At 31.1% G+C, this 288,358-nt stretch overlaps 2 protein-coding genes and 1 long non-coding RNA gene across 13 annotated transcripts; 2 read left to right on the top strand and 1 right to left on the bottom strand.

Moving 5' to 3' along the window:
* The first annotated feature begins 13,065 nt into the window (after positions 1-13,065).
* Positions 13,066-78,805, top strand: LOC129919486 (protein dead ringer). Of its 6 annotated transcripts, XM_056000381.1 has the most exons (13): positions 13,066-13,787; positions 13,847-13,973; positions 34,264-34,430; positions 34,504-34,663; positions 34,723-34,999; positions 36,409-36,509; positions 45,891-45,963; positions 63,267-63,450; positions 72,727-72,786; positions 74,766-74,913; positions 77,307-77,674; positions 77,730-78,232; positions 78,294-78,805. In XM_056000381.1, exons 2-13 carry the CDS (start codon positions 13,896-13,898, stop codon positions 78,521-78,523), a joined length of 2,349 nt encoding a protein of 782 aa, XP_055856356.1. In that variant the 5' UTR covers positions 13,066-13,787; positions 13,847-13,895; the 3' UTR covers positions 78,524-78,805. The 6 variants fall into 6 exon arrangements, with proteins under 6 accessions (XP_055856356.1, XP_055856365.1, XP_055856372.1 ...); XM_056000390.1 differs by having other exon boundaries at positions 13,066-13,973; XM_056000397.1 differs by lacking the exons at positions 13,066-13,787; positions 13,847-13,973 and adding an exon at positions 34,071-34,180 and having other exon boundaries at positions 77,748-78,232.
* On the bottom strand, positions 33,658-35,668 carry LOC129919517 (uncharacterized). 3 transcript variants are annotated; one of them, XR_008773086.1, is made up of 5 exons: positions 35,311-35,662; positions 35,083-35,231; positions 34,739-35,030; positions 34,116-34,615; positions 33,658-34,059 (listed from the first exon to the last, which is right to left on the bottom strand). It is a non-coding gene; the product is annotated as an uncharacterized LOC129919517 (long non-coding RNA). The 3 variants fall into 3 exon arrangements; XR_008773085.1 differs by lacking the exon at positions 33,658-34,059 and having other exon boundaries at positions 34,502-34,615; positions 35,311-35,530; positions 35,590-35,668; XR_008773084.1 differs by lacking the exon at positions 33,658-34,059 and having other exon boundaries at positions 34,502-34,615; positions 35,311-35,489; positions 35,590-35,668.
* Positions 78,806-121,296: 42,491 nt separating the features above from the next.
* On the top strand, positions 121,297-278,532 carry LOC129907035 (high affinity cAMP-specific and IBMX-insensitive 3',5'-cyclic phosphodiesterase 8). Of its 4 annotated transcripts, XM_055983076.1 has the most exons (19): positions 121,297-122,484; positions 167,736-168,583; positions 177,040-177,139; positions 218,045-218,139; positions 253,475-253,531; positions 253,607-253,809; positions 253,899-253,958; positions 260,809-260,866; positions 260,936-261,034; positions 272,467-272,577; positions 272,686-272,855; positions 273,039-273,249; positions 273,334-273,501; positions 273,562-273,657; positions 273,735-273,983; positions 276,572-276,791; positions 276,866-277,026; positions 277,156-277,423; positions 277,490-278,532. In XM_055983076.1, the coding sequence occupies exons 2-19, from the start codon at positions 168,383-168,385 to the stop codon at positions 277,633-277,635; spliced, it is 2,673 nt and encodes an 890-aa protein (XP_055839051.1). In that variant the 5' UTR covers positions 121,297-122,484; positions 167,736-168,382; the 3' UTR covers positions 277,636-278,532. The 4 variants fall into 4 exon arrangements, with proteins under 4 accessions (XP_055839051.1, XP_055839052.1, XP_055839050.1 ...); XM_055983077.1 differs by lacking the exons at positions 121,297-122,484; positions 167,736-168,583; positions 177,040-177,139 and adding an exon at positions 212,475-213,428; XM_055983073.1 differs by lacking the exons at positions 121,297-122,484; positions 167,736-168,583; positions 177,040-177,139; positions 218,045-218,139 and adding an exon at positions 230,091-231,431.
* The last annotated feature ends 9,826 nt before the right edge of the window (positions 278,533-288,358 follow it).

Below are 288,358 nucleotides of genomic sequence, written 5' to 3'. Positions count from 1 at the left end.
AAATCAGCTCAAGGAAATAGAAAAAAAAGGGTTGCAAGCCTTGCAAGTGTATATTGCGGTTTTGCTTTGCGCAACCGAATTCACTTGTGTTTTCGTTTTCCGTTGGTTTTACTCTATGTGCAAGAGTCATGGTAGGTATATTTATGAAGAAAAAAATGGTATGATATTCAGTGTTGAATTTTTCTATCTTTCTATTATCTCTTTCTATTATTTCTATAATATTTTCCAACAAAATATAGTTTTACTCCATAGTCCATAAACTAAGCTTTTAAATAAAATAAAAATCAAAATCATACTTTGAAAAACAAAGAAATTAAACCACTTTTTTTTTTTTAAAGTTAAGAAAAAATGACTTTTTAGTATTTTTTGTTGTTTAAGACCTTAAAACTTAATATAAATTTCTTAAACTAATCAATGTGTTAGTATTTGAGTTGAGGTACTTATTTCTTTTTATTTCGATGAATTTTATCAATAATTGCAGAAGTTATACATGTTCAAACATTGTAACATAAGGAAAAATAGCTTCAGTTTCGATTAATTTTTTTCTATGAAAAATACATTTTTAGTTTTTCAAAATAGTTTTACTCCGTAATTTGATTCAACCTCAATCCAAAATAGAAATAAAAAAAATAAAAATTTTAGTCTAACTAAGAAACAAACCAATGTCTTTCAGGTCGTTCTAAAAGAACGAAAATTTTATCATGTTTTGTTCTCTCTTAATTACAAGTGCACAAATTTTGAAATTGTGGGGATGAAGATATTTATAGTGGAGTAACTAAAGCTCAAAATTTGGCAATATTAGGGAACCCGGCCGAACAGCTTAGATTTTGATGATCTTTTTTTTCAAACGTCGGTAATTAAAAATACTTTAAAGTCTATAGATTAAAAATTGCCGGTGTTGCCGTTTTGATTTTTTTAATTTAATTGAAGATTTTTGTGAACAAAAACAAATTTTTTTCAAAAATTTTTCTTAAATTTCATAAATTAATTGATGCCAAAAGATTGTCTAGGAAGTTCAAGGAAAAAAAATATATGGGAGTGAGGGACAATCTTCCATAGTTCAAGCGATAGATGCAATTTTCTTATTAATTGACTTCAAACACAAAAAAAAATATTTGGACACAACGGCAACACCTACAATATTCAAATATACATTTTTTTTAAAGCTAGAAGCTTAGTCATATATGTAAAATTAAAATTAAGTTAATTGAATGAACTGCTTTTGAAAGAATGTTAATTGAACTCAGGTTTTTGAAAAAAAAAATTATTGGAAAAATTTTAACATGTCGTTTTTTAAACTTGGTCGTAATATAAAATGCATTTATTTTCATATTTTTTTGGCCGCATTTATTATGATTTCAAATTATAAAAGGAAATGTCAATATGTATTACGGTTTATGAAAAAAATTAAAAAGTATTTCATTTTCGAAGAACTTTTTTAATAAAAGTTTTGAAAAAAAATGTAACTTATTTTTTTTTAAAGTTCAACATCTAAACATAAAATTATTTTTTATTCATTTAATAACCCTTACTGTTGAAAGTTAAATAGCAAAAATTTAAAGTTCCTATTTACCACAGTCTTTGAGAAAATTAATTATTTCAATGCAAAAATTCAGTTTTAATAAAAAAAAACCATTGAAATTGAAGTAATTTTTCATTTTTTTTTCAAAAGTGTGATATATTTTACCTTTTTTGCTTAGAAATTCAACTGATAATATTTATGGCCAAAAATTTTTTTTAAATAAATTCATATTTTATTAGAAAAAGTTTGGAAAAAAGTCATTTTACATTTTTCTAATAACATTTTTTTTTTTAATTCTGAGTTTGAGGACCATTTTTTCAAAAAGTCTTGATTAAATTTAGTGGATTTAAATTTAAGAGATAAGAATGAGCTTCTGGCTTTTTAAAAATGTATTTTAAAATATTGTAGGTGTGGCCGTTGTTTTCAAAATATTTTTTTTGTGTTTGAGGTCAGAATGTTAGAAAATTGCATTTATCGCTTAAACGATGGAAGATTGTCCCTTACTGCCTTTTATATATTTTCCTTAAATTACTAGAGAATCTTTTGCTATCATTTGTTTTATGAAATTTAAGCAAAAAAAATGGTTTTGTTAAAAAAAAAATTAATTTTAATTTTAAAAAACAATACGGCAACACCGGCAATTTTTAATCTATAGACTTTAAAGTATTTTTAACTACCTACGTTTGAAAAAAAAAAATCGTCAAAATTAGAGCTGTTCGGCCGGGTTCCCTAATAATTTGCTTTAGTTACTCTACTATTAGCCTTGTTTATTATCTAAATAATAAAATTTATTTCATTCAATTTTCTTTAAAAATGTAAAAGTTATTCACCAATTTGTAAACGATAACCCGATTTTTACGTGGTCCACTCAGCCTTAAACGATAAAAGATTGTCCCTTACTCCCTTCTATATTTTTTTTTCCTTAAATTACCTAGGGAATCTTTTGCGATCATTTGTTTTATGAAATTTAAGCAAAAAAAACAGGTTTTTTTTTTTCAAAAAAATTTAATTTTAATCTTAACCCTCTACTGCATGAATTAATATTAGCGGACGAAAAAATTAAAAAATGCTTTACATGGGTTCTTTGGGTTATTTCAAAACGGTTTTCATTAAAAAAATTTGTTTAAATTAATTTGTTTAAAAAATTTGTTTATAAGCCAAATTTGGCTTCGTATGCATTAAGGGGTAAGAAATCTTACAAATTTTATTTATTCAGATTATGTAAAAAATACAATTAAAAACATCAAAAGATAAATATTTATCATTTAAAAACAAAATAAAGTAAAAAAAATACATTGTATTACAAAAGGTTACGAATTAATTCAAATTTGGCTCATTTTAAGACATGGAACCGAGAAAAGCAATTTGTTTTCGTCCGTTTTAAACATTTCTTCTGGTTCACATTCTTTCCACTGTCGAAGTTAGTCTTACTCCAACATTTTCACCCACTCCCAGATCTTACAAAAACTATAAAGTAATAAAATTATTGAAAAATATTATTGGTGAGCCCCCCTCCCCCTAAAATTTTAAAGGTTACGCCGCTGGAAATATGGTTAACATGAGAAAAATGTCTCTAAAGGCGAAGGGGCTCCATTTCTGAAGCAAAACATAACTTCCAAGCAAAATAACAATGTAAAGAAACAAAATTTTCCAACAAAAAAATTTAACAAATTGTGTAGATTTACAACCCCTTAATGCATACGAAGCCAAATATGGCTTCCGTACTTTTTGCCCTCCCAAGACCAGGCCAATAATTTTTTTTCAACAAAAATTGGTTCATAGCATACACAATTAGACAATCGATCAAAAATAAATTTTTAATTCCACTTTACTTTCCAAACAAACGCAATAATTAACACTTAAAGTATGGATATATTCTACATTTTCGATTTCAATGCACACGACTGATCGACTCACCTGTGATCATAAAATACACATTTATTTTGTGTCGGACACACGAAAAAACTATCTCTATGGGTTCTCAGAAACTTAAAGAAGAGGATTGTATTTAATCTTTACCATTTTTTTGTGACAGAGAAGAGAAAAGTGCATACAAACAGACAAAACCATATTTGGCTTCGTATGCAGTAGAGGGTTAAAAAACAATACGGCAACATCGGCAAAATCAGAGCTGTTCGGCCGGGTTCCCTAATAATTTGCTTTAGATACTCTACTATTATTTCAGAATATATTTTTAAAACAGCATGTTGTTATGAAAACATATACTTTAAATTGATGTTGAAGTTGGGTAAATGACGAAAAAAATGGAATTTTTGAACTTTGTCAGCTTATAGGTGGTTTAATCAAACCACATGTTTTGTACATTTTTGAAAAGGTCTAAATATCTTCTATCTAAAACTATAAAAATCTAAAATGGATAAAAATTTGACGACGCTAGAATTTTTTCAATGGGTGAAGGTATGAAAGGGAAAAAATAAACTGCCCACAATCAAATTGGGGGAAAGGGGATGGGTGGCTAATAATCGGGTTGTGTTTCAAAAATCGTGTTTTTTACGATTTCTGTCAAAAGTGGACCTCCTATCGAAAAAAGTTAAAAACAAAATTGTAGATAATAAAAAGATCTACAATTTGAATTAATGATATTTTGACCAATTATTTGAACTAATAATGTATATGTTAAATACAATATTTACCATTTTTTATATAGGTAACCTCGGAAATATTGAGAACATTTTTTTATTCGTGGGTAGGTGTAAAGAAAAATGAAAAAATAAGATTTATTGGTGATTTGACTTTTATCTTTTAGAAAAATGGTTTGATTTTAACAAAATGTGGTTAAAAATTACTTTATGTTTTTTTTTTATCTATTTTAACCTTCCGATAACAACACATTTAATATGGTATATGGATGCTAGCTCGTTAATTTAAAAAAAAATGTATAAATAATACAAACTATTTATTTAACCATAACACTCCATGGACTTTAACAAAAACAGAAAAGAGATATTTCATAAAAAAATAATAACCGACTTCCATGGATCAAAACTGGGTTTTTGGTGAAATGCAGGAACCAGCTTTCCAATACAAAAATAATTATCAAAATTCGTTCACTCAGTCCAAAGTTACCTATGAGGCCACAAACAGAAAAAAAATACAGACGAATTGAATACCTCCTCCTTTTTGGAAGTCGGTAAAGAAAATTGGAACTGAGTATGGTAAACTGATGCAAATAAAGCTAAAGCGTAACTATAATTTAAAATTTTTTAAGGTTTTTTAAGATGAAAATTCACATTTAAATAAGATAAAGTTCACCTTACATTTAACTGAGTTTAAGCTTTAAGTGTAATCACCTTTCTTTAAGCGGATATCCTTTTATTTTAAGGTGATGAAATTTAATGTGCGCATTATCTTATTTTAAAGTGCCTGTTTTTTCTCCATGTAGGAGTAGAAGCTCTTATTTTTAAGTTTTGAAATATATGTATTATAGTTTTTGCGTTTTTAAAGTTTTATTGAAAAAAATTTATATTAAAAGTAATGTATGTAGGTATATTTCGGTTCAGTTAGAAGGTAAACAAATTTTAAATACAGGTAAACAAAAATTTGTATGAAGGGTTGGGGTCAAAATTACGAAAACCCGAAATCTAGAAAATCAAAAATCCCGAGAACCCAGAATCCGGAAAATCCAAAATCCAGAAAACCCAAAATTCCAAAATCCCGAAAACCCAAAATCCCGAATGGGATCTCGGAATCCTGAACAATGAAAAATTTGCGCAAATAAATAATTCTAGCTGTAAAGTTAAGAAGTAAAAGCGTAAAAAAAAAACACTATTACTGTATAGTTCCGCTAATATCTCTCAAAATGATTTCAAGTTCTTTACTGTGCTTTCAGTAATCTTGTATTTTAATTGAATTAATTGGGAAAAAATCGTTGAACTTAAATCAATACAATATTAAATTGTGAGTTTTAATAATAGATTCACAATTATTATTTGATGCTTAAAGGCTTGGCCACACCGGAGGGTATGCGGTATAGCGGTAACGATATTTGTATTAAAAAAATTCCACACCTGAACGTTGATGTGTCAGTTTGGAATTTTTTTCATACAAGTACCCTCACCGCTATCCGTACCGCTACCGCATACCCTCCAGTGTGGCCAAGCCTTAAGAGGTTGTATAAATGCTAGAGAACGAATGTTGTTTTCGGGAAAAGCACCCTATGAAACAACGTTCTAAATTTTGTTTGTGTATTCGGCAGTAAAATACAGACCGAACCCTGAACAACGTACTATTATACACCTAGTACGTAATACTTGAAGATTTACCTACCTGTTTAAAAATCTTGCTTCTTTTTCTCAAAGATGGTTCTCAAAACGTTAGACGTACTTTTCCATGTACTGATCGTTCTCTGTTTCTTTTCAATTCAATCCTCATTAAACAAGAGTGCTGTGCAAAACATTTGCAACTGTTCTAACTTCCTATTTCTTATTTATTCTTTGTGTTTTCTGCTGATAAAATAATAATGCTAGGGGTATACTTTGTATGTCTTAACTTTTTATAAAAAAAAAAATCATTCTTCAATGGGTTTCAAAAATAAAATACCAAAAAATCATTAAATTTGTTGGACCAAAATGGACAAAATCGTTCCTTTATAGTAAAACAACCGTTATTTAGTTCAAATGAAAGTGTTAAGTTATTAAAACTTAATAAGGATACAATAACAATTTGAATTCATGCATTTATGAATCAACTAGAAAAAATACAGGCCATACAACATCTCCTTCCTTACAAAAACAGTTGCATATGTTTTGCACAGCACTGTACATATTCAGAGTTGCCTTTTAAATTTGGTAACTCACTTTACCTAATTTTGTTCTTACTTTTTCAATGGGTTTCTGTTGAGAAGCTTTTGCTTATTGCTTTGAGAGCTTTCTAAGGAGTTCTTAACAATAAGTGATATCGTGTTAGTTATAAAAATCTAAGCTGTTTAATTTGAGGAAGAAGTTTATTTGTTTTGTTATTTATATATAATCGTTGAGATTTTCGCTTTTGTTGTGTTGTCTGTTGTGCAAGTTTGACATGACTTCAAATGCTCAAAGAACTTGAGTGTCAAAAAAAAAAGAAATAGTTAAGACGACTCAAAATATTTGTGAGAACCTGCGCTGCAAAGTAAAACGGATGCTGTGAAATAAGAAAAAGACAAATTTTATTTCATTTTCATACGTATTTAAAAACGAAATGAAATTTCAATTTCATCATTTAATTTTTTGCTCATTATGGCAACTCTGTAAGAGCTTTTTTGAGAAAGGCACTTATGGTCTTATGGATAGGAAAAGAGTGCGAATGAGAGTCAAATATCCCTATCTTCCTTGTACCCTTGTACCATGGTATAAAAAGACAAGGTATGATCATTAGAGCCGCCATCTTACAAAATGGGGTAATAAGGTTTTGACGTTTGGCATTTGGCAAAGTCAAAAGCAACAACAATTTCCAAGACAAATTTGTTTACAACAACAATTTCAATGGACTGGGCTGTCAAAACCTTAACTAGCCATAAGTTTTGACAGTTCTAGATACTGAGTTTTTTCTAATGATCATATACCTTCTCTTTTTATACCATGCCCTTGTACAGCCAATTTTTATATCGGACAGTAGTAGTTAGCCCTCCGATCCAATTTTTTTTTTTTCATAAAATATAGCTAGATACGAACCTAGGCACCTACATATATGTAGGTACCTATATAAATTTAAAAAATTCTGAATTCTGGGAACGGGAAGATGTTAGGGTAAGTAAGTAGGTATTCACGAAAGGTCGAAATTTGCCTTTTGATCAAAAATTTTGTTTTAAAACCAAAAACCTTCAGATTAGATTAGATTAGAAAAGATTTTATTTAGTTTTCATTTTACAATTAATATAACAAGAGTAATAAAAAATCTTAATGTAATAATACAATGTTTTGACATAACATGTTTTTGTTGTCTGTCAGATTGGCGTTATAAATTCAAATTTAAATATACTATAGGTAACGTAAGTTGCTAATAATTTTCTTTAACTTATACATTTGTAGATATTTTAACTTAATATTTTTATAAATTTAAAATGAGATTTGTAATATTTATATTAACAATAGGTACAATAATAAATATGGAATGTAATATTTAAATAATTTATTTAAATTTATTATCACAAATTTTTCATCAGTTCATACTTAATATTTTTAAAAAATGTTTTTCATTGCTTTAAGCAAATTCATTTATTAACAAAGATCTATATTTTAGAGAGTAAGATAAAAAGTTGTAAAGGGAAGAGAAGTTACTACCATTTAACACATTATAAAATTCTTCAATGGACAAAGATTCTTTTCCAAAACAGGCTAGTCTCGTATTTTTATAAATCGGGCATCTGCCAATTAGGTGATATGTGTTTTCCACTTCATCCATATTACATATTGAACAGATTCCCAGTGTATCTTTTTTAAATGCTCTAGCATTAATATTTAATAAACCACCTCTAGCTTTAAGAATTAAGCTCACCAGGTAGGGAGAGTTTTCATCTATAAAGTAAGGTGTAATATTATAGTTCAAATGAGCATAAACATCATGAAACTGAGAGCCCTTAGCATCTGCAATGTGATTTTCATGTTCTCTAGCTTCTAGTGCTATCAATAAAATACTATGAAGGTTATTGAAAGATGAGGTAGAAAGGTCTATTTCAATGTTAAGCATTTCACCTAAGTTTATCCAATCTGAAACCCAAAACGTTTTCTGTACAATTGTTTCTTGTGCAAGGATTCGAGGTAATCTTCTACTAGGGTATTGAAGTACTTTATTGACATAGTCGAAATGCAGAGAGAGCGTTCGGAGAAATTGAGTTTTCAAGCCAGTTTCCAAGTGTAACATGTAGTTGGGGGTGTTGTTGGGTAGCTTTAACATTTGTTTCATGAAGAACCTGAACAGTTTTTCCACTTGGTCAAATTGTTTAGATCCCCAAATTTGAGCGCCGTATAGCATAATGGAACGGGCTGCGGTGTCAAAAATTTTTAACTTATTCGAGAAACAGATATTTGGGTTATGAATATATTTTGACCAAGTTGAGATGATTGTGCTTTTGGACATTGTAAGCTTTAAGTCTAAGTGTTTATTGAAGGATAGGTTATAATTCAGAGTTACCCCTAGATACTTGTAATCATTCACGATTTCAATCCGATCCGAACCATATTTCCAGCTAAGATTGCTAGAAATTCTAGTACCTGTTCTAAACACCAATATTTTAGATTTGTTGATGTTCATTTTTAAACCCCACAACGTACAGTAACTGAATAAAGAATCAATCATATTTTGAAGTTCGATAGGGGAATCAGAGATGATAACGAGGTCATCGGCATATAATAATACTTTCACAACTATATCTTCGACACTTATACCTCCTGGTAAATGTAAATGCAAGTCATTCAAGTAGAGGCTAAATAACATTGGACTGAGTAGACATCCTTGCTTTACACCAACTTTAACTTCAAAGAAGTCAGAAAGAGAGATTCCATCCCAAACCTGGCAAATTGTTTCTTTATAAAGTAATTGTAGAATAGTTATAATTTTTGTTGACAAACCTAAACAAGACAGCTTATAAAAAAGTGAATTACGTGGTATCAGATCAAACGCACATGAAAAATCAACAAAAAAAGCATATGTATTTTTCTTCCTTTTTTTATTTAAATGGACGATGCTTGTTAAATTAAAAATGTTGTCGATTGTTGAGTAGCCAGATCGAAAGCCAGCTTGGAACTCACATAAAATATCATTCTCATCTATCCAGCCGTTTATTCTATTTAGGATAAGCCCCGTGAAAATTTTGTATAATGTATCTAAAAGGGAAAGCCCTCTATAATTTTCACAATTATTAGGATCACCTTTTTTGAATAAAGGCGTAATTATTGAACTCCGAAAAGAGATTGGAATTTCACCGGTGAGAAATATTTTGTTAAGCAAGGCAAGTACTTCTTTTAAAAAACAGGATGGAGCATTTTTGTAAAACTCATAACTGATTCTGTCCTTGCCAGGTGCCTTCTTAAGTTTAGCTTTTTGCAGTACATATGAAAGCTCCCACATCTCAAAGGGTGAGTCAAGAAAAGGGTCTGTTATCTCTGTCATAGCCCATGAAATTTGTTCACATTCAGGAGGTGATAATAGGGCTTTAAAATGATTATAAAAATCAACAATCTGAAGAATGCTTCTCTTTTTATGCGAGGTACTTTTCAATTTATTTGCCAATTTCCACCAATCGCTCGAATTTCTAACAGTGTTTAATTTTTCAATGTTTGCATGCTGATGAAGCAACTTTTTTCTTTTGCAAATTTGTAAGTATTGAAATCTGTATCGAACATATTGGTTTTTATAAATGCTTATATTATACAAACGAAAGAGACGAAGCGATTTTAACATTTTTTCCTTGCACGCAAACATTGAAAGTCAAACCACTTCTGTTTAAATTCAATTTTTGTTCTTTTTCTAAAAGCACCAGCAGCTGTCTTTATTTTATTAGTTAGTTTACTAACTTTCACTTCAATAGATTCATTTGCTTGAATGTATTCACAGTTAGCTAGACGAGTTAATACTTCAGTGTACTTAGAACTCATATTGGGGAACCAAATTAACTTTTTATCAAGATCTAAATGACCTACTTTAGCATTTAATGGTAGGGGTGGAGAAAAACTCAATGTTAAAGGCATATGATCCGAATATGGCTTACTCTGAACCGAAAAATTGTTAATCAACCCTAGAAAATCAAACGAGCATACTCCATAATCGATGGTTGAATTACCCATTACGCCACAAAATGTTAATTCACCATCTTCATCACCTTGCACTCTTCCATTGAGAATAACACCACCTATATTTTCAAAAAGTTCCAAACATTTTTTCCCTTTCGCGTCTGTTACCTTATCCTTTGATTTTCTCTGTTGAGAAATAAAAGCAAGTCCTTTCAAAAAATTTCCATCAACAATTTGACCATCAGCCGTTCGAGCATTTAAATCACCTACGATGCAAAAGGATTCAAATCTCATGCTACCTAAGAACTCTTCAAACTTTACAAAATCACTAGCCCACCTTGTGCAATTTAAATATCGAGGTATAAAGTAGAAATTTTTATCACCGAATTTAGCAGATAGAGCAAAATTACCAGAAAAATTATTGAATTTAAAATTATATTTATTTTGAAGGGCCTTTTTAAAGCCAAACAAACAACCACCGCTTGCGCGACCAGCACTGTGAAACTTTTCAGCATCTTCCCAATACAACATATAATCATCAAAGAAACGTGAAAATTCATTTTTTTTATCATTTAATACATTAGTTTCAAACAAAAAGAAAATATCAAACTTATTTATATACGTAAAGAAGTTACAAAAATTAAGCTTACTTTTTAAGTTTGCTACATTGTATGCAACCATCTGACAGACTTCTAGTTGCTAATGTTGATTTGAATTCCTGGACGTAGAAGCAGCATCGGCGTCTTTTGAAGGTGGTTGTTGTATATCCCTTACAATCACATTGCACTGGAAGTTGGCCTTCTGTACTAAGCTTCTCAAAAAATCAGCGTCTTTATGTTGTTTGGCAACGAAGCTACCACTATTCCAGTTGAAGGGTTTATCATTGATGTAAATCGAAGTCTCACCGGGGCGAATTTTAACTTTTTTATCGAGCTTTGAGATACTTTTGCTCAGTTGACGGAAGTTAAATCGCATCTCCCTTTCATCCGCAGTGTAATCTTTATGTATGTATATGTCTGTACCACCAAGATTTTTTTTTGCAGACATAATATTATTTACATGAAGTACAGATTCCATTGTAAAGACATATGAGGGTCCATTTTTTGTTTTTAACTGACGAGATTCGATGACTATTACGTTTATTTTTAGCACTCGGGAACATATGTCATGGAATTCGTCCACAGCCAGTTTTAAATTAGTGCTCTGCAACCCACTTACGATTATCTTCGCACGCCGAGACGTTCTGTCAATAAGTTCAAGCCTTTTTTTCATTATATTTAGGTCTTCCTTAAGCATGATGTTCTCGTTACGAAGATTTTCGATTTCCTGACGAAGAGGTAATAAGTCATCTTTTTTTGCGACATCTTCCAGCTTACTATCCAACATATTTCCCAGTTTTTGGTCAAATATAGACCATGAAAAGACATCGGGAGTTATGGCAGCAGTAACAGCAGTAGTAGTAGCAGCAGACGCAGACGCAACAACAGCAGGTACAAAGGCATCAGCCCCAGCAGCAGCAACAGGTGGTGGTTGTGATGATTGTGAGCCGAATTTATTACTCATAGTTTTGGTGAATATTTTTGATTCCAAATGTTTTTTGGCGTTATTTGGTGCACTTTGGTCAGGCGAAGTTAAATGAAGCGCTCTTTTTTGTGCTGATCCCATATATTTTTAGGTTATGTTGCGTATATACGTTTATAGTTGCAGAAACTTATTACTTTTTATTACTTTTTGGTAATTTTGTAAATGAAAAACAAACTTTTATTTTAATAATACAAGAATTAATCAATGAAATAGAATTTTTTTCACTTTTTAATAAAAATAAAGAAATTAAAATTGGCAGACAAAAATTATTGGGTGTTTGACGTTTCGTGTCAGTGTTGCCAATCAAAACCAAAAACCTTCATTAATTAATTTTAACATTGATGTCCAAAACGGAATAGGTATAATTAGGTGGGTAAGTATAATAATCTACTTTCTATTTCTACCTATAATTTTTATTTTAAATTATAAATTTCAACAACCCTGATTGCAATTTGCTCCAATCAACGAACAATATTATTTGCTCTGTATTTGTATCTATGACTATAATCTATCCATGTTTGTATCTATATAACAAAATATAATAATGTATTCCAATTGAATATTATCGCCTCCATTTTATTTCCACCTTTCATTTCCCTTCACGCACACACTTTTCATCCACGAATCAAATCAGCACCTTGAACAAGCAAAATTCCCCACTTTCATTGTGCCAATTCAATTGATTATGTTTTCCACGCCCATATCAAACAGGGCGTCATAGATACAAAACCAGTTCGGGATTGGCTATGCGGAATGGCACAGCAGCCAACACACCAGGGAATATTATATTAAAAACTTCCCGATTTCATTCAATACACAATAATAATAAAAAAAAAAAAAAACAGTAGAGGCGCACTAAGCGTTCACTCTATGTGAAAATAGATAAAAAGTTGCAATCCAAACCAAAACAAACCAACAACAACAACACAACAAAAACCCTCTTCTTCTTGTATAGTAAATCAATTGTTTCATATTCCAAAATGTTCCTATTATTCGATAAGCCCACACTTATCAATTTATTATTTTTGTTTACATAAAGGTCGCATCCCTCTACCTATTTCACTCTAACAATAATTCTATCTCATTTACACTTATCGATACCCTCACTAATTTATTCCAACTACGAACGAATCAAAACTTCATTCGATTCCATGTAATTCCTCGTGGTTCAATTGAAATCGAAACACAATGACGACCATCGTTTTGTTGTTCCTCTTCTTTTCTCATTCGGTTTTCGGAGTATGGCCACGATAGTTGACAACGGAATATTTTAGTGTAATTTTTCGTTTTTCTCTTGCAAAAAAAAGAAATTAATCGGAATTCTTTTTTTCCTTTGGACCCACGCTCTTCCCTTGATAAAAAAATATTGTGTGTTTGTTTTTCTCTTGATACTGATACAGGGAGAGGTGGCAAATTATAAGAACGGTACATTAATTCCATTTGAGTGACGATACCGCAATATCATTTGTTGGGTGCACGCTGGATCGTTTGTTTCGTTGTCATATTAAAATTAGGTGATTTATTTTTCTTTATTTAATTGGGTGTTTTCATCGTGATAACTATTCTTTGGAAAAAAAATAATATTGACATCTCTTTGCTCTCGATGTTTCCCCAAATCACATCACACTCGTGGATTAGCAGTTGGAGCGCAAGAAGAGAGTCTCTCTTTTAGTTCATAACCCCATCTGTCAATAACTTGTCATTTATTACAATTTTTGATTGAATTTGATTTATCTTGTGGAACCTATTTGTTCTATACAACCCCCCTTCTAACACAGTGAAGTGTTTGTTTTGTATATAAAACATAATCCTCTCTATAATCCTTAAGATAAAAAGTTAAACAAAAAACTGCATCGAAAAAGCAGTGCCAAAAACTCATAATATAACGGAATAAACAACTTTCTTAACATAACAACCGTTGGTTGATTCACACACTCGCTCCGAATAAAGTGCTAGTAAAGTTGTTTTTTATTTTTTTTTTTTTGTTCATCTTAATAATTGTGCATTTGTATAGGTACTAAAAGGTGTGTGTGTTCGGTGTTGACATTTCATCGGAAAGACGAATGAAATTAAATATGGATTGTATTCGATCAAATAATGCGACGGAAAGAGATTCGGACTTGGGAGATGACTCACTTGTGGTAAGTAAACAAAATGGCTGATGATGAGTTGTTTTGTGGAATGGAAACTTTAATTAACTTTATAAACCTTTTAGTTTGTTTATGGTTGATTATGATGACTTGGTAGGTAAGGTAAGCTTGTTTATATGTTTGACTAGGAGATGATGAAGAAGAAGAAGTAAAAAAACAAAAATTGAGAACGACATGGAATCGAATGAATTCTGTTGAATTAATGAGAAATTTTTTTTAATGTTGATTAATTGGGCAAATATACCTAATACAGAAATCAGATTTCACCTTTTCCCTTTAATAAATTGGTAATTTTTGTGCGCACTCAATGATCAATAATTTAAATATTTGCCAATCAAATTATGAGTATCTGCCTACCTATACTTTTTGGCTACGAAGGTACATATAACTAGAACGTGTTTCTAGAGATGTTTGTCTAATAAATTAGCCATCTATTAAGAGAAAAGAGATAAATAGGTATTTTATCAAAATAGGAAATTATTATAAAAATAGCAATTTTGCAATGTAACTTGCTCTCAAAACTCAATGAAAGTGATTTGAATCATTTGATGAGGCGAAGTGAAATTACCTTCTTCTTTCTTTTCTCGATTTCGAGGGGATCATTATTTTCCCACGTATCTGCTTCACACTAGTGATTCGCCTGTGGGGTTCACCGGGTTGACCACAGAAATCGGCGGCAAGCCTCCCGGTTTTGTATTGTTACATTTCTATGGCCAACTAAATGCTGGTGTTTTTGCATTTGCTTGTACCAGAATATAAGAGTTTTAAGGCCTACCTTTCTATTTACTTTGTGTTGGAATGTTGTATGATATTGCCTTTTTGACAAGGTTCTCAGGATCTCTTCTATGAACATGGAAATACCAACTGAGTCGGTCGTACCTATTAAATACCAAAAATGGTGCAGGCTTCTTCGGGTTTTTATCTCAGCAGCCGTTAACTTAGGTACTCTCATAACTTTTTGTACATTGTCCAACTAGCTATGTGAGTGCTAAACACACAATTGCGGTGTAGAGCCATCCTTTCAGGCGAAGTGAAAGCTTAGAAAGACTAGTTGGGTGCTCCATATTTTAAAACTTTTGAAGTTATATTCTCCCAACCCGTCAACTGGTTCCATCTCATGAAAAAAAAAAAATTGTCGGATAAAATTTAGGGGTCGCTACCGGGCTTTGAAAATTAACCTGGTCATTTGTACAAAATTCTTCACTATTCCTTCCAAAATTTTTAGAGTTCGTGTCAACGACTAGACATATTTTGGCAAGTTCAGTATTATTACCTGCTCTAGAACAGTATTGAACATAATTTTACAGCTTTCCATGATTAAGGGTTTTTGATAACGATTTTCATCTAATTTTTTTATTATGTTCGTTAAATAAAAGTGTGTATTTATCGTTTTCCGGTTTGGGTACACATAGGTATAAAACTTTGAAATGGTTCAAACTAGTTTAAGTACTGACATAGAAATGATATTAAAATCAGCAAACGTAATAACCGGGAACCCGAAATTTAGTTGATAGGTCAAATAGGTATAATTTTTTACATTATCTTAGCAAAAGAATCTTACCTTCTAAGAGAGAAGCTATGGCACTGTTCTTTCACTACAAACAAAAAATATTAAAAAAATTTTTCTTTTAATCTCCAAAAATGTTATAGGTAAGCAAATGGACCAGCAAAAGACAAAAAACTAAGAAAGAGAATTCAAATGGTATCTTTGAAGAAATATTTCTCTTGAAAGCTTTAAAAATAAGAAGATACAATTGTTATTTAGCTGAAGCAAATTAGTCAAAATATGGAATATTTCATGGAATGTGTTCGGGTGGTTGTTCTTATCATAATTAAAAATAATGGATCATCAGCTTTTATATTTATAATTTAAAATAGTTAAAATTTAGCCCATTCATATTAATTGGAAAACTTACGTTATTTAACTCTATGGAAACTATATAAAGCACAAAATTAGAGTTGTCAGACCTTAGAATTCGACATTAAGACGCGTATGGCTGCAAATCTACGTACTTATATTTTGGTTATACCTCTACACATTCCCAAAATTTGCTTGGCCTAATAGCAAAATACTTCTTTTTTCTCACTTTTGAATAGTAAATAGAGAATTTCGGAGTTAGATTACTTCTACAATATGATGGTTACAATAACGATTGTGGGCTCATTTTATAGATAGTTTTTAATTCATTCCTGAATAATTACCCAAACAAATCAAGAGTTCGTCAGATTTATGAGTTTTGCCCCAAATTTGCGAGTCAAGTCCGCACTTTGACCAACTATAAAATTTTATTTAATCAACTCACGGAATTGTTTTGTATATCATATTTTAGACAATTTTATTGTTAATAAGTTTTACCTTTGTCATTTTTTTGTTATTTGAGATAGGTATTCAATAAAAACGATACCAATCTCTTTTCCAAGATGGCGACTGCTCCCGATTTCCAATCATCCCAACAAATTGACTTTTATGATAAGGACAACCAACCGAACACATTCCATGAAAAAATTGCGTTTTTATTGCCTCAAAACCCTTGCAACTAGAATCCACCGGGGACCCCAGACCCAGAAATATAGTACGAAAAATTCACAGTTCAGTTCACAAGGGTTATCAATGAAAAAGAATTAATTCAGGAATATTCCAATATAAGCTGTGTTTTATTTTCATTATGATCCAGATCAGATCACTGTTTTTATTTGCTATGTTAAAAATTTAAAAAGGTAGTGTTAAATACATCTATTAAAACAAAGAGGAACCATTCAAATAGAACCACAAGAGGTTCTACTTGAAGAATATAACTGACTTACTCAAAACTTGGAATATAAATAGGAGCTGATATTTATAATGTTTAAAAAAACTAAAAATTAGAAATTACAATCAAATTAAAAAGCAAAGGATCAAGCAAGACGAATTTGGCTACATATTTGAAATACAAAATATAATTTTGAAACGGACTTTACCAAGACTTTTATTAACCGTTTCTAACAGTAGGTATAATATTCTTTGTTCGTTCATATGTATCTACATTATCTATATATGTATGCGGCGTCATTGATTAGTTGGAGCCAATTTTTTCCACCACTCATCTGCATTCTGCACCATTGGTTGGGGCGTTGGCAATTATCTTTGCGACATTTTTCTTCAGTTTAATTCTTGTTTTGTTGTTGGTTATTGTTATTGCGTATTGACATAACACAACGACTTAATTGTAATCCCGTAAAAAACAAATTGCATGAACGAGCTGACCATTCGACCGGACCATTTCTCAAGATTACATGGTTACCGAATATCCTCTTCAATGAATCAATTGTTTGAATAGTTATGCAGGAAGGCAAGTACTAGGGACTGTATGTGGCGTACATAATGTATCACTGATTTTCATTCAATTAGACTGAAAATAGTTTTCCAAGTTGGCGATAGAAAAATTTTTCAGCGATCATATTCAGAGGCATGACAAAAAAGGAAAATAGGAAAATCATAACACGGTTACTTTTTGTGGATACAACAAGGTCTATGGGCCAAGATACTGCGATATTTTGAATGAGTTTTCTATATTCATGAAAGCGATCGAAACCTGTAGTAGGTACTCTACTACAAATTTTAGTTATACCTACATATTTATTAAATCATATTATAATAAAGCTCTCTGATATGGCAATTTTAAACTTAAGTAATTTTCCGATACAATTAAATAAAAGAAACAAAAATTTTCTCTAGAAAAATCCAAGGTCTAAAGCCACACTCATAAGGACTTATCAGATTATTGACGAAGGTCTTCAGACGTTCACTGAATTTTCTGTAGTTGAAGCAGTTCAGACGGTCTCTTTCTTAAAGCTGGGACAGACAATGCTAAAGTTCCATTCGTTGACATTGAATGGTGCAATCTGTCTCTAGGTGGAGTTGGTTTCGGCATTGTCATTGTTGAGTGATGTCTCCAAATTCCCAGCATCGCTTGAGACTCTACTACCGCATGTTGCCTTGTTATTCTTTTCTGGCTCCAGTTCTAGGTTTATAGCCTTGAGAAGTATATTTTTATCTTCTGGTAAAACTTCCGAACCTCACTCCAACAAAAAAAACCTTAAATCTTATACGAATATTGCATGTTAGAGTTAAAAAAAAAAGTTTCTTTATAACAATCTTGATAAACAACCAAGGAAGGAATACACGTTCAACTTGGACTTCTTTAGTTTCGTTTGTTAGCTCTTCAAAATAAATCAGTCAGTTCATTATTGTACAAATGTGCAAATGTAAGATAAAATATACCCAAAGGTAGGATCATTGACTAACTAGTATACTTTTATTAGCCAATTTTGTATTTTGTACCTATTTATAAAGACAAAATTTATGATTTTTAATAATATCTACTAAAAATCAAATAAAAATATAATCAACCAACTATTTTAAATTAGGTAGTTGTGAGCCAAGGAAAAATGACCGAACTACGAATACACTGAGGGAAAAAATAAATTGAAGTTGAAACGTCTTTGTTTCAAAGATGAACTGTGACTTTAAGAAACGAAAGCATCAAAAACTAACCTTTTTTCCACCTTGATTTTAAAATTTTCATTTTCAACGCAAAATCATTCCGAATAATAGTTAAATCAATGTGGTTTTCATTGATTTTACGTTGTTTTATGGTGGCTTTTCCCTCAGTGTATAAAATTCGTAAAATCTGATCAATATTTATTTGAGAAAACTAATTCGATAGGGTCAAAAATAGTTAGTAGTCATGCCCCAGTGAAAACTTGTTGTACAAGAAACCAGCAGCAATGACTAAGTAATATTTCAAATAGGTATAATCAAATATTTCCTTGACAATCTTGTTAGAAAAGATTTTATAAATTTATTTATCCAACTATGACATATATAAATATAACTACCCCTATTCGCACGTAATTAACTTTCTCCCATAATTTTGAGTATCCACAAAACTGATGATGATTTTTTCAAAAATTTCCTTTTGCCTCATCAATTTATGATATATTTAAAAATAAATTGAAAACAATACTGTGTCACCCACTCACTCGTATCGTTGCAAAAGTCAATTGACACAATCTGATGGTGCGTACATAACAAACAGGGGTATTCTGACCATGATGACCTTTCTTTTTGAACTCAATTTTACAGTTTTTGTGGGAAATGTCAAAACTTCAAATAACGATAAATAAAAATGTCAACTTTATCTCATAGTTTCAATCAACACAATATATAAAAACACCCTCAGTGTTCTATTCTACTTTATGCTGGTTGATGAAATTTCGCACACACTTAATATCTTTGTCTTTTGAGTCTTGACCTACGGGTGGTATCTATCTTTTAGACACAAACAAAAAAAAAATTTTCAAGTCTCAATACCCCTTAACTCAAACGTCATTCATATTCACTTGGATGAAAAACAAAACATCACCTCTTGTGATGTGTGCTACCTGTTGTCATCGAGCTACTTCGAGACGGGACGGGATCGGATAATGAAAGTGACTTCTATTTTACTTTAAGTTGGTCGACAATCTTCTTCTCACTTCGCACCCGAGGTTGAGCAGCAGAGCAGTGGAGAGCACGTGCTGTGCGCCAACACCGAAAGTTCCCACATTAAATCTTCTCGCGCTGGGTGCCACAAATCACACTGATTCCATTATCTTTTCGCCTCCCGTTGGAGTCATGAAGCCATTCCACACACCATGGGTATACCTATACCAATTATATGGAGCAAGAGAGTGGTGTTGTACATACATACATAAATACCCTTCTGGCTTGGTGGGTGCCATAAATAGTCGACAACCTCGCTCATTCAAGAGACACCACATGTCATATAAGTTAGGAGATGGAGGCAAGTGACGGTTCATTTTGGTTCTTTATTTTTTGTTTGTATTTTTGTGATTTTGTGAAAAAAATTTGAAATTGACAATGACCATTGATGATGATCTCTTATTTATACTTTTGGAATACTTTTCGAAATAAACTTTCGAAAGTATGCTGATGCTGATTCGCTATTTTTTAAAATAATAATTGTTTATGAGATCTTTTAGCCAAAAATGTCTTCTTTATATATTTTTTTAAAATAGATGCTCACAGACCCACACGCTTCTGCTGCAATTTGTCATGTTCAACCAGTAAAATGAGTTGTTTGATGAATATTTACCGTCGGCAAAATGCCTAAAAATTGCTACACATGATTATGTCATTCCTCATTTATCTATATCGTAGCTTAAAACAGCCACAAATTCTCTTCATAATGCATTATTTGTAATGGTAAATTGTTTCTTGTGACTCGATAATAATAAATTAATAATAACATAGGTAATTCTTTTGATCTCGATTATAAATTTATGTTTAAGAAATTGCATCAAATTTTCAAAATTTAGGGAACGGAGAAGTTGCAGAAAGTTGTATATACGTCAGTGTCAATTGCTTAAGACTTTGATACGGATTTGACTATTGATTGAGAACAAAACTGGAAACAAGAAATCTTGGATAAAAAACTATTGTTTTTGGCCATCTCGGATAGTAAATTTTTCAGCTTATGATGCGATGTACATAGGTATTGCAAAAAATTGACCCCCACAATCAGTTCAGTCATTAGGTAATCCAAAAAAATGTTCTGAGCTCAGCAAAATGTCGATGCTGTATTATTTAAGATGCGTTTTTCGTGAGAACAAAACAAATCATATATTTATATTTTCTCTCATGGAACTTCCCCCATTCTGCAGAACGTGTTGCTCTCAAAATTTCGAGAACGAAATTATTTAAACATTGTCTACGAAGTTTGTAAAAAAATAGCTTGAGCCGTTTTTGAGAAATCTAAAGAAAAGTATACCTACTTCAAGCTATACAGGTACGAAAAAAATCGATTTCCGTAAAGGAGATACATATATGGAAAAAAATCCAAAAATCAGACGCAAAGTCCAAGTACTAGAATTTCACATTGTTACAGGGCGAGTAAGGGGTATAGATAGGGTGACCATATTTTTACGGGCAAAACCCGGGACAGATAAAAAATTCGTTGGATTGTTTTGAAAACATTGGTTTTTCAAAAAAAAAAAAAAAATAAATACTAAAATGAGTTTTCATAATTTTTTATAATTTTGATATCAAGATTTCTTTAACTATTTTTTGGGAACATTTTAGTCGTTTACGAGGAAGTCAGAAATCAAGAAAACGGGTTTATAATAGGTACTGTTAATAACTTCTTAAAAAATATTTTTTTAATCAAAATAGTGAGAGCTGTTTTTAACATTTTAATTTTATTTTACTTAAATGATTGAAATACGGGACAATGACGGGACACTTATACGTACCGGTTTTCTTTAAAAAAAAACCGGGACAAGCTATAGAAATACGGGACAGTCCCGGGTAAAATAGATAAAAATCTGAAAAAATTAGAGGATTTTTTTTTTATTTGGAGACGATTGCGCGGATGTCTTCATGAACTTTGTGTTAAGGACCACCCCAATGTACATATAACGGAATCGCTATTAAATTGAAAATAAATAAATCTGTCCAAAAAGCTGCCAACTTTTTTTTATTGTCTGCGATTTGATGAAATGAGTGCATAAAATTAATTGTTAAACTTCATGACAATACATTCAATTAAAGCCGTTTGCTGAATCGAAACTTAAGCATTTATGTTCTATGTGACAGTTTACGCAGAGCAAAAAGTAGATAATAAGAGCTTATGTTCAACTTTAATTATTTAAGTTTCGTTTCAACAAATGGCCCTAAGCAAGGCAATTTTATTCTTTTTAGAAGCATTAGAATATCAAAGCACATTTAGATATTCGTGTCGGATTGAGTTATTCTGAGGAAATGTCAAATTTGGATACATGAAAAAGTCAATCAATATCAATATATTGTCGCTTTAAGGCAAAGTGACGCAAGTTGAAATTCCACGGTTTTGAGGAGAGCCTTTTACAGTTTTCAAATGACAAAATTTTGGTGAAAATGATTTTACAACGCGAAAAATTAAAGAAGTGGGAAAGTACCTATTACACGTGTAGATAGTTTTTTGAGTTATATTCAATTTATTTTTTTGGTCTTAAATAAATTAATTACAAAGGTAATAAAATATTGAATAGTAAAGGGTCCAGAGGAATAACGGCGTTTGCACTTTTTGTCAAAATTATACTAACGATGAGGTCTTACAATATTTACTAAGCACTATCTGATGGCATTAAAAAAAAAACATATTTAAGTTTTTCGGAATGGTTTGGAATGGAATTATTTTTGAATTTTTTTTTTCATGAGTTTTCATTGTAAATATATGCAGTTCTATTCTGTATGCATTTTAAATGCATTAAAAATGAGAAAAAAGATGGACCGTACGGACTTTACCTATTTTTGTGCTTGTTAGGTGCGTTTTTGCAAATATAATATCGTCGGCTTAGAGTGTAAATCTGCTAACTCCATTAAAGTAAATTTTACAGGAGAGAGAAAAAACTTCTCGAAATATTTTTTATCAATTTATAAGAAAAATCCAAAACGCCATTTTGTGTGTTGAGTAGTGCTCTTCATTTCTATACGAAAGCAGATTAAAAAAAGTAGTAGTTTCGTATCTTTTTAGTATTTTTGTGAGTTGGCAGGTTTTCTTCTGTTAGTAATGCAAAAAATATTTCCTAGCCTTTTTGTTATCCAAAAACCTCGTCTATTTAGTTGTTTAAAGCTGTTTTATGTAATAGTTTTTGAAAAATTAATTTTCAAAATTAAAATTTGAAAAAAAAAAAATTAAAAAAAAAAATTAATGCAAAACGTGAATTCCTTCGAGGAAAGAACAAAATATATCCGGGTGGAAAATTGTCCATGTAAAACCCAAAATAGGGCTAATTGACACCAAGAAGATATAAAATAATAATGTTTTTTTTTCATAACACGTATCAGTGTCAAATACAGAATGGAACTGGGTACATAATGCGGTTCTTATTCAGACGGACTTTTTTGCATTAGGTTTTTTTCATCATCTCTCTCAGCCTCATGTTAACTTATGGTGATTTGATTGCCAACCATGTAATCAAGAATGCAGTTGTTCTTACATATTATGAGAATAGGTACTATTATTTCTTATTTATTAATGAGATAACTGTTGTTTTAAGAAGTTTTGATGGAGTTAACAGGAATTCTTTGGGAATAATGAAGTTAGCTGTTTTACTCATCACGCAATTTGGCTGACTTATAAGTGGAGTTGAACGAAAATTTTGATGTCAGACTATGCGCCTTCCTTAGACCTTTCAAACTGCATACCTAACTCAATTTTGCCCAAAAGTGGAGTTAGCAGGTTTACACTCTAAGCCGACGATATATATTTACATATATTTTTCTCACAACTTTTCATAGATTTCAATACAATTGACTAAATTTTAGTACAATCTTACAAATACAATTTTATGGTTTTTTTTTTTTTTTTTTTTTAATTGTACTGTTATAAACCTCGTTTATCAATAAAACCAGCACTAATAGTAAATAATGTACTGTTATTCTATCATTAGTATTTATAACACAATTCTTCGACTTTTTACATGAATAGGTACACTACTCAGTGAATTTATTATTTTAATAGAGATAACTGCAACGATGATTTTATATTTTGCACCTGCTGTGCACCCATCTATAGCTCCATATCTCTTTATATAGTACCTTGAAATTGTCTAAAGATTTCGATCTGATGAACAAACGAATACGCAAGTAACACAGCAGGCGATCTCACTAAATAATGCAAAATTAACAGAAACTCTTTGAATGAAATCATGATATCGACATATTAGCGCCAAATGGTGCGGAAAGTCGGGCGATATATATTTGCATTTTATCGCAGCATGCAAGCAGCAGGTTGTTGATGTTGATGGCCTTAATTAATGCATTGATATTGTAAGATGTTATAATTCAATTAATATAATAGTACAAATAATATTGTTAATATACTGTTATGATCACACGTAAGTAGAATTATGTAGGTAGAAAGTTTGAATTTATTTGACTTTCGTGTAACCTTATTATAAAAGTAAAAACTATACAGATAGACTAGTTACGGAAATACTGGGGTAGTGTGAACTTACTTTTTTGTATATAAGTGACATACATCTATTACCTAATAGTTAAATTTAAGAAATAATGGTTCCAACAAGTATCCCTGTGGAACTCCATTCTGTATAAAAAGGGGTTTCTAAAAACGCCATTGACTATTACTTTATTGCTGTCTACACCTTTTAAATAAGAATGGAACTACTCATAGAATAGAAAGATACTCTAAAGACTGCATTATAACATTGTTAAAATATAATCAGACAAGACATTACGATTTAATTTTTTTTATTTGAAAATCAATTTTTATAAATGGATCAATGCATTTTTTCAAACTTTGTACTTATGTGTCGATTAACATTTCCTTTTTTTTTTAGCAAATTTTCTGTGAACAATTTTTCAAAATTTGTATACATAAAAAAAAAAAACATTTAAAAAAGAAAATATACTTAAAGAGGTGTTTTCGTAATTTAGGCCCAATATATTCACACTCCATTAAATTTAATGTTGCCATTAAAAATTTGAAAGATTATTAATTTTCAATGGGGAAGTTAAATACAATAGAAAGTGAGTAAATTGGGCCTTAAATAAATAGTTTTTATACAATTTTTAAAGATTTTAATACATTTTTAAATTTTCTATCATGAATTTTTAAAAAGCTTACAATACAACTTCTATCATAAGAGCTAGGTAGTTCGTGAGCTGTGCATTTTATATCAGTGATACTGCCTATTTGCGAGTTACACGCAAAAAACCCAGAAATAGTTGAGAGTTGCAACTTGCAAGTCATAAGTCCTTGCTTTCTTCAAAATATATTATTAACTATAAATTGGTGTATAAATTGGTATTTCTAATTCGAAAAACTTAAAAGTTAACTTTCTGTGTTAACTCCGTTACCGAGTTTAAGCGTTTTTATGTTGTTATGCTTTTAAAATAGCTCCTTCTGCAAAGCCATAACTGATTTTAAGAAATTTAGTTATGCTGAAGTTTTTTAAAAATCCTGTTAATTCAAAATTGTGTTTCCCAAAGTCTTGTAGTTATAGGATCATAATAATTTTGGGATTCAAAATTTTGAATTTCGAAACTATTTATTCCAAAGTTTTGCAATTTATAAAATAATATATTTTTTACCTACCGAATTTTGGAATAGAGTATAGCGATCCATTTTCTGCAAATATTTCAATTCTTCCATTCGAATATTGTCCCTAAAAGAAAGAATCCGTTCGTAAGTTAGGGATGTAATACTCTCTATTTGGACCATGTATATATGGAAATTCCGGAAAACAAAAAATTATTTGATCAGATCATTTCATTCTTCTGCAAATATAACCTACCTGCATATTATTATTTTATTATCAAAATTTGACCTTTATGTACAGAGACGTAATTAAAACTATTATGCTTCGTTTACATTTAACAAACGCATACGTTTTTAAGAGTATATTCACCTTTAAATTATAATGGATATGCCTCAATGATATTATGCCGTAATTATAACTTATTTCAAATGGTCTTAGGTATCTTTGTATGGATATGTATACAAAAAAAAAACTAATGCAATAGGTATCTAAAAACTGGTATTCGCTGCATACTCACGACTCTGCAAGTAGACTGCAGTACAATTACTATTATTGCAAAGCCACAGCGCGCATATGAATGAAATTATTATTACTTTATTCAAAAGTAGCAACAGATACAAAAGCGAACGAAAAAAATTAAACGGATAACAAAGCGAATAAACTGGTACCTTCTAAGCGAAGATAGCTCCGCCTTTTACTTGCATTCCATACAATTCCCTGCATTGCAATTTAGAGATATTTAATTTATTCACGCAAATATACTTTTGTTTAGAATAAACTGCTGCTGTTTTTCTTCTTGCTTCTTGTAGTAGCTGTAGCTGCTGCTGTTTCAAACATGTCGCCTTAGATTAGCCCAAATAAAGTCGTTCATTTTGTTTTCACGCATTGATGGCAGTGAATATTTGTCGGCGCATCGAAGATAGCAGCGGCGCGGTGCGGCTCGTTTTTCATGATGAAAGGATCATAAAATAAATCAATACTTCTTACTTCCTGGGAAAATTTGCCAAAAGGTTCTTTTGCGCATAAGACAAGTAGGTATTATTATTATTTTTGTCTGGATATTTCATGGTCCTTTGTTTTGAATTGCCAAAGCAGTAATATGGTCTATGACACTTAGTTTTTGTTTTTTGGCGCAAGATGCTTTAGAATAATCTCAAACATAAGCAAGGCACATGTTTATCAGCTATTCTTTAAAGAGAATTGTCAATTCAAATTTAAGCATATTCCTAGAAATTAAGTAAAATAGGAAATTATGTCCTTTTGTTTTGTTTTGTTTTTTTTTTTTTTAGTTAAAAGAAAACACATTTTTGGACCACCAAGACGAAATGCATCTTCATTATTTCTATATATAAAATAGAAAAATATTTTTACCCACATGCTTCTTCAAATGTTGTTGTTTTAATCCGTGTGTCGATTTGTTGTATGGTTTTTGCTTTGTCTCTTTTATTTATCAAGCGTCATCAAATTAATTATAATAGCTTTTTCGTTTGGTCGTCCGGGACTGTCCGGAATTACTCCGATTGATTCTGAAACTATTTGTTTGGCACTAAATGACGCTTCTGATTCTGAAAAGAAGAAAAAATCGATTCCAGATTGAAAGACGGAATCGAAAACACAAACATTTAAATTTCAAATCGTACGTAAAGATCACTTCAAATATTTTTACTTGCGATATAGGTACTATAGGGCAAGTTTAGGATTCGTAAAAAAAATCGAACTTGAGATAACAATTTTACATGACATTACGATGATGGAGAATGCCAAAAAAGTGGGTCCGGCAATTCTGTCTGTCTGTCTGTCTGTGTGTCTGTCTGTCTGTCTGTGTGTCTGTCTCTATCTGGAGCTGCACCCTAAACGAGTGAAGTGATTTTCTTCAAACTTGGTAGTAAGCAGTTTTTGGTGATTCCCTAGAGGGGAAATTGAATTTTTTTTTTTATGACCAAAACTAACGGTACCTGCCATATAACGGAAATAGAAAAGTTAATTTTTTTCAAAAACGGCTCTAACGATTTTGATTAAAATTTTTGTGTTTAGTACTACACATAAGAGCCAACTTTTTAAATAAAAAAAATATTTTTTGTACCGTTATTAACGGTACCTGTCATAGAACGGTTTTTTTCGTTTCTGAATATCTCGTACAACATTAACCCGATTTAAATGAAAATTTTTATACAAAAGTGTGTAAGTAAAGATAATATTAAAATTTTAGAAAATTTTCAAAAAACGCATTTTTGGATTTTTAAAAAATATTTCAAAATTTTTGTTTGAAAAATCAATTTTTTGAAAACGGATCAATGAAAAATTTTGAAATTTAGTTTTTATGTGTAAATTAATTATTTCTTCAAAATGGCATAGGTACCAACTTTTTTTTTGAAAAATGTTAAAAAATTTTTATATATAAAAATTTATTTTTTTAAAAAACGGCTCCTACAATTTTCGAAAATTTTTTTCTAAAAATACCTTTTTATACAAGAAATAAAATGGCATATTTGTTTTTTTTTTTAAGATAATTTAAAACGGAGTTTAATTAGTTATAAAAACAGATTTAATTTTTTTATACTACTTATGAAATTTCTTCAAAATATCAAATTTTAAATTTCTTGAATAAATAGCTTTAACATTATAGTTACTTTAAGCATAAGAGCAAGTACGTGCGACCCCAGTCGTGCAATTTATTTGTTTGGTTTTTGGACAAAAATTGTTTCTTCTTGCTGAAGTAAAATACAAAAAAATTGAAATAGATAAATAGTGACCTATTTGCTTCCTAGTGGTTTCAGCATGAAAGCACCTATTAATTATTTTTTATTTTTTGTTGCAATAATCATAATTCGAAAATTAATGTATTAGTACTACGACCAACAACAAAAATTAAATAGGTATCTGTATAAAAGTTAATATTTAGTTTAAAAAAAATGCAGTATTTGTGAGGGTTTAGCTTAGAGCTACAAAATTAAATAACGGTAACACTGAAAGAGAATGATTAACATCAAAAAATTTGCTTTTTTCAATTTAAATACTAGTTTAATAAGCCTTTTTGGTAAAACACATTAGTTTTTAAAGGCATTTTTATCTAGTTTATTTAACTAAAAAATGGACTTTAACATTTGTACTCCCAGCTCAAAACATTCCTTATACAATTTTATTAGTACAATCATTATTTTTTCGTTTTGGTGTGTAATTAAGAAATATCAAAACTTTTTCTCAAGAATTTTGTAACTTTTTCGTGAAAAAAAAAAAAATAAAAAAAAGTCCTTTGCAAAGGGTCAAAAAAGTGAATTTGGGTTCAAATAATTTTTTTCTTTTGACCGGTGGGGTAATATTTTACGTTCAGTGTTCGTTTGGCATTCCAAATCGGCTAGTTCTGAACAGTTTTAAGAGTTTCTAAACGAAAACGCTATAAGTTCAAACAAATAAAAACCATTTAACCGAAAAATTAACGAAACTGTACATTTTTTATTTGCTAGCCTAGGTTGAGAGGAACGCTCCTTTTCTGACTTTCCCTATTGTTTTTTTTTTTTATAGATATCAAGGATCTTATGATATCGGATATTTCCCCCCAAAAAAATCATGAATTATTTATTCTATTTAATTGAAATTTTTTTTCAACACTGAGATCGAATAGAATACAAACAATTGCTTTCTTAATTTTAATAACATTTTCTCAAACCCAACTTTTTGCTAATCAAATTCCCCTTACGAAAATCAACAGCTTAAACCTCTACATTTATTCACTTTATTTCAAATTCTATAAAAATAAATTGATGTTATTTCGTAGTGTTATACACTTTTTAAGCAAACCATAGCACCTTTAAAAATATTATCGCTAGACGTCCTTTTAAATATAACCTTAAAAAGGAAAACAAATCTGCAAAAATCTCAGATTCCATGTATATGTTTCAAATTATCCCTAACAAATTGAAAAAATATAAAACGTACTTATTCAAAGTTGAACTATAATTTCAATTAAAAATGATATCTATGTATTTTCTTTTAATTTATCGAAGGTTAAAACGTTTTTAATGTCTCACCTTCCTTTTTGTATATTAATTAAGTTTAACAAATCAATTTGATTTCGAAGACGTGCATGAAAATAAAGCAATTTAATGCATTCAGGTATATCGTCTATAGAGTCATCAGTAAAGGTTAATTGCAAAGATAAGAAATAAATTTATTTCATTTGTTAATATTATTCCGTGAACTGTGGATACAGTTTTTTTTTTGTATATTTTTATTTTCAATTGCAATACGTCAGCTATAGGTAGGTACCTTAATAAACGGAATTAATGCGACAACACTCATAAATCAGTACTGTCATGAAAACATTAAAATAATAATATAAGAACTTTTTATAAGACAAATACATATGAAGGTACAATATTCACTTTACTTTATTACACAATATTACAATCGCAATAATATATTCAAATAAGTATCGGAAATTCACTTTGTAAACATTAAAAACTAATTATATTCAAATACCTACATACATGCATTTATCGGTTTCTTATCATTTTTTAATTTTGTTGTTTTTGTATGCAACATATTTTTTACGACTTTTAATACCACAAACATACCATATCCGTAGATACTAGTAGATGATTAATTGTACTTTTGGTAAAGTGTGTTATTTAGGACAGTTTTACTTACGAACTATAAACAAAAAATTAAATTAATTCATAAAGATGGTTATTTTAAAGCTGCGATACATATTTTAATATCTTTATTTAATTTTCAAATAAATAAATAATTTCTCATCACATAATTTAAGTAATGAATAATGTCAGTGGCATTTAGAATCTAACCCTGTAGTTTTTACCACCCACAATTTTTGCTTTTCATACAACAGATAACACTGTGTTACAAAATAAAAATCATGTCAATTACTTTGGAAATGACCTAGCAGAGGTTGTAGGTAGTACTGAGTTTTTTTTTACAGTTCTAAACAATAAAAAACAATAAAACTGTTTATAAAAAAAAATTACCAAAACACAAAATGTAGCTTAAAACGGTCTCCGAACTCTAAAAAACGGTGAAAAATGTTTGTACTTTGAGATCCAATTTGGTGATTGAGCATAGTAAAAAAATATTTTTAAAAAGAACAAGAAGAAGGTACTCCTCTGTTTAGAACTGTAAAAAAAATCTGAAATTGACCGAAAAATGACTGAGTAAAAAATCGTTGAAAACATTGAAAAACGGTTTTTTGACGATCACTTGAAATTTTGAGGGTCTACGAAAAATTTCAAGTGCCGAAATATGATGTATTCAGTAATACCTACAACCTCTGCTAGGTCATTTCCAAAGTAATTGACATGATTTTTATTTTGTAACACAGTGTAATTGTTCGAAAACCAAAATTCTTATTTTTGCCGCTTACGAAATATTATTTTGGCCAGCATCTTGAATTTTATCTTTTGTCAAATATCTCGGTTTCTATTTGTCCTTGATAAAAATTTAAATATACTATTATGGTGAATTCCCACGTCACGGGTGGGACACTTTTAAAATGAATGTATTGTTTCCCTTTCAAATTCTACGTATACATGTGCAAAATTAGCATAGAATTAATTAATTAATTAAAGAAAAACTGCCAAATTAATTATAAATACATACAAATGTTTACAATTAAACGGTGTTTTTTGGTTCTGTCACGGGTTAATTCCAATTTTGTATTTTTTATTTATTTAAAAAAAAAAATGATACTGACATGTACATTAGGGTGGGTCAAAAAAATCGAAATTCTTTTTTTTGATTTGGTACTCCGAAAAATCGATTGCTAGACCCCTCTAGAATATACACACCAAATATGAGCTCTTTATATTAATGGGAAGGTCCTCCGCTTTGCAATTTTCCATTTTTACATCAAGCTTCTACTAAAAAAAAATAATTTTTTTATTAATTGACTTTTTAGCAAATTTCTTTTCATATTCTAGTAGGAAATTGAACGCTCTACAAAAAAGGCCTTATACACTTTTTTCGTTTATCTAACCGTTGAATAGATATTTGAGGTCCAAAAATCGAGAAAATCTTTAAAAATTCGTTTTTTGTTCTTAATTTTGTAACAAATTGAAAAATTATAATGATCAAACGCGCTAGACATATTCTTCTTGAAAATTGATTGCTCCACAAAAAAAGTCTTATTAACTTTTTTCATTAATCTAACCATTCTAAAGATATTCGAGGTCAAAGTTAAAAAAAAATATAAAAACATTTTATATTTTAAAAAAATTTCTAATTCACTGAAACTTCATTATTTTCAAATTAGCAAGATATATTCTTGTAGGGGCTTAAACGTTTTACAAAAAATTCCTTGGAATGAAATTGATTGCTTTAACCGTTTAGAAGATATTCGTATCCAAATCGCAATGCATACGGGTCATAAGAAAACTATTGAAATCAGTGAGCATTGGTTTGGATACGAATATCTTCTAAACGGTTAAAGCAATCAATTTCATTCCAAGGAATTTTTTGTAGAACGTTTAAGCCCCTACAAGAATATATCTTGCTAATTTGAAAATAATGAAGTTTCAGTGAATTAGAAATTTTTTAAAAATATAAAATGTTTTTATATTTTTTTTTAACTTTGACCTCGAATATCTTTAGAATGGTTAGATTAATGAAAAAAGTTAATAAGACTTTTTTTGTGAAGCAATCAATTTTCAACAAGAATATGTCTTGCGCGTTTGATCATTATAATTTTTCAATTTGTTACAAAATTAAGAACAAAAAACGAATTTTTAAAGATTTTCTCGATTTTTGGACCTCAAATATCTATTCAACGGTTAGATAAACGAAAAAAGTGTATAAGGCCTCTTTTGTAGAGCGTTCAATTTCCTACAAGAATATGAAAAGAAATTTGCTAAAAAGTCAATTAATAAAAAAATTATTTTTTTTTAGTAGAAGCTTGATGTAAAAATGGAAAATTGCAAAGCGGAGGACCTTCCCATTAATATAAAGAGCTCATATTTGGTGTGTATATTCTAGAGGGATCTAGCAATCGATTTTTCGAAGTACCAAATCAAAAAAAAAATTTTCGATGTTTTTGACCCACCCTAATGTACATAATATAAATTATTATTAATAAATGTCACAGATGGTACATGTGCAAATTGCTCTGAAAAGTGAAAGGAAATAGTTTTTTAAAATCAATTCAAAACAAAATGTTAAGACCTTCTTATTTTTGAACAAAAAGAGGCTAATGATTTGCATTCGAATCATTTTTCACTGTGTTCGAAGATATGTTTCTCAGCTAAACTATGATAAAACTTGCACATTTTCGATTTAGTTGCACTTGAATGTAATAAATAATAAGTTTAAAAAATAAAACCCGGCTACTCTAAAATCACCCTAAAAAAAGTATGAAATGCAATTGTTTGTGATTTCTGATTTTTATTCATAAATACTTTTGAGGTTATAATAAGTTCGTGATAATTTTTGTTGCAAAGCTTATTATATTGTATACTAAAATAAAACATTTTGTATTTATTGACTTTTGCCTCTAAAGGACGCCACATAGCCTATAACCAGGGGACGAGCCAAGTTCCAACAATGTTTCACTTGTCAAACTACAAAAAGAAAATTTAGAAACCGATCAAATACACACCCCTCCTTTTGGCTTTGATGTATCTATTCATGTAACTAAGTTATAGTAGTTGGCATTTTCAAAGTGATCTTAACATTGGTAAATGTTTTTCAGTTTAACCCTCTGTCGGCACACAGGTGCGAATTTGGCAGGACAAAAATGAAAATTGGTCAAAGAAAAGTGTCTTTATAAGGGTGAAAATACATTTTTTTTGACTTTGGAATACAGTATTCGAATTCCTCGGAAAATTCTACATCAATTTCATATATGATTCTCCATAAAATAGTGAGACCGAAAAAAGTTCTAGCGCCATAAAAAAGTATAAACCAAATTCGCAAAAAAGAGGTGTGCCTACAAAGGGTTAACCACGAAAACAGGTAAAAACCGTTGATTTTGAACACAAAACGAAGTAGAAAAAGGTATTTTTAGTCGTAAAAAAAAAAACAATATTATACAGGGTGTCCCAAAAGTCAACGTCGCAACGAAAATGGTAAATAGAGTAGGGGGCAGTTATCAGAAAAAATATAAAAAATCGTAGCCGTATATTTTGTGAGTTATGTGCATTCGAAAAAAAAAATTGAAAAAATGGTCACCCTGTGACGGTCTTTCATATGCCGTGACCGTGACTACAACAAATCTTAAGTTTTTTTCAATTTTTCATTTTGCTGCGGAACCTTGAATAACCCTGCTAAAAAATGCAGTTTTAAAGAGAATATCACTTTTTTTTATCACAAAAATTCCGCCTTATTCGCAAAATTTTGTATCAAACTCTTTTAAATTGTTTTGGAAAAAAGAAGCTTTTCTATTTTCGTTATACATATGTATGTGACATGAACCTACCTTTCATTAGTTTTGTTCCCAAAAAATTCAAAATATTTTCTATCTCGAACAAGTTTCCAAATTTTTAGAGCTCTTAAGTTGATTACTCAACATAATTTCGTTTGGATTATTACTTTTGGGACAGCCTGTATAATCTTCATAGATTAATACATTCCAACCATTTTCCAACATAAACTAAAATTTCTAATAAACTTCATTTGTGAACGAACCCAATTGCATGAACTGATATTGAACCTTGAGTTTGCCTTGTAAACGATAAATTAATCAAGCAAGAAGAAATAAAAGTTTTTTTTTTTTATATAACATTCAATATCATGTTCTGTGTCGAATTGCTGTAATTTTTTTGTTTTTGTTTTATTCTTGATGTATTCATTCGTTCCTTTGTCACGTTACATTTCTTTGATTAAAGTGCATCACCGGGACATAAAAATACGCTACTTGCTAATACTAAACCATATTTCCTTTTTTCGCAAAGGCAGCCAAGGCGTTACCAATCTGAATTGTAAACAAATGACATTCGATTGAGTCGCAGCACGCGTTTTCATGTTGTACGAAAGAATTAAACTGCGTGATCTAAAAAAAACAAACGTTGACAACAACGAATATGAAAGTCAAGTTGATCAGCGCACCGGACGCCGACGATGTTGTTGCTCCAAATGCAATCGAAATTATAGACCAGCTTGTTCCAATAAATGTACCAATAAATCGAAGCAATCATTCAACATAGATTCCGCATGTGTTTTAATATTTTTCTCTTCTTTCCTTATCCCATTGCAGTCCAACGACGAACACTCAGAGGACGACATGAGAGACTGTGAATCAATGGATGACGAAAACACCAGCCGATTAAACTCCTCAATGGTCAATGGAATGGCCATGGACTATGTAGGACTTGGTGGTGGAGGCAGGAGTCCCGAACAACACAATTCAGAAATTCCAATGAGGTACGTATAGTTATCTAGTTGTTGTATTAAAAAAATGATTCATAATACATCAAGTCTTTTACTTTGTGTCTAGTCATCATCATGGTCAGTTTGGTGCGAATCATCCATTGGGGGCGTTAGGAAACTTTATGAGCATGGGTGGTCTGCATAGCATACCAAACCTACAGCAACAGCATAACGATGTGCTGGAGAAATTAAAAATGCAAGTTCGTGATATGAAAGTGGGTCTAATGGTAAGTTGGATAGTATGTTTTTGGAAGTAATTTTTTAATAATTTGAAAAATAAAATCAGGATCAAGAGTACCCACCACATAGTAATTTCGGTTCAAATGTCATTCCAACACCTATTAATACGGCATTCACAATCCCGCCAACTTCACACAACACATTCAATCACTCCCCGCAGAATTTATCGCAGCATTCGCCGCAGCCACAGCAGCAAAATCTGCTACCATCAACGCACCAGCAGCAGCAGCAACATTCACAACAGTCGCTCTCACAAACTAGTTCCCAATCGATGTCAAATGGTTTCTCTTTTACATCACCCTCAGCACCAAGCACAAAAGACGGTAGGTATTTGCAATTTTTGCTTCTCGAACCCTATATTTTTATATTTTTAAATAACTATAGATTTTAGTGTTAGAATACATACCAATTTATGCATCGAAACAATTTCGTTCAATAGTTTTTGTAAATAAAACTGTCCTATTAAGTTCCTAGTTGGTCTTCGGGGTCAACTCCTAAAACAAATATTTAGAATTTTGATCACTTGTCAGCTCACTTTGGTTCAGAACCCAAATTCTGTTTATTTGTTATAGTTAAAAAATTATATTAAGTGACTTTCGTTAGAAGTGATGACTTCGGTCATAATTTATGGCACCTTTTAAACTTTTGCCAAAACTTCGGACTATAATAGGTCCTCGTATTTGTGAAGGATAATCTCTTTGATGAATGAATTTAGTTGACTAGCCTTTTGACCTGTGTTCTCACAAATCGTCCCATTGGGCCCTTTGGTCCTAGTATTATATTTTGGAGTCGATGAGAGACCATCCCGAAATGCTAATGTTTGTAGATTTAATTTATCAAGTTGCTCCTGAGTTCTTCAATAAATCAACGACAAAATTGTTGATTCTTAGAAAAATGCATATGATAATAATACCTGCAGAGTGTGCTTTCGAAAATAAAAAGCATTGAGTGAATATGATAGCTTCTGAAATGACAGAGAAAATTTGTAAAGTCGGGCTAGAAAACTTTAGATCATGACTGACTTCGATAGCAGAGGCGAAATAATGTACAGCAATTACATTAAAAAATTATTTCTAAAAATAAACCCTTGAAAAAACCCTTGAGGGGTCTTAAAACGTGTTTTTTCACGTCGATTATTTAAAACACCTGCTTTTTAATTTTTTCTCGGGCAAGAAATAGTTTTTGAAAGTTTTAGAAGTTATTTTGAGAATCGCGACCGACGATTTCCATGGTAAATATGTTTTTTGTTAGTTCATCAGTCGACACTTTGTCAGTTTAATGATACTTTCTTGATAAGAAGTTTCTTGAGTCCATTTGACTGGGTGAACCGATTTTGATGATTATTTTTAATTTGAAAGCTGGTGCTTTCAGTGTAGTCCCATTTCATTTTAGTCCAATTTTGACTACGGCATCCATGAGTAGGAATTCGGTTTGTGTTTTTTGTTAAAAATATATTATTTACTTAGATGAAAGAAAACACTTTCAACTTAATATTGTTTTATTGGCCCTGTTCCTTTGGGAGGTGGCTAAATACTACTAGTAATTTACTAGCGATTTTCGATGAAACGCACATTCAACGAATTCAATACAAATTGTATCTACTCGGGAAGAAGAGTATGAGTAGATGACAGTACTACCACCTCCAATGGAACAGGGCTATTGTTACCCAAAAATACTGATTGTTTTAATAAAACTAATGATTTTTGTTTTTATTAATATTTTTCATATTTAGTTAATCCAGCGTCTAACTCATCAACGTCCAGCGAAACATCCAACTCCTCACAACAAAACAACGGTTGGAGTTTTGAAGAACAGTACAAACAAGTTCGACAGGTAAGTTGTTATTTTTGTTGTTTAAAGTTTTTTTTTTTAGCAGCAAGTAAGTCACATTTTAGTACAAAAAGTACAATTTTTTAATTTGATGGCAGTACTCCAAAATATGGACGTTATCCTTTGTCTGACTTATAGTGTCAAATATTACGGATACGGCCTTCTTTTTTAAGAAATAAATGTTAAATGACAAGGAGAATAATTAAACGCATACATTTCATCCGCCCTTAACCTTGAAGACAGGCATCATATGAAAATGTATATTTTCAAAATTAATAATAATTTGTCTATATTCCGAGGCAATTCTTGGAAATAATCTTTTAATACAAAAAAAAAATAAAACAATAAACCTACTTACACCATGTAAAAATGCAAAGTTAATGCAAGAACGTTGTAAATGTCGCCATTCTGTTACAAATTAAGGATACCACATGTGATAATGAATCAATATACTCTTAGCCTAGTGAGTTTTCTTGTCCTCTTCCCGCCCGCCATGAATTGTTTCGTACGAAGCACATGTGCCTTCTTCCCAATAAATTAATGTGTCGATTGATCTTTATGTTTCGATGGCAATTTTCTAAATTTAGAACCGAGACTAATTTTTAACGTCCTTTTCAAGTGCATTTTCACTCGCTGACTCGCTCACACCTATAAACTAAAGGATCATCTTTTATTCGTTCATATGTTAGTTGTAGGTATATTGTGGCGTTGAGAATTTTTCAGCCAAAACCATCTGTCCCATGGTGTTATGATGACTGGGCATACCAATACCAAAAACCTATAGTCGTCCAAGTCAGGGTACAGCACGTTGTTTAATGAAGACAAAGTGTTAATTTTTGAAAAATCTGTTTTTTTTTTTTTTTTTTTCTACAGAGATAACACTTGTTGATGCTATATAAAGTTCTCCTGTTTTTAATTGCAACTAATTAAAATGGTGAACAACAAAATTGATGCATAAAAACAGTGCAACGTGATTATCTGCCAACGAGAGAAATTTGTGTGTGTTTGCCTGGGTCTAATGAAATTATCACCTGGGCGATATACGTGAAAGGAGACTTGTATATATGTACATTTTAGCCGTCTTCGTCCTTTGGGATATATTTATCACTTTAAGAGATAAACGAGTGTCTGTTGTCTACGACGGGCATTTAATTTGCGGAGGAGTATTAAAAAAGTATATAAAAGAATTTTCATGGGAATCCTAGCAGCTACTCAATCCATAAAGTTTTAATGAAATCTTACGAAGTAATGCATGAATTAGGGATTAATTTTCTTTCGGGGGGTGTTTGTCCGTACAAAATGAAAATCTATTATACAAAATAAAAACAAAAGAAAGAGAAATTGTTCAAGAATACCAACTTATTGCTGCAGGTGAGCTATCTATTTCTTGTCAATACAATGAAACCTAAAGGGTACAATTTTTGAATTGGGATTTTATTTTTAAACGGATTAGATCTCCTTCTTGGTTTTTACATGTTTTTGGATTGATTTATTGCAAAGACGCTGTGCGGTGAGTTACTTGTGTGTTCTTTTATTTGGCCGTCCGAGAGCTCTCGGGAGGTTTGACCAACCGTGGTAATCTTATAATCTGCCTAGTAGATGTATGCAAATAGGATTCGTAGAAATTCAAATATCTACTGTGGTTTATGACTTTATTGCTTGGGTGAAAAGAAACGAGCACCTTAAAATAATGTAAAATAAGGTGTTGTGTGGTAAATGTGATTTTTTTTGTTAGATTTAACAATATGGAACACTGTGAAAGCTCTCAAAAACGATCACTTATAGATACCTAGCCAAATTCTTATGATTTGAGTTAGATTACATTATTTCGCTTTGCTAAATAAAATTTAAGATTGATTCCATTGGTTAGCCCAAAATGAGTCAAATTGGTAACCTGTACATTAGGGCATACGTTGTTTAAGGGTTTTTCGAAAATCAAGTTTCTAAACTTCCTATACTTCAAAATAATAAAAAAAAATCCACTAATTTTTTAAGATTTTTATTTTGAAGCTAGATGGCGCCCCAAAATGGTTAATGTTTCTTTCTCATTCGAAATATGTATTTGCATGTTGACTTATGAGGTCAATTTTTTAGATATAACTTTAAAGAAAAAATGTTTTATGAGGTTCTTGTCTACATTAAACACTGTTTTTAAAAAGGTGCCGAAATTTTTAATTTTAAGCTAAAACAATTGCACTTTCAATGAATGAAATTTGGTTCCAAAATTATGGCCCTAGTATATCCAATTGTAAAATCTGACAAACAACTTTTAATATCACTATGATTAATGAGTTTTTGTATGCCAATTGAATGACATGAATGTGTGGTTCAGCATGATGGCGCTACGCGTCTTGACTTTATGCATCAAAGATAAAATCAACTTTCAAGCAAGTTCGATGAAATCAAATTACTATGCTATTGATCATAAATGCTTCAGCAAATTGGACGAAAACTTTATTTAGAACTAGTTTTTAAAGTTTTTGCTGTACTTATGAAAGAAATTTAGCGATTAAGTATTTGTGCTGATAGTAAATTCTTAAGTTTAAAGCAAACTTCTAGTATATAACATTTTTTTTGGACCGATAGTGATACCAAACCGTTGCGTAGTAGTGTGCACATTTCCTTCGATTTCATACTAAAAAAAAATAGGACAAAAATATCACAGGAGAAAAAGTCTGTAATGTTAGTGAGTTGGAATAAAAAATTAGGTAGTTTTATTGGTGGAAAGAAAAGAAATTGTGTACACATTATCGAGAGAATCGAGAGAAATTCTCTTTTATAAAAGCTAAGTTGCCTTGAAATCTCCTCTTAAATTCTAACAATACTGAAACGTTTCAGTAAGGGATAGCTACAAATGGTCAAATTGGTTTTAAACGGCAACTGGAGTCAAACAAGGATGTCTATTAAGTCCGCTACTGTTTTCATTTTTTCTGGGATGACATTCCACCGGCAAGGAAGAACCGCCATCTTGAAAAGATGTTGGTTCGGTTTTGATTTCACAAAACGTTTGTGGCTCATTACAACACAAAATCGCCAGTAAAAAAATTGGTAGACATTAAAACTAATCTATACAATGAGCCATTAACTACTTTGGTGAATTGATTCAAGATTGAAAATATAGTGAGTCAAAGCGTACATACACCTAAATTTGTGAGGGTAAAATGGCGTTTAGTGATTTGTAATTTGTAGAGGACCTAATTAACCTATAAAATATTATTGACTCAAGGTAGGAAATAAGGAATTTGGGGCATGACATGGTAATGGCTTAGTGTTTGAATTTAGATTCATGTCGTTATTATTACGATTTTTGTTGGTCAATGATTTATGTGGAACCAGTTTTGTTTACGACAAAAAAACTGAAAAGTGACGAAATTCAAATTTGTCATGTTGTACAATATTGATCAAATTAAATTAAATACAAAATTAAAATCACTAAAATATTTTTTTTTAATTAAAGTCGTACCTATGCTATTCTCAAATATAAAAAGAACAATTTTCCAACGTATCGGCCATTGCTTTCACCAACCAATCGAATTCTAGTGAAATTAATATAATTCATTTCATCATTAAGGACAAAATTATTTATTATTTAATGACAACTGTTTTTATATACAGGATTTACATATTAGAATGAATGGCTGTAAGAAAATATGTCTTCCATGGCACAACAATATAAAATTTCTTTTTTTTTTCAAGTACTTGCCCTTCACAAGCGACATTAAGCCTACCCAATAAAAATGATGTCCTTTATCCTTGCACAAACAACCCTGCATCCGAAATTACCGAAATCAACATCCTTCCATGTCCATAAAAAAAACAACCTATTTTTCTAAATTCTTTGTCATTGATTTATAATACAAGTGTGAAAGAGATAAAAAATGTTTATTTCATCTAATGTCACTGTCGCGTATTATATTATATATAAAATATCATTTATTATCCCTCATGAATTTGAATTAAGAGGCACAAACGAACTCCCGGAAAGGCCGGTCGCTTGTTTCCTGACCTGGTCTTGCTTGCAATCGTATAGTCGTTGTTGTTTTTATATTGTCGTCCCTATAGCCTTCCTGGAAAGGATCAAATTACATGCTGTTGCTGCCGTAAATAATCTGTATCTGTTTTATAAGCCCTATTTAGAATATGTGTATTCGAGAAGGGACAATTACACTATATGGGATTATGATTGTCCTTGTATGTAGAACCAAACACGTTGGTTGCTTATATGCGGCTTTATTTTAATCCCTGATGTACGTAAAACACTATTTTTCAAAACCAATACAAATGCAAACAAACACAAATACCTAGCTCTGGGGGTTGTAGTTTGAATATCTATTTTATTTTTTGTCACTTTTTCTATATAGATTATGCATTGATTGGTTTTTCTATTTTTAGTTTATTAACGGTTCTTGATATCGAAAGATCGTTTCTGATCGCGCACTGGTTGTGAATTACGTGCGTGTTTGATATAGTTTAATTAATTTTTTTTTTTAATTTAATAATTTATCAAAAAATTAATTAAAAACTATTTAATTTATTATTTTAAAGTTAAGGAAATAAAAAAAATAAACAGAAATGTTACTAACGGAAGATCAAGTTCATGAGGTAATAATATTTGATACCTAAAACTGGATTAAAACAAATTGCTTTGCGTGTTTATCGTGTTGCATGCAACCACAAAAAGTGTTATGTGTTTGGTTAGCAAAGGGTTTTTTTTATATTTTATTTGGGGGATTTGATGTGTTTCATATGATTATCGTGTTTGTGCCACAAATTATATACCTTTTTAATGGATCATCATCAAGAAGAATTTGCAGCTACTGGATTTGGCAACAAAATTAGGACCAATTTTCGATCCAAACTTAAACGTTGTGTATCAAGCATGCCTCATAACTATCAAAAAAAAAAAAGATAATGTTTATTTTATTTGGGCGCTTGATTAAAATTTGTTCGTTATAAAAAAGGCAGTGTTCACTTTGTATTTTTTTTTTTTTGAAAAAAAATATTTTTTAATGTATTATAAAATGTAAAGCATTTCGTGTTTTCATTGATTGTGAGTTTTTGTAGCAGTTTATGCTTTCTGTTGGCTCGTTTTCTTAATCATTTTAATGTTTTTCTTAAATATCTGAAAGATTTTTCAAACCTTTATGGGGAGGTGATTTATTTTAAATTCATTTCAAGTTTTCATTTTTATTGAAAATGCAGTTTTATTTAGATCCACCTGTCGAAAAGCCTTGTTCTATTTATTTAAACTTCCAGTTCTTTTTTTTTAATGAACAATGGATAAAATTTAAACTATCATTTAAAGTTTCCTGGGATCATAAACCGTTTAGAAATAACAAGATTTCAAACTTTCTCATGTTTCTTAAACAGAATTGCATACTTTTGTTACCTATTCATTTGATAGTTTGAAATTCGTTTTTTGTTTTTAGTTTCTAAACTGGAAACAAGAAAACTTTAAAAAATAATTTTTTAGTAAAATATGCTCAGGTACAATTTTCCGGAATGTATATAGGGGTATTTACGATCCGGTGCAACGAAAAGGTGTAAAATCGCTAAATTTTGTTTTTCTACTACTACAACTACAACAAACAAATTTTGCACCATTGTATTTTATTTTTGCAATAGGGTTAGGGTATAGCAAAAGTGCAAAAGTGTAAAAAAAATTGTAGTCTGTATATTTGGTTGTTTTATTTTAAGAAAATGTTGAACTTTTGCACTTTTACAACGAAACAAGACCATTTGCATCGAATCTTGAATACCCCTTATGTATTTTTTTTTTCTGAAACTAAAAGCGGAATTCATAGTCGTTACTCGAGTTACTTACTCCAGTAAGTTGAGAAATATTTCAAGTAATCGCTCAAGGGAATTGAAAATAGGGCTGTCGCTTGAGTAAAGAATAATCTTGTCTTGAGGAAATTTTTTTCTCAAACTCGAAGATTTGACTGATTTGAATTAACTATCATCAAAAATACATCTTTTTAATAATTCGCCATAGGTTTGATTTGAATTCGTCGTCTCACTCGCACAACTAAAAATAATATTCGCGATTTATTTATTTTATTATGAAATTAAAAAAAATCTCGCAATGACACTTGCGTTTTAATGTCAACTGACTGAAAAAAAATCAAGCGTTTTCTCAAGTAAGAAAGCCTCCTCAGACGTTTACTGCAGAGATAATGAATGAACTTAAGATATTTCTCAACTTGAGTGACGACTATGAATTTCGCCTTAGTGATTTTAAAAAACATATAAGTTTTGGTGAACTTTGACCATGTAAAATGCCTAACGGAAAGAAGATATTTTAGGACCTTTATCCCATTGTAAACCATTTTACTGGCCTTTACTCTAAGTCAACTAAAAGAACCTTTTATTCATTTGCAAGGTTTTAGATATTTATTGAGAAATTAAGGACAATTTCCCAAGATTTTCTAGTTAAGTTCTATAAGGTTTGGAGGTCAAGTGGGACATTAGCCCCAAAAATAAAAATTGGTTATTATGTCCCTTAGATACTTTGGCTGACTTTTTTTGATTTAAGTAAAATCACTAACATTCTCTTTCTCATTTGGCATTGAACGGCTATCTGCGAAACTTATTAAGTTATTGTATTCTGACAGGTTGCATATAGAATATAGTGAACATGTTCAGGTTTAAAATATTGCTCGTCGAATTTCGTCAATTTTGTCGAAATTGAGTATTTAAAAAATAATTGTTTAGATATTTTCCCTTCAAAAGGTAAAATCGGTCCAATTTTTGTTGGAATTTTGATTCAAAGATGAACAAAAGTGCACATCATCAAATGGCTCGATACGAGGACATTTAAAAAATTTTGTATTCACATTTTCGGTGAAGTTGGTAGCCTGTAAAGTAAATCTTTTAAAATCAAAATAACATTGGCAAACAATGGTGAACTGAAATAATTTGGCACGCAAGCTCTAGATTCCTTATTGTATTTAAAAATCAACTGATAATGCCAAATTTGACCACTAAGACTGAGCCATTGGATATATAGTTATTGGTCATATCATAAAGGCAATATTAATGTCAAAGGACCCTCTGGAGAATTTTCATACAATGATAAAGCTTTGTACACTGAGCCAAAAAACAACGTAAAATCAATCTAAACCACTTTGAATCAATGGAAAATCACTACATTTTTAGCCTAAAGTGGAAAATGATTGAATCAAAGTAGCACACTTTAAATCAAAGTTGTTCACACATTAAATCAAAGTTGTTCACACATTAAAAAAATTAAAAAAAGTAAAACTGGCATCCGCTGGGGATCGAACCTGCTATACCTGGGTTGACAAGCTTGTGCTTTACCACTGTGCCATCTCACTTATAAAAATTGATGTGACAAACTGTAACTTAAGCATAGGACTACTTTTTAGAAAATTAATGAATATATTTTTCACCATTGATTCAATGTAGAACGGATTAAAAATTACTATGCGTTTTTTCTCTGGGTGTAGTTCCAGACAAACTGTGAAGCTATTTTTTTTTTCCGTTTTCTCTATTTGATGTCATTTTAATTCAAATCATTGCAGGTAAATAGTGTAGCCTGTGCTTTTTACAACCCCTAATTCATAAAACGCGGCAACAGCAGAATAAGATAACTATTAAATATATACGCATACAATTTCGAAAGGTTACAATTTTCATTTAAATTAAAATTTTTACCACACCAGACGGACAGAGGCTAGGTAAGCCAAATTCATCACATAAATTCGCCCGTACATAAAGCTGTGATAGGCGGATTGACGCCCTCATAATTCGCAATGAAAATTACAATATATATACCTTCCTTTCGAAGACGATGAATAAGAGGTGAAAGAGTTGAAAGTAAGGAAACGTCATAAAAGGGCCGTTTTCAACCAACTTAGGGTCTGTTTCATAGCCCTTCAGGCCATAGCACTAACAAAACTTAACCAAATGTGAACTACAACTACCTATAATACCTCCATGGTACACACACAACTTGAATATATACCATTTTGTGATTGGATTTTTTTTAAATAAGTTTTGTTTTTAATTTAAATTTATGGAAGGATACGTTGGCCGCGCCGCGGCATGGCAGCGGCGGTTAATATTGTTAGACATATATTGTGGACGATGGGTTGTTGTGCTGCAAAGCAAAGACGAGTGCCGGCTGTTTTATGGTTCCATCAATTCAGGTGGATATGGCCATAAATCCCTGGGAGGAGCGAACTCTAGAACCATGTTCACTCACACAAACACACAAAACTCTTGCCATCCATCTGATCACCAGGAGAGAGAGCCATTAATGAGTGGTGGCACAGTGAACGGCTTGTAATGTAATCAGGATTAAAGCTAAAGGGGTCCAGCCAGCACCAAACAGATACGTTGGAGGTATATAGTGCCGAGTGCGGCATGGTTTTTGCAGTTTATTTGGAATTGCGTGATGGGCGTGGTAAATTGGAATCAATCAAAACCGAGGAACATATGGTTTTCTAGGTTATAGACTTGGCGATTTAATGCATTTCGAGAAGTTTGAATAATCGCGATACTACATCAATCTGTTCAAATCGTGCACAACATTCGACGGGATATAAATTCGTTCGTATATATGTATGTATCTACTCTCCAAACCAAAAAAGTGATTAAGAAAGATATCTTTAAGATACAAAAATTCCATCTTGCTTGATGTGCGATTTTTATATGTCTCTGTGATTGAGATTTGAGATTGAGCAACCAAACTCTTGTTTTTGTTGTTTTGTAAAATTTTATGAACAGGAAAGTCAAAATATTTCACTCCCCTCATCTCTCTGTCGGTTCAGCTTCAGCACAATGAAAATGATCAATGGGTATCACCTCATAGAGAGTCTGAATGATACAAAAATAGATAGGTAGTAGATACCGACTTGGGAAAATGCTTTTGTTTGCTTAGAATACTTATTTTGCTTTTGCCCCCAGGGCCTGTTATATGGTGACGAGGGATTTTGTTTTGTTTTTTGTTTTGTGTGAGCTCATTGAACAGTCGGCGCATGCCCTTTTTGAAGATCTAGCTTGCATTGTAACACTTTATATAGGTGTTAAGGGATTTACCGGGCGATTATATTAGCACAAAAGAGGGTTATCGGCAGATCAGATCTGCCACAACGACCACTCGTCTTCAATGGTAAGGTCAGATTGGTGTTGACACAAAATGTGTGGTTGGCATAGTCCTTGGAAATATACCTTCCTTTAGGGTAAGCCAGTTGTTATAGAGGGTTTGTTATATTCCAATTAGTAAACATGGTATTATTATCCGGTTATCTTTGTAAAATAATTGTGTACCTTTACCTATTCTTTTTCATTTTGTTTTTTTTTTTTTTTTTTTTTTTGTGAAAAAATGATAATAATGTAATTTTGTTTGTTTCTTTTTAGCTCTATGAAATCAATGATGACCCGAAACGTAAAGAGTTTCTTGATGACTTGTTTTCTTTCATGCAAAAAAGAGGTAAGTTTCTTTATTTTTTCTAATTTTGATGTAAATTGTGGTAAAAATTGGGTATGGGAATATTTATTTTTCTATAAATATTTTATCAGAAAAATAGAAATTTGTGATTTTATAAAACTGGAAATAAAATATATTTGCCTAATTGTTCTTATAAATATCGTGGGATTGAGAATTATTATAAAAATATAAGCTTTACGCTTCAATGAAAATGAGGTTGTTGACATTGGTTTTTTATTTTTTCTTCATTTTTCCTATATTTCATACATATTTAAAATATTCATGCATTTTTGGACGTTAGTTTTGTTGGTACTTGTCTCATTAAAAATTACTCCATAGATTTTGATGTATGATTAAGATGTACATTACTAAGTTAATAAGCGAATAAAAACGCTGACACGAATTCGTCGCTCCCGTAGAGCGTGTTGAACGTTTTCCAAGGGTTAAAACAAATAGCTTTGGATGTCCGAAGAATGCTTAGTTTCAAGTGTACTTTCAATGTACGAAATAACAGTTTTGGTCTCATTTGTAAACTATTTCTGATTTCAAAATCTCAAAATGGATTGGTTTAATATGAGTTTTTTGTTTATATAAACTGTTTTCCACTAAATGAAAGTTGATGATTACGAATTTAATCTGATTTTAAATTCAATAGCTTGAGTTTTTGACATATTCCAATCTAAAGTTCGTTTTTTTCCCAACTTTTTTTTAACAACTTACTCGTAACAGAAATATATTCAAAACTTGTTAACTCCTGGCAAGGCGATACAGGTTTATACATTGATCGCACACTTTTGCAAATTGAATTTACCATTCTGCAAAGTAAATTCATTAATTTGCAAATCAAATTCATCACCCACTTGCAATTCATATTTCGGGTTTGTTATAAGATAAACATTTTTTTTTAAGTTTAGGCTAGTTTACTTTATTCAAAGTTAGTTTTTTAAGTTAATTTTGATTTGAGTATATTTATGTGAATTTGGTTCAGTTCATAAAGATTTAATGTAGAAAGATAAGCTTAATGGGGTTGGGGTGTATTCCCATTTTATTTAATTTATGCTAATTTATCAAATGTAAAATACAAAAATAACAGAATAGAAAAGTGAAAACATTATATGTCTAAACCACAAATAAAATTAGAACTTTTAAATGCCGACAATTCTCTTAATGTATGTTATTTGCTTGTCTGTCTAAAACGGAACCCATAACCCTACAAACAAATGGTTACTTCATAAAATGTTTTTAATTTTGTTTTCTTCAATTCTACATAACTTTTTTTTTTTTGCTAAGTAACATCCCTTTTTAAATATGCATATACATTTATAATACACCAATTTAAAAAGCAAAAAAACAGTTCTTTTTCGCAGTCATTTCTCGTGAAAAATTTTGTTGGACAACTTCATATTCGTGTTTAGAACCCGAAAAAACAAAAAGTTACCCACCAGAAACAGTTACTCAAGAACTTTCCAGTTTTATATGAGTCTGAATGCAGTTTTTATTTCGTGTTTGACATTACAAATGTTATTAACAAAGTAAAATTTGAATTTAGTTTTGCAAACAAATAAGAAACTTGTACCTACCTATTAAAGTCCTTCAACGTAAACTGGAAAAGAACAGTTATGTCCATTAGAAATTAAATGTGAGCTTAATTTTTAAAAAATGCCTTTCTCATAAGTCCAATTCTTCCAGTTTGTTTGGCGAAAAATTTAAAAAGCAAATTAAAGGAAATTCAAAATTTTATAAAAAAGGCAAACAAAACAAAACAAAAAAAACTTTAACCTGTTATTAATTTTTGTAAAGTCAAAACCTTCACTTTAGTTTTTAAGTCAAATATATTTTTTCAGTATACTTTGGATTTTCAATTTGAAATTAATATTCAGTAAAATTTGTTTAGTGAAAAAAAAAATCTTTTATAATCACATCCAAATTCAAAATTAGTTTCAAAATTTTGGTCGATAATTGCAAGCAATAAAAATTACAAATATCTGAAATATCTGCAAGAAATTTGGCTCGATTTGGACTAAAAATTAAGAAAAAATAAATCCGAAAGAAATATTTAAAAGCTATTCTGGAAGACACTTAAGGTTTTGGGGTGAGTTATTGAATACTTGTTTATTGTCCATACAATTATTTTTTTTTGTTGAAAAACTGAATGCAGATTTTAGAATACAAATCCATACAGAAGTGTATTTTTTTTATTAATAAAAAAGAGAACCTTGGAGTTCTGATATCAGCAAAACTTTCTTTAAAAAGGAGATCATCAAAAGGTCAAATTAAGTTTACGTCTTTAGCTTAATTTTTTGATTGTTTTTATTTTATTGATTTCATAACGCACCGGATAAAAATAAAATAAATAAAATATTCTTTACCTACCATGTCATCAACCCCTGTCATATAATACACTTCTCATTTTTAACAGGGTTGACACCACCTGCACGACTTGTGTGAATTTTATTATTAATAAAATTATCGAAAGAGCTTTGTCTGTCTTTCGCATTTTATTCAAAGAGACAAACAAACAACTATAATAATCAATAAATTTTTTTTTAAATATTTATGTAACTATATAAAATGCAGCCTATAAGTCGGGGGGAGATCCCCCATCAACCAACACCATATCGTCAAGGCTTTTGCTTCTGTAATTTAATTTTTTTTACCTTAATTGATTGTTTGATTTTGTTATTATTTTCATATTTTCTTTAAATGGCTGTCCTCAAGTTGTCATTATGTTTCACAACTTTTTTGTTTTTTAATTTTTTGTTTGCCGTCATCGACTCTCATTCACATATCAGACATAGTTGATATCAGTTTTCATTTGAAGCCAAGAAATCATAAAAATGTCATAAGCCTCTCGATTTCCTTCTCCCCCTCTCTTAAAGTCTCTAAATATGATTTGTGTAACTTACTTTATGTTGAATATGTGTTCATGATTTCTTTGTTCATATTTATGTAGTTTATTTTTTTTTTTTAACAAAACAAAATACAAAAATATAAGAATTTTATGACTTTCAAGTGAAAAATAAGTAAAGAAGTTAGTATCGCGTCGGATCGGATCAGACTCTCAGAACAAGTGCAATGGCCAAGTTGGTATTTAACAGGGGAGTAATATGGAAATATGAAATAGATTGCTTAGCATGAGTATGTTGAAAATGCACAACTAGTGCTAAAGATTCGCTTTTAATATTTCTTTTTTGTTCTTTCTTTTTGTTGTTGTTGAAGGAATATATTGCACGCAAAATCAACTGTGGGTTTATTAGTACCTTTAATTACAATAATGCATTGGTAGGTATTAGATTTCAACAGGAGGTGGTGCAACAAAAAAAAATAGGGGAAGCATATTTTCTTTTGAAGTGCAATAATTAAACCGTCCAGACAATATAGAATTTTTTTTTTTTTTTTATTTAGCAATCTTCGGTCCTTGTTGGGTGATGAGTTTGTATAATCTACCTTGAGCTTCAACTCACGAATTGAAAAAAAAAAAAAAATAATTAAAAAATGATGAATTGTTTTTTAAGCAAAACTAGAAACAAACATCTACATTAGGCTGTTTCTTAAAATCTTAATTTTGAAAAATTTTATATGGAACTGCATTTAATTGTGTTCAATGTACCTAATTAAAGAAAAATAATTCAGTGCAAATTTTTATTCCTTCAGCTTTTCGATGTCGCTACTGACTTGTTATTTTTACTGACTTTCGGTGTTCTGAAAAAAAAAATTAAACTGTTGCGAAAATCCTAAGCTCTGTAATTTTGTGCCAAATAAGCTTTACAGTACTGCTAACGTCAAATTGGATTTGAAAAACTTCTATGTTTTGGAATCAGATAACAGAAAAGAGTTGATTGTTTGATTACAACTATTTCTGCACCCTTTGCAAATTTTTGGTTCATAATTGTATGCTAATGAACAAAATTATGCTAAAGTGCTGCCTGTAAAAGTTGTCGAAATCGTTCATTTTCACTTATTTGAAAACAAAAAAAACGGAAACTTAAATTTTCTGCACACATAGTCAAAAGCGACCTCAATTCGAATATGTACAAATTTACACAGAATTTTATTATTAGTACAGAATGTAACTATTTTCGGGAGTAGTCGTATCCAGGGTCCATTTTAATGTAATTTAGAGCTCAACTGAACACCTCTTGAGCTAGATTTGTAACAAAGTTGAGTGAGTTAGGAATGACTAAAGGCAGAATAAGAAGTCTGATTTAACGTACTGGGAATTCAGTACTTATGTTCTCAGACCTATTAAGTCCGTGGGTGATCCTTTGGGGGGTGTGTGTGGTAGAAGTGAGTAGGAATGACTACATACAGAAAGAGTTTGAAAAGTTTGAACTCACGTACTGGGCATTCAGAAGGTACTTAGGTCCTCAGACCTATTAAGGTCAAAGGGCATCTACTAGACTTGTGCGCCAGCGTGTGCGGTTCCAAGGCTTCAGCGCTTCCCAAGTTGCACTGACTCTTAATCGACTGTTCTCCGACAACAGCTTCTCGATCTTCTGACTCTTCTGCCTTCTTGAGTGATCGAGTTCTTGTTGTGGGTTGATGTATCTTTCCAAGTGCCCGATCCTTTAAGCTGAAAGAATGCATTCTTTATCTTGCCGATACTGCTGTTGATGTCTTGTTCGGTTCCTACTTCAATAGAAACAATATTCTAAAAATAATGAAAAATGTTTACATTCTCTAACGGTTGTTAGGGAAATATTCAGCCCTATTGTGAGTTTCAGGTGAGCAAAATTCCCATATTATGATCTGATAAGTGTCGCAATGTACCTTATCTAACGTTTTAGTATCGACACGTTGACTTTTGGGACACCCTGTAGATAACGTTTGACGTTCAGAATTGCATTTTACCGCAGCTAAAGTGAATTATAGTGAAAATTAGAAAATATCTTAGCATTTTATTTGGTAGAGTTCTTATGCGTAGATTTTTTGATTAAATTTTAAAGATATGAAGAAGAAGAAGAAAACGTTACTTTTTGAAATAAATTCAAATTTTGTTGATTTGTTTTGAGTCACAAAACTTGATATGTCATTTTTGCTTCCAATCTCTGCCATTATTGAATGTATTTCATAATTTCTTCTGTAGCCTTCACAGTCCATATTTCAGTTATCAAAATTTTGCTATTTCTGTAAAAGTAGTTTTGTTTTATGATTTCAACACTGGAATTTGTAAAAAAAGAATGGGCCCTTGTACAATTCCCTGTGTAACATCTGTTTTAATATGATTCAGTTGCGTTATCTGACTAAATAGTTGGCCTGGTATAAGGGACTTCAGTACTTTTTTTTTGCAGTTCTAAGGTGGGTCTTTTGCTATGCTCTGGATCGGCGTGCTTAACCTTTTCAAAGGCGTTAAAAGCATCCAATTTCTTTTATTACATTAATTCTCTATAAACTTGATGGAAAATTTATTTCTTAGTCCGAACTTAGTGTTTCATATTAGTCTCTTTTTTTCATATAATCGTTTTTTTTTTCATATAATCTTGTTGTTGTAAAAATCAGTTAAGCAGAACAGTAGTGATTCAAAAATAAATCCCTTCAGACTTGATTTTACATACATACATTATATTATTTTTCTTCTGACAATCTGCAAAGACACATATTCCATTAAATGATTTATTTAACTAAAGTCACAAAGTTCAGCACTAAGCAACACAAACATTGCATTCGCGTCTCTTATACGGAGAGGAGTCGAGCCAGAAAATTTTGTGATTGATTAAAAGAAAAAGAATCGAGATGAAAAACTAAAATCCATTATTCCAGACATATTGCAGACATACACCACCAAGGAGCCCTTCATTCAATCATAACTTTTCCTTCAAGTCTTTTTGTTTTTTTTTTTTTTATTTTGCACAATACCGTCTTCTTAGGTCGTCTTGGTCTTGGTCGTCGTCATCTTGATAGGAAAGAAGATATCAGAAAGACATTAACTCTTGACTAAGAACACATCTCTGATGTTGATTCATTAATCTAAATCCATACTTTAGTATCCGACCGCGCGAATGAACACTGCGCTTGCTGATGCTACATCACAATATTGCACGATCCCTGTGCTGCATCCAATTCATTTTAGAGCTCATTTATGCTGTGCTCGGTGCGCGCCTTCAACTTCAACTCTATATACCTATACTCTCTCTCTCTCTCTCTGCCTTGATGGCAGTCGGAAACTTGTCATATTCAACCAGGCCCAGGATAATTATTATTTTATTTGCATTGTGATGGTGCTTTCATTTCCCGCACTCTCCGAAACTACTCTGTGCCACAAAATTATTCCAAAGCAACAAACCACGCACAAAGTGTGGAATTAGAATGAGAAATCGTAAAGTGATCTATTTTCGGATCGGTTTCTGATTTTTTGAATGACATCCGATGATGAACACATGTTTATCTTGGAACTTGGACGAAATATTCCAATTTGAAGACTAGTCACTCACTTTTTTTTTTTTTGGGGTCCTTTCAATTGACGCTGCTGTCTACTGTGTGGTTTAGTTCAGGCGTTCAGCAAGAATTGTTGAGTTAGTACTATAGGTGCTTTTTTATTTTAGATAATTGAATATTTACACTCGAGGTCAATTAAATAAAGCCATATTTTATGTTTCCTATTGTTATCGGATCGTTCAACATTCAGTTGGAGCCTTCTATTCAAGAAGGCGCGTCTTCTTGTTAGAGAATTGTGTTGTTAAATTAGGGTCCGGTTATTGCTGTGAGCAAGGTTGAAGAAATCAAATGATAGGGCATCTTCTTGTCGAAATTCTCTACTGTACATGTTTTTGACTTATATTCTGAAGAGCTATCTCCTAGTTGCACTTTGCATTGTGTGGTGATTAATTCCATGCAACTCATTTGAATTAGTTTCTCCGGGATCCCGAGCTCAGCAGTAGCCATAAATACTTCCTGACTCCTGTTTAAAATAGACGATAAAAAGATGATGGGCTTCGACTTGAAACTCAGTGGTCTTTTCCAGGGGTCGAACTACGGCATACGTTCGTTAACGTATTGACACTTTTTGTCTCTATCATTTTCTTCTGATTAAATAGAGAGAGCAATAGTCAAAACGTTAACGAACGTATGCCGTAGTTCGACCCCAGGATTTTCCTCGGTGTGAAGATTTGGTCAAAAATGGATCTGTCGTTTCTTCTGTAGGTAACCTTTAACGATTCAAACTGTTTTTGTTCCGGTCTTAGAACTGGCAGCGAATTGTTTGTTTTTTTTTTCTAAAATCTTCGTGTCTTGTCGGTGAAACAAGTATTTTTGATCGTGGTGATCGGGATATGAAAATATTTTGAAAGTGTCCTCCTCAGTAAAAATATAACTCCCCCGAACCACCGCTGCATGATTATTTAAGCTGCACTAGGATGAAAAATTACTTGTTCGCCGAAACGCGATCAAAAATACTTTTTCGTCGAACCACCGTTGAAGCACAGACATACCACAATCGAAAATTAGCTGTTCGCCGAACTACAGCCGCACAAATAGTGCGGCGAAAAATGCTGTGGTTCGGCGTACAAAAAAATTTTGTTCCTAAAAAATTAAATTTCCATTTTTACTCGGTATTGAAATAGGTACATACAAATAAGAAAAGAAACAAATTTTAAAAAATATGTACACAAAAATTGTTCCTTAAGAAAATGTCAGTCCCTAACCAATCGGCCTGGGATGTTAATAAGTAAAATATTGTCAGTGCGCACTTCGATGATGGATCGAATTTTGGTGTGAGCATTCTAAAATTAACATTTTAATTGAAAAATATTGCTCGCCCGTCGCTATTGCTGCCGCGGTCACACTTTATGAAGTGCTCAATACTTTGTAGATTTTATTAGACTTGTTATCATCTGTTTATAAGAGCATTGTCAAAAAATCGTTACAAGTTGTAAAATTGCATGTTCTCGTGTTTGTTGTTTTTTTCTTTGCAATAAATGTTTTCTAGATCGGTCGCTCACTCAATCACAAGTAAAAGCAATTTACCTTTGAAAAAAAAAAGTCAAAATTTATGTAAGGTAGGTACTTTAACTTTCTGCCGTTCGCTGCGCTGCGCTGGCTATTGCCGCCGGTGTGTTGGTGGTGGTAGCTGACAGTTGAATGTGCCTAATATATTCTCAAAATATTTTGATTACATTAATTTGAGATGTGCGTGTTGTTCTTCCACGCTCTCTCTCTTCCCCAAGTCGGAAAGGATGACGGAAGGAGCCCCATTCGCCTCTTCGCCGTACATTTGATCGGTAGGATTTTTTTTTGTTGTCTGTAGGTAGTACAACATGTACCTCCCAATAATGTCTGTACGTTAAATGTATCTTTGTTTATACTACTTTTTTGCTTCAATCAACATGTCTATCATTTTATTTGATTGATTTCCCCGGCATAAAATCGAACTTCAAAAATACAAAAAAAAAAAAAAAAAAAAATTGATGTGAGAAAATAACATCGAAAATTGCCCAACTTTTGCTTCTTTTTTTTTTTTTTTTGTTTTGTTGTTTTTTGTTTCGTTTTAATAAATTCAAGTGAAATTATCGACAGAAAAACTTTTTAATGGTCCGGATTCATTCATTTGTTATAACTTTTTTTTAGCTACAAATGCTATCCTCTAAATGTTATCTAATAAAACTGAAATAAATCTATACAAAATTCTTTGGATACAATGTTAATGGGATCGTATTCGTTTTTTGTTATTTTGTTGTTGTTGTTGTTAAGTTTACTTAAATTTACTTCCATCGCAGCCTTTCGAGTGTTTTGTATGGCAAAGGGAAGAGTGTTGAAAAGAGGTCTTCTATACAGTGTACTTAATTGAGAAAAAGAAAAAAAAAACATCAATACGAGGATTAATTGCGTCAGGCTGAGAATAAACATGAGAAATGCAATAAAAACGATCGCTAATCGATAATAAAAAGAAAAGTCTCTCTTCTATCTCTTTTTTATATGAGAAAAATGATGTTGGTATTTTTATCATTGCTGCTACAGGATCATACAATCAGGTGAAACAATAAACAATTAGATAGAGTATCTTAACGTATAATTAAAAAAAGCAAAGAAGAAGTTCCCCTCTGTTGTAGGTGTTTTTTAAGTTTCACAAATATTTGGATTTGTCCATGGGAATGATGGATTTTATTTTTTATTTGGAAGATCCACAATAGACAGCCGACTGTCTGCGAGAGTAATTAAAATTGAAGAGGAATTAGTTGATTTTTTTTTTATGAAGCATTGAATTTCTTTTAGATATTTATAGTAGTAAGCAAAAAAAACAAAAGCTTTTATCGTTTATATAGAAATTTTTATTGCTTTCATTAATTATGTAGTTTTGAATAATTTTTTAAAAGTTTTGTTGTCCAATTTTATGATTTATTTATTTAAAATTAAATTTGGCCAAGTGAAAAATTGGATTGGTTAGATGCTTCTGTGACCTTTTAGAGAATGTTCTTTGTTTATTGATACAACACGAATACGAAACTCTGAAGAGAAGCCTTATGAATTGTGATCCATTCAAAATTATAACAGTTGTCAGAAAAAGGAGTAGAATTTATAAACAGAAGACCAGAAAATAACACTGTCTTAGAAGACAGTATTTTTTTAGGGTTTACACTAAAAAAATACTTGGGTTGAGACTTATGACGGTTTGTAAGATTTGTCGCGCTTAGTACGAAACAGAACAGAACTAAGAACAGACTCAAAATCTGAATTTAAAGACAGTTTCTCTGTTTTCGGGTTTCGGGTTTTGATGATTACTTGCTTTCCTAAGCGAATACAACAATTGAAATTTCTTTGAAGCGATGAAGGCGATTTTGAGCCATTTTATGTATTTATTCATAATTAAATAAATTGCACGACTGGGGTCGCACGTACTTGCTCTTACACAGAAAAAAATATGACCCGATAAAAACTAACAGATTGCCATATTGTTTTACCGTCCATACATTTCATAAGGAAATCTTATTAAAATCAACGATTAATAAGGTTTTTTTAAGGAGATTTCTTATTATTTTTATAGAGAAAATCTTATTAAAATTTGACTGAAAAGTTATTTTTTTTTTGCAACTTAGCACTAGAACAAAAATCGCGATCAATATTTTCATGGCAGGTTGGTTCAGGTGGTAAGGTAGGCGACTAATGATTTGAAGTCTCCAGTTCGATTCCCAGCCTGGTCATGATTTTTTTTATTTTTTTGCAGATTTTAAAACAATAAGGAAAACCCGATTGTTTTAATAAGGTTTCCTTCTTGGATGAAAACCATAGAGAAATCTTATTGTTTTTGTTCTATTTTATGTGGTCTATTTTTCTCTGTGTATGCTTAAAGTAACTATAATGTTAAAGCTTTTCATTCAAGAAATTTAAAATTTGATATTTTGAAGAAATTTCATAAGTAGTATAAAAAAATTAAATCTGTTTTTATAATTAATTAAACTCCGTTTTAAATTATCTTAAAAAAAATAAAAAATATGCCATTTAATTTCTTGTATAAAAAGGTATTTTTAGAAAAAAATTTTCGAAAATTGTAGGAGCCGTTTTTTAAAAAAATTATTTTTTATATATAAAAATTTTTTAACATTTTTCAAAAAAAAAGTTGGTATGCCATTTTGAAGAAATAATTAATTTACACATAAAAACTAAATTTCAAAATTTTTCATTCATTCGTTTTCAAAAAATTGATTTTTCAAAAAAAAAATTTGAAATATTTTTAAAAAAAACCAAAAATGCGTTTTTTGAAAATTTTCTAAAATTTTAATATTATCTTTACTTACACACTTTTGTATAAAAATTTTCATTTAATGTTAATGTTAATGTTGTACGAGATATTCAGAAACGAAAAAAACCGTTCTATGACAGGTACCGTTAATAACGGTACAAAAAATATTTTTTTATTTAAAAAGTTGGCTATTATGTGTAGTACTACACACAAAAATTTTAATCAAAATCGTTAGAGCCGTTTTTGAAAAAAATTAACTTTTCTATTTCCGTTATATGGCAGGTACCGTTAGTTTTGGTCATAAAAAAAAAATTTCAATTTCCCCTCTATGGAATCCCCAAAAGCTGCTAACCACCAAGTTTGAAGAAAATTACTTCACTCGTTTAGGCTGCAGCTCCAGATAGAGACAGACACACAGACAGACAGACAGACAGAATTGCCGGACCCACTTTTTTGGCATTCTCCATCATCGTAATGTCATGTAAAATTGTTATCTCGAGTTCGATTTTTTTTACGAATCCTAAACTTGCCCTATAGTACCTATATCGCAAGTAAAAATTAATGGAATATGTATGAGCAAATTACTATAGATAACAATACTAAAAGCGATGCATAATTACACCGGCACATAAAAAACAAAAAATGGCATTTACAACAAACTAGAATCCGAATCTAAGGCCCGTTTGGCCCCACCCCACAAGGTCCTGTTTTGAGCAATGTGCAAATATAAAAACCTTAGATTTGGATTCAGAGCATCAACAAAACACAACCCTAGGTAAATGTGGATCTGGTCAAATTCACAGGCAACATGTGTTTGACAAAAAAATTTATAAGGGAAATCTTAAAAAACTTCTAACACAGAAAGTTGAACAAATTTTTTTTCTTTTTACCACAATAATGACAAAAATATATCATAACCTAATTATAATTAGCTAAGCTAATTCGCCAATTTTTTTTTTAAAGGTATGTTTTGGTGTGTTTTAAATAGAGAAATCTTTTTAAAACTAGCCATGTTTTTTCCTCAGTATCTAACAGGGTCGTAAAAAATTAATTTTTTTAATGCATTTGTTTTCCATTCTAAATAAAACAATGCATTCAAAAAATTGTTATTGCAAATAACAACTTTTTACATTAAAAAAAAGTTATTGCAACAGAAAAATATTTACATTTCGTTTATCTTACCGTTTAATACATATTTGAGGTCCAAAAATCGAGAAATCGTTAAAAATTCGTTTTTTGTTCTTAATTTTGTAACAAATTGAAAAATTATAATAATCAAATGCGCAAGACCTATTTTTGTAAGAAATTCATTGCTCCACAAAAAAGGTCTTAATAACTTTTTTCATTAATCTAACCATTCTAAAGATACATATTTGAGGTCAAAGTTAAAAAAAATTATAAAAACATTTTTTACTCTTCAAAATTTTCTAATTTACTGAAAATTCATTATTATCAAATTAGCAAATGTATTCTTATAGGGGCTTAAACGTTCTACAAAGAAATCCTTGGCATCAAATTGATTGCTTTAACCGTTTAGAAGATATTCGTTTCCAAACCAATGCCCATTGATTTCAATAGTTTTCTTATGACCCGTATGCATTGCGATTTGGATACGAATATCTTCTAAACGGTTAAAGCAATCAATTTGATGCCAAGGAATTTTTTGTGAAACGTTTAAGCCCCTACAAGAATACGTCTTGCTAAATTGAAAATAATGAATTTTCAGTGAATTGGAAAATTTTTAAAAATATAAAATGTTTTTATAAATTTTTTTAACTTTGACCTCAAATGTCTTTAGAATAGTTAGATTAATGAAAAAAGTTATTAAGACCTTTTTTGTGGAGCAATGAATTTCTTACAAGAATAGGTCTTGCGCGTTTGATTATTATAATTTTTCAAAACAAAAAACAAATTTTTAACGATTTTCTCGATTTTTGGACCTCAAATATCTATTAAACGGTTAGATAAACGAAAAAAGTGTACAGGGAGTTTTTTGTAGAGCGTTCAATTTCCTACAAGAATATGTACCTAAAGAAATTTGCTAAAAAGTCTATTTTAAAAAAAATTATTTTTTTTTTTAGTAGAAGCTTGATGCAAAAATGGAAAATTGCAAAGCGGAGGACCTTCCCATTAATATTAAGAGCTCATATTTGTTGTGTATATTCTAGAGGTGTCTAGCAATTTTTCGGAGTACCAAATCAAAAAAAAAAAAGAATTTTGATTTTTTTTTACCCACCCTAATGTACATGCATACATTTGTACATATATGTAATATTGATGCTTATGGTTTGAAGAATATTAAAAAAAAAAAAAAACATAAATATTTAATGCACACATTTGGCATTGATTTTTTTTCAATGCAGAAAATTTTTTATTTCAATAACATTTTTTTTTAATGCAAAATATTTTTATTTTCAATACAAATTTTATTTTCAATGCAGAAATTTTTTTTCATTTGCAATCAATATTTTTTTATTGCAAAATAGTTTTAGTTGCAATAAATATTTTTAGTTGCAATAAATATTTTTTTCCTGTGCAAATATTTTTCAGTTTGCAATAATTTTTTTTTAATGCATTTTTTTTTATTTGCAAATCCATTTTTTTGATACTTTTACAACCCTTGTTGTATATCAAAAGCTTAAGGTTGCTGTTTATTTAATATCAAGTTTGATATAAAACTAGTTCTGATATAATATGTCAATCTTAGAAATCTAAGAAAGAAATCAAGAAGCTTTTTGTCCGATTCCGTCCTACACTTTAAATTTTAGTTTTTTTTTTTTTTTATTTTAATGTATTTTCAAACAAAACATACAAACCAAATTTTATGTGACATTTTTTTAAGTAAGGTATTTTCTAGCCTGTGTAATTAATCCTTTCTCCATGAAGAAATAAAAATGTCACTCTCAAAAGGAAACTTTATTTTGAATGTCCATAATCCATATCCAAACCCAAAACTGAAACAAATTTGTTACAGTAAACCAAATCAAAATCTTATATTTCAAAGAAAATTATTTTTCCATTTGACTGCACCACCAACTACAGTCATCATCATCACCTAATATCAAACAAAACAAAACCTGATTTCAAATTTAAAATCTAATTTAGTTCAAATAATAATGACTTAACAAAAAGTAAAAAAAAAAAGATACAAAAATACGAGTACTTACTCAAAAATAAAAAGTCGAAAACAACAACAATCTAACACTCCGATTCAAAAGGCTAAAGACGACATAGACGACCCCCTCTGAAAAAAAAGAATCATTAATTTACATATGAATTCAATCACTCTGATGCCTTGTGAGTCTTATGACATGCCATCACCAAACTACTGAATGCTTATGGTTCTCCTTTATAATGAAGTGTCATATATGATTTGCTTACTAAAAATACACAATTTATGTGTCTCATAAAAATATTATAAAATTTATTTAAGAAGAAGAGTAGTTTTTTTTTTTTTTTTTTTTTGAGGTAAAAGAGGTACGTAACGCCGCAAAAGTTGATGAGAACAAAATTTTAATTTATTTTACCCCAAGTTTCATCTTTAAGGACTGTCATTAACGACACATCATCAAAACCAGAGAAACGAAAAAAAAAAAAAAGATCAGTGCAATAGTCAAACAGAAGCACATGTCGCAATGCATTTTTGAAAATTTAAATGATTTTTGTTCAAATCGCTGCCGCATTTATTTGTTTATTTTTTTTTTTTTTTTTGTATTTTGTTATTGTAAGTGCGGCGTGTTTTTAATATACTTCGCGCCTTGAAGAATTTAAGGTCACAAAACAAAAAAATACACACAAAACAACGAAGCCACAATAATGTGATGAAAATTACTCGTGACACTTTTGCTTGACACTCATTCGTTTGTCATTTAGTTTCTCCCCTCTTGTTGTTTTTTTTTTTTGCGCCACTGTCAAACAGTAGTCTAAAAATCCGGAAAAAATATTTGAATCCTTTGTTCCAATAATGTTATAGAATATTAAACTACGCCTTCAAGTCTTTTAAAAGAAGGTGGTTTCATACAGTTTTAGTAGGTGATTTTGATAGCTTTACAGTTCGTAAGATTTAGACTGAACTGAAATGATTGCTAACGCAATCTCTTGCATAAAGTCTGAGCTACATCGTCTTCTTGTCTAAACACTGGTCTAATGCAGAGTCTAATCTTAAACTGTAGTGTAAAAACCCTTTTTCTGTTTTTTTTTCACGGATATAACCTCTTATTTATTAACCTTACCTGTTTGGACAAAAAAAAATATTATTGATGAGTTGTCCTATGATGATATGACTGCCTAGACCAGAGGCGTGCATTGAGTTGTCGGGCAAGTTTGAATTTGGGGCTTGGGGGCCATTTTTTTCTTTTTATTTTTAAGAAGATGTATGGAGAAAAGTCAGTACGTACATATTCCTTCTACATTCAATACGTAGGTATTTCGAAAAAAAATTGTGTAAAATTTGTTTACAATTAGAGTTAGAAATTTTATTAAAAAACGGCCTAAGTTTCTAGAAATAGTTTAGGTGAAAAAAATGAAGCTGAGTAAACATTAGTAGATTTCTTACCTACATATAATCTTACACATTGAGGCACCGCCCCAGCTGCCTCAATTGTATGTACGCCCCTGGCCTAGACCCCAGATTGGAAGAAACTGCTGCAAAGTGTTGGCCCTACTCATTTTTGTTTTGTTTTGCCAATTCCAAAGACGGCCATTTAAGTTCAAGCTAAGTGTAAGACTGGCAACCTATACACTAGGGTGGGTCAAAATACATTTTTTTTGATTTTCAAAAAGGCTCAGCTTTTGCTGAGCTTATAAGCTTAGCTTATAAGTAAAATTTCATTTCATTATTTTAACTTTAAGTGCCTCCAGATTGTGGGTTAATTTTTGAAAAAGCTGATTTTTGCCTAAAAACCACACATGCTTTGCTTAATTGATTATTATCTCATTTCTTATAAAATCTAATTCAAGAGCATGTGCCAAAAAGCTTAAGCGTGTAGGTTGGGTCAGGACAAGAAAAAAATCGTATTGGAGGGGATTAATATTCGCCCCCGTTTAGTCAGGAGTTGCAATTTTCTAAAAAAAAATGATTTAATTAGGAAAAAATATTATTAAAAGACAACGGTTATATCTTCAACAACATGTTATACCTTTTTGTTAAGCCCAAAATCTCTTTTTTATTTTGCTTTCAAATAAAGCTGTTTTATAAAACAGTTTGTGAAAAATTAATTAATTTTCAAAATCAAAATTTTGAAAAAAAAATTTATTAAATTTGCGAACTAATTTTTTTTTTTTAATTTTATGTGATTAAGTACTATTTAAGTTTTCAAAATTCAATGCTCTTATTTGTTTTCAAGCAAAAACAGAAAACCGGATGCAAAAATGTTTTGTCGTTTTTGAGAAATTAAAAAAAAAAACCAAAACTACATTTTTCTAAGACTTGTTAATTAATTTATGAAACATTATATCTTTCTTTATTATTTTTAAGGGGATACCACGCCTCCAAGGTAGAAAATCGTAAGTTTGAATATGTTTCCTTTGCATTAACTCCAATTCTACAAAGTTTCAAGATTCTAGGGTATTCAGAAGTATACTTTTTAATAATTGATATTAATTCTGCCAAAATGGGCGGTTACCACGCCCCCTGAATGTAAAATTTCAATTTTTCGATTTTTTTCCTTGTATGTACTTCAAGATCCATGACCATAACAAGTTTCTATGAAAACTAGAAGTTTGCCATAATTTTTATCATATGTTAGTTAGTGTGTTAGTGAGTAAATCAGTTACTCTTTTTGCGATTTTTCAAGGCCTTTTACTCAGAAACTATTAATCCTACGTAGCTGAAAGTTTTTTAAGGGGCTTGATATGGACTATGTTAACAAATAAAACGAGTGTGAAATGTTTGACATTATTGAAACAAAAGTTAGAATGGTTCGAAAAAGGCCTGAGTTTTTTCCTAAGGTTTTAGGACCAAAGTTCATAGAGAACTTGGCTGGGCAACCGGAGGCAGCAGATAAAGTCTGATTATAACCAAACTTTATATTATTGTTCTATTCACAGTTTGGCACCTTTTCATCACTGTGCCCGTAAAAAAATCAGCAAAAAAAATTTCTCCATACATTTGTGACCCAGCCTACTATACACTTATAAAGCTAGTTATTCGGTAGAATCTGTAGAAAGCTGCTGTATTAACACCGCAGGTATCAATTTAGCTGTCTGGTTATGACCTTTTTTCAAAAGTACTACCTTTTTCGTGGGATTCACAAAGTTTCAAACACCGAAGAAACGCATTTTTAGTTCCCCTGTCTTGCCAAGACATCAGCTTGGAAGACAAATAAAAAAATGCGAATCCATCGGCTAGTTGAACGACTTACTGAAAAGATCGGTGGAAAATACCAGTATTAATCTTCTAACCATGATTATCACAATTCTTTATCATCGGTTGATGGCTTATTCTTTCTTATTATTCTTATTCTTCTTTTTTGTTTCATATAAAAATTTATATTTTTTCTCAGAATACATTCTTAAATCTCCCACTGTACTAAATGAAGGAAGCAAATTCAACATTTTTCACATTTAATTTCATATATAAAACACTTAAATTATAGTTGTTAAACTAAAAAACACATTTACATTTTACTTACAGGATCACCTATCAATCGTTTACCAATTATGGCAAAATCAGTTCTAGATCTATACGAGCTATATAACTTGGTCATTGCCCGGGGTGGTCTCGTCGATGTCATCAACAAGAAGCTATGGCAGGAGATCATCAAAGGCCTACATCTGCCATCGAGCATAACGAGTGCAGCGTTTACATTGCGCACACAGTAAGTACCTACCACCAACAATTTATTTTAAATAACTCATGTTTAACACAAATTATAATACTGTATTTGTTAAAAGGAGGGGGAAAAGGAAAAGTGTCATAGCCAAAAACCTCAGAAAAATATTGTTTTAATTTCTCAACAAAAAGTCATATTGTAGCTGGTTAAAAGCTCGAATATGCGGTTGCTTTAAATCGATTTATAAGAGGCTTTGGTCTGACTATATGATGATTTACACTATGAGGCAGCAGCGTTCATATATACAATACCTATACATAATAATAGTTTTTGTCTAATGGCTTATACTACAATGTAGCCATTTTAATGTACTTATGGGTTATTGAATTTTTCTTTGTTGGCGTTGTATTGGTCGTTCGTCGTGAAGTTTTTGGCGGTTTGAAAGGAGGGGTGCCTTTGGCTGTTTTAACGACACACCAACCAACATGCAGGCATTTATTAGGTTTATATCGTTGTTGGAGTGGCCGCACCATGCCACTATTGTTGTTTTTTTTTTTTTTATTGTTTTATTTTTTTTTTTGTAAACACACTGTCGGAAATTTATCGCTCATTGTAGTAATAGTGAATAATTATACACTATTTAACGCATTTTTTTAATGTTCGTCGGTTTTTTTGTCCATAAAATGTGACGACGACGATGGAAACCACCAGAAAAAAAAATATAGGTAGGTCTCTCTCGTTGCTGTCGACATTTCACGTGCACATTTTACGATACGTATCTCTATAGTTTACATGACTTCAAATCTACCTTAACTTGGCTTACTCATACTCATGTCTTTCCTATTGGATAATATTATATTATAGTGGATAGGGTCGTGTCGAATAATGAAGAAACTTAAATAAATTGTATAGTTTCCATGTTTTGTTATCGTCTAAATTATAATACCGTGTAATCATTTTTAAATTGATGTCGACGATTTCACTAAAAAAAAAACACACAAAACAAAGTTTATTGGATTGTGGTTGGTTGTTGGATATTATAGTGGTGGTCATTGTTGTGGGATTATAGGCTTTCCATTGGATTCCGCATTGAGATTTCAATGAAAAGGCGTGTGCTTTGGAAACAGTGGAAATTGTTGCTTTTCATTCATTTTTTTTAGGAGATGTTTGGAGTTATGCAGACTTATAGGGTTACACATACACCGAAAAAAAAATTGATAATAACAGCTATCAAATCAACATTTTTTAGTTACAAAAGTCGTCCAACAATTAAAATATCAATTTTGATATTTTATCATATCATTTTGACATTTTTTAATTTCAGGTGGAATAGTGAAAATTTCACTTTGACAATTAAAATGTCAATGTTGACTAGATTTTACGTTTTAGTTTATTATAATGAAACCTATTTCTTTCCTTTTCATTTTTATTATTTTTATTATTTTAAGAATTTTCTTTCTTTTTTCAAAACATTACCGAAAGGGAATATTCTTTACAAAATAATGGTGATATTATTTTTTCTATTATAGGTGATATAATTGTTTTGTTATTTTCTCCCAAACTATGAGAAGTAAAATCTTAGTGCCGATCAAATTTTCTCAGTAAATCATACATTTTACTTCGAAAAAACACAAAGCGCCTTTAAATTAGTACACATTAAGAATTTTTTATTTAATATTTTTCAATAATTTGGAATGAGAAATTGATATGAAAAAATGATAATAAAATATCAAAAAAAATTTCCAAAATGTGACATTTAAATATCATCCTGATAATAAAAATGTTGTTTTAACATTTTAAATATCATAAAACACATTTTATAGAGCATTTTTGGCTGATATTTAAAAAATGTTAATTTGATATTTAAAAAATGTTAAATTGATATTGGTTTTTTTTTTCGGTGTAGGTCTCTTAACTTAACTCTTTCGCCGGTTGAACAAAATCTGCATTGAATTTTTTACGCCATGTCCTTCGCTTAGTTTGTACAACACAAGTGTTTTGAATACATTTGCCAAATCAACTTTAATTTATGGATTCCATTAAAGGATTCTTACATCAACTTTATCATAAAATGTACAAATGGATAAACAAATCGATGAAATTTTTTCTAGTCAACTATTCACGAATGCTTGCAGCTTCTTTGTGACACCAAATATCACCAACCAAAATAATGTTGGTGTGGTGACAGTTTGTACTCTTGCCTGAAACCACTTTCAGCTATAAACCCATTTAACCTTCTCTCAGCTTTCCCCAGTGAAGAACGTTAAACTTGTGATAGATCTTAGAAATCATCTTCAAAGCCTCCAACATTCTGTTGCTCCTAAATGCTTTGTTAACCGTTCTGATCTAAATGATGGGATGCATTCGAGCATGTTCGGGTGGTATTTTGAGGAACAAGCTCCTTAGATTTCCTAGACGGTTGCCCCAATTAGCGGCCTCATTTAATTTTTCATCTAATACGCTGACGTTATTACACTTATCACATAACATTTTTTGTTGAGTCTCTAGGTCATTTTTCTTAGCGGTTGTTTAGCTGCGATATTGAGTTTAAAAATTCTTCTTCCGATGATAATTCAACAAAATTTTCATTTCTCTTAATGTTCCTGAAATTAAGCGAACTGTTTTATTCTCTCAGCGGCCACTTTAGTGAAAAGGTGCATGCTAACAATTTAGCTTCTATAAAGAAGCTAGAGAATCATATGTAAGTTTTTTTTTTATAATTATTAAACGAGTATCGAAAAATATTTTATTCCATTGATTCGGCTCCAGTTTTTGAATTTTGATTTGAAGACTTGCAAGAATCAGCTCTTATAAGTATTCAAATTAAATAATGATTCGCCCAACGATCTTCATCTTATGTAACTCAGCTTAATCGATCACATTATTACTGCTTCCCTGTGTTTATTAAAAAAAAGGTAACTTCCCCTCTATTAAATACGCATACGATCACCTCATAAAAGTTTGGTTATAAGATTCACAAGCTTTCTAAACCCGATGCCTCCCATATTTTTTCAAAACTCTGAGGGTATTTCATTTGACAAAATACATTTTCCCTCTTTGGAGCTTTTAACCACCCCACCAACTTCTTCAATTGTGATGTCGGATACTTTGCTTAAGTAAGGTGAAGCTATTGGAAAGTATAACCTGTGATATCGTCTGTAACAATGTCGCCACATTTGCCCAAAAAACCTCCTGAGTATTTCTCCTTCTTTGAGTAGTAATTTTGAAGCTTGTTGTGCCCTTATTCGTGTTTTGATCTAGCTCTTTAATCAGAAGTTGGGGTAGAAATTATATCCAGCACCCGATACAGGACCTCCGAATTTTTTGCTTGAAATTGGGTGCACTTCTTCTTCGCTTTCTTGCGGTTTCTGTTCAGGAGAAGGGCTCCCAATCGAAACACGACGAGAACATCGTTCCGTTTTAATTTTGTTTCCTATTCGTTAATAATGATGAAAAAGCGAAAGAGGAGAAAATTTCTCAAAGCTTTTTGATGGAAGCCCATCTTCCGAACAAATCTTCCCGAGATTTTTCGTTCAGCCGTTCTCTGATGTGGCTCGATTTTCAATAAAACAAGATGGGAATGGGAACAAGGAAAATGGCCGAATTAAATGATAATTATCGCTTTAGCTCATCAGATGTATTCTATCACCTTTTTCTTCTCATTAATTTTATATTAAACTCTCAAACCATTTTAACAACAAAGAGTTGTTTGAAACAAAAAAAAGAAAACAAATCTCATCAAATGCCCGAGAGTAGGTAAGTATATTTACATCCATTGGTCATAATAAGATTCCGACATCTTATTTACATTCCACTGCAGCATCATCGGTATCGTTCGTATAGCGTCTGTTCGTCGTCGGTCAGTCGATCGGTCGATCATCATCATCAACACCATCACAGCCTAGTCAGAACTCCAAAGCAAACGAATTTTTTCTCTATATAAATCGTGTTAACTCAAAGTCACACTTTAAACGCTTGTTAACGTGAATCGTCCATCGAACCGCGCTTAATTTACCTATTCCATCCATAAAAGCCATTCACATTACCTATTCATGCAAAGCAAATACAAAAAAACGAGTTAAGTCTCTTAACCACTCGACTCTTGATGCAGAATACTGGACATGTAGTTGTGCTGGATGACGACAACGAAGACCAACGATCACACAAGGATCTTCGGAACGGAGCCGGACAAAAGTAAACACATCGCACCATGGTACAGTGCATCATGTTTCATGTATAGATACCAACCAAATCAAATATTATCCTGACCATCATCCTCTCATCCGACAACGACGACACGGCCGGCGACGTTCATGTTTTACTTGTGTGCTCTTTACTCTCTCGCTCGGTGCATTAATTTAATTAACACAATCAATGCCATGATTTCCAAGCCTATTATTCAAATATTTGATATAAAGTTCGTGGTATTCCTCACATAATATTACCAGGAGAGATTGCCTGTCGAAGCAGCGCAGCGGTGTGCGTGTGCGACATGGCATTTTCAAGTCCTGATGCTGCATGCTGGATGCAAGCGGCAATAGCTCAAACGAAATGGATATGCAAATACCCATGGCATTAACTATTCGGTATATTGATGCTGTAGGTAGAAGTATCTGTGTGATATTACATGTGTGTGTGTTTGAATATGTGTTAAGATCGTCTCGAATCTGTCATTAATTTTCATTCAACTAACATCACTTTTCGTCGGTATATGATGATGGGTGATGTGATGACAAATTCCTGTTTGCACTGCAATTAATACGTGATTGTGCGAAGGTGTGTTGTACTCGCTAGGTGGCATTGCAGGCCATTGATCTCAAAGTGTTGTTTTTTTTTTATGTTCTGAGATTTTAGAATAAACCTTTTGAAGATACCTACTTGTAGGTTATACACAAAAAAAAAAACGATGTGATTGATATGAATTTTATCATAAAATTCACTGGCTTAACATTTTATAGCAATTTTATTGCAGAAATTTTATTTTTGTCTAAAATGATCAAAATTTTATAGGGGATTAGGGAGCATTTATAATAAAATCGACATTCACGACTGGAATTTTTCTAAAACATGAGTGCGGGTAATAAGGCCCAAGTTGTTGAAATGCTTTTCAAAAATAGTTAACAGTACTACAAAGTAAGCAAGTAGGATGGTGTGGGTAATAAGGCCCATGCTGAAAAAATATTATTTAAAATAAGATATCAGCACTATGTAGGAAGCAAGAAGGCAGGTGCGGGTAATATGGTCCATGATTCAGAAATATTGTTTAAAATGAGATTACAGTATAGTAAGTAGGATGGTCCGGGTAATTAAGCCCAGGATGCAGACATACTATTTAAAATGAGATTATAGTGGTGCGTAGTAAGCACGTAGGATAGTGCGGTCAATAAGGCCCAGGAAATACTTTTTTAAAATGAGATTACTGATTTTTGGTTAGTTTCTAAAACTAAATATTTTTTCAAAATATAACCCAAAAACTATTTTTCCTACCATATCTTTCTATAGTTTGATCGACAAAAGTTCAAACGATTGATTTTCCTGCTCGAAACTGCATCACCTGACAATGGTCTTAAATTTATAAAATTTGTTTAAAAAATTTATATGAAACTGCGCCTACTTCATATACTTTGTTAATCAAGCCTTCAAGCAAAATCATACGAAATTAAACAAAAAAAAAAAAATAAAACAGCTTTACCATTCTTACTTCGGTTTCCCCTATAAATAACCCACATACATTTATACACCTCCCGCCAGAATGGAGTCATTTCGAAATTTACACTTTAATATTCAAACTTTTTGATGAATTACATTATATCTTCCCCGTTCGTTCGTCATCGTCGTCGGTCGTCGGAGTCTTAAAAGGTAGATATTTTCCGCTTGCATCAACGACTCAACGGCCGCCGTATTCGTTCGTATAAGTATATCCTTATACACGATTTCCAGCTTGTCCATGAGTAATGGCATAAAATTTGCCAACTGTCCGTTCGCGGCGAACAATCGCTCTATACATAGTTTATATAGACAAGACGCGTAGGATGAAATCCATCAAAATCTCGACGTTAATTTGAAAACCTCGGAGGTTCATTTCGATTGGTTTATTTTCTGTTATATCTGTTTCTGGTAAAAATAAAGTATACCTACAACATTGGTGAAATGTATAAAAAAAAAGAATAGTACAGGAAAGTTAGTAAAAAAACAGGCATTTTGTGGAACGAAATACAGGACGGCTGAATTTTTCAAATCCGAAAGAGGGGTATTAGAAAAGCTTAAGTCCTGGTTTTCGGGACGCCACCCCCCTGGCGAAATCCACCATTTTGGAAAACGCGAATTGCTCTATATCTCCAAAACTATGGGTCCTATACAAATGGTTATCAGACCAAAGTTATTGGAAATTTAATTATCTTTTTCTTTGTAGTACATTATTTTTCTGAGCGGGCAATAGTTTTGAGGTTATGTTGTTTTAATTTATTTTTTTTCGGTTTTTTAAAGATTTTATCATTCCCGGTATCAGTTACATAGTTTTTTAAACAGTAAAAGTTATAGACTATCAAATTTCTAATAATTTGGTATATTTTTGAAAGTCATGCGATGTATATGTCGAAAGTTATTGATCTGAAAACTATAGTCTAAGTGCAGGAAAGTTAATAAAAAAAAACAAGCATTTTGTGGAACGAAATACAGGACGGCTGATTTTTTCAAATCTGAAAGAAGGTTATTAAAAAACTTTAAGTCCTGGTTTTCGGAACTCCAACCACCTGACGAAATCCACCATTTTGAAAAACGTGAATAATTGGTCTATATCTACTACACTATTGGTTTGAGCGAATAAGTTACTTAACCAAAGTAGGTAATATAAATATCTTTCCTTGTGCATTCACTGTTTTTCAGCGAGGACAACACATTTGAGGTTTTGTTGTTTTATTTTTTTATTTTTTCGTTTTTTTTTTTTTAATTTTTCTTAGTCTCTATGATAGAAATATAAAAGTTGGATGTTTGACTTAAAACAAAATATGTGTACCACAATATTGTACATAAGTCTTACCATTACCCACCTTAATAAATCCCTCTCATATCATATTTTTCTTGTTTTTACATAACGTACACGATTTATACTTATGCAAAAATACCTTATGCAAAAATATATAAGTGGGTATATTTTTTGAAAATATTGAGAGAGATTGCTCTTAAAGTTCCTTATCTTTGGTTTTAAAAGTCATATAATCTTCAAAAGTATACCAAATTAATAGAAAAAAGTTAAAAAAAATAACGAAAAAATAGAAAATAAAACAACATAACCTCAAAAGCGTTGTCCTCGCTAAAAAAGAGTGCATGTACAAGGAAAGATATTTATATTACCTACCTACAACTTTGGTTAAGTAACTTATTCGGTCAAGCCAAAAGTGTAGTAGATATGGACCAATACACGTTTTTCAAAATGGCGTATTTCGCCAGGTGGTTGGCGTCCCGAAAACCAAGACTTAAGCTTTTCTAATACCCTTCTTTCAGATTTGTAAAAATCAGCCGTCCTGTATTTTGTTCCACAAAATGCCTGTTTTTTTTACTAATTTTCCTGCACTTAGAATTATAGTTTTCATATCAATAACTTTCAACTTATACATCGCATGACTTTCAAAAATATACCAAATTATTGAAAATTTGATGGTCTGTAACTTTTACTTTTTAAAAAATCATGTAGCTGATACCGGGAACAATAAAATCTTTGAAAAACCGAAAAAAAATAAATTAAAACAACATAACCTCAAAACTATTGCCCGCTCAGAAAAATAATGTACTACAAATAAAAAGATAATAAAATTTCCAATAACTTTGGTCTGATAACCATTTCTATAGGACCCATAGTTTTGGAGATATAGAGTGATTCGCGTTTTCCAAAATGGCGGATTTCGCCAGGGGGGTGGCGTCCCGAAAACCAGGACTTAAGCTTTTCTAATACCCCTCTTTCAGATTTGAAAAATTCAGCCGTCCTGTATTTCGTTCCACGAAAAAGTCTATCTTTCCTGTACTAGAAGGATTAAGTGCATAAATAAATTGGAAACATTTAAATGCTCTTGTTTATTCCACATCATTTCGGTATTTCTTTTTTTAGGTATTTTTTCAATAATAAAATGGTAAAATGTTGGCAATATGATTAAAATTTCTTTATTATTTTCCATGGTTATAATTGATGATAATCAATATCATTTGAAATTCATGGTCGAAAATTATTTACATATCGTTGGCGTAAAGCAAAATTGTTCTTAATCCACTTTTTACGGAAAATGAGTTAATGATGCAGTTTTACTCTTTCCGAATTTGAAAACCGTTTTTGTCAAAAAAATTTCTTTCCGCAGATAATATAATTTAATGGGACATAGAACAATAAAAACAGGGAAGTAGCCTTTTAAAAATGAGCCCGAGTGTTCTTGATTGTTCTAAGTCCACTTTTTATTTATGTAGGTACTAGTAAGGAATTTAAACAAATTAAAGAAAATATATTCTGACTATACAAGGTTATGACCTAGTTTATTTTATTCTCTCGAACTCTTTTAGTACAAAATTAATACAAGGGACAACTGTCATCGAAATATAATCGTCTTAGTTGCTGAAATCAATTCAATATTACTGATTTATCCAAAGAAGCGTTTTCGAGATATGCCCAACAAATTGTTTTCAATAACCAAAATAAAAATAAAATTACACATTTTGAGTCTAAACAGTATAAAATAAATCACTTGATTCATAAGACTAAAACAACAATTTTATCATTAAAGAATTTGGTATAAAGATTCACGAAGATTAAACAAATTGCAAAAGATCTGCGAATTAATTTCCTACCTACTCCAACTTCGTAACTCACTGTCATCATTGTTATTTAAAATAATTTTTTCGAGTCAACTAGTTGGCAATAGTGAAAGAAGAATGAGAAAACTTGTAATTTTGGACTGTTTCATTAATCTATCGACTTAAGCGATGATCACTCAATTTTTGTTTCGGGCCTTCAAGCCAAGTGGAATACTTTGAAATGTAAATACGCAGTATTTTTAAGCTTCATTATAAATATTTTTTGACAGTTTATAAAATATAGAAGAGTTTCTAAAACATTTCCCTTCAATAAGCTTCAAATTAGTTGCAATTTACAAGAACTAGGTATTTATGCTGTTCTTTTGTTAAAATTTTCGTAGTTTGATACGATTTGTAACATGTTTTGTAAAATATTGAGGGTTTCCCTTAAGAAACTTTTACAACAAAGTCAAAAAACACATTCACAAACATATGTAAATTAAATTCTATATAAGACTCTACTAATTCGAGTTTATTTTACAGTGAGAATATTGAAGAAAAATTTTTGGCTATCAAGTTGGAAGAAAATAAAAGAAGAAATAAGTAAGAATTTTCTTTAATTATTAACTTTTCAAAATTTATACGAACAAATTTAGAAAAGTATTCAATATTATTTGGAAAACAATAAAATATTGTTTTAAATTTTGTGCCATTATCTTCCGGCAATTTGTAGTCGCTGCTTATTCTCTTTTTAATACTTTTCCCATCAGTTACCTTGTCAATTATGTAGAGTAAAACATTGTGTCAAACACCCTTATTGCGATTGTCAACTATCAATTGAAGATTGATAAATTCTGAAATTCGATGTCTTATAACTCATTATTATTTAAAGTTTTGATCATTTCTGTTAATGCTAACTACATAAATCGAATTGAAATAATATTGATAAATATTATTGAAAAGTTGACTGATTTAGAAACAAATTAGGTTTTAAAATACTAAAATTCAATATCTATCAACTATCGATTGATAGTTGACAATCACAATAGGGGTGAAATACCTACTGTAGTTCTGATTTTTGGCAGAGTTTCTTTTAGGTATGGCACAGTGAATAATTTGACATTGTTGAAAATTAAAAAATTGTTTAAAAACGGATGCCAGCAAGTAACTTGTTACAATATTTAATTTAGTTCAATCGAAATTACTCCATTTAAAGCCTTAGACTGAAATTATCCGATAGCGATATCCGATTGTATCGTCTACACTCGATTGTTTCAAGTGTTGGGGCAATAGTATTTTTTAGTCTTTGGTTATTTATACTCTGAAAGAATTTTTTTTTGTAAAAAACGGATGTATCTTGGCTTTGAGCCAAAATAAATTTTCCAACGCTTGCAACTTTAAAAAAGTCTCTGTGAGCCTAATAATTTCCAAATTTTTGCTTTTCAAATATCGTCAATTTTGTCGAAGTTTAATAATTGTGTCGATATTTTAAGACAAGTAGTTTGGCCAGTCACGAATTGTGCTCTTCGAAACATAAATTCTTATCTATTTTTTTTTTTTTACAAGTTGTTTCTTAAAACTCCAATTTTTCGTCATCTTTGGTGAACTTGTGATCCCGATGCCCCACTCTGATCCTTACTTTAAATTCGCAATGTGTTAAACATGTAAGAAGTAGTCATAAAACCCTTATTTTCCTACTCCACAAAATCTCCAATTAATTGATAAATCATTTTCAATTCGATATCTTCAATTAACTACTAGTTTCTGTTCAATTAGCCCATCTGATCTCCTCTATACCCTACTCTGCTCCCTCAATGATTACCACTATCGCTATAATTATAAAAAAAATATACAAGTGTTGCCCGTTTAGCTGATGATGGATTAAATAAAAAACGCCATTACCCTTTGTATTCATTCTTGGTTTATATCATTGCTGCCTTTTCTTGTGCTCTTTCCTATAAAGAAACTCAATTCATAACTAACAAAAAAAAAAAAAAAAAAAAAACATCTTTTTTTTTAAGAAATCCAACCGTCTTCAGTGAAAAAGATATAAGCTACGTTCTTCGTAGATATTTGTCTTTGCGTCTATGTTTGTCCATCCAATTAATAAAAAGGGAAAATATGTTTAGTTCCAGTACTTTAAGCTTCACGCCAAACTGGTTTCCTCACACGCATTCGAAAGAGATGTAGATATATTCTCATCATCAACAACGTTTTTTTTTTTAAACCTTTTCAAAGCCTCGTCCTTCAAGTTTCTTTGGGTCCTCCACACTTTTTGCATTGGAAACTCCAACCACATCACCTCTATAGCAAACAATATCTTAATTGTTTATTAAAATGTATATACCTTACCTACCTATAAAAAGGTATTATATAGACTTGCGATGTATGACTGGAGTCATTTGTTAATGGTTCTCATTCATTACAACATTCTTCGATTTACTATTTGAACTTCTGAGATATGTATTTTTTGTTATTTTAATTTTATTAGTCGTTCTTTTTAAATCAATGAATAAAAAAAAATTAATTATTATTCTATTAATATCCTATTTTTTTTTTTTTTCAATCCATTTTTTCTATAGGTATATGAAGTATCTCTATCCGTATGAATGTGAAAAGAAAAACTTGAGTTCGCCATCTGAACTGCAGGCTGCGATCGATGGTAATCGCCGAGAGGGACGTCGTTCCAGCTACGGTCAATTTGAAGCAATGCACAACCAGATGCAAATGGTAAGTACCAACTAGATAGAGTTTCTGTGGTCTTGTTTGATGGAAATGGTATGTAGATGGAAATGGTAGATGATGTGGTGTGAGAAGAGAAAAGTCGGTCGACTTGGAAGTTTACCTACCTTTAATGTAGTATTGAATACTTTTAGCAGTCAATGATGTTTTTTTTCCTTCTTTGTGAGCATAATGTATGATTTGATAAAGTTGTGTGAAACTAATGTATTAATTGGAAAACAAACTTGAGATTTTCAGGGTGAAAACATTATTTCAGGTTTTTTTCTTTCTATAAATTAAGTTTTAATATTTAAGAAAAGTGTAAATAAAAGCTGAAATAGTTTTAAGGTTTGCAAGAATTCAGCAAATTGCTTTCAAAACTGATCTCTAATGATTTATAGGCCTAATATTGTTAGCCCCATGACAGTCGGTCTGTAACAACAAACTAAACCTTGAATTTAAATGTAAAAACTTATAATTATTATAGGTTCATTCAAAAGTCTTTCCATTCTTTTTTTTAACACCTTACTATAGTTGGTTGCGAATATTTAAAGACTATGCGCATAGTCGGCAGAATGTATGTGCAAAGAATGCGACCCATAGTTTTTCACGAATAATAGCCTAGGCACCACCATTGTATTTTTCAGGCAGGTTGGTTGAATTCTCATAACATTACTTAACTAAGTGAAAAACATCAAGTTTACATCGTTCAAGATGCATTTAATATGATAAATACATGGCTGTGATGATTTTGTAATCCTAAAGAGGTGGTCTGTTATGCCCAGATAATTTCATTACAAACGTTTTCGCTTTCCCATCCCACCCTTTTTCTATTCCACCTTACTTCCGGTCATTTTATGCTCGATTTTTTTATGGCATCCTTACTTAATTGCCACAAAACCCATAAGTTCTATATTTTTTTAAGTCAAAATAGTTGTCTAGTGAGTTTAAAGTTTAGACTCTTTCGATTTTTGAGAGTATGTGTTAAAGATTTACATTTTGCCAGTAAAAAGCATAATTGCTCCAAGTCCTTTGCAAATTCTACGTAGTTAGAACGATTTCTCATTCCGCTGACGATATGTGTCTCATCAGCAAATGTATTAATTTTACTTCTATTCCAAAAATAATCTGTGAAAATCTGCTTTTAGATTCAAAACCATAGAATATATTCATAACAGCTTCTATTCCAGTCTTTGTTTCGATGAAGATCCCTAAAAAAAATTCTAAGGACCCAGTTGTGTAGGACATAGAATGTCATCAAATGTCACAGTGAACAAAGCATTTGTGTGAACTGTTCTCTTCTCTTCTGTTTCCGGACTGGGAACCCCATAAATAGGGAGTTTGATAAAGACAAGTTTTTTCCTTTCATTGTGATCCCGAATTTCATAATTTTACAGAGATCAAGAGCCGATTTTTTTTTGTGGTTTAGAGCTATAACCAAAAATATTATTTTTTCTGTAAAATCCCCCTAATACCTACCGAGTTCAAAAGTTTGGCAAGTTTTTTTTATGCCGAGTCTAAGTACAAAATGTTAAAAGCCCTATTTTTCCAAGCTTGTATGATTATTAAATTATTGAAGACCTGAATATTGAAGATTTGACCAATAGAACTCGAAATATTAGTGTTTTAAAAAATTATATCTACTCAATTGTGCAGGCTTTTTAAGTTTCATTTTTAACTCTCCATTAAAAGAGTCCTAAAGGCGGGTTTTAAAAGACTTTATTGTATTAGTCTGAACGCCCCTCTTTTATTTTCACCGTAGAGTTGTCGCGTTTTGTGAGAGCCTTTATAGCAAATTTAAGCATTTAAAAAAATGCGTTAGCTTGTACAAATGATCCATTTTATTGTGGATACCTTATCACGGCTCCTGCAATTGTATCTGTCTAAAATCTCAAACGAAACAACATTTGGGTTCCTTAGACAAATAAAAGCTATTTAACCCTTATAAATCTCCTTAAATACGCCAAAATACTGATTCATATGAATCTCTCAGAAAACTAATGCCAACAAGCTCGCTAGATCTTAGACATTATTCATACTTCTTCAGGATAATTAGTTTCTTATTCATCCAAAATCTTTAAAAGAACCACATGCAGTTTTCAATATGATTCTCTACTCAAACCATAAACCATTTTCAAGAAATCACAAAAATGCTAAAACTTCTTTTGCGTTAAAAACTAATTTGTTTGAATTGTATTTAAACGAAAGCTTCCTGTTTTTGTTTGTTTCTTGCACTTCATCCTGTCTTTTTTCAATTTAACTATATTGCTATAAGTTGAATGTTCATAATTTTCTGTTGAAACCATTAATTTTGGGACACCACATACAAAAATAAAAAATTAAATTAATTTAATTAAACTTTAACAAAACTCTATAATAATTTGTAAATTTCTCATTTTCAGTCTCCAATGGGAAGAAATAATCTCACAGGTGCAATACAACAAATGTCTCCACTAGCCCTGGTTACCCATGGAAATCCACAAGCAGCAGCAGCAGCAGCCGCCGCACATCACAGACTGATGACACCATCATTTGGTCAGGTCCCCAATTTGGTACAACATGAAATCGAACAACGAATGATGGAATATTTAAAATTAATTCAACCGAAAAAGGAACAACCTCGTCAAAGATCTCAGAGTCCAGAAACAACAACCCGCGATGCTTTAAATGCACTCGAAATGTCGCGTGTAGCTTTGTGGTCAATGTACCACAACAACACCAGTCCACCAGCATCGGTTAATACTTCACCACAGGGAATCGAACCACAACGGTTGGTGTCTTAGCTTACGGCGAATTCAGAATTAATGTGCTTAAACTAATTTAAGTTCTCTTCCTATTTTTAGTGAGGCATTGAACCTTTCGGACTCTCCACCTAATATTGTTATAAAACGTGAGCGAGAACGTGAACCTTCGGAGTTGGGAGCGAATTCGGATAGAGAAGATTTTAGTCAACCACCACCGGCCAAACGAGGACTTCCAACAAATATGTATATTCCACCAGTTCGGAGTAGTTTTCACGAGGAGGAACATGACGGTGATGATACTGACCATCATACATCGACTAACAACACATCTCTTGAGCATTTGGAGCTCAATCAGCATGACATGACAGCGAAAGGTCACACTGAATTAAATAGTCAACTTTCCCCGCCGGTGATAAAGTCTCCACAGAAGAATTTAAATTCAAATTTAAATGTTAGCCACGATATCGACAGTGTTCAGCCAAGCCGCCTGCAGGTCAAGCCAGATAAGGAAGTCAGCAATCATGTTATAAGCAATGCAGAACTGACACTCCTTTCGGGGATGCAATTCAAATTGTCTCGAAAAAGTAAGTTATTTTAAATTTAGTCTCTCGTCCAACAAAAACTAATAATTCCTTTTTATTTTAGCTACCGGCGCTAATGGAGAACAACAACTTGTGGTGAATCTCGAATTAAATGGAATGAACTATGAAGGCGTGCTCATTGCCAATCCTACAATGTCTCAAAATACAGTCTCTACAACAAACGCATCAACACCAACCCTCCCACTTCCAGCCAGCATAGTTTCCAATGGGCCAAGTGATGTCCAGAAGAAAAATCGCATAGATGAAAGGCCTTTACCTCTCATACAACCATAAACAGGTGTAAAGGAGGATTCGAAAATGAAAACAAAAAATCTTCAGTGGTTAAAACTAGTTGCCAATATGACAATTTAATTGAAATACACCAAAATACCAAAGGATCCGACGGTTATTTTTCTTTCCAGCTGTAAATATAGATCAACAAGAATTTATTTTATAAGTCACTTAAGTTAAGCCATCAAATTGCTTAATTCAAATACACAAAAGTCCACTCACGTTATACTATTTCATGTCAAAATAGCGCTTCCTGTGGAGTGATAATTTTGAAATTTTGTCCATCTTCAGGCATTCAAATAAAAAAAAACATCATTTCATTTTTTTTTTTAATATTGACATTGTAAAGAAATTGTAATTTTTCCCTTTTTAGGGTAAGGAACACTTTTTACAATTATAAAAAAGACATTTTTATTTTTATATAAATTTGAATTGATGGGATTTAAAAAAAAAAATTGTACAAACTGCAAAAATAAACGATAAAACAAATTTGAGAGCAAACCAGAGACAAAATTATTTGTAGTTTTAATACCGATATTCTTTAAAACGTTGTTAACAATTTCAAGGAAAATTCAACGAAACTCGATTTTGACAATTTAATTGTGCAAATGAAGCTAACAAAAATTTTCATTCATTATCAAACAGATACATAAATAATAATCATATAATAACATATTATATAATCTTCACCTAGTTAAAAATATTTTATAAGAAACTTGTGCTAATGTCTCGAATGTGACATTATTAAAGGCATACTTAACTTATTCTAATTTCTTGTTAGATAAGTTTTAATGCTTTAAGTTGGCAAAACAAATGCAAAATGTAAATAGCTTAGTGTAATGTTCTATTAGTAAATATAAAATTGCATATTGCTGCTAACTTATTGATAATCTAAATGTTCTCCTAAAAAAAAAAAAACAAACAAAAATAATTTGATTTAAGTGCAAGAAAAAAACAAACAAAAATATCGATAAAAATAAATATAATCTAACTTACATTTAATAAATTGTAATTATAAATATAAAGTCGCATTCGGTTCTTTTTTTCTTGTATTTAAGTATATTTTAATTTAGTGTTAACATTATATTTATCTAATGTTATTTAATAATTATTATTCATTATTATAAATAGCATCGTGAAGCAAAAAGCGACGAGCTTACCGTTATTTTTTTTACTTTTGAGTTGTGAATTCATTTATTCATTTTGGTTATTAAATATTAAAAAATAATAAAAAATATAGAAAAAATTTGCGAAATCGCAGCTTAAATTGTTTTTAATTGCAAATATTTTACATACTTACATAATAAGACGAAGCCATATTTTGAGCTCAAGCTTTTCCAATCATATCTATCTTTAGTTTGCATAGTTTCGCATGCCAAGTTTGTTGAGGTGCCTTTTTGCATATCGCGTATTGTCTTTGATGGGTTGTTCTTCGAGAGTGGAGTCAAAAACGTTTTGGGCTTTATTAGGTTAGTGCCCTTTACATGTACCTATAGCCGTCAACATTCCAAAAACAGGAACGTTTTAATAGGATTGGGGAGTTTCACAAATCGTCGGCGTAAAACAAAATTGTTCTAAATCCACTTTTTACCGAAAATGAGTTAATGATGCAGTTTTACTAATTTGAGGGTTCTCTTTCCGAATTTGAAAACAGTTTTTGTCAAAAAAATTTCATTCCGCAGATAATATAATTTAATGGGACATAGAACAATAAAAACAGGGAAGAAGACTTTTGAAAATGAGCCCGAGTATTCGTGATTGTTCTAAGTCCCATCATATTTTGCTCCACTTTTTATTTAAGGAAAAACGTACTTACGTACTAAAATATAAAAACATTTTATATTTTTAAAAAATTTCTAATTCACTGAAACTTCATTATTTTCAAATTAGCAAGATATATTCTTGTAGGGGCTTAAACGTTCTACAAAAAATTCCATGGAATGAAATTGATTGCTTTAACCGTTTAGAAGATATTCGTATCCAAACCAATGCTCACTGATTTCAATAGTTTTCTTATGACCCGTATGCAATGCGATTTGGATACGAATATCTTCTAAACGGTTAAAGCAATCAATTTGATGCCAAGCAATTTTTTGTAGAACGTTTAAGCCCCTACAAGAATATATCTTGCTAATTTGAAAATAATGAAGTTTCAGTGAATTAGAAATTTTTTAAAAATATAAAATGTTTTTATATTTTTTTTTAACTTTGACCTCGAATATCTTTAGAATGGTTAGATTAATGAAAAAAGTTAACAAGACCTTTTTTGTGGAGCAATCAATTTCCAACAAGAATATGTCTTGCGCGTTTGATCATTATAATTTTTCAATTTGTTACAAAATTAAGAACAAAAAACGAATTTTTAAAGATTTTCTCGATTTTTGGACCTCAAATATCTATTCAACGGTTAGATAAACGAAAAAAGTGTATAAGGCCTTTTTTGTAGAGCGTTCAATTTCCTACAAGAATATGAAAAGAAATTTGCTAAAAAGTCAATTAATAAAAAAATTATTTTTTTTTAGTAGAAGCTTGATGTAAAAATGGAAAATTGCAAAGCGGAGGACCTTCCCATTAATATAAAGAGCTCATATTTTGTGTGTATATTCTAGAGGGGTCTAGCAATCGATTTTTCGGAGTACCAAATCAAAAAAAAAATTTTCGATTTTTTTGACCCACCCTACTATACACGGTGGGCAGGAAGCATCGATAGGTTGCACAAAATGTCGACAAAAACTGCAAGTTGGGTTGTATTTGTTGATGATTATACGTGCAAAATCCGTTGGAATTGAAATTCTAGCTGCTCCTTTTCAAAAGTTATTCATATTTTTGTATTTCTAATCGGGACAATTTGGAATAAAAATCAAAAGTTCTTAGGCGACAAGAATTGATAACGGTATTTTGTAGAGGAGTTTAATATAATAATTTTTTACTTTGGGAGGGGGGAAGGCAAAGAAGCATATAATTTTCAAAATTTGATTATAAATTAATTGAGGCAGTTTATTTTATATTTAAATTTACAGTGTTGGTTAAAATAGTATTTAATGTGTTTTTTTTTTACTTTTTTTTCCCAAATTTTGACTTTGAAGCTGATTATTTCGAGAACAATTAATTGCAATAATTTAATTTAAAAATTAGAATCAAGTGTACAATTCTGGCTTTTAAAAAAGGTATCATTCATAACTGTAAGTGTTGCCGTTGTTCTTTAATAATTTTTTTTTGTATTTAACGTGATATTTTAGAAAATTGCTCCTCCTGACTAAACGGGGAGAGATGGACCCTTCCTCCCAAAGTAAAAAATTATTGTATTAAACTCCTCTACAAAATACCGTTATCAATTCTTGTCGCCTAAGAACTTTTGATTTTTATTCCAAATTGTCCCGATTAGAAATACAAAAATATGAATAACTTTTGAAAAGGAGCAGCTAGAATTTCAATTCCAACGGATTTTGCACGTATAATCATCAACAAATACAACCCAACTTGCAGTTTTTGTCGACATTTTTGTACAACCTATCGATGCTTCCTGCCCACCGTGTATACTGTCCGCCGACGCGCAGATAGAAAGTTTGTAGTGTGAGTGGGCTCTAAGGGCAATTGTCGACCGATACTTAATCGTTGAGTGTGCGCATTTTCCTAAATTTTCATATTGGATAAGAGAACGAATTAACTATCGGGCAATAGAAAATACGTAGTATGCCGGGGTTCTAACTCGTATCTAACTAAATTTTCATTCAGAAAACGAAATTCATTAAAAATCGAGTTCTTATAGCGTTTTCATTTGGTAATTCTTAGAACTGTCCGGGACTGTCCGATCCGGAATGCCAAACGAACACACTAGGATACTTCTTTTTGATTCTGAAGTTTGGGTTTCTTTGTATTTGTGAATCATCAAATAATGCGAACGTCTGATGAAAGTTTTGTTTTGTTTATTTTTATTTATTTCATAAAAAGTTATCTTTTATTTTTGTTTTCTTCACTTTATTTTAATATAATTCAAAGTTTGGCAAAGTAAAAAGTCTCAATTTCCATAAATGAACAATAAACAAAAACACTTCATTACTTTGACGTCTTATGTGTGAACATGTGTGCGTGATTCTCTTTTTGGTTCTGCCTCAAAATTCGGAATCGAATTTCTCTTCTTTTTAGAATTAGAACTGTCATTGAGTGCCCAACGAACAGTTTCAGAATCGTTCGGAAGAATTCCGGACAGTCCCGGACGACCAAACGAAAACGCTATTAATGTTTGGGGAAAAATAAAGGGATACACCTTGCCAAAAAAAAAATGCATTTTAAAAAATTTACACCAAATTCATCTAGTGACAAATCAAAAGAAAGATCTCGTCAAGCTCTATTCATAACTGAAAAAAAGTTGTCTTTTTATTGAGTAATTTGCATCCAAACTATTTTTTCTTACATTCGGAGGAAGATATCTGAAAGCCAAGTTTTGGTTTACAGATAGAGTTCACAGTGAACATACCTAATGCATTTAGGTAATTACAAATTTCAAATTTATTTTTTACTTGCGATATAGGTACTATTATCAAGTTATACATTCGTACAAAAAAAAAGTTGAGATAACATTTTTCCATGACATTACGATGATAGAGAATGCCAAAAAAGTGGGTCCCGGAAGTTCTGTCCATCTGTCAGTCTGTCTGTCTGTATACGAAGCTACAGCCTAAACGGATGGACCGATCAATGTCAAACTTGGACTTGGTATGTAGCGTTATTTGGCGACTCTCCAGAAGGGTTTTTACTTGCTCTATAGGTACGGTGACCATCCGTCCCGGTTTACCCGGGACTGTCCCGTATTTCTACAGCTTGTCCCGGGTTTTTATTTAAGAAACCCGGGACGTATAAGTGTCCCGTATTTTGTTATTTGTCCCGTGATTGTCCCGTATTTGCACCTTCTATTTTCAATATTTGTACAGAAAACAAGAAAACAGTGGTTGGAAATTAAATTTTTTTTATAATTTTTCGGATAAAGCATTCAGCTCAGTACGCTGATGAAGCAAAACGAAAATTTTTCTATGTCTCCAAAGTTAAAAAAATTTTGGAGCAAGAAAAATTTACTGGACAAATAAATGGGAGTGACAAACGATTGAAAACTCTCCAAATATTCTAGCACAGGTAAGAATTTCGTTGGCTTAACTGCGTAATGTGCAACGAAAAGAAAATAATTCCCTTACGATTTCGTTGTGCTGGTTAGGTATGAAAATTTTCTCTAGAATAGGTTATAGTTCTTAAAATTGTTAGTCAATTAATTAGTTCCAGATTCTGTTTGTCAGGCTACACCAGGAAATTTTTTTTTCGAATAATGAACAACAAATGAAAGAGTAAAGAAGAAGAGTTTATAAACTTTTAAGGACAAGTTTAAAGTTGAATTAAGGATCATACAATTTCGAAATCATTTAAAACAAAATTAAAATGTTAAAAAACAGCTCTCCTGATTTTGATTAAAAAATGATTTCTGATTTCATTAACGATTTATTCATCAAAAATGCTACCATTAAGGTCCATTTTCTTCAGTCGGAGTTGAACACAACTTGAGAATTTTTATATTAAAAATTCTCAAGTTATTGTAATGTTTTATTCCGGGTTCACAATAAAACTTATTTAATTTCCACTTATATTTCCGTTCAAATAAGAACACACTTTATTTCAACTCAATTTACTTTTATTATTCGCTCAAACAAACACACTTTTAAATCACTTTATTTACTACTAACAATTCGCAACACTTTATTTCACTTTGTACTGTACTCTTCACTTTCAAGATTAAACTGTCCCCGGTCGGTGTCCACGCTGCCCTTTTATACCTGAATTCCGAAGTTCGAGAATGTCTTCGAAGGTTCTCGTCTTTGCTTCTCGAAACTTCCTTTCCAAGAGGGGGCGCTTTATACTTCCAGTCCAGTGGGATATTTTGGGATATTCAGCAGTCGAGGGAATTTCTTATGGATGTGTTCAGAGGGTAGTTTCTTAATTACTAAAGGTCCGTTCACATTTCTACCTTTACTGTAGCAGGTAGTGTGTTCAGACTTTTATCTTAAAAGTAGTTCGGTAATTCATCGTTACATTGCCCCCCTCTTAGGATTGTTCGTCCCGAACAACTCCATTGCTTCTTTCACCATTATAACGATGTAAACGGTCACAATGAACTACCTTTAATTTGCCTCTTACCCCTCTCTGTATACGGTAAACCACGTCGTTGATTCTGGTTATTACTGTGTAAGGGCCTTCCCAGTTTTGTTGTAGCTTCGGTGATAGTCCCTTTTGTCGGTGGGGATTGTAAAACCACACAAGTTCTCCTTCTTGAAACCCTGTTGCTGTCGCTCGCGCGTCATATCTTGTTTTCATCCTGTCACTAGACGCTTTTATATTTGTCCTTGTCCGTTGGTGAATGTCAGCCAGTGTTTCTTTCAGGTTATCAACATACTCATCTATTTCCTGTGGCTCATTTGGAACACATCCGAATTTTATCTCACTTGGCAGCCGTATTGTAGAACCAAAAAGGACTTCCGATGGTGTATGTCCAGTGGAACTATGTGTTGCACTTCTAAAAGCCATCAAGAATAATGGAATATGTCGATCCCAGTCTCGTTGATTATCGTTGACTACTTTTGACAGGTGTTCTTTAAGTGTCCTGTTAAATCGCTCAACCATCCCATCAGATTGTGGATGAAGCGGTGTTGTTCGCGTCTTCTTGATGCCAAGGAGTGAGCAAACCTCTTGAAAAATCTTAGATTCGAAGTTCCTTCCTTGGTCGGAATGAAGTTCCATGGGTACTCCGAACCTGCTCACCCAATGAAAGACAATCTTATCCACAACTGTTTTGGTTTCCTGGTTTGGGATGGCAAATGCCTCAGGCCACTTGCTGAAGTAATCCATCACTACGAGGATATACCGGTTTCCTTTGTTGGTTTCGGGAAAAGGACCTGCCACGTCTATTGCAATCCTCTCAAAAGGTGTGCCCACATTGTACTGATGCATCTTGCTTTGCATTTTTCTAGCTGGTCCTTTGCTAGCGGCACAAGTATCACATTTTCGGCACCACTTTTCAACGTCTTCTCTCATACGTAACCAGTAGAATTGCTGGCGTACCTTTTCCAGCGTCTTGTTGATGCCTAAATGGCCTCCAGAAGTTCCCTCGTGCATCTCTCGGAGAACATCATTAACCTTTGACTGAGGTACGATTAGTTGCATTACATAAGATTTACCATCTGCGGATTCCCACTTACGCCTGAGTAACCCTTCTTGCACATGAAGTGAGTCCCATTGTGCCCAATATGCTTTGAGATTGGGGCTTCGGTCGGAGATGTCGGCCCAATCTGGTTTCTCTTCATGTTCCTTCCATGCAAGGATGGGTTCGATGTCCGAATCTTCCTGTTGGGCCATCCTGAGTTCTTCATTACTCCAGCCGCAAATGGGATCAGCTCTCGTTCTTCTTACAGCGACAACTTCCTTTTCCTCTAGCCGTGTGCAATGCTTGCAGTCTTGCTTGCACGGGCGCCGAGATAATGCGTCTGCATTTGAATGTAGCTTTCCTCTTCGATGTTGAATCTGACATTGATACGTCTGAAGTATCTCGATCCATCTTGCTACTTGACCCTCTGGATTTTTGAAGTTCAAAAGCCAATTTAGTGCACCATGATCTGTGCGAAGAAGGAACTTCTGTCCATAGATGTACTTATGGAAGTGCTTTGTTGCCAATACTAGAGCTAGAAGTTCCCTTCTGGTCACGCAATAGTTTCTTTCTTGTTTCGAGAGTACCTTGCTGAAATAGGCAACGACCTTTTCTTCTCCGTCATGAACTTGCGATAAAACAGCACCAACTCCAACATTACTTGCATCTGCATCAATGATGAATTGTTTGCCTGGAGTCGGATAGGCCAGCACAGGAGCTTCACATAACCGCAGCTTCAGTTCCTGAAAGCTTTTCTCACACTCACCTGACCATTTAAAGGGTTTACCCTTCTCCGTAAGTTGGTGCAAGCTTTTGGCGATTCTCGCAAAATCCTTCACAAATCGTCGATAGTACGTTGCCAGACCGAGGAAACTCCGAAGTTGATGCTTGTCCTGAGGGGTTGGCCAGTTCTTCACAGTGTCAACTTTTTCAGGATCAGTCTTCACTCCTTGGGATGAGATGATATGCCCCAAATATTTAACCTCGGTCTTGAAAAGTGCACATTTCTTTGGATTCAACTTAAGATGTGCTTCTCGTAGCCTCTGGAATACAGCCTTTAGGTTTTCACAATGGTCATCAAATGTTTTTCCGTAAACGATGACATCATCCAAATAGACTAGGCAAGATTTCCAGGTTAATCCATTCAAAACGCATTACATAGCCCAAACGGCATGACATTAAACTGCCACAGACCATTTCCTGTGGAGAAAGCCGTCTTTTCCCGATCTTCTGGATGGATTTCTACCTGCCAGTAGCCACTCTTCAAGTCCAAAGTCGAAAACCATTGTGCTCCTTCCATTGCATCTAGAGTATCGCTGATTCTTGGCAGTGGGTAGCTGTCTTTCTTCGTCACATCATTCAGCCTGCGGTAGTCGAAACAAAATCGAGTGCTTCCATCTTTCTTTTTGACGAGAACTACCGGTGATGCCCAAGGGCTTTTGGAATTTTCGATCAGCCCATCTTTCTTCATTGTCGATATCATTTCTTCGACTTCACCTTGTTTGGCCAAGGGAAGACGTCTTGCTGGTTGACGAATCGGCCTAGCATCTCCTGTATCGATTCGATGCTGCACCAGTTGTGTTCGGCCGTACTGCCCGCTGGGGGAAGAGAAGATATCAGCATATTCGTGAAGAAGCCTTCCCGCAACATTAAGCTGATGTTGACTCAATTTGTCTGAATTGAAAATTTGTTTCTTTAGTTTCTCCGAGTTCATAGTCATCTGTGTATCCACCTCGTTGATCTTAGTTATTGCAGCCACAGATTCACATTGCCCAACAACTTCTCCTTTCTTAAGCTTGATTGGGTACGGTTTGATGTTAAGTATCCGTACAGGTACCATGTTGTTCTTTGGTGCCACAAGAGTCTTCCCGATGATGATGCTTTCGGAACTTTGCTCAACTTCTGGTTCAACCATGAGGTATCGATGGCTTCCAAAGTTCCCCTTTAACTTGGTCCACACAAAAACTTCTGAAGAAGGAGGCAGGCACATGTCTTCTTTGATGACAGTTTTAATTGTTGTCGAGTTTTCAGTGCCATAGACCATTGGAATCTCTACATTTCTGTATTTCAGGACTTGATTACCGATATCCAAAATGATTCCATGCTCCTTCATGAAGTCGATTCCAATGATGCACTCGTCACATATATCTGCCACCAAAAACACATGCGAAAACTCTAGTTCTGCCATACGGATCGTAAGACGAACTTCACCGTACACCCTTGCTGCTTCTCCTGTGGCGGTCTTCAGACGGTAGCTGTTGGTGTTATGTAGCCATGTCATCTTCACCAAGTCTCTTCGTACAATGGAGGCGGTGGCACCGGTGTCAATTGTAGCCACGTGTTGTTTGTTGTTTATGGTCGCCTCCACTGTCAGACTTTTGTTGTCTCGTTTAGTCTGTGAGACTTGAATTGTGGTTCTGGGGCCATCGATACCAGAAACCAGCTTCTGCCCCTCGAAGTTGGTTTTTACTCGTTTCCCCGAGTGGGAATCAAGATGAGCATGAGTGTTAGTTGTATCGCTTACCTGTTGTTGGGCAATATTCCTGTTTCCACAGTGTTCGCAAGCAGTTCTTCTTGGTGGCAATCTGCACTGCCGCTGGAGATGTCCTGTCTTGTTACAGTTCCAGCATCGAGCAGCTCCGTCCCGCTGGTTTCTTTGGAATGCGAGTTTTTGACAAGAGCATTCTTCCACTGCAACTTCTCTTACCCGATGAACGCCTTGAGAAGCCTGTTCTGCTGCTTCCATAGTAAGTGCGAACGCTAATGCTTCAGGAAGGGAACGTTTTCCAGCTGTTCGTATCGCTCGCTGAAGATTTATGTCAGAAACAGCACGAACAAAGGCTTCTGTCGCAAACTGATTGATAATGTCGTCTCCTGCTGTCGGATATGCCAGATGAGCTAACCTTTCAATATCAGCTTGGAGTTGTTGCAGAGTTTCTCCTCTTTTCTGGATTCTTGTATTGAGTTGGACGCGGAAGACCTCCTGCATATGGCCATCTCCAAAGCGTTTTTCAATGACCTGGACAAGAGCGTTAAAGTTACCATTCTTTTCTGGTGGTAAAGTTTGTAACAACTCAGCAGCAGGACCTCTTAGAGCAAGAGTCAGCGCTATACATTTGTCTTCGTCATCCCAGCCATTTGTTGTGGCAGCTGCCTCAAACTGTTTCTTGTAGATCGACCAAGAACTTTGTCCATCAAAGGTTGGTGGATGCATTTCCTTTTTCTTTGAATACTCACCAGAACTTTCTCGGGCCTTATTTTTTCGAACCTTGTCCAACTCTTTAGCCATGTCTTGGAATTTATCTTCGAACTTTGTGTCCATCGCCAACAGCTTTTCTTCGACACGTTCGTCAAGAGCAGTGAACTTTTTTTCGAAATCAGCAAGTTTTCCCTCTAAGAGATTTTTCTGTTCTTCAAGAAGGTTCTTTTGCTCATTGCCTTGTTTCTCCATTTTTTCGAGAAGATTCTGTTGTTCACCCTTTTGTTCTTTACGTTGCTGTTCCATTTGATCTTTCTGTTCTTCAAATTTTGCAAGGAGAACAGCCATCATGGATGACATATCGGAACTAGTACTTACTCGTTCTTCTACCATTTCAACTTCGAATTGAAATGTATCCAAATCTTCGTTTTTCTGGGTTAAATAATCCTGCAGGCGAATAATGAGGTCATTTTTCGATCCAGCAGTAGGAAGACCTCGCTTAGTTAATTCCGCCTTCAGCTCAGTCAAACTTAACTGATTTAGTGTTTTACCCATTTTAACTTTTCAAAACGCGAGCACTTTTACTTATTTCAAAATGTTTTACACTTTGTTTATTGTTAAAACACACGCGCACTTTTTATTTTATTCGCGAAATTATCTGATTCGCACAAATAAATAAGTTTTATTCCACTTTTCTGACACCAATGTAATGTTTTATTCCGGGTTCACAATAAAACTTATTTAATTTCCACTTATATTTCCGTTCAAATAAGAACACACTTTATTTCAACTCAATTTACTTTTATTATTCGCTCAAACAAACACACTTTTAAATCACTTTATTTACTACTAACAATTCGCAACACTTTATTTCACTTTGTACTGTACTCTTCACTTTCAAGATTAAACTGTCCCCGGTCGGTGTCCACGCTGCCCTTTTATACCTGAATTCCGAAGTTCGAGAATGTCTTCGAAGGTTCTCGTCTTTGCTTCTCGAAACTTCCTTTCCAAGAGGGGGCGCTTTATACTTCCAGTCCAGTGGGATATTTTGGGATATTCAGCAGTCGAGGGAATTTCTTATGGATGTGTTCAGAGGGTAGTTTCTTAATTACTAAAGGTCCGTTCACATTTCTACCTTTACTGTAGCAGGTAGTGTGTTCAGACTTTTATCTTAAAAGTAGTTCGGTAATTCATCGTTACATTATGTTCAACTCCGAGTGAAGAAAATAGACCTAAATCATTTAGGAAATCTTGATATCAAAATAAGGAAAAATTATGAAAACTCATTTAAAAAAATTTTATTTTTTCTTTTGAAAAATTAATATTTTCAAAATGATCTACGATTTTTTTTATCTGTCCCGGGTTTCGCTTCCAGAAATATGGTCACCGTATCTATAGGGCAAGTATTGGTTTCGTATCGAAAAAAAAAATTGAGGTTTTAATTAAAACCAACATTACGATGATGGAGAATTCCAAAAAGTGGGTCCCGCAATTCCGTCCGTGCTTCTGTGCGTCTGTGCGTCCATCTGTACACATTTCCACAGCCTAAACGGGTGGATGGATTTTCTTCAAATATGGTATTGATGATTTTTATGGAATTCTGAAAGTTGGTTTTTTCTGTTTTTTTATATCTCGTTTAGAACGTATACCTCCCATACAAAAAAACACGATATTACGAATTTCTCGAAAACGGCTCTAACGATTTTGATTAAACTTTGTATACGTAATATTTAAAGCAGTGGCAATAAAACTGCATTTTTATTTTTTCTCAAAAAAGTCAAATAACAAAAAATTGTTTTTTTTTTTTCATTTAACAAAATTTTGCGCTAAATGTCGGCTCTTCCCCAATATCAATTTTTTTTTTAAATTTAGATCCAGCTTTTAAAATTTACAAGTAGACTAACATAAAAGTGCTTTGAACTGCAAGAGCAAGTACTAGCGACCCCAGTCGTGCATTTTATTTCTTTTTTGAATTAATTTTTTTTGGACCAAACAAATAACGGTACTTGTCATATATCGATTTTAGTAAAGTTGAAATTGCTCAAAATTAAGTTTTAAGACAAGGTTTATCTTTCAATGAAAAAATTTTTTTTTAAAATCATTATTAACGGTACCTGCCATAGAACAGTTTTTTTTTTTTTAAATCCGATTTGCTCCGAAACTGCTTATTCGATTTTTACGCAACTTTTTGTGAAAAGTGAAAATGCATTCATATAATTTTAATATAAGCCAAAAATCAAATTACAAAAAAAATAATTTTTTGACTTTAAAAAAATTAAAAATTTTTTTTTTTCAAAAATCAATTTTTCGAAAACGGGACATTGAATTTTTTTGAAATTTTGTTTTTAGGTGTTGATTAGTGGTTTCTACAAAATGGCAATTTTATTTTAAAACTTTTTTTCCAAAAAATTATTTATAAAAAATTAGTTTTTTTTTAAAACGGCTCTAACGATGTTGAAAATTTTTTTTCTAAAAATGCGCCTTAATATATTAAATAAAACTGAATACTTTTTTTGGAGGGCAATTTGATTTTAGATTTTGTTTTATTTTTTTTTTTTAATTTTTTTTTTTTTTACGTATACCTAGATCTCCCGAATTTCTACCTATATAAAAAGTCTTAAAAATTTAAGCAACTTTAACTCTAAGAGCAAGTTCGTGCGACCCGGTCGTACATTTTATTTTTTAGATTTTCGAAAAAAAAGCAAGGAGTACCCCTTGCCGAAAAAAATGAATTTTTAAAAATGTTCTCGCAGTCCATCGAGTGAGACATAGAAAGGAAGGCATCTTTAATCTTTATTTATAAATGAAAACCAAGAGTTGCTTTGAGATTTTACTGTGTTAGATTTTTATTCATCGTGGGGGATTTGCCCTGGAGATCTTCACGTTGATACTCTTAGTGGTGGGTTTTGGATTTAAACCCAGAGCCAGGGGTGAAAGTCCATCCCACTAAACATCTTGCACCACAGGTATAAATTTCATTTTCATTTCATGAATAGTGTCCCTGATGATTTTTTCACAAACGTTTACAAAACCTATTCCCGATTTTTACCTTTCGGTTTTGTTGCAACCAAATATTTTATAGTTGTAAGCACTTTCATCTCCTGATTTAACCTTTAAAATACCAAATTGCGGAATTGCGATTCTGTAGGTAAGCCTTTGAGGTAAGCCAAGGAATGTGAAAACACAAAATTTTATAAATTCCTTTTAAGCCCACATATAGAAATCTTAAAGATTCAAAGTGCCTCTAATAATTTAAAAGATGAAAAATATGAACATTCCTCATTTGAAGATGAAAATTATACCTCTGATATTGAACCAGTAAACCAAAAAGTGATTAAAACTTGAAGACACTCATCAGTCTATAATTCTTAATATAAAATCATAATCATCATCATCCTCCTCCTACCTCTACAAATGTTGCCATTATTTTTCACTGGCACAAAAACAAAAATTATGTTTTAATTTGTTCCCAGTTTCTCAAATTAACTTGTCGGTACGATATCGTTGTTGCTTCAGAGGAGCTTAATAATCACGAAAGAAAATAAACAAATCATTAGGTACTCACTTAAGGCATGACACCAATAATGTGCTCTTGAATTACAAGGGTAACGGAAACTGTACGGATGCTACTTTAAGAATTTGTTTAAGATCAAGTAAATTTTAAAAATAATTGCTATAAATTGGTGTTCATTATAGAATACAACCCCTGCTCTTTTAATTATGACCTATAATTCATTGGCCTGTGAGGATTTTACTGTGAAGTAGACTAGGAAATTATGTAGGACACTTATAGAGGCACATATACTTTTTATTTAATTTAATCTCCCACAGTTTAAAGAGGGACTCCATTAGAAGATAGATGGTAAAGAGATGGATTTATTAAGATTGAAAAAAGGATTTTAACCCTAGATGGTTATGCTTCGTCGAATCGACGAACACATTTTTCAAATTTTGAAATTTCCCTAAAAACAACCCAAAATAATTCTTACTTTTAGTGAATAAAACATTATGAGATCTGCACAAAATCTAATTTTTTGATTAGAAAATATGTTGAAAGGTTTTAATGCGAAATTTCAGAATCAAATTCACTATAGTTTGGGAAGGGCGTAGGTGTCAGTGTTGCCATAAAATATTTTTTGAAATCGGGAGATTACCACATCAAAAATCGGGGAAAATCTGGGAATCAGTAAAAATAAAAAAAAAATCAAGACTTTAAATAAAACAGATTTTAAATAAACCAGAATCTTTAATTTCGATAGAAAACTTCCGTATAGCATTGTCATCAAGTTCTGAGTTGAATAACAATAAACATTAAATTACGGCCTGGACATTTTTTATTTTACGAGCAAAGGCTGAGGTGTGGTTTAGTTTTAATATTTAACTAGAGTAAAAAGAATTCTTTGTTGATATCGACCTTGTTTGTCGTTTTTAAATATTTTGAGGTTTAAACTGGGGGGTCGTTCGTAATTTTTGCATTGATAAAATCGACAAAACGATAAATCGTTAACGTTACTGTCCGTTTTTTGCTTCACATAAAGTTTTTTGCCACATTACAGTTTCAGAACCTTCAAAAATATTTGAAATCTTTAAAACTTTAAAGTTCTTGAATACCCAAACAGGAAATGGTTTAAAAATGTTGTAAAATGTAGAAATATTTCTGTTTTAGACAGTACCCAAAAAGATCTTATATGTATGTGTAAAAATTTTTCTAAATTAAAAAATATTCGTTGAAAATGAGAATTTTCTTGTTTACATTAGTAGAATAAAAGATAATTAAATTTGTCTTAAACATCGCGTATTTTGAATTGTGCAACGAACGTTTCTTTTTAAAGAAAAACCTTGGGAAAAGTGCAACACTGTCGTTTCGTCGCGCAATATTTAGAATCAGGTATATAGAACTTAATATTCGTGTTTAACTCTGTGGAAATAAGACAAAGTAGCTTATGTCGACCTAAGAAATTTTTGAAAATTTCATTTTCAATGTTATTTTTTTGAGATTTTTAATTTTAATAGAACTGAAATTTTGTCTCTACATAAGCGTGAATCATAGAACAATTTCTGTGATTTTGTTTTTAAATTAAAACTTATATGTAATGAGTACTTACATGCAGATAAGAGTTGATTATGGTGAACTAATTTGTTCGTATTTATTCAACCAAATTTTCAAAATTTGAGTATCTTCCATTTTTTTTAAATTTTTCCTCTCTGTGTTTGGTGTTTGTACAATTAAAGTACTTCTTGGGTAACTCATTGTTCCTTCTCGGTGGATTGTGGATTGTCATCAACTGTATTTTGTGCAGTCAACGTGTATTCCGTGTGTGTATGCGCAATTGCTAAGACAACTCTTTTTTTTCTCTTTTCTTCCTCTCTGGATTGTGTAGTTAACTTTGACTCCGTTTACCGGGTGAGTAGCAATGTCGACGTCACGAAAACGTAAAAACAACAGCGGAGAAAACTCGAGTGCTTCAAGTGCAGTAGAAGAAGAAAGTGTTGCCACTTCTACGCGTTCGGGCGAAGCTCTTGTGTTCCGTTTTGGGGCATCAGAATGTGAGAAAATATTACCGGCATTCAATCCAGCCGATAAACAAGGATTGAGTGCCGAAGCATGGGTAAGTGCAATCTGTACTTTTAAAAAAATGTTTCTTTGGGACGATATGACCACCATATTTTATGGATCCTTGCGGTTGGAAGAAGCCGCAAAAATATGGTTTCAAACACAGAAATCCCAATTATTAACGTGGGAACATTTCAAAAGGCAATTCATCAAAGCCTTCCCAAGCACTACAGATGAGTCGACCATCTTGCTGCAAATCATGGCCCGAACTAAGCGACAGGATGAAAGTGTAGAAAATTATTTCTACGACGTTGTGGGGTTATGCGCGCGCGCTCGGATGTTAGACTCCATGACTATGAATTACATAATATCGGGTTTTAATGATGAGAATTTAATTAATACGTTAACAGCATCTAATAGTAAAAGTTTTGAAGAGCTGCTATTAAAAATCAAAAATTATTTTGCAGTTAAGGAACAACAGCAAAATAGGGAACGACTAGGGCAACGGTCTGTTAGGGGAGCAGAGATCATAGGCCATCGAGCTGAGGCAGAAAAACCTTCTTCTGGGTCAAGATCTTTTAGGAAACACACTTATCAAAAAACTTGTTTCAATTGTAGAAGTGTAGGGCATTTGGCTCGTGACTGCCAAAAGAAAAATTTCAAGGAACGGGGACAAAACAATCGGGTGTGCTATAATTGTCAAGAAAGGGGTCATTTTGCGAATGAATGTCAAAAACCCAAAAAACGTCGATTCGCAGAGAGCAACACTCATAACAAAAACATCGCAAAATTAACATCAACAAATGACGAAAGTCTGTTGATGCAGATAAGAGTCGGGGAGTGTTCACTCAGGGCCTTTGTTGACTTAGGGAGTGATTGTTCTACAATCAAGAGAAGTATCGTTCGGAGAAATGATTTTCAATTAATGTCGACAACCAACATTCTGACAGGCTTTGGAGGGGGGAAGGTAGTTCCGTTGGGAAAAATTAAAGAACACGTTAAGGCTCAGAACGTTAGTCTAGTCATAGACATAATGGTAGTTGACGATGAAAGGCAAGAACACGACATGATTTTAGGCAGAAATTTCCTTGATGCTCCATCAGTTAGTCTCATAAGGAAAAATAGTAAATTATTCATAACTCAAGAAAAGACTGCAGATGTGATAAGTAACATAGAATGACCAAGAAATGAGGTAAAAGGTTCGAATGTGGGTGTATGGAAGCTAAAGACCGAAATGTTGAGGGTGGACGATTCTATTTCAAATAATTATAAACAGGCTTTAATCCAACTACTTAACGAATATAAAAAATGTTTTGCGGAAGACTTAAGTGAACTGGGAAAAACAGATGTAGTACAAATGAACATCCAGCTCAAAGAAAACATCATTATCAGACATAAGCCATACCGCATCCCATATCATCTCCGGACCATTCTTGATAAACAAATTGAAGATTTATTAAAAAATGACATCATCGAACCGTCTACTTCACCCTACTCAAGCCCCGTATTGTTGATTCAGAAAAAAGATAAAAACTATAGGTTGTGCGTAGATTTTCGAAAAATAAATGCCATAACAGTACGTGAAAACTCTCTAGCACTGAATGTCGAAGAAGGTATTAATATGTTGTGTAACGGCAAGTTTTTTATTGTACTAGATTTGATGAGCGGTTATTATCAGATAGCCATTGATGAGGAAAGTCGGAAATATACTTCATTTATTACTGACAACGGACAGTTTCAATTTAAGCGAGTACCTTTTGGGCTGACCAACTCTCCAGCAGTATTTTTGAGGTTGATGCAAATGGTCAGACAAAGAATGGGTCGCTCAAAATTAATCATCTATATGGATGACATAGTTTTGTTTGGCGCTGATATGGATGAACTATTAGAAACCCTTCGCCGATTGCTGCAAATCCTCAGGGATTTAGATTTAACTTTAAATATTCGAAAATGCGAATTCTTTAAAAAACAAATTGATTTTCTCGGGCATAAAATTGGTCAGGAGGGTGTTCAACCGGGGGATATTAAGACACGAGCAGTACAAATGTTTCCTAGGCCAACAACAGCTCGGGAGGTTAAACAGTTTTTGGGACTGACCGGATATTTTCGTAGATTCGTCGAGAATTATGCTACAATCGCTACACCATTGAACATACTACTCAGAAAGAATATGACCTTTGAATGGAAGGAAGATCAACAAAGAGCATTCGAAATTTTAAAGAACCGTCTATGCAAAGCGCCTATTTTGTCAATATATAACCCTTACGATGAACACCAACTTCATACGGATGCCAGCTCTTTAGGGCTTGCTGGTGTTTTAATGCAAATAAACAAAGAAAGCGTCAGAACAGCCGTTGCTTACTTTAGCCGAGCGACAACTCAAGATGAATCGAAATATCACAGCTACGAACTGGAGGCTCTTGCTGTGGTCGAAAGTTTGGATAGATTTCGTTTCTATTTGCTGGGGAAACGTTTCCAAATTTACACTGATTGTAACTCCTTAAAATCAACTCAAAACAAGACAGACCTTATACCAAGAATAGCCAGGTGGTGGCTAAAAATTCAAGAATATGATTTTGGACTGGTTCATCGACCGGGGACTCAACTACAACATGTGGATGCCTTGAGTCGGCAACCGGTGGAGAAAGCGGCTGAAGTGGAGGTTGCCGGATGCGATGTTTTAGCCATCTCGGTCCAAGAAGAAGATTGGATATCAACATTACAGGCTCAAGATAACGACATTAAACAAATAATTACGGTATTGAAAGGAGAAGCTAGTGACAATTCAATGTTGAAACAGTATGAAAAAGAGTATGTGTTAAAAAACAACAGACTTTATAAAATAACAGTCGATGGGAAACGTTTCGTAGTACCAAAGGGCGTTCGTTGGAGGATCATCAAATCCACACATGATGACGTCGGGCACTGTGGGTTGGAACAAACACTCGAGCGAATAAGAAAACTATATTGGTTCCCCAAGATGCGAAACATAGTTATAAAGGCGTTGAATAGTTGTATTCCTTGTCTTTTCAACAAACGCGGTAAGGACGAAAGTCGCTATCAAATACACCCGATAGAAAAAAGGGCAATACCGTTCTACACAGTCCATGTGGACCATTTGGGGCCTTTTCCGAAAGGAAAAAATGGGAACGTACATATTTTGGGTATAATTGATGCGTTTTCGAAATTTATTATCCTTCGACCAGTGCGCAGCACTACCTCAAAGATCGTTATTAAGGTAATAAATGAAATCTCACAGTTTGTAGGGTTACCTAGCCAAATCATCAGCGATAGAGGAACTGCTTTCACATCGAAAATGTTTGCTGACTACTGCCACCTGCAAGGTATAAAACACATTTCCACAGCAGTACGCACTCCCCGTGCAAACGGACAGATTGAGAGGTATTTTAGAACAGCAACATTTTCGTTGAGTAGCCTGACTCAAGACCCAAATGGAAGGGATTGGGAAGATCATGTATCAGCGGTGCAATGGGGTTTAAACACAATGCGCCATTATATCACTGGAAGTACACCACAACAGTTAATTTTTTCATTTGCTCCCCAAAACCACTTAGGAAATCATTTAAGCCTCGCTTTACATAATGATGAATCTGACGACGAAGAAGATATACCAATTTCCGAACTAAAAGAACGAGTCAAACGAAGGATGGATGAGATAGGCCATAACCAAGCTCAACGATTTAATCAAAAACATAGAAAACCAACCACCTACAATGAAGGAGACCTCATTTTATTGCGTGCAGAGCACCCCGCGACTGGACAGCCGAGAAAGCTCCTTTCCCGATATAAAGGCCCTTATGTCATTAAAAAAAAATTGGAAAATGATCGTTATGTTGTTTCGGATACCGATACAACACAGCTGACACAGAAAAAATTTGAATCGGTGTATGCGGCCGACAAGATAAAACCATTTTGTGATCTTTATAGTTTCGAGGAGCACGAGTTTGAAGATCCGTCTGATGACGAGAATTAAAGTCAAGTTCACTAAATTTTAAATTAGTTGTACGAATATCTTGGTTGTAAAGTTTAAAAAAAAAATATATAAAAAAAAATAATTAAAGTCAAAATATCAGTTACATGACATTGAATATACGTGTGCTTTTATTTATGCGACATAGGTTGGCGATATGCCCAATGATAAGACTTAGAAAAATTCCAATTATCCTGTGTGGATGATGACGGATAAGCTGTGTGCTTGAAAGTCCGAAAGATGCCTTGGCAGCTGAAATGGAAAAGCTGTGTGCTTGTAGAGCTTGGTGCTCGGAAGAATCTGTTCTGATGAGCTGTGTGCTTGAAAATCAGAAATGTGTCCTAGGTGGACAGAAGAAGAAAAAGCTGTGTGCTTGAAGAGCTGGGTGCTCGAAAATTTGCTGTGTGCTTGAAGAGCTTGGTGCTCGGAAAATTTAGCTGTGTGCTTTACGAGTTAGGTGCTCGGAAAAAGCTGTGTATGTATCATGAGAGTGGTGTTTGAGAATCTCGTTGATAGAAAAATGTGACCTCAGTGGGTAAAAAAAAAAAAAAAAAAAAAAAAAAAAAAAAAAAAAAAAAATGGTTAGTAAATGTGGTAACGTCGGTGAGGGTAAAGTGGTAATCACTGAGGGCAGTGATTTGGTCGGATGGCCGAGTTGTAAAACGACTTATTCCCTTTTACGATAAATTGGTACTCTACTGTATTAGAACAGAAAAGAGTAGAATGAAAGACTAGGAGAAAAAGCCCGTCTCTTACTCGATCCCTTGTGGTAGGGATGATATTGTCTTTGTGTGAGTACAGCTCGGTACTGTGGTGGGTTTTCGTTTGGATAGTAGTTCGATCGAGTAATTCACAAAGAACGGGCGCAGTAACGAGCTCGTAATATTTTGAATACAGTTTAATAGTTATAGTTATAGTTATATTTATATTTAATATTTCTTTATCTAATACTAGTAAGGAAATTAAAGTAAAAAGCCCTAGATTTTAAGTAAAATTTACCTTACATATTGAACATTTCTTGGCTCCGTAAAGTAATTTTTACAAGAAAATTATGGTGAACAAAATAAAGTAGTATAAAGTAAAGTAGTATATACCTTACGAGTAGCAATATTTTCTTTACGTAGAGTAAAATAAACCTTCATCCAAAAAAATGTATAACTCTTTTCACTTTAAGATTCTATTAAAAGATATTTTACAAATTTAACTATTCTATGAATAAGTTTTACCTTACACTAATAGCTCAGGGCAATTAGTCAAAATATGGGCATGAAATCGCATTTTTCGCGGGACAAAATTTTTTTCATGGAATGTGTTCGGGTGGTTGTCCTTATCATAAAAGTCAATTTGTTGGGAAAATTGGAGGTTGGGAACAGCCGCCATCTTGGAAAAGAGATTGGTAGCGTTTTTATTGAATAGCTCCATTGTTATTCATTTTAACAGAAAATGACAAAGGTAGGACTTATTAACAATAAAATTATCTAAACAATGATATACAAAACAATTCCGTGAGTTGATTAAATAAAATTTTATAGTTAGTCAAAGTGCGGGTTTGTATCGCAAGGTTGGGACAAAATGACATTTTTTCATATATCTGACGAACTTTTGATTTGTTTGGATAATTCTTCAAGAATGAATTATAGTACTTATAATTACCTATAAAATGAGCCCACAATCGTTATTGTAACCATCGTATTGTAGAAGTAATCTAACTCCGAAACTCTCCATGTACTAGTCAAAAGTGAGAAAAAAGCTAGTTTTTTGCTAGTAGGCCGAGAAAATTTTGGGAGTAGAGGTATAACCAAAATATAAGTACGCAGTTTTGCTGCCATACTCGTGTTAATGTCGATTTCAAAGGTCTGACAACTCTAATTTTGGGCTTTATACGGTTTTTGGGGGGTTAAATAACTTAAATTTTCCAGTTAACGTGAATGGGCTAAATTTGTACTATTTGAAATTATAAATATACAAGCTGATGCTCTATTATTTTTCCTAAATCTGGACACCTTAATCTCGGCTATGGGGTTAATAGAACTCACGATATAAGCTTTTTTAACTAACCATATCAGGCTTTTCAATTCAAATAAACAAACAAAAATCGAAACAAAAAAGCCTCTAAAACATAATCGTATAAACGGCTTATATCTTGAGTTCTATTGGTCACATCCTCAAGATTGGGGTGTCTAGATTTAGGAAAAATAATAGGGAATCAGCTTGTATATTTATAATTTCAAATAGTATAAATTTAGCCCATTCACGTTAACTGGAAAACTTACGTTATTAAACCCCCCAAAAACCGTATAAAGCCCAAAATTAGAGTTGTCAGACCTTTGAAATCGACATTAACACGAGTATGGCAGCAAAACTGCGTACTTATATTTTGGTTATACCTCTACTCCCAAAATTTTCTCGGCCTACTAGCAAAAAACTAGCTTTTTTCTCACTTTTGACTAGTACATGGAGAGTTTCGGAGTTAGATTACTTCTACAATACGATGGTTACAATAACGATTGTGGGCTCATTTTATAGGTAATTATAAGTACTATAATTCATTCTTGAAGAATTATCCAAACAAATCAAAAGTTCGTCAGATATATGAAAAAATGTCATTTTGTCCCAACCTTGCGATACAAACCCGCACTTTGACTAACTATAAAATTTTATTTAATCAACTCACGGAATTGTTTTGTATATCATTGTTTAGATAATTTTATTGTTAATAAGTCCTACCTTTGTCATTTTCTGTTAAAATGAATAACAATGGAGCTATTCAATAAAAACGCTACCAATCTCTTTTCCAAGATGGCGGCTGTTCCCAACCTCCAATTTTCCCAACAAATTGACTTTTATGATAAGGACAACCACCCGAACACATTCCATGAAAAAAATTTTGTCCCGCGAAAAATGCGATTTAAATTACTAATTTCCCTGGGCTATAAGGTAATAATATTACCTAATTCTAGGAATTTTCCCCTATACATAGTAATAACTCTTAATTGCTGTCATTAAAAAGTCTGCCATTTTGTCTTCCATGTGTTTTGGAAATTTTTTTTTTGTTAAAGCTTTTAGGTGTCCGGGTGCGGAATAATTAATAAAGAAATAAAATCTTAAAAATTCTTTTCTCATTTGTGTTTTTCTTTTGGAAGTGAAATGTTTTCATTACTTTTTCTGTTCTTTTATGCGTTGTTATTGGCTCCGTAATTACGGATAGCAAATTTTTTTTCTTGTGTTAGAATAATATATGTTCATTCAATCTAATTAATTCATGAAGAATTATAGAAAAAAATTGGATCAAATAAAGTCAATTCCATTTTTATTGATGATATTTTCCTAAATAAAATTGTTTGTTTGCACCTTAAAAAAATTAAAATAAACTAGGTAATTTATGTAATTATTGAAAAACATAACAGGGTCATACTTTAATTACTTTTTTTATGCTTTTCAATAATTTTTGTAAGATAAATGCATACAATTTTATTTAGAAAAATGTCATCAATAAAAATGAAATTGACTTTATTTGATCCAATCTGTAACTAAATTACATACCTTCCATTTACTTTAAAAATCAGTATTTTCAGCCTTATAGTAAGGTAAAATATGTACCTAAATTTCTAGTAATTTCTATTAGAAATTCATACAAAAAAAGGCTTTACTGTAAAGTTAATCATAAGCTATAAATTTACTAGAAAAGTAAGGTAAATTCCATTTTATTGGGGAGTCATCCCTATTTAAACATTACATTAAAGTTAAATATACCAGAAATAAGGTGGTTCATACCTTATTCTTTCTCCGTGCAAGGATTATTCTATACAAAAATCCTTGATTAAAAGATAATCGAGTGTGAACAAACCGGGGCTAAATTTATTAACATTTTTTTTAAGGCAATTTTATTTCATTTGCAAAAAAAAATATTTTCAATGCAATTTTTTTATTATGGAAGGCAAATGCATTTATAAAATATGTTTTTATAAGCCCGCTCTGGTGTAATAATGAAATAAAATCCTAAAAACTTCGGTTACCTACAGGGGCGTACACTCCCTTGGGGCAAGCGGGGCGACGCCCCGGGGCCCCCGACCGACCTCAGGGCCCCCACTGAAGACAATGCAGAGAAGGAAACTGTTAGCATAAATTGAGTTACGAAGTAAATTAAAATGAGTTTGAATCACTTCGGATACAAGGGAGACAAATTATGTCATTCAGTGTAATGTATAATGTAGCCACCATTGACTTAATATATATGGACTGCTAGAAGCATATTCAGGTTGGTTCCACTTGTTTCTTCGCGATACTAGCGCCCTAAAAAAAAGCGGAGAATAAGTGCAACATTTTTGACGAAGTGCGAAAGGAACAAATATAGAAAAACAGAGAAAGCACTACCTTTTAACGAAAGATGTCATTCACTAAAAGTTTCCTCTTTTCGCCGTCTAAGGTTATACCGCTAGTAGAGCTAGAAAGATGTGGAATCATTTTTTTTCTATTTTTGTATGGAAAAGTCAAACGACTAGCAGTCCATATATAGTAGGTCAATGGTAGCCACATAATATATATTGATTTGATAAAAAGGTTACCCCAGGGGCTCCAAAAGGAAATAAACTGCATTTTTAAAATTATAATTTTATCTTAGGGCTCCAAAAAATATTACTTGAAAAATCTTTGCAACCACAAATAATACATTAGGGGCCCCAAAAAAGCAAAAAACAACTTCAAGCCAGGGCCCTGCAGGGACCCCAAATGCCTTTACTTCAGTACTTAAAAAAAAATTAAGTTAAAAAAAATTGTTTTTTTTTTGCCCCAACATAAATACATCAGGGCACAAAACTAAATGCACAAACGGAATGCCACCGAATATTACATCAGATTAGAGGCTTCAATACCTATTAATTCTTGGCTCCAAAAAAATTATATTATATTTTAGGGGCCTCTAAGCACTTAATTTTTATAATTTTGAGGCCCCAAAAATTATTTTTCAGGGGCCCCAAAAGAAATAAACTATGTTTGATGATGGAAAATCAAATGTGTACACATTACTTTAGAACAGAGACCCCAAGAACTATCAATTCTAAGCTAAAAAAAAATTATTTTAGGGGTCTCTTAATATTTAATTTTAGTTTTTCAGGGGCCCCAAAATAAAAAAAAAATATGTCTGATGATGGAAACTCAAATATGTTTTTATTACTTCAGAACAGAGGCCTCAAGAAATATAAATTCTAAGCTTCAAAAATTTTTATTTTAGGCGCCGCTAAATATTTAATTTTGAGGGCCCCAAAATGAATTTTTCAGGGGCCCAACAATAAAAAAAAATTATGTTTGATGATGGAAAATCAAATATGTACATGTACATGTACATATTACTTCAGAACAGAGGCCCCAAGAACTATCAATTCTAAGCTAAAAAAAAATTATTATAGGGGTCTCTAAATATATCATTTTAGGCAAAGTGCATTACGAACATATTAAAACATTAAAATAAACCTAAAAATGTATAAGCCATACAAAAAAAATGTATGGCGTATACGTACTTTTTTTTTATCAAACGGGCCCCCAAATATGAAAGGGGCCCCAAAATTTAGTCCTGCCCCGGGGCCCCGACGACTCAACGTACGCCACTGGTTACCTATCGTCTATAAGCGCTGCCGTTTTGAAGACATTTATTAAAAGATTATTGAACTACAGAAAAAAATTTTTAGATAGTCAAAACGATATGGTCTGATAAAAATTAACTATCGCTTTTAAGTGAAGCAAGATTATCGTCATAACGATATCGTCTGTCGATAATGAATTGCAAAATGATCCTGTTTATTACTCAGGTATTCTCTTAAAATATTTTTCCATTATTTAACCAAATAGGGAATAATACAGATAGATTTAAACCAAAAACTGTTAAAAAAAAAGAAAACAAATTAGACGAAAGGATTTTTAAAACGTTTAAGTGAAACTTAAAAATAAAATTTTAAATGTTTCTATGAAAAACGTGACGATGTTAAGGTAGCACACCCTTTTTTGTGTTGAAAATCGGGAAAAAACCTAATTTTTAAACAAAAAATCGGGCAATCGTAAATTCCTCAAAAAATCGGGAGAAATACGAAAAATCGGGGAATCTGGCAACGCTGGTAGGTGTTAAGATGAGCTTCGTCGATTCGACGAAGGATAACTTTAGTGTGAGTTAAATATGACAGATGACAGATGACAGATGCCAGATGCCAGATGATAGTTGACAGATGACAGATGACAGATGACAGATGTCATATGTCATGTCATGTCATGTCATGTCATGTCATGTCATGTCATGTCATGTCATGTCATGTCATGTCATGTCATGTCATGTCATGTCATGTCATGTCATGTCATGTCATGTCATGTCATGTCATGTCATGTCATGTCATGTCATGTCATGTCATGTCATGTCATGTCATGTCATGTCATGTCATGTCATGTCATGTCATGTCATGTCATGTCATGTCATGTCATGTCATGTCATGTCATGTCATGTCATGTCATGTCATGTCATGTCATGTCATGTCATGTCATGTCATGTCATGTCATGTCATGTCATGTCATGTCATGTCATGTCATGTCATGTCATGTCATGTCATGTCATGTCATGTCATGTCATGTCATGTCATGTCATGTCATGTCATGTCATGTCATGTCATGTCATGTCATGTCATGTCATGTCATGTCATGTCATGTCATGTCATGTCATGTCATGTCATGTCATGTCATGTCATGTCATGTCATGTCATGTCATGTCATGTCATGTCATGTCATGTCATGTCATGTCATGTCATGTCATGTCATGTCATGTCATGTCATGTCATGTCATGTCATGTCATGTCATGTCATGTCATGTCATGTCATGTCATGTCATGTCATGTCATGTCATGTCATGTCATGTCATGTCATGTCATGTCATGTCATGTCATGTCATGTCATGTCATGTCATGTCATGTCATGTCATGTCATGTCATGTCATGTCATGTCATGTCATGTCATGTCATGTCATGTCATGTCATGTCATGTCATGTCATGTCATGTCATGTCATGTCATGTCATGTCATGTCATGTCATGTCATGTCATGTCATGTCATGTCATGTCATGTCATGTCATGTCATGTCATGTCATGTCATGTCATGTCATGTCATGTCATGTCATGTCATGTCATGTCATGTCATGTCATGTCATGTCATGTCATGTCATGTCATGTCATGTCATGTCATGTCATGTCATGTCATGTCATGTCATGTCATGTCATGTCATGTCATGTCATGTCATGTCATGTCATGTCATGTCATGTCATGTCATGTCATGTCATGTCATGTCATGTCATGTCATGTCATGTCATGTCATGTCATGTCATGTCATGTCATGTCATGTCATGTCATGTCATGTCATGTCATGTCATGTCATGTCATGTCATGTCATGTCATGTCATGTCATGTCATGTCATGTCATGTCATGTCATGTCATGTCATGTCATGTCATGTCATGTCATGTCATGTCATGTCATGTCATGTCATGTCATGTCATGTCATGTCATGTCATGTCATGTCATGTCATGTCATGTCATGTCATGTCATGTCATGTCATGTCATGTCATGTCATGTCATGTCATGTCATGTCATGTCATGTCATGTCATGTCATGTCATGTCATGTCATGTCATGTCATGTCATGTCATGTCATGTCATGTCATGTCATGTCATGTCATGTCATGTCATGTCATGTCATGTCATGTCATGTCATGTCATGTCATGTCATGTCATGTCATGTCATGTCATGTCATGTCATGTCATGTCATCTGTCATCTGTCATCTGTCATCTGTCATCTGTCATCTGTCATCTGTCATCTGTCATCTGTCATCTGTCATCTGTCATCTGTCATCTGTCATCTGTCATCTGTCATCTGTCATCTGTCATCTGTCATCTGTCATCTGTCATCTGTCATCTGTCATCTGTCATCTGTCATCTGTCATCTGTCATCTGTCATCTGTCATCTGTCATCTGTCATCTGTCATCTGTCATCTGTCATCTGTCATCTGTCATCTGTCATCTGTCATCTGTCATCTGTCATCTGTCATCTGTCATCTGTCATCTGTCATCTGTCATCTGTCATCTGTCATCTGTCATCTGTCATCTGTCATCTGTCATCTGTCATCTGTCATCTGTCATCTGTCATCTGTCATCTGTCATCTGTCATCTGTCATCTGTCATCTGTCATCTGTCATCTGTCATCTGTCATCTGTCATCTGTCATCTGTCATCTGTCATCTGTCATCTGTCATCTGTCATCTGTCATCTGTCATCTGTCATCTGTCATCTGTCATCTGTCATCTGTCATCTGTCATCTGTCATCTGTCATCTGTCATCTGTCATCTGTCATCTGTCATCTGTCATCTGTCATCTGTCATCTGTCATCTGTCATCTGTCATCTGTCATCTGTCATCTGTCATCTGTCATCTGTCATCTGTCATCTGTCATCTGTCATCTGTCATCTGTCATCTGTCATCTGTCATCTGTCATCTGTCATGTCATGTCATGTCATGTCATGTCATGTCATGTCATGTCATGTCATGTCATGTCATGTCATGTCATGTCATGTCATGTCATGTCATGTCATGTCATGTCATGTCATGTCATGTCATGTCATGTCATGTCATGTCATGTCATGTCATGTCATGTCATGTCATGTCATGTCATGTCATGTCATGTCATGTCATGTCATGTCATGTCATGTCATGTCATGTCATGTCATGTCATGTCATGTCATGTCATGTCATGTCATGTCATGTCATGTCATGTCATGTCATGTCATGTCATGTCATGTCATGTCATGTCATGTCATGTCATGTCATGTCATGTCATGTCATGTCATGTCATGTCATGTCATGTCATGTCATGTCATGTCATGTCATGTCATGTCATGTCATGTCATGTCATGTCATGTCATGTCATGTCATGTCATGTCATGTCATGTCATGTCATGTCATGTCATGTCATGTCATGTCATGTCATGTCATGTCATGTCATGTCATGTCATGTCATGTCATGTCATGTCATGTCATGTCATGTCATGTCATGTCATGTCATGTCATGTCATGTCATGTCATGTCATGTCATGTCATGTCATGTCATGTCATGTCATGTCATGTCATGTCATGTCATGTCATGTCATGTCATGTCATGTCATGTCATGTCATGTCATGTCATGTCATGTCATGTCATGTCATGTCATGTCATGTCATGTCATGTCATGTCATGTCATGTCATGTCATGTCATGTCATGTCATGTCATGTCATGTCATGTCATGTCATGTCATGTCATGTCATGTCATGTCATGTCATGTCATGTCATGTCATGTCATGTCATGTCATGTCATGTCATGTCATGTCATGTCATGTCATGTCATGTCATGTCATGTCATGTCATGTCATGTCATGTCATGTCATGTCATGTCATGTCATGTCATGTCATGTCATGTCATGTCATGTCATGTCATGTCATGTCATGTCATGTCATGTCATGTCATGTCATGTCATGTCATGTCATGTCATGTCATGTCATGTCATGTCATGTCATGTCATGTCATGTCATGTCATGTCATGTCATGTCATGTCATGTCATGTCATGTCATGTCATGTCATGTCATGTCATGTCATGTCATGTCATGTCATGTCATGTCATGTCATGTCATGTCATGTCATGTCATGTCATGTCATGTCATGTCATGTCATGTCATGTCATGTCATGTCATGTCATGTCATGTCATGTCATGTCATGTCATGTCATGTCATGTCATGTCATGTCATGTCATGTCATGTCATGTCATGTCATGTCATGTCATGTCATGTCATGTCATGTCATGTCATGTCATGTCATGTCATGTCATGTCATGTCATGTCATGTCATGTCATGTCATGTCATGTCATGTCATGTCATGTCATGTCATGTCATGTCATGTCATGTCATGTCATGTCATGTCATGTCATGTCATGTCATGTCATGTCATGTCATGTCATGTCATGTCATGTCATGTCAGATGACAGATGACAGATGACAGATGACAGATGACAGATGACAGATGACAGATGACAGATGACAGATGACAGACGACAGATGACAGATGACAGATGACAGATGACAGACGACAGATGACAGATGACAGATGACAGATGACAGATGACAGATGACAGATGACAGATGACAGATGACAGATGACAGATGACAGATGACAGATGACAGATGACAGATGACAGATGACAGATGACAGATGACAGATTACAGATATGTTTATATCTCAGTTTCCGTGCGTCCATCTGTACATTTTTTTTCACAACCTAAACCCGTCAACGGATTTTCTTCTTCTCACTTAGAAAGTGTACCTCTCATACAACTTTTTTAAGTTATACCAAATAGCAAGAGCTAGTACGTGCGAACCAGTCGTGCATTTTATTTTTATTCGGAAATATTTAACTTATTACAAAATAAGGGGAGGGTTTAATTTTCTATTATTATAGTTAACAGGTCAAAATTTCCAATCCCACTGAAAAAAAACTCTCATTTAGGTGTTACGATAAATTTCATTCCAAATTGTGTCAAGTTTTCGATATAGTGTTGCTTTTAATCTCTTTCGATACAACACTACAAAGCATATGTAGGTACGGTACGATTTGTAGAAAAATACAATTTTCTTCTTCTTGGTCTTTATTAAGCATAAAGGTACTTTTCATTCCAAACAACTAACTTCTACCTTCAATTCATTCCATCACTTTCTTGCCCTCTCCGATGCTGTAGAATGTTCTAATACGTACCTTGAAGACAACAATCAATATAATTTTATTTAGAAACGGATGTATGTTTACTCACACATCTTAACACAGTTGTTGTTGGGTTGTATATAACAATCAAACCTTATTAAGCTATTGTTATACATGTATACCCTACCCATAGCATATATATTCAAAAGCACAATCATTTGCCTTGCCACCTGATTTGAGATCAAGGACACTGTTTGACGGAGTCAAATCCAAATCATTTATATATTTTTTTTTTTGTAAATACAAATAGGAAGGCATACTAAAAAGTACTTTTTTTTTTACTTTCAGGTAATACGTAACGTACTCTCAAAAGATTCTTGAAAGCAGCAACAAAAAGGAACAGAACAAAGGCTTTAGAATACAATAGCCTCAGGGTTTTATACATATAAAATTTCTTGTTGTATTGTCACCACCTTTGGAATTTTCTGTATCAACACGGTGACGATATTGTATACTAGAAAGCAGCACACCAATCTACCTACTTAATCTTCAGGACATTATGACTTTGGCTTGTGATGTCTTAGCAAGGATATATGGATGCTTGACAATATTTTACTCCACACAGAAAACAGCCTCACCGAATAAATTTTCTTCATGCATAAGTAGTCCAGTCATTTTAGATTTGGTTGTATGGAGGTCTGAGAAATAATTCGCAACTGCAATTCGGACTAAAAATATGAAAGTACACTAGTACAGGAACTAAACCCCCCATTTTCCGAACAAATGTCTGGACGACTTTGGCCGCCATTTTGTTTTGAACAGTTTTGCGACTATCGCTTGTAGTTCGGCTAGTTTTGGTCTTAGAGAAAAATGTTATGAGACAAAGTTGTAGCAAATTTTATTTCCCACAAAAAATGTTAAGTAAGTTTTTATTCTAAAACCTACCATTTAGGAGTTATAATGAATTTCGTAAAATGCTATGCTCACTTATTTTTTATATTCACCATAACTTTTTTTTCAAACTTTTATTAAAAAATTGTTGTCATAAAAGTTAAAGAGCTACTAATTATCTATGTTTGTCTCATACTAAGTTTTTTTGTCCGAGTTGCCGTTTCCTCACTAAAACAAAAATTCAATAAAAAAATTAGCAAAAACAGGGTGAGGGGAGAGTACGATAATTGTGGTGCCGAGATTTTATAACAGTTTTTTGAAGAAGGGTTCAATACAAGTATTTTTTACTATTGGAAGGGGGGTCTATCTCCCCCCGTTTATGTGGGAGGGGCAGTTTTCTAAAAAAAAACAGCCTAAAATAAAAAAAAATATTAAAAAACAACGGCAACACTTACAGTTATGAATGATACATTTTTCAAAAGCCACAATTATATGCATTATTGTAGTTTTTAAATGGAGCTATTAAAATTTATAGTTTTTGAAATAATCGATTAAAAAAAAATTTTTTTTCCTAAATTTAACTTTGAGATCGATTATTTCAAAAACTATAAATTTTAATAGCTCCATTTAAAAACTACAATAATGCATATAATTGTGGCTTTTGAAAAATGTATCATTCATAACTGTAAGTGTTGCCGTTGTTTTTTAATATTTTATTTTATTTTAGGCTGTTTTTTTTTAGAAAACTGCCCCTCCCGCATAAACGGGGGGAGATAGACCCCCCTTCCAATAGTAAAAAATACTTGTATTGAACCCTTCTTCAAAAAACTATTATAAAATCTCGGCACCACAATTATCGTACTCTCCCCTCACCCTGTTTTTGCTAATTTTTTTATTGAATTTTTGTTTTAGTGAGGAAACGGCAACTCGGACAAAAAAACTTAGTATGAGACAAACATAGATAATTAGTAGCTCTTTAACTTTTATAACAACAATTTTTTAATAAAAGTTTGAAAAAAAAGTTATGGTGAATATAAAAAATAAGTGAGCATAGCATTTTACGAAATTCATTATAACTCCTAAATGGTAGGTTTTAGAATAAAAACTTACTTAACATTTTTTGTGGGAAATAAAATTTGCTACAACTTTGTCTCATAACATTTTTCTCTAAGACCAAAACTAGCCGAACTACAAGCGATAGTCGCAAAACTGTTCAAAACAAAATGGCGGCCAAAGTCGTCCAGACATTTGTTCGGAAAATGGGGGGTTTAGTTCCTGTACTAGTGTACTTTCATATTTTGAGTACAAATTGCAGTTGCGAATTATTTCTCAGCAAAAGTATAACTTGACTGGACTAAAGGAACAAGCTGCTAATAAATTTGTCTGCATACAAACCAATGTCCGGGGCAAGGACATTCACCACCAAAAACTTTAATGTTTACAGTTTCTAGTATTCTCAGTGAATTTAATTTCTCAATGAACAAGGAAACTCAAACAGATGCAAAAGTTGTTCGTTCTCATCAAGTCGAATAAGCAAGACACGCAACAGTTGGAATGGGCTGGTAGAAAAGCTTGTGAAATTAGTTCAATGGCACTTCTGTCACGTAGTTTAGTTAAATATTCAATACAAGAAGTCTACTAAAGATACTACAATAACAGAGTATTGTGAGATACTTTATTCAGCCAAGAAATTTTACTTTAACTGAGAAAGTAAATTTTTGCGCATTCGCAGGACGAGAGAGCGTTTTTTTTTTGGTTCTCTCCGTATTCAGCAACAAACAGATTCAGTAAATTCTATCGAATTTTTAACGGTGTCTTGAATTTGTATAGACGATTATTCGATTTGATTTTTATCATAAAAAAAATGTAACAACAGAAACAAAATGTTTGGCTATTGTTAGTATATTTCATGATTAATTTCACTCAATTAGTTAGACCGAAAAAAAAACTTGGATTAAGTAAATAAATCATAGAACATTGCGTACTATTTTAATCGATTGGCATTGTGCCTAAGATTTGTTATATGTATATTGTATACACCTCAATTCATGAACTATAACTTGACGGTTGTATCTGTTTTTTTTTTTTCGCTTTCTTGAATCTAGACAAATGAGGTATATTCAAATAATATTTTTTAGAATTATTACCGAATATGTTTGTTTGTCAATTTCGGTGCCATTTGAATTGACAACAATAACATGTACCTAATCTATAATTAAAATTAAATTATTATCTATTATTTGTCGTAAAATGAACATTACAGAGTGTTTTTTTAAATTTATTGTTTGTGTTATGATGAAGACAACTTATGTAGATACTTTGTTTCACATCTCAACCATCAACACAAAGTTGATGAAATTTATTTTTAGATGAATTTCGCGATGACTCTGGAAACTTGCAGATGTATGAAATCATAATATATTTTGTTATTTCTTTTTGTTTTTTGTTAATAAAATATTTTATTGTTGAAAAATATAAAAATATGAAAATTTAGAATAATTTATAGAATTGTCTATATTCACTTTTATAAAACAGATAATAAAAACTATTCTTGATGGGAATTTGTGGTTGCACAATATATTTTCAAAATGGTCAGCATGTGGTTGTGGTTTTAGTGTCAGAAAAGATTTTAGTTATAGACAAAGGCATTCATATAATTTCATTTTTTTTTTGATTAAATTATCTTTTGATTTTGATCATTGTTTAATTTAAAAATTATTCAAACTCATCAAGATAGAAATCTAGAAGATCGCAAACCAAATTTAAAAAGATACACTGAGGAAAGAAAGTACATATCTGGCTACAATATATAAAGCCTATGCCTGCCCTAAGCAGGAAGGATCTTAGAGCCCCGTTTTGTGTAATGTCTTGTCTACTTAAAAACCATATATTTTTGATAGTAAAAAATAGTCAACAAATGCTTAGTTGTTTTACTGTTTAGTCATATATTAACTTAGGGAAAATTTAGAGGGTCACTATGGTGTATGCGTACTATTTTTTGTATGAAAAAAATCTTAGTTCGAATTGTTTCTATCCTGAAGTCATTAATGGTTCAATCAATGTTTCAATCAGTCATGAGAAGCTTTTCTACTAGAATGCGGCACTAAAAGAATATGTAATTACAACACTCCTGGATAAAAAATTTTGTAAAAAGTAAAGTTTAGTCTTTGTTCTTAAATTATTTTGAAGCTGCGTGACATTATAACTATATAGTATAAAGTGTATGTGGAAGATATGTGTGTCCAACTTTCGGTTGATTTCAGTACAATTGTTATTGTTGTGTAGTGTTTAAGAATTTTTGGACTTTTTTTTCCAACTTATGGCAGGATGTTAGTTTTTATAAAAAAAAAATAGGTGAAAGGGTGTTTTTTTCGAAGAGACAATAAAATCTGTGATTGGTCCCAAAAAGCCAATGATTCATTTTATTTTTGGTTTTGATGACAAATTGAACGTTTATATTTAAGTTCTTAGACGTCTTACACGAATCATTTTCTTTTTGGGACCAATTACAGATTTTATTGTCTCTTCGAAAAAAACACCCCTTCACCTATTTTTTTTTTATTTAAACCCTTTATTCTTGCTTTCTATCCTAAATTCAACGTTTTCACCAATTTTCATGAGGGTGATCCATCATTTTTGTTTTCACTAAAAAAAAAAAACATCCTTTTAACCATGAAATTTTTATAGACGCTCTAGATTCTTCTTTCTTATCTCAAAAGTAACATAGTTCCTGAATTTCAATAGGGTACCACTAGTACTATACTCTAGTATTGCGAACTTTTCCAAATATACCCATATTTTCTCTACACCTAAAAAACACCTTTTCACATTAAATTTTTTTATAGATTTCTTTTATTCGTAATCCCCCTGAGAAAGAGAACATATATAATGAATTTCGTGAGAGTACCTTTTATACCATTGATTTCATTGGACTTATCGCGGATTTTCCCTATTTTCGCAAAAAAACACCCTTTAACCTAAAATATTTGTATAGACTTTTTGGATTCTTGGTTTCTGTTATAAATGAAACATTTTTACCAATTTTCATTGGTGCAACAATTTCTTCCCAGTGTTTGTGGTACTAATTCCGAATTTAATCATTTCTAAAAAAAAAACACCCTTTCACTCAAGATAATTTTGTACATTTTATAGATTCTTTATTTATATAGCAACCAAAACTTTTTCAAAAAGTTGTAAAAATTAATAAAATTTAAGTTAGCTGTTATGATACCTTTCTCACACACAACTTAACCTATCAAAAAAACACCTTTTCAACAAAAATAATTTTAAGAACTTTATGAATCCTTTGTCCCTGCTTTTTCTTAAACCTTCATCTCGAATATCATCAGTGTAGCATGTTTTTCACATGGGTTTTGGTTATATTTTACCTGTTGAAGTAAAAAAACAAGCACCCTTGTTTTTAATCGGCAATAACTTTTCTTAGAGCAATTGTATTGATTTTATTTTTATGTCATTAGATTCAGCATCAAAAAATACCTTGAAAACATGTATCATATATGATGATATTCGACTAACAATTTTTTTCAATATATTTTTGACCTTCACCCCCTCCCTCTTGACCGCGAAAAAACACCCAACTTTTTTTATAGACTTTTTTGTCCTTGGTTCTTATCCCAAAAGCAAACTTTTTGCCAAGTTTCATAAGTGTAACAATTCTTTTTTTTTAATGCCTATTTTACCTACATATATGTATTAATATCGATCATTAATAAAATAACTTAAAAAAAGAAAACTTTTTAAAATAATTTTCACATCTGCTTTGATTTTGATGTACACTCCTCGCCACTTGAATAGGACACCCTTTTTGTTTTTAATAAAGTGGATATAACTCCAGTCTCTTAATAGTTAGCTGTTCAATATTTTACTATTTTGTGTGTCCCCTTATGCACTCTCTCTGTGAGCAAGATCATTCATTTTCAATGCCCCGTTAGTTAAATTTTGCAATTTTTTGTGGAACAACTGTGAAAAAATTGCCCCTATTTTTGTTCACTTGAATAGGACACCCCCTTTTTAATTGGTTTTCGGGTGCAAATCAAAGAAGGTGGAAATGCAAAAATGTTTTCCAATGTCTTTTAGTAATTTTTAACTAATTTCAATTTAAATGGGTCGCGCGAAATTATTGGCAGAGGAAGAAATGGCGAAAATCTAGAGTGTCACCCGATTTTTCACCAAAAAGGTAAAAAAACGCATCAAAGCCGAACACTTTTTTCATTTTTTTTTACGAAACGAGTCCAACTGTCGAAAAAATATGAAAGGCATAACAATGAGTGCCGTTACTGCAGCTGACAGAAGAGCGATTCAACGACTCGCATAAAATTTACATGACTTTGCCGCCGAAAAGAACGAAAAAGTGGTTAAAAAGCAAGTGCATCCGTAGTGAAGCGAGTGATTTCGAAGGCCAAAGACTTGAGGCGATTGCAGCTTAAGAAAAAACCATGGGTTAACACCTGCAGTAAAGAACAACGCCTTAGTTTCGGTCTGTTTTATGACATGAAGTAAAGCATGTTTTCTCCAATGCGAAAAAAAATTAATTTAGAGGGCCCCGTTGGCCTCAAGTATTATTTTTATGAAATAATGGATAGTCCTTCCTTCGCAAAATATAAAACAAAAAATTTAAAGCCAACTGGACCCCCACATAACACATAAAAAGCTCAGCGCACAAAAAACCATTAGAAAAATATACTTTGGTTTCTATAAAAAAAAACTTTTTGACTAGTGAAATCGAACGGGGCAGAAAAAATCGAATGCCTTGTTCGATTTCACTACTCAAAAAGTTTTTTTTATAGAAATCAAAGTATATTTTTCTAATGGTTTTTTGTGCGCTGAGCTCGAATCTGAAGGCAGAAAAATTCTATCACATCACGTTTTTGACATATTACCATGCCAAAAATCAGAAAAAAAAGTGTTTGGGACGTTCAAAATTCAATATCTCAAAAACTTTGCACGTTAGAGCTATTCTAGTACTTGATTTAAATTAAAAAGGTCAATGACCATTAGAAAAGTATAATTTGGTTTCTATGGAAAATTATTTCTCGCCAATATTACTGTCATTTACGGAAAAATCAATCTTAAAAATCGTTTTTTTTTGTTTTTTTCAATTTTTCTCAATATTTTCTAAAACAAAGGTATAGTTTTTCCACACAATCCTTAAAAAACGTTTTTAAGCTAAATAATTGCATCCCAAACTTTTCAAAAATCAAAAATTTTTTCGGTAACTTTTTTGATTGAAAATTAAATTCGTCAAAAATCCAAAAATTAACTTTTTGCTCAAAAAACATTTTTAGTAGATAGAAAACATAAGAAAGAAATTTTTAACCAACTTTTGTTAAAATCCAACTATTTTTGTAAAAGATAAAAATAAAAAATCAAAAAATCGTATTTTTGCATTTTTTTCAATATTTTTGAGGTTATAGAAAAAAATTGTTTGAGTAAAAGTTGTAGACATTTATACTACTTACAACTTTTGCATTTTAATTTTTTCGATAGGACGTCTAATTTTGACAGAAATCGTAAAAAACCATGATTTTTGACACCCACCCCACTTCTTCGCCCACCCACCCCCTTTCCCCCAATTTTTTTGTGGGCAATTTATTTTTCCCCTTTCATATACCATTTTTCCTAAATTTTCCCACCACCCTTATGCTGCTAATAATTTGTTCAACTTTTGCCTTCTGAAAACCGGATTGGCACTGGTCTATAATACCACTTGGTTATTAAAAAAAATAAATTGTTTCAATTTATATAATATTTTCAAAATCTTGAAATTTTGTTATTATGTGTGGATCAATTTTTTTTTTCAGAAAATGTTAAAAATTTTTTTTTATATAGGTACTAATTTCTTTTAAACACCTGCAATTTCAAAAATTCACATTTCTTATAAAATTAATACTAAAACTATGTCAAAATTATTCTGTTGAGTTTTTACATAAAAATCTCTAACATTCAAAGCAGCTGAATTATAAGCATTTTTTCTTTTTATTTCAAAAAACAAAACAGCAACATCGTCTGTTTTTTAAATATTTCTTTTGGTTTCATTTACATTATCAAATTTGAAGGAATTTTTTTGAAACAAAAATTGTCTTGTTTATTAAAAACAAGGGCTGAGGCTCAACCTTCTCTCGATTCTATTCGAAAGTTGTTTCCGATTCTACATTGAAATGGTACCATGTATAATTATGGTCAGTCGTTAGTGTCGCGATTCGTTAAATTTATAAAAAAAAGTCTGGCACGAAAAGAATAAACTTAAGCGTGCAATAAAAAAAAAAATAAACTGATTGTGTTGAAACAGTTTTTGAGTAATGTTATGAAATGTTATGCCTTTTATGTTGTTGTGTTCGAGCATATTTGTTGTCGAACAAATATTTTCGAATTCGACTGAATTTGATATTAACTTTCGAATTAAGGAGTATTACATTTCCGAATAGAACAAACGAAATAGTTGGCACTACTATAGTGCAGGTTAAATATGCATTAAAAAAATTAAAAAAAGAAGCAAGGATAAAAAAGTCTATAAAAAAAATTTAAGTGAAAGAGTGTTTTTTTTTTTTTCGAAAGGACAGTAAAATCTGAAGTTGGTCCCAAAAAGCCAATGATTCATTTTATTTTTGGGTTTGATGACAAATTGAACGTTTTTAGTTTAGTTCTCAGACGTTTTATACGAATCATTGGCTTTTACTATCCCTTCGAAAAAAACACCCTTTCACCTAAAATATTTTTACAGACTACTTAGATTCTTGGTTTCTGTTATAAATCAAACATTTGTACCAATTTTCATTGGTGTAACAATTTTGTCCCAGTTTTTGTGGGACTAGTTCCGAATTTCATCATTTCTTAAAATAAAACACCTTTTCACTCAAGATAATTTTTTAGACTCTGTTCATTCTTAGTTCTTATAACAGACATGACTTTTTCACCAAGCTTAAAAAATTAACAAAATGTAAGTCAGCTGTTATGACACCTTTCTCACACACAACTGAACCCACCAAAAAAACACCCTTTCACCAAAAATATTTTTAGAAACTTTATGAATCCTTTGTCCCTGCTTTATCTAAAATCTTGATTCTGAATTTCGCCAGTGTAACATGTTTTACACATGGGTTTCGGTTATATTTTACCTGTTGAAGTAAAAAATCAAGCACCCTTGTTTTTAATCGGCAATAACTTTTTTTAAGAGCAATCGTATTAACTTTATTTTTATGTCATTATCAGCATAAAAAAATACCTTAAAAACATGTGTTATATGATATTTCATATGTTCACTATATTTTTGACCCTCACCCCCTCCCTCTTGTCAGCGAAAAAACACCCTTCCACCCAACATTTTTTATGGACATTTTTTATACTTGGTTCTTACTTATCCCAAAAGCAAACTTTTTGCCAAGTTTCATGAGTGTAACAATTTTTTTTTTATTTGTTGATTTTATGTAGGTATTTTTTTACCTTTACTACTAGAGCTATTCGACTAAAGAATTTCAAAGTTCAGAATTTGCAATTTAGAATCGAGTTAGGGGAGGGGTACATTTGACACTTAGTTTTTAAAGGTCTGTATTTTCGAAAACTGTTAATGTTTTCCAATGTTTTGTTTTGTATTTCATTTATTGACTATTCAAGATTATACTAACAGTAATTTTATTGTTTCGCAACATTACAACATTTTAAAAAATAATCTTTTCTAAAAAAAGTCATTTTGTCAAAAGTGCCCCAGGACCGGCGCACATTTGACTTTAAAAGGGGTACATTTGACAATGATGGATTAAACCCCACATCGTGTGCATTATATTTTTAAAACTATCGGCGAATCTTGCTCGTCTATTGTTTAATTAGAAAAAAAAATAAATGTTTGGTTTTAAACCATCTACTAAACAATATAACGAAAAAAATGAATCAAAAAATTTATTTTCTAAAAAGAAGAAGAAAAAACAAAAAAACAAAAATATTTTAAAAAATCTCTCCATTTAAATCTTAATCAAAATTAATCGATGTCGATTTATTTTTAAATCATTTATTAAATATATAATTCCCCAAAATCAACGTAAAACTGTGCCCACATTGCAAAAGTCAAAGGTGCCCCGAAGGAGCCTCATAACTGTTTTTCTTTTTTTTCAATAACTAATACTATTTTTTTACAAATCTGGGGTCGAATTACGGCATACGTTCATTATCGTATGGTTGCTATGTGTCCCTTTCTTTTTCTATTAATTAAATAGAGAAACAAATATGTAAAACGTTAACGAATGATCGTAATCGTATGCTGTAATTCGACCCCTGGTTTTAATTTACTTAACATTAAGCATAGTGCTATCAAAATATTGATTCACCATTAAAAAAACTATTTTATTAGGTCCAGAAATCGCTTACATACCGGTAGTCAAAAATTAGATCAGAAATACAGAAAACACGAAAACACGTGGTACTCCGAGAAAAGTTAATGAAAAACTGCGAAATTTCACAAATTTTTTTTAAATCAAACTAAGATTCTTTATTCATCTAAACTATTGTTTATTAAGGGCACGATCATACCGAAAACCGCAAAGTCAAATGTGCCCCGGTGTCAAATGTACCCTCGCTTACCCTACATGGTTGGGCCCCTGTTAGCAATTTTAAGAGGCTTTCGTTACTCCACTAATAATGGTATGATAAAAAAAATTAAAAACTTTATTAAGGGTACAAACTGTTATCAATAAAATATCAATTTCTATTTTCTTTCACTAATGCATAACTAGCCCTTTAAGTATTTAAATCGCATATAGCAAGTCAAAACTGATTGCAATCACTTTCATTCAGTATTCGCCTCATTTAACTTCTCTTTCTACTTACTCTTGAGGGCATGCATTGGTTTCGCAAAAAAAAAGAGACAAATATGCATGTGTAGATATTAAGCCTTGATATATGAATATTGAATAGTCCATTATTTAACTTGCTCAAAGCTTGATATTGAATTAGATTTATGGATATTAAAATAGGCTCTAAAGGGTATCTAATTTTCTTGGTTAAAAAATCCGCTGTGTTTTAGTTGAAAATTTTTGGTTTCTTTTATGTTTATGAAATAACAATAATTGTTAAAAATGAATTTGGGATAATAAGACCAACAACAAAAGAGTATACCAATGTTTAAGAGATTGTAACACACTACAGCAAATTCAAGAGACCCAGTGAGACATTTTTATTTTTGTTAATAACATACCACACCGATCCGATGCGACATCCAAATAAATATATTTATATCCAGATGAATGAGTTTGTGTCTGGTATCGACTCTCGGCTAAATTACGTGACTTGAAAAAAAAGAAGCTTTTTTTTCTGAAATAAGTTATTTGGTCTAAATATTCGTCGTTTTTTTTTTTTTTTTTTTTATTTTACTCATTCGTTGTGCTGATAAAAACGTCGCCTTCGTCGTCGTCTCGTCTTATCATTCATTGGAATGAGTGGGTGTTGCTGCTATTCATATGGGCTATTCGTTAGTGTGGTAATGGTGGAGCTCTCTCTCTCTCTCTCTCTCCCTTTTTTTTTTTACTGTCGATAGTTACACAAAAATGAGATACAAAATTGCGCTGACATTCAGATTCAGCACTCTTTGGCGAGTTCTGCTGCCAAAAAACTTATACTAAGAACCCAAAAAGAGGATAAAATTTATAATGTATTTTTGATGAGAGGGAGTACAAAAATATGAGAGCACGACATTGACAGAGAACTAAACTAAAAACTGGAGATTGGGGCGATACAAATACAACACACAAGAACAAGACACTAAATACAAATTCCTTAGCTGGGGTCTCTATACTCTGCTGGGCCTGGGGATGCGGATGGGGACGAATAACAACAGCAAAAAAAAAACCTCTGTGTGGGAACTGCGAATGCGAATACGCACAGGGAACAACACGCTCTACCATCTCGCATCGCATTTAAAAACCATCAGTCGGGATTCTGAATCAACAGATAGATAAACAGTTTTTATTAGGTTGTTGCTTTTTCGTCGTTGTTCGTTATTATTGTGGTGGTGCGGCGCTCTTATAGGTACTAAATTACGGCCAGCAAAAAATTAATCCTTTTATTTTTTTTTAAACTTCAATATCAGGAAGAAAAATATGAAGTTACTATAAAATAAAAAAAATTTAATTATATTTTATTAAAACTTTATTGAATATAATAAAATTTTATAATTTTCCTATTCCACAATTCTACACTGATTTTTTGTGCTCGGTTTCGGTGCTCGGGCAGCAAGTTGTGGGTCCCGAATCCGACGAAAACGAGAATATAGCGATTTTGATTCTGTTTCTGATTTCAATTTCGATTTCAGTTGTATTTTTCTGCTGTTTTCAGTTGCCAAAAGTTTCAAGTTTTTAGTATTGTGTGCGGTTCGATGGTGCAAGTATAGGCGATTTGTTGCGATTAGGCGGACCTCGGTTACTTGTGATTGCGATAAGAAAAAAACACCTTTCATTTCTTTGGTGTGTATTTTTGTTTGTTTTGTTTTTATTTTTTTCGCTGAGTGTATAATTGAAGCGACCTCTGACACTGATTCAGATTTTAAGTTGATGGCAATGCATTTAAAGTTGAAAACGGTCCTCAAGCAGCTAATTTGAATTCGCTTTCGAATAGATTTGTGTCGTTTTTTTCTTGTATTTGTTTAAAAAAGTTTTTTCTCCTAGTGTATTGGTGTCACAAATTTGAAAAAAAAAAAATCACAGTGAAATCTGGCAGCGATGAGTTGGCCCCGGTGGTGACTGTGCACGCGTTTGGAATACAAAATATAGGTGATTGTGGGTCTCGCGCGCTCACCGCACGGATAAATGGTGTTGTTTTGAATTCTTATTACTATCATCATCATCATTGATATTGTAACGCGGTGGTTCTCTATTGTTTTTTTTATATATTTTGTTTATTTGAGAAATTGAGCAAGTATTTGTAAAAATCGTAATATTGCAAGGCAACACGCGCAACAACACCGTCGTCGTACTTATTTTTCGAATTCAACAAGTGGCCATAGGTGACAGTGAGTAGCAAGCAATTTTTTATCAGCTTGAAGCAAGCACAGTGCTGCACATATCCACGCTTATATTGTTTATTATCATCTGTCTTGAGCAAATATTATAAGCAGCAGCAGTACATACATAATCTAATGGAGAAAAGAGAAGGTAGACAAGCTGTTATATTGCTTGGCTTGATTGTATAGTGGAGATAAGTGGCGACAGCTCCCCCTGTGTTTTTTTTTTTATTGCTGCCGGTCGTCATCGTCACTACTTGGCCTAGAAGCTTTATAGATATTGTGAGCGAGCGACGATAAAGTCTACGAAAAGGCTATTGTTGTGGATCGAACTATATAGCAGAGCAGGCAGCAACCCCCCGGAGTATGAATTGGCGCTGCTTAATAAAAGGTGAGAATTAAGCGATAGTTTTGCTTTACAATTGATATAAGCATGAGGCTCGAGATTGAATTGTGTAGATGTGTAGGTTTGGTGTTTAGGTTGCTCTTTTGATTATCATTTCATTTAAGTGTTGATTAGAGGCTTTTGAGCTGATTTCGTTTGAGGTAGAGCGCGAGTATTTGATTTTTTGAAATTGCATATACTTAAAATGTATTAGGGAGAGTGTATAGAAGTAAATTTGTAGATATATATATATATGTTATGTGTTGTCGTAGGACTTTTTAACTATTTTTAGAATATATAAATCTGAGGGGGTTCAATGTGCCAAGATGTTCAATCAGAAATTTTATTAAGAATTTTATCTTCTTTCTGTTTTAGTGTGGGCGAATATTTTTCCTATGCACTTTTACTCTTTGCACTAAGGCAATCAATGATGGAATAAATACATATTTGTGCCTATGATTATGAAAATGGACTAAGTCACTTTTTGCATTATTTAAATAAAAACTTACATAATAATTTTCTTATAACGATTTAATTATATTTCTTTATGAAATCACCAGAGGAGCAATAAAGAAGTTTATTTACTGCAATTTCGCTTTCAAATAAACCTTATCCCTTAAATAATAATTATTTTTAGGCTAGATTTGATGGCATTTTTAGGAGTGACTTAGTCCACTTTCATAATTAAGGGCACATTTGCCCTTGAGAAAATCGTTCAATTTCCAAAGTTCGTTGAAAATTCTTATGTCACAGTGAAAACTGTCTTCTAGACAAAATGGTGCTTCTTTATTATCTTAAATTGCTGCACCATAATCAAACATTGAACCAAAAAGGTGTGTATTTTTTTTTTTTTTTTCATTGAAATAGGTACCTATCTACAAACGAGTATGTAGGTGTTAGATATGTGCATCGGACTTATGGAGAGGGCATGTAGAAATACCTATCTATTTAATGAGAAAATTGCATATTTTTTCTTTTCATTTCTTTGGGGTTCTTTATCAGTTTTTTTTTTTTTTTTTAATTTTCATTTAATTAAATGTTTATTTTCATGTGAATAAATTTTGTGAGAGAGTGTGTTGTAGAGGTATTTGGATAGAACTTATAATAAAGTGCTAATTGTTTGGTATTTTTATTTATTTTTTTTTTTATTTTTCTTAGAAATAATAGAATCTTAATTGAATTTAGGAAATAATTACAGATAGTACATAGATAGTGTTTTCATTTATTGAAGAGATAATGATGATTATAGATATATCTGCTTGTGTTTGTCTTCAAAAAAAGTTTTGTGGATAGATAGTATTTGATATGAATAGATAATTAAAGTAGGCAGTTTAGTTAACATGTGTGTATTATTTGACTTTAAAAAAACTAAAGAATGTAAAATATTATGTAGTTATTTTTTAATTAAGGCCTTTTCATAAAAGTGCTGTCATTTGTAGTAACATATTTGTACGACTTATGTAAGTCAGATTTTTAGAAAACAGTTTCCTTCCTTGGAAAACAAGCCTTTCATAAAAAAAATATTTAAAAATATGAACAAAAAAATTCACAAAAATCTTAAAATGATTTCTTCAAGAATTTTAACAGTTGACTATGCTTTTCACGATAGTGACGTAGATTCAAGTTCAGATATAATTACAAATTTGTCTTGAAACAGTTAAAACCTTTAACTCGAGAAAATTTGTGGTTTGAGCTGTAAAAATGATATCACGGTTAAAGATGCAAGTTTCCCACATCATAAGAAAAAGTTCAAATAAGCTAAGTAAATGTTTGTTGAACAAAATTGTCGCATGATCAAAAAATAAGGCAAGAAGTAAACATTTTTTGATATTTATAAAAAGTACCTATTCGAAATTTAGCTTAATCTTTGGTGCCAACTACTTTTGTTAGCTACCTATCTTGGAAAAAATTGTTTAGATCAATTTTTTTTTATTGGAACAGAATTTCCGTTTAGGATATATTCAAAATACAAAATTTGCACTAGAAAAATTCAAAAGTCCTCAAAATCTCCCAAAAAAAAAAGATTCCAAACATTTTTGCGAAACGCTTTGGAGTTGTGGTCACTTGAACTTTAAAATTGTATTATATTCAATCGTTCCACTTATAATAAAAATAATTTTCATTTTTTTTTCTTCGTTCTTAAGCCGTACTATGTTTCAAAAAACATGAGAACTCTTTCTAAATTGCATAGTAGACATCATCAAATCCATTTTTTTTTTTTTTTAAAGCCTGAACTACATTAAAACACAAAGTCAAAAAAGTACGAAAAAGTAAACAAAGCTCAAAGTATAAAAATCACATGTATATTTACCTGACATCTATTGGAAAAAAATTAAGTAAAAAAGTTCTTTTGTTTTTGAAGTTTCAAATAAAAAAAAATTTGGGAAAATAAACAAATTACAGTCAACTCCATTTAAGTCGAATTGTCACAGGACACGAAAATTGGATCGAGTTAGAGGGAAATTCGACTAAGAGGAATCTATTCAATCTTTTAGCTGCAGGCGGTTTCATTAAAAACGGTAAAAAAATTTGAGTTAGAGAAAAATTTGACCTAAAGGAAGTACGACTTATAGGGAATCGACTGTATTTCAAATTTCAATTGTTTGTCAAAAGATCATTTTTTTCGCAAAATGACAGGAACTATGTGATCGAAGAGCTACCTTTCGGAAAGGATATAAAATATTGTTTGAGTGTACCTATTTGTTTTTAAAACTTTTTTGAAAATTGAAAGTTTGGTCTTGTTCAAGCTTTTTGAATCGAATACTTTTTTAAAATGAAAGAGACATATACAAACAAGCTACTAGGTGGAAGAAGAAAAAACATCGTGTTTACTTTTTTGTATTTTTTTGACTTTGTGTTTTGATGTAGTTCAGGCTTAATTTTGATGATTTATGGTGTTTTTTTGCGTATGAAAAAGAAATCACATTAAGCAGCTCTGTGTAAGCCCTATCTACAACCGTATAATTTCAGTTAGTAAATGGTCAAAAAATTCAGATAGTTTTACTATTCACTCTGTGATTAAATTAAATTAGAGGAAACTAAGAATGTCAATGTGGTGTATGCGTAACTTTTGTGTGAGTAATCTTAATTGCAAATATTTTTATATAATTTAAATAGATGGTCAATGATTTCTTAATGGAGGCCTAACGAGTTCAGTAATAAAATTTAAAAAATAAATTTTTAGCGAAATTCTTTCGGTCCCAGATTTTTCAAAACCATTTTTACTTGCGATATATGTAGGTACTATAGGGCAAGATAAAAATTTTACATGACATTACGATGATGGAGAATATCAAAAAAGTGGGTCCGGTAAATCTGTCTGTCTATCTGCCTGTCTGTCTCCATCTCGAGCGATCTACGGCCTAAACTAATGGAGCAATTTGCTTCAAACTTGGTAGTGAATAGTTATGTTAGATTCCCTAGAGGAAAAATTGATATTTTTTTAGGGCCAAAACTAAGGGTACCTGTGATACATAACAGAAATAGAAAAGTATAATTTATTTTAAAAATGAATCTAACGATTTTGATTAAAATTTTTCTGTTTAGTGTTACACATTAAAGTATCCTTTTGAAATAAAAAAATATTTTTTTGTACCGCTATTAACGGTACTTGCCATAGAACACTTTTTTTGGATTATGAATTTCTCGTAAACGAGATTTCAGATTTCAACCAATTTTTTTATACAGAAGACACGTTAAAATAAACGTTAGGTATGTATATAAAAATTTAATACAATTTTCAAAAAACCGATTTTTATATTTTAAACAAAATTTTCAAAAATTTTTTTTTTTGAAAAATTAATTTTTTAAAAACGCGTGGATGAATTTATTGAAACTTGGTTTTTATGTGTTAAATAATATTTTCTTAAAAATTGTATACTTAAATTTTTTTTTAAATGTTGGAAAATTTGTAGGTAGGTATATAAAAAATAATTTTTTAAAAAAACGATTTTCGAATTTTTTTTCCTAAAAATTCTCTTTAGTATACAAGAAATCAAATAGCATATGTACTTGGTTTTATGTAAAAGATTATTTAAAACGGTGTTTAACTAATTATAAAAACTTTACCATAAGAGCCAGTACGTGCATTTTACTTTTTTCTAAATTGAGGGTGTTGAAAAAATTAATCCATGATAAAAATTAGTTTTTTTATTTTAATCATCATTATCAGCGCTGCCACCCCAAAGATAATTGAGCGCAGTATATTTCATGAAAAAGCGCAGTAGATTGCAATATACCGCAGTAGATTTTTAAATATACAAACAACATTCAAATCACAGAAATATATTTTACTACAACACAAATCAAACAATTAGCTCAATAGTAAAAAAAAAAAAAAAAAACAGCTCTATCTTCGGTTCCACGTCATTTCACATCATTTTTTTCGCCGGAAATCTTAACAGGTATTGCAAGTTTCACTTTTCACCAGTAGCCAAAATAAAACTGAGCTAAAAGATGTCGTTAACTTCTCGAATTACCTGAAAAAGAGTTAACCCTTGTAGCCCCATGTGACATTTCTGTAACAAACCGAAAAATATCGCCCAAAAGCTGTAAAAAACATATTTTTATTCTTTTGAAGCTTCTTACATCGTGGGCACAACGCCAAAACCACTATTCTGCAAAATTGTAGTTTTGAGAAAAACGGCTTCAAAGTTTTGGAAATTTTAGGCTTTTAGGCAACAGATGGATGGTTGGGGTCGAAGCAGTGGATAGAGGGAACGATAACAAGTTAAATGACGCATTAAAGTGAAATTGTCCAAAAATGCAGATTCGCGGTTTTGGCTTTGTGCCGACGACATAATCTTTAAGAATTGCTTTATCGAAATAATGCGCCATATTTTTAATAAATAGCACTAATAGTTTTTAATTGGCAGTTAATGTTGAAAGTTCGTTTTTTTTTGAAAATAAGCAAATTTGTGTAAAAACAACGAAATCCAGAAAAAATATTTTTCCTGCATAAACTAACGGGATTTTATTTTTGGATTTTTGAAAAGTGCCTAAAAATAAATATTAGATAGTTTTTTGTTTGAATTTTTGCATTTGTATATAAAAATAAATTATTTAAACTTATTTTTTTACTTCCTTAATATCGAAATAACTAAGTAAATAATGAATTTATTGAATTTTTAAAAATTCAAAAATTTTTTATAGGTAAAGCCCTGTCGATTGACATTTTTAAATTTAAATTTACGATGTCGGGTTACAAGGGGTTAAAAATACGGCTAGTTTCCCGAACATAAACAACTTTTCGCCCGCAACTCAGAAGTAACAAGTGAAATTCAATTTTTCGTTTGGAGTTTTGTTCACGTAAAACTCACGATAGGGCTGCATTTGAATTTTTCAGTGAATACATTTAGAGTGAGTTAACGTGGCTCAGTATTTAAAATTTTAAAATGGACAACAATAGGTACTATTAAAATTTTTAAAAGGGGAGTAGATTCGTTTTGCTGCGCAGTAGATTTTCATTTGGGCTAAAACGCAGTAGATCTACTGCTAAAGGAGTAAGGTGGCAGCCCTGATCATTATTTACGAAAAATTGGATACTGTTTGGGGTCAATACAGCTTTAATGACGTATAGGTAGAAACGAATTTATACAGGTGATCTGATGGCATATCTCAACGAGCACTGGAACACAAAAATGTTCTAGTTTTGAAAAGAGTAAGATATTTGTGCTTTCTATTTCAAAAGTCAGGCACCAAGCTCTCGTGATTTAATCATTAGGTACACCGTTCTCGTTTTTTTTTTCTCTCCAACGTTAATATTTAATGTGAGAATATAAACCGCAACCAAAATTTTTAGTTGTTATAACAGACAAATTAATGCAACTTTTATTAAAATTAAACTTAATTATTGATTCCATTATCAAACTTGGTGAACTAACTCCAATTTCAACGCTTTTTGAAATTGAAAGATATTTATTTATTTAATTAATGAGGTAAAAAGAGAATATACAGAAAAATAAATGAAACCAAAAAACAAACTTGTTGCAACTGTTGATTAAAGCTTTTGTTTTGAAAGAGCTCCCATATTTGGAAATTTGATTTAACTAATCCATCAAAATAAACAAACTTTGCTTTAACACTACTTGAGTATCTAAGTCTAAACTTTCATAGTATAGATATCAGAAGTGGATATAAATTCATATCTTTGTTTGTTTAAATATATGTATGTATGTTTATAGATAATTATATTTATTATTTATTTATCTATCATATTCTGATTATTATCGATTATCTAGCTTATACTTCCTTCAAAATTTATGAGTAAGTGAAAACAACAGCGGAAATTCCACCTTCTATACACACAATCAATCCTCTTAATTGATAAAAACAGATAATACAAAGTATTATGCTGATAAGAGCTTTCTATATAATATTCATGTTTCGAAATCTGAATAATATGGCTACAAAAAATTGTGTAAAAACCCTTATAATATAGGTACTATGAATTAATATGACCTTTTAATTGCTGTAGATAGTTAATGTTCAAAAGTGTTTTTCACGTTTTTTTTTAACTCCTTAAAAACAGAGTCTTTGATTAAATTTAATAATGAGTAGATAAGATACAGATTTAATTTTTAAGGGACCTTGATTCTCACAGTAAAATAATGAAAACAAATATCGAAGGAAAAAATTGTTAAAAAAATTATTTTTAACTTATTTTTAAAATTTGAATACAAACTTATTGTTTTAATGTTATCATTCGTTTCGAGCCCTTCCCCAAATTATAGTAAGGACGAATAAGATATGAATGTTTTTGTGTGAATCTAATCTACAATTGTCTAAGAAAATATTCATATCGGGAAGGGGTCGGTTTGTCCACATGTGTCCATTAGACTGGGCCAAAAAAATAAAATATTTTTTTTTTGAAAGTTACTTCGAAAATCTTGTTCAGGATGATGAAAAAAAAATTTGGTGAAAATTTGAGCCGTTAAAAAAAATTTTAAGAGGTCTATCATCGGTGTTTTTTATTTTTATACATGATATGATGTTTTACAACAGAACTGCTAGACGATCAAAGTAAAATAAAATATTGAATTTTTTTAATTTTTTTCTCGATTTAAATCGTGAATAACTTCTTTAGAACTCAATTTAGGGAAAATTACTCCGAGACCTTTTTTGTAGAGAATTAAATTTCCTATAAGAATCTGTCGTGGTTTTATTTTTCTATTCACTTATTTGCTCATCACAAAATTCCAAAGTGAAACAGGCAAATTGAAAAAACACTTCGATTTAAAAAGCTTAATTACTCGAATACGGCTCGTCTGACGAAAATTTTCAATTAGATCTTTTTTGTAGGAAATTTAATTTTATATAAGAAAAAATGAACAGAAATTTTGTTTACTTTGATCGTCTAGCAGTTCTCTTGTAAAACATCATATCATGTATAAAAATAAAAAACACCGATGATAGACCTCTTAAAATTTTTTTTAACGGCTCAAATTTTCACCAAATTTTTTTTTCATCATCCTGAACAAGATTTTCGAAGTAACTTTCAAAAAAAAAATATTTTATTTTTTTGGCCCAGTCTAGTGTCCATGTATGCCAACCCAAAATTTTCATTTGCCCAAACTTAAAAAAATGTTTAGAGCAAATTCTTTTTTTTTATAGGAAGAGTGAAAAATGAAAAATTGTCTAAAATGCTTAAATTGAGGTGGACGTAAATATGTATAAAAATCGCAATCGTTTGTCCACTTCGAGTTCTTTATACATACCAAAAATCATTGTTTGTCCACTCCCCGTTTAGGAGATATTCAAAAAACAAATTTTGCACTAAAAAATTAAAAATCACCTAAAATCCCCAAAAATAAAACTAAACAACATCGTTTGCCACCCTACGTATTTTTTTCTAACATCTCCAAAAATTTTTTTTTTGTTAAATTAAAACCGCAATCGTATATCTCAGCCCTGTTTTAATGCTGCAAAGTACAAAAAATATTCTTCGCTTCTAACCATATTTTATAGAACCATGAGCCAAATCATACATCGAATTTTATTTAAGAATCTTATTTATCTAAAAATAAATAAGTACGTTGAGTCGCTGTGGCCCCGGGGCAATACTACATTTTCTGGCCCCTTTGATATTTGGGTGCCCCTTAGATACAAAAAAAAAGTACGTATTCACCATACATTTTTTTGTATGGATTATTTATTTTTAGGTTTATTTTAATGTTTTAATATGCACTTTGCTATACTTACTTAAAATTAATTTTGGGGCCCCCAAAAATTAAATATTTAGAGGTCCCTAAAACAAATTTTTTTTAGCTTAAAATTGATAGTTCTTGGGGCCTCTGTTCTGAAGTAAAATGTACTCCTTTGATTTTCCATCATCGAACATAGTTTATTTCTTTTGGGGCCCCTGAAAAATTATTTTTTGGGCCTCAAAATTAAGTAATATAATTTTTTTGGAGCCAAGAATTAATAGGTGTTGGGGCCTCTATTCTGAAGTAATATTCGGAATGCCATCAATAACGTAATGTTTTGTTTTGGGCCCTGATGTATTTATGTTGAATTGGTATTTAATTTTCCATTTGATTGTTTTGAACCACTGAAGTAATAGCTTTTGAGGATCCTCGAATAATATTTGTCATGCTATCAGAAAATTTGATGAATATTTTTGGGCTCCTTAAAAAAATAGATTTTGGGGACCCCAAATTAATATTTGATTGCCTCTCAACTAACGGGGTTATTGAAAAATTATTTTTTGGGACCCTTCAAATAATATTTTTAGAGCCCTGAAGTCATTTTTTTTGGGGCTCTTAAGTAATATTTAGTAATCCATCAACAAATATAATTTAATTCAAAAAACATTTTTTTTTAATTTATTTTTTTTTTTGACGCCCTGGCCTGAAGTATACGCTTTTTGGGGGCCCTGGACTTAAGTTGTTTGCTTTTTTGGGCCCCATAATGTATTGACTTGAAGTAATATTTGGTATGAGATTAACAAAACTTTTTTTGCTTTTTTTGTATTATTTGTGGTTGCAAGGATTTTTCAAGAAATATTTTTGGGGGCCTTAAGATAAAATTATAATTTTTCTTTTAAAAAAGCAGTTTATTTTTTTGGGGCCCCTGGGGTAACTTTTTTTTAAATTAATAATTATTGATTTAAAAACAATGACATAATCAATGACATAATGTGTCTCCCTTGTATCCGAAATGATTCAAATACATTTTAATTTACTTCGTAACTCAATTTATGCTAACAGTTTCCTTCTCTGCATTGTCTCCAGTGGGGGCCCTGGGGTCGGTCGGGGGCCCCGGGGCGCCGCCCCGCTTGCCCCAAGGGAGTGTACGCCCCTGGAACTAACCATTAAATTATGCATGATTGTCATATATAATGTTTGCAAAAAAATATCCACTAAAATACTTGAGGCAATAATCGATGAACTAAAACCAATAATTTTTCTAACGGGTATAGGGTACCTTAGGTCTTTCAAGACCCGTTTTTTCTGATCTCTCTCTCTTTATTATTTTAAATAAATAAATGTCTTTAACCCTAATTTTTGTGGTCAATAACAATTAATATATTCAACTACATTTGTTTGAAAAAAAAAAGTTCTTGTTTCTTCAATATTTTTACTGACCCAAGATAGGCCCTTTGTTTTCAAAAAATTTACGTTTAGTTTAATAGCTGTATTTTCTTTTAAAAAAATGTTTCACTCTCTTAAAAAAACCTTAAAAATCACATGATAACTGTTTAGCGTATTGTAAAATATTTTAACATGGGTCACTGTGGCGTATGCGCATTATTTTTTTTCAATTGAAAAACAAAAACTTTTAATACAACATCATTTATGATTTATTGATTAGTATTTGTATGAATGTAGACAATTCATGCAAATAATATAAATATAATAATTGTTGGTCATTAAAATTATATTGTGTTCTAAATCTCTGCAACCAAATAATAAATAATTGTTTATTTTTTAACACATAAACCTAAAGGTCATTATTTTTTTTTTGTGGAAGATTGTTGTTTTTAAAACCAAAAATAAAACGAGTATACACATATAAGCCTTGTTTTATTGGTTACTCAGTACTTAGCTCAGTAATATGATTGCCAAGGATAAACAAAAGTTTTTTATTTGTTGGTTTCCAGAGAATTTGTTCTTTCTACACTTATACATTTTTGCCTTTTCAGCAATAAGAGATTATTAATCAATAAATAAAAGTAATCGTATGTTGTTGTTTACAGCACAAAATGTTTATTCAGTAAAATACTGCATACAAATAAAACACGGCTATAATATATATATAATATATAATATAATTGCCAAATGCAATCCTCTTTGTATTAAATTTAAAGGCAATCAGACAAATTTCTAAGAAATAAAAACAAATGTTAAATCGAAATAAACAAAAATCAGTAAAATATCTCTAGAATGTTAGGTACTTTCAAGATATAATTTAATATTTGTCTTTCGAACTTTTTATTTGGAAAATGAGACTTATTTTTATAACTATTTCCAAAAGATAAACTAATGCTATCCCTTTTTTCTATTTAAATTATATGCACCAAAAGGTTTTCATCACTATATCCAGTCCATCATCAAAAAGGACTTAAATTTTGTGTACCAGATTTAAAATTTCTGCATAAATTAATTTCAACATCCAAAATAACAAATAGCTGGCTGGTGGGTGTTAACATCCTTTAATGGAGCTCATGAATTTTATTATATGCCCATTTTGTCAAGCAAAAATCTGTTCCTTGTGTACTCGACACAATAAAAAGTAAAATTTATACAAAAGCTCTTAATTAAAGTTGTTTGTTCAACTTGATCTTTGATATGAATAGGACTCAATAAAAAAAAATAAAAAAAAAAAAAAAATATACACAAAAAAAGAATCATTAATTGCCTTTTTAATTTTTACGGTTGAACATGAAAAGCACGTCAACGTTGTCGTGTATAGCCTATTGTTTTTCTTGAGTTATTGCTTCATTAAAACTTTAGTAATTGAGAAAATATAATGAGTGGAATGCAATATGCAGTTATAATGAAATATGTGTTGTTTTTCTCAACTTAAACGCAATTCATTTGCATTCAGTTGATAAAAGTTTCTAATGAGTTTTCGAAATTGGAAAAATAATTTATAGGTTATGGTTTTTTTGTTTTTCTTTTTAAACAACTGTATTGAATAACTATTTGTGGTTGACAATTCACTAATTAATGTGCATGAATTAGAACATAATATCAATTTTTTACTATAATGTAAATGTATAATTTTAGGTTAATAATCCTAAACTCACTTCAACTAAAGATTTTGTCAAGAGAAGCAAAAAACGTAGACAGATAGAGATACAGATTAAAAATAGGGTTCGAAGGATTCAAACATAGATATAAAAATTATAATCAGATGCGTTGAATGTCGTTCCGCTTTTTTTGGTTCCCTTCAGAGCACTGGTTGAACAAATTTAAACCCTTATGAAACTTTGTCAAAAAGTTTTCAGTTGCAATAAAAAAAGGGTCAAAACAGTTTATAGAAATATTTTGAGTGGAAGAGTGTTTTTAGGGAGTATAAATGGGAAAGTTTAAGGTTAAATAACACACAGAAAAAAATGTTGGTGCAATGAGGGCGAATGATATACACATACATTTTGGAGTACTTATTTTTCTTATAATGGGTTCAATGACATAAAAATCAACATAATGCGATTAGCATAAGGAAAATAATAGACAATGATATGAAAAGGTGTCAATATTTCGACTACAACCTGTGCCGATTTAAGCACTACCGGCGGCGCCCCTGGGCAAGATTGCAAGTAGCGCCTCTAAAAAAAAAATCATTTTAAAACGAAAACCCAAAATTCCGAAAACCCATAACCCCGATAACCCAAAATCCAGAATGGGATCCCGAAATCCCAAAATTTTTTTCGAGATTTCGGTTTCGAAAACAATCCTTAGTGTGTAATTAAGGTGTTAACATTTACACGTAAAAAACAATATAAGTTTATGATTCCGTTAATATCTCTTTTTTACATGATTTCAAGTTCTTATTGCGCTTTCAGAAGTCTTTTGTTGTGATTGAGTTAAGTTGGAAAAATCGTCAAAAGAATTATGAGTTTTAATATTTAACTTACAATAATTGTATGTTTAAATTGTTATTTAATTGGTTTTAATTTTATGTTTCAGTTAAAATTTCACAATTTTGAAGAGTTTTTTTTTCTGTTTTATTTTCGGGTTTTTGGGTTTTTGGTTTTTCGGGATTCTGGGTTTTCGGGATTTTAGGTTCTCGGGATTTTGGGTTTTCTGGTTTTTGAGTTTTCGGGAATTAGGTTTTCTGGATTTTGAGCTTTCTGGACTTTGGATTTCGGGATTTTGTCCGTCTCCCTTTCTTTATTTTGGATATTCTCCATAAACTATTTTGTCTCGTCGGTCTATTCTTTTTCATATCCGGAAAAAATAAAGAAACACACTCCCTCTCCATATTACCAGCTATGATTTAGTGATTTTTATATGGGGGCGTCTTTGCAAAAATTAAATTGGTTGCGGCGCCTTGTTCTTCAAAGATGAACGAAGATTTTGGACACCATTGTCCTTATCCGGAAGCCAAACAAATTAACCCAAAATTGGGGGCGCCTTCATTCTTCAAAAAGTTTATGACAAAAAATACGAGCGCCGTTAAAAAAGTAAAATAGAAAAAAAATTGGGGTGCCTTTGTGAAAGTAAAAATAAATAAAACATCGATTGGAAAGACTTCGTTATTTATATAACTTTTGTAAAAGTTCAATTCTTGCGCCCCTACAACATCGTCAGAACTAGACCAAATTGAAATGGGATCGCACTCGAAGTATTAGCCAAAACCTCTAGTCAAAAGGTTAAAAAAAAATGCAATCGAATTGAGAACCTCCTCCTTTTTTTTAATCCGTTAACAATTAAGAATTAATTAATTAAACAACACTTTAAATGATTTTGACTACATAATGTCATTTGGTGAATGCAATCAAAAGTCGTATGTCATTTGATTTCTTTTAGAAACAGGAGTTTTCAGAAATAAAGCTTTGAAAATTGTCGGAGCTGTTTTTCAAAAATTTGATTTTTTATAGTTAAACAAATTTTCTAGCTTTGAAAAAAAAAAAAAATTATCCAGCTCTATGTGCACCCCACAGTTCCCTAAAATCGCCAAAAGTTTTTTGACTCTTCCACCTTTCACAGTCAGATGGTTTTTGTATACAGTTCAGCTCGCAAAAAAAGGGGGTTTGTACCGTCACATAAACGGCTCAACGTTTATAAATAGGTGGATAACTTTCACATTTGTGAGGATAAATCGAATGAAATCAATTTTGTTATTTAGTTAATAAACAAGACTTAAATTATTCGACCTTATAATTTCTAAATTTGAGCAATTGTAATTTAGACAGCATAAAAAGCCATAATTTTGGTCGTTGTTTTCGTACGACCTATTTATTTTGTCTTTGTTTCTTACTCAGACTAAAAATTTTATTTCTTTTAATTGTATTTTGGATTGAAATTGAATCAAACTAAGGAGTAAAGCTATTATTGAAAAACAGAAACTTTAATCGGAACTTATGCTATTTTTCTTGACCTTGAAATGTTTGAACAGGTGTAACTTCTGCAGTTATCAATTTAGCTCAACTCAAATAAAAAATAAAAGAAAGGAAATTCTCAAAAACGGCTCGAAAGTTTTTATTAAAATTTTTGTATGCACTGGGGCAAATAAGATTATAAACAACTCATTTTTGTTTTGGAATTTTTAATAAAATTTATTTTTTTTTTTTAATAAATTTTTAGAAAACAAATTTTATGTTTTTTTTGTGTTAATACTAAAATTAATCTTTAGAGGCCTCAGTGAGTCTACAACTTTTTTTTTTTTTATGGGAAAGTCTGTATCTTGAACAGGGAATGCAAGAACCAAGTTCAAAGGAAAGTTCTCTAGTGGTTGGAATTTAAATGGCATTTCGTTAATTCACTTTATTTCAGTTATTTACCTTAGATCTGTTTGATCCATACCGCTATCGATGTGTGGAATTGGTCACAGACAATACTTCGTATGACATGTCTGTAAAACGACTCATCTAATACTTGTCATTATTGAGGTTGCGATTTTCTTCATCCAATGAAATCAATGCCAAACGGCACAAACAATCTCGTTAAATACATACACAGAGAAAAATAGAAGACATAAAATAGAACAAAAACAATAAGATTTCTCTATGGTTTTCATCCAAGAAGGAAACCTTATTAAAAAAATCGGGTTTTGAAAAGAACAAAAAAAAAAAAAAAAACGACGCCCAGGCCGGGAATCGAACTGGAGACTTCAAATCATTAGTCGCCCACCTTACCACCAACCAACCTGCCATAAATAATTCGCGATTTTTGTTCTAGTGCCAAGTTGCAAACAAAAAAATGAACTTTTCACTCAAATTTTAATAAGATTTTCTCTATAAAAATAATAAGAAATCCTTATAAAAAAAACCTTATTAATCGTTGCTTTTAACAAGATTTCCTTATGAAATATATGGGTAGTAAAACAAAATGGTTTTTAGGTGGTCATATTTTTCTCTGTGTAGTTCTCAGAAGTATTAATTAAAATTCATACGGTAGCCTTAGAGGTTTTGTTCTATTTTGAATATACTTAAATAATAATTATTATTATTGAATTCACTTTCAAAAGGGTTCAATTAATTGATTAAATCCTAAATATAATTTTTCTCGGAAAGTTAAAGGTTTCAGGAATGGATTTTGTACCTATTCTCAGAACTTCATTGTTTATCAAGTTTTAAAGTAACTTAAGAAACAATATATTAATCTGATTGAAATTCAAGGTCATGCTTTGAAGTTGTTTTTGTATCTGTTTTATCTTAAACATAATAATTCCATAACCACTTACTTATTAGTCCTGCCAAATAACGAGAAAGAATCATTCAAAAAGTTCACTTATTATTCGTTATATCCCCCAAATAATAATCCTATTTTGCTTTATTCACCATTAAAGGATTAACAAAAGGAGAAAATACGATGGGTTTCTTGATGAAACCTTACAGTAGGTATATAATTGAGTGCTAGAGGTTCATCCCCTTGAAGAAAGGGGTTAAACTATTAAGCTTTTAGGCACAAAGGATATCAAAGCCATAGCTAAGTCTAATAGCTTTTGTTTGTTATTTCAAAGGTCTCTTCTCTGTAATACATTTACATTTTGATTTATTGGCTTCCTTATAAAAGAAGAAGTAATTGATACAAACATAATTCGGAAGGAAGATTTTAATAGATGGGCCTAAATGGTATAGACTCTTAGAGAGAGATAATGTAAAAAGGAAATTCACATACAAAAAAAAATTTTTTATTAAAATTGTTAATCCGAAAGGATACTTAGCTTACCGTAAAGAAGAAAATAAAAATGAAAGCCCTCTAAACATTTTATTTTTTTTTATTCTTGATGTAATTCAAAAATTTAAATAAAAAAAAAAAAACACCAAGGTTGAATTGTGCATATTGTGTAACTACATTCTACACCTACAAAATCCTTTCTAATTCGATCATACAGCTACTGAATTTCATCTCTAATTAATACTTGAAAAACCACTGAAGTAATATCACCATGAGGATGCAAAATAACAGAAGTTGCTCAACTCTGTTGAGGCTCTTCCTTCGGTGTTTTGCCAGAAATTAGTTTATTGCCTGACTGGATTTTGCCAGAATTAAGAATATGAAATGTGGAAGAGGTATATAATATTTGTGTGTGCTTTGAATGTATCTTGTTATAGTCATCCAGAAAACCAAGACGAGACATATCCATATGATGCATGCATGTGTATAAATGTATGTTATGTAAAGGAGAGTATGTTAAGCATGGTAATGCTTCATGAGCTTGCTTAGAGCACTTTAATGAAGACCAGACGGAAAATTTCAACTGGAAATAATTGATTGGTACAAGGAAGCTGAGGTAAAGATTTACATTGCATAATTTAAGGTGCTGCGGTTAATTACCCAAATAGAATTTTGTTGGGAAATTTTATTAGAATGCGTTTTGCTTTTATTAAAATTTAAATTATTTCTCTGGTTTAAACATGCATATGAGGAGTTCTGTTGAATGTTATTTTTAATTGCAAAGTTTGTTCAGAATTTTCAAAAATTCTTTTTTAAACTTTTTTACTTTTCTATAATTAGTCTTTTAGTTTTTAGCTAAACAAGGTGAAAAAAAGGCTGGTTTTTATTGGAATGAAAAGTAATAGGCTTAAGAATTTGCATTTCAACTTTTTTGTATTATTTTAAAAATATTTAAGATTAGTATTTTTGAACCGATATTTAGCGTCATACATATAAAAAGGTTCTCCATTCGTCAACCATTTTTTTTAAGTTATTTTCGTTGTTTTCCAAATCCCAATCCCATAAAAATCAGTGGCCATTAGGGTTTTGGTACGAATATCTTCTAAACTAACGGTTAAACATATTTATTTGATGCCTAGGACTTTTTTGTATAACGTTTAAGACCCTTAAAGAATACATCTTGCTAATTTGATAATAATGACTTTTCACTAAATTAGAAAATTTTGAAAAAATTTTAACTTTGACCTCGATATCTTTCAAATGGGTAGTTTAATAAAAAAAAAAGTTAACAAGATCTTTATTAAACGTTTAGATGAAGGAAAAAAGTGTAGGTACAAGGCCTTGTTTTGGAGAGTTCATTTTACTACAAGAATATGTAAAGAAATTTTCTAAAATGTCGATTTATAAAAAAATGATTTTTTTAGTAGGTTGAAAATTGATGTTAAAATGGAAAAAGCGGAGGACCTTCCTCAGCAGCAACAGAGTTTTCGGGATTCTGTGTTTTAGTGATTTTTGATTTTTTGAGTTTTTGGGATTATGGACACCTGCTTGTGGCCTTTTGCCTAAACTTGATATTAAGGCTTCGACTAAACCTACTATTGATAGCTTTGATAACTGGTATATTAAGTACAGAGGTGTTGAAAAATATATATCGCTCAAGCCAGCAAATATCTATGTTGCCATATAGCTTTTGCGAGTTCATCTAGCAGAATAATTACCATTAAGTTGTGTATAGGAAATTTATTATGTCTTTAGTTCTATTCTATTACACTGGTCAACAAGGTTTTTGCCACAACAACCAAAATATACTTTTCTAGTAGTTTTTGATGTGCTGAAATCGAATCTGAAGTCAAAAAATTGTTATTGGCCTCCGTTTTTGCAATATTACCGTTAGAAAATGTCAAAAAACGTCATTTTGGCTGTTTTCGAGGCTAAGTTTTTATGTGGGGTAGTTCATTATGAATTAATTTGTAACGGTGCCTATAAGAGCTAGTTTTATTCTTTCAAAAAATGTTTAAATCTTTCCGATATCTCTTTTACTGCCCGAGATATTTAAAATTTAAGTAACGGTCTTTGAATCAGAAACAACACAGGCCAACAAAATTAAACTGTTTTTGCCACAAGAACCAAAATATACTTTTCTGAAGGTTTTTGGGTTACTGAACTCGAATCCGCAATCAGAAAAATTCTATTAGCCTTCGTTCTTGAAATATTACCGTTAGAAAATGCAAAAAACGGTTTTTTTTTTCTGATTGCGTATTCGAGTTCAGTAACCCAAAAACCTTCAGAAAAGTATATTTTGGTTCTTGTGGCAAAAATTCTGTGACCAGTGACTTAAACTTTAGATTAAAATTAATTTCTCTTTGGCTTACTAACTGAAACTTAAGATATCTCGAGCAATTATAGAGATATCGGGAAAATTTAAACAGTTTTGGAAAGAAGAATATCTTTTCTTATAATCACCAGTACAAATTTGTTTATAATGAATTACCCCACATAAAAACCGAAGCTCGAAAACAGCCAAAATGACGATTTTTAGCATTTTACAACGGTAAATTTCAAAAACGGAGGCCAATAAAATTTTTCTGACTTCAGATTCGGATTCAGCACCCCAAAAAATACTACAAAAGTGTATTTTGGTGCTTGTGGCAAAAAAAAGTTAAATTTTGTTGACCAGTGTTATTGGTCGCTTAGGTCGTATAGGAACGAAGCATCAAAAGCTTGATGTCTAGATTGGGGTAGGGTTGTCCAGTTGCAGAGAAAATGTTCTGGTGTCAGTTTTTCCTGTGATCCATTGTATTTTTATCGACTTCCAAAAATGAGTAGGTATTCAATTCCTCTGCCTTTTTTTGAAGTGAAAACTTCTTTAGTATCGAAGTGATTTGAAACAAGATGAAACGAAAACGCGACACGACTTCACCTTGTTATAACTTTTTTGTTTTAATAGATAGATGAATGAAATTTGTACTGTAGATAGGTAATTAAATAAACTATAAATTCAAAATTCTGAGATAACGGTAAAAAGATGTTCTTTTTCTACACACGTTATATATGTATCTTTTGATCTAGTGCACATACAAATTTGATTTAACTTTAATACGCATGCTGATAACATAACCTTTTATTTGATATATCACACATGCGTGCTCTAAAAGTTACACAATCTTAAATTGAAAAAAAAAATTGAAAAATACCTTAAAACACCTGTGGAGATCTGTTGGCGATGACCAGCTACCAGTGTAGGAAGTACCGTAATCTCAGTCTGGAAATTCGACAAGGTTGACTTTAAAAAATTCTAACTTCTCTTGTAGACATCTTTGAAATAAGATTTATGCATCATTAATACAAGGTGAAACAATAAGCTTTCACATGGTATAAAATTTTTTATAGGTTGTCAAACAAAAAAATTGATTTAATAGCATGAGAACATAAAAATACATTTTTTTTGCTTTTTTTATGAAATTTCATCGAGTTTAAAAAATTCTACCTCTTTTTGTAGATGTCTCATAGGTCTGATCGATATATATATTTTGAGCTAAGACAATAAGCTTTCAGATGGTGTAGGTTGTTATAGGTTGTTAGGGAAAAATGCATTTAATAGCGTGAGAAGATACGTGTTTTTTCAGTTTTGTTTTTTTGATAAGAATGATGATTATCTTGTGTTAGGCTTACAATTCATGGAACGTTTTCTTTAGTACAGGACAGGTGGGTTGAATTTAAACAACTCATTGAAGGGGACTCCGAGATACTTAACATTATATTATCAGTTTCTATTTTTTAGAAATATAAATGGTTTATTGGAGACAGATTTTCTAATAACACCCTATCCAAAGAGGAGGGAAATTGTGCTGTAGTTGGAAATCAAAGTTTTAGCGCTTTTCCTCTTAATAGCTACTATTTTAATTTTTGTCGTTTTCTACACCTATAGAAAACTTGAGTTGGTTGTATTCATATTCTCCTTTCGTTGTTGGTGCGAATAAAAAACCTCCACCTAAAAAGGTACTGTTTGATGTTTTGGGCGCTTTCTAACTCTCCGGTACATTTGAAAGAGCTAGTTCTTGGCAGTCCAATTTCCGTATTCTAAAGATTCCTATTAATTCCTACTGAGCTGCTCTGGTGAGCCGAATTGCATCTTGAACAATCACTGGAAATTGTTGTTAGATTAAAAAGGTTAGAAGATGCTAGGAAAAAGTCCTGAATTCTGTGCAGAATCTGCTTGGCTACTGAAACAATCATTAGCTATGTCTTTTTCATTGGTGTTGACCATTAAGTGCTGTGCCTAAAGATGAAAGCTTTAGATGTGTTCAATAAAAGCGTTTCAAGGACCGTTACTCTCCTAATTTTCAATTTTGTCGTTAGGTTTTGTTTTTCACGATGTGAATGTAATTTTTCTTGTCACTATATTCCAGGATGTACATACATACATATAACGAAAATATCTATGAATTACAGCAGCAGGTACATTTTTCCCATTGTTTAAAGATTCGTTCGATGTTATCTTTATTATTTGAAAAAAAAAAAAAAAAAATAGATTCGCAATTAAATTTCAAACTGCGTGGCAAGGCTTTGTCTTACTTTGGCTTACAAACTTCACCCCATAACGTTATTATTCACGAAAAAAATTGTTTACAATTTTAAATATTGATTCAACATTTAAATGCACTTAAAATTTCCAAAACACTGCTATATTATTTTTACTTTAGATCAAAAAAGAATTTTTTTTTTTTTTTTCAGAGAATACACAACACTTCAATTTGATTTTTCTTTCGAAATGCAAAGTAAATATTTTATTTTTGTTTATAAATATAACCCTCCCACTCGAAGAGAGAAAGTAAAAAAAAAAAAAAATTTATAAACTTGGCCTGTTTAATTGAATATAAATAAATTCATTTTATTGTCTTATCTACGCACAGACAGGAGTCGGCAAAAATATTATAATCGCACGTTGCCTTCATCATCTCATAAATAAACTTTTCTCAAATCTCTTCATCAGTTAATTATAATTAAGAACCGATGCAATTTCCTCAGGAAACTCTCTCATAAAAAAGTCATTACTTAAATTTTGTTTTTAATATTTACACATTTTGTTATCTTAATTTTCCAATAAAAAAGAAAAGGAATTTCTGACTCAAATGCAAAATAAAAAAAAAGCAACAACTTTGCGCTTTGTTCTAGTAAATTTGTTTATTTACATCTTCAAAACAATTAGTAGGAACATAAACGTTGCTCATGTTTGAATTGAAAAAAGGCTACAGAGTTCTTTTTTTTTAAATCAGTCTAGTTTAGTATTTATTTTTATTCAGTGTGTATTTAAAAAAAGAAAAGAAAAAAAAAAATACTCCGAATGCACGCCAATGAAATATTTGGCCATCTTCCAGCCGCAACTATACAGTAGCACAAGCTTTTGGGTTTTGTTTTTCTAGTTCAAGAACGATCATTTGAATTACTAAAGATGAATGCCAAAAAAGTGAAGACATCAAATTGAATGGCAGCTTAATGTTTCTGCATTCTTGTCACATTCGATTTACTTCATGGCTGCTGGTTGTGTGGTTTACAACTTGTGGTTGTGTTGAATGATAATAATATTTTGATTCTTAGTTGAAATGTGGCAAGTCTTGGATTCATAAAAAAATATTATTTTATATGACAAAAAAAAAAAGTTTAACAAAGGGTGGGTTGGTGAAACTGATATCCGAAACGTCATATCTTAAAAAAACCTTTCTTATCCTTTTCATCCTTTTGAAGAATTTCTGTTAAAAAGTCAAATGGTCTCGAGTTCTTGAACTTAAAACATTAAGGAATTTTGTGGTCCTCTATGTTCTTGAGCATCGAACCGGCATCAAAACCGTGACATACAATGTTTAAAATTTTAACTTGAATATTTTTTCTCGCACTCTTTTACACTGTCATCAATAGGAGTTGAACAAAAAATCAATTTTAAAAATTGAGGAGGAAGGGGGAAATGGGGGAGGAAGAAACGGAAATACTGGTATGCCATTTTGTGTTTTTATGTCTAGGAACAATAAAATGCAAAGAAATTTCTGTTAGTATTTGTGTGTTGTCATAGCCCTTTTACAAGCTTAGACAAATCCTGTCTCACAAAATCCAATTTGAGTACAATAGGTTTTCCAAATATTGAGATAATTAGGATATTTTGTTTGAAATTTGTTTCATAATGACCTTTTAGAACTTATGTAAATTCAAAAATGAAATGCATGACTGGATCGCACGTACTAGCTTTTATAAGCTTTTTATAAATCACTAGCTGAGCAGGCGGACTTCGTTACGCCTCTTCTGCTATTTACTTCCAATTTTGGGGTGTGTCAATGTTTTCAAAAAAAAAAAAAAAAAAAAATCGGGTCACAACATCAAATATAGGTTTTTATAAAATAAAAGAATGTGTTTTTTGAGTTCTATTGATCGCATTATCAATATTGATGTTTTCAGCCTTAAAAAAATGACAGAGCATCAGTTTCTGTATTTATAATATGAAACAGTACGAATTTAGGCTAATCATATGAGTTGGAAAACTAACTTTTTTGATCCCCATGAAAACAATATAAAGCCGCGAATTGAAGCTGCAAGGCACTTTAAAACGTTATAAACCTGCATATGTATACTCTCATTTTGGTTATACCTCCATTCCTAAAATTTGCTGTCAACTTCTAAAAAGGTACAGGTTCTAAATTCGACTGTATTTCTTTTTTATGTTTGTTACCTCAGAACTTTCGACTGGGTGAACCGATTTTGATAGTTCTATTTTTAATTCAAAGCTTCCAGTGCAGTCCCCTTTGAATTAAGTCCATTTCTGATTAATATATTTATATCTTGATAATTTTATTTTCACAAATAATAAAACTTTTCAATAGAACTGATGAAATACGCAGTCAAAATTAGTTTATTTTTTTTTTTCGGTTAAGCTTTCGTCTCATAGATGTTATAGGTGGTTTGGTGTGTTTTCATAAACGTCTGCCTAACTTAGGCCTTAAGTAATTTAAAAACTGTCGCGCACCATTTAGTTTTATGAAAATAACTCTTGTTAGATTCTCAGACAGTGGCGTACGTTGAGTCGTCGGGGCCCCGGGGCAAGACTAAATTTTGGGGCCCCTTTCATATTTGGGGGCCCTTAAGATAAAAAAAAAAGTATGTATACGCCATACATTTTTTTTTTATGGCTTAAATATTTTTAGGTTTATTTTAATGTTTTAATATGTTCGTAATGCACTTTGCCTAAAATGATATATTTAGAGACCCCTATAATAATTTTTTTTTTAGCTTAGAATTGATAGTTCTTGGGGCCCCTGTTCTGAAGTAATATGTACATGTACATATTTGATTTTCCATCATCAAACATAATTTTTTTTATTGTTGGGCCCCTGAAAAATTCATTTTGGGGCCCTCAAAATTAAATATTTAGCGGCCCCTAAAATAAAAATTTTTGAAGCTTAGAATTGATAGTTCTTGGGGCCTCTGTTCTGAAGTAATAAATACATATTTGAGTTTCCATCATCAGACATTTTTTTTTTATTTTGGGGCCCCGGAAAAACTAAAATTAAATATTAAGAGACCCCTAAAATAAAATTTTTTTAGCTTAGAATTGATAGTTCTTGGGGTCTCTGTTCTAAAGTAATGTGTACACATTTGATTTTCCATCATCAAACATAGTTTATTTCTTTTGGGGCCCCTGAAAAATAATTTTTGGGGTCTTAAAATTATAAAAATTAAGTGCTTAGAGGCCCCTAAAATATAATATAATTTTTTTGGAGCCAAGAATTAATAGGTATTGAAGCCTCTGTTCTGATGTAATATTCGGAATGCCACCAATAACGTAATGTTTTTAGTTTGTGCCCTGACGTATTTATGTTGGGGCAAAAAAAACAATTTTTTTTTAACTTAATTTTTTTTTAAGTACTGAAGTAAAGGCATTTGGGGTCCCTGCAGGGCCCTGGCTTGAAGTTGTTTTTTGCTTTTTTGGGGCCCCTAATGTATTATTTGTGGTTGCAAAGATTTTTCAAGTAATATTTTTTGGGGCCCTAAGGTAAAATTATAATTTTTCTTTTAAAAAAGCAGTTTATTTCCTTTTGGAGCCCCTGGGGTAACCTTTTTATCAAATCAATATATAATTTGTGGCTACATTATACATTACACTGAATGACATAATTTGTCTCCCTTGTATCCGAAGTGATTCAAACTTATTTTAATTTACTTCGTAACTCAATTTATGCTAACAGTTTCCTTCTCTGCATTGTCTTCAGTGGGGGCCCTGAGGTCGGTCGGGGGCCCCGGGGAGTCGCCCCGCTTGCCCCAAGGGAGTGTACGCCCCTGTTCTCAGACTTAGCCTATATACACACAAAAAATCGTTCCAAAAAAAAAAAGCTTTGGTGTTCATAGCTCTGTTTTTCATAACTTCGGTTTTTCATAACTTAGACGCGCATAACTCTGGTCCTCATTATTCCGTTACTATTTCTTCGTTTTTTGCCTAAAGTCCAGATTTTGGGGGTTTTACGGAATTTTTAACTATGTAATCAGTGCAACAAGCTCTACAAAACGTGATAGTTCACCTCCCGCTTATATTTTGAGTGTCACACATTTTTATTTTTGGTATATAAAAACATAGTCAATACTATGTGTTTGTAAAACCACTTTAAAATATAACAGCAAGAAGGTACAACACATTTGTGCATTTTATATTATTTATTTTTAAGTCTAAGTCGCTACACCTAAACATAATGATTCATGACGCAAATGAGAAAACGCCAGCATGTAAATTATCGGTCTAATGACCTCTTGTGTCGAATTGGTAATGAGATTGATTTGATCGGATTTTTTGAATCAAAATGAATTATGACAGACCGCTGCAATGCAAGCAGACTGAATTTTTAATACCTACCAAAGAATTCGCTTTAGCTGAGTGCCAAAAATGTGTCATTGAACATGCTATATACGTGTGCGTAATTATTGAGTATTGTCACACTTTGTTCGATTTTCGATATGCATGGGATTTTCATGGCTAGGACTTCGATCAGCCTTGACTTACAAGCCTAAACTGTGTTTTTTTTTTTTTTGTCCCTTATAAAAATGATTTTTGGTTCTTTGTGAAAACACATAATGTTTCGATAAGAAACACCCTTGTTAGTTAAAAAATTTAATATCATTTCTCAGTTAAAAAACAATCAATTTTGTATCTTAATAATAATAAAACGGGTGCCTATTGTTTCGCCCTTTTTACTTCGATTTCTGTTATTTCGTTTTTGACACAATTATTTTTGATTATTTCGCCATCCTTTATTTGGTTTTTCGTTTACTTCGTATTTCGATCACTTCGCCCAACTATAACTTCGCCTTGTGTCTTCTTGATTTTTATTTATTTCGCATTTTCATTACAAGTCCAATGAGTTGTTTCGCCAAGGTTCATTTCGCTTTTAGTTTATTTTGGCATCTGGTTATTCCGTCTTCAGTTTTGTGGATTGTTTTGGGTTTTGAAGACTTTTGGATTAAAGATAAGCAAATCGTTTTAATATAAGAGATCTGTTACCTTAAATTGTAACGAATTCGTTGTTTTTTTATTTTTTGGGCATTTTTAAAATTAACAGGCACTAAAAATGACGCGAATTATTCGCCACCATTTGTTTCGTCATTTTTTTGTGGATGTTTATAGCCTAAGGGCGTTAAAATTCGCGCGAATTTTAACGCCCTTAGGCTATTAACATCCACAAAAAAATGGGCGAAACAATTGGTGGCGAAATAATAAAAGTCCAAGTGAACTAAAGGCGACTTAATTCCAAAACGAAATAATGAAAAAACGAAGTAATCAATAACAAAATAAACTAAAAACGAAGTCATAAGAAAACGGAGTATAAGTTTGTCGAAATAAGGAAAAACGAAATAAATAAAAAACTAAACAACAAAAATACGAAACAATAAAATAGCGAATCGACTAAGACGAAACAACCAATAACCGAAATAAGAAAAGCGAAACAAACTATACCCTAATTAAACATTGCTTAGTTAATATATTTTTAAAATAGAAACATTGCTTTTAATTTAATTTATCACAATCGCTGGTCACGGGGAAAACTTAATCCTCCGCCTTAAATTAACCTCTTATATTAAACTTATTTTACAGATACAAATAAACATGTACACTGTAACAGTAATGTGTAAAAACATAAGCAAACATTATGAAGCAGGAGTTATGGCATCTGTTGTCATTATCATTTACTTATTTTTAATTGAAATATTTCATGATATAGTCAAACAAATTAGTACAAAATTAATTTTAAAATTTTGAGAGCCTTTAAAACAACTTACATATATAAAATTAAATTTTTAACCTAAATAACAGAAACAAATTTGTTGACGAGTAAAATATTAAATGATTTCAAAAAATTAAAAAAGTTCAAACTTATTGGAAATAAAATCAAACAACTTTTTAAATATAAAAATGAAGAGTAAAAGTTTGTGATTCTAGCTGAATACCTATAAATTTTACTCAGACGTAATGGCAATCACAGCTCTTATTTACAACATTTTCATTACTTTGTATGTGGAATTGTGGAGCATTTCAATTAACATCCTTTTTGAGTAGTTTTTTGCATATAGCATTATTTTAACGTTATTAAAATCTGGTTTCCTAAGAATGTAACGCTTATGTTATTCTTTGAGAGTTTCCTTAGGTATCTGATATCCGACTTATGTCTAGCAATTACGTTTTTTAATTAATGTTTATGGGTCCCAACATAAACCGCAGGATAGGGATTTCTACCATCTAAGCAATTTATTTGGAAAATTATATCAAGGGGCACGGTAGTGCCTATAATTTTACTTAAAGTAATGGTTTTGCCTTTGATCTTTTGATCCTTCGTTCTTATTGTAAATTAAAGTTAAGTTACATGAGGGTAGCAATTTTTACTTAAAAATCGTTTTTTTTAACGGCTCTAATATTTTTATATTTTTGTTCCAAAAATTGATATTTATAAAAGAAGTTAAAAGTCTAACTGTTTGTTTGTTTGTTTGTTTGTTTCAAAAGTCAAAACCATTTAAAAAGATTTGTTTGTATTATCAAAAACAAATTTTTTATTTGTAGGAACGTATCGGAATCCCGCTTTTTAAAATCCCGTTTTTCGAAAATCCCGTTTACTAAAATACCGCTTTTTTAAATGCCGTTTTCTGAAATCCCGCATTTTAAAATCCTGTCAAATCACATGCTTAATTCACAAATAAAAAAATCATGAGAAATAGGCAAAAATTGTAAAAAAATTGTTTTTTCATTTTTATCTGGCAATATTTTCAACCATGGTTTATATGGTGATAGGATAAAATTTTGATTGTTTACTTGGCAATTTTTGAAATAACTTTAAAAATCGGTAATTAAAAGAAAAATTGTCAATAGAACAATCAAAATTTTATTGATACGAATTTGAACCCAAACTTGGTACACTTTTACATCTCAGTACTTTTTGTGCCAGCATAATTTCAACATAGGAGAACTTGGCTCTTTTTCTAACAGTAATGTTTTTGTTGTGATAGGATTTGTCTTCATTCATAGTTTTATCCATATATTTGTTCTCATCGTATTGGAAGATTTAAAGCCTACAGTAAAAATCTTTATATTACCAAAAAGGTCACATAAATGAGAATATAACGGCTTTATCAAATGTATGCAAATTGAATAGAAGAATATCGAAAATAGGTACCAATGAACCTTCATGTGGTGATCACGAAAAATTAACTCCAAATCATAAATTTTACTGTCTGCTTTTAGTATTTTTGAAATCTTTCGTGAGTCGAATTTATGATTCGTCTTGGTTAAGTCTATAATTTTACTTAAAGTAATGGTTTTGCCTTTGATCTTTTGATCCTTCGTTCTTATTGTAAATTAAAGTTAAGTTACATGAGGGTAGCAATTTTTACTAAAAAATCGTTTTTTTTTTTAACGGCTCTAATATTTTTATATTTTTGTTCCAAAAATTGATATTTATAAAAGAAGTTAAAAGTCTAACTGTTTGTTTGTTTGTTTGTTTGTTTGTTTCAAAAGTCAAAACCATTTAAAAAGATTTGTTTGTATTATCAAAAACAAATTTTTTATTTGTAGGAACGTATCGGAATCCCGCTTTTTAAAATCCCGTTTTTCGAAAATCCCGAAAAAAAAAGTTTCAAAATCCCGTTTACTAAAATACCGCTTTTTTAAATGCCGTTTTCTGAAATCCCGCATTTTAAAATCCTGTCAAATCACATGCTTAATTCACAAATAAAAAAATCATGATAAATAGACAAAAATTAGTAAAACAGTTTTTTTGCGTTGTAAAGCATACACAATATGTACCTTCAACACATTATGAAAACGGTATTTCTTTTATAAAAACATAAAATGATTAAAGCCTTAAATTGAGTTCACAAGTAAAAGAAATTTCATTTATTTAAATATCAAAATTGTTGAAATGCATCCAAATATAAGTTGAAATATTTTTAAATGAAATTTCTTTTGGTTATGTAGTGTGTAGTTAATTTAAGGTGTTGTGATCATTTTATGTTATTATTAATCTATGGGATTATCACGATTTGATTGTTCTTCTGAAACTTTAAAGTAAATATTAGTTTGTTAATTGATTTATTTTTAGTATCACATTTGTCTATTTCTCATGATTTTTTATTTGTGAATTAAGCATGTATTTTGGATTTTCGGGATTTGACGGGATTTTAAAATGCGGGATTTCAGAAAACGGGATTTAAAAAAGCGGTATTTTAGTAAACGGGATTTTGAAACTTTTTTTTCGGGATTTTCGAAAAACGAAGTTTTAAAAAGCGGGATTCCGATACGCTCCCTTTTGTTATTTATTATAAGTTCTTAAAAAAAAAACATAAAGTACCTATTACTAAAGATGAAAAATTTAAACTCCGATCCATTCCTATAGTTTTGTATAATAAGAACAATTTAATTACACAGTATTGTAAACCAAAAATAAATAAAAAAGTGTGTGTCCAACATAATTTTAATATAAACCCCTAATACAAATTCGCACAACACTTCTTGTTTCGTTTGAATTTTGAAAAGAAAGCAAAATTAATTTTCACTGTTATTTGGGAAATACCGAACGTTTTTCTTTCCGAATAGGTATACTACGTCTGATAGAATTAAGTAAACCATTTTTACCCCTGAGCAATATTTAGGGGTCAGGCAATAATGCAGGTTGTATAAATCTTCATTCACATTGGCAACCTTAGAAAGGTATGAAGTGGGAAGCAGAACGCGTTCGTCCACTGCTGTGGCTTCGCAGCTGGGGGCGGTGTTGGTTTCATCAGTAGAACGATGGCATTTAGCTTTAAAAAAAATATAACTTACTTATTTACAAAATTTCTTTGATCTGTGTGGAATAGGTCTTGCAGAGATTAAGTGTGTAGCTTTGTTTGTGTAGGTACTTGATTAATGAATAATTTTTTGAGGAATATCTCTCAGACATTCTCAGGATGTTGTGTTAAAGAAATTTGTTTATCATTTCTGCTTTTTTTCGGTGTTTTTTTTTTTTTTTGTTTTTAATTTATTCTTCTTTGTTGATTTTTATTAAACGTTTCATAATGTTTTGTTGATTTGAAATTCTCTCGACGCTTTTATTTTAATTACCCCAGCTAGGGAATTTCGTTTATCATTTTGGATTGATGGGGCTCGCTACATGAGATTTTGGTATTTGTGTGGTTCAAGTACGTACGTATGTAAATGTTTGCTTTAAGTTGTAGAACGTACCTGTGGATCCAGGTAAAGGGACACTTTTTACGTATGAAAGCTTTTAAGAGTGACTAAACAAAATATTTCAAAGAAAATAGTTTACTTTGCCTCACATTTAAAATATAATTGTTAAATAAATGTATATGCAATTGCGGCTCCACTGACAAAAAAAAACATTACCATTCGAAAAATCCCGACCTTGCAACAGTATTGTGCTTCCTCCGCTCCGCTTTTTTTAATGGAAGCAAGTGACAGTTCTTTCCAATAATTTTATTCAATATTTGGTATTGTCTCCTCTAGTGCATGTGATAAGCTGGTGTCGTCTGTTCATTGCACGAATCAGCTTTTGAAGGTTTTGTTGTAACTCTTCCTTCAGTGCAGTTTTCAATTGATCAAGCTTACTTGGAGATAGATTTCGGTCGCGAATGCATCTCTTCGACATTTCTTAGACATGTTCTATTGAATTTAAATCCGAATTTCTGTGTGGTCAATGCAAAACTGGCATATTAAACTCTTGAAGATATTCTCAAACCACTCTAGCATGAATTATCGTGCACTAGACTAAACCTATGGACCAAATCTAGGAGTGATTGGAACCGCATGCTATTCGAGGATATCAGTCAAGTATCTTTGTTTTACTCACCTCTAAAAGGTTCGCGGGTTAACAGACAGACTTAAGCAAATCTCTCCAAGTCTTCCCCACAAACATTTTATTCCATACAATGAATTTAAGATCACTCCTGTCTCACTTGAAGAAATAACCATGATAATGTGACATAAAGTAATAATAGGGCTTTACTTTTAAATAAATTATAGTGCGTTAAATTTTAGCAGGAGTGTAGGTATTTTGAAACTTCAATGATTAAAAACATCTTTTTCAAGACATTTTTGTTGAATTTTTGAGATATTCAAGCTAAAGAAATAATACCAAATAACTTATTTGATAATCTTGGGAAAGCTCTTCTGATTATAAGCTTTAAAGATTTATTTTAAGCTTTCTTCCCTAAAATTTGGAGCGGAGCGAAAATTTTTTACCATTAAAAACAAAAACATTTGTTATTTTGAACTTGAATTTTTGGATTTTTAATCATGGAATAAAAAAATTAAATTAAATACACAGAAACATTTCAATAAAATAGGTATCTTCTTCAAAGAATTCCTTTCTTGACCTTTAGAAACGTTTTTTTGGGTCGGGATTAAGTACCCACCCATAAGGTACATTGGAAACAAAACAAAAATTTAGAATATTTTAAGAAACAAAAATATTTTTTTTTTTAATATTAGAATCAATAATAATCGAATTTTACTTACTTTCTTATACTCATCGTTCATCAATTCCGATTGACTCTCGCCATTTTTTCAGCATACGTTCGAAAAATATGTTGCCTCTGGTGGGGTAGTGTTGAACTACACACGTCGCACAGTGGTTCCCTTCTATGGAGTAAGTGGAAAAAACCTATAAAAACCGAACGGGTGGACTGATTTGATTGAAATTTGGTATATAAATTAAATGAAACGAGTTCTCATCGTGGTTAAAAAATTGTGTGTCGTGCTTTAAAATTACTCATTTTCTTAAAAGTTGTATTGATTAATATATTTATTCTTTTTATTTCCTTTTTTTTGTTCTTTTTTTTTCTTAAAAATGTAAATGTCTCTTACACTTTAAGGCAAATTAAAACTGAATACAGAGAAGGTTTTTCAGAAAGCAAAAAATTAAAAAGTTTCATAAGTATTATAGCACCTTAAATTTATACTTACTAAACTAGCCCAAAAAATTAAGGGAACAAAAAAAAAATTGTGATTTTTTTAGTGATTTTCGATAGATAGTATAAAAATGATCGTTTCATGACAAAACAAAAAGCATTGAAAGCTACATTCCTCTATTTTTAAACTAAATATTTTATTTCTAATGGTAAAATAGCTAAATCTTTGGAATTATTCAAATACCAAAATTTTCCAATTTTTTTTTTGTTTTCTAAAAAAAGCGAAAAAATGATTTTTATTTTTAGAACTATTTGGCCTTAAGATTCTGTTTGTTTCAAACTTCTACGATTTACGATTTAGATTGCAATATCAGTCATCACACCAAAAACCATACTTTTGACTTTGACTATCAATATCTCAACAACGGATCTTTTTAAAGAGAATTTAAGGATACATTTGAAAATTTCATTTAATTCTCTACAAATAAATTAAGTTTAATTTGTTAAAAAAATGTTTTCTTGCATTTGAGATCATTTTAGAAAAGCTATCAAAAAAGGCCTTTTTATGGGTTTTTAGAAAATGTGCCGCTGTTTTATAACTATGGGTGATTATGAGCAAAATCAAATTCTTTTGAGTTTATTTGAACATTTTATTATTAAACACCGTTTAAATTTTAGATAAACCAAAGAAAATTACAATTTTTCAAAAAAAGTTAAATTTTGAAAAAAAAAATTCATATCGTTTTTGGATATTTTTCCTTTTTTGGAAAATTTTTGATTTTTCTTTATTTTTTGGCTTATCAGTGATGACTACATAGACCTCTTATAATATAAAAAAATTTATTTTATCAAAAAAGCCGTTAAATTAGAAACGATAATACCGATTTCAAGTGCTGTTTGAGTGACACGCATTGCTACACTCAAGAAGCTCTTACGGGAGAATGGGTCAAAATGGGTCATTTGTTTTAACACCATAAATAGTATATATCATAAGCTTTAAATTAATACTAAAATGAACGTGGAGCATCGTGGAGCTTTTTTTTTATAGGCTGACAAAGAGTAAAAACTACTCGCTCTAGAGGTGTCTTTATATAATATTCTGGTTTTTCTGATTCAAAAGCAAATTCAACAAACGGTAAATGTAGACTTAAGGACAAATATACCATTAACAACACTACATACTTTTTTTTTTTAAAAAAAAGCTCTATTCTTTAAAAAAAAATCGTCAAAAGTTGCAGAAAAAAAGAACGAAATTTCGAAAATCTTAAAGAATCTAGTTTGAGCTAAGTATACTCGGGACCAGAGCTATGCAAAAAATTAAAATTGATTGCATTCTGTATTTAAATATATTGTTAATCGAAAAACCAAATCAAAAAAATTGAGAAAATTGTTTCACTTTTTTGGGTTTTTTCCATGAGGGAACCACTGTGCGTCGATATACACCTTTTGTTCCTTTTGAAAAGATGAAACATAAATCAGTTTACAATTAGAATAATTATTGAAAATAATTATATATCTTACCTTTACTAGGTACTTAAGTTTAAACTTTTTCAGCACACAATATTTTTTTATTTATTCCGCGTCTTCGCACTTTCGGGGTTGAATATTATCTGTGAGATGTGACATGTGAGATGTGACTTCGAATACCAGTAATACACACATGAAACGAAAATAAAGCGTGCTCTGTGTGCTTTTTTTTCGCAATTATTTATTTTTGTATTGTATGTATGTATTTTTTCATAAGCTGATGTAAAATTTCACTAGTCTATGAAGAATTTTCAGAAGCCAATAATTTATTTTCATAAATTAGTATTATTTTTCTTTAAAATGAGTATGAAATTTGTCGTTAAATGATGAATCTTTTCATTAAAATGGATTTTTGGGCTCTAAAATGGGAGAAAAAGTGTATAAAACGTTTTCATTAAGTGATGAAGGTTTTCATATTACGAAAAATTACATATTTTCGTTGAGCCAACGAAAGTTTCGTTGGGCCAACGAAAGTTTCGTTGGGCCAACGAAAATGAAGTGTATGAAACGATTTTCGTAATTTTACGAAATTTATTATTTTCAGTGTATATTATAGTGAATCTCATGATGGCCAATGTCAGTCATATATAGTTGGTATTATGCTTCGAGGCTGCATTTTTTGTATAAAAAGTCTTAATTTCTGAGGGAAAAAAGTATTTTGACAAACGTTCTTTTTCAATGGTACAATGTACATACATACGTTGAATGTTCGATTAGAGAAGAATTCAATTACTTTCCTTTGTTTTGCACTTCATTGGAAATTCATAGAATTGTATTATTGTAAAGGAAGAGGAACCCAGTATTTTTAGAAAGTAGGTAATATAATGTGTCTGCTGTCTATATATTGTTGTCTATCACTCAGTCGAAATACTTTCTTGTGGCAGTTGGCAGATTTGATTGCTGGGTTAACTGAAGTATTTCATTTTCCCGAGTTCATAATTGTAATAAAACTTCGGCAACCTCAAAAAGTCTACCATTCACTCATTAAGTTAGAAAATGTATCTGTCTTTTTAGAACTTCCAAGTCTAAGGTAATGTACCTTAATGTAGGTTATAATGTTTCTTTGAAAAATGAAAACATGGTCATTTCAAAATTAATTATCAAAAGAAAAAAATGTATACGCATACGCACCCTTTACCTAACCAATCTCAGTGTGCAATTTTCTCTTCATGTTGTGAAAGGAAAGAAACATTCTTTGATTGCTTTTCAGGAAACTGATATAAAACACAAACGTTTTTTTTTTTTTTTGTCAAAGGACTTTGTGAATGAGTTAAATTGTGTGTTGTAAAGACACATAACAAGCAAGCAAGCAATGTGTTTTTGTTTATATTTTTTCTTTGAACTTATCACAAAATTTCTGACACTAGGCAGAAACTACCTACATACATATTTGAAACAGGAATCATATGAACTTTAAATATTTGTTTTGAATGAAATTAATTTTACATTTTAGTGTGGTGACCATTTAGTGCCAATACTTATCTAAAGAACGACTTATACGCCCACAAGGAAAATTTCGTATGTTTTTATAAGTTATGAATTTAATTTTGCTACCTATAAGCATTTATTCCGAGGTTGATCCCTTATTTGACTGAACTTATATTTGTTCTTGATTTTCAAACAATATAATCAATTTCTTTTCTTCGTTAAAAAAACCTTACCACTTGTGGGTGAATGGCAGCTTCAAATAAAAAAAAAAGAATCTGTTTAATGGGCCAAAATACTATTAAGTATTAAGGCCCAATTTATTGACTCTCCATTAAACTTAAATCGCCATTAAAAAAGGGAATTTTAAAATTAAAAACCAAATTCGTTTAATTCAGTCTCTTTTAAGGACTTTTTTGAAGTTTGGCATCATTAACTAATTGATCATTAAATTTAAAAGTCGTTTTAGTTAAAACACCAAATTCGACCTTTTAAGAGGGATTTTTAGAGCAAATGGAGGTATTAGACAGGGTTTCTATTTATTCACTCTCCATTAGCGTCAAATGTCATTTCATTTATTATTTTATTAAAAAAAGTTTCAGTGTCAATTGACAATTAAAAATAAATAAAATATGCATAAATATGGAAATATTGAGATGGTGAAAAAGTGTTCAATCAATATCATAAGACCAACGTTTGGTAATTGTAATTATTGGTAAAAGTACCTACCTCAAATTATTCTAAAACTTTATTTTAAATTTTGTGATGTGATTTTAATGGAGCTAAAGCTGTTCAATAGGGTAAATCTTCATGAATTTATGCTTCTATGCACTTGAAAATATGCGAATCTATTGCCGATTATATTGGTATTATCATGCGAGCCGTTGCTAACTAAGAATTAGTTTATATTCAAAATAATGCCATAAAGGTAATATTATTTTAAATAACTGCGAGTCGAGGCTATATTAAGGGAAGGTATGCGGGTTAAACAAACGAAAATTCACTTATTATAATTAGTGAATTTTCGTTAACATGTACGTGGGCAATTGTCACATATCGTCAGTGAAACCAGAAAAGTGTGTAACTCCATTTTTGCAAATTTTATAGGAGGGCAAAAAAACAAAATTGTTTTGAAGGCATTTGTATGAGTTTTCATTTTCTAATTTGCTAATAAAATAAAAACTATGAACTTTAAGAGGATTCTCAGTTTAAGAAACGGTAGATATCAGGTTTGTCTAACAGATGGCATTTATTTTTTTAGAAAATTTGGAGTTACACACTTTTCTGGTTTCACCGACGATATACTATATCAACTGCTTCACCTCCAAAAAACACGGTTGTCGTGCTGCAAAATACATACATATTTTCAATTTATGCTCAGCCTTGTCATAAGTTCTATTCGTGATATTGTATATCGTAACACCGTCTGTGGGTTTTTGCCTGGCGTTTTAGCTGCAAAATACTTAAGGGCCATCATTTTTGAGTTTTTATATTGTTTATCTTTCAAATCTTAAAATTTAAATATATTTTATTTGACAAAAATGTAGCTTTTGACAGTTTAATTTTTCAAAAAATAAAAAAATCCTTGGGATATTTTTAATGGAGTTTTAAATTTAAAGTTTCCATTAAAAGTAAAGACTTTAACTAAAGCAGAGTGAATTAAATGATTTTTTAATGATGGAAACTTAAAGACGTCAATAGATTAACAAAGCTTTTAACTAACACGACAAATTTAAAAATTTAATGGAGGCTCAATAAATTGGCCCTAAGGCCCAATTTATTCACACTCCATTAAATTTAAAGTCTCCATTAAAAAAGGGAAATTTTAAAATGTGTATGCGATTTGACAGTTTTATAATTTTTAATGGAGCCTTTAAATATAATGGAGAGTGAATAAATTGGCCCTAAGTGCCTAAAAAAATGTCCCTTTTGTTGAATTTCATTTTTCTTGAAGAAAAAGTACAAATTAGTAGAAAAACTATATTGAGTTATAAAATTAACATTATTTTCATTTACAAGGTTGAAACACAAATTTGGATCGAATTGCTTACAAATCACGGTAACATTGTGGTTTATTTTGGTAACGCAGTGGTATTTAAAGTTTTAAAGCTGATTTTTGGTAATAAGCTATTGAGAATATTTAACTGAAATTAATTTTTCTGTGATTTAACTTCATAGGAGACTTACGTTGTTCCTATAGTTTCAAATAGGAATATCAGAGAGCTTAATTATATGATTTTACAAACACTTTGTGTTTAAACTTTAATAAATATAGAAATATCATTTAAAACATCGGTGCAAATGTTATTTTACAATAGATTAAATTATAAGCATTCTATGTCAAATAAAATATATGAAAATATATTGTTAAAAATTTCCATTTTTCTTAAATTATCTGTCCAAAGGGCACTTAATAGTATTTTGGCGATAATAATAGTTTCCCGGATATTGGACTTAAGATCTTTTTTAAAAAAATTAAATTTAATTTAATATAAATAAATTGAATCAAAATTAAAATGCTTTTTAGTTAACTTTAAACTAAATCGAATCAATTTAATTTGTTTTTTTTTTTTTTGTGAAATCAATTTTGAAACAAATCCATTCAAGCTCTTGTTAAAAATATAGAGTATAGATGTAGAGTCACTTAACACCCGTAAATCATAAAATTTTATTCCTGTTTTTGCTTTTGATTTAATGTCCATGAGTTTAATTGTTCACTTTCCAACCTGAAAGAGATAAAAAATAGTGTTGAAAAACTTTTAAAATTTAATTATATTGTGGCTCTCATTTGATATATAGGCTGCAAAAAATGAACTTATTCCAAAGAGCCTTTTGTAAAAGTTTAAATAATATTCATATACATATGTACATATGTGTCTTTATATCTTTATTTTTTCTATCTGCCCGTATTAAATGCATTGTTTTTTTTTTTTCTATTTTATTATAATGAACAATCTAGCTGAAAGAAACATTCTCAGAAAAATTTCAACACGTATCATATGCAAATGTGATAAGTTATGAAAAGCCGTTTAAATAAATTTGCATTTCTTTGTTCGACAAAATACATTGCTTCATTGCTAAATCCAACTTTTTTTTTACGTAGAGGGTTTTTTCGTGACATATTTTTATGCGCATAACTTCAGAAATGGGATTTTATTTAAAACGAGTGTGCAGTGAAATAACCACACACAGTTTTATATTGTTTCTATTTTTTTTATCCTTGCTATTGTTTTAGTTAAGAGATAATTGCTATAAAGACCCCTTCACACGAGTTTAACGTTTGGCATAATTACGCAATTTTATCCATGGTTTTTGGACACAGAAATGGGGCACAGGATTTGTGATTTCATGGATTTTTCTAAAAACTTTATGCTAGCTTTCATTCGCTTAATACATTTTAATAAATTTTTTTGATCCGCTGACTAGGAATTTTATATTAAGCTAGACTATGTGCGTCAAATTTTGAATCTTAATAATTTTAAAAAGCAGTTTCTTATCATTTCAGCTGTAGGTATAAGAATTTTCTCCAAGGAGATTGTTTTATTTTTTCGTACTCTGAAAATGGGAATTGTTATTCCTTGAAAACATTCATTATTAATAAAGAAAATATTTGTATGAATAGAAAAATTTTGCCATTTTTATAGAAATTTATTAAGTTCCACAAATTTTTAAGTATAATTAATTTGACTTCCGATATTCTTTATAGCAGGAACAATTTAGTCAGGAATACACATTGCAAAAATTCATAACTTTATTTTTTCGAAATTTTGAATCTCTCTTTAGTTAATTTTTAAAATTCACTGTGACGTATACGTACTTTTTTTTGTTCATATTAAAATTAATTGAAAAGTTTCAGATAAAATCTTATGAATAAAACTGGTATCTTGAAGCGAATGAATTTAAGATAGATATAGGCAAATGAATAACAACAGTATCCTTCCAGTATGATTTATCCAAACATAATTTACAATTTAACCACAATGTTGTTTCTAATTTGCATTTGGGAAGGCTGCATTTAGTAAAGGACTTATGTTTCCACTTGTTTATGTTTGATTTTATAATTATGTGGAATAATAAATCTGCACAAAACTAATGAATTCGACTGAACCAAGTTGCAATGCAATGCAGAATGCATCCCCAAAATTATAACACTGCAGAGATTCAAACATTTTTAGTTCGTAAACTAATGAGTTCTTTGAAAATTTCATTTGCTTAATTGAACAGCATAAACAAATATTTTTATTTACATAACTTAAAATTGTTATTTGAATCTTAGAATAGAACTTTTAGAAAATCATTTTAGATGAACTCAGTTAGTTGAAATGCACCTGATTTCTTAAACATAAAGTTGGGTGAAGCAATTTATTATCATTTCACTACACTTCTAGGAGTAAAAATACTCATATTTACTAACTTAATAAAGAAAAAAAAAAACATTTACTCAAAAAAAATTAAATTGTTTATTTTTCAAAGAATTGATTGCTTACTTCATATTATTAACGATACGGCAAACTAACCCTCTTAAAGGATTGGATTTAAGTTCAACATGCAGGAATAATAAATAAATCGATAACGCTATTGAATAACGATTAAGGCCCATTTGCTGAAACGAGTCTTAAATATTTATGTAAAACATAAACCCTTAAGTTCTTCATAGCGGCTTGCAAGAACTTCAAATTGTGTCATAAATTCCTCTAAGTTTAACATAACTTAGGGGGAAGAAATAGTAGAACTTAAGGATTTTATGTTACTTTTAAGCATTATTAATTAAGAAAAAAAGAAGTAATATTCCTTAAAAAATGATCTTGGTTGCAAAATAAAGAGCAATTTATTTGTCTAATAATAATTAACTTATTTTCATACCCCCTTATCATCAGAAAATGGTTTAATTTCCCGCACAAAATTTTTAACCACTGTTCATCATTTTTTTTTCATATTTTCAAAACATATTTTGACGCACAAACACATTTACAGATCAAATACATTCACATGAACACATTTTTTAGAATCAGATTTATCACATATTTTTGGTCACTTTCTCTATTTTAGGCGTTTTTCTTGCAATAAAATTCCACAAATGTTAAAATATAAAAAAAAAAATGTATTCTAACTGCTAAATTGCTCAAAAACTGATTTAATTAATTGACATTTATTTCGATGTGACAATTAAATTTGAAGTTCTCAGCTATTTATATCATGAAAGTATATCATTGCTAGGATCAACCTAAATATTTTTTAGAAACGTAGAATAAACTAAGTAGAACTAAAGAACTATGTTCGACCTAGCTAAGATTAGAATTTATGACTAGTATGAGCAAATGGGCCTAAGAGTATTTTTGTGGTGTGCCGGAATTCTGATGTTTGCAGGAAGTATACAAATTCAATTTGACAAAGAAATAAGAATTGAGGGTAAATACCCACTTTTACAAGAAACTCATAACTAAAAGTGAACTCTTGAAAACTCTTCATGATTTCAATAAGAAAGCAAGGCATCTCTGTGTGTCCTTGTAAGCATCATGAATATATAAAGTCTTAAGTAAACAAACCTTATCCATGAACCAGCACAATCATTTTTGTTAGAGTGTTATTGGCATCAATTAAACTTGATATCCCAATTAGTTTACGATGACTATATTCTATATGAATAATCTACATTCGAATTTTTTTTTTTTTTGCAATCATTTGAAAAGATAGTTTAACTTTTAAAAGTTTTTATCTATTATTATATAATAGATGAAATAATTTATTAAGATTTTGAAAAAGTTTTCAAAAATCTGTTTTATAGTTGAGAGTTGTTGAAAAAGCCAATAAAGCATTCAGCAAACCTACATTCCTAATGAGACCATTTATTTAAAATTCTTTATCAGGGTTTATGCGAAAGTCCAATGGCCTTGGGCTTTTCAAGGAAAAAATTATTTTCGAAGGGATACAAACAAGTAAATAAATAAACAAACCTTTTTCTGTAATCTCTTAAATATTTTGTTAACCACTTAAATTTGAAAATTTTCATTTGCAGTAAAAAAAGATTTTTTAAAGTCTTAACGCCTGAACATTTAATTTAAACTTAATAGGGAATTCATTATCTCTTTTTTTGCACTTTACTCTGGTATGACTACAAAGTTTTCTCCTGTGCAGTATGGCTTAGTAGAATTCCAAAGTAAAGTATGTTGGTACATATATTGTATATATGTATGAATTACGTCGTATATTGAATGGTTTGTAAACCTAGGCAACCTGTCTCTAATCTTCAATCCATCCATCGAGCTAGAACTAATCGAAGGAGATAACGTAAACTGAGTTGAAATGGGTATATTTTTTTGTTTTTTTTTTTGTATTTTCTAAGAATTTCTCAATTACATTTGTTGTTCTTATAACCTGGCCATTTGAAAGGTGGGGGTGGTTATTGTGAGCAAATCAATAAATCAAATTGGCATAAAATAAACACTTTTTTTTCTACTTTGTGTCTGAAAAAATTCAAATGGAATGAAATGAATGACAAGTTTGCTTGTACTTATTCTTTCATTAGGATATAGCTGCTTAGGATTTTTTTTAAGAGATATGAATTTTGAGCTTAGAATTATGAAAAATGATAAATTAAAAAAAAAAAGATTTGATTTATTTCTAAACTTTAGGTAGGTAACAAAATAACAAAAAGTTGATTCAATCAAATATAATGGTTTTTACAATTTGATTTAATATATTTTACTTACGTATCTTAGACAGGCTTTGCTACAATCCATTGCGGATTTTGGGCCCCAACGAATAAGCTTCTTTAGTCAGCTCTATTTCTACCCATCTGCCAACAGTTTTCCACGCCAAGCTCGTTGCGTTTCCCTTTCCCTTGCGTATTCGGTCTTCCTTAATTGCACCGTCCTTCAAGAACAAGAAGCAAACCTTTCGCATTTCGAAAGGAAAGCTGAAGGAAAAGGACTATAAAGTGACTATCGAGTATTTCTTGTTGATTGATTTTTGAGGGTTTTCTTGAAATTAAATCATCTTAAATGAAGAGGTCGAGTTTTGCACAATTTGGGAACTGAAACAAATATCAACATCAATCAATAAATCAATCGTTTTTGCACGAAATTGATATGATTTCAAACATTAAAGTGTCTCTGTTGGACTTCTTTATCCATTTATGTCTGATCTCAAAATAGAATTTTTTGGTTAAAATTTTTTCAAACTGTCCAGGTATTCTACAAAGCGATTGTAAAATGTTGCAATGTTTTTGTCAAAGCATTCTGGCATCTAAAACCACATCTGTGAAAGAAGTAAATATAATCAGAGTTTCTGAAGGTAAAATCTAACCACAACAATGGCTACAATACAAAACAAAAGGATTCCTTTTCAATGTAGAGAGTTGATAACCTCTTTTAAAAAAGGATGAATCATCATCGATAGGTTGACCAACATTTAGACTGGATTAGATATGATTCCGGGAACAGGATTTTGTGTTCTTTGTAAAACTTTAAAGTGAAGAATTTTCTTTTAGGTTAAGGATGTCTTCATAAATTCATTCTCGTTGAAGATTCCTCTGGAAGGGGGAATAGAAGAAGAAGAACATTTGGGAATGTGCTCTCATATTGGCTTTAATTTTTATAAAATTTAAATTTCAAATGTGTTTTAGGTAGCATTAGTCCCTGAAATCTTTCTAATTTATCTTTAACTAGGGTACCTATATTTTAAAGAAGAATATTTATTTAATTAAAGGTGAACTTTCTATAAAGGCAAAATAACACAGCCTTATAGAATCACTTGTAAAACATTAAGTTAAAAACTTTTACATAGCGACAAATATAAAACTATGATACAAATTTCAGTAAAATATTTCAAATAACATGATTTTACTGTATCATATACATGTATGTATGTATATTTATAGTAGATATTTCTTACTGGAGTTTCCTCGTACATATTTCTATCACTTAACAGTTCATTTTGAAATTCCTTAAATTCATTCTATTGTATTTTCACTTTCCATCAGGATTTTCCGGAAGTCTAAATATTGCTGGAAATCGAAAACATAGTTTCAGTGAGTGTTTTTGAACTTGTCAACAACACTCAATTGATGACAGTTTTTTTTTTTTAAATCATAAGGACAGAATTTAAATTATTTATATTAATGCATTGGTATCAATGTTTTTATGTGTAGTTTCTTAATTTATTGTGAATTATTTAATTTAATAGGAAGAAAGGACATTAGGGAGGTCAGTTTAATAAACAAAAATCAATCTATTATTCATTTCAGTAATAAATTCATTGCATATACTATGTACAGTGTACATTGTACACTGTACAGTGAGATGCAAAAGTAATGATATAATGTAAAAGAGTTACCATTTTGCTAGGAATTTTTTATTGATGAAATGCAGGACTTGATCGCACAAATTTGCTTTTATATAATTGAAAAAATACTTAAATAAGTTAATCTTTTTATGGAAACATTTATAAATAATTGGTTTCTAATTGAACACTATGGAAGACATATAATAAATGCAAAAAAAATAAAATGCACGACTGTGGTCGCACGTACTTGCTCTTATGGTAAAAGTAGATCTTATCTTAAAGCTTTTTATAAGAAAATGATGCAAAATTATAATTCAATTTAGTTAAACCATTTCCCATGTGTAAGAAAGTACATAAAATCTGTTTTTATAATTAATAAAACACCGTTTTTAAAGGTTTTGATCACAAAATGAAGTAAGGCATCTGATTTCTTGTATGAAAAGGAATTTTGGGAAAAAAAAGTTTGAAAATCGTTAGAGCCGTTTTTTTTTAAATAATTTTTTATATATAAAAATTTTCTAGCATTAAAAAAAAAAGTTGGTATGCCATTTTGAATAAATAATTAATTTACGCTTAAAAACAAAATTTCGAAACATTTCAAAAATCCGTTTTCAAAAAATTAATTTAAAAAAAAAAAATTTGAAATATTTTTTAAAAATCCAAAAATGTGTTTTTTGAAAATTTTCTAACATTTTATAATTACAGTTAACTAAACGCTTTTGTATAAAAATTTTCGTTGAAATCAGGTTAGTCTTGTAAGAGATTTTAAAACCAAAAAAACGGTTCTGTGGCAGGTACCGTTAGTAACCTTCCAAAAAATATTTTTTTAATCAAAAGTTGGGTCTTGTTTGTAAAATTAAATACAAAATTTTGTATCAAAATCGTTAGAGCCGTTTTCGAGTTATTTGGTATAACTTGAAAAATTTGTATGGGAGGTATACTTTTTAAGTGAGATATAAAAAAACAAAAAAAACAAACTTTCAGAATCCTATAAAAATTATCTGTACCAAATTTGAAGAAAATCTACGTGATTAAAACCTCAAATTTTTTTTCGACACGAAACCAATACTTCCCTATTGAGCAAGTAATAAAAATAAATATTTGGTTTTAAATATCTATATGAAAACTAATTTTCAAATGGTTTTGAAAACTTAACAAAGTATGTCATTTATTTATTAAATTAATAGAATTTTTTTCATCAAATTGTTAATCAACTACTCATGAAACAAAAATTTCATAAAAATTCATCCTCCTCTAAAAAAAAAGCAAATATTTTTTCAATTTTGTTTGAATCCAAAAATATGTATGTTTTCAAACATTTTCGGTTATCATGACGGTTCTTTGTTGAATAATTTTCTAGTTTTTCAAAAACGGAGAAAACGGTTCTACGACAGTTATCGTTAGATTACTTTAGGTTATTAGGTAGACAGTTGGTCGGAGTTACCTACCGTTTAACTGCGTTGTGGTGCCGATTTAAATGAAGGAAAATATAAAAGTTTGGCTATTTCAAAGTAACTAAGAGGACATTTTGACGCTTCTTATCCCGTTTATCTCGTTGAAGCAGGAATTTTTTTTCTGGGTCTAAAAGGCTCATAATAAAGTTGAATTTTAGAGAAAAAATGGTAGACCGGTCGGCCACTGTAGAAACGCTCAACTCATCGAGCTAAAGAAAATTTCAAATTGGAAGTGAAAGAGGACTATAAGTAGTTACGAAAACCACAGGTCTTCCCGTTCGCATCCTGGCACGATTGGCGTGGTAAAGTGCATTATGCATCTCATAGAGCTAGAAAACTCTATAATAATAAGTAGCTAAATTATTCACAGACAAAGATGGTAATGGAAAAGAAGAGAACAAGCCTTCTTCGATACCGTCTGTAGCTGGGAATAATTTGGCTACTTTCAATTAGTTTTTTTCGTGAAACCTCAAAAACATCGACTTTATGATGAGCCCTTTAGTCTCACCAAGTTTTAAGAAAGTAGATTGATTCTTCAGCGAAATAAACTGGAAAAAAGCTTCAATATGTCCTCTCCGTTACCTGTAATTTCTTTGTTTAGTTCATTGCACATTTTTGTATACTTACTTAGTTTTCAGTAGATACACGTACGGATGATGGATTTAGTGGCCTCTAAACTCTAATCACATCTCTAACCTTGAATATACTTTATAGTTTCCTCCATAAAGTAAATGCTGTAACTTTTTGTAAAAATATTTATGTATCAATATTTAAAAATTTAAAACATTTTCAGAAATACCATGAAGCTAAGAATTCTTCGTCCAAACTTTATGTTCAAACTTACAAAAACACAAATAGAATTAAGAAATTTTGCGAGGATTAAACAATAATACCCCGTTCCAACCGTTGTAGTGAGAAGCACCTAAAGCGAAATATAAACGTACACGTGAATGTTTAGCAGAAAAGGATACCTTACCTAAGTAATAAACTTCAATTCTAACACGAAACTGTGTTTTAGTGAACATTTCATCTGATAAACCAGCAGAGTAAATGCGGTGAATCGGGATGTTTGTGAATGAAATGGAAAAGTCAACTTAATCTCAATTTAATTAAGGTAGCGCAAAACGAAACTCATTAATGTATATACGTTTTTCTTGGTTTTTAATCCGTTAAAGCACTGAAATAAATATTTTGTAACAAAATTAAAGAATTACCTTTTTGTTTCTTCCCTTTTATTATGTGTTAGCCACCGCTTGGAGAATCAAGGTTTTTCCAGACTTTTAAAACTGTGTTGATTGTGTAGCCTTACCCCGCTTGACCATCACTTTTATAATTTCTCATTGCGTAGTAATATTATCTTTAAAAAAGATTTTATTTAACATTAATTAAATAAAATCATGTATCTACACATATTCTTAAAAAAAAAAAGAATTCAATTAAAGAGAGTGCAATTGTATTAAATGAATCTACACTGTTTTCCTATTGAATTATGAATATATGATAAAAAAGGAACTTAACCTAGCAGTGGTGAATGGCTCATTGTCATATGCTATGTGGATTTTTAATTAACTTTCTCGATTATTTCTATTATATAGGTTTTCATCGCAACTCGTAAGAATAAAGATGTAAAAAGAATCAGTATATTCATATACTTGTATGTAGGTTCATGTAATCCCTATTAGCTTCAACATATCCTTTTTTCCATAAATACAAATATGAAAATATATTTTTTTTTATGTGAGAGTAGAGCAAACATACATACGTCTGTAGATTAAAAACGATGATCCTTTTATAAAATTATTATATCTATTCATTGATTCATTTTTACCCCTTTTTTATTCTTCTTTTTTTTCAGAATCTTCATGCGTCCTTGAATGAATTGTTTATTGAAAGTTACCGTTGCTGAAGTATCCAACCAAGCAGCACACATCCTTTTCATCAATCTGAACAATGAACATTGAAGAATTTGAATCTGAATGAACAAAAAAAAAAAATAAAATTCAATTTTTGACATTTTGCATAAGTAAATAACGCACTGCCAAGACACAGTACCTACATACTATGAAGCAGTGTTTGGCATGTGAAAAAGATAAAGAATGTCCTTCATATCCTTTTGCGAACAACAAAAAATTTGGCTTCAAAAGTTTCACGTGCTAGAGTGGGTGATAATATTCTAAAGGCAATTTAAAGAGCAAAAAGAAAACAATATAAACGCGATATAATACCTTCATATTATTTTTTTGGTATTTTAATGTTCGCAGTAAGGATAAATACAAGGACCAAAAACGGAAAACTGTGGTGAATTAAAAAAAAAAAAGAAGAAGAGAAACCAGAAAGAGGAATGTTTTATAGAAATGGAATATCATTATAGTTATGAAAATTAGATGCAAAGTGTGACAAAGGATTTCAGCAGAAAGGAAACTCTCCGCATCATCCCTAAAGTACCTATACATAGATATATAGGAGCGTTGTCCTTGCCGCATTGCAATTGAAATCTGTGTCATGGGTTGTGCGCCAAGTTTTTTGTCAGACCAAAAGGATGGCAATATCTTGTTTTGCATTAACTTCCGTCGGACACGAAGGAGATGTAGTCTCCAAAATGGGAATGACGCTATTCCCAGTGATGATTTAAATAATTCGAATTTATGCAACCAGTCGCTGTTGAACCCGATGCAAATAAAAAATGAGTCTGATTATGATAAGGTAAGTTTATTTATTTGCTTTAAAGGGTTTTAACTTTCTAAGGGTTAATTCTGTTAATGTTGTTCAGAGTTCAAAAATTTAATGGTGTTTATTTAGTATCTATGTTATTTCTTTTGAAAGAAAAAAATAATAAACATTAAATATAAGAATTCTGACCTAACCTACCTCAATAATATATGTATTTATCCGTTGTAATAACTAAGGAAATACAAAGTAAATACATTTGCAGATTTTCATTCGGACTCGCTATGTTGAAAGAATACGAAAAGATCTAGATGAAAGCAAATCCGCTGTTTTAGCTTTTATAAACCCTATACATTGCTAGCTTATTTTCCTGTCATATTTCCGAAAAGATGAAAAAGGCTTTTTTTCAGCCTATCCCCAAAAAAGGTGAATTCTGCTTAAACTATGGACCAATTGCACTAACCTCCATACTTTGCAAGGTCATGGAAACTAATGTAAATGGTCAGATTATGAAATATCTTGAAGAATAAAAAAGTGGATCCAATCTTTGCACACCGTTTCTGCGAAAGTAAAATATTGGCTATAGATATTTTAAGGCATTTGATAGAGTTTGACACTCTTGTAAAAAGTGTATGCTTATAGTATCAATGATTTTCTGAACAATTGGATTATAAATCATTGCCTTTCGAATCGCTCAAAACAAGTTGTATTAGATGGGTTCAAGCCGGATATGCACGAAATTAAATTTGCGTTCCACAAGGGTCCGTCACCAATTAATTAATTAGGAATAACTATTAATCCTCTTATATTCCTGACGACAGCATTCAAAGTTCCTTATTTTGTCCAATTTTTTTTTTTTTTTGTATTTTTTCTGCTTAGAAAGTTATGAAAAACAAAAAAAAAATCGAGCATTTCAGATCTAGTTGTAGCAATGGTATTGCCGTTTTTCACTTAACTTCCGTTAAGTTCAGGAAATACGAGTTTACTTAATTATATACGAAGTGCTAACTGAAATAAGGCCAAAAAGCTTCTGCACTATTTTCCATCGAAAAGAGAAAGTCCGAATGGATTGCATGAATTTAACTGTCACCAAGATTGAAAAATAAAGTGGCAATGCGACACATTAATTACCTACATTAATTACATTTATACAAAAATAAGCGGTCTATTTATTTATTAATTCCTCCTTTCGTGACCTTTTTCAGTAAAATAAATTTTACTTTTTCCGTGGGCTATAGGTCTTTCTTCAATATATTCTAATTCGTAGATACTAGAGTCCTGAAGAAGGGTATAAGCATACCCGAAACGTCGACTAGTATCTACGAATTAGAATATATTGAAGAAAGACCTATAGCCCACGGAAAAAGTAAAATGTATAGTCTATTTATTCTTTGAATGAATTTCCAGTCACCTCCACAAACAAATAAAAAGTCGACTTGTTAATTTACTGAGTAGATAAAAGTGTTCCATTTGAACCAAACAATCTTTTGTGAATGTATGAAATATTTCCAATTAAGATGCCTAACTCTTTGTCTTGTCAGAGTAAAAAAAAAATAAATATTTTATTTTATTTAAATTAAAAAACAAAACTTTTGCCATAGTTTTGTCATAAAATGTACATTCTAATAGATTTATTCTAGTAGGTCTAAAGACAGGTACAAAATTATTCAATCCAATTATATTTCCTTGAAAATAATGAACATAAATCATTTCCTCAGCTGTCTTCCATTTCAAAAAGTAATTAAACTTATTTCATTTTATAACAGAGGTTGGTATAGGTACTTACATCATTTCACTATACTCTTTCGTTGTTCAAAGCAGATAATGAACATTATTTTATATGTTTTCACAGCACATTTAGTTTTCAAAGCAGCCAAAATGTCTTTAACATTTTATTTTTTTGTATAAAAACGAAACAGTGTGAGTTTTTTTTTTTTTATATTCTTCTGGCACTGGTAAATATGTTAAATACTAAATTCTTGTAGTCATAATAGAATTTGTCTTAGAAATTTTCACTTGAAAGAGAAAATAAAAAATAGTAAACAAAACAAAAAACCAACAGGCAATTTCTAAAACTGACCTAAATTCTATTTTCAACCTTTTTAGAACGTAATTGTTTTGGAATTTTGGAGTAACCAGCCAGGTTTTAGTTTTTGAACTTATTTTATATTTCAATTACTATGGGGATATAGTATCGTGATAAAGTATATTCATGGTCTCTGTATACATATATGTAAGAATATATTTTAAAATAGTTAATGCAATTTGCAGGTTTCTTTTTTTTAATTTTGATTATTTAAGATGAGAGTTCAAAGTGTTTTTTTTTTTAACTACAACTGCTGAAAAAGAAAAATTAACAAAATAATAATATAGTAGCTCTTGGTACCTACCTAAAAACTTAGGACTACATTATTTTCGCAGTATTCTCTTCTATCATGTAAGAAAATAAAAAGTTCTACCAACTTCCGCTATTTTGTTTTATGATTTGTTTTCTGCATGGGTTAGTGGGCAAAAAATATTTTACCCATATTCGCTTGCGATATTTAACGGCTTCGAAATCTTAGCATCCCATATGCAAAATTTTGACATTTATTTAATGGTCAACAACTGGTGTAATTGTTAAGTCAGCTATAAATTTGTTTTAACTACATATTTTGTTTGCGTCTTAACTGCGGGTCACTGTGTATAACTTATGTGTAACTTTTTTATATTGAATTATCTTATTGGTTAATACAAATTACAAAAATTATAAAAGATCCTAAATAATTTTTGTATTTATTAATTACACTGTGCTAGTTCAAAAAACCGACAGATAGCGCACATATCTACTAAAGATAATTCGGCCATGCTGAACACGATGGCGTTCTCAGTTTTTCTAGATTAGGTCAAATAAGAAAGATTTTCCATCAAGTCAGAAATAAACGATAAAAAACAAGAGGTAAGAGTACGACAACTAAGGCAGTGAAAAATAATAACGGAATTTTGTAGAACAGTTAAATACAAGCATTTTTCATTATGGGAGGGGGTCTATCTAGGGTTCCCAACCGTACTATAATAATTACTGTTAAAGAAATATATAGTACGCAAAAATACTATATTTTAATGAGGCGAACGAAATCAATAACAAAAATATTTCTTATGTTGATTGAACTTTATTGCTTCATATTTTCCATGTATCTGAACTCTCCTAAGCCTAGCCTACTAAAGCCGTGTGTCGATTAAGTTAGTATTTGGGTTAAAGTTTTTATCTTCGTTAAATTTAAGCCTTCTCTACAGGAGAATACATGTAAACTAAATTTTAACGCAATTAAAACACCTCCCAAATGTTTTTTTTAAGTTATCACAGTACACATAAAAAGGTAATATCTTCCGAGCTTATGCTTTGACAATTTGGCGAACAATGTCAGTTTGAATAAAAGTGACAGCTACCGTTATTCTTAATTGTTTTAAATTACCGATGAAACGCACACAACTAATTTTTTAACAATTATTGACCATTTTTCGACAGGAAACACAAGGAAAACTTGTTACTTTTCAATTTATAATTTTTTAAAATGACATTTTATAATCAAAAACAAATTTCCTGTTACTCCGATTGATATATAAAAATTAAACGCCAACCTGACAAACAAATTTTGACAATGTTTGTAATTACCATTATTATGTGAACTGTGATCAGATATTCCATTTCTGCTAAAATTGAAATTGAAATATTGAATGTGAAAAACATCATGATAATTTTTTGTCTACAAAAAACTTTTGAATAATGCAATAAGTGCAAAAAATACAGGTTTTGCAAACATTAATATGCAACAACTTAAACAAAAATTCCTTGACTTCTTTATGTTCTTAAAAATACTATATTTGCTTGGAAAGTACTATATTTTTTTACGGTTTTTCCTCAAAATACTATAATCGGCACCAAAAATGTTGGGAACCCTAGGTCTATCTCCCCCCGTTTAGGCGGGAGGGGAAATTTTCTAAAATATGACGAAAAATAAAAAAAAATTATTAAACAACAACGGCAACACTTAAAGTCATAAATGATACCTTTTTCAAAAGCCAGAATTGCACACTTAATTCTAATTTTTAAATCAAGTTATTTCAATCAATGGTTTTCGAAATAATCGATTTCGATGTGTTTTTTCAAACTTTATTTTTTCACAAATTTTGACTTTGAAATCGATTATTTCGAAAACCATTGATTGAAATAACTTGATTTAAAAAATCAAATCTTTCTTATTTGACCTTATCTAGAAAAACTAAGAACGCCATCGAATTATCTTTAGGAGATATGTGCGCCGTCTGTCGGAAAAAAAAGTTCCATTTTCAAGCACAGTGTTATTACACTTCTTAAGAACCGTTTTCATTCGAAAATACGAACAAATAATTGTGATCACATTTAAATAAATAGTTTAGAAGTTTTGAATGAACAGATGATCAATGATCAAAAGTTAAACGTTAATTCCCTTCTTGTACAACATCAGCATTAAGTTATCCTCAGGATCATCTAATTGTAATTTCCACAAGTCCACCTGGTGTTTGTCTTTCATCCTAAAGAAATATAAGAATGCCCAAGATTAATCTAGTAGATACCTAGATCCTATAGACTAAAGGATCTTCCCTCTACACCCATAATAAGGCCTTTTTCAAAGACATTCCTGGTAAGCCATTAGACTTCTATGAAACTTGTTTTCATTTTGGTGTTGCAACAATAAAAAAATAATTGGTTGATTTGTCTGGATGATAATATTCAAAGAATTGCTTGATGCTGGATTGTTGACGTAGTTCTCTTTTGAAGAAAATAATTAGGCAGAATATTTGGGTTGAAGTATTTTTGCAATGACCCTTGTGCGGTTCTTCCAATCTTTTATTCAATTGAAGGCAATTACCTACTTTCTACTTGTTTTTAAAAAATTGATGATACTTACATTTCAATATTTTTACATAATTTTTTTCAAATGTTTACACAGTGAAATTGTGCTTCCAATTCCAGAAATCCCATGAGTGCAAAGATCAAATGTGATTGAAGTTGTTGTTAGTAAATAAGTTTCGGACTATTTCAATTCAAAGTTAACCGAAGAATATAGTTCATTGAAGTGCCTTTCCCCAATTGAGTTAGTTTATATTGTCCTCAATGTCTCCTATATAGCCTCTGCTTCATCTATATACACACACTACATATTTCTACCTTCCATCGAGACCAATAATAATAATGATCCACTCCTTTATGAGAGAGTTTCAATCGTGATTCCAGAAGGAAATATCAACATCATGAATCAATACTTTGCGGACAGAACATTGCTGTTTTCCTGATGATGGGTTTGTGTGGTGCGGAGCTGAAGGAAACTTAGACACTATATAGGTTAGGTTGAATTCTGCACACAGCACATTGACTTCGACTTGTAGTAATAAAGGGCGGTGGAATTTTTAGGATGGTCAGCGGTAGCCAACTGAGAGAGCGGTGGTCTTTAGTATAGTATAGTAACTGGAAGACTTTATTAATTTATCGTTTATATAAATGGATACAGGCTAGTGAGGTTGGCAAAGTGAATTGTGTTTTTTTTTTTTTTATTTTGCTTTTTATCCTGTGGTCGACCACTGTTTGGTCATGTGTGGTGGTCGTCCTTAACTGGGATTAATTTTAGATATGTAGGTTTATTGGATGGGATTTGAAGAAGTTAAAGAAGTTTCTGTAAGTATTTTTTTTAGATCAAGAGTAGGTTGGTACGTATAGCTTCTGTAGTTTGTTTTTTAGATGATATTAACTAGTTATGAATCGGAAGAAGTATTATGTCCATTTAGGGTTCACATCACTTTATGGCTTAATATACTTTAATTTAATTTAATGAGGGCAGGAATCCTCAAATGAACATTGTACAATTTCGAATAGAAACCAACATACACATAAATGTTTATAAGTTAGTTATAAAATAATACATTTGTCAAGGGAATCAAGAGACGGTAGAATGAGAAGATTTTAGTGATTTGACATCCTCCGCTGGGCAATCACTTGTCACGAATTCTAAAAACAGTGGTTTCAATATCGCGAATTAAGATAAATGCGTTTATTGGGAAAAGATGATATGAAAATAATTCTGCAGGGCTAATTTATCAATAACAGCATCCAGGTAAGGATGAACAGAAAATCCTGGGGAAAAAAAAGAGCATATATAAATTCCAAAAGCTCAAGAATATAGAAAGTTTCGTGATCAAAACAACACCGGAAAGTTCGATAAAATTGACTATTAGGCTAGGTTAGGTTCATAACTCGACAAGCAGGATCATCCCATTGGATCCATTGTGCTCCCAGCCAGAGCGGTAAGGTTTGGAAGGATTTGGATAGATAAGGAAAATGTTTGGCGCACTTTTAGGTATTGGTATTGGGTGCCTGTCTGAATCATCCTGAAATCTGAATAAAGTTCATTATGAATCGAACAAGTATTCAACGAGAGTTGTTTTCCTGTTTCAAGCAAAGCTGGGGCATTCGCAGAGGAAGTAATATGAATATGAGCCCTTTTCCAACTTATCGTCTTGACACATTCCAGATGAGACAATAACCACTCTTCTCATGTATGTTCCTAATGAGTTGTGACCTGTATTGATTCCAACCAAGAAGGACAATTGGGGTCTGCTTAGCTTAAATGTTGTATCAGTTTTTTTTTTTTTTTTTTCTTAGACAGGATCGGCCAAAGATTCCTTTAAACCCGACAGGTTTCAAGGGCTGAATTCTGATCATCTGTCATTAGCGAATTTCGAGAAGCTTACTTGTAGTATACTTTTTTCGTGTTCCATAGTGGCATTAGTTCCCAAGATACAGTTTGGCTCGGGTTAAGCATTGATCCTTATTTGACCAGTTATTTCCATTTTATAGGACAAAAATGCGCGTCCACCGGCAATATAAATTAATGAAGAAAACAAGAAAAATTGGTTCATAATTATGACTTAGAAGATCAGTTTATAAAAAAAAACGGTTCATTAAATCAAGGGGTACTGTGGTGATGTCCAGCTAAGTTCTCTAGCAATTTTTGCCCTACAACCTTATTTACATGATCCAACTCAGGCCATTTTCGACCTCCTCTAATTTCTGTAGGTACCAAAAAAGCCAGAATATTCAAACTCGTACGTATTTTATTTTTTGTTATACCCTATAGCGCGTTTTTGCGTTTTCCCTTCATTCCATACCTTTGATGTCAAAAAAGGTTGAAGACAAGGAGGAGCGTCATGCGATTTCTTTAACAACATCCTTAAAAGTATAACACAGAACTCTAACTTCAGCACCAGAGGTACCAATGTACAATCTTTCAGCAGTCCTTCCAGCTACTTGCAAATGCCTCTTGCCCGGAAAGCTTATGTTAAAAGTGTAAAATTGGATGCTTTCAGTGCAATCTCATACCATCACCTTTTCAGTGTATATTTTTAGAGTTTATTTTATTTTAAATTACATTCTCAAATTATCGAAGTATATACGAAACATTAATGGTATTTTTGTCAATGCTGAAGCTACAAGTAAAGTAAGTAACTGAAGGTAACATGGAGAAGCCTTAAAATTGCTTAAAATTTTAATTAAAATTTTCAAACCTTCTTGAAATTTCATCCTCTCATTAATGAAAAGTGGAAAACGTTGTGATTCTTTTTATACTATTTACTTTATATAATGTTCATTATAATCAGATTGACGTCAAGCAATTGTCAATTAACTTAACATCTAACGTCTCATCACTCATTTGTTCAACAGTAGGTACAACCACAGAAGGAAAACGTGTATACCTTATGTACTTACATTTTCACTGTGCCAGGAACGTAATAGTCAAGGTTATACGTTGAATTTTTCTTACATTCAACAACCAGCCATAAGGGATCATAAGGCTTTAAGTCAAAGTGTCATGTGACCATTTTCGTGATAAAGTATTTTTAGATCCGCTGAATATTTGAAAAAATTAGGTTCCATCATGGGATACCAGTTCAATAATGTCACATAGTTTATAATCAGTGGGCGAGTAAGACGTATGAATAAATACCTCATTTGTCAAATTAGGATTAGAAATTTAGACGGTATGATGGAACAGATGAACATACAACAACCCTCTTATTGTCGTTTTCGTTCGGGATCTTAATATTCTACGTTTTTTTTTTAATTCATGATTTGGGGTTCGTTGTCCCGCTTAGGTAATTACCACACCTTCTCAAGTAAAATTTAGACCCGCTCATGTCGTACATAAGTAAAAATGTACCTAAATACATCTCGTATACAAAATATAATAATGATGCTTTCCGTCAGATCTATTGATTGATTGAATATAAGGACTCTTTTTGTTTTTTTTTTTTTCAGTTTGATGAAATGTTTGATACACCTACATTAATACTACCTACATATACATAATAACATACCTTTTTGCCACAAAAATGTTTTTATGTTTTTTTCTAAGAATACCATAATTTACACATCTACAAAAAAAAAAAAATTAAATTGAATTTCTCTCAATTTTCAGATAAGTAGCGGAAAAAAGGATTCCATAGTTACTGTAGCAGCGCTAGGAAACTTAGCTGGATTCAACACCATTCACACAGTAGTGCGGAGAACAACTGGTAGTAAGTGTTATTTAAATTTTTTTACATGTGTTCGTATAAAGTTGTACCTAACCGAAAATCGCATAGTCGAATGTCAGAGGCAATTATATACTTTTTAATAGGTAGGTACATACTCCATACTGTGGGTTGCCTCAAAAATTTGTTAAAACAAGAAAAAACTATTTGCGTACAAAGTTTGTATTTGCGGTAGCAATTTTATATAAAACTTTCATTGTGTGTGCCTTTTGAGTTTATCAAACAAATACTGTAATCTGTAATCCAATATGTTTCTCGGTTTGAGGTTGGAAGCTGCGATATTCATTCATTTATTCATGGCTCAAAAACTAAATTGAGCTACAAATCGTAGAAAAAATCCTTCCATTTGATATTTTTTTACGCTAGATTATTGCATTTACACAACATGATGTCATTTGCTAAAGCTCATCACGGTGCTCTTGAAGACGCGGCATGTTTTACAAAAATGGATTCCAGATTTGTAAATTTCAAAATCGTACCTGATTTTTTTTTTTTGGGGTTACAGGCATTATACAGGATTCATATATACGCGGGAGACCATTTTGACTTAGAATGGAAAAAAAATTTTAACAAAAAGCAAAAGCATATTAAAATGTCCTATATCTTTTTGGAAAGCTAAAATATTATACCTGAATTTGATGTTTATTTGAAGTTTATTAAGTAAATAGTTTTTGAGAAATTTAATATCAAAGTCAAAATTAAAACAAAAAAAAATAATTTTTTGTATATATGTAAGTTATTTTTGTTTTTAAGAGCCGATTTTTAAACAGTCAGTTAACTGTTCGACGAACAAAGTTATTAGGCTCATAAACAATCAGATAAAAACATTGAATTTTTCAATCCAGAATAATTTATTCTACAGAATAACAAAAAAAAATTGTCAAATTCAAAAATATTTAAAATTAAACGTCATTTTTATTCATGATTGTTTTTGTTTTTTTGTGTTCCACTGTATTTTTTTCAAAATTCTTTCAAAACAGCTTTGACAACTGACACAATATTTGTTTTGAGATTATTCCTTAGAATAATTTTTATTCATCTCTGAAAGAAGCAGATAGTTTTATTCTTAGGAATAAGCTATATCTGCCTGTTGAAAAATTGATTTTTTCTCTATCCTTAGGAATAAGTACTAACTGACTGTTTAACTGACTATTGAAAAATTGGCCCTAATTTGAATTACAAGGTTCAAGTTTTTTCCAAAATTGAATACTCTATTTTGTTCTTAGTTCTTAAAAATAAATGGAAAAAACTATACTAGTTTTGTTTTATTTGTTCCAATTTATTTAATCAACAGATTTTTAAGTTCTAACCACTCTTAGCGTGATTTGGAACCAACCCCAAGCACGTAGTGGTATTTCGGCTCCTTTTTTGTTATTGTTTCGTTCGTTTTTGGTGTTTTTTTTTTAAATGTTTTTTTTTTGTCATTTTTAGAGTTTTTAATTTTTTTTTTATTTTTATATTTTTTTTAAGTTATTTTTATTACGTTCTGTATAAAACGAGAGCTGATTGAATTTTTCCGACTTTGGACTCGAGTTTAGCCCACCAAAAACCTTTGGAAAAAAAATAGTTTAGTTTCGGAAACAAAAAGAAAAGTATAATTTTGAAAACTAGTGTTATAAACTTATAATTATTAATAAAATGACGCAACGTAAAACGTTACATGGTCGACGTTGAATCAATGTTGAAAAAACAACATAAAACATAATTAAATTAACGTAAGAAAGCTTTAAATTTTTGTCGAACTTTAGCTTTTGTTGCATTTTATCACTCTAATTTCCAACAGTGAGATAGAACGTTGGTAAAGCATTCATAACGGTGTAAGGCATATACACATTAGGGTGCTTCTTAAAAATCAATTTTCGAAATTTTAATGGGACACCCTTTCATTTTGTTATTCCTGCCTTAAATATAAATTGGGTAAAATTTGGTCCAGTTTAAACACGTTCTAGGCGTCGCTACCACAATTCAAAGTTTTGAAAAATACACCAAATGTTGTTTTTTTTTCTCAGAAACTTTTTAAATTTGTAATCAGAATTAAGTACTTTATATTAAATCTTTAAATGTTTTGAAAGAAATTTTGATAAAAATACAGCGGAATAAAAATGAAGTTTAATTTTGAATATTTTTGAATTTGACATTTTGTATTAAATTTGTATTAAAAAATTGCGATTTTATTGCATTAAGGTCCTTAAAGCTAGAATCCACGGGCGGCGAGCACCCCAGACATAACAAGAAAAATTCTCAGGTAAGTTTTCAGGTGTTATCAATGAAAAAAGTTGATCAATTCAGGGTTAATTCAATACTGTATCATTTTATTGTATCCTTATTTAAATCTGAATATTTAAAAAATAATTGACGAACGGCTAATTTTTCATAAATTAATATATCAACAAGTCCAGCCACGTAAAAACAGAAAATAAAAATGTTTTTTAGCAAAAAGTAGCTTTGGTTTTTTGTTAATTTCTCAAAAATGACAAGATATTTTTGAATCCGGTTTTCTGTTTTTGCTTAAAAATAAATAATAGCATCGAATTTTGAAAACTGAATTAGTACTTAATTGCGTAAAATTTTGATAGTAAATTAGTTTGAAATTTTTTTTCCAATTTTTTTTTTTCAAAATTTTGATTTTAAAAATTAACTTTTCAAAAACTGTCATAAAATGGCTTTATTTAAAAATTTTGTAAAAGACTAGGGTTTTGGGTTTACAAAAAGGTATAGCACGTTATTGTAGGTGTAGCCGTTGATTTAAAAAAAAAAATTCCAAAATAAGTAAATTTTTTTTTAAATTGCCCCTCCCCGCTAAACGAAGTGGAATAGACCCCCCCTCCCATACGATTTTTTTCTTGTCTTGATATCGAGTAAAAATGGAATTCCGCCTTACCACCGCTGCACCACGTCCGCAAAACATTTCTAAACCGCCGCCGCACCACCACCGTTTCAATTTGAAAAAATGAAAAATATGAAAAAATTTTCGCTGTACCAACGCCGCCGCACCACGACTGCAGCACGTCCGCACTATTTCATTTTGAATGAAACATTCGGTGCACGACCGCCGCACCACGACTGCAGAACGTCCGCACTATTTCATTTTGTATGAAAAAAATTCTATTCTCGTACTTAAACAAATGTTTAGGTCGTCTTCAATGTTATTTTGGCTTAAGTAACAAATTGCCAGTTCATGCAAACATGACTTGGTGGTCGAGTGGTAAAAGCGTTGGACTTCTAATTGAAAGTGCTCGGGTTCGAATCTCCTTCTCGTCGGTAGTTTTTTTTATTTTTCAAAATGCTAAAATTATGTATCATGGTGCGGCGAATTTTTCATACAAAATGAAATAGTGCGGAAGTGCTGCAGTCGTGGTGCGGCGGTGGGTGCGGCGAAAATTCCTGCAAACGGCGGTGGTGCGGTGCTCAAGATTTTTTTCTTTAAAAATTCAATTTCTATTTTCACTCGGGATCTAACCTACACACTCTAGCTTTTTGACACATTACTCCTGAATCACCCTGTATAAATACTGTGCTTTAGAAATGACGTGGTATGCATTTTCAGTTTTTTGGTAAAATGGAAATAAATAAGCAAAACTATATGCCCCATTAAATATTCGAAGTTATGAATACTTTTGTAGGTAGCGAACTAAAACAATAAAATGATTCAAATACTTACCCTATCGGAAATATAAATTTATTTTGAATGACTCTCAAAATTTAAATTGCTACAAAATATAATTTTGTAACATGAACACATTTTTGTTTGCTACATAACACATGTATGCGAGTGCCTAGACTTATCCTACATTCTATGTCTACCCACATACAAATGTATATACTTCATAAGTTGCCTATTAATTATCACCCGGTGTTAATTTTGATTAATAATATTCATTTGACCATTTCATAATCAAATTAAAAGACTCAAATGGAAAAATGGTGGACAATTATTAATTAAATTAACATTCCACAGCTGTGTTTATAAATTGAATTTCAATATAGGTACCTTTTTTTCATATTAACTTACAAGTAAATGACACCGCCCCATCCAATAAAAATTATTATAAATTTCATGATGCAAGAAAAAATGTCATCTGTGCAGTAGCTTTATGCATTCTTCGGTTAGGTGCCTATTACAACTAATAGGAAGTATGCCAAACGGTCAAAAACTTCACACACAAAAGCAATAACTTGCGATCAATAAACTCAATAAACTCTCAAGTCTGTATTCGCCTCTGTTTTTATTTTAAACGCATGAATGAAGTTCGAAAATGTGTATCAAGTTACATGTTTTAAGTCGTCGATATCTAAAGTAAAGGGCCACCTGTTGACCAACTCAATATATACAATTACACTCTCTATACGCACCTAACAATGGAGTAGATATAACAGCCAAAAGAATGTCATCAGCAGAGTGTTTGGCTCGAGCCGTATATGGCTAAGACTTAAAGAATCTTATCTCTTCGTCTTTATCCAATATCTTGCTCAAATGTTGTATTGTATACTCGCAAACAAGCTGGCAAAAACTATGGCCATTCAATAGTTTGCTTGCTCTCCTCTCAACCGACACAGAAATTGTCCAAACAAAACTTGTTTGCCAATCTAAAAAACAAAAAAATAATAAAATAATAATAACGCCGCCGCCACTAAACAGTGGGAACAAAGTTAATTAAATTAAAGCACGTACTGGCCCTGGCTGCTCGCTAAATTGTGAAAAAGCAAGGCAATTTTAGCATAAACAAAATTGTTTAAGATGTCGACGTAAGAAGCACAACAAATTATTGCAATGATGTTTTTTGGAGGAAATGTTGGTGTTGTTGTTAAGTTTACTCAAGTGCAGAGGGAATATACCTAAAAAAATAAGTTAAATAACAAAACTAGTTAAGCTGAGTTTAAATTTCTCCCTTGGTGTTCATACTAATTCAAACTGAATGAGGTTATGAAATTAAGGGGTTTTATTGAATATAATGCGCGTATTTATGCTCCACACAATTTTAACCCTAGATTAATCACTGAACTCCAATTAATTCACCGATCTTGATTAATCTGGTATCAGCCAGGGTAAATAAATAAATTTGAAGTGATTAAAAGCGTAAGTTCAATTTATAGAAGTTTAATATTTCTAACGGAAACAGGTATGAATAGAAAGAGTGGTGATGGGGGTAAGCTCATAAGGTCAGAGGCTTAAATTGGTGTCAAAGCTGATATTAAAATTGTCACTTTTTATCATTCCTCCTAAAATTGTAATAAAGATGAAAATATACAGGGTGTCCCAAAAATAATGGATCAAACGAAATATATGCTGATAGGCCAACTTAAAGACTCTCAGAATTTGGTAACTTGTTCATCCCAAATCCTTACGGTATTCGAATTAATGCAGTATTTGTGAAATTTCGAAAAACCGCTACTTTGCAACAATATTTTGCTTCCTTCGCCCCCAATTGATTTTTGTGTTTTATTATTCTGTCACTAAAACTTTGCACAGTAATAAGAAACAATTAATTGATTAAAATTTTTTTTATTTCATACGCCATTTTGCTGCATATTAATTAACAGTTTCAAGTTTTATAAAAACTCAATTTCTAACTTTTATTTGTATGGTGTGACACTTGTTTATTATTTTAAATCCTTGTCCCAATATTGAAGTTTTCAAAAAGGTATAAAAGTTTCCAAAGTTAAAGTAAGATCGAAAAATATTGCAATTTGAACTCAATAAAACAGAGTTTTACAGAGCAGCGTGTATTCTCTATCATCATTCTTACACAGGAGGCGGACGATCTTCACTCGTCTCCGTACATACTGCTATACCCGACCTTGTAATCTATCATTAGGTGATGGGTTCTGGCCCAGAACTTCTGGGTTTTTCCAAGGTCTACCTCTACTGTAATGAGAATATTTGATCGATGATGTACTTTCCGGTACAAAGACACAATTATACGGACCTTAATTTTTTGTCGAAGAGAGGCGTTCAAATTTTACGGCAGAAAAAATGTTTATATTCCGACAATATATTTGGTCATCGCAGACTTCAGTTCTGGGTTCTCAAACTTTCACTGGCTTTCAAAAAAAAGGAGGTTCTCAATTCGTCTGTAAGATTTTGATAATTTAGTACTTGTGCTTCCAGAATGGTCCCATTTCAATTTGGTGCAGTGCTGACTATGACATTCATGAGTAATATAAGTTTCGATCCTTGGAAGTCGATTTTTTTGTTTTGATAAAAGTGATTATTACAAGAATTATGACAAGATTATGACAAGAATTTTTTTTTGTCTGAGAAGCCTATGTTCTTCCCTTCTTTTTGGCTTGTTAGCTATTGCAGTGCCCCTTTGTACACTTTTTCTTTGCTGCACACGTGTTGTTAGAATTGGCTATTAATCGTTAAACAGGCTTTTTGAACTTTTGTCAAAATTTGGTTGTAAAGATTTTGAATTGAGCGATTTTAGGCTCCTAATGTCCTAATTTTGTCCAACTAAATTTTTAAAAATACCTATTTAGTGGCTAATTGATTCTTGAAAACTGATCTATTTTACAAAAACAAATTTAACGACATTCTATGTTTTTTATGTCATTTTTTTGTACGACTGTTGACTTATGTTAAAAAAAAAAAACGGTACAAAATCTAACAAATCAGTTTTTCTTTTTTGGATGATATAAAATATCGCTGAAAAAATAATTTTGCTGGTTTTGCTAATATTAGCATTTGTATGCACTTTTCAAAGGTCTTTTGAGTGGAAGGCAATAGTTGAATAAACAAATAAACCAATAACATGAAAATATACATTTTTTTCGGTTTTTTTTCAGTAATTTCTCATGATTTTTACCAGAAATTTCGCTATGCAACTTCAAATTCGTATACCGCATCGGAAATACATAAAGATAAGCACCAAAATCATTTATGACTGATTTTTTCACTTTTATATTATATTGAATACAATTTGACTGGACTTTAATTAATTTATTTTGTTAACTTAATTTAAAAAAACTAAACTTCATTTTGTATGAGTTTTATGTAGGTATGAACCTGTTTTCTTTTTTTTTTTTTTTGAAAGCGGTTTTTTTTTTGCTCAGAGATATCTCAAAATCGGTTAAAAACTTCTTAGTTCTCGTTGCTAAAATCAACGTAGTCGCCTCGGTTATTCCATTTTTGAAGGTTATTTTGACCGATCAACTTGTTTACATTGATCAAGAAACTCGGCTAAAATTTGAGGTATTAGTAAAATTTAACCGAGAAAGTGGGTAAGATTAAACAATTTTGAATAACCAAGTCGACTTGTGTAATTTTAGCCTTGTGTAAGCGTTGTTGATGTTAGCAGTACCTATCAATATAGTGGATTTCGTGGTTTAAAGCTTTCTTATACCCGACATTCTCAATTGCACTTCTACACGGAGAAAAATGAATCTAGTATTTTATACTCCATATGACTAGTAAGGTAATTAAAGTAAAAAGCCCTAGATTTTAAGTAAAATTCACTTCACGTATTGAACATTTCTTGGCTCCGTAAAGTTATTTTAACAAGAAAATTATGGTGAACAAAATAAAGTAGTATATACCTTACGAGTAGCTATATTTTCTTTATGTAGAGTAAAATATACTTTCAACTAAAAAAGCGTATGACTCTATTCACTTTAAGATTCTAGTTAAACATATCTTACAAATTTAACTATTCTAAGAATAAGTTTTACTTTACAGCAAGGTAATAATAATATGGACTTCTAGGAATTTTTTGCTGTCAATGTAAAGTGTGCCATTTTGTTTTATATTTGTTTTTGATATTTTGTTTTTTTTTTTCAAAGATTTTGGTTTCGCGTGCGGAATAATTACCTTCAAAAAATAACACGTAGGTACAAAAATGTCTTTTCCCATTCGGTTTTTGCATTTGGAAGTGAATTTTTACTTTCTGATGTGTTTTCATAAATGCGTTGTTATTTTTTCCGTAATTACGGATGGCAAATTTTTTTTTCTTGTGTGAGAATAAAATAGGTATGCATAATTAATATCATTCAATCTAATTAATTCATGAAGAATTAGCAATAAATTGGATCAAATAAAGTAAATTTCATTTTTATTGATGTATTTTCTAAATAAAATTTTATGTACCTTCCAAAAATTATATAATTATTAAAAAACATAACAGGCTCATACGTACTAACTCCTAAATGGCTTTGAGGATTAAGTTCGTGTTAGCAGTTAAGTTTTTCAATAATTACAAAAATACCTTTTTTTATTTTTGTAAGATAAATGGATACAATTTTATTCAGGAAAATGTCATCAATAAAAATGAAATTGACTTTATTTGATCCAATCTGTAACTATACCATCCACAAAGAAGTTCAATTTACTTTAAAATCAGTATTTTCAGCCTTATAGTAAGGTAAAATATGTACAAAACTTCTAGTAATTTCTATAAGAAATTCATACAAAAAAAGACTTTACTGTAAAGTTAATCACAAGCTATAAATTTACTAGAAAAGTAAGGTAAATTCCATCTTATTGGGGAGTCACGGAGTCACCCCTATTTTAACTTTACATTAAAGTTAAATATACCAGAAATAAGGTGGTTCATACCTTATTTTTTCTCCGTGTAAAATAGCAGTTAAATCTACCTTGTAGCAGTCATGGGCTTTGGAAGCGCTTTATATATCAAGAGACGTAGCATTGAAATTTGTTGTCTCATAAAGTGTTAAATTTTATTAAGGTATTAATTTATTATCGAAACTTCTCCCTACATATCGGTTACCAGCAATAATTTTTCAGGCGAGAATCAAAACAAATTACTATCAATTTGAAAACACAACTACTAACCAAAAGTGGTTGCATATATTTTTCTCACAAAATTCTTTGATTCATGGATTAGTTAATTTTTGTCTGTTTTATTAGCTTTTGAGTCCCCAATATCAAACCAAATGACACTTTTTCATTTTTATCGTTTTCGGAAAACTTGACGATTTGGTAATCGTTAAAAGAATTCATTTGAAATGATTTGACTATTCCGTATCAAAAATCAATTCCAATAGATAATGTTCCCTTTTATTCGGCCTTATCACTTACTCTATTCGTATCACTGATTTTCCTCGAAACCATAGCAGAACCTATTCGTTATGAAAAATTTCCTACAAATTGTCATTACAAATGGATTTTGTGATTATATTTTTTCGGTATTCGAAACAAATTTCCGATTCGAAAGGAACTCTTGTTAAGGACAACATCACATAAACATTATTGTGAAAAGGAGCCAAGAAAACAAACATTGTATTGCATTGACCTACTATATATGGACTGCTAGTCGTTTGACTTTTCTAAGAAAGTTTTAGTGAATGACATCTGTCGTTAAAAGGTAGTGCTTTCTCTGTTTTTCTATATTTGTTCCTTTCGCACTTCGTCAAAAATGTTGCACTTATTCTCCGCTTTTTTTTAGGGCGCTAGTATCGCGAAGAAACAAGTGGAACCAACCTGAATATGCTTCTAGCAGTCCATATATATTAAGTCAATGTTGTATCGGTGTAAGAAAGTTAATGAAAGTTAACTTTTAAATTTGTCCTACTTTATACTGATCTTGTTCCACTGTGCCTTAGTAGCTTTATTAAATGTTTGCCTTTTGAAATTGCTAGACAAAGTTGAAGCTGAGCAACATTGCCTTAACTGTATAGAGCAAAAGCGGTGCGGTCGGTGGTCTATACTCTACACTAGCAGCTAACTCAAGCTGTGGGAAGCAGCAAAACTCTCTCGCTCTGGTGCAAACATGGTTACACTGGCAGATATGTGTAGTGTAGGTTATCTGACACCAGCAGGCACTTGCTGAATATGATCAATCGGTTCCCGGCAGTCATTGTTGCAGCAGCACTTTGTGCGATAGTTGTTCAACAGTCGCTTTGGTCGAAGGTCGAGTTTTACTTTCGTTCAGTCGTTTTACACGTTAAAAAAATGTGTTGATACCTTTTTTTTATATGAGATAAAAAGTGATCGCTCCTTCTAATAGTTTCTTTAGTATCTGGTCCCTTTAAAAAAATACCCCAAAGATTAAAAAAAAAGGTTTGTCTGCAAAAGAGCTTTGTTTGTCAAAAAGGTGTTACGATACCTTCGTGTTATTTCGTACTTCTTTCCCCCCCAAAATATATAAAAAATTAAAACAGCAAACAAACTTAACTAATTAATAACCTGACATATTTTCGACGGGCTTTATAACTTTAACGTTTAGTGGAGGCGCAAATCGAATGGAAACGTTGTCGTTCTCGTTGTTTTCGTCGCCAAACGAAGACGAATAAAAAAAACGAAAACAAGTTCACTTCACATGACTATCAGATCAGCTCAGCATCGCCAGAGTTGTTCGGTATCGCTGTTGCTGCTGGCTGGGCTGTTTGGATTAATACGAGGTTTTCTTTTCAATTCACTGCTCTGGTTCAATTTAACACACAAATTCTAAAAGAATCCGTAGGCGATACAATTAAAGTGACTTGATTTTCTATGATTTTGTTTTTAAGTTTTTTTTTGACAGCAAATGTGGCGGGGATAAAAAGCAAAAAACCGCGTTGATTTCGACTTCGAATTTCGAGTTTCTATGTCTCTAATACCTTTCTCAGAAGTGCTGTTGAAATGTGCATTCGATCTGTTAAATGGTTAGCGTTGTTTTTATAAATTAAACTGTGCAGTGCTAAAAAAAAAGTTGTGTATAAATCCATACTCAATTCGTATTTAAATCTTTTTTTTTTTTTTTTGTTTAATGTTTACACGAATCTATGCGTGTGTGAACCGATAAAACAAACAAGTTAACACACCTTCGTACAGTCGGTGTGAGGTAGATGGAGTAATAACCGCACTGCGACTTAACGATCTGTTGGATCGCCACCTTGTGGTGGGGTGAGAGGGGCTTAAAATATTGTTATTTTTGTTTTATTTTTTTTTTTTGTATGATTTTTAATCTTTAGGACAATTTGCATAGAAACGAGGAAAAATAACAGCATGGCTCGCATTTATTTATTCAAAACAATAATAACTAATAATGAAGAGAGCGAGATAAAATAATTTGTTAATATTTGTTGTTTTTTTTTTTTTTAATAATTGTTTGCATTGCGTTTTTTTTTTTTTTTTTAAGTTTTGTTTGAGAAAAATTTTGTCTATCTTACTGTTATTTATTCATTTCAAACATATGTATGAACTTGTCATTCAATAATTTTGTTTTTTCTCCTTCTCCATATTATTAATTCAATTGTTGACTAAATAAACAATCGTAAATTAGGCAATTCATTTAATTAAAAAATATATATTTATTTTTTTAATGACGGCAAAGGAATTCGGTTAATGCAAATAAAGAACGAGTTATGATTGGATAAGACACATGGGATTTGTGTTTTTTTTTTTTTTTTTTGTTTTTTTTTGCAAAGTTATTTCGTTTTTAACCTTTAATTTTTTGTAACAAACAAAAACTTTGTCAGTAGATAAATTAGTTTAAGCTTATATCATTCGAAATGGAAAATATTTAACTATTTTTAGATTTTTATTGGTTCTACATTCGTCTTAAACACTAAATAACACACAATACCTTATAGATACCCTACTTAGATATACTCTTTTGTTACAAATATTTTTTAATTCAGAATCAAGTAAAAAAACTTTTAAACCTTAACATTTCCCAGACTTTTCATTAAAATTTACTTAAAATTATATTTTTTTTTTTTTTTCAGAGGTTCTTTTGTAAATATTTGTGTATAATCGAATTATTGCTTTTGTTTTTTTTGTTTTTCTATCTTAATTGCTACTGTGCAATAAAATATTTATTTATTTATGAACAATCATATAATTTGGTGATAAGAATTTCAAGCAATACCACAGTATCGTTCAAATTTGTTAAGCAAACTCACATAAGAAAGGTTAGGCATTATAAAAAAAAACAATAAAAACTCAATTTTTTAAAAATCTTATCCAAATCTTATCCAAGAAGAAGAAAGTGCTTGGTCACTCAGGAAAAACATTACCTATTTAACTTTTTCTTTTATTTCTTTCTATTCACTTCGAATTTTTGCGGTGAATCATACAGAAAATAAGTTATATTTTAAGAAAAATATTAAGTATACCTAATTTTGTAAGAAAATTGACTTGCATTCAAGAGAATTCGGGCCTGGTGTCAAAATTATTGAGCAACTTGGCTTTTTTCAATAATCAATAATAACTCTTTTTGGTGTCAGTATAATAATTTTGGTAGTAAAAGAAAACAGTTGTTTTACATTTAAAATGAAAAAAAAAAAAAATTACTCATGATAATGTTATGGCTTTTTGGTCTGCAGATCATTTTTCTATACTGGACCATCATTTTTTTCGATTAAAATCGCAAACATTTTTTCAAGAAATTTATTGTGGGAATGGCCAAATGTTCTTAAAAAAAAAAACACTCTTTTACTGACCACCAGCATTTTGAAGAAATAATAGCTACCAGTCCAAAATCGCCACCAAGCAGTCACGCGTTCTGGATACATTTGTTGGGTTGGGATCAAAATTCTGCCGGGGTCAAAATTCTTTTGTCAAAATTCAGCTTTACACTGCTTTCTGCTTTCAAAATTCTGCAAAATTCAAAATTCTGTTTTTCAAAATTCTGCAAAAAATTAAAAAGGGGTTTGGAAAATGTTAAAAAGCGCGCGCTTTTTAACATTTTCCAAACCTTTTTCTTATTTTTTGCAAAATTCTGTAAAAGCATCTTCTTGAAAAATGATCTACTTATTTGATTACTTACCTACATAATTTGTCATTCTTTGAATGCATATTAATTTTTGTTTTATAAATGAATAAATTTGAAAATATTAAGAAAAGGTTTTTAATACTTAACAATTAAAAATTTTTTAATTTATCAAATAAAGATGAATATTTAAAAATTTGAATAAGAAAAGGAATATAGGTATTGTATCAAACAACATCGGTTCCAATAAGTTATAGATTGTATGCTATAAAAAAAAAAACAGAATTGGCAGAATTTTTTTGTTGAAGTATAATGCTTGCAGAATTTTGAAAAGCAGAATTATTTTAAAAAGCAGAATTTTGAAAAACAGAATTTTCTTTAAAAAAAAACAGAATTTTGAAAAGCAGAATTTTGAAGCCAGAATTTTGACCCGATCCCACATTTGTTTCTCAACAATTACTAGTGAGTTCCCTGAAAACCGTATGCGACAGTAATTTAGACGATTAAGCAGTCTACAAGATAAAAATGAGCTTCATTAATGATAGTGATTTTGGTCGAAAAATTCAGATTTTTGTCTTGTTCAAAATCGTTGTCCGACCATTGATCTTTCGTAGAGAACTCCATTTTTAAGTTGGATTAAAAGGATTTGGTCAAAAATTAACTTTAATTTCCAAGAAAACTCACGAAGTTGTGTGTGTATGGTACACTGAGGGAAAAGCCACCATAAAACAACGTGAAATCAATGAAAACCACATTGATTTAACTATTATTCGGAATGATTTTGCGTTGAAGATGGACATTTTAAAATCAATGTGGAAAATAGGTTAATTTTTGATTGTTTCGTATCTTAAAGTCACATAAATCAAAGTAGTTCAACTTTGAAACAACGACGTTTCAACTTCAATTTATTTTTTCCCTCAGTGTAGTTCTGCCTTAATTCTTGCATCCGCACAATCTGATAAGGGTTTTCATAGACCCCAAATCAAACGTCAAAATATACTGACTTGACACTCTAGCGATGTCCAGTAGTGATGAGCACTATCGAATGATTTGAACTATCGAATAGTTCATTCATTTATTCACTCGAATAAACTATCGAAAAAAAACTATCGTAAAAAAAACAATTCGAATGAAAACTATCGTATTAAAAAACTATTTGAATGAAAAAACTATCGTTTAAGAAAACTATTCGAATGAGAAAACTATCGGATAAAAAAAAAAAAGAATTTGAATGAAAAAACTATCGTTTAAGAAAATTATTCGAATGAAAAAACTATCGAATAAAAAAGCTATTCGAATGAAAAAACTATCGTTTAAGAAAATTATTCGAATGAAAAAACTATCGTATAAAAAACTATTTGAGTGAAAAAACTATCGAATAAAAAAAAAACTCTTCGAATTAAAAAAACTATCGAATGAAAATAATAACTAAATGAATGCATGTATGAATGATTTAAAACTATCGAATGAATGAATATTTTACAAATATCGATAGTTTGATAGTTTTTATTCGATAGTTCCCATCACTAATGTCCAGTTCAACTAATCGTGACTGAATTCGAGGAGTATTTGCAAATTGCAACAAAGCTGGAATTTTGTTTAGTGCAGTCAAATAAGATCCAAAATAAAGTTAACCCAATGTTCTACTGGGCAATTAATATTTGTTTTATTATTTTGCACACATTCCGTCAGTTAAGACTGCGGATTGATGAAAAATCGTTCCACAAAATGCCTGTTTTTTTTACTAACTTTCCTCCACTTAGATTATAGTTTTCAGATCAATAACTTTCAACTTATACATCGAATGACTTTCAAAAATATAACAAATTATTGGAAATTTGATGGTCTATAACTTTTACAGTTTAAAAAATTATGTAACTAATACCGGGAATGATAAAATCTTAAAAAAACCGAAAAAAAAATAAATTAAAACAACATAACCTCAAAACTATTGGCCGCTCAGAAAAATAATGTACTACAAAGAAAAAGATAATTAAATTTCCAATGACTTTGATCTAATAATCATTTGTATAGGACCCATTGTTTTTGAGATATAGAGCAACTCGCGTTTTCCAAAATGGCGGATTTTGCCAGGGGGGTTGCGTCCCGAAAATCAGGACTTAAGCTTTTCTAATACCCTTCTTTCAGATTTGAAAAATTCAGCCGTCCTGTATTTCGTTCTACAAAATGCCTGTTTTTTTACTAACTTTCCTGTACTAAAATATTATGTATTCGCCCTAATTTTTTTAGGGGCCCCTGATGTATCATTTGTTGGTGGCTAAGACTATTCAAGTAACATTTTTTGGGGCCCTAAGACAATAATAATTTATTTTTTTTTGGTCACCTGAGGTAAAATATTTTTTTTTTAGATGCTAGGTTTGTTATGTGCCTGACAACCAATTCATTATGCATTACACTGAAGAATATAATTTGTCTCTCTTGTGTCCGAAGGGATTCATGTCAAATATCTTATCTTTTTGTATGGAACTTTCTCCAGTCTGGCGTGTCAGGGGCCCGGGTCACCGCCCCGCTTGCCCCAATGGTGTGTACGCCCCTGGATCCCCCTGTGAGATTTTCCGGTTTCATATCAGAAAGTGGTGACCTCGGATTATTACATTTCTGCTGCCATCGGAGTGCTAGTGTTCGCATTTGCTTGTACCAGTAGTAGGTTCTTAAGGTTCTCTTCTTTGTACGAAAATCGGTTGAGAATTGACTGATAATTATATATATATGAGCGACATTAAAATGACTTTATAGCCAACCATTATTTACTCAACGATGACCACGTCACCCGAATCAGTACTTAGCATTCCCCAAAACACCATATACCAATGCCTCCACCAGCCCTTTTCACGGATGCAGTAATTTGCAAAAATTTTCTTTGGGGTCTTAATAACAAAATAAACATTGTTTTTTTTTAATACATTTTCTAGGTGTTCCGGTTTGCGGGTTTTATCAGATATAAAGGCTTACTTTTATTAACCTTCACTCATCTTGACGCAAATAGCTCTGTTAATAATAGCGGTAAAAACTTTAATAAAGTTATATCATTTTTGAGTCTTCAATTATTCTTTTTGGCTTGAGCTATAAAATGGATAATTTATCCTCCATAAAGGTAACGATCCAAAACACAAGGCACAATTAATTATTTTTTTTATAGGGAATGCCAGCTCTAAATATACTCCATTGACTAGATTTGAATGCTATTGAGCGTATATGGGACTTTTTTTTAGGTTTAGAAGTCAAAGTATAACCTGATACAATTTTGTCTTAAATGGAAAGTGGTTAAGATTTGGCCCAAATAAAAAAATATTATTTGACGTTGCAACGCGGTGTTCCTTCATTTCCAACCCACCTAAATCAACCTAAATCGTTCACATTAAGGATTTAAAAAAACAAAACAAATAGCCAAATGCGAGACGATACGATTTCACAACAAACCACTAGCTCAAATTATAATTTTTTTTCAAAAGTCTTAAGCGACTCTGTTTTAGTCGTATAAAAAAATATTTTAACTGGCATGGCGGAAACACTATAATAACTAACTTATGAACTTTGAGAAATTTTATCATATTAAATTTATTGATTTTGTATAATTTGAAATGTTGGTACAATTTTGGATTAAAATAGGTGTTGTAATATTTAATAATTAGAAATTGGATAAGTGAATGAGCATGTATTTACATATATATTCTAGTATTTTCGGTGGAGTTATATCAATTTTTAACAGGCAAATAAATTAATTTTCTGTTTCATCGAATTAACATCTAATTGTAGACTAAACAGGTGAAACATAAATCTGTAAGTATTAGGAATTTTGTTAGCTGTTTAGAATTATGCATAGTTATTATGTAACACTATCTACTGCCTCCACTCGTGGTTATCGAGGCTGTATTCTGAAAATTTTATTTTTGATTATAATGTTTTCAAAATATAATTTTTCAATATTAGGTAAGTTTTTAATTGATATAATATAATAATTATTATTATCCAAAATTGTACCAACATTTCAAATTATACAAAATCAATAAATTTAATATGATAAAATTTCTCAAAGTTCATAAGTTAGTTATTATAGTGTTTCCGCCATGCCAGTTAAAATATTTTTTTATACGACTAAAACAGAGTCGCTTAAGACTTTTGAAAAAAAAACAAAAAAAAACGAGTTGCATTTCTTTTTTAAACTAATTCTGTTAAATTGGATTTTCTATTACAAAATACATATATTTACCGATATTTTTTCAATTAGTTATCCATTTCCGTTATTCATATCTGCCCCACAAGAATGAAACCAATTTAAAATTAATTTCGTGAAACTTGGTGTCAATTTTGTTTTTTTTATTCAATTCCCACTGGTGTATTTTCCTTTTTTTTTCATTAAGACGACACATATAAAAAGGTAAACACACCATTTCAATTTTCTTATGTGTCATGCAGATATTATTATTCATATAACCGAGACGCCTCGCGACAACGATGACGGTTTTTTAAGTAACAGAATTCAATCTGAAGGGTGTAATGTACAAAGAACTGAGTTGGTTGGCTGGAGCTGGGATAGACAGAAAGAAGTATTTCGATTATTTGCTTTTTGATACAAATTTTAGAAGGTAATAAAATTCTGCGAACCTTGAAATGAAAGTGAAATTCTTCAAGAATATATCAATTTATAAGATAACCTTTTTAGTTTAAGGAGTATGAGGAGTAAAATGAGGTTGAAAGCGAGGGTGTTTTTCATTTAGGCAATAATTTCAAATATTTCTAGAATCTACATAATAAAGAAATTTTAAGTTATTACAAAAGAAATGGTATTTTCTAGGTTTATAAAAGGGGGATTGTTTTGAAACACTCTATTTAACGATTCTCAAAAACTGTTTATCTGGATATTCTGTTGGATGTTTGATTAACAACCTCACTTTTTTTTTCTATTTTATTACAGTTAAAATTATTATTATTTTTATCTAATTCAATTTTCCAGTCTGAACTCATCCTACATTACAAAATCAGTACATTTTGTAGAAATTGGAGAAAAAAAATTGAACGACGACGATTGTTAAAAAAAAAATGTTTCACATACGCCACAGTGACCGCTCGAGTTTAAACTTTGAAAAGTGATACAAAATTCGGTGCCGCTGCAGAGCGCACTGGCTCTAATAAAAGTTGAAACAAATTGAAGATTGTTGACCATTCTCTGCTTTTTAAAATGATTATAATGAGTTTGCTTCTCATTTTCAAATTCTCTAATTCAAAATTTTTAGTTCACTTAAAACTGATAGGTATGGAATATTGAACTTATAATTTTGTTAGAAGACAAATACTTTACTCCACTATTGAACTAAACAAAAGACTTCTTTCTCAAGAGGAAATATGTTTTTTCTACAGTAATGCTCTATCTGCAAAGTTGATACCACTTAGCGATGATTTAAGAAAACGCTTACTTTGGTATACCTTTCCTCATGTTAATGATGATTTCTGTGCTTCACTTTTAGAAAAAATGTTATTCTTTGTAACTATGTTTGAAAAATTTTGATATCTTTTTTGTTTGCTAAGTTATTAATTTTCTTTTTTCTTTCCGTTATAATTTTTTTACTTTTCTTTCTAAAAATGTAAAAGTTTTGTGTAATTACCTGGAAGGGATATTGAAATTTGGAAAGGCCATTTTCCTAAAACAAGGCTATAACGATTTTGATTTGAAAAAAAATATACGCACTTTGCACAAACTAAAAACCATATTTTTTTAACCGTACCTGTCATTAAACAGTTTTCTGAATTTCTCAATTTATCGTTAACAATTTAGGCTACTTAAATTATTAATCTTTGTAAAAGAAAATACTTCAGTAACCTTAATCCTAAAAATTAGGAACATTTAAAAAAAATTTAATTTTTTTAAATATGTATGTATGTTCAATTTTTATTTATAAGTAAAATAGGTTGATTATTTTGTTCGTTTTTTTTTTAAGATTTAGAAAAATAACAAAGTATCAGTTCTTATAAATTATGATAGCTGTTTCTGACCTCCTTTCATCCCAAAATTTATATTTTATGACTTCTATGACTAAGGGCCATTTTTTTCACTCGGAGTTGAACATAAAATGAGGATTTTTATCCTCAACTTCCGAATTCAGTTTTATTCACTCCAAGTTGACATTTTCAACTTTCGATTTAAAACTCGAGAGTTGATTAACTTCCGTTTTCTCAACTTCCCTAAAAAGTAGAAGTTTGCCGACCGAAGTAAAGAGTTTGCTTCAGATTTTTTTTTTTTTTAATTTTTCTGTCAAAATTTTTTTAGCAGTTATTGTGTAAACGAATTATTCCAAAGCAAACAAAAATCGAAAAATTAAATACAAAATAGTACACAAATATCCTTTATCCGACAGATTAAAATTTTAATTTAAACTAAAAATGACACTTTTTGTTCCATATTTCATAAATATCCCAGGGATATTTTTCAAACTTGAAGTTGGCCAACTTTAGATCTTCAACTGGAGAGTTGAGAAAATAATTAGTGAATAAAAAGAAATTACAACTTGCGTTTCAACTCTCGAGTTATAGTCAACTCTCAAGTTGGCAAACTCGAGAGTTTGCTACAAGTTGAGCAATAGTAAAAAAAATGGCCCTAAGTAACTCTTATGATATGACCAAGTCCTTCTTCCAGAGGCGTACTTATTAATGAGCCCTTGTTTTTAAATAAAATTCATGAGTCTTTTTAAATAGCTTTTAATTACATATATACCTATTTTTATTTATATTGACGGGTGTGGTAATATTTGACGTTTTTCGGTCTAAATTTTTATTTCTTGTGTTGCCTGTTTAAAGTGAAATTATGAATCTGAGTGTGTTGAAGATACGTTTGCTTCGCCCTACAAACAATTTTGCTTCTATAGAGCTTTACAGAAGCAACGGTAGCATCTGTAAAGCCTTATAGAATCAAAATTGTTGGTCGGGCGTTATTTAATTCAAAGGACTAAAAGATACATTGAATTTTAGTGATAAGTTTTGAAAAAGAAACATAAAAACACATAATATTTACGTACAGTATACATAATTGTTATCATTTTGTACTCATCTTAAATCTTATCTTAAATAGAAATTTGATAAGTGGAAAACAAATAGTTTTAATGGGTCTCGTTTTTTTTTTTTTTTTTGTGTACATCGAAACTATTTTTTGTTTTTACATCGTTTTGCAATAAGCGAGTACGTACTATGTAAGTATCTATCTACTTTAATTTTGTATGAAACAGATAACACACAGCACAGCTCAACCGAAACGGCAACACGCTCACTTTTAGTTTTGGGCTTTTGTTTTCCTCCAGTAATCAATTGGTGATAATTATAATTCAATAAGCACACTTAAGAAGGGGGTTTTCGAAATCAATTTACAAAATCCTCTATCAGATTTAATGGAGTTAAAATTATTATTTTTTTTTTCGCTATTAAGATTGATTTTGAAATATAAATTAGTATTCTCCGTTATCGACAGTCGTTTATCTATCAATTGATATGCAATAAGCAGTACATATTTCTGACTTGAACAATTTTAGTATTTTGATGGAGTTTATAGAAATGTCATCAACTCAGATTTTTTAAGGATCACGAGTGGTTAGTGTAAATGTAAGGTTCTTTTGTGACATTGAAATGAATAAAATCATTCGATAGTGACCTTAACACAAATCACTCTTTCAAAACATTACTATACACCCCCAAGTATATCAACATTATGATGTCGCCCGCAGTGTATATTATATTTCTACGAAAAGATTGAAAATGAAATTAAAGTGGACAAAATTGATTATCTGAGAAATTTATTCACAGCTCGAATTATAATCGAATCTTCTGCCACACGTTTCATTTCGTTTCGTGTAAAAAAAAAAAAGATAAATGTATTTTTAATTGAATAATTCCATTTTTCCGAGGCAAGCCAAAGTACATGATTATACCAGCTCAATTTAATATTGATTGAGATATGATGTGTGGCTTGACTATAATGTATATACATATTTAACCAAGTATCTTTTGAATCAACGGCTTTTAAAAAAACCTATACAAAGTATATTGTCATATAAAATATCAATATCTGACCTAAATAAAAGAAGATGCATTATATGAAAACCAGTTTTTTTTTTGTTGGGGTCAATTGCATGTAATTATCTTTTCAAGTCTTAAAGTCAAATGAGTATATAATTTTAAATTTGAATGCAACAGCACTTAGCTTTTTTATAACGTGTTCGAAGTTTATACCAAAAATATAATAAATGGTCTTTATTTAAACATAAAATTAAATTTTGTTTACCTTCGTACCTTCTGAACTGGGGAACAAGATTTGACAGTTGTTGTTAAGTTTATTAACTGATGAGACATATAAAAAAAATGCAATTTATAACATCATCCGATTCTATAATTAAGGTAGACATATCAATGCCCAACAGTAGGGCTGTAAAAGTAACGACAAAATGAGTACCCGCATGTATACGTTACTTTTGATACTAGTACCCGCATCAATAATATCGTTACTCGTACTTTCGTATGTTTCGCATTTTTCGCATATTTCGTATGTTTCGTGTGTTTCGCATGTTTCGTTACTTTCGTTACTTTCGCATGCTTCGTGTGTTTCGTACATTTCGTATATTTCATACGTTTCGTATGTTTGGTATTTTAAGTATGTTTCGTACATTGGTATAAGGGTGTACAAATTTTTTTTTGAAAAAAACCAAAAACAATTTCTATAATCTAAGCTACATAAACATTAAAATTAGTTGCGGCATTCTCATGTAATAAGAGTTTAAAGGTAGCTATCTAGAATTTTTTTCGTTTTTTTTTAATCAAACGTGGAAACTTTTTTGATTTTTTTCCAAATTTTTCGACAAAACTTTGGCAATTTTTTGTTTATATTCGTTCAGTAATCTTATCATAATTCTTTAAAGACCTTTATTTCAAAAGTACAACGCGCAGATCTCGAAATATTAACACTTCAATACAACCATGTCGAACAATTTTTCATTTATTTTTTCTATTGAGAGTGATTTTCAAACCTCGTTTTCTCTGTTTTTTTTTGTGTTGAAAATTTTGCACCGAAAATAAACTAATTTTTTTGAAAAACCAAAACAACTTTTGTACATTCTTAAGCTAAATATCAATACCATTAACACCAAGGCCATAAACAAATTGGTTGCGTCGTGGATATACATATTTCGGCCAAATAGAGAAAATACAAAAACGTCTCTTTTGATATTTCTGTATAAATTGTCGATAACACAATGATTATTGAACCTTGGCACTACTGTTTTAATCGAGACAAAAGTAAACTCCAGATGATTATCTGCAGTTAGCATTCTGACTATGGTTACGATACCGACACGAGATGTGAAATGCGACAAATTGAGTGTATCACTTCATCTCGTATCTCTTACATCGGATTTAGTATTGAAACTGGAATCGCATCGTTACTCGTATGTTTCGTATCTCGTACGTTTCGTATGTTTCGTTACTTCAGTACCCAGTAACGAAACATACGAGTAACGATACTGTTTAGAAAGTAACGTTTCGTTACTCGTTACTGAAGTGAATACCCGCATTTTAGTAACGAATACATACGATTTGCTACAGCTCCACCCAACAGTTAATAAGCAGGTTATGGTTTGTGTTAAAATTTTTCTATGATCAAAATTTGGCTTTCAAAATATTTTTGGTTCAAATCGGATAGTTCCCGTATTACTTGAGTCTATTCCTATGCCTTCTTAGGCACAGCTCTAATTTTTATAATCTTTTTTCAATTTGTTTTTTTTTTTTTTTTATATATATATCAAATTCGTATTTGAAGTGGGAAAACAACTCTGCAGTGTTATGATCTCGATGAAAAGATGTTTTTGATTTTAATTAAATTGTAGAGATCAATTTGCGACCTTCCCACTAAGGCTTTAAGCCTTCTGTGCCACGGCTCAACATAGTTTTGTTTCCTCTGTACCTAAGGTTAGGAAAAAAAATATATAAGGACTCATAAATATTGTGGACCTAATGATAGTTCTTACCATTTTCAAATTTTTCAACTACTTGCGCAAAATTGACAGCTCAATAAATTGAAGTAGTCACGAATTTTGTGTACTGGTATAAGCTCCAAATCTCAAATGCAAAAATCTATAAAAAAAATACGTTAATTTTTGAGACTATGTTTATATTCGGCGAGAAAATGGAAACACTGTCTCAAAAATCAATGTTTTTTTTCCAGATTTCTGTATTTCGTGATTTTAAATATTTTTGTTTTTGAGATTTTTTTAATTCTAGATTTTGATTTATAAACTGTCTATTCTTTCAGAGATGGTTTTTTTTTTTTTAATGTAGTTTGCTTTGCACTAATAATAATAATCAAGCTTTGTGATTGCTACAACCAGGGGCGTATACAGGTTTGCTTCTTGGGGGGAGTCATGCCAAAATTTTTTGTCCAAACGTCCTTTTTGAATTATTACAAACATTAAAATTTGTGCGTTTTGCATTTCGAATCGAAAAGTTCCGAATATAATTATAAAAATAACCAAACAAAAACGGAATGAGATTTTTTGTTTAAGTTAAGCGTTAAGCCTTAAAGTCTAGAACGCTGCTGATGTGAAACGAAATTTTTCGTCGGTCTCCACGAAATGATTGCGAAATCTGGACGGAAAAATACTCAAAAATTGCAAAACATAAAAAAAAAAGCAAACACGCATCGCAGAAAGACATGCAATGACAAAATGAACAACAAAAACTAACAAAAAAACTCAAATGTCATTTTTCCATACACAATTAATATCCCCGGCAATTGTTTGTGTGCGAAAAAGAAGAGGAGACTTTTCAATTTCGTTGTGTCGAACAGCGTACTGCAGAACGAAAAGTTGAACGAAATTTTTGGTTTACCATTTCGTTGTTTCATTTTTTTATGGGATTTTTCGTTTCGCATGAGCAGCAGTCTTGACCAATTAAGAGGCTATCCTCTCCTAAAAATAAACTGTACTGTACGAGTATTTCCATTGAATAATTTGCCTCAAAAAAAATGTTCATTGTTTTCCGCTAGCCCAGAAAGTTAAATTAAAAATCTTTTTTACTTTTTTCCTAACCTCTGGCAAACGAATCGCAAAGTTTTGTTAAAAAATTGCATTTGAAAGTATAATTTTTTTTTTAAATTTTGTTTTAAAATTGTATGGCAATTTTATTACTTTAATGACGCGGGGGATACAGTTTTCTTACAAGAAATTAGAATTCAATGTTGTTTGCATAAAACCTAACACCGACACATGTTAAGGATAATTTCTGATTCAAATACCTATAAAAAATTATTTATTGGATTAAGCCCTGCTTAATTAATTTGTAATTAATTAATTTGTAATTAATTAATTTGCCTAAGACAAGGTTGCTTACATTCGTATCTATAATCGGTTTGCCATTGATGATTATTATCAAATCGATAGGTGTTTCAAAAAATGTAACAGAATTAGCTAATCTAGTATACAAAATACTGTTATATTCTGTAAGCAAACAAAATTCGCCAAATTTGATCAGACGAATGTATTGAACTGGAACATTGCAAATCCTAAAAAGATTTGAGAAATGATATCCTTCTTAAAAATTTTTCCGGGAGGTCATGACCCCGTGACCCTCCCTCTGTATACGCCGTTGGCTACAACCACGATGTATGTAGATCATCCTTATCATCTAAGAACCGATTTTTTATCATTCTGAAACTGATTCAAATTAATTTTAAAATCAGTCCCGCTCATGGTGATGACGGAAACGATCATCTGCCAGCATGTATTGGCGCCTATGCTGAAAATTCATTCAGTGAAGATACCAATTTAAAATAAGTTGGATTCTGGCGCCCTCAAACACCCGACAGACGAACCTAAAAGCCCATATTTTTTTTTTAAACGCAAGGGCTTAACCGCTTCATATTTATCTCATCCTGTTGTCCTTGACGCCCTAATTACAAAAATACCCATAACGTTTTATTCGCACCCAAACACCCAACAGACGAGCCCACAAAATTTAAAGTGATAACCCTCTCTAAATCAATTTTCAAAAAAATTTCACTTTTGAAGCACTTTTTTTCTGCAAAGGCGCCAATGCATGCTGACAGACGTTCGTTTTCATCATCACAATGACTAGGACCATTGAATAATTATATATAGAAGTCACACCGATAGTTTCTAGCGCCACACAATTTTATATTTTTCGGCAATCACTAAAAAATCCCCAGGGAGAATGGGGCTTGTCTTAGAAAATTATTTTTCCAAATATTTGTTTTTAAAAAAGGAAATTTCACAAATACAAACGTAACAAAACAAATATCAAATAAAAATAAATTGTATCGACACGTCGACATCCTATAATAGAAAAAAAAAAATAAGAAAATTTTACTCACACATAAAACATAAAACAAATATCAAACAAAAATAAATCGTATCGACACATCGACATCCTATAAATGAAAAAATAAAATAAGGAAATTTTACTCATATGTACATACAAAATTACACAAATATGAAACAAAAATATTGAAAAGTTAGTTGACATTATAAATGTATCCATAGTAACTCGAAACTAAAAACAAGAAATTTTTTATTAACGACGAGAATTTGAACAAAATTAAATATTATTGTTGTATATCCTAGGCACGTTATAGCTTATAGGGCATGAAAGTTACCCTTGTTTCAATAGTCCTATTAGCGTAGGTGACAAGGTGATTGCTGTTTAATTTGGCTTTCTGAGTTCGTATCCCCACAGAGATTGCTATTTTTTTTTATATTATATTTTGTTTTGGAATATTATGAAATGCGTAACAATTAGAGCCTTTTTTTGCTGAATCGAAACTTAAGCATTTAATTACAACATAAATCCTTATGTGACAGTTTACGCCGAAGTAAAAATAGAGCCTAAAAGTTTATGTTCAACATGAATTATTTAAGGTTCGTTTCAGCTAATGGCCTTTAAAGAAAAAAAGAAAAACGTTAAGAAAAACTCAACGTAATAATTTAAATCAGGTAAGAGCTCAAACCAATAAGTCGTTTTGGCTCAAACTTTTTGTTTATTTTTGATTCCAAGGAGGGGAAATTGAAATTTTTTAACGGTACCAACTAGAGATGCTGCGAATAATGATTCGGTCGAATACCGAACATTCGACCACGCTTATATGTACATTCACTTACTATTAGGCTATTATTACTATAATTCACCAAAGCTTATCATTAGTAAATTTGATTTTCTACGAGCGTTACCAATAATCAAATTAAAGGTTCACTTAAATATTTAACTGAATTATACATATTTCTCTCAACCAATATAAACAATTTAATACTCAGGTTAAAGGCTAAAGCTCGGCTAAATTTAATACTTGAGTTTCATAACCATAAAATTTAACCGAGCATTAGCTTTTAACCTGAGTTGTTTTTATACACTAGCCCAAAAAGTTTAAGGAACAAAGGAAAATTCGTGATAGCTCCAAAACAAGTACCTATTCGATTTGATTTTTTCTACTAAGATAGATTTTTAGAAAAAAAAAAATTTCAAAATCGTTGGAACCTTATAAATAAATTTAAAAAAAAAATTCAAAAATAAAATTGGTATGCAATTTTGTAGAAATTACTAATCCAAAAACTATTATTTTCCCAAATTTTCTTTCTGTTTTATATCTAAACTATATAAATGCTTTTGTATAAAAAATTCGTTGGAATTAAATTGGTAGTTTGGCACGGTTCTACGGTAGATTAATAATAATTTAAAAAAATGTCCATGATTGCCCAAAAACTATTATATAATTTTTTTAAACAAAATCACTGGTACCGTTTTCGAGAAAATTAAACATTTCCGAAATTGGTTTATGACAGGTATCGTTATTTTTGATAAAAAAAAATTAGTTCTAAAAACCCCTATGGAGATTCTGCAAAAAAATGCTACATACCAAGTTTGATGTTCCTCGGTAGATCCATTTAGCTGTTCCTTTGGGAGGTGGCAAAGTACTACTAGTAGTTTACTAGCGATTTTCAATGGAACGCACTTTCAACGAATTCAATACAAATCGTATCCACTCGGGAAGAAGAGCATGAGTAGGTAGATGATAGTACTAGATTAAACAAAAAATCTACTATTAGCAGACTACCACCTCCAGTAGAACAGGGCTATAGTAATCCCATGTCTGATTGTTATCTCAACTGTACGAATGCATAGCTTGACTATATCATGACAAAATAAAATGCATGTAAAAGCTACATTCTTCTAGTTTTAGAATCTTAGAACCAAATATGTATTTTATTTCAAATGGTGAAATAGAAAAATCATTGGAACTATCCCAAAACCACATTTTCTTGCATTTGCGATCAAAATATGCCTTTTTACCTTTTGAGTTTATTTGAACATTTTATTTATAAATATCGTTTAAATTTTAGATAACAAAAATGTTTTAATTAAAAATAAAGAAAAGTATCCAAAAATGGTACGAAAAGATTTTTTTTTTTCAAAATTTAACATTTTATAAAAACTTTTAATTTTTATTTGCAGTTGCAAATTTGAACAAAGCCGTATATCCAAAGTCCTTGTTCGAAACATAAATCAGTTTAAGCAAATAAACGAGGTTGTTTCGTATTGTAATAAAATACTTTAAAATAATGTGAAATATGGCCATATTGTATGAACTTGATCCCTACCTACTCTTGCATTATGCGGTTTAAGAAAATAGTAAGTATATGCCACAGTGCATGTGGAAAACATTCAAACAATGTGAACTACAACTTTGGCCTAGATATTATTACAAAAAGCACCCTAATCAAAATTAAATAAACACTTCTATAACTGAAGAAAATCTTCTTCTTCTCGTTAATAAAAACAAAAAACAAAATCCTTCCAAACATACATAAGAATCAAACATTCAAAAATAAATATTCAATTCAAAATACATAATACAAAAATTTAAAATAAATTCAATTTCAATATTACAGAAACAAAAATAAACAAACACACTACTAGCACAAAACAAAACTAATACAAATACACCAACTATAAATAATATTGTAAATGTGGTTACTTAGTAACCAAAAGTCCTTTTCAGGGATTTTTCGGCCATCGAATACACAATCCTAAAACGATTGTGGCGCCACTCCTCAAACGATTGTGGCTCCACCCCTCAAACATAGCGAACGTTTTTTCCGGTGTCACTTCTATATATAATTATTCAATGCTAGGACTAACTTCAATATTATTATGTTACGTCTTACGTAAAAAATCGGCTGACAGCTCTCGGCTCACCACGTATATGTACACTACGCGTCACTTGAATAGAAACAACAATTTTTCTTTAGAAAATAGCGATTGGCGCTTTGGTAAGGTAACTTAGTAGATTTTAGGTTTTGCATTTTCAAAGAGGAACTTTTAACAAACAATGTTGTAAAAACAAAAACCCAAAACAGAAACCGTATGGCTACAAGTTGCATTTTTTCGCATAACTTCACAAAAAACAGGTGTTTTTTTTGCGTCACTTGAATAGAAACAAGCTCTTAAATTAGATAAAAATGATGAAAAATGGTGGAAAACACTAATTTTAGTAAAGCAATATTAAGCTTTGACATTATTTGCACATTATAACCAATTATGGGCTACGAGCTACCATTAGGCATCACAGAAAATGCATAAATAGAATTTAACATTAAAAATGCACTTGCAATATGCAAAATCGCGAAAGATATTGGAAAATTTACCAAATTTAGATGAGAATATTTTTAAAACATCGTAAACTAGTGATTGAATAAAAAAATAAGACAGGTGAGACCCAAATCAAGAGCAGAGAAAAAAATAATTAAAAAACTTGCTACAATTCCCTTCACTTTGCCGCTAAAATCGGTCAAAAACGTGGTGTTAGTGCGATGGTAATGTGTTGGTTTGTTCCATCACGGAAGTTATAAAATGTGCGCATCATTTAAAAAGCCTCAAAATGCAAAATAACAGCATTTTAAGTTCCTCTAAGATAACAAAAAAGTTAACTATTTTATAGTTGCATTCGAACTAAAAAGAAGTGAGGTAAAGAGTGGTTTTTTAAAGGAAAAACATACCAACTCAGATGGACAACTTTAATATTAGTCCTATTTCATTAGTTTATGAAAGAATCTTTTATCGCATCGCCACCAAAGGGCACTAAAATGTGTTACAGTAATACGCTTTGTTTTTATGATGTGCAATAGCAAAATTGAAGCTTCACGCTTCGAAAAAAGATGCAAACTTTTACAAAGAAATAATGGTAGAAGCTCTTGGCAAGTTTAGGAACGTGGAAGAACAACCGTCATAGAGATTGCGCAAGGGTAGTTCCAGAAAAAAACAACGCAATAGAAACAAAACAGATGCATTCCGGATGAAAACGAAAGTTTATTTCACTTATTCAATCCTTTAACTATAGAAAATGTAATTTTCTTAATTTGTAAGAAGTTACCAAACACTTTTTTCACTTTCTCCAATTAGGTCCACGATTGTGTACAGTACAAGTGCATTCTCAATGTTAAATTCTATTTATGCATTTTCTGTGGTACCTAATGGTAGCTCGTAGCCCATAATTAGTTATAATGTGCAAATAATGTCAAAGCTTAATATTGCTTTACTAAAATTAGTGTTTTCCACCATTTTTCATCATTTTTATCTAATTTAAGAGCTTGTTTCTATTCAAGTGACGCAAAAAAACACCTGTTTTTTGTGAAGTTATGCGAAAAAACGCAACTAGCAGCCATACGGTTTCTGTTTTGGGTTTTTTGTTTTTAAAACATTGTTTGTTAAAAGTTCCTCTTTGAAAATGCAAAACCAAAAATCTACTAAGTTACCTTACCAAAATGCCAATCGCTATTTTCTAAAGAAAAATTGTTGTTTCTATTCAAGTGACGTGTAGTGTATACTAGGGTGTCCGTTATTTCCCAAAGTGATGTTTTCGGGGGTGACACCCCCCAGATCGAAAGTTTAGGGCCTAAATACGGGGAATTTAGCAAAAAAAATTTTTTTGGGGGTCATTAACCCGTGCCTCTAAGGTCATACTTTCCCCATACAAATTTGTATGGGAAATTTTTAACTCATACATAAAATTTTTTTTCTCTCGAGTTAAATCATCTATTTTTAAAATGTTTGTTGATTCTGGTTGGAAAATAGTTCCTTTAAAAGATTACATTCAAAATTTCCCGTTAAAAAATTTTTTTATATTTTATTTCGGTTTTTGAAATTATTAGCTGTTTTCGTAGTTTTTGCTTTCACCTATCACATAATTTTAAATGCAGTTTTATTGGTTTTTAATTCTTTTCAAATATTGCATTCAAAAATTTGTGTATAAATCAAAAATTTTAATTTTTTTTTATTATTTTTGAAATTTTTGCCGTTTTTATACGTTTAAATTTATTTTTCTCGAACTACAAAAGATATGTTTACAATATTTTTATTGAATTTTGTTTAAAAATTATTCACCTAAAAAATTACATCAAAAAAGTTGCAAACAAGAAAGGGTAAAGTATTTAATAATATTTTTTTATTATAAAAACGGCAAAAATTTCCAAAAAAAATTTCAAAAAATTAAAATTTTTGATTTATACACAAATTTTTGAATGCAATATTTGAAAAGAATTAAAAACCAATAAAACTGCATTTAAAATTATGTGATAGGTGAAAGCAAAAACTACGAAAACAGCTAATAATTTCAAAAACCGAAATAAAATATAAAAAAATTTTTTAACGGGAAATTTTGAATGTAATCTTTTAAAGGAACTATTTTCCAACCAGAATCAACAAACATTTTAAAAATAGATGATTTAACTCGAGAGAAAAAAAATTTTATGTATGAGTTAAAAATTTCCCATACAAATTTGTATGGGGAAAGTATGACCTTAGAGGCACGGGTTAATGACCCCCAAAAAAATTTTTTTTGCTAAATTCCCCGTATTTAGGGCTTAAACTTTCGATCTGGGGGGTGTCACCCCCGAAAACGTCACTTTGGGAAATAACGGACACCCTAATGTATACGTATAAGCAGTAAACGATGACATCCCGGAGGAGCCCTTGTACATAGATCAGGAGTTTTGTTTGTTGACTTACTCCGTTTCTTCTCTAAGTTCTAACCAGAAAGAAAATAAAAAGTGTTTTTAATTATTGCTAAATGAAAAGCATGGTTGTCAAATGTAAGCAAATTGCTTGTTTCTGTTTATATCTCGGGTAGATGTTTTTTTTATTAAATAGACCGCAAGTCACCAAACTCAAAACTTTAAGAGCCTAATGTTGATAATTCGGAAATAAAAACTTTAAGGAGCGAGCAAAATACTCAATAATCGAAACCTTTTTAGCGATAAATATCCGACTTTGCCAATACTGCTTTTATAGCAAGTAAAAATATAGAATAGAATGCCTATTACATCAAAGCAAACATATACATGTGCCATGCATGCATATTGAGTACAATTTGACACTATAAAATGTATAAAAGTCTTTGACCCATCTTAAATGGCATAACATTGATTTGAAGAATTAAATATGCAACAAGTATGTCATTAGAAATAAAACACTTAATAATGTAGTTACATTACACACTTGAAAAAAAAATATTTGCAAAATGCAAATGATGTCATTGCAATTTTTGAAATTTACAAAAAAATACTAAACATTTTTTGTTTGTTTTTTTTTTTATATTTAAAACGCTCACTGTAAGGTAAGCCACATCCAACTTCATGTTACACTCACAAAATGAAAAATAAAAAGACTTCAAACTATTTCATCGCAAAGCGACGACGCGACGTTTCACTTGGAGTAATTCCCAGGCGATTACATGTTTTAGGTACTTTTTAAAAGGCAGCACACGTCACTGTTCAAATGAACCAAAGTAGGTTAAATACCGTCCAAAAGACCTGACCAAAGTTATACTGCATTGGTGATTTTGAGCTGAGGTGGCGGTGGCAGCAGGAGAATATATCTATTCAATGTGTACAATGAACGATCCAAGGCAAGCAGCAGCAGAAGCAGCAGCAGCCGCAGCAGCGTGGTGTCTTTGCCGTCTGGGATCTATTCACAGCTGGTTATAGTGCATATATAGGCGCGTCAGACACGTCATTTCAAAAGCTGATGCTTCAGAGAGCTTATATAGACTCTAGAGAACAAGTGGCATTTGCATAAAATGTGAACACTTAATTAGGATCGAATCATTTAATTTACGTAATTATTCAAACAAATCTGAGCTCTATTGTTTGCGTTGTTAGGGGCAGGTCGTGCACTGTGCAAAAATGACTTAAAAATCTTGCGGGCTGATTGGGAGACTTTCCGTTCTTAATTAAAGCAGCTATACGAACCGTGGCTGTGACTGTGACTCTCTGGGCTGCATGAGTGAAATGTCTATGATGCCTATCTATACTGGCTTGTCTAAAACCTCTGACATGAACATTTTTCTATTGTGTCTATAGATCTAATTACGTGAGTACACGCTTATTGAATTGAATAGTGGGTTTGCATTCATCAACGTCGTCGTAAGGTAACATTTTGACATCATCTAATATAAAGAAGAAAACATTTTTTTTTTTAATAAAATTGACAAATTATAATGTATAGTTAAAACGTCTGATATTTTTCAATACATTTTTCATACATTTTTTCCTTGCTCAAGAAATAAAATACAAAATAGACAAACGTGAATTTTGCGTGAAAGGTGTGATTGGTTTTTTACATTTATGTTTACTCATCAAAAAAAGCAGAAATATCGAAATCCTCCACTTTTTAGTAAATCCTACATGAATAAAAACACCTTAATCAATGGAAATGTAAAATATCAACGCACATTATATTTAAAAAGTCAAATATGTAAAGAAAACCATTAAAAAATACATTAAAGAAAATTTTTACGTGTTTTGTAATTGTATATACTATTTTTCTAGTTAGAAATATCTTATTTGTAATAAACCATTCGATAAACTGCCTTGTAAAGCTTTAGATTTGTTTCTCCTAGAAACAAAAGTATACTTTTCTTATAGTTTTTGATGTGCTGAGTTAGAATCCAAAGTCAAAAATATTCTATCACGTCAGGATTTTGAGATATTCGCATTAAAGTATCACAAAATCAAGTTTTTTTTTTAGAAAATCTCAAAAAAACTACTATATCTTAAAAACCAGGGCTGAACGAAATTTTTTTGAGTTCGGATTCTAAATCAGCACACTTTAGTCCATTAGAAAAGTATACTTTTGTTCTAGGGAGAAAGATATATTAATTTTTAGAGATCAGTTTCTTTATGGTAAGATATGCCAAACCTACTAAACTTACTTAAATTAATAACGAAGAAAAAAATAACAAAAATAATAAAAAATTATTAAAATTATTTTTATTTTAAGTGGAGTGATTGAATATAATTCAATATAAGTTCATTTTTGGAGTTGAGGTCACTTGAACTTATATTGAATTACTTAAATTAAGATATCTCGGAGAAGAAAAGAGATATTGAGAAGATTGAAACTGAATTTGAAAGAAAAGTTGAAAGAAGTTCTTTCATAAACCGTAACAGTTTTAATTGAAAAAGATTTAATTACATTATGCCAAAATGTTTCTTCGAAAACAGCAAAAAATGGGTTTTTGAGATTTTCTAACGGTAATATCTAAAAAACGTGACGTGCTAGGTCAATTCTGACCTTGGATTCGGAATCAGCATACAAAAATCCTTTAGAAAAGTATAGTTTTACTTAAAGGAGGATTTCCTTGCAGACCAGTGTTATCTGAAGACCAGATTTAATTCATGACACAAACTATGGATGGTTTGCTAGATTTTGGAGAAAATGGAGGAGATATCTGTCAATTTGTACCTGTCAATTTGGACCAACAGGACACTTTCCATTTGATCCGAGGTCCGAGATATTGAAGAAGAATGGTGCTAGTTTAAATCCTTATGTGCAACTCCTGCTTTTGTAGTTTTTGCTGTTGATTGACAGCTTTCAATTTTTACTTAAAAACTGGAATGAAGATTATCGGGGTATTTGAGTTGGTAGAGCTTATGAATTAGTTCTTGTATCCAAACCCTGTCAAATGCCTTTTCAATATCAAGAATCGGACACGAATTTTAAAAGTCCATGCATACAAAATTATAAGCTTTTAAAATTAGTGACAAAAACCAAACATTTGTTCAATATTTCGAAGAAAAATTTGAAAATATTTGTATAAATCACGTTACATTAATTTAGTAACTCATATTTTACCTTGCGATTTACTATTGCAAAAATAAATAATAGATGCATTTTCACTAAAGTTTTTTTTTAAAGTCGAATTAAATCGAAGCTTGCTTAAATGTTAATTTATTTTAGCAATCACAAGAAATATTGTCATCGTCACTATTCAGATTCGTCCAATCTTATGCTTTAAAAATGCTTTAAGGTTACTTTCCTCGAATTAAATTTCTATCCATAAAGGTATTCATAGAATAAAGAATATTTTTTTGCATAAAGAGTCGTTTGTAACTAGTGATTTGCTATTGGAAAAAGAAAAACAGCCTGAATAATTTGTTCACAGTTCGTTTCCACTTTTTCAATTCAAAAATCTTCTGTTGGAATTTTGATTCATGTAATTAATTCAGGGTAATTTGTGTGTTGTTGAGCTGCACTCAATCTCTTTTATTTTGTCGCATTTTTTTTTTAATTTCTTAAAGAACCATCTTATTAAATTGAATGAAAATTGATAAAAGAGAATAATTTATAGAAAGTTTCATTAAGCTATTTTATTTAAGAAGACGAAAAAAACAACGACCTTTCTATCAAACATATTATTGAATATTCCTACCTTGTTACTTACATGAACAATTTACAGACACCCTTACCTATTGTCTCAGCATCTTACTAATGTAAGTACAAAAGTTGTCATTAAGACATTTGAATTGAACTTTACCAAGCAAACATGCACGCACCATTTTACCTTGAATTTATTACATTTTTTCAAGTTCATATTGAGATCATAAGTTTCCTAAACATATTGACTCAGGACACGCATGGTTTGAATATTATATTAATTAATTCTATCCTTAAGTATTAAGAATTTATTTCAAATAAATAGTGAAACTGAAAAGAATGTACAAGTGCATGCAAAGAGACTTACAATACCAAGAAAACTTTAACTTTTTTAATGAATTAGTTTTTCATCAAATAAAGAAAATCCTTATTAATCTTTAGATATCTTTTCGCATCAAACTTTTATCTATTTTTAGCTTTCTTACCCTCATTACGTACCCACTTACTTCTGTCAATAAATTTTAACCCTAAAAATGTATCTTTGACGTCAAAAAGAAGAAAAAAAAATAATTCAATTTAACATTTTTTTGGTATTTTCTGAAAGAAACCTTCCTAATTTGATCCTAGAAAAGGTTATGTTACAAGCAGGTAGCGAATAAGTTTATCTTTATTCAAGGCATCAATTTTGATCGATTACGATACTTGTAACTGTAACTTCTATATTGATCTAAAAAACCATAATTTTAACATCGCGATAAAGAATTCTTCCCTTTTTTTTGCGTTTTTATATACAAAAAAAAAATATACAGGTCGGTATTGAAATAGTAAATAGTAGTTTTATCTTTATTCGCACAAACACTCTATAAAACGGTTACAAGGCGGCAATTTCAAACATGTATTGGAGTATTTAGCAGTCATTTATGAAAATAAAAAAAAAAAAAAAAAAAACACTGCGCTGTATAGTTTGTTAGCACCTTTGGTCGACTTTCCCAGAGGGTAAATTAGCCTTCTTTATCTAAACGTAGATACTGTATCTAAATACATGAGTATGCATGGTGTTCGCATCAACTATTCAACAAGACACAGAAATATACACAAAAAAAAAATCTTGACAGTGAACGTCATCACAGGTTTATTCTATGTAGATGGGTCCCCCTAATTCGTCTTTATCCACACTTAAATAGCTTTTATCTTATCTGGTTGCTATAGTGACACTGACAACTTAAATTGTGTCTCTTTTTTTTTTCTTTCTTTTGAATTTGGTTTGGGTTTAGGCATTGCATGCTAGTAGTCCGAATTCGTATACCTTTTGCATCAAAACTAACGAATAAGTCAAATAACTCGGGCGTGTCATTTTCCAACGGAGATTTTATTCAATTTTTATTATAATCGTTAATTAATAAAAAAAAAGAAAACCTTAACAATAAAATAATAAATAATATTGATTTACCGTTATATGTATGTACCTACAGCAGAAAAAAAAACGAAATTATTGATAAACAAGTTATGAGAAGACCAGAAGCTCTCAAAATCGTCATCAATAAATCGAAATCCGATTAAAATAATTAATAATAATAATAATAAAAAAAAAAAAACAAAGAATAGCTGAAAACGAAAAAAAAAATTGTTTGTATCTATGAATAATAATAAAAAAAAAGTATAATTACGATTAAAAATGTAAAACACAAACAAAATACGTAGTGATGTGGTGTGTGTGACATAACTCTGAAAACAAGTGAATTTACAAAATAAAATTTATAAATAACCAAGCCATATCAGGTTGATGTTAAATAAAATAAAAAATATTAATATGATAATCGTCACTGGGGACTTGCAATCTGGCAGCAGCGAAACGCTTGTCTCCACCGCATCTACAAGTGAATTACTTTCTCCCGAACAGGATTCAACTGGTAAACTAATAATGTTTTTTTATTTTTATTTTTTGGTTCTCTCAGTAATCGTGTAATATTTTATAAAAGTTATTATATTCATATTTTTATATTTATAAAGGGTGTTTTTTTTTTTTTTGTTTAGTTGGTACTTACTTTGATTAAATTTCATTTAAGATATATTAATTTAAACCGCAAGAATTAATTCTGCATTCAGTTTTAGCAGATCTCTGTTTAGTATTTTTCAGCATATTTAATATAAATTTAAAAGAATCAAAAATCGTTGCTTTAAAGCTGAAAATTATGCTACAACGTAACTTAAAAACATTTATTTTTTTCGAAAATCATGCTGAATCAAAAATAGTCGATTTTCGAGTCAGTTCTACCAGAAACACTATTCATTGCAGTGTTGCCAGAGACGGCTTTTTATCGCCAAACAGACTCCTTGAACTTTTCACTCTCTAAAATTCTGATTTACAATTTAACGGAATTTGGCAAAGCATTTTACAGCAAAAATCCACCAAAAATGTGCATACATTTTTCATTTCATTTTAATTCAAAATCTTATTTAACGCCCGCAAATGAGCATGAAAACCAGAATATATCAACAAAATGAAAAAAAATATGTATACTATACATATGTATACTATACATTGTATAGGTACTTGAAGTCTGATAAGCAAAGGTTTTTTGAAAATTAAAAAAAAAAATCAAAAACCTCATACCACAAAAAGTTTCGGCGTTTTTTTGGACCATTTTTGAAAGCGGCTATTTTTGGCTCCAATATTTGTTCAAAATCAGCTCTTGCCCCCAAAATATTCTGGCAACACTGATTCATTGAATTTCTTTGTATTTTGTTTCTCCTTCTGATTTGCGGTGAATTTGCATTTTCTCCATATCATGCATTAAGGCCGTGTGTCAACTGTGTCAAAAGTTTGGTAAATTTCGATCCTAGTTAAATTTTATCTTCTTTTATGTGTACAATACAAATACATACATACATATATGCTTTTTCGGTGCCATTTAGGCCCATTTGCTCATACGGAACATAAATTTCAGTCTTATCTAAGTCGAAAATAGCTTCTATGTTCTACTAACGTTTTTCAAAAATATTCATGTTGAACCAGGCAATAAAATACTTTCATGATAGAAATCGCTGAGAACTTCAAATTCAAATGTCAATTCAATACAAACGTCAATTAATTTGAATTGTTTTTGTCTATTTGGAAGTAAAAATTAAATAATTTTGCTGTGCCTTTCTCAAAGTTTGTGTTTTTGAATTGCATACAACGTTTAAAAAGTGAAAATGGAAAAAAAATATGTGTTAAATTTTATAATTAAAAATGTATTTATGTGAAGGATTTTTTATTTAAATGTGTTTGTGTGTCAAGATTAATATTAGAAATTTAAAAACGAAGTATAGTGAATACTGCTACAAAAATATTTGTGTAAAATTTTACCATCTACTGATGGTTAACGATGTCCATTTTAGTACAAAAATCATTTTTTAAGGGGTTTTATTTCTTTTTTCGTCAGTTTGAATTGCTTAGGTATACGTAACATAAATTTGTATGTTCTACTAATTCTTTCCCCTAACTTATGTTAAACTAGGTGTGATTTAGGAATTACTTTTAAATTCGTGCAAACCGGTAGGTTTTATGTTTAACTTAAAAATTTAAGTTTCGTTCCAGCAAATGGCCCTTATAACTAAAAGAAAAAGAGATTTTTAAAAAGAAGATTCTGAAATAATTTCTCTCACTTACTTATATATTTTGTTGTTGTAACTCATTTTTTGTTTTAAGCTAGAACTACAACGAAACACAAAGTGAAAAAAAGTAAACAAAAGTACAAAATAACAACAACAAATTCCTTGATGTGACATTTAAAAATTTAAATTATTTGAAAAATAAGAAACTTTTTTTACTTTTTTCACTTTGTGTTTCTATGTAGTTCAGGCTTTACTCTAAATTTTGTCTACTCTTATCTACACAATAAAATACCTGAAACAATTTATGTACTGCTGTTTTTGGCGACAGTTTTTTCTTCAACAAAATTGTTTATGACACAGTTTTAAAAAATTCAATTTCATACAAAAAAGTTCTTTAAACTGAATCTGTATTATTGATATTTCGCTAAACATAATAATCATGAAAAATATTCACGACAGTAAAATTTCCGGGCAAAATGTTAAAAAACATCATTTTTTAACAAACAAATTTCTTTTTTCAGAAATTTTTTATGTACATTCAAAAAGTGCTAATTTGAATAGATGTTTCAACGTTTTTTTTTTTTTTAGCGAAAACCATTATTCTTACAAAACAATTGTTAAGTCATAAACTGCTGGTGATTCATCCTCTTTTATATTTTTTATAGAAAAATATCACTACGCCAAAACAACCAGGAAAAAATTTTGTTTGCAATTTTTTCGCAATTTCTCATGAGAAGTTCTGTTGGACGGTTTGAAAATCGTATTAAGCAACTCAAAAAACATAAAAACAATTTCATCACAGTTTTCAATAATAGAAAATAGCTGTTCATTTAAAAGAAGTATCGTAAATTTGGCAAATCATAAGGTGCCAGTATACCATTATTTTTTAAATTTTACAGAACTCTATTTTAACTTATTACCGAATTTCTATGAAATACTTCCACTACTGAGAACAAAAATCAAAACCTAAGGTGTCTCAGCTTATGGATGATTATGATTACACTGGGCAACAAGGTTTTTGTTTTATTAAGTTTGATGAACATTTCCAAAGGTTTTAGGTGTGCTGTAATTGAATCCGAAGTCAAAAATGTGCTATCACGTCGCGTTTTCGAGATTATACCGTAACAAATATTGCTATATTTTAAGAGTTTCCATAGTACCTGTATCACCCAAAATTAGAGCCGCAAGAAAAAAAAAAACTAAGAGCAGATTTGAAATCAACGATGAAAAATTAGTAGTGAACATTCAAAAAACTTTATAAAACAAAAAAAAGGTGCAATTTTGCTTAGCAGTGTTATTAATCTCGCTTATTTTGGGCCAAGTGAGTTGAACCATTCTTAAACATATAGAGTTAATCCACTGTCTCTTAAGTGGGAAGTGAACTTTATTCAATTACCATTTTCGAGTAAATATTTTGTGATTCAACTGAACCAAAAATTTAGCCCCACCAAAGTCAAAAGTCCTTTGATATCATTCCCTCATTCGAGGGCATAGCTACATAGTTTACTCGAACCATGTTCGAAAAACTGTTTTTTTTTTTTAATCCTTTTATCCCTTTTTAAATTTTTGAATTCCTCGGGACATACATTATTGTACCTTCACCTTTTTTCAATGTCTCATATTTAACAATATTATTCAGAATGAATGAATAATGAAAGCAAACTATCAACTACATGAAAATAGAAACAAAATTTGACCCACGAATCAATATGAAACAAAATGTTGCGCATACACCCCAGTGACCCAATTCTAAAAAATGCTCTATTCTAGGATGGTTTTGGAAATGAAAGAATCACCTCAGAGCATCAAAAATTTATTAAAGGGTTTATTTAAATCGAAAAAATTAAACAGTTATTTTCTTACATATGGCAAGTGTCATATCTCAAATTTTTTTTTTTGAAGAACTCTAGATTTTGAGATATGACACTTTGCTTCTCAGGCGACGATATGTAGGTTTTCGTATTTAGATTATTTTTTCCCTTTAATATTTGCTAAGATATGCACTTACATTCAGCTTTTCGTTCCTCTTCAGAAATAGTACATCACAAAACGGTCTTGCTCGAGATAATATAAATGTCAGTCCAACCAGGCGAAAGCATAAAAATTTAAAATTCATTTTTTATTTATTCAAACCTTTTTTTAAAAACAAACAAAAATCAAAAAAACACATACCTACGTACACAGATTATTCCTCACAACCACCATAAAAAAAAAAAAAGGAATACACACACATGTAAAGAAAATAAACATTCGCATATCCACATGGAACAACAAAAAATATTATTAATTCGTTGAGTACGCTAGGCCGTGCCAATGTCACTCGTTAGACTTCGATAACACACACTCATCGAAGTTCAAAAAAGTAATCGAGACGGAAATGTAGCTTCGCCTAAAATGACACCATGAAAGTTGCTTATACTTTTCGCTTTCCGGTCTTTGCTATACAGAGAGAAAATTGCATTCTATATTTAGGCATAGCCAGGGTTTGTTCTGGTAGTATCTGGCATCTGACACTGACTGTTGGATTGCTATTGCTATGGTAGGTTAGGTCTCTCTCCGTTGAAAGTAAAATCAGAGAACCCCACTGATGATGGCGATGGATCGGATCCGACACAATGTCAATTGGTTTTGCGTTCGCACTATGCACAATGTTTTAACTCAATTACTTTGGATAATGTAATTTGAAGATGTATTTTTATTTTTATATAGATATGTATTCGCTTTCCATCTGCGATGCGATGGTTGCTGGAAAACTCGTTTGCTCGTAAATCATATTACTCATCTGGAAATATATTATCTACGAGTATTAACATAATAATAGTACATGCACGTTTTACATGCGTATAATTATTCGAGCAGATGCAAATTTATTTCTTACTTTCACATTAATGAAATTTTGTAACCAAATGTTATTTTATGTTTTTTGCAGGTACCGGAACATCGAGCTCATCAGGGAGACTTGGACATAGGAAGTCATCTCTGGCGTTGACACCGGAAGATGAATCGATGGATACGAACAACCAGGTAAAACATTTTACTACGTATAGTAACTATACAAATTATTGAAATTACCATTTAAAACCCTTTGGAGTTGTTTTTTTTTAGTGAAACAAAATATGGTAGTGACAGAAAATTGCTTCATACACAAAGTAAAGTAAATTAACTTTATAATTGAGGCTGTAAATGCAAAAAATGATGAGTACGAGTTTTTAAAACTTAAAAAAATAAAATCTGAACATTTACTTTTTATTTAAGCTGGAAGTATAGCACCTGTTGCTTTAATACAATTTGAATACTCGTATATTAAATTACTGTTATGCTAAAGAAGATAATATAAGACTCTACTTCAAATCTGTGTAAATAAGATTTTGACTAAACAAATAACTCACGTTTTCTTCTTCATATACCCATTTTCCCTTTTGTTTACCTCTTTTTACTTTTTTGAAATGATTTCAATTTCTGTTGCTGGGAGAGTGAAGGTGCATTGTCGAAAAATATTTAAATTTAAATGGTTTAATGTCAGAGTTTTAACTATATTTGAAGTGGCCAAAAAGGAGATAGAAGCCAACAAAGGTTTCCAAATTCTCTGACATTTATCTTTTTTGGTAGTTACTTAAACAAGTTCGATCCAAGACATAAAAAGTTAAATTTTAAACTAAATATTGGTTGCCTTCACACTTTACCACTCTTTTTTACACTTTTTCTCAATTTAATATGATTATTCCAACAAATTCCTTTTCTGTTTTGGTTTGTCCTTCTTAATTCAAAAACTATATTGAAAAAACTTATTTCAGAATGCATTGAAGTAAAATTTGTTCGTTTAACATTTTATTTCAATTAATCAAAGTAAAGCTCAGTGAAGCCAAAACAGCGACCTAGAAATTTTTGAACCAAACTAGTCTAATTCGTTTGTCCACCTTTTGTCAGAGCCAATTCATTTTTTTTTATGGGAAGTCTCAAGTAGTCTGAAACTGGCGTGCCTCCAAGCCTGAATAGACTTTTGTGAGTTTGCCATAGTCTAATTTAGTCTAGCAATCAGCTTCGGTCTTTTGATCTGTTTTCTCCAAATTGAATTTTTAGTGGATCTTAAGGGCTATATCTCTTAATGTTGGAAGGTCTTCAAAGGTAATTCTTATTTTTAAAGTTCATTTGAATTATAATAAGGATATAAAATTTGTACAAAACAGATTTTGTTATCATTTTTTTTTGAAATTGAGAATGAGAAAATTTCTGACATAAATTTGCTTCGGAAACAATTTCCTTTGAAGATGTTGCAAATTTTGTTTGTTTTTTGCTTGACCACGAAACAGTACATCAAACTTTTAAAACGTATCCATTAACTTTCCCAGTCACCATCAACATAACCACTAAAAGGGTGAACATCAAAAATAAGATATTTTACTTAGTGCCTTATAAATTCATCTCTATTCTTTTAAGTGCTTCATCTATGCATCTAGAAGCTCAATTCAACATCAAACAAATTCCTATAAGGCTACGGCCACGTCCTGAGCGTCTGAGCGGCAAATTCAAAACCCTACAAGTGCAAAATATTCGATAAGTTAGTATTCGATTCCCTTAAGTGCAAATTTTTTTTTATTTTATACCAACAAAGTTGGTATGCCATATTGTAGTTAATATAGATCAACAACTAAAACCAAAATTTCAAAAGAATCAATTAACCTATTTTAGAAAATTTGATTAAAAAAAAAATAATTCAACATTTTTTCAAAAATCCAAAAATCTATGACAGATACCGTTAATAATGGCTTTCGAAAAAGTCTTTTTTTTTTGTTAAAAGATAGGTCTTGTCCAAAAACCCACACTTAATTTTTTTTTTAAATGGTTAAAAGAGTTTTTGAGAAAATTATACTTTTCTAGTATTGGTGCATCGCAGGTGTCGTTAGATAAGGTTCTAAAAAAATTAATTCCATAGAATCATCTGCACAATCTCCAAAAACTGCTACATACCAAGTTTGAAGAGAATTGATCTATCCGTTTAGGCTGTAGCTTCTTAAAAAGACAAAGATTCGAGTCCCAGGTTCGATTCCAGTCGGTGCCCATTTATTTTTTTTAATTTTAAATAAAAATGTATGTACTAAATCAATAATTTTTCTTCACAAGAAACCATAATTGAGGCCACAAATTAAAATATTCGTATTAATTTAGAATATAATGTAGTTCGTCGCTCAGCCGCTCAGGATTGCCGCTCAACCGCTCAGGGTCTATGTGGCCACCCCATACATTTTCATACGTTCTAATTTAGTTTTGCCGCTCAGGATTGCCGCTCAGCCACTCAGGACGTGGCCGTACCCTAAAAGAACCTTTAGGCAAAGAGAAGTTATTTTTTTTTTAAGTTCTGGCTGCATTGGAGATAAATTGGATATCAAAATATTAAAAAAAAAAAAAAATCAAGATTACCTACAAAACCTAAAAATTGAACTGTTACTAGCACCCTCTTGCACTTAAGATAGCGAATTGAAATTTCACAACGTTAATGTTATAGATAAGTGGAACAAATTTAGCGGGTGGCCCAACCAAAAATCGAAAAAAATATTTTTTGGACCACACTATCAACATCAATACTTTTCAGTCTTCCAACAGAAAGCAAGTTGTCTCTTAATTCCGATAGGTACATATAACATCATTGATATTTCGGTAGATTTCCGTGTTGCATCTTAAAATTGTACTTTTTGCAATTAACCATTACTCGCAACATTGATTTTAACTAGTTCACGTAGTTCTCTTTCTTCAGAAAAACACAAGTTTACATTTAACAGACGGCCACTTCCTCCAGAATCAAGGTTAAATTTTATTCTTGATTCTTTAAAACATAGTACAATTATCTCGATCCGACGCACGTCAGACGTACCCGCCTACGGGAGCGTATCAGAATCCCGCTTTTTAAAATCCCGTTTTTCGAAAATCCCGAAAAAAAAGTTTCAAAATCCCGTTTACTAAAATACCGCTATTTTAAATCCCGTTTTCTGAAATCCCGCATTTTAAAATCCCGTCAAATCCCGATTTTTTTACAAGATACATGCTTAATTCACAAATAAAAAAATCATGAGAAATAGACAAAAAATTAGTAAAACTGATTTTTTGCCTACACAATATGTACCTTCAACACATTATGAAAACGGTATTTCTTTTATAAAAACATAAAATGATTAAAGCCTTAAATTGAGTTCACAGGTAAAAGAAATTTCATTTATTTAAATATCAAAATTGTTGAAATGCATCCAAATATAAGTTGAAATATATTTAAATGAAATTTCTTTTGATCATGTAGTGTGTACTTAATTTAAGGTGTTGTGATCATTTTATGTTATTATTAATCTATGGGATTATCACGATTTGATTGTTCTTCTGAAACTTTAAAGTAAATATTAGTTTGTAAATTGATTTCTTTTTAGTATCACATTCCTTACTTTTTCTTATTTTTTTATATATTATATTTTTTGTTAAAGGTTTTAATTAAATGCGTTTAGAACAATCTCTCATTTTTTAATTTGTTTTAGTATCCCGATTTTGCAAGCAAAAGTAGTTGTTTTATTTTAAAAAATCGCGCGATTTTTTAAAATAAAACAACTACTTTTGCTTGCAAAATCGGGATAGTAAAAAACGGGATTATAAAAATCGGGATTTTAAAAAGCGGGATTATAAAAATCGGGATAATGAAAAACAGGATTTTAAAAGCTGGATTTAAAAAAACGGGTATAATAAAAGCGGGATATCGAACCCAACCCCCTACAATTCTTATTAGGTTTCTGATTTTGTCCAGATTAAAAAAAAAATCGTCAATCTCTCTCTAAGTTCTTTACTTGTTCCATACTTGAAACATTTTTCTGAAATTAAACACGATTTTTTAAAAAATCTTAGCAGTTAACGCTCGCTGATCATCTCTGACATTTAAGTTCGCTTCTTCTAAAAGCAGTCTGCCTTTGGTTATTTGAAACTATAATTCACAACTATTTGATTTAATAAAGCAGTAAATAGTTGAAGCATAGATCTGTTTTTAGATTTATACTATCAATTGCGTTATGAATTTTCACTTCAATCGGGTGTACAGTTCGAAAGCTTATAAGAAACAAGTAACTTTCATTCATTCATGCATTTTTTCACATAGGTAATTGCCAATTAATTCAGAAATATTGAAATTTCTACAATGAGCTTATTCTTGTCAAAACAGAAAAAAAAAAACTCACCGGCATTACTCAAGGACATATCCTATTTATAATATTTGTATTTATATTGACATTATCGAAAAACCATAACATCTAAATTAATTATTGTTTTTTACTTGTCAAATCGAATTCTTATATCCAACAAAATAAAACGAAAACCTCAAATTGTTCTCATTCAATTTGAATTTTCATTTAACAAGAAACAAAAAAAAAAAAAAACAAACAAACACATTTCAATCATAGAAAAATCCAAATTTTCAAAACAACAAAGAAAAAAAATTTGCCAAAGATTAACGTCTCTTTGAGTGTGTCATTTTGTGTTATAAAGAAATATCCAGCTTATTTCCATGGACCCACGTGGAACTTCTCCCTATACCTACACACCAACATACTTTCAGCTTTCCTGAAGGCATTCCAAGGAAGTATTAAGAAAATCGATAAATTCAAATTGTGAGTCCTCTGTCTGTCGTACTCGTGTTCAATATAATAAACAAAACAACAATAATACGTGAATTGAATGACGATGCGTATAATATTCGACTGGTTTATTTTTCTAGGAGGTGTTTTTGACTCTCTTTTATTCTTTGTCAACATCGATAAATTTATCGTTGTTCTCTATATTATATCGAAACAAAATGTCCTTGATTATTATTGTTTTTATTTTGTTTTGCATTTTATTTGCTTAATTTGAAATGTGACATGTCAACAACGTGCACAAAATGAATCAGAAATTGAAAAGCTGCATGCGTTCGAAACTAACATCATAAGTCCATTGATGTTGAGTGCATTCGATTGTACTGAAATGAGACACAGCTGGAATTGGAATTGTATCTTTTGCTGTTAGTGGTGTATACAGACGACAGTTCACTAGCAATCATCTGAAATAAACAACTTGACCATTTGTAGCATATCAGAGAGATTTCTTTTAACGCCACCTTGGTACACTACACTTTCAAGTACCATTTTCAAAAACAATTTCAAGCCGCTTTATAAAATGAGATTTTAAATTTTATACTTCATTGGTTACTTAAATGCTCTGTTTATTAACCTTCCCCCATGATCGATTGCTCAAAAAATATTTCGTTTTAAATATTCCTTCCGGGAGCTGAAGCGTAAATAACAATACTGTTAAAACATTTTTGAGCTACTTTACGTTTTCTATAGATCTGTTAACAAAGGTTTTTAAACAGAACGCTCGCTATAGCGCTCAATAGCTTCTTATACAATTAGACAAGCAAGTTGGACATAATTGAATGAACAGGCACAATAATTATTTTACTTACTCGTATTGTGAATGTGTATTATGTAAATATAAAACAAAAATATACTAAAAAATTTTTAATATTAATATGTTTTAATTTTATTTTTAAAAAAATTTTAGTATATTTTTATTTTATATGTACTAGCGGACCCGGCGAACGTTGTCCCGCCTCAGAGCAAATAATGAGGAAATGAGGATAATGAATGTACAATGAATATACAATAGTCGGAATAAGTATTTTGACAAAATGAACATTTCTCGATCTGATGAGAATAATCTATAACGGTTAGATAAAGTTAAAAGATCCAAGTAAACGGTTATTTATATGGGTGGTATTATGCTTCGGTGTTGCCATTTTTGTGTTGGCAGTGCGAATTTCGGAGTGGAAAAAGTATTTTGACAAACGTTGTTTTTCAATGTTGGTAAGGTAATGTAATAAATTTTAGATTTTTCAAGCATGTATCAAAATGTTGAACTTATTTAGGCTCCGATCGTAAAAAAGTGCAAAACCAAAATTTTCTAAGAATGGGCAATTAAAAGAAAAAATGCACTAAAAGAAAACAGGCACATTTTGAGAATTTCACTTTAAATCCCAGATTTACCCATAAAAGACTGCAGTTGAAAATGCCATTTTGTCACCAAAAACTTCATTGCCCAAAGAACAATTCGCAGAGAGTTCGGGAAAGACAATTTTAATTTCTTTTCCGTGTGATAACAATGTTTTTACCTCATAGAAAAAAATTTAAAAAAAAAATTTAAGCGAAGTCAGATTGTTTTTGGTTTTGGTGTCATAAGGTCCAGCGTCCAAAAATACCCTAAGTTCATGTGCCATAAGTTCAGAATTTTTTTAAATGATGCTTTTTGCTTGTTTTTATACAAAACGTACATGATGGATATGGTAAATTTGGGTTAAAACATAAAATTTTTTTTTGTGGATGGGTATTTCACTTGGATGCATAAGATGCGAAATTCTTGTGTGCGCTTATTCCAAAACAAAATGCATTAACAATGCTGTTTTTGTAATTAGGTATCCTGTATCCTTTTCCTGGTGCTAACCTACCTCTCCACCAATTTTCAACTAAATCGGTTCAGCAGATTTAATAAAAATCATTCCAAAAAATAATAATAACAATTTGTTTGGAGTATTCAAAATAGATTTTTGCCGAACCTTAGACCTACCTGATATGCACACAAAATTTCTTAACAATCGTTCCTAAAAAATTGTTGGCCCACCCTAATGGTTTTGTAGTTTAGGCAAATACATTTATAATAAACTTAGATTTTTTTAATTAATTTGCCTTTTTTTGATTTATTTTTTTTTTCCAATGATTTTTGCTTCAATTTATTGATTTATTAATCATTCTGAAATTTAAAAAAAAAGATTATGTGAAGTATTTAATTTGATAATCTCATAATTTTCAAAGCTGAATCATAAAAATAAAAACAAATTATTGGACCACCCTAACCATTGTGTGTGAAAAATAGATTTTGGCCGAAACTTAGACCTACCTAATACTGATATGCACACAAAATTTAAAAGAATCGTTAAAAAAAAATAAATTATTTTGTTGGACCACCCTAACTATTAAGGCTAGGCGTATGGTATAACCTTTTAAACCTTCCACCAATAATTCAAGACCAAAATTAGGAAAATCTGTCAAGCCGTTCTCGAGTTTTAGCGAGACTAACGAACAGCATTTAATTTTTATATATATAGATTTACATATACACATTCATACACACAACATGGAGACTACACCACAAAGAAATTACTGGTATTGTGCATAGCTGTTAAACTCTAGAACATAAGAGCTTCCCGATAGGAAATATTTAATTAGTATAATGGTACCACAGTACGTATAGCTGCAGCTGTACAAGTCGAGTCAACTTTTACTTGAGCTACAGCCCCAAATGACAAAAGTCATTTCTAATGGGAGTGTTAAAATAAAATAACAGCTCAGCTCAGACAGTTCAATGTGCCAATTATTCTGTTCATCTTTTCTACGTTTTAAGCTATTTTATATGACATCTTGTACTACAGCGATTTTCTTTGCTAAAAGCGAATTTGCATTCTGTTTTACCAGTTACACTTTTTTCAGGCGAATGGCTGATCCTTATCTAGCTAATTCATTATGCCGTTAAGCCCTAGAGACTTATGAAGAGAAAAAGGAATTAAAATCCAGCTTCCCGAAGTTAAACATAGCCCGAAATAAATATGACCACTATTACATTTAGGTTTTAAGTTTTTAGTAGCATTTTGGAAATTTGCTTGAAATTTAGAAATTCTTCATCAAATATTTCGTTTTGTGCCGCTTACACTTTTATGCACCAAGTTATCACCATGCAGATGGAACACAAAAAAAAGTGTTTTGATTCTATCACTGCAGTGTTTTATTTGATTAATACTTCTTATTACACGAAACCAATACTTACCCTTTAGCAAAAAATTAAAAACAGGAAACCTATGTAGATGTCAGGCCAGGCAATTATATTTTGAGAAATGATATACATACAAACGTAGGTACATATATGAAGTGATAACGTTCTAGGGACTAATATAAAACTTCTTTTGATGACAAAAACTTTTCTATACCTACAGCTTAACTATGTACCTTCCTTTTAGTATACCTATGCTGAATGATAAAATTCAAAACATGTGTTCATAGGTAGTAGAGTTTTTTTTTTTAAGAAGCTTACAACTTTGTTTGTAAATTATCATGAAGGAAGCTTAGTTTAGGGTGTCTTTCTTTTATCAAAACAAAAAGAGGACCCCAATTTTTCAAAACATATAAATATGAATAAAATGTTCATGTATGTATAATTTTACTTTGTGTAGTGAAAACACATGATACAAAACTACCTGGAATTAATAAACAAAAATAACAACTTCTCTGTCATTAATTCATATTCGAATTTAAGAATTTCAATAGACAGATTGAACTTTTGAATTATTCATATATTGAAGCTATTAGTTCAAGTGTAGAAAGATCTGTCTCTGAATGCTATTCATCAGAGTTTTTTTTTTTTGGTTTAAGCTTATTGATATTGACCAGGTTTCATCTCCTTAAACTCCAACCAAACATATTACACACTGGAGCCAACATTTTTACTCGAAAAGACCTTTCTCTGAGAGCAATCAAATGTCCTTACTTTTCTCCATATAGCTGGACTAAAATAATTATGGTCTGAAAAGAGAGATCCTTACAAAGGTGTTGTATTTGTTCTTTTTAAGACATCTTATTAAAAGTATTCCTAGCCGAAGGTGGCTGCAATATACATTTATACATTTACATTATGGTGGGTCAAAAAAAATTGAAATTCTTTTTTTTGATTTGGTACTCCGCAAAATCGATTGCTAGACACCTCTAGAATATACACACCAAATATGAGCTCTTAATATTACTGGGAAGGTCCTCCGCTTCGCAATTTTACATTTCTACATCAAGCTTTTACTAAAAAAATATCATTTTTTTATCAATTGACTTTTTAGCAAATTTCTTTACATATTCTTGTAGGAAATTGAACGCTCTACAAAAAAGGCCTTAAACACTTTTTTCGTTTATCTAACCGTTTAATAGATATTTGAGGTCCAAAAATCAAGAAAATCTTTAAGAGTTCGTTTTTTGTTCTTAATTTTGTAGCAAATTGAAAAATTATAATAATCAATGTAGGAAACAGATTGCTCCACAAAAAAGGTCAAGTTATGTTTTTTCATTAATCTAACCATTCTAAGGATATTCGAGGTCAAAGTTAAAATAAATTATAAAAACATTTTTTACTTTTAAAAATTTTACAGTTCACTAAAAATTTATTATTTTCAAATTAGCAAGATGTATTCTTGTAGGCGATTAAACGTTTTACAAAAACTTCCTTGGCATCAAATTGATTGCTTTAACCGTTTAAAAGAAATTCGTATCCAAATCACAATGCATAAGGGTCATAATAAAACTATTGGAATTAGTGGGCATTGGTTTGGATACGAATATCTTCTAAACGGTTAAAGCAATCAATTTGATTCTCAGGAATTTTTTATAGAACGTTTAAGCTCCTACAAGAATATATCTTGTTAATTTGAAAATAATGAATTTTCAGTGAATTGGAAAATTTTTAAAAGTAAAAAATGTTTTTATATTTTTTTTTTTTAATTTGACGTCGAATATCTTTAGAATGGTTAGATTAATGAAAAAAGTTAATAACACCTTTTTTGTGGAACAATCTATTTCCTACAAGAATAAGTCTTGCGCGTTTGATGATTATAATTTTTCAATTTGTTACAAAATTTAGAACAAAAAACGAATTTTTAAAGATTTTCTTGATTTTTGGACCTCAAATATCCATTAAAAGGTTAGATAAACGAAAAATGTGTTTAAAGCCTTTTTTGTAGAGCGTTCAATTTTCTACAAGAATATGTGAAGACATTTGCTAAAAAGTCGATTTTAAAAAAAATGTTTTTTTTTTTAGTAGAAGCTTGATGTAAAAATGGAAAATTACGAAGCGGAGGACCTTCCCATTAATATTAAGAGCTCATATTTGGTGTGTATATTCTAGAGGTGCCTAGCAATCGATTTTTCGGAGTACCAAATCAAAAAAAGAATTTCGATTTTTTTGACCCACCCTAATATACATACATAATGTAGTTTTTAGAAGGGTAAAGTGCATCGGTTGGAAAATTAAGTTTTTCGTTTGATCTCTATGATAATCATCAGCAAAGTCAAGGACTGTGATAAAGAGTAAAGGACTCAAGACGCTTCACTGGTGCGCGCTTCACTTTGATTGGGAACTCTCCGGTGAATCCTGAGGACATCTTGTATTTTTACTTTCTGGTACATGTTCATAGTTTCTGCAAGTACATAGATTTCCAGAGCCTTTATCTCAGTTAAAACCGTATCAGATAACATGGTTGTCTATCGAATACCTGGGCTAAAATGGCTGGATTGAAGATTTACATGCCATAATGATGACACATGATGATGATGAAAAATATTAAATTCCAAGTCGGAGATGTTGCATTAGGTATATCTTAGAAACCTACAGGTCTTAGCATTTCGGGAAGCAAGTCATCTAACACTAAGTCTCACATGAGCTTCAAAATCGCTATTCCAGGTATTCCAGAGCAAAAAATTCGAACATCATCTTCCAGTTGACAAAAACTAATTGTACACTGTTCAGTCTTATTTTAAAAATTTGGAATATTGACATTATCCGATCCTCAGCACTGATTATCGACTATTACAAACCTGCTCTCATGGTAGGTTTCTAGGAAACCCGTTTTCTGCTGGTTTCATGCAAATAAAACTAGCGTATGTTAAATTTGGTTATAAGCAGTCAATTTGAAAACATATATGTATGTATAGCTCTCAAGGAAACACATAATTTCAAGCCAAGTCCAAACGGCTAAGGTAAAATGCTGTGTTAAAATCCCCTCTATAGCAATTTTAACAGTGCGTGACAGAGTATCTTCCACTAACCATTGCTTCAAGTTACAGGCTATAAGAAACTCGCTCAATATCTTATCTTCTTCCATGAAACTCAACATCCGAGCTAATCAGGTAGCCATGAGTTCGATATGTTGGGAAAACCATCGATTAATATTCAGAATCGATTGCAACATGATAAATTTGGTTAAAAGTAAGCTGTTCTGGAGACTATTATTGAGCTCTGGAAAATAAAATTTTCCGTAGAGTTAAAAAGACATTCAATATTCCATCAGTTAGTTTCTTCTGAATCTCGGAAATGAAGTTTACTAGTTTCATTCTTTTATAAGAAAAATGTAGTCGACGATTTTGTAGATATAGCAATCCGTTTGAGCTTTGACTTGCAACGTTAAAGATATGCCACTGAATTCGTCCTGCTTATAGATCTGTTGGAGTGGAGAAAAACTTTAAAGATCGGCAAAAATAAAGAATTTCTTATAACTCACCATATTCGTATCGTAAGGTAGGTAAGAAGGTACTAAAACTAATGAAACCTTTGAGTGATAAGTGAATTTTTAAAATGTATATGATCCTATAACAAGTAGCACAACCCAGTCCCCGGACTGCTGCCTCACAGCTCTTGTAACATAGGGAATTGAGCCCCAGCCCAGTACCTGGAGGCTGTTCTAAATTAATTTTGCTTCATTGAGGAAAGAGATCCAGTCTTTGATCATTGATTCTGAGACATTATCTATAGCACTGAAAAATATTCCTAGGCAGGGCCTCTATCTTGTTACTAAGATGTACTTTCTGCTGAATTCTCTTCCGATAAAACTGTTAGTGAAAAGATTTCAACGAAAAAGACAATCCGTATTTGAAACTAACCAGTTCGTGAAACTAATTTCCGAAATTAACTATTTCTTTATTTTTTTTAACAAAATTTCACCTCTACTCATCACCAGACTGATAAAAATACTAATTGCTGACAAACTAAGGTATACAATATGGAGACTATAACAGAACAAGACTGAACTGAGTTAGTTTTTTTGTTTTTTATTTTGTTTAATTTTGTTTAGCAAGTTTACAATATCTTTTATAAATGAATTACCTAAATGGTGTCGTTTTATGCGTTGTAATCTAATTTTGGCTCTCCTTATCAGTTATCACAATGAATGAAACAAAAGAAGATATTAAGACGTTTTATTTAAGTACAAAAGGAAAGCGGCTGAAGACTCTGATATAACTTTATCAAACAATGCGATAGTCTTGTCTTATCGTCAATCAATATGTTTTGTTTCTTTTACACATTCTTTTTTCGTGTCAATTCTTTCAATGTCAGTCAGTGAACAGACGTTGTTCTTAAAACAGAAACAAATTTATCGCGACTTGAACAAAAAAAGTTTTATATTCCTATAAAATTTGTGCAATGCAAAATACCACAGCTGGTTGTGTATGAGTGTGTTTCAAGATAGTATTTTTGATTTTTTTAAATTTCGTTCGATTTTGAAGGAAGGTAGAAAAATACGGTCAAATATGCGCAATTGTTTTATAAAAATGACAAACGTATTTCGAAAATCAAAATTACGTTTAGAATCACAGGATATGGAAGTTGAAAGTTTTGGCCAATCGATAAGCCCTCTTTCCGAGGAAGAAGGTTCACCGAAACAGCCAACTCAAGGGCTTGCCCAAAACAGTAATAAAGATAAAACATATTTAATAACAAAACCACAAGATACAACACATCATTCAAAATCGTCGTCGTATCAAATCGATAAAAGGACCAATAAAAACTATAGCAACACTACGAGTATATCATCACACTTGAGTGGAAGTTACCAAAAAAACTCGAATAAGAGCTGCAAGTCTTATCAGACAGTAAACAAGTGCGTCATTCAAGACGAGAAAACGACGATAACACTACCAAATACAGTGATGTGTGATAATAAAAATATCGAAAAGACTCCAATAAATTCCGACGATGATAGTTGTCATTCGGTGCAATTGAGGGTGAAAATTCCTCCGTATTTTTGTGTTCAAAATGGTTGTTCTCTTACTCCGGAGGAAATAGAATATGAGCGAAATGTTTTTGAAGAGGGTGCAGATATAGCAACACCTTTGCCAAGTTCGAAACAAGTTAGTTTTACTGATGATCGTCCAGAAATAGCTGAAGTTTTGAAAAATCTAGATTCTTATGCATTGCAAATAAATAATCTTACTGTAGAGGATAAATCTGAGCTAATAAATCGTTTTACGAAAATGTCCGAAATGAGCAATAAACGTAGTCAGCGTTCGGGAAGTAAGAAAAATATGAAATCTCATAAGAGATCGGGTTCTAATAAGGAATCTGTGAAAAAACGTGGAACTGGTTTACTGGTGCCCCATCAGCAGCCACGTGGCACAAAGTTGCAGCTTGAAAATGATAACGAGTTCCAGGCGATTAGTGATAACAATAGCGAGGTACTCTATTTTATTGTGTTTATATATCTTTTGTTTTTTTTTTATTTTTTTTTATTTTGTGTGTATGTGGATTGTGAAAGAAACTTTGTGTTCCTTAATTGGTGTACCTAAATATTTTTATTGACAAATAGTGTGTTTTATGGGTTTTGGAAAAAACAAATACCTATAGATTTTTGTTTGGTAAACATTGAAAGAAGTATTTCATTTATTTTGGTTCAAAAATCACTCTTAGAGTCTTGTGAAACTCATTGTTTTGTCAAAAAAGGAAAATGTGCTAGTAAATAACTGATTTTGGAAATTAAACATGAAACACAGAAATTAGAAAATGTCAGTGCAAATTCCTTATATGTTTTCCATTTCAAAATTAGAAGTCTTAAAAGTTATATGCGAATTTATTTTATATCTCAACAGTAGATAATCACCAACGTAAACGAAAACCATTGGTTTCTGACGGATATAATTATTCTTATTAATAAAACCGATTTTGATTTAAATTTCCTTTAAGAAACTATCCTTGCCATACTTTTGGAAAAGTAATTTAAGAAGATCCATGTTTGTGGAAAAAGTTATGGATACTAAATTTTCAAAATATTTGTATTCGGGGATTTAAAGGATTTTTGTTTTAACCGAAACTTATTAATTCAGAAACGCTTGAAGTAGCGGAGCCATGTTTTTTTTTCGAAATTCAATTTTTTGTGGAATTTTCAAATTGGCGTAAATCAATTTTAACGAAACAGACATAGTTTCGTAAGATTATGAAAAACTAAAAAATATATTTCAAGCCTAATTTCGTTTGCTTGATGACATTTGCAAACAAATGCCCGTCCGGATTGCAAGTACTTGCTTTTATGTCAAAAATTGTTTGGAATAGCTTAAAGCTTTTTATAGTTCCTAAATGAATTTTTTTAAGAATTTACAAAAAAACTTAAAAAATAATATATAATTCTTTTAAAGTTACAGGAGTTTTTGAATTTCAAACCAAATATGCCATTTTATTTCTTTTAGATGTATCAAAAAAATTTGAAAATCGTCATTTTTTAATTTTAAAAAATTAAAAAAAAAAAATTGTTGTAATTTTAATTGAATAGGAATTACATACATATAAGACTTTATATAACAAAGTATCAATAAACAAAGTATCAATTTTTATTTAAGTGCAAAAATATATTTTTGAAATTTTATAAATTTTAACTTAAGAGTTACTGAAACCATTAAATAGGTAATTGCAAATAGAAGTGACACCGCAGATTACTTATGCGCCATCGGCACCGGAAGAAAGATGAACTATATTATAGGGTTACACCTAGGGTTGCCTTTTCTCTTTTAATTCAAATTTTGTTCTCTATTTTACTTTGTTTTGTTTAAGACCTGAATACATTAGATTTTTTCTTGTACAAAATCAAGGTATTTTTGTTTGAGTTAAGCTTCTTATTTCTTTTTATTTCGATGAATTATATTGGTAACTGCAAAAATTGTGAGCTATAACTATCTGTTCTTACAACTTCAGCATTCACTGAGAGAGTATTTTGGGTCATGAATATGAAGTGGTGAGATGAGAGGAATAGGGCTGCATTAAAATTGATCAAAAATGAGCTCTTAATTTATATGAATTTTGAATTTGACCGTTTAGAGCTATACACATATTTTAAAAATAACAAAAATATTGTTATATACTGCAAGAAGTACCAAAAAATACATTTTCGAGACTTGAAATGAATGGTAGGTACTCTTCTTTTTTCAAATGTACTCTTTTTTTCGTTTCTGAAATCAAATATACTCTATTCCTTCTTAAAAAAGTTGGCAACCCTAGTTACACCTCAACTAATCATTTATTTAAACCTTCATTAAAAAATTCTACAAGAATTAATAACGGCCGTTTTGCAGATTGTCTATATTCTATTCATAATTCAATGTATAAAAATTTCATTGCAATCGGTCGTTTCGTTCACGAGAACATCAGCACCAAGAAAAGGTTTATATGGCATGTACCGTTAATAACAACCACTTTGCAGTTTGCAAGTATTTTTTTAATACAAATTAGAGCCGTTCTTAAGGTAGGTAGGTAGGTAGAGATGGCGGTCAAAGCAAACCATGTTTGATTGACCCAATTAGCGCAGGATGCGCCGTTTTGATACCAAAACTTATGAAACCTGTGAGTGATAATTGGATTTATTTGAAATACATTTTTTAATTGGTTTTAAAAAAGGGAAAAACAAGTGTTAGGCAGCCCTAAATCCACTTTGTTGCATTTAGGAACGAGATCAAGTCTTTGATCTTTGATTCTGAGATGTTATCTATGACATTAAAGAATTCACTCCCCAGAGAGAGTGCTCTATTCCTAGCAAGGGCGGGACATTGACATAGCAAATGGAAGACCGTTTCTTTTTCTTGCTGGTCCAAGCAGCTGCGACAGTAAGTATTGTGCGGTATACCCAACTTTGCTGCATGTTCCCCTATCGGCCAATGTCCTGTGCACACCGCAACGATTCTGCTAATGTCTTTTCTGGGTCTAGAGATTAGGTCATATGTTTTGGATTTATTATAGGTGGGCCAGATTTTTCTGGATATGACGCAGCTAGTCAAGTTGTGCCACCTATTGTTAGCTTTTGTTAGGTATTTTAAGAAGATATCGCCCTTCATGACTCCTATGGGAATGTTAACTATTTCTGCTAGTGACTCATGAAGGGCCGATCCTTGCCTGGCCAGTTCATCCACCTTTTCATTGCCTTCAAAACCACTGTGACCTGGGATCCAGATGAGAGTGATTGTGAGGCTTCCACTCAGCAATGAGAGCTCCTCTCTGCACTGCTGAACCAATTTGGAGGATGTCGTGACCGAAGCAATTGCTTTTATATTTGGTTTTGATTTGGATATACTCTAAGTAATTTGCAAGCTTCTTTAATTGCCAGCAATTCCGCTTGGAATACACTGGCAAATTTTGGTAGTCGAAAGGATTTTGAGATATTGAAGGATTCATAGTAGACACCCGAACCGACCCCACAATCCATTTTTGAGCCATCAGTGAAAATGCAGGTGTCGAAGTCTCTCGTCACAATGCCCTCTTCCCAGTCTGATCTCGACGGGAAGCTGACCTTGCAATTCATTACAGTATTCAAAATAGGGGTGCAGTAGTCCGTGGGTGTTAGAAGCATATCCGATGGTATTAAATTTGTTGTGTCACTGTGACCAAAAGGTTTTGCCTTCCAACTACCTATTTCTTTTAGCCTTAAAACGCTACAAGAGACCTGGTATTTAATATGAAGGTCTATGGGTAAGAGGTGCAGGAGAACGTTTAGAGCCTCAGTGGGGCACGACCGGAGGGCTCCAGTCGTCCCTACGCTTGCTGTTCTCTGGATTTTCTTAAGTTTGTTGATGTTATAAGCTTTACTAAGTGCAGGCCACCAAACAATGTCGCCGTAGGTAAGAATAGGTCGTACAACCGCTGTGTAAGTCCATAGAATCATTTTTGATTTAAGACCCAATTTTTTCCCAAAGGTTTTACTGCAGGCATAGAAAGCAATGCTCGCCTTTCTAACCCGCTCTTCTATATTTAGCTTCCAGCTCAGTTTAGTGTCCAAAATTACACCTAAATATTTGGCGCTGGAAGAAAGTGATAAGATTTGGCCGTTGAGCTGAGGTAGAGGGAAGACAGGGATTTTGGTTTTAGTTGTAAAAAGCATCAGTTCCGTTTTACTTTGATTAACTCCTAGGCCACAGCTCATAGCCCAGTTGCTAACTTTTCTCAAAGCCGTGTCAGTCATTTCACTGATCACAGGTAAAAACTTTCCTGATACAAGTACAACCAGATCATCCGCATATGCCACTGCCTTCACTCCACTTCTCTTAAGCTTCACGAGGATATTGTTCATGACAAGGAGCCATAAAAGGGGGGAAAGAACGCCACCCTGAGGCGTACCCCTAACGCACTTAAAACAGTTTGAATTTCCTAAACTTGCTTGAATTCTTCTCTCTTTTAGCATTGAAATAATCCAACTTCTGATGTAGTCTTCTACTTCAAAAGTCACTAGGGCTTCGAGAATAGATTCGGTTAGGACATTGTTAAAAGCTCCCTCTACATCCAAGAAGGTAGCTAGGGTATATTCTTTAAAGTGTATCGAGTTCTCAATTGTTCGAACGACTTCATGGAGGGCTGTTTCCGTAGATTTGCCCCTCATATAAGCGTGCTGCGAACTAGCTAGAGGACATCTTTTAAAAATGTCTCTAATATGAGTTTCTAAGATTCGTTCTAAGGATTTAAGTAAGAAAGATGTTAAACTTATTGGCCGGAAATCCTTCGCAGGTTCATGTCCTCTTTTGCCCACTTTGGGTATGAAAACCACGCTAACTTGTCTCCAAGACTTGGGCACATGATTAAGAAGAAGGCAGCCTTTAAAGATTTTTTCAAGCCATGGAACTGCTGCCGTTCTTAAAGTATACAATAAAATTTCTTGTGCTTAAAAGAATTATTGATTTTATTTTAAATTGTAGGAACCGCTTTTTAAAAATAATTTTTTTTAATGCAATGTATTTTCTACAAATTTTCAACAGAATTACTGAAAATATTGAACATTTTGGAAAAATTGAAAAACTTTAAATGTGAGAGACAAAAATCATTCCAAATTGATTAGGTGTCATCCATAACATATTATACAATTTAGTATACAATGCTGGAAAGAGAAATAAAAGTATCAAAAAAACAATTCAATCGGAATTCAAATTGCAAATACGATCTGTAAAAAAGTATAATCATTTTAAAATTCGCTAGAAATTTGGTATTCTTTTCGAATCTCTAATATTTTCTTATGGTATACGTACATGAACTCAAATATTGCTTCTCTTGAAGTTTGTTTTGTCGCAGAAAATATTTTTTAACTCACTTGTTTTGTGGGCATTAATCATCCACTTCATTGAGAAAATGTTTGATAGAATTTCTCTTCCTTCAAAGCTCATTTTTACGCTGGTATTGATACATACTTATCAGCTGATGATCAAAGGATAACTGTTAAATTATTCTATCAAGCTAAACAAACAGTTCAACAAAGCCAGGTATACCTCTTTTTTTTTTTTTTATTTGCAATAAATAACTGAAGTAAATAAAACCAATAAAATTCTATTTTTTATTTGATAATATAAATCGATAATTTCCTTGACACCTTTTTTTTCAAATCATTTAAGCCGATTCAGTAACTTGTTTCTCATATTTCTTATTCTACGCCCATAACCAAGCAAAATAGGATATTCTGGATATTAAATTTATTCCTTAACTCAAAGATGTGTCTTGTTTAGAGGGACAAACCTGACAACATGAATATATTTTACGAAATTTACATTTTTCCTTCTTTTTACTTTTTTTTAGCAATTTTCACAATATTGGTTTTACATAGTACCTTCTGTGGTGAATGAAAACACCCTCAAAACATAAAGGGATAAATATATTTGATACAAAAGAAAATGAACCAATAAAAAAAAGAAAATAACCCCAATGGATGGTATTTTTGAACTTTTTTTTTCATGGTAAAGTTATATCTTTTGTTCAGGATTGCCATCTTTCAGTATTTAAAAAAAAATCACGAAAATTATCAAGCTGCGTAGGAATTATGTAAATATTCACTGATGGAAAACAAATTCTATAACATGAAGAGATAGAGAAGGCTAAAATGTGTTTAAAAAACGGAATAATGTCCAAAAACTAAAGTTTTAAAATTTATTGCATTAACACATATTTCATAGTATTATTGCACTGGTTTACAAGGGTTTCGTTGCCGAAACAAAAATATACTTTTCTGAAGGTTTTTGGTCTGCTGAAATCGAATCTGAAGTCAGAAAAACCTAATCAGATCTCGTTTTCGAGATATTACGGTTAGAAAATGCAAATTTTGAGTATTTCGGACCTTATTCTTTTATATAAGGAAAATTGTTTGAGCATATTTAGTAAGGCTTTCTATAAGAACTGTTTTCCATCTTTCAATACCTGCTTAAATCTTTTTAATATCTTTTGTATTACCCGAGATATCTTAAAATGAAGTAAGTGGGTTTGGCTTCATATATCATAAAGGAGATAATGACGTTATAAAATGTATATGGTAGATATAATATTCCAAACAACTGACGATATCTCGGGCAGTAAAAAAGATATCGGAAAGATTTAAACAGGTTTTAGTTCTTACAAAAACCGTTACTAAATATGCTCAAAAAATTTTCCTTATATAAAAGAATAAGGTCCGAAGTACTGCATTTTCTAACGGTAATATTTCAAAAACGTGAGCTTATTAATTTTTTTTTGACTTCGAATTCGAGTTAAGAACACCGAAAACCTTCAGAAAAGTATACTTTTGATTCGGCAACAAAAAAAAAGTTTAATTTTGTTAACCAGTGTTATTCTTAGAAAATCTGGTAGCCCTATAAAATGTGTCCAGGTACGAAATATATACCTTCTTGTCTACTTTAAGTGGTCCGTAATTTTATCCATCTAATCATTTCCCTCTTTTGAATGACTTGACTTCAGCTAGAAGATGAGGACAAAATCTTCCAATAGAGTAATTTGATTATCCTTAATGATTTACAAATTTTGTAGAAAATAAAGTTAAGGTAGATACCACTGTTTCGCAGAAATGTTGTTTCTTTAAATGATTAAATAAATACAAGTGAATAACAGTTGTTTCAGTTTGAAGCTTTAATGAATATTCGCGTTCTTTTAGTATGAATCAAGGGGCACGGTAGTGCCCAGCCAAGTTCTCTAGCAACTTTGGCACTACACCCTTATTTACAGGAAACAACTCAGGCCATTTTCGACCCCCCTCTAACTTCCACACCAAAGATGCTAGAAATTTCAAACTCACTACATTTGTTGAGCTCGTAAAAACAAAACTCCTCACAAAATTTCAGCCTCCTACGATGAGTAGTTTCTGAGATATAGGGCTTCAAAAATCGCAAAAACCGTAACTGACTCACTGACTCACTGACAGATCATCAAAATTATGGAGAACTTCCCGATATCGTAGAAACTTGAAATTTTACACGGTGATAGGACTTGTGGTGTATACAAAGGAAAAAATCGAAAATTTGAGATTTTCAATTCAGCGGGCGTGGCATCCGCCCATTTCCGTTGAATTTTCATCATATATTATAGAGCACTTCTGATTATCGTAGAATCTTGAAATTTGGTAGAATAGTAGAGCTGGTAGTTAATACAAAGGAAAAAATTTAAAACTTAGAAATTTCAGCCAGGGGGCGTGGCAACCGCCCATTTCCGCTGAATTTTCATAAATTATTATAGAGCACTTCTGATTGTCGTAGAATCTTGAAATTTGGTAGAATAGTAGAGCTGGTAGTTCATACAAAGGAAAAAATTTAAAACTTGAGAATTTCAGCCAGGGGGCGTGGCAACCGCCCATTTCCGCTGAGTTTTCATAAATTATTATAGAGCACTTCTGATTGTCGTAGAATCTTGAAATTTGGTAGAATGGTAGAGCTGGTAGTTTATACAAAGGAAAAAAATTTAAATTTGAGAATTTCAGCCAGGGGGCGTGGCAACCGGCATTCCCGCTGAATTTTCATCAAATATTATAGAGCACTTCTGATTGTCGTAGAATCTTGAAATTTGGTAGAATGGTGGAGCTGGTAGTTTACACAAAGGAAAAAATTTAAAGTTTGAGAATTTCAGGCAGGGGGCGTGGCAACCACCCATTTTCACTGAATTTTCATCAAATATAGAGATTTTATATTCTACAGCCATACCTTGCAAAAAGTAGTGAAATCACAACAAAAACATTACTGTTAAAAAAAGAGCCAAGTTCTCTTATATTGAAATTATGCTGGCACAAAAAGTACTGAGATGTAAAAGTGTACCAAGTTCTAAAGTTTGGGTTCAAATTCGTATCAATAAAATTTTGATTGTTTACTTGGCAATTTTTGAAATAACTTTAAAAATCGATAATTAAGAAAAATTGTCAAGAGAAAAATCAAAATTTTATTGATACGAATTTGAACCCAAACTTTAGAACTTGGTACACTTTTACATCTCAGTACTTTTTGTGCCAGCATAATTTCAATATAAGAGAACTTGGCTCTTTTTTTAACAGTAATGTTTTTGTTGTGATCCTCTTAACTTGAACCAATTGATTTATATGGTTTTATAGATCTTTGTTTCATTTCTGTTGTTAATGAAAAATAGAACGCGTATAACAAATAGAGGTAACGGATTGTGAAAGATGCACCTTGGTGGAACAAAAATCTGTCAAAACTAAGATCCAGTGTAAGAAAACTCTTTAATGAGGCGAAAAGAACCGGAGAGTGGAATCAGTACAGGACAGAACTGACTAACTACAGCAAAGAAATAAGAAGAGTCAAAAGAAACAGTTTTAGGACCTTCTGTGAGAGTATCTCCTCTACTCCTGCTGCAGCAAGACTGCATAAAGCACTAGCAAAAGAAAAAACTATAAAATCGCTAGCTCTGCGTAAACCGGACGGCAGTTTTACTGAAAACGAAGAGCAAAAGTCAACACTGTTACTAAACACTCATTTTCCGGGAAGCTCTCCACTGATAGGCCTCCAAATAGAGAGAATACCTCCTATGCCTAATCGTGAAGACTGGAAGATAGCTTCAACTATCTGTTCAGGAAATAGGATTGAATGGGCAATAAATACCTTTCAACCCTTCAAGTCACCCGGAGTGGATGGCATCTTTCCCGCACTTCTACAAAAAGGGAAAGAAGAATTAATGCCACAGCTAATTAGCATTCTGCGAAGCAGCGTAGCACTTGGGTATATACCAAGTCTGTGGAGAAGAGCTAAAGTAATTTTCATTCCCAAAATAGGAAAGAAGGATACAACCCATCCAAAGTCATTCAGGCCAATAAGCTTAACATCTTTCCTACTGAAGACATTGGAAAAATTAATTGACAACTTCATAAGATCAGAAGTACTCATAAAAATGCCTCTGAATAATCGCCAACATGCCTACAGGGCAGGTAAGTCAACAGAAACTGCTCTATACGAACTAACGAACACCGTACAAAAAGCATTAAATGTTAAAGAAACTGCACTATGCGCCTTCCTAGATATAGAGGGGGCCTTCGATAACACCTCTCATGAATCAGTATCTAAGGCTCTTGTAAGAAAGTGTGTTCCGGCCACCATTACAAAATGGATAGAGAAAATGTTGAGCACAAGAACGGCAGAGGCAACTACAGGTGTAACAACACAGAAAATCATCACAACAAGAGGATGTCCACAGGGAGGGGTTTTATCACCCTTGCTGTGGAGCCTTGTAGTGGATGAATTACTGGAACATCTTACATCCCTGGGTATTCGATGTCTTGGTTTTGCTGACGATATTGTAATAACCGCCTACGGGAAGTTCGAGGAGACCCTTTGCGATATCATCCAAAGAGGACTTTCAGCTACAAGTAAATGGTGTTTAACGGTGGGGCTAAATATCAACCCAGCAAAAACTACAATTGTACCATTCACAAGGAAACGGCTTTTGCCTCATATCAGACCTATCCAGCTAGCTGGTAAGGTCATTGAACTAAAGAGAGAGGTAAAATATCTAGGTATCACACTAGACAGTAAACTCCTCTGGAATAAACACTTAGAAATAACAGTCGGGAAAGCCACAAAAGCCCTTATGATATGCCGAAGACTGGCAAATAAATCATGGGGGTGCAAACCAAATATCCTAAGGTGGATGTATACCATGATGGTGAGACCCATTATCACCTACGGTGCGGTTGTTTGGCACAAAAGAACCGAACTAGTTACAACTAAAAAGACATTAAACAAAGTTCAAAGATTGGCCTGCTTATGCATTACTGGCTCAATGAGAACTTGCCCTACAGCAGCAATGGAAGTCATCCTCCACTTAACACCACTCCATGAAGTAATAAGTAGTACTGCTAACGGAACAATCTTGAGATTTGCAAAAGAGGGAACTGGTACGGGCAAGAGTATTGGTCTCAAAGAAAGGGACTCAATATCGAACACCACAGTTAAAAACCTCCTTGACATCCCAAGAGATTGCATGATCAAGAAATACAACTTTGAGAAAAACTTTCAAACACAGTTTAGTAGCAAGGCAAAGTGGGTAAGTGAATCCACGAACTACACTTTCAATGCAAACGCCATCAAGTGGTACACTGATGGATCGAGAACAGCTGATGGAACTGGAGCAGGAATATTTGGGCCTAGAACCAAAATTTCCATTCCAATGGGACAGTTTCCTAGCATTTTTCAAGCGGAAATCAACGCTATAGATAAATGCGCAGAACGTAATCTCGAAAGAAAATACAAAAACCAAAACATTGCCATCATGTCTGATAGCCAGGCCGCACTTAAAGCTATAAACTCATACGCCATCAACTCCAAACTCGTATGGGAATGTGTGAAGAAGCTGAACGAGCTTGGCAAGGCAAATAAAATAACACTGTACTGGGTTCCCGGACATGTTGGAGTACAAGGGAACGAAGTAGCAGACTCCTTAGCAAAAGCAGGTGCAACCGCACCTCTTATGGGCCCAGAACCATATTGCGGAATTGGAGACAGCACGATCAAACAAATGATAAAAACCGATGAGGAGGCCAAACGAACTAAAATTTGGAAAGAGACTCCTAAACTCAGACAGGCGAAATCACTACTTGGGAATTACAACCAAAAAAGATTTAAAACCTGCATTAACCTGAGTAGAAACAACCTGAGAATAATAACAGGGATCCTTACAGGCCACTGCAAGCTGAGAAAACACCTCAACAACATTGGCCTGGCAGACAGTGCCACCTGTAGATTCTGCAACAATAATGAAGAGACGCCAGAACACATACTGGGCAACTGTGAAGCACTAATGCACAATCGACACAGATACCTGGGCCAGCACCAGGTAACAAGTAAAGATCTACCGTCGATAGAAATACTCCAGTTAATCAAATACCTAAAAAGTATCAAACTGGAGACTGTACTGTAAGTAGTTAATTGCAGCCAAATTTGGGGGCACAATAGACCTTTAAGGTCGCAGTGCAACTTTCCCCCACAACACATTCATTCATTCATTCAACGGATTGTGCTTTATAGAAAAACTAAATTAAGGGCCAATTTATTGAGCCTCCATTAAATTTTGAAATTTATCGCTTTAGTTAACGGCCTCGTTAAACTATTGTTGCCTTTAAGTATACATCATTAAAAATTCATTTAATTCACTCTTCTTTAGTTAAAGTCCTTACTTTTAATGGAAACTTTAAATTTAAAACTCTGTTAAAAATATCCTAGGGATTTTTTATTTTGTTTGAAAAATAATCTGTCAAAAGCTACAATTTTGTCAAATCAAATAGATTTGAATTGGAAGAAAAACCAAAAAACTATGACCCGTAAGTATTTTGCAGCTGAAAACGCCAGAAAATGCAAGATATTAACGATATACCAGTGGTAACCAAAGAATGCTATAACCTACAATTGAAACCATGAGAAGAAGAAGGAGTTAAGTGAAATTTTTTATTTTTTCCATCGGTGTCAAATAACAACTTAAATTTAAGTGTTATCGGCATTCATCTCGTGTCATTGGTTTAGAAGTAAGCTTTATATCTCTTCTTCTCATGGCTTCAATTGCAATGTTATGTATGTTATGTATGTATTATGCAGCATCTCAAAAATGATTAGTTTTGAAGTGGAGAATATAATCTTGTAGATCTAGTATTATCTGTGCGAAGTAGAAAAGAAATGCATTAATTTCTTTGAATTTTGTTCTTTTTTATGGTACAAATGCATGTGTATACCTACAAAAAATTCTAGTCTGGACTTTTTTCATAATTGTGATGTTTTTTTAATAATTCTTTAGCTCATTTGAAATTTTTCAAATAAAATAATAATTCAAATAAAAAAAATAAATGAAATGACATTTGACACTAATGGAGAGTGAATAAATAGAAATTCTGTTTAAAACCTCCATTAGCTCTAAAAATCCCTCTTAAAAGGTCGAATTTGGTGTTTTAACTAAAACTACTTTTAAATTTAATGCTCAATTAGTTAATGATGCCAAACTTCAAAAAAATCCTTAAAAGAGACTGAATTAAACGAAATTGGTTTTTAATTTTAAAATTCCCTTTTTTAATGGCGATTTAAGTTTAATGGAGAGTCAATAAATTGGGCCTTAGGTCCAATTTATTCACACTCCATTAAATTTAAAGTCTCCATTAAAAGAGGGAAATTTTAAAATTTGTATGCGATTTGACAGTTTTCAATTTTTTAATGGAGATTTTAAATATAATGGAGAGTGAATAAATTGGGCCTAAGTAAATCTAAAAAATGTCAAATAGTTTCATTATTTGATCAGCGAGTTTAAAGCTAATAATATTAAATAATTAATATTTAATTTTAAAAAATATGGTCACTGTGGCGTATACGCAACATTTTTTCGTGAATTGTACCACATTTTAGAGTTTAAAGCTAATAATATTAAATAATTAAAGTTTAATTTAAAAAAAATGGTCACTTTGGCGTATACGTAACATTTGTTTTCCTTCTTTTATAATTGAAACCTTTTTTGATCGTTTATCGAACTTTAAAATTATACAAAAATTATACACAAATGAGCTGCTTAAATTCATAGGCAAAGAAATCCATTCACTTGCAAAGATATATTTAAAGAAAATTCAATTACATCAAAAGATGATTTTCTTCATAACAAATTATTCCGTCAATTGCCAAATAAATCAAAATCTCTTAGAGGAAGACTATATTCCATAAGTCACAAGCATTAAGAGCCAAATAATAAAATGTATGTCATGTCAAATTCAGCTGTTTCAGGCACACTTATAGATACCATATCTTATTACTATTCATGCTTTTCTACTTCTCAACTACCAACATAAAGATATTATAGAAGTCTTCAATTAATTTGTGTGTTGAACAATGTGCACTTGACTTTTCTATCTCACAAACCAATCCAAATGCCAAAATAACAGTCTTCTTTGTTTTATATATATCTTAGGTATACCTATACTACTTGAAAGATGGGATTCCTTTCATTTATGGAAATATTATGTTTTGTTCATAAATTTCAGAAATGTGTCGCTTCCAAACTTTGTTATTTATTAATTGAAAATAATAATAACAAGATAATTTCTATTGCTATTATACGTACAGAAAACTTTGAATGAAGTCAAAGAAAATGTGTAGAAAAGGTATCAATTGCAATCACTTTACTAAGTTCAAAGGCATAGAAATTGGTGTGATTTTTCATTTAAAAAAAGTATAAATATTTATTAGCTCTTTTTTTTTATTTGATTAATTTTTTCCATCCAAGATTATTGGATATCATTTCATTCCTTATTTAAAAAAAAAAAAAAACACTTTTCAAAAGTTGTCTGATGAGTGTATAATTATTTTGGTTTTGCCAATGTTTTCACTGTAATTACCTTTTTGTGTCATGAAACTCCAAAAAAAACTCTCTTTTCATCAAAAATATTAGTTCTTTGGATAATTCCATTGTCTTCTATATAAAGATTTGATAAATTTTTAAGAGAAAAAAAAATTAAAATTTGGAAAAAAACAACATTTTAAATCAATTGTTGCTTCAAAAATGAATGCAATTATTATTAAGATGCATTTTTAGAAGAAGAAATTAAAAAAAACACTATGAGATTTTGCCTACGTTTCCTTCCCTGGGCCTGGTCAGATAGAATTGTAATACCACCTTACTCCCATAGATTACAACTTATAAATATGCCATCTCTTTTTGACCATAGAGAGTATTTCTGTTTTATCATAGGAATAATTGAATAGTAAGTTTTAAGAACGGAATAAGTTCATTTTGCAAAATTTTTCAGATGTAAAATAAAGATTATGTAGATTTGAGTAGAATGAGACAAAAATTCCTTATTCCGTTCTTGCAAATTACGGTTTGAAATTTCACCCAAAAGCCAAATTTTTAATGAAATAAACATATAATTTATTTAAAACAAAAGTTTTAATGAGAGCAATCGATTAACTATTGATAGAGTTTGAGTAATCAAAACAAAAAAGTGTTATACATAGTAAAACAAAAATTTTTGTTGTGGTCTATTTTGTACTTGAGTAAAACAAAAAAATGGGAAAATAAAGATAGGTTCGAATGGTCATTCTTTGGTTAATTTTCAATGAATTTCTGTTTTTATTTAGAGCAATGCATATGACTACCTCAGCCCGAAAAAAAATACCGTTAAAAAAGAAAAAAAAAACTCAAAAAATCGCTTTTCTTGACTTTTTTTAATGTTTTTTTGGACTGTTTTGGTATGGAATTTTTTTTTTTAATGTAAAAAAAAAAATATTTTTTCGTTATTAAATTTGATTCTCTACAACAAGTTTTAAAATCATTTAATCAAAATTATGCTTTGTTTACGAGATATATTGAAAAAAACCGATAATGGGACTTTTGCACCCCTATATTCAATTTCCACCCTCCCATTTAATAGCACTCCACGGTATTATCTTCTCTTATTATCCATTCAACGTTTTCTGAAATCAAAACTCGTGAACGTCTAAGTTTAGACATAATCAATAGCCTGAAATCCTGGATTTATTCTGTTCTTCAAACTTATAAAATTGTTCAACGCCTGTAACTTCGACATCCAAAATATTTTTTTTGTTTTTTCTTCAACTTGGAAGATGTGTCTACGCCTAAAGATGATAATCCAAGCTTTCAAAAAAAGTATTATTCATAGCAGTAGGTGTTGTCGTTGTTTTTTTAATAATTTTTTTTTTTTATTTTAAGTACTTTTTTTAGAAAATTGCCCTTCTCGCCTAACCGGGGGGAGATAGACACCCCCTCCCATAGTAAAAAATTATTGCATTTAACCCCCTCTATAAAAAAAAAATGATATCAATTCATGATTGCTAAGTTATCGTACTTTCCCTTCAAATGTTTCTTTTTTACTTGAGTAAAACTGAAAATGCGAAAAAATATAGGTTCAAATGGCCATACTTCGGTTAGCTTTCAATGAAAAAAAATAATAAGCACAGCATTTTGAAGGAAATTTAATCTCCTTTCTTTTATATGAGCAATGTTAATGCCTATCTCAGCCCAAAAAAGATACACAGCCAAAAATGTAAAAAAAAACTCAAAAAATCGAATTTTTTGATATTTTTTTATGATTGTTTTGACTGTTTTGGTAAGGAAAATTTTTTTATCAATTTTTAAAAAACATTATTTTTATAGGAAATTTAATTTTCTACAAAAAGTGTTTAGAGCAATATCTCAAAATTTTGCTCCGTTTACGAGGTATTTTGAAAAAAACCAAAAAGGGGGCTTTTGCACCCCTATCTTCAGTTTCCACCCTCTCATTTAATAGCACACCGCGGTTTTATTTTCTTTGATGACCCATGAACGTCTTAGTTCCTTATTGCCCTGTTTTTTTTTCGACATAATCAATTGCCTAAATCTGTACGAAATAAAATAAAATTTAAAAAAAACTTTACTGGGTCATAAGCCCCAAATCGTAATCGGGACTTATTGCCCACCCTGCTGAGAAGTTCGTCATCAGTTATGCATTTCTCGAAAACACCACCATTATGAGATAGTTATTAAAAAGAAACTTTTGGCCTCTGGCACGATAGTTAACTGGTGGTTTTTTAAACCTTATGAAATCAATAAACGAATTGAGAAAAAATCAGGAGTAGGAAGTGAGGAGAATAACAAAAACCCCCGGCCTCGGTCCGATAACTAGAAACTTCATGCATTCACTGAATAGATTTTTTTTCGTACATTGCTTCTCCCAAAAACTGAAAATGTTTTACAGGAATTATGAATTATTGGACATAAAAAGGATGTAGATACTATTTATGACAAGCTATGTATATGACGTACATGTATTCAACTTGTTTTTAATAGAATTTTATTTCTTTAAATGCCTTTAGGGCGAGAATGGATGTACGAGCTTCCTTATGTGACATTTTTGGGATGAATGAAATGTCCTGTCCAACCAAAATTGTACAATATCCCATCGAAAAATTACTTAGGTACATATATTAATATTGTTCGTAGAGATACAGTTTCTAATGTGTGTAACCACATATACATATAAATATTTTTCCCAATCCTATTTGGTTGACCCATCCTTTTAAATATTAAGTTAAAGATAAATCCTTGTAGCGTTACAGTAGGCAAAACACAAAAACAAATAATTGCAATGTGAACCATTGATATACAAATATGGCAAAAAAAGGAAACCAATTTATTTTTTGTTTCGGGTTGAGTGGACTTTCAATATTTCATAGACCACTAAATAGAGTTCTTTCATTCGTGAGGACTTTTGTCACAAAACGTACGCACGAATGGCTGAAGTGATAAATGGAGTCATCAGGCATGATATAGCGAACAGAATAGAATGGGTAAGTTGCCAAAATTTTACTTTTTTTTTGTAAAACAAAAGAAAAAAAAACGTTTTCAGAAAAAAAGTTGTTGAATAAATTGGATTGATATTAATACAAAAAGTTTCGTGGAATTCTTTAATGTTAAAAGTGAAAACTATGTAAATGTATTAAATTCAAACCAGAAGCCCGCATTGATTTGATTACATTTTCATATTGAATCTCTGTCCTGGGTTATATGTATTTGTGTAGGTACAATCTGATCCCTGATGGTACCTAAACTTTTTGTATACTTTTTTATATTCTAATTGAATGAGTTCTTCTGCAAAAAAAAAAAAACTCATTGTCAATTTGTATATTTTTCACTACCATGCACTTGTATTTCAATGAAATAACGTGTGTTTCCATGTGCAACAGCAGTGGTACCTATAAAAAGTCTTTCAATCGATTTAAGCATTGCGATGGATGTATAATAAAAACTAGCAGAGATTTTTTTTTTAGACGTCCTCGTTTCATTGTCGTTTTCAATGTGAATTTATGTAGTGTTAACAGAATTGCAACCAGCAGCAACAGATGTAAAATTAAATTGAAAAAAAAAACTTTGTTAGTTTGTGGTTTCAACTGTTTCCCTGATGTTACGAGATGTGGAAAAAAAAGTGCGGATAAGTAGGTGTATGAATTGACTTTTAAAATAATTAATAATATTTATCTCAATCACATTCAAAAGAAAACAGTGATTGTTTAAGGGATGGGACACTTTTGGAACCAGAGTTTTCATTAACAACCAGAGGTGTTAAAATAGGCTCCCCGAAATGAGCCCGCAGGCATATAATTTACATGAAAATTCTTTCAAAAACAACATTTTTGAAATTCCGCTTATCAAGGAACCAGAATTGGCAAAGTACCGCTTATTGTGGTTTACAGCAGGATCTTTACATTACAAAGCATTAGTAGGTAAGTAACAGAATTGCTGAAAATTCACGTGATTTTTTTTAGCTATTCTGGTTACTTACTAATGCTTTTCAATGGTAGATCGTGCAGCAAACTAATGCCTTTCAAAGCAAAGATCGTGCTGTAAACCATCAGAGAGTAACAGAATAGCTGCAAGAAATTGCTAGTGGTTTGCAGATTGATCTTTAAATTGAAAAGATTTAGTTTGCAGCACGATCTAACATTGAAAAAAAATATCTGAAAAATCGCGCGATTTGTTCAGCCATACTGTAACAGAATAGCAAGTAACAGAATAGATGAAAAATCGTGCGATTTTTTCAGCTATTCTGTTACTTACTTATGTTTTGTAATGTTAGATTGTGCTACAAAACTATTACTTTTCAATGTATTGGTCTGCAAACCATCAGGAATTATTGAAAAAAAGCATTAGTAAGTAACAAAATAACTAAAAAAATCGCAACAACTTTTTGAAACATCCTTGAAGAACAATTTAAAAAGTTCCATCCATAAAGATGTTGGTTTGGGGTGATATTTCATAATCTAAGATAAAGTTAATTATGAAAAAGAAAGAAGGGTTTTATTTTTTTTTTTCAATAAAATTCAAAACAAGTTGGGGCCTTATTTCATTTTTTCTTTGGGGGCCTTATTTCCTGGGGCCTAATTTAATGGAGCCAAAAACATACGCACATGTTTTATAAAACTTACCTTTAATACATTAATACAATATACCTACATATGTATTTATTTTTTGTGCACTTTAATTTTATTCACTTAGTTAATTTTCATTCCGTAATCCTCGTACCTGCCGCAAGCTTCGTCGAGAATTATATATTTTCTGTTTTTGCAATGTTTGTTGTATTCAAGGGCGTACAAACCATTGGGGCAAGCGGGGCGGTGCCCCGGGGCCCCCGACACGCCCAACGGCGTATACAAGGGAGGGGTCACGGGGTCATGACCCCCCCAAGAACTCAGAACTTAAAAAAGAAATTGTTGTGTGATACTGAAATCTCCTGATTAAGATGATTTTCAAAATGTTGAAGTTTTAGAACATGAACGAAAATTAAAACTTAAAAAATTTTTAGTTTTCAAACAAACTATTTTACCATAATTTGGCGATGTGGTCATATTTTTAGCGAACGTTATTCTGGATTAAATTATTTTGATACGTTCGATAATATTAGTTGAGCTGTACTGTAGAGTTTTGTAGTTTTGTATGGATTTAAAATCCGAAAAAGTATTATATTCAAAGCTTTTTAAAAGAAATTGAATTGGGTAGGTACACAAAAATCATTTCTTAAGAGCTAGTCACTGCTTACCAGCAAATAAAAAAAGCAATCTTTTGTTATTTTATATGATGATTATATGATGAAGTGAATAAAATATGAATTAAATAGGGAAGCTTCCTGTGGCCATGCTGGTGGAGGTCATACTGTTGATTATATCTTCATCGGCAAAATTTTAAAGAAGGATATCAGTACCTACTCAAATCTTTTTAGTTTTTTGCAATGTTCCAGTTCAATACATTCGTCTGAATGTATTTTGTACTAGATTAGCTAACTCTGTTACATTTTTTGAAACAACAATCGATTTGCTAATCATCAATGCCAAACTGATTATAGATACAAATGTAAGCAACCTTTTCTAAGGCAAATTAAATATTATAATTGAATATCACTTAGGGCTAATTTTTTTAATAGTCAGATAAACCTCAGTTAGAGCTTATTCCTAGGAATAAAAGTTTTTATATTGACATTTATTCTTCTTATAGTCTGACTGACGATTGAAAAAACAGGGCTTAATCTAATAAATAAAACTGAATGTGTTTTATGTTGTAAACCGCTGAAAACTGACGAATTAAAAAATATCGCAAAAATTATTTTTTTGTGTTTACTATTTCGATAGGGGTATTTGAATTAGAAACTATCCTTAACATGTGTCGGTGTTAGGTTTTATGTAAACAGCATTGAATTCTAATTTCTTGTAAGAAAACTGTATCTGCGTCATTAAAGTAATAAAATTCCCATACAATTTTAAAACAAAATTTAAAAAAAAATTATATTTTCAAATACAATTTTTTTTACAAAACTTTGCGATTCGTTTGCCTGAGGTTAGGAAGACTTTTAATTCAAAAGTTACCACTGTTATTAAGTAAAAAAAGATTTTAATTTGAACTTTCTGGGCTAGCGGAGAACAATGAACAGTTGTTTTAAGATAAATTACACTGTGATAGTTCAAAAAACCGACAGAGGGCTCTCATGTCTTCTAAAGATAATTCGAGTATGCTGAACACGATGGCGTACTTAGTTTTTCTGGATTAGGTCAAATAAGAAAGATTTTTGCGTTTGAAATTTTGTTTGCACATGCCAAAAATGAGGGTATAAAACACCATATATTTTCCAATTTTTGATTTTTTATCGATGTAAAATTATGGAAAATCTATGTTTTTTTTTAAGTATTATACGTAAGACAAGTTATTTAAAAAAAATCTGTCGAATGACTATTTAAATCATTATTTTATGGAAAAAAACGTCGATTTTTCTTACATTTTTTAACTATAAAGGTATAAATGTATGCGAAAACTCAACATTTTTATGTAGACACCTTTTATGTGTTAATACTCTGGAATATTATACATATGTAGATGTACATATTTAATTAAAAAATCAGGCATGGTATCAATATTTTAATTTAAATTCTTTCAATTTGTTTTAAAATTAAAACATATTTACTATTACTTCCATCTGCATACTGCATTATATGAGCTTACATACACAACACATAATATATTTGTTACAGTCCATCTCTAACTTAAGGGGGTTTGTCACGCTTATCTGTTTTGACTCCTTTAACGGTAATCTATTTTTTATTTATTTTTTTAGCTACTTGAGCCCATGGGTGTTTTGCCCCCTTCCGATCTTACCTGATATTCTAGAATATTTTTTTTTCTTAAGGTTCAAACCTTTAGGATTCATTCTCTCACAAAAAATACTCTTGAATATCCAACTTTCATTATAAAAAAGAATACGTGCAACTTACTTTTAACATAAACGGTAACGATTTGTTGAAAAATTCCATATTTTATCCTAAAATACAAGATCAAATCGTTGCCACCGAGTGCTGCATTTTAATTTAAGTAAAATACGAAAAATATTAGAAAAATTGAAGAAAAATCGATGAATTTTTCCATGAAAATAATTATTTAAATAGTCTTTCGACAGATATTTTTTCAAATAACTTTTTTTACGAATAATACTTCCAAAAAAATAGATTTTCCATAATTTTACATCGATAAAAATCAAAAATTGGAAAATATATGGTGTTTTATACCCTCATTTTTGGCATGTGCAAACAAAATTTCAAACGCAAAAATCTTTCTTATTTGACCTAATCCAGAAAAACTAAGTACGCCATCGTGTTCAGCATACTCGAATTATCTTTAGTAGATATGAGAGCCCTCTGTCGGAAAAAAAAAGTTCCATTTTCGAACATGGTGTTATTATTCAATCGAAATATTCGTACAGTACAGTGTATTTTTAGAAGAAGATAGTCTTAGGGCCGGTTTGTTGACACTCGATTATCTTTTAATCAAGGATTTTTGTATGGAATAATCCTTGATTAAAAGATAATCGACTGTGAACAAACCGGCACTTAATTAGTCAAGACTATTACGCTGCTGATGTGAAACGAAAAATCCCATACAAAAATGAAACAACGAATTGGTAAACCAAAAATTTCGTTCAACTTTTCGTTCTACAGTACGCTGTTAACACAACGAAATTGAAAAGTCTCCACTTCTTTTTCGCACACAAACAATTGTCGGGAACATTAATTGTGTGTGGAAAAATGACATTTGTGTTTTTTGTTTGTTTTTGTTGTTCATTTTGTCATTGCATGTCTTTCTGCGATGCGTGTTTACTTTTTTTTTATTTATGTTTTGCAATTTTTGAGTATTTTTCCGTTCAGATTTCGTAAGCATTTCTTTGTTTTTGTCGGTCCCTGGAGACCGACGAAAAATTTCGTTTCACATCAGCAACGTTCTAGGCCCTAAGGCTTAACGTTAAACTTAAACGAATCTCATACCGTTTTTGTTTGGTTATTTTTAGAACTATTTTCGGAACTTTTCGATACGAAATGCAAAACGCACAAATATTAATGTTAATGTAATAATTCAAAAAGCAGATTTTCAAGTTTATGCCTGCTATCAAAACTTTTGAAAAGAAAAAATTTGGCATTTTTTTCTAAATTCGAAGAGTTAACACTCTTAAAGATATCAGCCGACCGGGGAGTTTGCCAAAAAAAAAAACTTTGAACTATGTTTTTCCACTGACATTTGTGGGAGTATAATATAACAAATAACATCCATATATTTCATAATAAAGAGTAACTTCCGGGAACAATTCATAAGGTCTTTCGAGGAAGAACAGGGAACTTTGTTCTAACTTCTGCGAATTCTGCGAAGGTACTTTTGGGAGTATCAAGTAACAAAAAAAGCGTCGAAAAGAAATTTATGAAAAATACTTCCTGTAAGGAATTGCAGTTAGACTTTGAGCTGACTTTTTTTTAAATTTTTTGTCACACATTGGCAAAATTTTATAATTTCTCTTGAAAGGACCATATTTAAGAAATGAATTTATCCTTTTTTTTGATTGGCTCTTAGACTATTTCTTTGATGATTGAGTTAGCTATAATTAAGCTGTACAAAAATTAAAATGCCTACAACTTTTACTGACTAAATCATTTATTTTTTCTTTTCTTTTCAGAAATCTGTAATGGATTTAAAATACCCAACTGTTTTACCACCGAATCCTCAACTTAAGGTTAGATTACAATTTTTGTTTTTCAACTCAATATTTTATGTATAAGCTTTATTTAATTTAATTCCTTTCCCAAAGGCCTTATTAGTTTTCCACAAAACAGACAATGTATGTGATGTCTTTACAACTGCCTGTCATCGACAGCAGTTGGAAGTGACGTTGGTCAAATCAAAAGAGCTGGCTCTGGACACACTGCAAAATAATGCCAACATGGACAACTTTCACCTGATAATCATTGACGCCCGTTCATCAAAGTACCTGGATGCTGAATATATAACTAGGTTAGAATTTAATTCATCATCATCATCATCATCATCCATCCTTTCATTATACCACAAACTTAATAATTCTTTATCGATTTTAATTTTAGGTCAATACGACACACAACTGGTTATCATTTTACGACAATAATAGCTGTGGTAAAAAAAAGGTAAGTAAATTAAATAAGTGAATTCACATTTCAACCCGAACCCAACAGTAATAAATAAATTAAAAAATATGTATGTAAACATAATTGTGTGTTTCGAAATTCAAAGAAAGGGTGGGTTTTTGGCCAAGACGATATAGAAGGAGCTTTAATTACCGTTACAGTTTATACTTGTTTCTTGAAAGGAAGCAGCCCTCTAATAATAAAGTGTTGTATGAGATGGTATTATATATATTTATTCGAAATGTTTTTGGTAAATGAATCCGAGGCCTATATTGCCACCTACTCTTTTATGTAAATAATAGGGTTTTGGAGTAATGAAAATTTATTAACAGATTAAAATGACGACAGGTTTTTGCTTCCATTAGATAATTTATGGCTAAAGGTGTTAAACCATCTTGCCTGGAAGGAAGATTTAGATTTTCAACTAATGAGTATCAAGTTGTTTGCTTCTATAATTAGATGAAAATTGGTCTTGATTTTCTCGTTGGGACTGGCTTCTTTCGTAAATTGTCTCTAAAGTATTTTAACAAGTGCTTAAGCTGATTATACCTCGGACAATCGTCCTACTTCTGATATTTAAATACGTATGAAAAAGAGCAAGTTTTCCACTCATTAAATTTATAGAGAATATAAAAAAAAAACTTGGAAATCCGTCTACCTGTTTGCACCTATACCTATTTTTTCTTGAAAAATAAAATTGAAATTGAAAGCAAAATTCCCCATCTTTAGGATTAAAAGTATGATAGGTACCTACGCTAATAAGAAATTTGTTTTTAAAGTCATAAAGTAGAAATAGGAAAAGAGATGCCAGTGGTTTGAAGAATCAGAATTTCGGTACTTCCCGGAAGGATTCATAGGAAACTGCTTAAAATTCCTGGAAGTCCGGTATTTTTCAGGGAAATTGTTTGAGCTAAGATATGCTGCGAACATTTTCATTGGTTTGGAGCACTATTTCAAAAAAAAAAAGAAGAAGCTATTAAGGAATGGGAGGCTCCGTCTTTGTTGTGTATTTGATTTGGTATTTCAGCCATGGTGGGAGGCTGTCTGAGTACCAGCGTAGTGGAAATTGCTTCTCAAATGTCTGCTGGAATTTTAACCGAGGTTTCTATAGAACTCAGATTGATTCTATTGGAAATCTCAGAAAGAGATTTGAGTATTTAGATTGTGCGATTTCTAGATGTTAGTTAAATGTTGGTTACTTGGAACAAAAAAGCTTTCAAATGCAGGTTTTGGCACTATATTGACTTAAGAATTGACTGTAATAGAATGGTTCAGACTTCAATGCTTGACGACTCCGACTTTGATGGATTTAACCGAATTTCAGTTTTTGCATTTGACGGTTGAGTTCTCAAATAATTATTGTATTCCCGACATCTTTTTTGTGTGGTACCAAAAAATCTTTTAGTAAGGAGACAAAAAAAAGCGTCTGACCTTAAATGTTTGGTATCATGAAAGAATGATCAACCTTGGTGCCAGCAATTTTCTCGACACCATTATTATTTAAACTAAACTGCATCGTTACTGCAGTTTAATTATTTTCAAATGCGCTTCTATAAGAACTGCTAGGTGCTTGCACTCATGTACACGCGTAAAAAGTTGTAATTAATATTTATCTTCGAGTCATAAATAAAATCTCATACCTAACAAAAAAAAATTGTTTCCTTTTTTTTTACCATTTTTGAGCGGCTATTTTTGGCTCCAAGATTTTTCAAAATCGGCTCTTTGCCTCTTAAATATTCTGGAAACACTATTTGACTTTCAAACGAAGTATGGCAATTAAATTATTATATCTATAATAAAAAGTTTTTACAATTTTTTTTAATGTTTGAGACCTTGTTTTTTTGCAGTTTTCTATAAATAAAACAAAAGTTCATCGATCCGTTTTCATATTTGTATTTCAAAAGTAGGACCTTATATGCGAACGTCAGAAATTTTTTTAATACAAAACCGTTAATGCCATTTTTGAGAAAAAAATAAGCTTTTCCAAATTGTTTCAAAAAATAAAATTTCAATTTCCCCTCCAAGGAATTTCCCACAATTAATTCTATCAAGTTAGAACCAATCATATCAGTGGTTTGGTCTGTAGCACCCAATATACAAACAAACAAAATTACGGGGCCCACTTGTTTCACATTCTCTTTTATCGTAATGTCGTGTCTGATTGCTATTTCAAGCTGTTTTTTTTTTTTTTAAAGAGGTGGTCTGTAAAGCCGGTTTACGGACGATGATTTCACGTGATAAGGTCGTTAGAAAACAGGTTGTGTGCTTTTAAAATGAGCCATTTGAAGGGTTTATTTATTTCAAACAATCATAATTTACAAGAAAAAGCTAAAAAAAAATACCTATTTTCTTTTCTCTTTATATTATTTTTTTTATTTTAAAAGCTCACAAAAAAAATTACACCATTAAAAAGCCAAATATTTCTTCTAAATAATAAAACCATTTTTAAAATTTTACAATGAGCAAAAAGTATTAAAATAATTTATTTAAAACAATCATTTTCATCAAAAAAAGCAAAGAAAACATGTAAATTTATCTTCTCACGCTATTAAATCCATTTTTTTTTAACAATCTATAAAATTTTTTCACCATCTGAAAGCTTATTGTCTTAGCTAAATATAAATATATATATCAAGTCTATGAGACATCTACAAAAAGAGCTAACATTTTTTAAACTCGATGAAATTTCATAAAAAAAAGCAAAAAAACATTTATTTTTATGTTCTCATGCTATTAAATGAATTTTTTCCCTAACAAGCTATTTAAATTTTATACCATGTGAAAGCTTATTGTTTCACCTTTCAAATGACGTATCAATCTCATTTCAAAGATGCCTACAAGAGAAGTTAGAATTTTTTAAAGTCAACCATGTGGAATTTCCAGACTGAGATTACGGTACTTCCCACACTGGTGGCTGTTCATTAGGGTGTCCGTTATTTCCCAAAGTGATGTTTTCGGGGGTGACACCCCTTAGATCGAAAGCTTAGGGGCTAATTAAGGGAAATTTAGCAAAAAAAAATTTTTTGGAGGTCATTAACCCGTGCCTCTAGGGTCATACTTTCCCCATACAAATTTGTATGGGAAATTTTTAACTCAAACATAAAATTTTTTTTCTCTCGAGTTAAATCATATTTTTTTTTAATGTTTGATAATTCTGGTTGGAAAACAGTTACTTTAAAAGATCACATTCAAAAATTACCGTTAAAAATTTTTTTTATATTTTATTTCGGTTTTTGAAATTATTAGCTGTTTTCGTAGTTTTTGCTTTCACCTATCACACAATTTTAAATGCAGTTTTATTGGTTTTTAATTATTTTCAAATATTGCATTCAAAAATTTGTGAATAAATCAAAAATTTCAATTTTTTGAATTTTTTTTTTTGAAATTTTTACCGTTTTTATAATAAATAAATATTTTTAAATACTTTACCCTTTCTTGTTTGCAACTTTTTTGATGTAATTTTTTAGGTGAATAATTTTTAAACAAAATTCAATAAAAATATTGTAAACATATCTTTTGTAGTTCGAGAAAAATAAATTTAAACGTATAAAAACGGCAAAAATTTCAAAAAAAAATTTCAAAAATTGAAGTTTTTGATTTATTCACAAATTTTTGAATGCAATATTTGAAAATAATTAAAAACCAATAAAACTGCATTTAAAATTGTGTGATAGGTGAAAGCAAAAACTACGAAAACAGCTAATAATTTCAAAAACCGAAATAAAATATAAAAAAAATTTTTAACGGTAAATTTTGAATGTGATTTTTTAAAGTAACTGTTTTCCAACCAGAATTATCAAGCATTAAAAAAAAATATGATTTAACTCGAGAGAAAAAAAATTTTATGTTTGAGTTAAAAATTTCCCATACAAATTTGTATGGGGAAAGTATGACCCTAGAGGCACGGGTTAATGACCTCCAAAAAATTTTTTTTTGCTAAATTTCCCTTAATTAGCCCCTAAGCTTTCGATCTAAGGGGTGTCACCCCCGAAAACATCACTTTGGGAAATAACGGACACCCTACTGTTCATGGCGCAACAGATCTCCACTGGTGGTATGATGTTTTTCGCAAGTTTCTTGATTTAACATTGTGTGGCTTGTAGTTAGTCTAGCGTTATGTGTGATATACCAATTGAAAGGTAATTGTATCAGGATGCTCATAAATGTTTAATCAAATTTCTATCTGCTCTTGGTAAAAAGTTATAACCTGTTGAATTCTAAAATTTTATTTTACCGTTATCTCAAAATTATGTTTACGAAAATGATTGAAATTTCGCACACATATAGTCGTAGTCATGGTCTATCATTACTCCATATATAATATTCCTCTATCTATTAAAGAAAAAAAGGTAAAAATAAAAAACGATGAAAATCTGTTAAAAACGGCCAAAAAACCTGTTTTTTAAAAACTTATTTTTCTCCGTATTCATTCATCTTTCACCTGGTACCTTTAGAATTGTAAAAAAAAATTTCCCCTACCCATAATCAACATTTTGTCATACCCACAACACCTGATCAACGTTCAAACAAAACGTTATAGCGGAGTTCCAGAATTTTTTCTTAAATGCAGTTATCCTTAAATCAGTCTCTTCTATCTATAACAAAAAGAATCAACTCTCTACAACCAGGCGTTTAGATTTTAGCCCAAATTTCATCTTTCCGTTTTACCCCTGTTTACCCTATTAAATGACGGAATTTTTAAAAATCCTTCATTTGGATTAGGCTTTAGATAATTATCTTTCAAGTAAGCTTTAAGAGATTTTTATATCTCTAATAGTTTATTTTTAATTTTGAATTTAAATTTTTTGCCGCACTGCGAAAGTGCGAGAGTGTAACGCTAGAAAATGGCGTCACTTTTTTGTGGTGGCTGCCATGGTTCATCTATTTATAAGACGTTATCACGTCAAAAAACGTTTTGTTTTGTCCCTTTTATTTGTATTCATCCAATCCTACTTGAATTGCGTGATCTTTAGAGTAATTTCACTGGTCAACAAAATTAACTTTTTTTTTTGTTACAGAAACCAAGGTATACTTTTCTATAGGATTTTGGTGTGCTGAGCTCGAATCCGAAGTCAAAAAAATTCTATCACATAAGGTTTTTGAGATAATCCCGTTAGAAAATCGAAAATTCCGCTTTTTACCAGTTTTCGAGATTATTTCTTAGCTTTTATTTATTTGTTTTAAATAAATTTGTAACGGTTTCTAATAGAACTAAATCTTGTCTTTCTAAATCCGTTTAAATCTTTTAAATATCTCTTTTCTTCTTTGAAAAATCTGAAATTGAAATCAACGTGTTTGGTATATCTCATGTTTATTTGCTTTAAATAGCAAATCTCGAAATGTTCTTTGCCAATCGCTTTCAAATTTTGACACAACGTTTCGTTTACATTCCATTAAATTCTTATCTTGTTTTTAACAAGAAAAAATTTATATTTTTCTCACTAGTAATTAACGCAGTAACGCTTTGATGTATCTCACCGCGATTCACCACTTTCGCAAATATAAAAACTTCCAGATTCTAAATGGAACGTTGGGTCAACATTTGAAAGCGATTGTCAAAGAACTTTTCGAGATTCGCTATTTAAAGTTAATAAACATAAGATATACCAAACACGTTGATTTCAACTTCAGATTTCTCAAAGAAGAAAAGGGATTTTTAAAAGATTTAAACAGATTTAGAAAGACAAGATTTAGTTCTATTAGAAACCGTTACAAATTTATTTAAAACAAATAACCAAAAGCTAAGAAATAATCTCGAAAACTGGTAAAAAGCGGAATTTTCGATTTTCTAACAGGATTATCTCAAAAACCTTATGTGATAGAATTTTTTTGACTTCGGATTCGAGCTCAGCACCCAAAAAACCTATAGAAAAGTATGTCTTGATGTCTGTAACAAAAACCTTGTTGACCAGTGTTTTTAGTCTAAAGAAGATAAAAGAACTTGTTCCCGAAATCTATCGAATGCTTTTAAAAAATTAAGGCCAATAAACACACTTTTTCTGAAACTATTTTTGAAAGTTTTAGGGTGAAGTGAATTCTCCGTATTTAGTGAACAAACAGAAGGAAATAGTTTAGCTTTCACAAATTGTAATGTTTGTTGTTCATACAAAAATTTAGTTCATCAAAATAAAGGCACTAGAGTTGCCCCTGAAACCTGCAAGCAACTTGATACAATCTTAAAGATATACCATCTAATTTGGTTCAATCGAATTCTTTCAATAGAACACATTCGATTGAATCAAATGAGGCGATACCAATGTCGTTTGTTTATACAGTTGCGTGTTGACACCTCCAGTTTTACTTAGGTATCCTGAATTTTTTCTTATTTTCCTTAATAGAATTGTATGCACTTTAACCATATTCAACGTTGATGAACAACATTCTAATGAAAGTGTGTTTCTCAGAAACTACCTCATCGACTGACTTTTATGTCAAACTTCCTTCCAATAAAGTTCATTCGATTATGTCTTCTCCTCTGGAAAACGTTTAGAAAAATCTTCTTCTTTTCTCCGAACCATTGATGATTCTAGGAAAATGAGTAAATATTTTATAAACAGTAAATACACCTTTTTTACCTTTTGCCTTTACATTTTTATTCAATCAACTGTAAGGTTAGTTGATGATGACTCGGATGCGATGATAAATTGTGAAATATTTTTATTTTGAACTTAAATCATGAATACATTCTAGCTGTTGGTAATAGTGTTTTCTTTCTATCTTGTTAACCGACTATTTACTTCATGTGTTTTTAAGAGTCAAAACATAAACTCTCTGCAAGGACCGAAGAGTTATTTATACTTGAAGAATGTTTTAGTGTTTTTTATTTGATATTCATTTTTTTTTCTTGCAGTTTTTTTGACAAGGATGAATTACCATTAATTGCACTTTTAGACGCTGGCGTAAATCGGGTAAGGAACTTTATAAATGTTTTTATAACTGTTTTATTTGGAACATTATTTTTTTGCATTAACTTTTAGTGCATATCTGAAACAACAAGTGTGCCAATTTGTTGCACGGAACTGAAGCAGATTCTTCATTCGATTGTTAGGCCACATAATGTTATGTCCACGCAACAGGTACTTATTATAAATTTAAAATTAAACAAATACATTTTTTAATTCTTAAGCGGGTTTTCTTTAAGAAATAATTTAGTTTTTTTTTTACAAATTTTGATAATTTTTTTTAATTTCCCCTAAAACCTAAATATTTAAATTTTAAGCCTACTTTAAAATGAATGCATTTTTTTAAATCACTCGGATTCTGTTTTCGAAAAATATTTTCACTTTTTCATTTTGTTATTTCTACATTATCACTGTTATTGGCCCAGTGCATTCGTAATCTGACTCAGCCACTCAGCAGTTTGTACTACCCCAATCTCTTTTCTCATGCGATAGATCATTAACTCTGATTTTTTTTAAAGTATCAACAACATTGATCTTATATAGGTCGTTTCAAATCAAAAGTCCTGACTCAGAGTTTATTTTCTCCCTTCCAATAAAATTGAGAGCAAATAAACAAAAAACTCAATTTTATTGGCTCATTGCGACAAATCAACTCAAAAATAACAAAAAATCATGCTTGTTTGAATAAAAGAAATGCTAGAGAAAAAAATCAACAAACGAAAAATCTGAATTTGTTTATTAATGATTTCTATGGTGACGACTCCAAAATAATTGAAAAATAAAAATAAGATATTTACTGCCCAATTATACAAATGAAAAGGTGTGAATAGAATTTTATGTTATGAATTGCTATCATACAAACTGGACATTTCTGGTCCATCTTCACCTAGTCCTATACTAATATCTTCGGCAATGTTATTCCAACTGCCTTCAAATGATAAATAATTAAATAATTGTATTTTTTTTTTGCCCGCGGATATGGAGTGATGCAAGCCCGGGAGACTTGCATCAGCTTTCTGAGGCTTACCCAGTGAATCTCACAGACTGATCAATTAATTAAAATAGGGATATCAAGAACTGTTCTTCGTTATTTTTTCGTAATTTTAGAAAAAGTTCAGCTGCCTCATAAATGCTTCCTTCCAGTAAGCAAATGAGTTTTTTTTATTTTTGCTCAATTTTCCATGGGACTTTTGATTTGAAACGACCTATAATAAATAAAAAATCTTGAATAAATAAAAAAAATAATAATCATTTTTTTTCCTTTGGAATTTTTTTTTCACAATCGTGATTTTCCTTCGAAATTTATTTCCAGGGAACAAAAATTTTATGAAATTAAAATTACAGCTAAATTCCCTTGAAAAAAAAATGTAACCGATACCATATTAAATAGGGGGAAATTTTAACTATTATTTTCGTTATTTCGTTATCGAAAATTTACTTTGCTGCATATAAATTTTTTTTTGCCAAAATGTTCGCAAATTTAGTGTTTTTGTTTTCAACCAATTGTCTATCATCTAAGAAAAAAAACGAGTGTGTGTACACATGTACACGCGACTGAAGTTATACTTCTCACTCAGTATATTAAATGAATTGTGTGTTTTTTTTAACGTACTGCGGCGTACTTCATTTTTAAATACTAAAGTAGTACCAACTCTAAAGGTGAAACGACAGCCCTGCTGCCCAATTGTCTTGGAGATGGCGATCGCGTCATAATCCCTTTGACATTCTTGTCAAAAAACAAATTCTCATACCCACCGTCCCATAATAGTAGGAGAGCTAGTGGCACATTTGACTAAGGTAGCTCTTGTAAGGCTTAAAATTCTTACAGTGGTAATTTTTAGCATGCTAAGTAAAAAAATCTTGGTCTGGCAGGCCTCAGCGGTGCACATCATATATATATATTAGAGTGGACCAAAAAAATCATTTTTTCATTATTTTGATTTGCTCTACCGAAAACTTGTTTTCTCGACACAAAATAATGCTACCCTAATTTTTTCAGAATTTTTCGATGATGTTTAGGGGTTGCGCGCACCCCTTTTATAAAAAAAATAAGCTCTTTTAGTTTTTAATTTTTTTAAAGCTTAAATAATTTTTTAATCGAAAAGCTGTTTGAGGGAAAAGTATTGAGTATCAATAGATCTACTTACATCAATTTTTCTTTTTTCAAAAAAAAATATTTTTGACTGATTCCCAGGCGTTAGAAGTCGAAATTACTGGTAAATGCTGGGAAAAAAGCCTAAAAACTATGTTTTACTGTTGTTTATAACGGTTAAAATTATTTTTATCGTATTCCTCATCAAATTTACTTTAAAAACCGTGCTTTTATATTGCTAAATTCTTCTTAGATTGATAAAAGAAAAATAATTTTTAAAAAAGATCGTACCAAAACAAGTGAAGGAAAAATGGGGGAGGGTACTATATCTTGCGCGACGAGATTTGATAACAGTATTTTGTAGAGGAGTTAAATACGATCCTTTTTCATTATGGGAGGGGTGGTCTATCTGGCTCCGTTTAGGCGGGAATGGCAATTTCCTAAAAAATGACTTAAAATGATAAAAAATATATTAAAATACAATGGCAACACTTACAGTTATGAATGATAGCTTTTTCAAAAGCTGGAACTGTACACTTTATTCTAATTTTGAAGTAAAGTTATTTCAATCAATTGTTTTTGAAATAATCGATTAAAAAGTAAAAAATTGGGAAAAAAAAGTTTAAAAAACACATTAAATACTGTTTTTTGTCAATTGTGGATTACAATACAAAAAATGGCTGATAAAATAAAGTGTCACAATTGATTCCTTATCAAATACTGAAGTCCATAAGTTTTAATACTTGCTAGTTTTTGATAAAGTTGAAAAATAAAAAAAACTTCTTTTTTATCAGACCTACTCGAGATCGTCCTTCTGGTTCCACGAAATTTTATTTTGATAACTATCCATATTTTTTAATGATGTTGTTGTTGATGCAGCGCCTTATAATATTGAATATCGGATATGTTTTTTGATGGTGGCAAAAATATTAAAAACAGCCATAAAAATTATAATCTGATAAAAAGAATTTGTTTTATTTTTCAATTTTCTCAAAAACTAGAAAGCATTAAAACATATGGACTTCAGTATTTGATAAGGAATCAATTGTGACACTTTATTTTATCAGCCATTTTTTGTATTGTAATCCACAATTGACAAAAAACAGTATTTAATGTGTTTTTTAAACTTTTTTTTCCCAATTTTTTACTTTTTAATCGATTATTTCAAAAACAATTGATTGAAATAACTTTACTTCAAAATTAGAATAAAGTGTACAGTTCCAGCTTTTGAAAAAGCTATCATTCATAACTGTAAGTGTTGCCATTGTATTTTAATATATTTTTTATCATTTTAAGTCATTTTTTAGGAAATTGCCATTCCCGCCTAAACGGAGCCAGATAGACCACCCCTCCCATAATGAAAAAGGATCGTATTTAACTCCTCTACAAAATACTGTTATCAAATCTCGTCGCGCAAGATATAGTACCCTCCCCCATTTTTCCTTCACTTGTTTTGGTACGATCTTTTTTAAAAATTATTTTTCTTTTATCAATCTAAGAAGAATTTAGCAATATAAAAGCACGGTTTTTAAAGTAAATTTGATGAGGAATACGATAAAAATAATTTTAACCGTTATAAACAACAGTAAAACATAGTTTTTAGGCTTTTTTCCCAGCATTTACCAGTAATTTCGACTTCTAACGCCTGGGAATCAGTCAAAAATATTTTTTTTTGAAAAAAGAAAAATTGATGTAAGTAGATCTATTGATACTCAATACTTTTCCCTCAAACAGCTTTTCGATTAAAAAATTATTTAAGCTTTAAAAAAATTAAAAACTAAAAGAGCTTATTTTTTTTATAAAAGGGGTGCGCGCAACCCCTAAACATCATCGAAAAATTCTGAAAAAATTAGGGTAGCATTATTTTGTGTCGAGAAAACAAGTTTTCGGTAGAGCAAATCAAAATAATGAAAAAATGATTTTTTTGGTCCACTCTAATATATATGACCTTGAAAGTGTAAAAAAAATTAAAAAAAAAAAGTTGCTCTTGTAAGGCTGTAATTTTTATAGAATTTAGTTTACCCATCGAGAAGAACAAAAAAAAATTGCCAGACTTTTTTGAGGTGCACAAGTGCCTGCCAGACTAAATTAAAGGTGCGAAGTTTACATGCATTAAACGAAACTTTATTCTGTAAAGTCGAAATTTATATATGTGTTTGTCTAAGCGATTTTAAGAGGAGCTGTGCAATTACAGCCGGTCCTGGCCGATATAAGTCCTAGTTAGGTGAGTGGAAAGATGCAACTTTCTAAAAAATGACTTAAAATCCAAAAAAAAATATTTAAAAACAACGGCAACACTTACAGTTATGAGTGATGCTTTTTTTAAAAGGTTAAGTTGTACACTTAATTTTAAATTTTAAATCAAAATATTTTAATCAATCGTTTTTGAAATAACCAATTTTAAAGTTAATATTTGGGAAAAAAAACTTAAAAAAAATACATTGAAAAATAATATTGTCAAGACTGTGAAAGAAGAGCAAAATTGAAGGATACTGAACATTAATCCAATGAATTTCCTATCAAACACTGAAAACTACATGTCTCTACGACTTCTAGTTTTTGAGAAAATTGAAAAATAAGAAAATATAAAAAAATATTAAAAATATAAATAAAAAAATAAAAATCTGATAAAAAAATGGTTTTCTTATTTTTCAATTTTCTCAAAAACTAGAAGTCGTAGAGACATGTAGTTTTCAGTGTTTGATAGGAAATTCATTGGATTAATGTTCAGTATCCTTCAATTTTGCTCTTCATTCACAGTCTTGACAATATTATTTTTCAATGTATTTTTTTTAAGTTTTTTTTCCCAAATATTAACTTTAAAATTGGTTATTTCAAAAACGATTGATTAAAATATTTTGATTTAAAATTTAAAATTAAGTGTACAACTTAACCTTTTAAAAAAAGCATCACTCATAACTGTAAGTGTTGCCGTTGTTTTTAAATATTTTTTTTTGGATTTTAAGTCATTTTTTAGAAAGTTGCATCTTTCCACTCACCTAACTAGGACTTATATCGGCCAGGACCGGCTGTAATTGCACAGCTCCTCTTAAAATCGCTTAGACAAACACATATATAAATTTCGACTTTACAGAATAAAGTTTCGTTTAATGCATGTAAACTTCGCACCTTTAATTTAGTCTGGCAGGCACTTGTGCACCTCAAAAAAGTCTGGCAATTTTTTTTTTGTTCTTCTCGATGGGTAAACTAAATTCTATAAAAATTACAGCCTTACAAGAGCAACTTTTTTTTTTTAATTTTTTTTACACTTTCAAGGTCATATATATATATGATGTGCACCGCTGAGGCCTGCCAGACCAAGATTTTTTTACTTAGCATGCTAAAAATTACCACTGTAAGAATTTGTAGCCTTACAAGAGCTACCTTAGTCAAATGTGCCACTAGCTCTTGGACTATAAGAAGTATAACTTCAAAAAAAATATAAAAACTTAAATTAAATGAAATTGAGGCCCAAAAAAGAAGTAGGTATGCAATTTAATTTGTTTTGTTATGATGCATTTTTAGAAAAAAATTCAAAATCGTTAGAGCTGTTTGCTACATTACCAAGTGGGTCCCGAAAGTCCGTCTGTCTGTCTGTCTGTCTGTATAAGGAGCTACAGCCTAAACGTATGGACCGATTAATGACAAACTTGGTATGTAGCCTTATTTGGCGACTCTCCAGAGGTGTTTTTGGAATTAATTTTTTTGGACCAAAAATAACGGTACTTGTCATATGCCGATTTTAGTAAAATTGAAATATCTCAAAAACGGCTCTAAAGATTTTGTTTAAAAAATTCAAATGTTAGTTTTAAGCTAAGGTCTATATTTCAATGAAAAAAATTTTTTTTGAAAATCATTAGGTATATTAACGGTACCTGCCATAGAACCGTTTTTTTTTTTCAAATTCGAATATCTCCGAAACTTCTTATTCGATTTCAACGAAACTTTTTGTGAAGAAGCTATTATATAATTTAAATATAAACCAAAAATAAAATTTTGAAAAAAATAATTTTTGGATTTTTAAAAAAATTTTGAAATTTTTTTTTTGAAAAATCAAATTTTTTTGAAATTTTGTTTTTAGATGTTGATTAGTGATTTCTACGAAATGACATTACAATTTTATTTTAAAACTTTATTTCCAAAAAATTATTTATAAAAAATTGTTTTTTTTTTTTTTTTAAACGGCTCAAAACGATTTTGAAAATTTTTTTCTAAAAATGCACGTTAATATATTAATCAAAACTGCATACTTGTTTTGGAGGGCAATTTAATTTCAGATTTTATTTTATTTTTTTTTTTTTTAACTAATTTTATTTTTTTTTTTTTCAAATTTCTGTATAAAAAGTCTTAAAAATCTAAGCAACTTTAACTCCAAGAGCAAGTTTGTGCGACCCAGTCGTGCATTTTATTTCATATCAGGTTTGAGTTGAAGCTGAATTTACGGATTCTATAGATCTTATGGCTTTTTCAGTATTTCAACTTAAAGTTTAGCTTAAAATAATAGCATTTTAACGTTAGACTATACAAATTCGTCGTGATTTTACGCCAAAAACTTATATTGTCAACACGAATTCTTAACTGTCACTTTCTGAACCTCCATTTTTCGGATTATTTGATATTAAATGTATGATTTTTAATATTGAATTAAAGTGTGGCAATATGTAGAGCTTACATTCATATAATTATTGCCTTTTATTAGCATTAGTAAACTAATTCAAATAAATTCATGTTTTAATTTTCTTTTGTATTGGTATAAACGTATGTTTCTTTCATCAACTATTTCAAATACAACATAACAACTAAGCATGTGGCCTATAAAATTGTTGTACGCTCCATGAATTCAATTTACTATTATTGTTTCGGTCCTGTGAGGACATCGCAATTAAGGCCAAACACAAGCACTATTATACACATTGGACATACGAATATATGTATATAAAATATACGCACGTTTCCGACTTTCTCGATACTCAGAAGATAGAATGTTAAACCAAAGTGACATGGTTTCATAAATGCATTCGGTCGATAAAATAATATTTAAATGAATATAGTATAAATGTATTCACATTTTTGTTAATAAATGAATCTTTGGCATCTTTGTCTAACATTTACTAACATGTTATGTTAGAATTCATTTCCTCTTTAGAAAATTCTTACTCAGAACTGTCGATAGAAAATCCAGGCCCGAGGAAATTCACACGCAGGCCTTTTAGTTAATTGCAAAACTATACTGAGATTTATATTATGCCAAAAGTGTTATAAATTGGTAAAGTAGGCAGGGGCGTACACTCCCTTGGGGCAAGCGGGGCGGCGCCCCGGGGCCCCCGACCGACCCCAGGGCCTCCACTGGAGACAATGCAGAGAAGGAAACTGTTAGCATAAATTGAGTTACGAAGTAAATTAAAATGTATTTGAATCACTTCCGATACAAGGGAGACAAATTATGTCATTGATTATGTCATTGTTTTTAAATCAATACCATATTGATTTAAAAAAAAGGTTACCCTAGGGGCCCCAAAAAATAAACTGCTTTTTTAAAAGAAAAATTATAATTTTATCTTAGGGCCCCAAAAAATATTACTTGAAAAATCTTTGCAACCACAAATAATACAAAAAAGCAAAAAAAATTTTGTTAATGGCATACCAAATATTACTTCAAGCCAGGGGCCCCAAAAGCCTTTACTTCAGGGCGTTAAAAAAAATTAAATTGAAAAAGATTCTTTTTTGAAGTAAATTACATCTGTCCCAAAAAATAATTTTTCAGGAACTCTGAGAGGCAATCAAATATTAATTTGGGGGCCCAAAAATATTCATCAAATTTTTTGTTGGCATGACAAATATTATTTGACGATCCTCAAAAGCTATTACTTCAGTGGTTCAAAACAATCAAAATTAAATATCAATTTAGGGGCCCCAACATAAATACATCAGGGCCCAAAATAAAAACATTACGTTATTGGTGGCATTCCGAATATTACATCAGAACAGAGGCCCCAATACCTATTAATTCTTGGCTACAAAAAAATTATATTATATTTTAGGGGCCTCTAAGCACTTAATTTTGAGGCCCAAATTTTTCAGGGGCCCCAAAAGAAATAAACTATGTTTGATGATGGAAAATCAAATGAGTACACATTACTTCAGAACAGAGGGCCCAAGAACTATCAATTCTAAGCTAAAAAAAAATTTATTTTAGGGGTCTATAAATATTTAATTTTGGGGGCCCCTAGTACAAGTATTTACTACTTTTATGATAAAAATTTTAAGTAAGTATAGCAAAGTGCATTACGAACATATTAAGGCCCATTTGCTGAAACGAGTCTTAAATATTTCTGTGAAACATAAACCTTTAAGTTCTACATAATGGTTTGCACGAACTTCAAATTCTGTCATAAATTCCTTTAAGTTTAACATAACTTAGGTGGAAGAAATTGTAGAACTTAAGCAGTTTATGTTTTACCTAAGCAAATTTATTTTACAAAATACGAGGGAATATAGCTTAAAAAATGCAACGGGTAGTAAAAAAGATTACTTAAAATTGAACTTAACTTGCGTGCAAACATATTTTTCATATTAATCATCCGTGGAGGGTAAAATTTTCTACACAAGCAATTTTGCAGCACACAAATTTGACAGTTTATCCAACTTATTCAAAGTTTTAGGTTTATGTGACGTTTTTAATTTTATTCTTGTGTCAAATAAAAATTTTTGAACTTTCGAAATATTAGTAATTTTTCCAAAAAAGATAAAAGAACACACAAACAATTCAATATTTAACCACATTTATTATTATTTAATCAAAAAAATTCAGAAAACATGAAAAATAATTGAATTTAAAATTTATTTGACATTTGAATTAAAATTCCCAGGGATTTCTAGCATGAAACTAAATCATTGCTAGGTTGAACATAAATATTTTTTAGAAACTTGGAATAAACTAAGTAAAAAATAAGAGCTATGTTCGACCTAGCTATGAATCAAATTTATGATCCGTATGAGCAAATGGGCCTAAAACATTAAAATAAACTTAAAAATAAATAAGCCATACAAAAAAAAATGTATGGCGTATACGTACTTTTTTTTGTATCTAAGGGGCCCACAAATATCAAAGGGGACCCAAAATTTAGTCTTGCCCCGGGGCCCCGGAGACTCAACGTACGCCACTGAAAGTAGGTACATCCAATTTCTTTTGGAATTCATTTTTACAAATTAGTCTTTATCTTGTACGTTGAATTGTTCCTTCTTCCATTCAACCTTGATAACATTTCTATTATTGCAATAAAACTTTATAATTTCTCAGGTTAAATGAAGTAATTGATTAGGAAAAACGCACGAAATTTTAAAATTAAACATTCTGAAGTTTAAAAATTCTTAGTGGCATCGAATATTTCTGTCTTTTTATACGTTTTCAATTTAACCACTTTATCAATGTTGGGTATTCCTGAAAATATACGAGTTTTAAATAAGAAAGGCCGGGACGGCTACTACGGCCGTGTCGTACAATTATATTCCCATTTTTGTTTTATCCATGTTCTTTTTTTCTCCTCGTTATCATAGTAGTTATAAATGCCTTAATGAGGTTTATGTAGTTTATGCTTATGCTTGGAATGAATTAACACAGTTTGATACTTTTTTTTTATAAAAGGGAAGATAATTTTGCTTTTTTATTTGAAAGAAAAATTACTATTCCCGATAAAATAAACAATAATTGGAAACATAAGCCTTATGATATGACTTTTTAAGTTACTTGATTGTTAAAGCAAAGAAATGGGTTAGTTAAACCCAAAATAAACTGCCACAATCAGCTTTCAACCCAGAATTAACTGCTGTCTTGTTACTTACTAAAATGTTCGTAATATCATATTGCTGATTTGGATAGGGATTCATATTGATAATTTCTATAGTAGCTTTTATTACTTTAAGGCTGGGTGGGACCACCACATAAACGGCTCAACGTTTATAAATTGGTGGATAATTTTCACATTTGAAAAGATAACGAAACACATTTTATTATTTAGATAACAAATAAGGCTTAAAATACTCGACCTTATAATTTCTAAATTTGAGCAATTGTAATTAGTGGAGTAACTTAAGCAAATTATTAGGGAACCCTCCGATTTCGATGATCTTTTTTTCAAACGTCGGTAATTAAAAATACTTTATCCTCTATAGGTTAAAAATTGCCAATGTTGCCGTATTGTGTTTTTTTTTTTAATTAAAATAATTTTTTTTTACAAACTTAATATTTTTTTCCTTAAATCTCTGAATTTAATGTTACCAAAAGATTCTCTAGGTAATTTAAGGAAAAATAATTTATGGTAGTAAGAGCTCACAAACTGACTTCAAACAAAAAAAAAATGTTTTGAAAACAACGTCCAGAAGCTCATTCCTTTCTGTAAAGTTTAAAACCACTGAATTTAATGAAGAGTTTTTGAAGAAAATGTATAATTTAACTACTTTTTTCAAACTTTTTCATAATAAAATAAGAATTTAATTTTAAGAATTTTTCGGCCATAGATATTATTAGTTAAATTCCGAAGAGAAAAAGTTAAATTTTATTGCAGTTTTAAAACAAAAACTAAAAATTACATTTTCGTATCGAAATAATTGATTTTCTCAAGACTTTAACAAAAAATAAGACATTTAAACTTTTGCTATTTAACCTTCAACAATAAGCCACAGTGAGCCTGAACAAGATTAAGGTTGACCTAAAATGACGACAAAAACTAAAGATGAGGCTTTGTTCCTAACTTTGAAATCGATTATTTCGAAAACAACTGCAAATTGCATATTTTATTACAAAAACATTTTAAAAACGACATGTTAAAATTTTTTCAATAAATTTGTTTTCAAAATTCTGAGTTCTGAGGACTAGTTCCCAAAAATCTTCAATTAAATTTAAAAAATCAACACGACAGAAGCGGCAATTAAACCAATAGAGGTTTAAGTATTTTTAGTTACTGATGATAGAAAAAAAAAATCATCAAAATCGGAGCTGTTGGGTCGGTTCCCTAATATTTCCATTTTTTGAGCTTTAGTTACTCCACTAAATTAAGAAAGTACAAAACACGATAATTTTGGTCTTTGTTTTAGTACGACTTGGTACTTGGTATTTGTTTTGGTCTTTGTTTTATACGATCTATTTGTTTTGTGTTTGTTTCTTAGTCAAACTTAAAATATTATTTTTTTTAATTCTGAGAAAAATCTCGAATTTAGTGACGCCTATGTGTTGAGGTCAGTTCAATTTTTGGAAAAACTTGTAATCTTAATTTTGGGGGTTAGTGACAATAAAAATGACTCCTTAGATATTTATTTCAATTACGACTGTGTTCTCAAAAATTTTAGAACTGAGCAAACATTTCTCTAAGAAGAAGATTTTATTAATTCTAGTGTGTCAGTTTGAATTTTAAGCATGACGTTTTTCTTTTAATAATTTTAACTACTGTTTGAGAGTGATTTTTTTTTATTAACTAAAAATTAAAACAAAAAAAAATATGGTACATCCAACCTGCAGGCATTGTACACCGCTTTGCATCGGCTCAAGGAAGTTCTCATAATCACAGATGATGTTCTAAGAATACAATATGCTAATAAGTCAGCTGAACGATTGCTCAACATGCGTTTGGTAAGCATCTAATCAATAAGCGACTGGAGTTTTATTCCTTCCTATTTGTGTTTACTACGTTTACTAACTTAAAAAGGATGTGTTTTGCACACTTTGTTATAACCGAAGGACGAAATCATAAGTAAACCGCTGGCGGATATTTTCATTTCGGATGTTTCATCAATTAGCACACAAGGCAAGAACATCAAAGAGTTTGATGGAATCCTGACTGTTAAGAGAAAAGGACACGATGGCATACCCATGCATGTTCGGGTGGTGCCTGTGGCATGCATAGGCAGGTGAGTACACAAAAATGTAAAAAAAAAAGGTAGCATTTGCTTAGCAATATTGCAAAGCAAATCATTCTTTCAAATGTTTTTTTTTTTTTTCTGTTTTGTTTTTTGTTTTTATTTTTTTTTTAATTAATCAATATGAGCCTTGCTTTACTGATAGTAGCTGTTGTTGTGTTGACTATAATTTAGGCAACCAACACATTATGTTTTTAATTTTGATGTTCCCGGAGGACAGACAGATTTTATTGCGTCATTGCCACAGCCTAAGGAGGCACCAAGGGGATCGCTTCATTCGATTCGAAGGGGCAGTTTCGATGTGCGTTCGGTAGCCTCAGATGGCTTACGCCGGACTAGTTTGGCCAAGCTCACTTCTCTGCCGTTAGAGGCACCAATTACAAAAGTAGGGTTATCTTGAGTTTTCCCACTTACCCGCTAGGGTTACATTTCTAATCGCACCCTTTTTTATTCCCACTGATAACTTTAGATTATTAATCTACTCTCCCAAGTACAGGAGAATTGCTCAGCGGATGAGGCAAAGCTCATAGATAAGGTGATGGAGTTCCTTAAGCGTGAAGGACTTTATAGTCCTCAAATGAAAGAAATAAGAACTGAGGATCCCATAGCAACCGATTTGATTGGTGCTTTATTAACGGTAAGTTTGATTCACTATTTTCAAATCATTGTAAAAAATTAATTTTGATATAATCAAAAGGGTCCTAACATATACTCGTCCAGAAGAAGCTCAAATGATTCTATAATCAGGACATCAACCAGTCGGCCATCAGGAATCTTACCAGCCAAGATGAAGGTAAAATATTTTTCAGCAGTACTGTTTATTTTAGAAAGAAGAAAAATATTTATTTGCATTTTGTTTGTATGTAACAGGCTACACCCCTCATTATGGAACTTCTCGAAGAATCTCTCTCGTGGGAATTTGATATTTTCAAATTAGAGGAAATCACCGAACACCGGCCCCTATTGTATTTGGGCATGGAAATGTTCCGGCGATTTGATGTGTTTGCCACATTTAATGTTGAGGAGAATGTGTTCAAAACATGGCTGGCGGTTATAGAGGCTCATTATCATTCACAAAACACATATCACAATAGCACACATGCAGCGGATGTCATGCAAGTAAGTACCTAGATTTTAAATCCGTCGGATCCTTTGATGTCAACAATAGATCAGTTCGATTTCCGTTTTCAGTGCACATCGGAGAATTGTTTCAGATTTCAGAACTGTGTTCTTTAATTCTCCGATTTTATGAATTTTGAACTTTCATTGTTCATATGTGAACATCTGATAATTTGTTACTTAAAATTTTTAATTGATGAGCAAGTATCTACGTGAGATCTAGTCACGCATTTTATTTCATTAACAAAAAAGAGCAACGGTAATAGTTAAAAAAATATAATGATGTAAAAAAAATTTACATCAGAAAACATCAGAACTTCATTAGTGCATATTCAGCGAGAAAATATCGAACACACCTTGGAATATGAGGTGAGATATCAAAAAGCAATCCGTCATGCAAGGTATTCTATTGGTCACCCCTTTCTGTCCCAACCTTCAACTTCAACAGATTAATTGACGCAACACACGTTACGAATTCTATGGGTTGGGCCCTTAAGTATGATAAAGAGATAGTTAAGTTGATTACATTTCTGACAGGAGATCAAGCTCTTAAATATCATGAAAATAGATTTGTTGTAATGGTCTCTCGAGAGCCTAAAACTTAGACAAGTCACCATTGCCTTTTGACCCTTTATCACTTTTGTTGCTTTCTCAATCTCCGTGTTTGATTTCGTATATTTGACTACGACTTCACATTATTCCTTCTTCTTCTTCCCTAAGCGCTTCGGGGCATCCTTTTAAAGGCCTCCATTGACTTGGTGTTTCTCACCACATCAGTAATAAAACTTAGAATCTTTTGGTGAAGGAACTGCCGATTGAAGTATTGTCTCAACAGCATTCCTGATTGCATTATCACTATCCTTCGAAAAGGTCGTCAGCTTTCTTTTGAGTAATTTGATTTCTCACAAGTTTTAGAGAAAGTTTGGCAGCCTAAAATGATTCTGCTACAATTATTCGCATTGCAACTTTCTTCCCTTGACTTCATCGAAAAGCTTCAATGGATCCCCATGAAATAGGACCCCACACAAAATCATATTCCAAGAAGTAAATACCTCTCATATTTTCGAAGTATAAAATGAAAAAAAAAGATATTCGATTTTTTCTACCCACCCTAATGCACATAAATAACACTGGTCAACAAAATTTAACTTTTTTTTTTGCCACAAGAACCAAAATATACTTTTCTAGTAGTTTTTTGGGTGCTGAATCCGAATCTGAAGTCGAAAAATTTGATTGGCCTCCGTTTTTAAATATTACCGTTATAAAATGCTAAAAAACGTCATTTTGGCAGTTTTCGAGATTCTGTTTTTATGTGGGGTAATTCATTATAAACAAATTTGTAACGGTTATTATAACAATATATATTCTTCTTTCAAAAACTGTTTACCTAAATTTTGCCGATATCTCTTTTATTGCTCGAGATATCTTAAGTTTCATTTAATAAGCCAAAGAGAAACTAAACTTAATCTAAAGTATAAGTCACTGGTCACAGAATTTTTGCCACAAGAACGAAAATATACTTTTCTGAAGGTTTTCGAGTTGCTGAACTCAAATTCGCAATCGGAAAAATCGAATCCACAATCAGAAAAATTCTATTAGCCTTCGTTCTTGAAATATAACCGTTATAAAAAAAAACCTTTTTTTTTGCATTTTATAACGGTAATATTTCAAGAACGAAGGCTAATAGAATTTTTCTGATTGTGGATTCGAGTTCAGCAACCCAAAAACCTTTAGAAAAGTATATTTTGATTCTTGTGGCAAAAAAACTTTAATTTGGTTGGCCAGTGTTGTTTCTGATTCATAGACCGCTACTTAAATTTTAAATATCTCGGGCAATAAAAGAGATATCGGAAAGATTTAAACATTTTTTGAAAACCAGCTCTTATAGGCAACGTTACAAATTTATTCATAATGAATTACTCCACATAAAAACATAACCTCGAAAACAGCCAAAATTACGTTTTTTGACATTTTCTAACGGTAATATTTCAAAAACGAAGGCCAATCAAACTTTTCTGTCTTAAGATTCGGATTCAACACCCCAAAAACTACTAGAAAAGTATATTTTTGTGGCAAAAACCTCGTTGACCAGTGTAATCGGCCCTAGCGAGGTACCCATTGTAGCGGAAATTTTTCCGATTTGCTACGAATCGGAGAGTTTTTACCTGTCGGAATCGGAGAATTTTTCGCTCCGACGCTTCGGATACCTCGCTAGGGCCGAATAAGAAATCTTTACATTTCTAGTAGGTAAACAAAAAAAGATCTTATCAAAATTAAATGACTTCAAATTTAACAGAGTTTAAACGAATCCAATTTATTTTAATAAGAAATCTTATTGTTTTAAACAGAATAAATTTAAAGTGGCCATCATCTTATTTTAAAGTGCTTTATTTTTCTCCGTGTAGTCATTCAAAAATGATTATCGTCACTAATAAAGTTGAAGAACAAAATCACTTGTAACCAGAGTTGAAGAAAATTTACAAATTTGCAGTTCTTAATCTATACAATATTTCACAAAGAAGACTATTTTATAAAGATTTAAAAATTCTCGTTACTAAAAACTAAAATAATTAAAAAATTTTTTTTAGGCAACTGGAGCATTTATGACCCAATTAGCAGCTAAAGAAATGGTGATGGATCGAATGGATGAAGCTACAGCATTAATTGCATCCGCAGCCCATGACATTGATCATCCAGGAAGATCCTCAGCTTTCCTATGTAACTCAAATAGTCCATTGGCCATAATGTATAATGATTTAACTGTACTGGAATCGCATCATGCGGCAACTACTTTTAAGTTAACTTTAGGTAAAGTGTCAAAACTGAATTACAATTATTAATTTATTTGATATAAATTTTGATTTTTTTTTTTATCATTTTAGGGGATGATAAGATAAATATATTTAAGAATTTAGACAAGGATACCTATAAATCTGTGAGGAGTGTTATCATTGATATGATTCTAGCCACTGAAATGACGCGGCATTTTGAAAATTTAGCCAAGTTTGTTAGTGTTTTTGGAGCTGATGTGGAACCAAAAGATGTAAGTTAATTTTTGTTTTTTACTTTTCATTTTAATATCAAACATACATCGGTTTTTTAAAACTTTATTTGTGATAAGTTTTGGGTGATTCCCGAAGAGTACATTAAATTCTTTCTTTCTCAATTTTAGATAGTACAATCGGAAGATGATAGCCAGCTTCTTATACGGCGGATGTTAATTAAAGTAGCAGATGTTAGTAATCCAGCGAGACCGCTCAACTATTGTGTCGAATGGGCTCGACGAATAGCCGAAGAATATTTTACACAAACCGATGAAGAAAAGGCTAATTCACTGCCAATCGTAATGCCAATGTTTGACCGTGCCACTTGCAGTATACCCAAAAGCCAAATAGGATTCATAGAATTTATAATTCAAGACATGATCCATGCATGGGACAGTAAGTTTATTTCAAACTTATTCAATTCCATAACTTTTTCTAATTTCGTATTTTGTTATATAATAGGTTTTATTGACATGCCACATCTTATCACTCACATGCAGCAGAATTATTCTCAATGGAAAAAGTTCGAAGAACAAGGAGTTCACACTTTGGCCGATATAAAAAACAAACAAGTTACTTTGAGCTCAACAAAAGGAACTTTCAAATAACATAAGGCAATTCGAAGGCTGTTCGCTGGTTTTCTTTCGCCTCAACAAGTGCAGCCTCATTGTTCACTATCATCCCATGGAGATAACAATTAAATGATTTGAAATCAAAATTTGAAAACGAAAGATTAATGTTTTTTGAAAAATGCTTGATGCATTCTCGAGAACACAATATTTATTAAAAAAAAACAGAATTTTTGAATTGACAATGTACTTGTACATAATCTTACTATGTAAAGTTTCTTGTTGTTTGTCATGAAAAGAAAAAATATCTCTGACTTTATCTCAAACTTAAAGACGGAAACTTTTAGTTTTTAGTTAGACCAAAAAAAAAAAACATTTCAATGAATAATTTACAAAAAATGAATTTCAGAATTCTATTAATTGGTTAAATGTTAGATTTAAAAACAACAATCTATTACAAAAAAAAAAACTCATCTGTACTTAGTAGATGCATTATCTTGAGGTTTCAAATATTTACTATACAATTTTCAAGTTATGTTAAATCAGATTGAAAAAGAAAAAACAAAAACCAATATACTTCCAAGAGTTGAGTGATTTAATAATTTTCTATTTCTCATTAAAAAAAAAAAAAAATATATGATCACTTTCGTATATTTTAATCTTAGTTAAATTTCTACAAGAAAAAAAAAATAAATAAACAATCGATTGTACATTTTTTACTTTATAAATACATAAATATAAAATATAGACTTCAACCTATTCTAAGTGTGGCTATGCTGGTCATGGCGTCTTCTTATTATATTTAATGAAAATAAAAAATATAATAATTTTAATGAATATGACTTTATAAAAAATGAAAAAAAAAAAATAAACAGAAATAAATTTAAACATTATGTACCTATTTAGAAAAATTTAACTTTTAAAACAAAAAGAAAATACAACACAAAATATACTTATATATATATATATAGGGGAGAGTGGGGCTAAATGTAACAGGGGTAAGAATTAACAGCTAAAAAAAGCGATGTTCCTTTCAATATTAAGAAACGCGTAAAGGAGAAAAATGCTCAATTTTTGCATATCTACCGGCACATTTTCTTCAGATGAAGATTAGACGACAGGGTGAGAAGTTACACTAGTGGTGCCCAAAAAATGCATGTTTGTAACTTTTTTTTTTAATTTTATTTTTGGTCTACCTCTTTACCCGAAAAAGATAGAGTGCTAAGTGTTTTTTTGTTATATGCAACTGTGTTTTGGCTCAAATTGCGTGTATATGTTATGTCTATATCAATTTCGCTTTTTTTTTAAATTGATTTTATGTGCCAAATTTCATGCTGGGGCTAGTTGTAACATTTTTCCGGGGCAAGTTGTACCATGTAAAAACCTACCTATACTGAAAAATTGTTTACCTAATATAATTAACAACCCTGAATATGAATGCTTGTAATTGAATTTGTATTTATTTTGAAATTGGAAACAAATTTTTGAACCACCACTTGAATTCATAAAGCTTATAAAACAATTTATGAATTCGAATAACTTTTATTTAAGACTACTGTCAAATTTTCTCTGGAAATCTTGGATTTGCTCCACTTTTTACAAATTTGCACCAAAATTTCATGACTGAGGTTTGTTTTTATTGTTATTAATTAAAAATAAATAAATATAAACAAATAAAGGTATTTTTCTCTTATTTTTAGTTCTTGGTACAACCTACCCCGGTATGTGTTACACTTTGCCCCGTATGTGGGGTAAGTTGAAACAACACGATTTTTTTTTTGGAAGCTTTATTTTTCAACATTACCGTTATGTTTTGCTAAATTTTTATGATGGATCTTGGAGCTAAAACATGGGTCTTTAATTTAAAAAAGGTCTGGTTGACCCACTTTCAAATTTGTAGGAGAACCATCGATTTTAGAAAAAAGTGTTACATTTGGCCCCACTCTCCCCTATATATATTTCAATAAACATATATATTATGTATGTATACTTCTGTAATAATTTATAACATATCATTATTTAGAAATACATATTTGTGAGGAAAAAAAAATGTTGGTTTACATTATTTATTTAATAACAACTGGTGTACTAATAGATGGAACAAAAATATGGGTTAAGTTAACATGCTGCCGAATCGATCTTTTAAGAATTACTTCTTTAATCCTTTCAGAGTAAGGTTATGGATAATTATAATTATGATATTCTATGGCAGACCGCAGACATAGAGTATTATTTAAGCAAAGAAATCGAGAAATATACCATACAGGATACAGACGAGCAAAAATATGGAATAACTGTTTTTTTCTTTTAAAAAGAACAATAGGGTATTTCCATTGTAACGGGTGTGACACAGTTACTAAATGTTTTGTTCTTGGTTTGTGAACTATTCACTAAATAAGGTATTAAATAGCTTCACTTCAAAACCTCATAAATTTTGATGTTAAAATATTTTTAAAATTACGTATTGTTAACATGTTCTTCAATGTCACAAACTCTTAAGATAAAACAGGTGTGACGTTAGGAAATTGATTTGGTCTTCTTCGGTGACTTTAAGAAGACATATTGAAAATTATTGAATGAAGAGACGTGGATATTGCATTCAAAAGAGGTTTCTAGTAAGCATATATTTGAAAGATATTTATAAAAATCTATGAATTTATAAAAAAATCAAAAATTTAGCGGGTGTGACATATTTTTGTAACGGGTGTGACATTGTATGCAAAAAGTTATGTATACAATATTATAAACATCAAAACAAAAATCATTAACTTAAAGTTTCAAATATTTAAGCTATATTTACACAATAAATAATTTAAAAAATTTTTTCAGCAAATTATTTCGATTTTGGATAAAAATGCGCGTTCACCGGGAAGCAGTTTGTGCTTTGAAAACTTTTAGAGCTTTTATTTTTCTCATCTTTTACTCAAAAACTCCTCATTTTTTTTAATTTTTAGATTGAGGTACAATAGGGTGCTTCTTAAAAATCAATTTTCGAAATTTTAATGGGACACCCTTTCATTTTGTTCTTCCTGCCTTAAATATAAATTGGGTAAATTTGGTCCAGTTTAAACTTGTTCTAGGGGTCGCTACCACAACTCAAAGTTTTGAAAAATACACCAAATTTTGTTTTTTTTTTTCTCAGAAAATTTAAAAATTTGTAATCAGAATTAAGTACTTTATATTAAATCTTAAACTGTTTTGAAAGAAGTTTTGATAAAAATACAGCGGAATAAAAATGAAGTTTAATTTTGAATATTTTTGAATTTGACATTTTTTTGTGTTATTCTGTAGAATAGCTTAATTGAAAAATTCAATGATTTTATCTGATTGTTTATGAGCTTAATATCTTTATTCGACAGACAATTAACTGACTGTTTATTAGAAGATTGAAAAATCGGGTCTTAAACGTACTTTGTATTGTAACAAAAAAAAATTTGTTGAAATTGATCTTTTTTTTTTTACTTAAATCTTTAGTGAATGGTAGCGACTCCTAAATTTTAATATTAAAATCGGAAAAAAATACCATACACTATGCTTATATGGTATTATTCACACTTAACAGGAATACGCATTTAGGTTAATAATTTCAACTTTATTTTTTTCAGATTTTTCTGAAAAAAATTCAAAAGGTACCCCTTGCAAAAAAAACTACGTTTTGAAAAATTTTCTCCAAATCCAGCGAGAGAAAATCAAAAGGAAGGCCTTTCTAAGCTCTGTTCATTTCATAACTGTAAACCAAGAGTTTCTTTCAAGTCTGGTTGCTGATATGAGTTATTTGCAAATCTACAAATATTTTTGTTTTCTTAGTTTCGCAGGCATGTAACTTGGAACCAAAGTCTCGAAACAAATTTTGGTTTACATATATGTATCAATTCTCAGTAAAAAGGCCTATGTATTAAGATTAATTTTTTTCAGATTTTCATAAAGGAGAATGCTCAAAAAAAACCCAGCACCGATACGAATGAGACCTATATGGGTTGAAAGGGCATCAATAGTAGATAACAAATATGAATTATTTTTTTTCAAAAAACCATCCCCGGAACTTACTATGACGATTGTTATTTTCGAACTATAGGGTGTTTTTTTAGCCAAAACTTTTTTCAGGGAAGTCTGATTGTCTTGGTTTTAGTTCCATGGGATACAGAATCGAAAAAATACCCTAAGATCATGTGTCATAAGCTAAAATTGAATTTTAAATGACGTCGTTGGTTGTTTTTGGACATAATATCCAACCAAAGGACCCACTGGAATTATGTGGAAGGTTGCTGAGAAATTCGCATCTAAACTTTTTGAACACAACATTTATATTAACTTCATTTTAAAATTGCTTATTGTTCTTTCCCAAATTATCGACTGCAAGAACTGTAACTTTTCGACTGCATACTAAAACTCAATACTTTTTCCGTGATTTTTTTTTTATCTGACTGTAATATCGACTACGTCTTTTATGTCACAATAAATTATATTTTCATAAATCTAATTGTGGTAAATCTCAGACGTATGATAATGATAAAAATATTCTTACGCAGTTTTAATGGCAAGCAGTGTTATTGTTATGGTTCTTATCATCACAACCTATTCAAAGTTTATTGATAAAAATAGAGTGCAACTACAGGAATTGATAACATTGTTTTGAATATTATACGTTAAGGTTGATACCTTTATATTTTTGTGCTTATTTTCTTCTCCCTTAAAGAGTAACAAAGTTAAAATAAAGAAACCCATTTATTTAGATAACAGCAGGGAAATACCTAAAGAACATCATAGGGTTGCATAAACTTGTTCAATGAATTAATAATAATCACTATCATATTTTAAAAAAAATTATATACATACATAAGTTCAATAAAAATAATGCGGCTTTGTAAACTGTATCAGTTTATCTTACGCTGTACTTGCCTTGCGTGCGCACTTCTAGTTGGTTGGGGTTGTTCCATTTGAACGCACCGCACATTTAAACGCAACGCAGGGTTGGATACTGATACTCGAGGGTCGAGGGTCTGATGAGTATTTCTTCAAATCAAGGGGCACGGTAGTGCCCAGCCAAGTTCTCTAGTAACTTTGGCACTACACCCTTATTTACAGGAAACAACTCAGGCCATTTTCGACCCCCCTCTAACTTCCACACCAAAGATGCCAGAATTTTCAAACTCCCTACATTTGTTTAGCTGGTCAAAACCTGGTCCTCACAAAATTTCAGGCTCTTACGATGAGTAGTTTTTGAGATATAGGGCTTCAAAAATCGCAAAAACCGTAACTGATTCACTGATTCACTGACTCACTGACAGATCATCAAAATTATGGAGAACTTCCCGCTATCGTAGAAACTTGAAATTTTACACGGTGATAGGACTTGTGGTGTATACAAAGGGAAAAATTGAAATTTTTTGAGATTTTTAATTGAGGGGGCGTGGCATCCGCCCATTTCCGCTGAATTTTCATCAAATATTATAAAGCACTTCTGATTATCGTAGAATCTTGAAATTTGGTAGAATGGTAGAGATGATAGTTTATACAAAGGAAACAATTTAAAATTTGAGAATTTTAGCCAGGGGGCGTGGCAAACGCCCATTTCCGCTGAATTTTCATCAAATATTATAGGGCACTTCTGATTCGTAGAATCTTGAAATTTGGTAGAATGGTAGAGATGGTAGTTTATACAAAGGAAAAAATTTAAAATTTGAGAATTTTAGCCAGGGGGCGTGGCAACCACCCTTTTTCCTCTGAATTTTCATCAAATATATAGATTTTCAATTCTTCAGCCATACCTTGCAAAAAGTAGTGAAATCACAACAAAAACAATACTGTTAAAAAAAGAGCCAAGTTCTTCTATATTGAAATTATGCTGGCAAAAAAATTACTGAGATATAAAAGTGTACCAAGATCTAAAGCTATACCGAAAATGAGCCCTCGCTCGGAGATGAACAAACCCGAAGCAATGAAGGTGTTTTTTGGAACAATCAAATCTAAGCACCGAAGACAAGGAGTAAAACTTAAGCCAAGAAATTAAATCCATGATTTTATATTTTAATTAGAATGTGATATGATGAAATACGGACATAAATGTATGTACATGCGCTAATAGAACCCAAGCACCGAAACCTGGCTATGTGAAGTCGGCAGCCCTAAATGCTAATTTTTTTTTCAAACCTGCCTGGTTCGATTGCCCAAGGTTAGCTCAGGATATTCCAAGATTTTTTTTCGTAAACCCCCTCTTAGTTCTAATATTATAACGAAATTATGTTTTTACCTCAAAAATAAAAAAAGAAAAAAAATTGATTCAGTGCAAAAATTGTTGTTTTTGCATTGTGGTTCGTTTGCCTAACGTTAGTCCAGGATAGCCCAACTTTTTTCCACAATTTTTTCAAAAGATACAATAAATTTCTTTTCATATCAGAAACCAAAAATATTATGATTTTTTTGTCTGTACAGAAATTGTTAGTTTAAACCGTGGTTTTTTTCGTCAGCCCAACTTTATTTCCTACCCTTAGTATAAAAATTATAGAAGCATTTTTTTGTATTCACCTAAAAAAAAAAATAGTACGCATACACCACAGTGACCTTAATTAATTTATAATTTAAATAAAAGTAAATCCACTGGTGTAAGCACTGCACCTCAAATGTTATTCTTACTTGATTGAATGTAGTCCATATAACATACCTATTAAAAAGCTTTAGCTTAAAAAACACAAAATAAAAATATTTGAAGTGTAAAAATCATTGATTTTGTTGGTTTACCAGATGAGCACTTAGAAAAGCTACATGCCTAGTAAAATATATCCAACTTTTTTTCAAAAGTAACAACAATCATTAAATGGTATTGCAGGTGATTTCATTTTCAGTACACGAATAGTACTTTTAAACCTTTCTCAACTAACTATAGTAATTCCAATAAATTACATCAGTTTTTTTTCGCTAGTCCACCCTTATTTCAAAAATTATGAAAAAAACATTTTTTTTTTTTTTCAAATTACTAACCTCTTAAAAATCAAAAAAAAAAAATTCAGTGCAAAAATTGTCCTTTTTACATTTTTCTCAGTAAACTATGGTAATTCCAACAAATTACATCATTTTTTTTTTCTCAAGTCCAATTTGTTTTTTTTTTTTTGTCAGTGTAAATTGTCCTTTTTACAAAATAAAAACAGTACAAACCTCTTTTCCGACATACTCCCGAACACATTCCATAACAAACAATTTTGGTTTTTAAACTTATTTGCCTACGCTATTATTAGAGCAGAATTAAATAATTCTCTCTTGTTCATCTGCATCTTATTTCATGAATTCATAACAAGCCCTTATCTTCATGATTGACCTCCTTTTTTCAATAATAAATTGTTCAAAGAATGATTAAAAGTGCAGTATTTTAATATAATCCTGATCAGTTAGTATTCCTCCAGTGAGTAGCCACTTTCTCTTTTAAATCGAATTCATCTAAAAATAACTTTATTTTACCAAAAAAAAAAAAAAACTATTAATCGATTCTACCAGAATTGACCCGAATTCAACATGAATTATGTAAGATTTAAAAAATAAAAAACAAATAAATATATTCACTCTAAGTTTTATCTACGACTGCCAACAATTATGCTGTAATATTCAAGACCTACCTCATTTATGTTAATCAGCTTAAGATCTTGCTGAATGTTTGTTTATAATATTTCTACATATTTGGTAGCTTCAAAAGAAAGTCATCTGAGAGGTTTGCACCTGATCATTAAAAAAAAAAACCATAAACCTTGACACACATACATATTTAATGTAAGTTTGTTTATAAAAACTTTGTCGAAAGGCAAATTAAACTTTCTTTTTTAATTAGAATGATTGCATTTAGTCGAAGGAGAGTTAGAATAAGAACACTACGCACTAACGCATGCTTTATTCTCAATGTTACCTTTAAAGTAATTAAATAATACATGTTTACTAAAACTTATACTGCATTTTTTTGTATGCTATGTTACTCATTATAAGATGCAAAATCGCATTCCAAGTTGGACCCAAAGCCAAACTTAAATCTTTTTGGTAACGAGAAAAAGTCATCGGCTGAGTGCGACAGTCGATTGGTATCCATCGAATGGTCAAGTTCGATAAAATTAAGCTGTGGCACAGTAAAGTTTAAATACATTTTAAAAGTAAGTGAAAATTGTAAGTACTTTCGACGCGACAGACAAAAATAAAAGTGTTGTGATGTGAGGTAGACATTGAAAGAGTGAAAGTTATTGCAACACGATCTCGCAGTTATATAATAAACGGTTCAAACACATTTAACACCTGGTGTTAAATGATTTAGAGAGAAGTTAACAAGGTCAAATGACTTTGATGATCGTATTTTGTTAAATTTTTCACGTTTAAGACTTATTAAAGTTTTCAGTTGGTTTTCTCGGATTATCAAAACATTTTGGTTTTATTAAAAAAAATTATTAGTTTGTAACGGTTTGTTTTAATAGAAATTAAAATTTGTTTAAATGTCTGTTATAGCCAGATAATCTTGTTGATTCTGCAGAGCAAATCCATGTTTAAAATAAATCTGGTTGTTCTACTTTTGGAAGAGTTGTTTAATCGGTATAGATTCAAAGAATATTCGTAGTTTTCGGCCTCGCAAGTCGAACGAACCATTGTCAAAAATGCAAAATAAACTAGATTATAATAATTTTAAAGCATAATATTACAAAAAAAAAATAATAAAAAATTTGCTAAAAAAAATCTAGAGTCAATTATTCTGATGTGTATTGAGATTCTTACCCTAAAAATGTATTCACGGTGCAAATAGTGCTTAAATATTTGAAGTTTGAAGTTATTGATTTTTTCTTTGATGTTTAAATATTTTAAAAATACAGTGTCACACCCGTTACACAAATATGTCACACCCGTTACATTTTTAATTGCTATATAACATACATAAAATTAAATCTCCTTTCATACTGAACACGATATCCACGAATTTTCATTCAAAAATCTACAATGTAGCTTCTAAAAGTCACCGAAGCAGGCTGAATTGATTTTCGAACGTAACACCCATTACATCTAATCTTAAGAGTTTTCGACGTTGAAAGACAGGTTAAAAAAATATTAATTTAAACATATATTAAAAACTAAATATATTAAGTGTTGAAGCTTTTAAATACTTTATTTAGTGCATAGTATGCAACCCAAGAATAAAAAACTATGTAACTGTGTCATACCCGTTACAATGGAAATACACACAGGTGAAATTTTCAAGCTTGTATTTTTTTTTTGTTCTACTATGTTTTGGCTTTGATATTTTACCTCTCTTAAATTTTTTTTTTTGAAAACCATCATAATGGCTCATACGTCTCATAGAACGGTTCTTTCTGACTTTGTCCCTAGTTCAATTTAAACGAATTTTGTTATACAAAAGCTTTTATATGGTTTGATATAAAAAAAAATAATTTTTTTTTTGGAAAATTAACCTTTGAAAAAGTGGTCTGAATTTCATCGAAAGTTGAATTTTAGTGTTGATAAATAGTTACTTCATAATGGCATACTATCACATTTGTACCTTTTTTTTTAATTCTATGTATTTATAAAAAATTTGTTTTATATAAAAAAAACATCGTCTCAAACGATTTACCTAGATATTTTTTTTTTATTCAAATTGGTTACTCTTTTGAAACTCAAAATCGAAGTTTAAAAAAAAATCTTTATTTTTATGTTTTACTGTAAGAAAAAGTTCGTGCGGGCCTGTCGTGCATTTATGTTATTTTTAGGTTTATTTTAATGTTTTAATATGTTCGTAATGCATTTTGCTATACTTACTTAAAATGTCTCTCATAAAAGTAGTAAACACTTGTACTAGGGGCCCCCAAAATTAAATATTTAGGGATCCCTAAAGTAAAAATTTTTTTAGCTTAGAATTGATAGTCCTTGGGGCCTCTGTTCTGAAGTAATAAATACATATTTTATTTTCCATCATCAGACATATTTTTTTTTATTTTGGGGCCCTTGAAAAATTATTTTTAGAGCCTCAAAATTAAGTGCTTAGAGGCCCCTAAAATATAATATAATTTTTTTGGAGCCAAGAATTAATAGGTATTGGGGCCTCTGTTCTGAAGTAATATTCGGAATGCCACCAATAACGTAATGTTTTTATTTTGGGCCCTGATGTATTTATGTTGGGGCCCCTGAATTTATATTTAATTTTCCATTTGATTGTTTTGAACCACTTTTGAAGATCCTCAAATAATATTTTTTTGCTTTTTTTGGGCCCCTAATGTATTATTTGTGGTGGCAAAGATTTTTCAAGTAATATTTTTTGGGGCCCTTAGATAAAATTATAATTTTTCTTTTAAAAAAGCAGTTTATTTTTTTTTGGGGCCCCTGTGGTAACTTTTTTTAAAATCAATATACATATATTGTGTGGCTACCAATGCATTATGCATTACACTGAATGACATAATCTGTCTCCCAGTGGGGGCCCTGGGGTCAGTCAGGGGCCCCGGGGCACCACCCCGCTTGCCCCAAGGGAGTGTACGCCCCTGGGTGTAATATGTAACATACCAGACGATACGAACCTAGTTCCGTTAGCTTCAGGCAGGAGAGCGGTTCTAAAGTCCCCATTTTTTTTATCTCGTATTTGTTTTGAAAAAAAAAACCAAACTACGCCAAAATAATTTTAGAAAAAATCAAAACCAATCAAATTTCCCAAAAAAAGTGTTGGGGTCAACATTCTGTTTTAAAAAATTCTGTTCAAAATTCTGCTTTCAAAATTCTGTTTTACAAAATTCTCTTTCAAAATGCTGCTTTT

This window comes from Episyrphus balteatus, chromosome 1 (genome assembly GCF_945859705.1).
Source record: "Episyrphus balteatus chromosome 1, idEpiBalt1.1, whole genome shotgun sequence".
In the NCBI taxonomy this organism is placed as follows: domain Eukaryota; kingdom Metazoa; phylum Arthropoda; class Insecta; order Diptera; family Syrphidae; genus Episyrphus; species Episyrphus balteatus.
The sequence above is the reverse complement of the archived record's forward strand: the minus strand, read 5'-3'. Positions and strand labels throughout refer to the sequence as shown.

Bases quoted from the DNA above. Each gene is read 5' to 3' on its own strand.
- LOC129919486 (XM_056000374.1), top strand. From the start codon at position 34,091: ATGAAAGTCAAGTTGATCAGCGCACCGGACGCCGACGATGTTGTTGCT. The intron at 34,664-34,722 runs GTAAGTTGGATA...AAATAAAATCAG, and splicing joins ATATGAAAGTGGGTCTAATG to GATCAAGAGTACCCACCACA. The intron at 36,510-45,890 runs GTAAGTTGTTAT...GTTTCTTTTTAG, and splicing joins AGTACAAACAAGTTCGACAG to CTCTATGAAATCAATGATGA.
- LOC129907035 (XM_055983073.1), top strand. From the start codon at position 230,427: ATGAGTGTGTTTCAAGATAGTATTTTTGATTTTTTTAAATTTCGTTCG. The intron at 231,432-253,474 runs GTACTCTATTTT...TTTTCTTTTCAG, and splicing joins TTAGTGATAACAATAGCGAG to AAATCTGTAATGGATTTAAA. The intron at 273,658-273,734 runs GTAAAATATTTT...TGTATGTAACAG, and splicing joins TCTTACCAGCCAAGATGAAG to GCTACACCCCTCATTATGGA.